General features: G+C 37.6%; 4 protein-coding genes and 4 long non-coding RNA genes across 17 annotated transcripts; 4 read left to right on the forward strand and 4 right to left on the reverse strand.

Annotated features, from left to right (window-relative positions):
• Window positions 1–32,076: 32,076 nt before the first annotated feature.
• Window positions 32,077–138,576, reverse strand: LOC100646642 (triokinase/FMN cyclase). 5 transcript variants are annotated; one of them, XM_048404750.1, is made up of 11 exons: window positions 138,518–138,576; window positions 138,023–138,212; window positions 137,827–137,896; window positions 127,170–127,280; window positions 126,024–126,112; window positions 91,874–92,090; window positions 84,450–84,695; window positions 72,464–72,853; window positions 70,614–70,867; window positions 46,712–46,839; window positions 32,077–32,277 (listed from the first exon to the last, which is right to left on the reverse strand). In XM_048404750.1, the coding sequence occupies exons 1-11, from the start codon at window positions 138,559–138,561 to the stop codon at window positions 32,160–32,162; spliced, it is 1,857 nt and encodes a 618-aa protein (XP_048260707.1). In that variant the 5' UTR covers window positions 138,562–138,576; the 3' UTR covers window positions 32,077–32,159. The 5 variants fall into 5 exon arrangements, with proteins under 5 accessions (XP_048260707.1, XP_048260709.1, XP_048260711.1 ...); XM_048404752.1 differs by lacking the exon at window positions 138,518–138,576 and adding an exon at window positions 138,293–138,321; XM_048404754.1 differs by lacking the exon at window positions 46,712–46,839.
• A 29,066-nt stretch (window positions 138,577–167,642) lies between these two features.
• Window positions 167,643–175,338, forward strand: LOC110120133. 2 transcript variants are annotated; one of them, XR_007223579.1, is made up of 8 exons: window positions 167,643–168,183; window positions 168,265–168,489; window positions 168,689–168,726; window positions 170,171–170,760; window positions 170,833–171,786; window positions 171,901–172,020; window positions 173,356–173,907; window positions 174,919–175,338. It is a non-coding gene; the product is annotated as an uncharacterized LOC110120133 (long non-coding RNA). The 2 variants fall into 2 exon arrangements; XR_002308757.2 differs by lacking the exons at window positions 167,643–168,183; window positions 168,265–168,489; window positions 168,689–168,726; ... (2 more) ...; window positions 171,901–172,020; window positions 173,356–173,907 and adding an exon at window positions 174,457–174,581.
• LOC100646886 (ubiquitin carboxyl-terminal hydrolase 16) lies at window positions 168,801–215,314 on the reverse strand. Of its 4 annotated transcripts, none has more exons than XM_003402644.4 (15): window positions 215,155–215,314; window positions 214,807–214,911; window positions 212,110–212,243; window positions 211,846–212,036; window positions 209,901–210,057; window positions 209,542–209,709; window positions 200,304–200,525; window positions 185,861–186,123; window positions 180,476–180,681; window positions 180,033–180,279; window positions 179,629–179,949; window positions 175,263–175,500; window positions 174,822–175,088; window positions 172,419–172,600; window positions 168,801–169,841 (listed from the first exon to the last, which is right to left on the reverse strand). In XM_003402644.4, exons 2-15 carry the CDS (start codon window positions 214,892–214,894, stop codon window positions 169,769–169,771), a joined length of 2,757 nt encoding a protein of 918 aa, XP_003402692.1. In that variant the 5' UTR covers window positions 214,895–214,911; window positions 215,155–215,314; the 3' UTR covers window positions 168,801–169,768. The 4 variants fall into 4 exon arrangements, with proteins under 4 accessions (XP_003402692.1, XP_020723497.1, XP_012174393.1 ...); XM_020867838.2 differs by having other exon boundaries at window positions 180,476–180,678; window positions 215,061–215,295; XM_012319003.3 differs by having other exon boundaries at window positions 215,061–215,295.
• LOC125384796 lies at window positions 176,453–177,633 on the forward strand. The gene is made up of 2 exons (XR_007223580.1): window positions 176,453–177,273; window positions 177,370–177,633. It is a non-coding gene; the product is annotated as an uncharacterized LOC125384796 (long non-coding RNA).
• A 4,213-nt stretch (window positions 215,315–219,527) lies between the features above and the next one.
• On the forward strand, window positions 219,528–222,178 carry LOC125384797. Its single transcript, XR_007223581.1, has 3 exons — window positions 219,528–220,579; window positions 220,659–220,777; window positions 220,883–222,178. It is a non-coding gene; the product is annotated as an uncharacterized LOC125384797 (long non-coding RNA).
• Window positions 222,179–238,690: 16,512 nt separating this feature from the next.
• Window positions 238,691–240,570, reverse strand: LOC100643716 (probable small nuclear ribonucleoprotein Sm D1). Of its 2 annotated transcripts, none has more exons than XM_020867644.2 (4): window positions 240,452–240,570; window positions 240,084–240,160; window positions 239,803–240,000; window positions 238,691–238,886 (listed from the first exon to the last, which is right to left on the reverse strand). In XM_020867644.2, exons 2-4 carry the CDS (start codon window positions 240,151–240,153, stop codon window positions 238,804–238,806), a joined length of 351 nt encoding a protein of 116 aa, XP_020723303.1. In that variant the 5' UTR covers window positions 240,154–240,160; window positions 240,452–240,570; the 3' UTR covers window positions 238,691–238,803. The 2 variants fall into 2 exon arrangements, with proteins under 2 accessions (XP_020723303.1, XP_003402355.1); XM_003402307.4 differs by having other exon boundaries at window positions 240,367–240,558.
• Window positions 240,571–241,927: 1,357 nt separating this feature from the next.
• LOC100643508 (probable malonyl-CoA-acyl carrier protein transacylase, mitochondrial) lies at window positions 241,928–243,819 on the reverse strand. The gene is made up of 2 exons (XM_012318579.3): window positions 242,587–243,819; window positions 241,928–242,494 (listed from the first exon to the last, which is right to left on the reverse strand). The coding sequence occupies exons 1-2, from the start codon at window positions 243,387–243,389 to the stop codon at window positions 242,053–242,055; spliced, it is 1,245 nt and encodes a 414-aa protein (XP_012173969.1). The 5' UTR covers window positions 243,390–243,819; the 3' UTR covers window positions 241,928–242,052.
• Window positions 243,820–243,995: 176 nt separating this feature from the next.
• On the forward strand, window positions 243,996–262,298 carry LOC110120093. Its single transcript, XR_002308699.2, has 2 exons — window positions 243,996–244,142; window positions 256,852–262,298. It is a non-coding gene; the product is annotated as an uncharacterized LOC110120093 (long non-coding RNA).
• The last annotated feature ends 4,292 nt before the right edge of the window (window positions 262,299–266,590 follow it).

Genomic DNA, 266,590 nt, shown 5'->3' on the forward strand with positions numbered 1-266,590 from the left:
TTTTTAGTGATTCTATGTCTTATGTTGCTGATGTTGGTTACCTCGTGGCCAAGTTTTAGAAGTTCGAACTTTAGTTCGTCTAGATCGACTGAGTGGTGGATATTGCGTAGCACCACTCTAAATGGTCTTTCTTGATGAGCTGGTATGTGTGGAAGTTGGCATTCAGGGTTTTTAACAACTTCGTCAATTTTCTGTATGCGTCTGGGTTGGTCGGCAGAATTTTTACACGGTTGTTGCTGATTTTCAATTTATATTCCTCCTTGCTGATTTCTTTTTCGATAGTCTTTGTCATTGTTTGAATGTCAATGACATCGTCAATGAAGATTGGCGGGGGTGGGGGAGTTTTTTGGGTATGTTGTGTATTTACCGCTTCGGTTATGTCCATAGCGTCTTCTGTTGACTCCAGTATCGCGAACCTGTTGTGGGTGGTCACTTGGCTAGCTGGTGGGTTGGTTTGACTCTTGTTCGCATTCGTCTGGAATGCTTCCAGCTTGAGTTTCTTTGTGTGCGGATCGTTTGCAAGGAGGGATGTTTTGCCCCTTTGCCACGGGGGAGGAAGAGCGGCGTTGTTGTAACTATGCTCCGTAGAGCCCGTTTGGGATGATTGGGCCATCGTCGATCTAGTTAATTCAATATGAAATAACTAGTCAAGAGACTGAGTGAACACTTGGCTAGATTTGTTGGATTCGCTTTCGACAGATGGGAGTCACGTGTTGTTTCGTGAACTTCACAAGGCACTGGACACACGTCTGCACGCTTCGGCACTCACCAGCAAACTGACGGAGTTTAGTAGCGTTAGATTTTTCACTAGCAAGTTTGCGAACACTTGGCTAGATTTATTAGATTCGCTTTCGACAGATGGGCGTCACGTGTTGTTTTGTGAACTTCACAGGGCACTGGACACACATCTGCACGCTTCGGCACTCACCAGCACACAAGAAAAATATAAGAAAATACCGAAAGGTCTATATACAAAAAAAATGTTTGTTACAATCAAATGAGGATCCTTTTTACCGCTTATTAACGCCGTTTAGTCTTATTCCAACAACGAAATACGCAAAAACTAATAGAGAAAAACGTTCAGAGTTCGCTAAAATCTATTAAATCATGATACAAATTTTTGGAAGTGTCATATTTTCTAATGACACGAAAATAAATTTATTTGGTGCGAACTCTAAGCGTTTTTCTCTATTGATTTTTGAAAGATTCCTTCCTTACAGATCTTGGCCACTTTATCATGATACTCTCCTCGCCCTAAGATTCTTCGAATTGCTTTTTCAGATATTTTCCAATTCTTCTTGAAGCTTCAGTGCAGGGGTACTAACACGGAAAGGATTAAAGTTTCCTTGAAATAAATAAATATTTTTGATATCTTCTTAATTGTTGACAATAATAGTCAATGAATAATTTTATTGAAGCCGTACATGTGATACAAGTCCGAATTCGAAGAGCAAAATGTTACAATGTTTAGTTTCTCACCTTGCTTATACGTATGGTCGATCGCACTCTTGGAATATTGTACTGAGTTAGTACAGTTGTTGGAAGACTGACTGTATGAATCATTGACGATTAATAAAATGGTTTAAGGAAGCGTGGGTACCGTGCGGGGCTAAGGTACTGCGAACACAAACGAAGCGCGAGTATGTTTAAAGAATTCCTTTCCGCCTGGGTCAATGCTCCGAAACTTCCGTCGACGTCATATCCCGATGATTCTCCTGTCATTGATCTGATGTTGTCCAAAGAAGATACCGTGGAACTCCCTGATGTTCCTTGTTACGATTTCGATATTTTTAGGTTAGGTTTTAATTTTTTTTCAATAATATTTATAATTATGTATTTATACGTTTGTTTATTTATTACAATATTAAAGTATTCCTACGCGTCGTATCTTTCATTTCCCTTAAGCTTTCTATTCCTAATTCCACTTGCCCAGAGTTATGGTTCGCGCTATTCGCAACTTACGACATATTCCTTTTCCTTTCCTGGTTCACGTTACGGCTCATGTGGAGCGCGAGACGTGACAAGAAAAAATGGTTAATATCATTGCTTTTTAGAAAATTTGCAAGTAAAGAAGTAATGTGGAATAAATTAATTTCATAATGTTAACAGGACAGTAACTATTTAAATACAATACAATAAAATAATATAAAATAACATAAAAGTAACATGTAAAATAAATCGTGATATAAAATATGAGGATTAGTAACATAATTAATATGATCGAAAATGTGTATTATAAACAATTTGTATAAAAATATTTTATTATCAATATTTATATGCAGAGTATCAATATATAAAAGAATATAAAGATAGAAATGAAAAATATAATAAAAGAATAAATATACTAAGCCATGTAATTATTTTGATGTTTATAATAAAACAGCGTAAGAGTTTTAAAATCAATTATAAATAATAAATTAAAATAATAAAGTATAGTACAATTCGTAATAAAGTATTACTAAATGTCAATGGTTATAAGAAATTAAATTTCGTTCTATTGTAATTTAGCGTTAACCTGAGTCATGTAGTATTTAATTAGTGACTATTTATACCATAAAACTTATGTTTCACTATAATCAAATTACTTTAATAAAAAACCTAACATTAAATTGATTAGTATGTTACTTTCTATATATGTAATACATATTAATGCATTATAATTGTTATGGGATATTTAAGTCTCGAAATCAACTTTTATTCAGCACATATTTTATTCATCATATAACATCATCCATATGTATATCTATTTCTATTATGTGTCATGTTCATTAATTTATTATTATCATTTACTTAATATAGGTTTGCTTATTAATTAATTTAGTAAGCAACATTCATTGATTGGAGAAAATCACGACCTCAATATGTCTTAGATTTTTATAAAACGATTGTTTACCGTTCATACCGGTGTTTATAGTTTCTTGTGTAGTTCTGTTTTGGTATAGAGTTAGATAATCATGATGTAGTACAACAATAGGTCTATAATATAATCTTTACGTAATAACATTTAGATTTCTATACTAAGTTCATATGTAACAATTGTGTTTTTTATTAAATAGTGAAAATGGTGGATAAATTTGATCAACTCGCATACTGTCAAATTGTGTATTTTATGTATTGTTTATCAGTTACCTTTGTTTAATTTTCATTCATATAACGTTGACTATTTGATGTCTTGTAGTTCATTTGTCTCTTGCTATTTATTTTGTAGTAGAAAATATATAACAAATTAACTTAGAATCTTCTTCCATGTAATTTTTTATCACCTTGTATGTATTGTCCACATTATTTTATTCAGAGCCATACTAGGCAACACGTGTTCATTACAATATAATTAATTTGTCAAATTTATTGTTATTATTTAATATAGTTAATAAATTTTATTAAAATCTTAATATATTATTACGCCACGTGTAACATTTCCTTTATAATTGCATCGTTCTTCATGGATTTTTCAAGATGGTTGCTATGTACTTTGCTATTAAGCACGTGCTCAAGTAACGTGATAAAATTTACAATTTTTTTATTTAACTGAAACTTCATGGTGAAAAAGTATGTATTATTCGTGTCTTCATAACTGATGTTATTTACATGAGATTTATCCATACTAAATGTGCTTCAGTGTTTTTTAGTTATAGTTATTTGGTTATAGTTACACGTGTTATTCTGCATATTTAGTTGTCTGTATCATATTTTCTAATTTATAAATTTGCTAATTATTATGCATTAACTACCTTAATCAATAATGTGTTGTGCTAACTCATATTATTTCAGTTAAAGAACAACTAACATAAATATGTTTTTATTCATGTACATTTATAATGTATAAGTGTGGTGAGTTAATGACTTGTAGATTTTTAGTTTTAATTATAAAGATAAGAATATTAGTATTTTAGTTTTATTGTTTTTCATATTAAACTTTGATTTATGTAATTTAGTAATTTCTTAGTTTATATGATGTTAATTGTAATAGACATATTTCTATGTGTTTAGTATATTCTCTGATAGAATCCAGTATTAACTTATAGTCTCTATTATATCGTGTTTGCCAATGTTACATTACTGTTTAAGATTTTACTAATATTGTCTTGTTATTTATTGTATATGGCTTTTATCTGGGTTACATCTAATTTGTATTAGATAATTTTAAATATAATATGATATCGGATATTTTTCTTTAATTTGATTTAAGGTTTCTGTTACAAGTATATATATTATTACATATTTCAATTAAGTTTATTACTGGATTCTTTATAACCATTAAACATCAATATGCCTTAACAGCTGATTTAGGTTTCTTCTTAATTTGAGACAATATCATTAAAATATATTTTTTGGATAGCTTACTGTTATCTAATGTATCATATTCTGTATCAAAAGTAGATATTAAATAATTTTATACCTTCAAAAGAATGAAACGGAAAGAGAGACATCGTGTCTTTTCTTTCAAATTTCTAATATGCTAAAATGATCATTTTATATTATTCTATCCAGTGTTATGTTATTGATGCTGTTGCTATTACTTATTATTTAGACATGTTATAGATAAAATTACCTATAATTTTGTACATATTGATAATCATAATTTTGTTAAACAGATGATATATTTAAGTATCTTCTTATTAATATCAAATGTTTTATATTATCATTAATGTTTGATGCTAAGCTGTTAATCCTTGGATTCATATATTTCATGATATTGTTAATAGAACATTGAAATATTTTAGATTTATCATTCTACTTGTAGTATTTTAATTTACCTATAGTTCTTTATTATAGTTTGACACTTTACCACTTCTTTAGCACTACTTATTACATAGATAGTACAAGTAATTCAAAGTAGCCGTGCATGTCAGTATGTGTACATTTAATAATGATTAATATACACTAAATATATGCATCATATTACATATTATTTATCATTAGTATTTCCCCATAGTGGAGTTCTATTTTTAGTATTTATAAGTCACAAGTTTCAATTGCATTCTTTATTTAGTGTTCTGTTATTTTCAACACATGATATATAAGTGTGTTTAATCTTAAATATCTATTTTGAGTGCGTTAAAACTCATGAATATGTCATATAAAATGAAAATTTCTAACTTGTGTCTGTACTGCTGTCTATTAGGCACTATTAAGGTCTTGATCCTAGTAGCACGTGGTTGGATTACATAACCACATGCATATTAGGTTATTTTTCATACAGTGGCTCACAAAAGTATTCAAAGGCTTACATATGCAAACTTAAATGGCCGAAATAATGTACATTAAAGTATTAGGTTGGCAACTATGTGATTGCGGATTTTATCATTAGGTGATAATAATTTGCTGAGACAAACAGATATCAATAGGAAGATGGAAGTCTTAAGATTATGTCAGTAATGTAGGTAGGAGTTATGATCCATTTATTAGAAACACGCATTGTAAGTGACTCACAAAAGTATTTGAATGCTACATATATTATTAAATTATTTAATATTAATATTTTGTTGGACCACCTTTAGCAGCAATAATATTTTCTCAATCGACGTTCCATACTGTAAACCAATGATTTTGTAAAACTACACTCAACAGAATTCCATATTTCTATAATTTTATTTTTGAATACTTGCTTTGAGGTTATCTGAAATGTATTTCACCTTTTTCCGATTTCAGCCCATAAATTTTCAATCGGATTTATGTCTGGACTTCGCGGTAGAGTAATTAAAATGTGTGGTGTGTTACATACGATCCATTCTTTTACAATTCTAGCAGTATGCTTAGGATCATTATCATGTTGGAAGTGGAAATCTTCGAATAATCCTAATTTACAGGCACTTTCTTTAAGGCTATTTTTAAAAATATTTAAATACCTATATTTATCAAGTATTCCATCAATAAATATCAAATTTCCGGTGCCACTGGGAGTCATGCACCCTCACACCATGACCGATCCACTTCCGTGTTTCACTGTTTGATGTAAATGTCGAATTTCCAATTCCGTATTTGGTTTTCTCCACACATAATTTTGACAATCCGAGCCAAAAATGTTAAATTTTGACTCGTCCGAAAAGATGACTCTATTCCAAAAAGAATTATCTTTATAAATATAGGTTTTTGCAAAAGTCAATCTTTTTTTATGATCGACCGCATTAATATTATATATGGCTCCTTTCGCGGTACTCTGCCATGAAAATCATTGTTTCGTAAGATTCGTCGACATAATTCCGGATAAACTTCTTTATGAAACGTATCAGCTACTATACTTGCGAGTTCAGGAGCGGATGTAGTAGAATTTTTTTTTTAATTCGCGAATGATAACTTTCTCCTCTCTCCCAGTCAATTTCTTTGGTCGACCTGATCGAGTTTGTTTGCAAGTGTTCCCTCATTCTACGACTTTTTTATGATATAATTTATTGTGAACTTACTTCTGTTCACAATTCCGGCAATCTCATTATATGATTTGCCGTCCTCATGTAATCGGAATATTATTTCAATTTTACATTTTTTTGTTTCATATTTTTTGGTATTCATTTTAAATACTATTGTGCACACTTTTACGTTACTGTTACTGAAACGATATCCTAACATCAAGTGAACGTACTAATATTTTTATTTCGCAATGTTTACGTTCGCTGCAAAGGAAGATGAAAAACTATCAACAGTGTTACAGCGTTCGAATATCTTTGTGAAACACTTATCATGAATGTTTCTAATAAATGTTTCTAATGAATGTTTCTAATAACTCCTGCCTATATTATTAAATCGTTTTTAAATTTTACTGATGTAATCTTGACACTTTCCCGTCACTAGATTCCAAATTGTTTTAACAAATTAGTTCAGTACATCTCATTTTATTAATTGAAATTTGTAAGTGTAAACGTTTGAATACTTTTGTAACCCACTGTATATTATTAGTCTATTACCTTACATTTCCTTAACGTATTTGTTAATTAATAACATTTATCTAGATTTGTAACTGTATGGGAATTTATTTGGTAATTTCTCCGTATCGTATGTACGTAATGAGATAACATAACTTAGAATGCAAGTTATGTAATTTTAACATGTCTTTATATTATCTTCATATTCACTGCTATATATTTATGTTATAATACCTTATTTCTTTGATATAGGCCACGTCATGATATGATAATTAAGCAATTTAGCCTGTAATTGAATTTAGAAGATTACCACCGTTATAAGATTATGTGAGCTACTATGCAATACATCTCGGACTACTCTGTTAATTTTTTGAGGACATTTATAATATAGTTTAAGCTTATTTCTACCATAATTAAGTAAGTAAGATCTTTTATGTGGTTATTGTACTAGTTATGTTTATGTGTTTAACCGTTTGAGTTCTAAGCAGCGCGATCGCTGTTTAGATTTTGTGTTGGAAAGTTTTAGTACATTTGAACGTTACGGACAGACGGTTTTTTGTATTTCATTGTTATATTCTCAATAATATTTATTGAACAAAACTTGAAATATTTATAAACTAATAGTATGCATATATATGTCGGGTTCACATTAAGATTAGGGTTAGAGGCATGTAATGAATCTTCACTGGAATTAGCCACCGTTGTTATACAATCGAGGTATCGTTTATTAACACAAGTGTGGATATTACGGAATTGACAAGTAACCGCGGTGATTATACACTAATGACAATGATCTTCGGTTCGATAACGAATCCGCGGTCAACGGGATAGCAAACGTACTTTACTCCAAAGTCTAAGACGGACTACTTATTAAACGTGAAGTATTCACTGATTGTAAATACTGATTGTATAACTGTTGTTATACTCGCTCATGAGATCATACGAGAGAATGTTCCTCTCCGTCACGGTGATGCTGCACAGTTCCGCCTGGGCAGGCGACCTAAACGGACGTGCGAAACAGTGCTCCAGTGAAAGTGCGGCAAGAGAGAAGAGAAAGGGACAAAGTTAACGCCAAAAATAGACAAAACGTGGAATCATGCAGATTCCACCAATAAAAATAATTAACTCTGGTGAAACATTTTTCATAAATAAAGCTACAGACTCTACATATGTAGAGAAAAATGATGATATTATGGAAACAACACAATCCGACGGCGAGCAAAACATACCAATTCACCAGGAAGAAAGCTGGACGGTGGCAACCTCCAGCAAAAAACGGAAGGTAACCCCGCTCGCAAGCGCGAGGAAAATTGATACCTATGAAAAAAAACAATGGCTACAAGATATCAAGCTGCACAATCCATTCAGCGCACTGCCAGAAGAGGCAGCAACGGACCCAATGGAAAGTCCGACAAACCGTACTCCCAAACCACCACCGATATACGTAGACGCAAAAATAATAGACCCCCTCATCGAACTACTAAACAACATCGCAGGGAAAGACAACTATATCATGAAACAGATGAAAATAGACCAGGTGAAAGTGCAAACCAACACCCCAGAAACATTCAGAAAAATTACAAGATCACTAAAGGAAAACAATGCAGCATATCACACTTTTCAGCTCAAAACCGACAAAAGCTACAAAGCAGTAATCAGGGGACTACACCCAAAAACAAATACTGGAAAAATAAGTGAAGAACTGGCAAAAATCGGACACCAGGTAAGGTCAATAAATAACATAAACAAATACGATACCAAACAACCATTACCGCTATTCCTAGTTGAACTAGAACCTAAAAACAACAATAAAGAAATATACGATATAGAAAAATTACTAAACACAATAGTAAAAGTGGAGCCACCCAGACATAAAAAAGAAATCCCACAATGCATAAGGTGCCAACAATACGGACACACCAAAAACTATTGTAATAGAACCCCGGCATGCGTTAAATGCGCAAAAAATCATCTCACGACACACTGCCCATCCACGGAAAAAATTGAGGAGGTTAAATGTTACAACTGTAACGGAAACCACCCAGCCAGCTATAAAGGATGTGAAGTAAGAAAACAATTACAACGTAAACTGTTCCCGCCCCTACGAAGCAGAACAATCACTAACACACAAGCCCAACAGGACAGCACAAATCCTGAAATAATTCCAAGTACAGAGCAAGCTACAAACACCAAACCTATCAGCACCAACACCATTGGTGGTCTAAGCTATGCTCAAATAACCAGCCAATCAACACATACACACAACCAATACCACAGCAATAGTAACAACGACACTGCAGAAATCAAAGAACTGCTCAAACAATCCATAAAGAACACCGAAATGCTAACCAGAATGATAAGCGAACAAAACGCAGTACTAAAACAGCAAACTCAACAAATCACAGTCATGCTACAACTAATTACAAACGTGCTAAGCAAAAAATAAAAACGGACAATCTAAAAATAGCAGCCTGGAACTCAAACGGCCTGCAACAACGGGCCCTCGAAATTAAAACATTCATATACAATAACAATATAGACATACTACTTGTCTCAGAAACACACTTCACTACAAAAAGCTACTTGAAAATACCATACTACACCATATATGATACCAAACACCCCTCAGGAAAAGCTCACGGAGGGACAGCAGTGATAGTCAGAAACGATATCAAACATTATCTACACAGCCAAGTTAACAAAGAATATTTACAAGCAACCACTGTTACAGTTCAAACTAGCAGCAACTACTTCCAGTTGTCAGCAGTATATGTGCCTCCGCGACACAAAATAACAACACAAATGTGGGAAGAATACTTCCAGGACCTAGGGGACAAGTACATCGCAGCGGGAGACTCCAACTCAAAGCACACGCTTTGGGGGTCAAGAAACATTACACCTCGAGGTAGAACACTGGAAAAATACATTAGAAATAATAACCTCAATATATTATCCACAGGAACACCGACACATTGGCCGACTGACCTGAACAAAAAACCAGATCTTCTGGACTTTGCAGTTACAAGGGGACTAAACACAAATAAACTAAAAATAACACCCAACCTCGAGCTCAGCTCCGATCATACACCCATAATAATTGAATACAGAAACAAACCAATTCACTATAGCAAACCAGAAACACTATGCAATAAAACCACCAATTGGCAAACTTTCAAAGAAATAATAGAAAGCAAAATAAACTGCAACATCCCGTTAAAAACTCCTGAACACATAGAACAGGCAGTAGCAACATTGACAGCAACTATTCAGGAAGCAGCAAGGACAACCACTACTCCCGAACCAACCAGCAGACAAACAATAACAATACCGCAAGAAATACTTGACAAAATCAAAGAAAAAAGAAAAGCAAAAGCAAAATGGCAAAAATACAGAACCCGAGAAAACAAAAAACACTTAAACAAACTTGCAAAGGAAATAAAAAACAAAATAAAGGAGCACAACGATAACGAATTCTCAAAGTTCATAGGGACACTCTCCACACACGAGAACACCAACTATTCACTATGGAAAGCCACGAAAAGAATAAGGAAGCCAATAATACCCGTCCCGGCAATCAGAAAAGCAGATAACACATGGGCAAGAAGCAACGAAGAACAAGCTGAAGAATTCTCCAACCACCTCTACAACACATTCACACCACACATTACCAACAACAGCAACCTCAAAAGTCATACGGAGGAGGATCCACAAACCACTGCTACCACAGCCGACAAGGAATACACCATACCTAAAACATCGGCACAAGAAATTAGAACCATAATTGATAAAACAGAAAACAACAAAGCGCCAGGAATCGACCTAATCAATGGTAAAATCTTGAAAAACCTTCCGCTAAAAGCAATAAGACTAATGACAATAATATTCAATGCAATTCTAAGAATTCAATACTTCCCCAAACCATGGAAATTAGCACAGATCAGAATGTTACATAAACCAGGCAAAGACCCGCACCAAACTGCATCTTACAGACCAATATCACTGCTTCCAGTATTTTCCAAAATACTGGAAAAGATAATATACGACCGCATAAAACCAATAATAGAGACAAAAAAACTAATACCGGATCACCAATTTGGTTTCAGAAACAAACACTCCACGATGGAGCAAATGCACAGGCTTATAAACGAAATAATAGTAGCACTAGAAAACAAGGAATACTGCACAGCCCTCTTTATAGACATAGAGAAAGCATTCGATAAAATTAACCATGAAAGTCTACTACAAACAATTAAGAAACAATTCCCGGAGCAAATACACCACTTAATAAAATCCTACCTAAGCAGCAGAACCTTCGTAATAAAAATCAAGGACACACATTTTCAAGTTAAAGACATCAAGGCCGGGGTACCACAAGGAAGCGCCCTAGGCCCAATACTATACACATTATACACGGCGAACATACCAACAACTACCAACAGCAGAGTATTGACATTCGCGGACGACACAGCTATACTAGTCAGGCATATTAACCCAGAAACGGCAGTCAAAATACTACAAGAACATATCGTAAAAATAGAAAATTGGCTACAAGAAAAACAAATAAAAGCAAACCCCAATAAATGCAACCATATTACATTCACGCTACGGAAAAAGATACCACCAAACATCCTATTGAACGGCACGCATATAACGCAAACAAAGCATGTCAAATACCTAGGACTCCACTTAGATCAAAAACTCACCTGGAAACTACACATCAAATCAATAGTAGAAAAAGTACAGAAAACAAGGAGACAAATGCATTGGCTAACAGGCCGAAAATCCAAACTAAGCACAGAAAATAAAGTAAAAATATATAAAACGATCATAAAACCAATCTGGACGTACGGAATACCACTATGGGGGATGGCAGCAATGAGCCATATAAAGAAAATAGAGGTAATACAGGCTAAAATCCTCAGAACAATAGTAAACGGACCTTGGTACGTCAGAAACGAAGATATACGAAGGGACCTGGGAATGCCAACGGTCAAGGAAGAAATTAGCAGATACTCCGAGAAATACAAATCAAGAATAGCAACGCACATAAACCGGCTAGCTGCGGAAACATACAAAACCATAAATATGGACAGAAGACTAAAAAGGAAGCACCCAGCAGACCTAATAAAGGACATAACCTAAGAAACACGAGGATGGTACCCCGCTGGGGGTAGCCACCAACATGCTAAATTAACCGTTAAAAAATTCCACCAAATGTCCAAATTGGACAAATTGTGAATCTTAATAAATAAATAAAAAAAAAAAAAAAAAAAAAAAAACGGTGATGCTGCAGAGGAAAACTATGATGGGGTGTGTCTAAAAATGCGAGATCATCAGATTCGTCTAGAAAAGTCTTCGTTCAGAAAATGAGGAAAATGGACGTTGCTGTTAATTGGTTAATTTCTATGTTGGTGGTTGAAGGAGGATGCTAACCGCCCTTGAGAAAGAGTTGCTAGCGGGAAGCGTCGTACATGAGAAAAGCAGATTTCCCGTATCTTTCCGTAGTTGGTGATAGATTTAGGGACTGCTAAAACTGAGACTATTTGTCCGTTTGAAGAACCTTAACTAGATAAATCCTAAGATTTATAGCGGATCCTTAGGCCAGCGGGAAATATACTGTGAAGATATATCGACATCTGGCAGTCGTTTTGTCCGAAGAATAGGGTCTTTGTGTAGCGAGCCACGGGACAGAAACCGTTGGAAGGTTTACTGTGGCGTGCCGCTACAACTATACTTTTTTTAAGTTTAAGGAGAGCTATACAATTACTCCGTACCTCTGTTAGGTAAAATATTTTATTTATCCTTATCATATTTAGTGCTAGTCTCTATATTTTTTATTGCCTGCTGTCTTACATCGGAGATATCTATTTCTCTTTCTTCAATATTGTCGGGTAGCAATAAACCGTAAGGTCTTACTGTTTTTCCAATTAGTAATTCTAACGGACCACCTAAAACCTCTTGGGACAATGGGCAAGAAGAGAGTTTTTTTTTATTTGTTTATTATTACCAGATTACATATTTGTATTTTCCATAATAAACAATGAATTCTGGTTGTGGGGTGGTTCAGGCAAAAGTACCGGTACGCGACTGTACGACGTAGTTATGCAATATTACATTTTTTTTTTCTTTTATGATTACTTGTGTAACTGAAATTTCCATTTCCATTTCTGTACTGAAAGTCTGGTCGCAAAAACAGGACAAGGCAAGTAGAGAATTCTGTCTCTTCTTTGTATTTTACGATAAAGGATACCGGATCATTATTCACATGTATTCGCGATATCTTCCGCGGGCTCATCGTTTTGCAATTTATTGACGATTTCTAAAATTTGGGGATCGCTACGTTGCTCCGCTAAGAGCCAATCTTCTGAGATTTCTGTCAGATTAATTTCTTTCTCTGTAACTTTGTTAATTATACTGTGATTCATGTCTATGGGATTCCGCGAAAAGAAATCTACGTGAGCCATTCGTTTGCCTTCTCGATACATAGTATCAAGATTGAAAGTTTGTAACCCACCACCTGTAAAACCTGTCGCACCGCCAATCGCCACCTCCATCAAGATGTAGAGGTAGTCCGAGAGGGTCTCCTCCGTGGACACGCCCCATCTGGAAACACGGCGGGATGCAGCTGGACTTGTCCACGTGAGGTCCACTATGGACTCACCCCGCCATCCCACGCACGTGCTGGTCGACCCTCGGTTCATAAGCCGGAGGTCGAGTGCAGCCGCCCAGTCCTGCACATCCCGCTCCCTTCCGTTGGTACTATGGGAGCTCCACGCTGTTGAGTAAGTGTTGAAGTCCCCGAGGACCACTAACAGACAGGCGCCTAAACGTCTCACGCAAGCCGCGAGTCCGTCCAGGAAAGAGGCGTACTCCGTCCGGCTGATGTTAGGCGACATGTATATGACCACCACGGCTAGGTCGCCCCATTTCGCGGCCATGAAGCCCCGTCCCCGCTCGATCACCGAGCAGGAAGGGCTTCCGGCGCTCCCGTTCTAGAATATGGCGACCGAGCCGATTAGATCCCCAGCACCTCGTGACGCGTCAGAAATGCTGTATGGCTCGGCCACCACTGCCAGATCAGTCCGCCGCTCCACCAGGCTCTGAAAAATTAAGTCCTGAGTCCGGCGGGCGCCGTTAAGATTGCACTGCAGGAGCAGTTGTCCTCCTGCTCTTCTTCCGCTCATGTCGGAGAAGGCTTCGTTTCCATTGTCTCCTCCGGGCCGTTCCCCTTGCAGTCGGTGCATCCGACTTCTCCACCCTCTTTTCTGGCCTTCATGAGGCCAGTAGCCGGCGGCGTCGTTTTCTTCCTTGTCGCTGCATCCCCGCCATCGCCTAGAATGGTCCTTGCCTCCTGTGCGGCTCTCTTCTTACGGGCCGGCGGTTTGCATGCCGGCGACCCCATGTGGTGTGACGCGGGCAGTCCCAGATCCTTGCACACCGGAAACTTAGGTATTCGTGCCGAGCAGTCCCTGGTGCGATGTCCTTCCGCCCCGCACTGGTAGCAGCGCTCCGACCGGTCGACCGTCGACTTGCAGTCCCTGCGCACGTGACCCGACTCCATGCACATGAAGCATTGGAGTTGTCGCGCCGGCAGAGGGGAAATCCTCGCCGTTGACCAACCTATATTAATCTTACCTCCCGATCGGGTCCTCCAGTCCGGTCATTCTTAACTCGGCTGTCCTTCGCGGCACGGTTACCGTGGCGGGTAGGTCCTTCAGCGTGGCCACCATCCGCTCGGCCAGTCGCGATGCTTTGCTCCTAGCATCCTGGCCTGAGATCTCGAACAGCGACGCCCCCGTGATCGCCTTCCTGAATCTCAGCTCCTTGATGTCAAGTTCGGAGAGCTTAACTTCCCTCCTCACTACTGACATCGCCTCTTGTATGTGAAACCCGAGCCGTTCCTCACGGTGGGCGATACCGTGGCATATCGTGGGGGTCGGGGAAGGCCGGGTACTTTCTCCCCACACGTGTCCCGCCCACTAGCGGTACGTCTCTTCCCTTTCGCGATAGTTCCCGTTTCGTCGCCCCTCCCCGCCCCCCGCATGGATTCTCTCTCCATGCGGAGACGCACCGAGCCGAGCGACCACCTCCGCGAAAGTCCTTATCCCTGGCCGGCCGTTGCCCCGCGTGCCGAAACCCTTGTTCGCAGCGTCGATGACGACAGTGACGACGATACCCGTTCCTCGGTTCTCGCGTCCTCGGTCGGTGCATGGACCGTTGGAAGAGGTTGCGCTGCTGGCTTTCTGTTCTTTCGCCTTGCTCTCCCTCTTCCTCCCCCTGTGACGATAATGAATCCTACCCCGTCGGCCGACGACTCCACGGTCGACCGCTAGGTGTCTCTGGCCGTCCGCGACCGTGTTTGCACTGTTCTTGCGGCAGCGGCAGCATCCGTAGCCGGGGGGGGGGGGGGAATCGCTCCCCCGACTTGATTTCTCGCCACTACTCCTACAACTTGCGGAGGAACAGGATCTTGAGATCCTCTAGCGGATCTCGAGGTCCTGGGCCACCGAATCTGAATTTGTCCGCTTCCTTGTTATTTGCGCTACTCCCCAGCCCGTCGGAACAGCGGGAGCGGCGCGATGCTGGCCAGAGGTATGGGGGAGGTGGGGGAGGCGTCCCCATAATCGCTCCCGTTGGGGCCCCGGGGGGCATTTCCTTTCGTCCCCCTCGTAGAGGTGATCCCCCTTTTGTCCTTCACTGTCGTTTTTACGGCCTTCGGCTGCCCTCCCCGCGCGTTCCTTGGTCAACCGCTCCACCGTTTCTCGGAGACGGCTGACCTCTCTCTCCAAAAGGCGCACCTTTCTTCGCAGGTATGCGACGCCCTCTTCCTCCTGACTGTGGATTGGTTTCGCGTTCTTCATGTTCGCTTGTTTGTCGACCGGTCCGGTCTTCGTCCCGTCGCTTCGCGCAACGTCGCTGCCGTCGTCACCGCCGCGGGTGGCAGCGGCGGCGATACTACAAGTGGGCTGGTCTTGCTCCGTAATCAAGGCCGACCGACGACTTCGCCGTCGACGTATCGACCTATATGCTTGTTGGACGAGGTCGGCAAACTCCGCGAGAGAGTGATTGCCGCTCGACTGGGGCAACACATGTCGAGGTGGGGGGTTGGCATGAAAGCCAGTACGGCTTCCGGAAGGGACACTAGACGATTGACGCGGTCAGACGCGTGCGGGCACTCACGGAGGACATGATTTCCAGGGACGGCATGACGCTAACGGTGTCTCTGGACATCGTCAATGCATTCAACTCCATGCCGTGGGACAGCATTGTGACGGCCCTGGAACACTTCGAGGTTCCCAGCTACCTCGTCCGGCTTTCCGCAGGGAGGGCTTGCTATTGTGGCGGCACTCGACAAGCCAAATACCACCACTCGACACTAACTAGTGTCGGACGACGGCAGCGCAGTGGTTAACGTCTTAGGTTGCGAACGTTCGGAACTCGGATTCGAATCCCGGCGACCGGAGTCCGATTTTACTTCCACGCACAAAAAAAAAAAAAAAGAAAAAAAACGGAGGAAAAATCAGCAGTACCCCGGCAGCGACATCTACAGCCCCCAGTGACAATTACAGCGGACTAGGCGCAAATACTACTATTATAACCCACAACACGGCCACCTCAAACTGGTGACTCCGACGTGATTATTCTACACCTATCACGCTCATCACCTCACTATGTAAGTCTGTGGGGGCTGGCAAACCCACGTTCCCGAAGCCAGGGAGGACCGGCGGGAGAAGCACCCCCTTATGCGAGTCCTCTATGTACACCCCAGGGAAGGTCGCCGGGCGTATAAGTCTCTCTACGTGGCCTTGGGTAGTAGCGCACCCACGATCCTGGTGCCAAGGATTGGACCGTCGGGATAAGTTCCCGGCTACTTTGTACTTTAAGGCCCCCGTTTACGAGAGTCCCATCCGGAACTGTCGAGCACGGTTAGCAGATCGCCGGCCGGTAGTGGCGTGGCCGTACATTCACAGCAATGACTAAGGATGGTGCCACGGGAATCGAATAAAAGCCCGGAGAGAGTAGTGACCCCTCAGCTCGGCCAATTATGGGTTTGGACTCATGGTGGCAGTGGTTGATGGCCAAGATGCTGGCAAGAGGGCCGATTTAAGGGGTAATTGTCTCCCCCGAATGGCCTTCGGCGGGTGGGCAGCGTCACACCTGCTCCGGAACTGTCTTGGAGAGACGGTAGGGCTTAGAAAGCGCCCCGTTCAACCTGAGACGAGCGACAGTCCCAGCCAGGCTTAGCTAATCCAGGTAGCAAGGTACTGGGTACTTTGTGCGATGGTTGGTCGTAACCCCAACCCCTATGGCTCTAGGGGTGCCCGGATATTGTATGGCGATAAATTTGCGCTCAGGAAAGTAGCCGTTACCGAAGACAACAATACCTCGTCCCCTGATCCACGCCTAGCTTGACGACGTGTGGGTACGCTACGCCAGCAGGAAGGGGAAGGAAGGGCGGCCTGTCGAGCACGGCGCTCCGCAGGGATCGGTATTGGGAACGATCCTGTGGATAATCGCGTGCGGGGAGATATTGCGTTGCCCGCTACCTCCGGTTACGGCCATGGTGTGCTACGCGGACGACACTCTGGTCTTGGTCGGAGGTCGGAGGTGCACAAGACGTTGCGCATTGCGCGATTCGTGCTGTGCTAGGTCTGGGCCCGAGTGTTTCCCCTGCGAAGTCGGAGGGCATCTGGTTCTACGACAAGAGTGTGCGAGGGTCTCCTCCGTTCGGACTGAACATAAGCATGGCAGGCGAAACCGTTGGGCTGGGATCGCGGATGAAATACCTGCGTCTCGTCATCGACAGTCAGTGGACGTTCGCGCCGCACTTCGACTCCCCGATTCCGAAGGTGTCGGCGACTGTCAACTGCTTGTGCGGCCTGCTGCCGAACATCGGCGGGAGTCGCGGTGCGCCGAATATATGAAAGCGTCGTTCGGTCGCGAGTGATGTACGAGACCCCGGTATGGGCGGACGATCTGATGGCGAGTCGTCGCAGCATCCTACTCCTTAGAAGGTTGCACAGGGTAACCATCATCAGAATCTTCAGGGGATACCGAACGGTATCCCACACGTCGGCGACCGTTCTGGCCGCGTCTGCCCCGTAGGAGCTTTGGGCGTTGGTGCTCATGTGGAGATACACCCACATGAGAGCGTGAGACCCGGGAGAGGACTCGACCGAGCAGGCGGCCCCAAACGACCTAAGAATCGCCGAAGAGGATGTGTGAGTCTAGGGGCAATCCGATCTGATCAACGCGGATCAGCGCGGAGGTGTTCCTCCCAAATTGAGATACATGGAGAAACCGCCGCGGCCTCCCATTCACCTACAGGATGACTCAAGTGCTCACAGGACACAGCGTGTTCGGCGGGTACCTAATGAAAATCGGACGAGAGACGACGGACATCTGTCACCACTGCGGGGAAGGCAGGGACACGGCGTTGCATATGCTGGAGTTTTGCCCGATGTCGCGTAATACTTCAACGACTTATTGAAAAAATATCGATCTCAAAACAGGAGATCGAACTCTTAATTTTCACATACTTGTACAATAAATGGTTCGCAACGATAGACTCGATAGACTAGACACAACGATAGACTAGATAGGTTTAGGGTAATTTAGACTGTTGCAGACTGCAGACTCGCTCGGGTGATTTCGGGAAGAGTATTTATGTTATTTTATTTGTTGGAGTGGGACAAAGACTTTGGTCGTGCGGATGTGTCATATGATAGGATGTTACTCTAGACTTTGGTTGTACGGACGTATCATGTTTAAAGTGACTGGATGTTACCCTGGTGGTGACTCATGACAAGGCGGTTGGGATTAACTATCTTATCGCATAGTGAGTCAATGTTACCCTGTAACATTCCCCCTTCTTAGATTGAACTTGGTCCCCGAAGTTTTCTTCAGAAGACTTTTGTGGAATGGGACTTGTCGTGGCTTGAAAATTACAGCTGATTCTTTTTCTTCTTCGAGGTGATATGTGTTGGTCGGGATACAGATGTTGGGTGCTGCGGCCGGGGCGCCTGGTTCTGGTGCCGCATTGTGGCTGTTGATTACGGTTTCATTTCGGCAGCAAAATAAATTGATACATTCACCTATTGCGAAGATTTTGAGATCACTGATGTCAAGTATAAACTGAAAATGTTCGGCTTTGGCAGAGATCGTGGTGTTGTACATCTGGTTGCCTATTGCCTTGACATAGTTTTTTATAAATTCATCGGGGTCGAGTATTTGTGGCCTAATTATTCCCTGTTTGCCTAATATTATTGTAGTATCGTGGGGAAAAAACCTGGTTAGAAACTAAGCAAAACAAGGTCGTCTGTGTTTCGGTTATTAGTTTACATAGAAAAAGCCGGTGTGATCAAAGTCACCTAGTTCTTACGAAGCGTTAACAGGACGGAATTAGACAAAGGGAAAAATAGCGCTAATGGAGGGGAGCGATCCGAAGCCAAAAAGCGGTTAATCGAAAAGTAAGAGTGGGTCGAGAGGTTAGAATTAATCGAGGAGTCGAAGAGTAGAATTGTTAGAATTAATCGAGGAGTCAAAGAGTAGAGTTGTTAGAGTTAGCGTTATCGAGTTGCTGAGAGTAGAGTTGAGAGCTGTTGAGAGTAGAGTTGTTAGCGTTGCGGAGTTGCGTGAGTAGCCAAGTTAAAATAAGATTGTTACTATTAGTTCCATATTAAACAACCATCGTTTTCTGTCTCATTAATATCTGTATAACTAATTTAAAATAAAATAAATAGTATTAAAGAAATTGTATACCTAATATTTTTCTGTCGATACTACATTATGACGTTAATTATCTCATTTAACTGGAAATGCAGAGTTTGCATCGCGGTGTCGAGTTTCATGATTATTTTAAACATAAACCTGTAGCGGCACTCGACAGCAAACTTTCCAACGGTTTCTGTCCCGTGGCTCGCTACACAAAGACTCTACCCTTCGAACAAGATGATTGCCAGATGTCGATACGTTCTCACCGAATATTTGCAGCTAGCCTAAGGACCCGCTATAAATCTTAGGATTCATGTAGCTAAGGTTCTCTAAAGGGACAAATAGTCTTTGTCTCAACAGTCTCTACACATACCACCCACTACGAGAAAACACAGGAAATCTGCTTTTTCTCACGTACGACGCTCCTCGCTAGCAACTTTCTCTCAAGGGCAGTTAACATCCCTTTCCAACCACCAACCCAAAATTTAACCAATTAACAGCGACGTCCATTTCCCTTACTTTTTGAACTAACACTTTTCTTAACGAATCCAATGATTCCGTATCCTTAGACACACCTAATCACGGTTTTCGTAAGGAGTATCATTGCGACAAAAATTCATTCTGTCGTGAGCCGCAAGACGAGTTGGAAGACGTCTATCTGAATTGTTCGTTCGCAGTCGTAAGTAATAGCAAATCTGAATTTCTCGACATCTGGTGCAATCGTCTCGGCTCGAATCGCACCGCGAAAAGTATCGCGCCGAGTTTGAACTTGTAATCGCGAACCGACTATTGTACCGCGCTTTCGGCGCGCGAGTGTATACCACGAACACGAACAAATAAATAGTTATTGTTGAACAATATCGAATTCTTCTACATCTATCACGCACATCACCTCAAACCTATAGATATTTGCCTGCTGTTGTTGTTTTAATACATCGTTATATGATTTCTCTAGGTGGTTTAGGTTTTCTGAATTTACAATTTTCCTAATAAGTGCTGTTTGATTAACATTATAGCCTTGATTTTATTGTTGCTATCGAATAGTTTGTCCATATTCTCGTTTTTGAGTGTAAGATCGTCATTGTCGAGAGTTCCGAACAGACTTTTCGATACGGTACCTATGATATTGAGTAAACCTAGTTTGCTTCAGGTGTGTGTTAACGCTTTCAAGTGTTTCGCGAGTTGTATCAGGTGATTGATACGACTTTGTAATCCGTATAACTCTTCCGCGTATTCTTCGTCAGTTAAGTGTGAGTCTATTGTTGATTTGTACAGTTTTATCGTGCTTATTTGCTCGTATATGTCGCTAGTGTCTAATCCTATAATAATATTGGCAGTGTCGCTATACAAATATCCTTTTCTTATGTTTTCTACAAATATCGAGTTTTCTTCTAACGGAATAATATTTATTTGTGCGCATACTATTTCGGCAAAGAGGAGCGTCGACTTTATCAATTGTGTACGGTCGTAACCATTCTACATCGAGTTTATGCCTTTTATGGTCATTATGTACTAAAGCGGAGTCTCCTTTGAAAACTGATCGAGGTTTTATAATTTTTCGTTTTTGGTCTTGCTGATATCGCTGTTTGCTTTTGATCAACGTTTTGCGAGCGTGTTGGAGTGTAGAGTTCCATTCTCTTTCACGAAACGCGACCTCGTCTGCGTATGTGCGTTGGTGATTTTTGGATATTGTAGAGGGGAGATTGGCTTTGTGTTCGAATGTGAGTTCGAATGGCATGTAACCAGTGGAGTCGTGTATCATCGTGTTATATGCAAGACAAACAAAGTTAAGTTGATCGTCCCATTCTTCATCTGAATTCCGCTGTATCGATTTTAACATATCGCTTACTACTGCGTGTGTTCGTTCTAAAGATCTGTTACTCTGTGGGTGGAAGATGTCGTTTTAATATGTTTGATTTTAAATGCGTCTTCATACTGTTGCATCAAACTAGATATAAAATTCTGTCCACGGTCGCTCAGTATCTTTTTTGGAGCGAAAAAGATATAGATGTGATGGTTCAAGAGTGCGTTCCAGATTGTTTCCGTCTACTGAGTTTTTAATGGTACGAGTATTAAATATTTTTTCAGTTCGTCATGTATGGATAGAATGTACTGATTGCCTTTCTTTGTCTTTTTCAATGGGCCTAATAAGTCCATAGCAATTTTATCGTTCGGTTCGAGGGGCATGTCAGTGACACAAGGTTCTTCACGCGGTCTGATACGTGTAGTTTTAGATGTCTGGCAGGTGTCGCATGATTCTACTTTATTGATGTCATCGTGAACTTCATCTAATTGTTCCTTGGTAGAACATCAAGATTTTTTTTTTTTTTTTTTTTTTTTTTTTTATTTATTAGAATATTTACAATCAATTCTCGTTGAGAATTTTCAGTAACTTAGTTTGGCGTGATACAATGACATGGATTATAATAGTTTTATATTGTTGGTTCTAGTAGAAACTAAGGATTTAGTCTAGAGGGTATTTTCTTTTTAGTCTGCGGATCTGGTCCGTCGTGTCCAGTAGTTGGGTGACTAGTGGGTTGTGGTGGTTGTTGACTCTTGTGTTATATCTGCTTCTGGACTTATGTATTTCATCTTTGACTGTAGGTATCTTGAGGTCGCGGTGGATTGTTTCGTTGGTAACATACCAGGGTGCATTTAATAGGGATCTTAGCGTTTTCGATTGGAAGCGTTGGAGTATTTCAATGTTGGAGTTACTTGCTGTTCCCCATAGTTGGATTCCGTAGGTCCAGACAGGTTTTATTACGGTCTTGTAGAGGGTTATTTTGTTCTATATGTTTAGTTTGGAGCGTCGGCCCGTGAGCCAATAGAATTTTCTTAGTTTTTCCTTTAGTTGCTTTGTTTTTTCCGAGATATGTTTTTTCCAGGTTAGCCTCCTGTCCAGGGTCATGCCCAGGTATCTTACGGAGTCCTTGCTTGGGATTATTGTGTTGTTAATGGTGACCTGGGGGCAGGTTTGTTTTCGGAGCGTGAAGGTTACATGGGAGGATTTTTTTTCGTTTATTTTAAAACCCCATTTTTGGAACCACTTTTCCATGGAGTCGAGACTTCGCTGGAGAGTGGATGAGGCAATTGCCGGGTCTGCGTGGGTAGCTAATAGTGCTGTGTCGTCGGCAAATGTTGCTATTGTTACCTCGTTTGGTACGGGTAAGTCGGCAGTGTAGATGGAGAATAGTAGGGGTCCGAGGACACTACCTTGCGGTATGCCGGATTCTATTGGGAATGTTGCGGAAGTGGCGCCTAGACATTTAACTATGAATTGTCTGTTGGTTAGGTAGGATTTTAAGATGGAGTAGTATGGGTGGGGTAGGATTTTTTTAAGCTTGTAGAGTAGCCCTTCATGCCATACTTTATCGAATGCCTGTTGGATGTCTAGGAATACGGCTGAGCAGTATTTTTTCTTTTCAAAGGTTTGGCTGATCATGTGGGTTATGCGGTGGATTTGCTCTACTGTTGAGTGTTGTTTTCGGAAGCCGAATTGGTGATCTGGGAGAGTTTTCAATTCTTCTAGGAGTGGAAGGAGACGATTCGTGAGCAGCCTCTCGAATAGTTTAGACAGGGTAGGTAAGAGACTGATTGGGCGATAGGAGCTGGCTTCATATATTGGTTTACCGGGTTTGGGGATGAGGGTGATTAGTGAGATTTTCCACGCCTTAGGAAAGTGTTCAAGGCGGAGGATGGCGTTAAATATTGATGCGATGAGTGCAATCCCTTTTATGGGGAGTTCCTTGATTGCTTTATTTCCTATTAGGTCGTGACCTGCTGCTTTCTTGGGGTTTAGGCGACGGATAGCTTCTATGATCTCTGCAGAAGTGAAGGGTTGGATAGGAGGGGACATTTGGAAGGGAGTGTGCAGGTATTCGGTGACGTCCGCTGCAGCTATGGAGGAATGGGGTTGGAATACTTCAGTCAAGTGTTTGGCAAATAGGTTGGCTTTTTCTATAGGGCTACGCGCCCATCCACCCTGCGGGCGGCGGATTGGAGGTATTATTTGTGGGGGGCGCGTGAGTTTCCTGGAGGCTTTCCATAGTGAGTAGTTTGAGTCGGCTGTGGGGGACAGGCTGGCGAGATATTTGTGAAAACGGTCATTATTGTAGTTCTTTATGGTTTTGGATAGTTTTCTAGTTGCGTTGTTTAGTTTGCGTTTGTCCTCCGGTGTTCTATGGGTCTGCCATATCCTTCTTAGTCTACGTTTTTCTGCTATTTTTTTTAATATGTACTGGGGGTATTCGTGGTTGCTGATGGACGTTTTTGCCGGTGTGGAGACGCGGATAGCGTTTATTATGCTCGCATTTAGGTATTCCGTGGCTGCTTCGATTTCGTCATTGGTTTTTAGTGAGGTTGAGGCTGAAGTTGTGTGGGTAAAGACTTCTCTAAAGAGCTGCCAGTTGGTGTGTTGGTTATGAATGGAGCCATTAGGTGTATTCTCGATGATAGTTGAACTGACTGTTACTATCACGGGGGAGTGATCAGAGGAGAGATCAGCCGAGGAATTGATTAGGACGTGTCTTGGCGAGATATTTTTAGTTATGAAGAAATCAAGGAGATCGGGTATTTTGTTTGTGTCGGTGGGCCAGTGTGTGGGTTCGTATGTGGTAAGGTAGTTGAGGTTGTTGGATATTATGCTGTTGAGGAGGTTTTTGCCTCTTACTGTAACCAGTCTGCTACCCCATTGGGTGTGTTTAGCGTTGTAGTCTCCTCCGGCTATGCATCTGTTGCCCAGGGTGTCCAGGAAGTGGTCGAAGTCTTCTTTGGCGATGGAGTGTCTGGGAGGGCAGTATACAGCTGAGGTGGTGATTGTACCATGACAGTCTTCTATTGCTACGTTTGTTGCTTGGAGGTAGTCTTTCTGGAATGGTGGAAGTTCGTAGTGCTTGATGTTTGACTTGATTATGATTCCGGTGCCGCCGTGAGCCTTTCCGCTGGGGTGTTGGGTGTGGTAGAAGTTGAAGCCGTGTATTTTGAGGTAGTTTTTGTCGGTGAAATGGGTTTCGGATATGAGCATCACATCGATTTGCTGTTGTTTTAAGAATAGTTCTAGCTCAGATTTGTGCTGAGCTAGACCGTTGGCGTTCCACAGAGCTATTCGCATTGGTTTTATTTTGCTTCTGTGCTTATGAATTTGTCCATGAAGAGTGTGAGTAGTGACAGCAAGTTGTTAATTTGCTCAGTTTGCTTCTCGATAAGTTTTTCGAGTCTGGTAAAGTTGTCTGTGCTTTGTGGGGTGGGAATTCTATTTTCTGTGTGTACACTGTGTGTTTTCGAGTTGTATACGTTTCCTTGCGTTGCCTTCGCATAGGATACTGTTGGTGAGGTGAGTTTTTGGGGTTTAGGTTCTTGTATGTTTGTGTCCTTGGGTCTCAGTTTTGGATACCTTATATTATGTAGCGATTTGTAGGCTGAGCATCCTTTGTAGTTCGCAGGATGCTCTCCTTGACAGTGGATACACTTGGCGGGGGTTTCCGGGGGTTTAGTGCATTGGTCAGTGGGGTGATTACCTGCACATTTTACGCACCGGAAGTTGTGATTGCAGTATTTCTGCGTGTGGCCGTACCTTTGGCACCTTTTGCATTGTATTATTTCTTTCTTTACAAGAGGTGGCTCGAACTTAACTATGGAGTTCATCAGCCGATTGATATTGTAGATTTCTTTGTTGTTTGTTTTTTGTTTTAAGTCTATAAAGAATAAGGATAGTGGGTTTTTTGTGATTCTGTGCTTAATGTTGCTGATATTAGTTACTTCGTGGCCGTGGTTTGACAGTTCGCACTTTAGTTCGTCTAGATCAACTGAGTGATGGATGTTGCGTAGCACCACTCGAAATGGTCTTTCTTGTTTGAGCTGGTATGTGTGGAATTTAGCGTTTAATGTTTTTAATAGCTTGGTTAACTTTCTATAGGCGTCTGGGTGGGTCGGCAGTATTTTCACGTGGTTGTTGTTAATCTTTAACTTGTAGTCCTCTTTGCTGATTTCTTTTTCGATAGTCTTAATCATTGACTGAATGTCGATTACGTCGTTTATGAATATCGGTGGGGGAGGGGGAATTCTTTGATTATGGAGATTGTTTACCTTTTCGGTTGTAATCATGGAGTCTTCCGTGGACTCCAGTATTGAGAATCTATTGTAGGTGGTCACTTGGCTGGCTGATGGTTTGGTTTGATTCTTGTTTACGTTTGTCTTGGTCGGTTCGAGCTTCCGTTTTTTCGTGTGCTGGTCGTTTACCAGGATGGATGTGTTGCCCTCTTGCCACGGGGGAGGAAAAATGGCGGTGTGATAATTTAGCTCCGGGGAGCCTGTTGGAAATGATAGAGCCATCATCGAGCTAGTTAATTCAGTGTGAAAGAACTAGTCGAGAGGCTGTTAACCCCTGGCTAGGTTAGTTGGATTCGCTTTCGACAGATGGGCGTCACGTGGAGTTTTGTGAACTTCACAGGGCACTGGGCACACGTCTGCACGTCTCGGCACTCAGCAGCAACTGAGAACATCAAGATTGTTACAATTACTTAAGAAGTCATGGATTGTCTATTTAAATATTTATTGCACTTTTCCATCAATGTAAGCCTTTATGGCAGTTTGACATTCTACAGAACACCAATGTTGTATCAGTTCATATTTTTTTTCATCATGAAGTTTTACTATATCACCTAATTCTTTCTGTTTTTTCTCTTTTTTTTTTTATAAATAAGAGTGTGTTTTTTATGTGAATCTTCTAATTCTTGGTGCGCCTCGCGTAAGCGATAATTGACATCTTTGGAAAGTTTTTGAACGTTTTCCAGTTCTTTTCTAAGAAAATTATTTTGTTCGTCCGTATCTTTTACTTTACTTTCAATTTCTACCCTACGCAATATTTCAAATTCATTTTCATTGGCAAGGATCTTTTTTTTCTTTTTCAAAATCGAGTTTCAATTTATTAGTTTCTTCTTCGTATTTATATCTAAGATCACCCACTTTTTTCGAAACATTTTCAACAACTTTTCCATATTCACCATTTAGTTCGTCTAATTCACATTGAAGGGCAGATAGTTGTCCTTGTAGTTCAAGAACTTCCAAACTGAAACTTCCAAAAGTTGGGAATGAAGGCGCTTCACTTCGGTGTGATGCTTTTCGTCGTAGCCATATAAAATTTCTTGTCGTAATTTAGCCATTATTTCTATGTCCTTTCGGTGTTGCCTCTCGAGCTCTTGTGTCGTCCTGTCTTTGTTGGAACATTCTACTTGAAGATCAGCGAGTTGATGCTCGGGATCGTACTTTAATTTTTGGTCGTTAGCAGTAATAAGCCCATATGACTTCACTTTTGAACTTGATCTTGTTTGGTCTCAATTGTATTTTCTAAAAGTAATCGCCACATTGCTTGCATTTTTAGTGCACATTGATACATTGCACTCTGCAATGGAAATGCTTTCGTTGTCATGAAATCTCTAACTTTTCAGTAACAAAACCTTTTATTTTATTATCTAATTTTGGATCATGCGCCCCTGGTGGAGGTACATCATGTGTTCTCTTTTCCTTTTTTTCTCAAAGTTTTTTTCCTATTCCAATGAATAAAGAATATAAATACTCCTCCCAAAATCATCCAAGTCCGAACCAGCCTGAATATTAAAAGTCTATCATTGCGAACCGCAAATGCAATAAAGTGTTACCATTTAATTATTGTATAAATTGAGTGGAAATAAAGAACTCGATCTTCTGTTTGAAGATCGACATTTTTTTTAATCACTTCTTGAATTTTTACGCGACAGTGGCATTGTACATAAGAAAACCGGTTTCCCGTCTTTTCTCGGAGCGGACAATAAAGAATACTTCAACTTAAAAGATATTTGAGTGGTTTGAAGGTCTTTAATAATAAAAATGCAAAGATTTAGATAGGTCCTTTAGATTATTGAGGGTCCGGAATAAAAGTGTTTAAACATCTGACAACCATCTTGGTGGAGGTATGGGGTCTGGTGTGCGGGACGTAACACTTGCTGATCCTTTATCCAGATTGATATATTGCAGGATTTACTCATTGGAGTGTGCATACTTCGTGCGTTCCAATTGGTTTTTCCATACTAATTCCAATTACTCTTACGTGTTTATTGCTTTATTTTCTTTTTGTTCCGAGTGACATGTTACGTATCGTACACGTTTCGTCAGTATCGATCAGTTTTCCGCATAATCGTTACTTGTTGGTTTTACTTTAATATGCATATTAATGTGTTATGTTTGGAGATTACAGGTTTTATAATTTCTGCTTGTTATTATTGTTCGGTGTTCGGACGTTGATGGTTTGCGAGTTTCCTTAATCATATTACTTTAATTCGGTTATAAATTAATAGATAGTGAAAACATCTGAACGTGTTTTATTTTTATCTCTTGAATTTTATTTACCTAATTCCATCTTGTCCGGAGTTGTTATTCGTGCTCTACCACGTATTCTTATCCTGTCTCACGTTACGGCTTGTGTGGAGCGCGAGACGTGATAAAATACGTAACGGTTACAAATACCAGACCGTAATACCACCTTATATCACAAACGATTGCCAAAGTACGTAAAATACCATATTTGATAGAAATATTCCAAGAGATTGCATTTCACAGTGTTCTGAGTGCAGCTCAAGAAAAGTACTAGTGAGCACGCAATATAGTGTGAACAAAATCGCGAGACTCGAGTTCGTTTGGAACCTTATGTCAAGAACAGTTACATGAAATGGAATATGTAATAGATATATTCTAAGAGGTTGCATGTCTCCGTTTCCTACATGTGCCGAGAGAGCAATACTAACGAGTGCACAGTATGGCGCCAACAAAACCGTGAAACATGGGTTTGTTTGCCGCATTACATCACAGGCAGTTGCGAAAACACGTAAGATAGCACATTTGATAGAAATATGAAAGGAGGTTGCATTTCACGACGTTCAACGTGTACCAGATGGATACTGAGTGACGTCAACAAAACCGTAAAACGACAGTTTGTTTATCACCTTATACCAGGAGCAGTTGTAAAAATGCGTACAAACGCATTTTTTACGGAATCATTTTAAAAAATCGCGTTTCACGGAGTCCTGCGCATATCTGAAGAGAAGTATTAAAGAGGACACTGTGTTGCGCGAACAAAACTGTGAAACGTGAGTTTATTATCCTATATTACAAGCAGTTGCCGAAGTACATGTAGGGGCACTCAACACTAAACTTTCCAACGGCTTCTGTCCCGTGGCTCACTACACAAAGACCCTATTCTTCGGATAAAATGATTTTCAGATGTCGATACATCCTCACAGAATATTTTCAGCTAGCCTAAGGACCCACTATAAATCTTAGGATTTGTTTAGCTAAGACTCTTCAAAGGGACAAATAGTCTTTCTCTTAACAGTCCCTAAGTTTATCACCTATTACGGGAAGATACGAGAAATTTCCTTTTTCTTACGTACGATGCTTCCCGCTAGCAACTTTCTCTCAAGGGCAGTTAGCATCCTTTTCCAACCACCAACATAAAATTAGCCAATTAACAACGACGTCCAATTCCCTCACTGTCCGAACCAAGGCTTTCCTTAACGAATCCGATGATCTCGCATCCTTAGATACACCCCATCATATTTTTCCTTTACAGCACCATCGTGACGGAAAGTCAATCGTTACACAAGTGTCGTTAGAGTCGTCAGAATCGTTACGCATCTGTCCGAGGCAATAATTGATCCACGTTCCTCGGCATCTTAAGCAATCATCATCCGAACTTGTATCGCGCATCAAAACGCATCGACCAGAGGTTGAATTTGTAATCGCGAATCGCTAATAGTATTCGCGAATTCTATACAAAGTGTACATATAGAGTATATCATAATAAATATATGTCGGGTTGGCGTTACGATTAAAGTTAGGGTTAAGGGCGTAAAACGAATCCATATTGACGCTAGACGTGATCATTATGCAATAGAGGAGATTATTTACCAGTGCAAACATGATCATGATGGAATTGGACAAGTAATCGCGATAATTAGATACTCGAGAAGCTAATGACGATGATCCTAGGCTCAATAACGAATCCACGGTCAACGGGATGACGAACTCTACTCTTCTTTAGCGTCTAAGTTGTACTCAATGTTAATGCATGGGGCAATCACTACGTATCCCAGAGTTACTTGAATCGTCGTCGAGATCGTACCGGAGAGTAACTCTCTCCGGCGAGCCACGGGACAGAAACCATTGAAATATTTACTGCCGCGTGTCGCTACGACTATTTCTTTTAAGGAGATGTATAGAGTTACTCTGTGCCTTTGTTAGATAAAACGTTCATCCCTTGACCGCGGCTACGTTCGGCGACTGGTTGTCGCCTCGAGCCCAAGCTCACTATCATAAATCTCGAACAACCGGGGTGACATTTGTTTAATCTAAATTACGACATTACGGTATTCCCGAGAATCCAAGGAGAGGTTCCGGTGTTTTTCCATCTCCGACATATATATATATTATCAAATATACTCAAGTGTTTTTTCCTATCACTTTCACGACCTACACCTTATACATAAAATAGCATATTTGATAGAAATAAACAAAGAACTTACATTTCACGGGGTTCAGCATGTACCTGAAGGGAAGTGCTATCGACCACACTGCTTGGTGTCAACAAAAGCGTAAAATGCGAGTTTGTTTGTCAACTTATATCAAGAGCGATTGCCAGAACACGTAAAATAAGGTGTTGGAGAAAAATATTCCAAAAATTGCATTTCACTATGTACTGCGTGTACCTGAAGAGTACTAACGGGTACATTGTGCGGCGTAAGCAAAACCGCGACACAATGGTTTGTTTACCACCATACAAAGAGGCGATTGCCAAAATGCGTAAAATATCATGTTTGGTAGAAATATTTCAAAAGATGACGTTTCGCGGAGCTCTGTGTATATCTGAAGAAAAGTACTAACGAGTACACTGTGTAGCGTGAGTAAAATCGAAAAACGACAGTTTGTTTGTTACCTTATATTATACATAAAATAGCATTTCCGATATAAATAATATATATTTCAAGATGTTGCATTTTATGGCGTCCAGCGTTTTACCTGAAAAAACGTACTAACGAACACACTATGTAGCATCAATAAAAGCGCGTAAACCGAGTTTGTTTGTCACCTTATATCGGGAGAAATTGTCAAAAAGTATAAAATTGAATATTTTGTAGAAATATTCTAAGAGGTTGCGTTTCACTATGCATGCATGAAGCCATTTGGTGTAAAGTTTCAAGCGAAATTTGGATTAGAAATAGAGCGTTTTCTTGTGAATTTTCTTGGAAGCAAATATTAGAATTCATTTATATCTGAATTACAGCGTGTTCTTCGTTCTTTAAAAGAAATTTATTTGATGAAGTTCTATGTTCGGCGCAAGGACTACTACTTACACGATTTTAACCAACTCGTAACCTGCAGTTTATTGCATTGATGAACCTCTGGACAGCTTTGGCATTCCAGGATTCACAGTAAAATTGTCACTCGTGACTAGTGTGCAATTACTAATTCTGTATCTTCATTGTGTAGTATCGCAAAAAAAGCCTGATTAGAAATCGATCAAAACAATGTTGTCTGCCCTTCAGTTGTTAGTTTACATAGGGAAAAAAGCCTATATGACTAAGGTCACATAGTTTTTGCGGAGCGTTAACATGATGAGATTAAAGAGAGGAAAAAATAACGCTAATGGAGGGGGATGATTTGAATTCAAAGAGTGTTGATCGAGAAACGTTGAGCGTTAATCGAGAAGTGAGAACGTTGATCGAGAAGTCAGAGCTAGTCGAGAAGTCGAAGAGTAGAGTTATTAGCGTTGTCGAGTTGCGAGAGTTGCTAGCGTTGTTAAGAGATTGAGTTGTTAGCGTTGTGGAGTTGCGTGAATTACTAGCGTATCTGAGAGATTGAGTTGTTGGCGTCGTGGAGTTGCGTGAATTACTAGCGTAGCTGAGATATTGAGTTGTTAGCATTGTCGAGTTGCGAGAGTGATCGAAGTAAAGTAAAATTGTTGCATTTAGTTCAAATTAAACAACCATCATTTTCTGTCTAATTAACATCTGTTTATTTATTGTAAATAAATTATAAATTATAAAAAGTATCAGGAAACATTTATACCTAAATTTCCACGATACTACAATTGTGTTCGTGGAGTGTTGGAAAATTTTATCCTAATTACCAATTTTATATTGGATGCTATGGTGTATCTGAAAGTTAGGTTTCACAGTTCGGAGATATTTATTTCTAAATAAAAGCTATAAAAATGTACGGGTTGATACGGTGTGGCACGCGATTCTTAGATTTAAAGGAAAAGAACACAATAATTATGCAAGGTCAACAGATCAATGTATGATGATTGTAGAAACAATTTCATTAAGCCTATATTTTATAATTTATTATATTTTTTAAATATTAGTTTTCTTTATAAATTGAAGCAAATAATACATTTATTTTTCATTATGGAATTTTTGAAAGTTTTTGACATGTTTTTACCATTTATATTATTTTTAGTAACATGTCGTAATGCGTTAATGTATAATTATGTATTTAATAAAAATATCATAAGAAATTACAATATTATGTTTCTTAATGACTTAATAAGCAACATTAATTGAAAGTTTTAAGCACATTTGTAATAGCTTCAACACAAGTCGCAACAGCATATGCACCAGCATCTACATTCTGGAAATATTGTGTTTGTTTTACATAACTAGCTCGTCCTACCCTGTAACATAAGTTAAATAAACAAAACAATTGAATTTAATGCAAATGAATAAAAGTCATGTGTTATATGTATATGTCGGAGATGAAAGGACACCGGAGCCTTCCCTTTGGAATTTTGGGAAAGTCCCTTAACATTTTAATCTAAATTCTACCATAGCCGTAATTAAGCAATTGTCGTCATTCAATCCGACTGTATTTGTTCGAGATTTATGATAGTGAGCTTGGGTTCGAGGCGACGACCAGTCGCCGAACGTAGCTGCGGTCAAGGAATGAACGTTTTTTCCTAATAGAGATATGGAGTAATTCTATAGCTCTCCTTAAAAGAAGTAGTTGTAGCGGCGATAGTAAACATTCCAACGGTTTCTGTCCCGTGGCTCGCCTCACGCAGACCCTATACTTCGGGTAAGAAGACGTTTGACGCATCTCCGCAGTGTATGTTTAGCTAGCCTGAGGACCAGTTACAAATCTTAATATTTAGTTAACTAAAGTCCTTCAAACAGACGAACAGTCTTTGTCCCAACTACAAAAATATAAGGGAAATCTATTTTTCTCACGAACGACGCTACCCGCTAGCAACTTTCCCCCAAGGGCGGCTAGCATCCTTCTCTAGCCACCAATGGGGAAATTGATCAATTAACAGCAACGTCAATTTCCCTCACCTTCCAAACGAAAGCTTTCCTCCACGAATCCGAGGATCTCGTGTCCTTAGACACATCCCAGTTTTCTTCTGCAGCATTATCGTGACGGAAAGTCATTCTCTCGTAAGGTCTCATTAATGAGTTACATAGCGCCTTTACTCTCGACGAATATTCTATGTTTTAACAAAGACAAGGAAGTTGGGAACAAGTTGGACTTTGGAAGAAAGCGCATTCTGTTATCCCGTTGACCGCGGATTCGTTATTGAACTTAAGATCATTCTCATTAGTTTCTCGAGTATCTAATTACCACGATTACTTGTCAAATTCTGTAATAATTATATTTGTACTAGTAAATATCGATAATGCTGCAGAGGAAAACTATGATGGGGTGTGTCTAAGGACATGAGATCATCGGATTCGTCGAGGAAAGCCTTCATTCGGAAAGTGAGGGAGCTGGACGTTCCTGTTAATTTCTATGTTGGTGGTTGAAGAAGGATGCTAACCGCCCTTGAGAGTCGTTCGTGAGAAACACAGATTTCCCGTATCTTCCTGCAATAAGTGGTAGATTTAGAAATTGTTAGGATAAAGACTGTTTGTCCGTTTGAAGGACCTTAGTTAACAAAATCCTAAGATACTGTAGAGATGCATCGACATTTGGTCATCTTGCCCGAAAAATAGGGTCTGTATGTGTCGGGCAACGAGACAGAAACCGTTGGAATGTTTACTGTCGAGTGCCGCTACAACTATTCCTTTTTAAGGAGAGCTATACAATTACTCCATACCTTTGTTAGGCAAAAACATGCATCCTGTGACCACGGCCACGTTCAGCGACTAGTTGTTACTTCGAGCTCAAGCTCACTATCACAAATCTCGGACAATTATAATCGAGTTAAATCATAAAGACTAAAGTATTGGGCATTTTCCCAAGCATTCCAAAGGGGAGGTCCCGGTGTCCTTTCATCTCCGACATATATAATATGTAGCGGCACATGAGTTAGAGGACAATTCAAATCATGTTGTTGTTTTGCCTCGGAGTATCAAGATCATTAGGATATACGTAATGTAATAATAAATAAACTCCGGCAAAACGATGTCGCCGCTACGTGCAACCGTCGAACAAAGACGAATTTGAATTTTCCGACTCTCCTCCGATCAGTAAAAATAGACGGACGCAACCGAATCAGTTCAGTTATCTATCGAATATCCAACGAGTTATCGGCGAGTATCTTACATCTAGCATTTATCGAGTATTTATCAGCGATCTTATTTTGTGAATTATACACTGTACGAACGTCTCAACGATATTATTTATAGTTATTTATTCATTTAATTTAAATATATTTGACCGGTTTCAACAGCGTGTTCTTGTTATTCTAACTACCAATCCTCTACAAGTTCTCTACATTGGTGACCCCGACGTGATAAGTGAACAAAGATGATGGCAAGTACTAACGAACCTGCGGATAACAAGCTCACAGCTAATATAACGACCAGTATGCTACCATTGCAACCCTCGAACATCAGGGTGTGGTTCGCCTTATTGGAAACGCAATTCGACGCGGCGAACATCACGACCGATAAGTTAAAATTGGCGACCCTCGCAAAATGTCTCGGCGGTCAGACACTACAACAAATTAATGGATAAAAGAGGAATTCATTCGCATACTAACCGATACAGACAGTGCCCGGGTAAAGAAGTTGGTGGAAAGCAAAGAGATAAGCGATAGGAAGCCATCTCAATTTTATCAGCACCTTAAAAAACTCGCTAGCTCCCCCCCCCCCCACACCTGATGATTTCATCCTCACGTTGTGGAGGAATCGACTATCCGCCCGCATCAGGCGTATCCTGGCCGAGGTCGACGATACGAACCCAAAAAAATTAATGCAGTCAGCGGACCTGATATCAAAGGAATTTGGAGGGGAGTGCCAGCGTACTGCCCCAATAACGACGGTAATTGATCCACCAGCTCAAAACGTTGGAGTAAACGAAACTTGTGTCGCCTCCTTCAACGCGTTGAGTGACTAAATGAACCAACTGCGGGCCCCGGTGGGTGCTCTGAGTTTCAATCATCGTCCTCGTCAGCGATCGAGATAGAGGAGTCGGAGTAAATCGAGGTCGCGAGAAAGATCATCCGACTCCGGTCTATGTTACTATCATCGGACATTCCGGGACCGCGCACGAAAATGTCCCCTTGCAAATAAAAGTAGGGAATCAGGACCGGCCGTCCGTAAATTGCGGCATACGACGACTGCTTGGGAACCCGCTGCATCTTTGTCATGGACAAGAGGACGAAAATTTCATTCTTAGTGGACATCAGTGCCGACACATGTGTGTATCCGCGCAACAAAATAGGCAGATCCGCGAACAAAAGCGACTACGAATTGTTCACGGCCAACGGAACACGCATCGCGACTTACGGCAACATCACAGTGTTCCTCAACCTATCGCTACGTCGAGCCTTCAGGTGGCGTTGTGTAATTGCCGATGTACAAACACTCAAAGTTATTTTAAGGAATAAAAGATTTCAGTTTCCTTTGTTTAATATTTTATGTTACCTGTTTAAATGATTGAATGCTTACAGTTACTAATATGTGTCATAATACGTTCTACATATTAGATATATGTATATATCAGAATTAGATATCCATAAAAATATACAACTCAAGAAATTACTTTCTGTATTATTGAGAATATTATATTTGTTTTCTCAAATCTATCAAACACAGAAAACAGAAAACAGTGTTCTAACCAGATACATATGTTTTATTCTCTTAATTTTGTTATACAGGTACGTGATTATATGGGATCGTGGTGCAATTGGGTGGTGGGTACTACAAGCAAAAATAAATCAGAAAAAAGAATAACTTTTTTTCATTTTTGTTTCCTAACATTTTCACTAATTTGGAGTTAATATATGGGTACTGGCAGATTTTTAACTCATTTTTTTTAACGCATTTTTCAGTGTCAGTTTCCTGTTGAGTGCCGAAGCGTGCAGACGTGTGTCTAGTGCTCTGTGACGCTGTGATCTGGTGACGCCCATCCGTCGATAATGAATCAAAACAGACATAATCCAAGTGTTTCCTGACTCACTAGTGAAAAATTCCAACGCTCCTAATCTCTGACCCGAATCATAGCCTCTCGACTAGTTATTCAACTTGAATGAACTAGCTCGAAGATGGCCGAAGAATCTCGACCAGGCTCTCTTGAGCAAAACCATAACTGCACCGCTCTACCTTCTCTGTGGCAAAACCATCTTGAATAGATACGCAATACTAGAATCCACGGACGCTGATACACTAACAAACCAACATAAGCAAAAAAATTCCCCTCCCCCACCTATCTTCGTTGATGATGTCATAGATATACAAACAATGATAAAGTTCATTGAGAAAGATATCAACAAAGAGGATTACAAATTAAAAATAAACAATAACCAAATTAAAATTCTGCCGGCTAACCCAGACTCATATAGAAATACCTTGAACGCTAACTACCACACTTACCAACGTAAACAAGAAAGACCTTTTCGAGTTGTAAAACTCCTTAAACTTGGTCATGAAGTAACAAACATCAGCAACATAAGACATAGAATCTCGAAAAACCCGCTTTCCTTATTCTTCATCGACTTAAAACAAAAGCTTAATAACAAACAAATTTATAACATAAATCGACTAATAAACTCAGTAGTAAAAATCTAACCTCCTTTAATAAAAAAAGAGATAGTGGAATGTAAAAGGTGACAAAGGTACAATCACACGCAGAAATATTGCAACCATAATTTCCGCTGCCTTAAATGTGCAGGTACACACCCCACTGATCAGTGCACTAAATCACAAGAAACCCCAACGAAGTGCATCCACTGTTAAGGAGTCCATCCTGCTAACTATAAAGATTGCTCAGCCTACATAAGTATCCTAAATATATAAATAAATAAGTAATATATATAGTTTATAGTTTATATAGTAATACAATATATATGTCGGATTAGAGTCAGGATTATGGAGAGGGGCGTTTGATGAATTCTCATTGCAATTAGCCATTGCCGTGATACAATGAAGAGTTTATTAGCACAGGCTTATCAACAAGATTAGGCACTCGTAGCACTAGTGATAATGACCTTAGGTTCGAAACGAATCCGCGGTCACGGGATGATAAACGTATGTTCTCGCACAGTTCAAGTCTAACTTTTTGTTAACTAGATGTGAGGTATTCACTGGCTGTAAAGTGGTACTGTCACTGGTCAATGAGATCGCACGAAAGAATGACTCTCCGTCTCGATGATGCCGTCGAGGAAAACTATAATGGGTGTGTCTAAGGACATGAGATCCTCGGATTCGTCAACGAAAGCTTTCGTTCTAAAGGTGAGGGAAATTAGCGCTGTTGCTAATTGGTCGATCTCCATATCGGCGTTTTGAAAGAGATGCTGGCCGCCCTTGAGGGGAGGTTGTTGACGGGGGACATCGTTCGTGGAAGATAGGTTTCTCCTATCTTCTTGTAGTTGCAACAAAGTCTATTTGAAGGACTTCGCTTGACTAAATCTTAAGATCTATAGCGGGTCCTCACGTTAGCTAAACATACACTGCAAAGGCATGCCGACACCCGGCGATCATCTTACCCGGAGGACAAAATCCGCGTGTGGCGGGCCGCGGGACAGAAACTATTGAAGTATTTACTGCCACGTGTCGCTACGACTATTTCTTTTAAGGAGAGGTATAGAGTTACTCTGTGCCTTTGTTAGATAAAACGTTCATCCCTTTGACCGCGGCTACGTTCGGCGACTGATTGTCGCCTCGAGCCCAAGCTCATGATCATAAATCTCGAACAATCGGAGCGGCATTTGTTTAATCTAAGTTACAACGTTACGGTATTCCCGCGAATCCAAGGAGGGGTTCCGGTGTTCTTTCATCTCCGAAATATATAAATAAATATGTATCCTAAACCCAGAGCCAAAGAGATAACCAACCAAGTACCCAGTCCTCCAAAATTCACTACTACTTCAATCTCCTATGCCCAAACAGTACAAAGAAATCAACATAATCCGAAAATCCATAGGGACAATTCTCAAAATAATGTTCCCCATCTACGAAACACAGACAACTTCTCTAGACTCGAAAAATTAATCGAAAAACAATCAGAACAAATTAATAACTTACTATCATTATTAACACTCATCATGGATAAATTAATACGCCCCGGCGCAAAATAAAACCAAGACGCATAGTTTCTTGAAATGCCAACGATCTAGCTCAACACAAATTTGAACTAGAACTCTTCTTAAAACAACAGCAAATCGACGTAATGCTCATATCTGAAACTCACTTCATCGACAAAAACGGTTATAATTTCTACCATACCCAACATCCCAATGGAAAGGCCCACGGCAGCATCGGAATTATTATCAAAGCCAGCATTAAGCATTACGAGCTTCCATCGCTCCAGGAGGACTACTTCCAAGCTAAAAACGTAGCAATAGAAGACTGCCATGGTATAATCACCACTTCAGCAGTATATTGTCCTCCCAGACACTCCATTGCTAAAGAAGACTTTAATAACTTCCTTGATACCCTGGGCAATAGATTCATAGCTGGAGGAGACCATAACGCCAAACATATCCAATGGGGCAGCAGACTTGTCACAGTAAGAGGCAAAAATCTCTTGAATAGCATAAACACCAACAATCTCAACTACCTCACCACATATGAACCCACATACTGGCCCACTGACACTAACAAAATCCCTGCTTTACTCGACTTCTTCATAACCAAAAATATCTCGCCTAGATATGTCCAAATCAACTCCTCGGCTGAACTCTCTTCCGACCACTCCTCCGTAATAGCAACAATTAGCTCAACAATTATTGAGAATCCACCTAATGGCTTTATTCATAACCGGCGCACTAACTGGCAGCTCTTTAGAGAGCTCTTTAATCACTCAACTTCAGCCTTAATTTCCTTAAAAACAAATGAAGATATCGAAACAGCCACGGAATACTTAAACACAAGCATAATAAACGCTATCGACTCCTCCACACCCACTGTTACATCGCATGAAAAGGTCCGCGCGACGTCCTTCATTGTCTGCCCGTCAAGGCCCAAGCACCGTTAGAGAAACCGTCAATAAACCTAAGGCAGTTCGCTGTTGAGTGCCGAAGCGTGCAGACGTGTCTCTAGTGCCCAGTGAAGTTCGAAAGCAACACGTGTCACCCAACCGTCGAAAGTGAACACAACGTGCTCCTATCCTCCCAAGTGTTTCCTATCCGCCAGAGAGAAGAAAAGCCTACGCACCTAACCTCTACCCGAACCTTGCCTCATAGCCTCACGACTAGTTATTTTTATTGAAATAGCTAGCTCGATGATGGCCCAGCAATCACCACCAGGCTCGCCCACGCAAACTTACAACTACCCCGCACTACTCCCCCCGTGGCAGAAGTGCAGCAGATCCCCACGCGCCAACGACGCCAATAAGGCGAAAAAACGTAAAATTGAATCACCAAATACAAACTCAAACCAACAGCAAACAACACAATTCAACACCCACAACAGGTTCGCAATACTAGAATCCTCAAACGACGCCATAGAAATCGCAGGCCCGCCACCAAACCAACAAGCAGAGAGAAGCCCCCCTCCCCCACCAATATTTGTTAATGATGTCATCGACATCCAGACAATGATCAAGTCCTTAGAGAGAGATATCTCCAAGGAGGACTACAACCTGAAAATTACCAACAACCAAGTCAAAATCCTGCTGACAAATCCAGAAGCCTACAGGAAACTCACCAAAACACTTAGGGCCCTGAACTCCAACTTCCACACCTACCAACTCAAAGAAGAAAGACCTTTTCGGGTAGTGCTACGAAACATCCACCACTCCGCAGACATCGACGAACTAAAAATAGAACTATCGAAACTCGGCCACGAAGTCACCAATGTCAGCAACATAAGGTATAGAGTCACAAAAGACCCGCTATCCCTATTTTTCATCGATTTAAAACAGAAACCTAACAACAAGGAAATCTACAATATCAGTCGCCTAATGAACGTCATTGTAAAATTCGAACCACCGCAAATCAAAAAGGAGATAGTGCAATGCAAAAGGTGCCAAAGATACGGGCACACGCAGAAATACTGCAACCACACTTTCCGCTGCGTCAAATGTGCAGGAACACACCCCACCGACCAGTGCAGTAAATCACCGGAAACCTCAGCGAAGTGCATCCACTGTCAAGGTGACCATCCTGCCAACTACAAAGGCTGCTCAGCCTACAAAACACTGTACTCAAACAAGTACCCCAAACTTAGAGCAAAAGAGGTAACCTACCAAACACCCAGTCCGCCGAAATTCACCATTACCCCAATTCCCTCAACCAATCAAACACCCAGCCCTACCAAATTCACCACTCCCTCAACCTACTATGCCCAAGCGGTACAAGGCACCCAAAATATACCAAATAGCCACAGGGATCTTCCTCCAAATAGTGCCCCCAACTCACCTAACACAGACAACGTCTCTAGGCTTGAAAAGCTAATAGAGAAACAATCAAAGCAAATAAACAATTTGCTATCGCTACTAACACACATCATGGATAAATTAATACGCCCCGACGCAAAATAAAACCAAGACGCATAGCTCTGTGGAATGCCAACGGTCTAGCGCAACACAAATTTGAACTAGAACTCTTCCTAAAACACCAGCAAATCGACATAATGCTCATATCGGAAACCCACTTCACCGACAAAAACTACCTGAACATAAACGGATACAAGTTCTACCATACCCAACACCCCAGCGGAAAGGCCCACGGCGGCACCGGAATCATAATCAAATCAAACATTAAGCACTACGAACTTCTACCATTCCAGAAAGACTACCTCCAAGCAACAAACGTAGCAATAGAAGACTATCATGGTACAATCACCACCTCAGCTGTATACTGCCCTCCCAGACACTCCATCGCCAAAGAAGACTTCGACTACTTTCTGGACACCCTGGGCAATAGATTCATAGCCGGAGGAGACTACAATGCTAAACACACCCAATGGGGTAGCAGACTGATTACAGTAAGAGGCAAAAACCTCCTCAACAGCATAATAACCAACAACCTCAACTACCTTACCACATACGAACGCACACACTGGCCCACCGACACAAGCAAAATACCCGATCTCCTTGATTTCCTCATAACTAAAAATATCTCGTCAAGACACGTCCAAATCAATTCCTCGGCTGATCTCTCCTCTGATCACTCCCCCGTGATAGTAACAGTCAGTTCAACTATCATCGAGAATACACCTAATGGCTCCATTCATAACCAACACACCAACTGGCAGCTCTTTAGAGAAGTCTTTACCCACACAACTTCAGCCTCAACCTCACTAAAAACCAATGAAGAAATCGAAGCAGCCACGGAATACCTAAACACGAGCATAATAAACGCTATCCGCTTCTCCACACCGGCAATAACGTCCATCAGCAATCACGAATACCCCCAGTACATATTTAAAAAAATAGCAGAAAAACGTAGACTAAGAAGGATATGGCAGACCCATAGAACACCGGGGGACAAACGCAAACTAAACAACGCAACTAGAAAACTATCCAAAACCATAAAAAACTACAATAATGACCGTTTTCACAAATATCTCGCCAGCCTGTCCCCCACAGCCGACTCTAACTACTCACTATGGAAAGCCTCCAGGAAACTCTCGCGCCCCCCCCCCACAAATAATTCCTCCAATCCGCCGTCCGCAGGGTGGATGGGCGCGTAGCCCTATAGAAAAAGCCAACCTATTTGCCAAACACTTGACTGAAGTATTCCAACCCCATTCCTCCATAGCTGCAGCGGACGTCACCGAATACCTGCATACTCCCTTCCAAATGTCCCCTCCTATTCAACCCTTCACTTCTGCAGAGATCATAGAAGCAATCAGTCGCCTAAACCCCAAGAAAGCAGCAGGTCACGACCTAATAGGAAATAAAGCAATCGAGGAACTTCCCATAAAAGGGATTGCACTCATCGCATCAATCTTTAACGCCATCCTCCGCCTTGAACACTTTCCCAAGACGTGGAAAATCTCACTAATCACCCTTATCCCCAAACCCGGTAAACCAATATATGAAACCAGCTCCTATCGCCCAATCAGTCTTTTACCTACCCTGTCTAAACTATTCGAGAGAATGCTCACGAATCGTCTCCTTCCACTCCTAGAAGAATTGAAAACACTCCCAGATCACCAATTCGGCTTCCGAAAACAACACTCAACAGTAGAGCAAATCCACCGCATAACCCACATGATCAGCCAAACCCTTGAAAACAAAAAATACTGCTCAGCGGTATTCTTAGACATCCAACAGGCATTCGATAAAGTATGGCATGAAGGGCTACTCTACAAGCTTAAAAAAATCCTACCCCACCCATACTACTCCATCCTAAAATCCTACCTAACCAACAGACAATTCATAGTTAAATGTCTAGATGCCACTTCCGCAACATTCCCAATAGAATCCGGCATACCGCAAGGTAGTGTCCTCGGACCCCTACTATTCTCCATCTACATTGCCGACTTACCTATATCAAACGAGGTAACAATAGCAACATTTGCCGACGACACAGCACTATTAGCTACCCACGCAGGCCCGGCAATTGCCTCATCCACTCTCCAGCGAAGTCTCGACGCCATGGAAAAGTGGTTCCAAAAATGGGGTTTTAAAATAAACGAAAAAAATCCTCCCATGTAACCTTCACGCTCCGAAAACAAACCTGCCCCCAGGTCACCATTAACAACACAATAATCCCAAGCAAGGACTCCGTAAGATACCTGGGCATGACCCTGGACAGGAGGCTAACTTGGAAAAAACATATCTCAGAAAAAACAAAGCAACTAAAGGAAAAGCTAAGAAAATTCTATTGGCTCACGGGCCGACGCTCCAAACTAAACATACAGAACAAAATAATCCTCTACAAGGCCGTAATAAAACCTGTCTGGACCTACGGAATCCAACTATGGGGAACAGCAAGTAACTCCAACATTGAAATACTCCAACGCTTCCAATCGAAAACGCTAAGATCCCTATTAAATGCACCCTGGTATGTTACCAACGAAACAATCCACCGCGACCTCAAGATACCTACAGTCAAAGAAGAAATACACAAGTCCAGAAGCAGATATAACACAAGAGTCAACAACCACCACAACCCACTAGTCACCCAACTACTGGACACGACGGACCAGACCCGCAGACTAAAAAGAAAATACCCACTAGATTAAATCCTTAGTCCTACTAGAACCAACAATATAAAGCTATTATAAACCATGTCATTGTATCACGCCAAATTAAGTTACTGAAAATTCTCAACGAGAATTGATTGTAAATATTCTAATAAAAAAAAAAAAAAAAAAAAAAACCTAAGGCCCCACCATAAACCGAGTCTTATTAGCTTGCAGGAACCTTTAATCCTGAAAGTATTTTCGGTTTATAACTGGTACTTAAAAAGTCCTTAGGTTTATTGTACATTCTTCCAAATTACGGAGAAAGGAGGTAATTACCTAATGGGAAAAACGAAATAGTTGCCTAACGGAAAAGCTGGTTTTTCCCATAAACAATGTCGCCCATGAACCACGTTGGTAGGAGGCTTCTTCCTCCCATCTTCATTCTTAACAGTGGTCATAACCAATCGGCATCACGGATCATTGCCCTCACTTTCCTAACTAAAAATGTGAGCAACGAATCCGCGTTCTTGGTTCAAATGGAACACCCATACCGAGCTTTCCTCCGTAATCAGATCAGAACGAACTTCAGAGTTCCTTCGGCTCTCACAGTGCCTGGAGTTCTGACAGTTCCTTCAGCTCTCACGGTGCCTAGAGGTCCGAGAGTTCCTACAGCTCTCACAGTACCTACAGGTCCGAGAGTTCCGACGGCTCTCAAAGTGTCTCGCTAATTAATCAAAGTCAACATATACACGGATTCTCTCATCTACGAATAGTCCTTTTCTTCGTTACCTGTATCTTAATCAACGGCGTTACTAATTTGTGTGATTGTACAAAGTGTTGGAAATATATATATTTATAACTGTGAATCATAGTGTTATACTACAACGACCATCCCTATTATCCTAACCGAAATAAGGGGATCGAACTATTCGTGGTGTCGATTATTACAATCATAACGGGAATTTACGACTCCCGTTGACGCGTATTCTCGCGACCGCGTCTCCCCGCGATAGCTCGAAAATACATCTACTAAGACTTCTATCAGCAAACATGAATATAATGTTCAATTCTCGTATAATTCAGGGATCGATTCTGAATTCTGAAAATCGAGTTTATTGTAACAATGCTTAGATAAAATATAGAGTTAAACAACAATTAATGATAATTAATAACAATAAATAAGGATAAATAACAAAGCTTTGTACAAGGTCTACCTGAAAATCGAGAATCGATTTTTCACGTCCTAAACTACCACTCTTCCTCTGTCAATTTCCAATACTCTAAATAATAATTTCTTTCTTATGGTCGTGTCTATTTCTAACGCTCGAAATTCTTCTTGTTCTCTAACTGTCCGTCTGTGGAATGACTGTTTGGCAAATCGGTTGTTCGTAACGACAAATAAGGTCATATTGTCCGTTAAACAGAGAAAGTTCTTTTGTTTATCCGTGTTTGAACTCTTAGGGAGTTTACATGAATATCCCCATTATATATTTAAAAGAATATGCAATAAAGCAATCAAGGAACTTCCCATAAAACGGATTGTACTCATCACAACAATTTTTAACGCAATTCTTCGCCTTGAATACTATCCTAAGTCCTGGAAAATATCACTGATTACGCTCATCCCTAAACCCGGAAAACCAATACACGAAACTAGCTACTAACTCCTATCGCCCAATTAGTCTTCTACCCACTTTGTCAAAACTATTCGAAAAGTTGCTAACGAATCGACTCCTTCCACTCCTTGAGGATCTGAAAACACTGCCAGATCATCAATTTGGTTTTCGGAAGCAACATTCCACAATAGAACAAATCCACCGAATAACAGACAATATCAGCCAAACCCTCGAAAAGAAAAAATACTGCTCAGTGGTATTCCTTGATATTCAACAGGCATTCGACAAAGTATGGCATGAAGAGCTTCTTTACAAACTTAAAAAAGTCCTACCACACACTTACTACTCCATTCTAAAGTCCTACCTAACCAAAAGACTGGTTAATTCCGTAAAAAGACTTCGTTAATTCCGTAGACGCCATTACCACAACATTCCCAACAGAAGCTGGCATACCCCAAGGTAGTATCCTCGGGCCCCTGCTGTTCTCCATCTACACTGCCGATTTACCAATATTAACAGAGATAACTGTAGCGACATTTGCTGACGACACAGCGCTATTAGCATCCCACGCAAAGCCGATAATTGTATCATTTACTCTCCAGAGATATCTCAATTCTATGGAAAAGTGGTTTCATAAATGGGGCTTCAAAATTAACGAAAACAAATCCGCACATGCAACCTTCACGCTGTGAAAACAAACTTACCCTCAGTGACCGTTAACAATATAACAATTCCTAACAAGGATTCAGTCAGATACCTGAACATGACTCTGGACAGGAGATTAACATGGAAACAACACATCATAGACAAATCGAAGCAACTCAAGGCTAAACTTAAAAAATTCTACTGGCTCATTGGCCGACGTTCCAACCTAGGCACGCAGAACAAAATTACTCTCTATAATACCATAATAAAATCTGTCTGGACCTACGGAATCCAACTATGGGGAACAGCAAGTAATTCCAACATTGAAATACTTCAACTCTTGCAATCGAAAACGCTAGGATCCCTAATAAATGCACCTTGGTATGTTACCAACGAAGTAATACATCGCGACCTCAAGATACCCACAGTCAAAGAAGAAATAACAAAATATAGCAATAGATATAGCAAAAGAGTCAACAAACATAGAAACGCCTTAATTACTAAATTACTTAATATGTCGGACCAGATCCGCAGGCTAAAAAAACATTATCCGTTAGACCTAAGCACAAGATTCAACTAGATATTTTTAATAAGTAATATTTATTTACTTATAATAATTATTTATAAATTATACTTATCTATAATAAGTATTAACTTATTGTAAATAATTAGCCATGTCACTGCGCCACGCCAGAGAAACCATGCTCAAAATTCTCAATGCGACAATTGATTGTAAAATACTTGTAAATAAAAAAAAATCTTTTTCGAGAATGCAGCTTTAAATTAAAAAATGTGATTAATTTTTCTAGATTTATTTTCACATGTAGGTCACCGTCCGGCCGATTATACCACGATTTTAAGGACACCCTATATACAACTTCTGAGGAAACAATTGACTTACCTCTACAAATTTATTTATAACAAAGTAAACGATAGTATTAATAATTATAAATAATAATGTAAATTAAAAAATGTATGAAAATTAAAAAACACTCCCATTCTCATCATTTTTTTTTCATTTCTCAATTTATAGTGTTGATCATTATGACTTTTAAAGAAATAAAGTTTGTAAAATTAATTGCTATGAAATAAAATCTAGAACACATACATTCAGTTCGATGTAAACTTATTTATAAACAATTATAGTAGTGCACATTTTCAAGAGTGTTCGGGCTTATGGCAACCCACGATCCAAGCTTGTTATCAAAACCTTCCGACTCGACATAACATACAAAATCTACATCATTATGTAGAAATAATATAAAATAATTATCGCTAAAAAATTTTGATTGTTCTGCAAAAAATATATAAACTGTTCTGCACTTACTTAGCTTTCATATTCTTCGTGGATTCACATGCTTGCCAAGTTACTACCTTTAATGCATCACAAATTTCTACTAATGGCTTGTGCAACAGGTTTTCAAAAGTATCACAGAATGCATTGAGAGCATCAACCTAATAAAACACAAAAAGTATTTAAATAGTGTTATAGCAAATTGATATTAATATGTATAAATGATCTTTTCACATATACATACAACATTTTATTTTTCAATTTTAGACATATCTTAAAGGGATATCATTAATTAGTCGCGAAATTTAATTATTATAAAAATATTCATACATCCTATAAAAAGGCTACTTTTATTAACATGTAAAGTAAATATACATTATTTTACAGCATCATATGTTATTTAAATAAAATATCTCTTATATATGTAGGAATGATTGAAAGTTTTGCTTGAAAGAAATAAGCCAAGAAAATTTCAAATTAATATAATAATAAAAAAGAATATTTCAACACATGATTGTTCTTTTCATGCTGTAGTGGCACGTGAGAGTAAAAAAGGTCTACGGAAAATTCGAATCTGGGAGAGACCGATATTATTGTGCCTTTAATGCTAACGATTGTTTTGGTTTACAAGGTCGAGAGGCACTCCTGCTCGGACAGCCGAGGAGGACGGACGTGTCTAGACGGTCGTCCTCTCCAGGTATAAGTGAATAGTGATTTTAGTGAATAGTGCTCCAAAGTAATAGTGCTGCAAAGTGATAGTGAGGAGGAAATAAAATAACAATGCAGATACCAACTATAAACATAGCAACAAAAGGAGAAACATATTATATAAAAACCAAACAAACCAACATGGAGACAGAAGAAACAAAAGAGCATCGGGGACAGGAAGATAGCAATTCAGAACATGAAGGATACTACCAGGATGAAAGCTGGAAGCCAGTGAAGGCTAGCAAAAAACGTAAAACAACCACAGACACAAGTGCCATAGGAAACCCAGTCACAGAAAAGCAGCGATGGCTGCAAGAATTACCACTAAGTAACTCCTTCAACTCACTAACTGAAGAAATAGACTCTGACCCCGTAAGTAAAACCATTACCCAAACAAACCATATTACAAAACCACCACCAATCTTTGTCGAGGCCCAAATAATAGACCCGCTCATTGATCTACTAAATAATCTAGAAGAGAAAAACAATTACACAATAAAGCAAACAAAATTGGATCAAGTAAAAATTCAAACAAACACACCAGAATCATTTAGGAAAGTTATAAAAGCATTAAAAGAAAAAAATGCCATCTACCACACTTATCAGCTTAAAACTGAAAGGAGCTATAAAATTGTCATAAGAGGATTGCATCCTAAAACCAACGTACATAAACTAAGCGATGAGTTAGCTAAAATTGGACATCAAACTAGAACAATAAACAATATAACAAGATTCGACACTAAGCAACCACTACCACTATTCTTAATAGAACTTGAACCCAGAATCAATAACAAGGAAATATATGATATCAAACAAATACTAAACACAATAGTAACAGTCGAACCACCACGACACAAAAAAGATATACCTCAATGCATTCGGTGTCAACAATACGGACACACTAAAAACTACTGCAACAGAAGCCCAGCCTGCGTCAAGTGCGCAAAAAATCACTTAACTGCACACTGCCCATATTCAGGAAAAATAGAAAAAGTTAAATGCTTCAACTGTAACGGTAACCACCCAGCCAGCTATAAAGGCTGTGAAGTAAGAAAACAACTACAACGAAAACTGTTCCCGCCCCTACGAAGCAGGACAAGCACTAACACACAAGCCCATCATGACAGCACAAAACCTGAAACATTACCAAATACAGAGCAAGCAATAAACACCAAACCTATCAGCACCAACACCATTGGTGGTCTAAGCTATGCTCAAGTAACCAGCCAACCAACACACACACATAACCAATACCACAGCAATAGTAACAACGACACTGCAGAAATCAAAGAACTGCTCAAACAATCCATAAAGAACACCGAAATGCTAACCAGAATGATAAGCGAACAAAATGCAGTACTCAAACAGCAAACCCAACAAATCACAGTCATGCTACAACTAATTACAAACGTGCTAAGCAAAAAATAAAAACGGACACTCTAAAAATAGCAGCCTGGAACTCAAACGGCCTACAACAACGGGCCCTCGAAACTAAAACATTCATATACAATAATAATATAGACATATTACTTGTCTCAGAAACACACTTCACTACAAAAAGCTATTTGAAAATACCATACTACACCATATATGATACCAAACACCCCTCAGGAAAAGCTCACGGAGGGACAGCAGTGATAGTCAGAAACGATATCAAACATTATCTTCACAGCCAAGTTAACAAAGAATATTTACAAGCAACCACTGTTACAGTTCAAACTAGCAGCAACTACTTCCAGTTGTCGGCAGTATACGTGCCTCCGCGACACAAAATAACAACACAAATGTGGGAAGAATACTTCCAGGACCTAGGGGACAAGTACATCGCAGCGGGAGACTACAACTCAAAGCACACGCTCTGGGGATCAAGAAACAGTACACCTCGAGGTAGAACACTGGAAAAATACATTAGAAATAATAACCTCAATATATTATCCACAGGAACACCGACACATTGGCCGACTGACCTGAACAAAAAACCAGATCTTCTGGACTTTGCAGTTACAAGGGGACTAAACACAAATAAACTAAAAATAACACCCAACCTCGAGCTCAGCTCCGATCATACACCCATAATAATTGAATACAGAAACAAACCAATTCACTATAGCAAACCAGAAACACTATGCAATAAAACCACCAATTGGCAAACTTTCAAAGAAATAATAGAAAGCAAAATAAACTGCAACATCCCGTTAAAAACTCCTGAACACATAGAACAGGCAGTAGCAACATTGACAGCAACTATTCAGGAAGCAGCAAGGACAACCACTACTCCCGAACCAACCAGCAGACAAACAATAACAATACCGCAAGAAATACTTGACAAAATCAAAGAAAAAAGAAAAGCAAAAGCAAAATGGCAACAATACAGAACCCGAGAAAACAAAAAACACTTAAACAAACTTGCAAAGGAAATAAAAAACAAAATAAAGGAGCACAACGATAACGAATTCTCAAAGTTCATAGGGACACTCTCCACACACGAGAACACCAACTATTCACTATGGAAAGCCACGAAAAAAATAAGGAAGCCAATAATACCCGTCCCGGCAATCAGAAAAGCAGATAACACATGGGCAAGAAGCAACGAAGAACAAGCTGAAGAATTCTCCAACCATCTCTACAACACATTCACACCACACATTACCAACAACAGCAACCTCAAAAGTCATACGGAGGAGGATCCACAAACCACTGCTACCGCAGCCGACAAGGAATACACCATACCTAAAACATCGGCACAAGAAATTAGAAACATAATTGATAAAACAAAAAACAACAAAGCGCCAGGAATCGACCTAATTAATGGTAAAATCTTAAAAAACCTTCCGCCAAAAGCAATAAGACTAATAACAGTAATATTCAACGCAATTCTAAGAATTCAATACTTCCCCAAACCATGGAAATTAGCACAGATCAAAATGTTACATAAACCAGGCAAAGACCCGCACCAAACTGCATCTTACAGACCAATATCACTGCTTCCAGTATTTTCCAAAATACTGGAAAAGATAATATACGACCGCATAAAACCAATAATAGAGACAAAAAAACTAATACCGGATCACCAATTTGGTTTCAGAAACAAACACTCCACGATAGAGCAAATGCACAGGCTAATAAACGAAATAATAGTAGCACTAGAAAACAAGGAATACTGCACAGCCCTCTTCATAGACATAGAAAAAGCATTCGATAAAATTAACCATGAAAGTCTACTACAAACAATTAGGAAACAATTCCCGGAGCAAATACACCACTTAATAAAATCCTACCTAAGCTGCAGAACCTTCGTAATAAAAATCAAGGACACACATTCTCAAGTTAAAGACATCAAGGCCGGGGTACCACAAGGAAGCGTCCTAGGCCCAATACTATACACATTATACACGGCGAACATACCAACAACTACCAACAGCACAGTATTGACATTCGCGGACGACACAGCTATACTAGTCAGGCATACTAACCCAGAAACGGCAGTCAAAATACTACAAGAACACATCGTAAAAATAGAAAATTGGCTACGAGAAAAACAAATAAAAGCAAACCCCAATAAATGCAACCATATTACATTCACGCTACGGAAAAAGACACCACCAAACATCCTATTGAACGGCTCGCATATAACGCAAACAAAGCATGTCAAATACCTAGGACTCCACTTAGATCAAAAACTCACCTGGAAACTACACATCAAATCAATAGTAGAAAAAATACAGAAAACAAGAAGACAAATGCATTGGCTAACAAGCCGAAAATCCAAACTAAGCACAGAAAACAAGTTAAAAATATATAAAACGATCATAAAACCAATCTGGACGTACGGAATACCACTATGGGGGACGGCAGCAATGAGCCATATAAACAAAATAGAGGTAATACAGGCTAAAATCCTCAGGACAATAGTAAACGGACCTTGGTACGTCAGAAACGAAGATATACGAAGGGACCTGGGAATGCCAACGGTCAAGGAAGAAATCAACAGATACTCCGAGAAATACAAATTAAGAATAGCAACACACATAAACCGGCTAGCTGCGGAAACATACAAAATCACAAATATGGACAGAAGACTAAAAAGGAAGCACCCAGCAGACCTTATAAAGGACACAACCTAAGAAACACGAGGATGGTACCCCGCTGGGGGTAGCCACCAACATGCTAATTTAACCGTTAAAAAATTCCACCAAATGTCCAAATTGGACAAATTGTGAATTTTAAAAAAAAAAAAAAAAAAAAAAAAAAAAAAGGTCGAGAGGCAAATGAACTCTGGACAGATTATTATTGCTGTTTCCTGTAATCTTCAATCAGAGTTACATAAAAAGGTTAACTTTTTGTGATAACGTCCGTCGATATATCTATGAAAGTGTTCCCTAGGACAGAATATTGTTATCCTTTCTTCGATCGGCATAATAGCATTGAGCGAGCGACGGTTACAACTGACATATACTATCTCTGTATCTTTTTTTTCTTATTTATTTATTAAAATTCACAATTTGTCCAATTTGGACATTTGGTGGAATTTTTTAACGGTTAAATTAGCATGTTGGTGGCTACCCCCAGCGGGGTACCATCCTCGTGTTTGTTAGGTTATGTCCTTTATAAGGTCTGCTGGGTGCTTCCTTTTTAGTCTTCTGTCCATATTTATGATTTTGTATGTTTCCGCAGCTAGCCGGTTTATGTGTGTTGCTATTCTTGATTTGTATTTCTCGGAGTATCTGCTGATTTCTTCCTTGACCGTTGGCATTCCCAGGTCCCTTCGTATATCTTCGTATCTGACGTACCAAGGTCCGTTTACTATTGTTCTGAGGATTTTAGCCTGTATTACCTCTATTTTGTTTATATGGCTCATTGCTGCCGTCCCCCATAGTGGTATTCCGTACGTCCAGATTGGTTTTATGATCGTTTTATATATTTTTAACTTGTTTTCTGTGCTTAGTTTGGATTTTCGGCTTGTTAGCCAATGCATTTGTCTCCTTGTTTTCTGTATTTTTTCTACTATTGATTTGATGTGTAGCTTCCAGGTGAGTTTTTGATCTAAGTGGAGTCCTAGGTATTTGACATGCTTTGTTTGCGTTATATGCGTGCCGTTAAATAGGATGTTAGGTGGTGTCTTTTTCCGTAGCGTGAATGTAATATGGTTGCATTTATTGGGGTTTGCTTTTATTTGTTTTTCTTGTAGCCAATTTTCTATTTTTACGATATGTTCTTGTAGTATTTTGACTGCCGTTTCTGGGTTAATATGCCTGACTAGTATAGCTGTGTCGTCCGCGAATGTCAATACTGTGCTGTTGGTAGTTGTTGGTATGTTCGCCGTGTATAATGTGTATAGTATTGGGCCTAGGGCGCTTCCTTGTGGTACCCCGGCCTTGATGTCTTTAACTTGAGAATGTGTGTCCTTGATTTTTATTACGAAGGTTCTGCTGCTTAGGTAGGATTTTATTAAGTGGTGTATTTGCTCCGGGAATTGTTTCTTAATTGTTTGTAGTAGACTTTCATGGTTAATTTTATCGAATGCTTTCTCTATGTCTATAAAGAGGGCTGTGCAGTATTCCTTGTTTTCTAGTGCTACTATTATTTCGTTTATAAGCCTGTGCATTTGCTCCATCGTGGAGTGTTTGTTTCTGAAACCAAATTGGTGATCCGGTATTAGTTTTTTTGTCTCTATTATTGGTTTTATGCGGTCGTATATTATCTTTTCCAGTATTTTGGAAAATACTGGAAGCAGTGATATTGGTCTGTAAGATGCAGTTTGGTGCGGGTCTTTGCCTGGTTTATGTAACATTTTGATCTGTGCTAATTTCCATGGTTTGGGGAAGTATTGAATTCTTAGAATTGCATTGAATATTATTGTTATTAGTCTTATTGCTTCTGGCGGAAGGTTTTTCAAGATTTTACCATTGATTAGGTCGATTCCTGGCGCTTTGTTGTTTTTTGTTTTATCAATTATGTTTATAATTTCTTGTGCCGATGTTTTAGGTATGGTGTATTCCTTGTCGGCTGTGGTAGTAGTGGTTTGTGGATCCTCCTTCGTATGACTTTTGATGACTCGTATGACTCGTTGTTGATAATGTGTGGTGTGAATGTGTTGCAGAGGTGGTTGGAGAATTCTTCAGCTTGTTCTTCGTTGCTTCTTGCCCATGTGTTATCTGCTTTTCTGATTGCCGGGACGGGTATTATTGGCTTCCTTATTTTTTTCGTGGCTTTCCATAGTGAATAGTTGGTGTTCTCGTGTGTGGAGAGTGTCCCTATGAACTTTGCGAATTCGTTATCGTTGTGCTCCTTTATTTTGTTTTTTATTTCCTTTGCAAGTTTGTTTAAGTGTTTTTTGTTTTCTCGGGTTCTGTATTTTTGCCATTTTGCTTTTGCTTTTCTTTTTTCTTTGATTTTGTCAAGTATTTCTTGCGGGATTGTTATTGTTTGTCTGCTGGTTGGTTTGGGAGTAGTGGTTGTCCTTGCTGCTTCCTGAATAGTTGCTGTCAATGTTGCTACTGCCTGTTCTATGTGTTCAGGAGTTTTTAACGGGATGTTGCAGTTTATTTTGCTTTTTATTATTTCTTTGAAAGTTTGCCATTTGGTGGTTTTATTGCATAGTGTTTCTGGTTTGCTATAGTGAATTGGTTTGTTTCTGTATTCAATTATTATGGGTGTATAATCGGAGCTGAGCTCGAGGTTGGGTGTTATTTTTAGTTTATTTGTGTTTAGTCCCCTTGTAACTGCAAAGTCCAGAAGATCTGGTTTTTTGTTCAGGTCAGTCGGCCAATGTGTCGGTGTTCCTGTGGATAATATATTGAGGTTATTATTTCTAATGTATTTTTCCAGTGTTCTACCTCGAGGTGTAATGTTTCTTGACCCCCAAAGCGTGTGCTTTGAGTTGGAGTCTCCCGCTGCGATGTACTTGTCCCCTAGGTCCTGGAAGTATTCTTCCCACATTTGTGTTGTTATTTTGTGTGGCGGAGGCACATATACTGCTGACAACTGGAAGTAGTTGCTGCTAGTTTGAACTGTAACAGTGGTTGCTTGTAAATATTCTTTGTTAACTTGGCTGTGTAGATAATGTTTGATATCGTTTCTGACTATCACTGCTGTCCCTCCGTGAGCTTTTCCTGAGGGGTGTTTGGTATCATATATGGTGTAGTATGGTATTTTCAAGTAGCTTTTTGTAGTGAAGTGTGTTTCTGAGACAAGTAGTATGTCTATATTGTTATTGTATATGAATGTTTTAATTTCGAGGGCCCGTTGTTGCAGGCCGTTTGAGTTCCAGGCTGCTATTTTTAGATTGTCCGTTTTTATTTTTTGCTTAGCACGTTTGTAATTAGTTGTAGCATGACTGTGATTTGTTGAGTTTGCTGTTTTAGTACTGCGTTTTGTTCGCTTATCATTCTGGTTAGCATTTCGGTGTTCTTTATGGATTGTTTGAGCAGTTCTTTGATTTCTGCAGTGTCATTGTTACTATTGCTGTGGTATTGGTTGTGTGTATGTGTTGATTGGCTGGTTATTTGAGCATAGCTTAGACCACCAATGGTGTTGGTGCTGATAGGTTTGGTGTTTGTAGCTTGCTCTGTACTTGGAATTATTTCAGGATTTGTGCTGTCCTGTTGGGCTTGTGTGTTAGTGATTGTTCTGCTTCGTAGGGGCGGGAACAGTTTACGTTGTAATTGTTTTCTTACTTCACATCCTTTATAGCTGGCTGGGTGGTTTCCGTTACAGTTGTAACATTTAACCTCCTCAATTTTTTCCGTGGATGGGCAGTGTGTCGTGAGATGATTTTTTGCGCATTTAACGCATGCCGGGGTTCTATTACAATAGTTTTTGGTGTGTCCGTATTGTTGGCACCTTATGCATTGTGGGATTTCTTTTTTATGTCTGGGTGGCTCCACTTTTACTATTGTGTTTAGTAATTTTTCTATATCGTATATTTCTTTATTGTTGTTTTTAGGTTCTAGTTTAACTAGGAATAGCGGTAATGGTTGTTTGGTATCGTATTTGTTTATGTTATTTATTGACCTTACCTGGTGTCCGATTTTTGCCAGTTCTTCACTTATTTTTCCAGTATTTGTTTTTGGGTGTAGTCCCCTGATTACTGCTTTGGAGCTTTTGTCGGTTTTGAGCTGAAAAGTGTGATATGCTGCATTGTTTTCCTTTAGTCATCTTGTAATTTTTCTGAATGTTTCTGGGGTGTTGGTTTGCACTTTCACCTGGTCTATTTTTATCTGTTTCATGATATAGTTGTCTTTCCCTGCGATGTTGTTTAGTAGTTCGATGAGGGGGTCTATTATTTTTGCGTCTACGTATATCGGTGGTGGTTTGGGAGTACGGTTTGTCGGACTTTCCATTGGGTCCGTTGCTGCCTCTTCTGGCAGTGCGCTGAATGGATTGTGCAGCTTGATATCTTGTAGCCATTGTTTTTTTTCATAGGTATCAATTTTCCTCGCGCTTGCGAGCGGGGTTACCTTCCGTTTTTTGCTGGAGGTTGCCACCGTCCAGCTTTCTTCCTGGTGAATTGGTATGTTTTGCTCACCGTCGGATTGTGTTGTTTCCATAATATCATCATTTTTCTCTACATATGTAGAGTCTGTAGCTTTATTTATGAAAAATGTTTCACCAGAGTTAATTATTTTTATTGGTGGAATCTGCATGATTCCACGTTTTGTCTATTTTTGGCGTTAACTTTGTCCCTTTGGGCAATAGATTCATAGCCGGAGGAGACTACAACGCCAAACACACCCAATGGGGTAGCAGACTGGTTACAGTAAGAGGCAAAAACCTCCTCAACAGCGTAATATCCAACAACCTCAACTACCTTACCACATACGAACCCACACACTGGCCCACCGACACAAACAAAATACCCGATCTCCTTGATTTCTTCATAACTAAAAATATCTCGCCAAGACACGTCCAAATCAATTCCTCGGCTGATCTCTCCTCTGATCATTCCCCCGTGATAGTAACAGTCAGTTCAACTATCATCGAGAATACACCTAATGGCTCCATTCATAACCATCACACCAACTGGCAGCTCTTCAGAGAAGTCTTTACCCACACAACTTCAGCCTCAACCTCACTAAAAACCAATGACGAAATCGAAGCAGCCACGGAATACCTAAATGCGAGTATAATAAACGCCATCCGCGTCTCCACACCGGCAAAAACGTCCATCAGCAACCACGAATACCCCCAGTACATATTAAAAAAAAATAGCAGAAAAACGTAGACTAAGAAGGATATGGCAGACCCATAGAACACCGGATGACAAACGCAAACTAAACAACGCAACTAGAAAACTATCCAAAACCATAAAGAACTACAATAATGACCGTTTTCACAAATATCTCGCCAGCCTGTCCCCCACAGCCGACTCAAACTACTCACTATGGAAAGCCTCCAGGAAACTCACGCGCCCCCCACAAATAATACCTCCAATCCGCCGCCCGCAGGGTGGATGGGCGCGTAGCCCTATAGAAAAAGCCAACCTATTTGCCAAACACTTGACTGAAGTATTCCAACCCCATTCCTCCATAGCTGCAGCGGACGTCACCGAATACCTGCACACTCCCTTCCAAATGTCCCCTCCTATCCAACCCTTCACTTCTGCAGAGATCATAGAAGCAATCAGTCGCCTAAACCCCAAGAAAGCAGCAGGTCACGACCTAATAGGAAATAAAGCAATCAAGGAACTCCCCATAAAAGGGATTGCACTCATCGCATCTATCTTTAACGCCATCCTCCGCCTTGAACACTTTCCTAAGGCGTGGAAAATCTCACTAATCACCCTCATCCCCAAACCCGGTAAACCAATATATGAAGCCAGCTCCTATCGCCCAATCAGTCTCTTACCTACCCTGTCTAAACTATTCGAGAGGATGCTCACGAACCGTCTCCTTCCACTCCTAGAAGAATTGAAAACTCTCCCAGATCACCAATTCGGCTTCCGAAAACAACACTCAACAGTAGAGCAAATCCACCGCATAACCCACATGATCAGCCAAACCCTTGAAAAGGAAAAATACTGCTCAGCCGTATTCCTAGACATCCAACAGGCATTCGATAAAGTATGGCATGAAGGGCTACTCTACAAGCTTAAAAAAATCCTACCCCACCCATACTACTCCATCTTAAAATCCTACCTAACCAACAGACAATTCATAGTCAAATGTCTAGGCGCCACTTCCGCAACATTCCCAATAGAATCCGGCATATCGCAAGGTAGTGTCCTCGGACCCCTACTATTCTCCATCTACACTGCCGACTTACCCATATCAAACGAGGTAACAATAGCAACATTTGCCGACGACACAGCACTATTAGCTACCCACGCAGACCCGGCAATTGCCTCATCCACTCTCCAGCGAAGTCTCGACTCCATGGAAAAGTGGTTCCAAAAATGGGGCTTTAAAATAAACGAAAAAAAATCCTCCCATGTAACCTTCACGCTCCGAAAACAAACCTGCCCCCAGGTCACCATTAACAACACAATAATCCCAAGCAAGGACTCCGTAAGATACCTGGGCATGACCCTGGACAGGAGGCTAACCTGGAAAAAACATATCTCGGACAAAACAAAGCAACTAAAGGAAAAACTAAGAAAATTCTATTGGCTCACGGGCCGACGCTCCAAACTAAACATACAGAACAAAATAACCCTCTACAAGGCCGTAATAAAACCTGTCTGGACCTACGGAATCCAACTATGGGGAACAGCAAGTAACTCCAACATTGAAATACTCCAACGCTTCCAATCGAAAACGCTAAGATCCCTATTAAATGCACCCTGGTATGTTACCAACGAAACAATACACCGAGACCTCAAGATACCTACAGTCAAAGACGAAATACACAAGTCCAGAAGCAGATATAACACAAGAGTCAACAACCACCACAACCCACTAGTCACCCAACTACTGGACACGACGGACCAGATCCGCAGACTAAAAAGAAAATACCCACTAGATTAAATCCTTAGTCCTACTAGAATCAACAATATAAAGCTATTATAATCCATGTCATTGTATCACGCCAAATTAAGTTACTGAAAATTCTCAACGAGAATTGATTGTAAATATTCTAATAAATAAAAAAAAAAAAAAAAAAACTTTGTCCCTTTCTCTTCTCTCTTGCCGCACTTTCACTGGAGCACTGTTTCGCACGTCCGTTTAGGTCGCCTGCCCAGGCGGAACTGACCAGTTTAGTTTAGTTTGATTTCCACCTCTACGTCGACAGGTGTTTTATTCTGTTAAGAGCGGAGGTCCAACAATGTAAACAAACAAGTTAGAGGAAGTCCTGTTTGTGTGTTCCTCTTCAAGGCTTTATATATCACATAGCGACAGTATGATCGATCCTAAAAGTCATGCTCAAAGTCAATTTATAATCCACTTTGTAAGTAAATAGATCTCCACCAATCTGAAGATGTAAAATGACCTCCAGGATTCATGACCAATAAATTTTTGACATTCTGTACGGGTTTGGTAGAATTATGTATATGTTGGAGATGAAAGGACACCGGGGCCTCTCCTTCGAAATGCTTGGGAAAATCCCCAATACTTTTGTCTTTATGATTTAACTCGATTGTAATTGTCCGAGATTTGTGATAGTGAGCTTGGGCTCGAAGTTGCAACTCAGTCGCTGAACGTAGCCGTGGTCACAGGATGCATGTTTTTGCCTAACAAAGGTATGGAGTAATTGTATAGCTCTCCTTAAAAAGGAATAGTTGTAGCGGCACTCGACAGTAAACATTCCAACGGTTTCTGTCTCGTGGCTCAACACACACAGACCCTATTTTTCGGGCAAGATGATCAAATGTCGATGCATCTCTACAGTATACGTTCAGCTAGTCTGAGGACCCGCTATAAATCTTAGGATTTTGTTAACTAAGGTCCTTCAAACGGACAAACAGTCTTTATCCTAACAGTTTCTAAATCTACCACCTATTGCAGGAAGATACGGGAAATCTGCGTTTCTCACGAACAACTCTCAAGGACGGTTAGCATCCTTCTACAACCACCAACATAGAAATTAACCAATTAACAGGAACGTCCAGTTTCCTCACTTTCCGAATGATGGCTTTCCTCGACGAATCCGATGATCTCGTGTCCTTAGACACACCCCATCACAGTTTTCCTTTGCAGCACCATCGTGACGGAAAGACTCTCGTGCGATCTCACCAGCAAGTAAAACAACGTCTTTACGATCAGTGGATACTTCACGTCTTTAACAAGGAGTCGTTCTTACGCTTTGGAAGAAAGTATATTTGGTATCCCGTTGACCGCGAATTCGTTATGGAACCTAAGATCATTGCTATTAGCATCTCGAGTATCTAATTACCACGGTTACTTGTCAAGTTCTGTAATAATCATATTTGCACTAGTAAATATTTTCTCTATTGCATAACAAAAATGTCCAAATGAAGATTCGTTACACGCCCCTAACCCTAATCATAATGAGAACCCGACATATATGTACATCACATTTATCACTAATTTAAAATACAATCGTTACAATTATTAATGTCATGCAATTAGAAGTGGAAATAGATTTCATGTTAGTAGTATTTTTAATTTCGCACCACCCTGCAGAAAATTGTAATATGCCTAATATGCTATTTAGTAAGTAAATAAGTAATCTCAGCCATTGGTACATGTGTTATGAGTGTTGTTATATGTGTAAATAGAATGTAAATAAAATAATTATTATTTCATACTTTTTAGTGTATCTAATTTATATAAATGCGATGAAAATTATTTTTCACTTTTGAGCGCATTTCGAAGTCGGTAATATCTTTTTGGAAAAATGTTTTTGTGGCGGCACTCGACAAGCCAAATACCACCACTCGACACTAGCTAGTGTCGGACGGCGGCAGCGCAGTGGTTAACGCCTTACCCGTCCACCAATCACAGCAAAAAATGAACCAGATAAAAGTTAAACATCTGAAAATCATCTCAATAAACGCCAACTCACTAATCTCAAACCAAAAAAGATACAGCATGCTAACACTAATTAAGAAAGAAACCCCCGACATAGTACTTATCTCAGAAACCAAACTGAACTATAGACATAAAGTGCAATACAAAAACTACTCTATAATAAGACACGACAGACCAAACGCTACCCAAGGAGGAGGAACGGCAATCCTCATAAAAAAACCCCTGAAGTTCAAAACAATACAAAACGAAAAAATAACAAACTTCAAAATCCTAGAGACGACGATCATAAAAATAAAAATAAACAATAAGGAAAACTTATTTATCTCCGCAGCCTACGCAGCCTACGGAAACCAGAAACAATTTAACGACGAATTCGACAATCGCTAACAAAACCCCACCTCTTGTAACAGTTTTTGTCCCAAAAACCCATACCAAGGACTGATATAAAAACCATTGCGTGGCTGCTGGAGGAAGTTCGTTAGTTCGATAGTTCATTAGTTCATCCATTTGTATCAAGTTTATTAAGGGTGTATATCTGAAAACCCAAATTTTCAACATTTGTCTTCAAAACCCTGAAACGCTGTATCCTGACCCATCTTCATAAGAAATGTAGATTCCTCGCGAGGAATCTTCATATCTTCCAACTTACCTTTACCTGAAGGCTGTCGCATAACAATACATACTGAAGAAAACAAACCATTAAAATTAGCATATATTGCCCCAACAAAATGTCCCCAGGAATTAAAAGTGTACTTAATTGGATCTCGGTTTTCTATCATGAGATTCTGACGAGCGGTTAGTAATATCAAACCCTACAAACAAACTAAATGTTGCAGGTAACTCTTTTAAAAAAATTCACACCAAAACTACAAAAATTGTCAATCATAAATTCACTTAACTAGTCAATAAATAGTACAAGTTTTAAAAGAGAAAGTTTCTAGTATTAGATTAGGTTTCTAGTACTTGCTAGAGTGAACTAAAGTTTATGCTTTTCCGAAGTATAACCCTGTCAACAACCCTAATTTACATGTTATTTTGGCCAATTATTTCACATTATTTGAGAAAATGAAAATTATTTTTTCCAAATTAAACAATAAAAAGTCTTTAGATTATAATAGCATCCCGAATTACGTTTTGAAACATCTGCCCTATAGTTACATTCTTTATTATACCATATTACCCAGTAATGCATTTAACTTGAAATATTTTCCATTCGTATGGAAAATAGCCAATCCTCTAATTCAGAGCTGTCGAACTTTTTCTCTGCCCAGGTAACATGTACTACTCATGTAGATAACCGATTGCACCACTATGAGCAAGTTAGCCAGTAGTCTATAGATCTTCCTTTAGACAGCAGCTAAATGTCTGCTCACCCTATTACGATCAGATAGGAATGTGTTATAGTTATATTTTATAACTGTTGTCCTATTGCAATCTATTGTTTTTATTTCAAAGCAAACAAAAGTACATACCTAATATGAACATTGTTGTTGCGATATTTCGTCAGCAAGCGGTGATACATCGACTGGAACTTTAGTAAGGAAGATGAGTAGTCTACTAGTGCCGACCGATACCATGATTTTATGCGTATCATAGTAAGAAAAATGCTTTCACTTATAGGTGGATCAAAACACAGGACGTAATTATTTATTAACACTTAATAATAATAAAATAACATAATAATAATAATAATAATAAAAAATTATATCCATACTCATTGCTACTAGGTAGGAACAGATCCCCTTACAGGTTGCATAATTTCAGTCTCTATAAAATTTAATTTCTGTTAACGGTACTGTGAATTTTTGAAAATTTGCATTTGCGTGTTCATTTTTTATCTCTTCACGAGAGTGAAAATGATGAAATTGGGAGGTTTCTGTTTTTAATATAAATAAATAGATTTGTTTCTGGAAGCCGTTAATGTGTTCAATTAATTCTGATATCATTTGGTCCTGCTTTTTAAAATTTAGATTTAAACGGTTGAGGCGATATATAAGTCTATCAAGAATACTAATTCACTTAAAAACGAAATATCTTAAAATTAATGCAATAAATCCTCACTTCTTTTATTTCATTTTTCTTAAAATTCGGCTATTTCATTTCTTAATGAAAAAAATCGGGACAACCTGTTCACTGAACTCAACTAGCGTATATCTGTATGCAAGGATGGGCCTTCATACGTGGCACTAATTTCTTGTAAGAAGTTTTCAAACTTTTTACGCGTGAATGCATTATTTGTACTTCTAATCAAATTAGTAACTTTCATTACAATTTTCATCGTGGAATTTAATATTATAATCTTTCCATATAATGGCTCTCGATGTAAGATACAATGAAATGTTGGATTATTTTTTCTCAATAGGCTTTTTAAGCTGCGTAAAATAAAAACAACGGGCTATAATAAACTAAAAATTATAAATTATGATGTATTCGTATTTGACCGTAGTGATATGAATTGACATTTAGCTTTAGTTGCTGAAGAAAGAGATATAGAGTGATGACTAACTCATTTGTGGTAGGAAAATCTATAAAGTAACAAACTCTATCCCGTGAATCGTCATTTCGTCACTCCTGCTCTTCTCAAAAGGTAGTAGACTTTATCAAATCCATTTAGTTAGAGATCTTCTCCCTGGTATCAATAAGACATTTGCCAGAGTAGCTAATAAGTTAATAAACTCTCATTACATTCTCAATCATATTATTCCTAACGATCAATTCGCTTTTCATTCAAAATACAACACCATTCATGCTATCAGTAAGATTATATTTGATATTTGCTGAGCAACGAATGCTGATAGATTTATAGAGTACTGCTAATCGAAAATCCTCATGGGAAAATCCTCATGGACACCCTGCCACTCCTGGGAAGCGGCGGGGCAGTATCGGACTTAACCGACTAAAAGTCCACGGTGATCCGTTTGACGCTCAACAGGGATGCCCCGGGACCTTCTTCGAATTACTACCGGAGCATTCCTGCGTTTTCTCGCATTCTGGAGGAGTCGTTCCTAGCTTAGTTCGGGCATTGGGAGGGGCCTCCCCTCTGAACGTTATCCCCTAGGCCGTCGTGCAAGTCTGAGGAGATCCCATATCCTCCTCGGCATGTCGGCCCCAATGACTCTCCGCGGGCATTGTTTCCGGGCCCACTTCCATGGATATATAGGGGTAGTCTAAGAAAGTCTCAACCTCCTTAGCTACTTTCCAGTCTGAAACTCGTCGAAACACATTGGGTGTACCTCATGTAATATCGACGACGGAACACCCTCTCCACGCCATGCTGGTCGAGCCCCTGTTAAGTAATAGGCGCCCGATCTATTGGTACCCGTCCACGAGCATCAGTCCTATGTTCCTCCATTGCGAGAAGTGGGCATTAAAGTCCCCCAGAACAAGAACCTAACGGGGAAAGTATCGTCTCACGTAATTGCCAACCCCGTCCAGGAACTTCCCAAACGCGACCAGGCCGCTGTTCGGTGAGACATATACGTCTACCACTACCATACCAGCCCATTCGATCGTTACTCCTTGCCCTACTTGGGCAGGACTCCGCCGGCAGACGCGCCCGGCGTTAACGTTCATGTCACGGCGACTAAGCTATCCAGGTTTCCGACTCAGTCAGGGGTGTCTGGTAGGCTCGGTTACAAGGCAACCCTGCTCTCCCATATCGTCTGGAAGAGCAAGTCCTGTACTTATCACAATCCCCTCAAGTTGGTCTGCAAGAGCCGCATGAATTTACTTTACCAAATCCATATCCATGGCCTTCCCCCGGTTATCTACCAACTCGTGATCCCGGTGGGTTTCTTGCGCTATCTGCCTGTTTCCTGCCTGCAGCAGACTTCATAATTCGGCTCGTCCTTTTAGTTTTCGACGGAACACACGCCGTCCCTCCTCTTCTGTGGTTGGCGGGCGCACCGAGCGACTCGCAGACCGGGCACCCAGGTATGGAGGCAGGGCAATTCTCAGCTCGGTAACCGGTGCCTCCGGTGAACTGTTGAACTACAACTCACTCTTACGTGCCCCAGCTCTAAGCATCTGTAGCATTGTAGGGTCTTCGTTCACTCCTTCAATGTTAAGGTCACCGCAGATGATTGCGGAAGGTGAGGGAGCACCACCTTCCTATTCGTCTGTACCGCCCCCCCCTTCTCGCAGGGAGGACTCGCTTATATAAGTCTATGGGGGCTGGCAAACCCACGTTCCCGAAGCCAGGGAGGACCGTCGGGACAAGCGACCCGCTTACTGTGTCCTCTATGTACTCCGCAGGGAAGGTCATCGGGAGTGTAAGGCGTTTAAGTACGGTTACACTCTCTCTACGTGGCATTGGGTAGTAGCTTACTCACGATCCTGAAGCCAAGGAATAAGGATATGTTCCTGTCGGGATAAGTTCCCGGGTATATTGTACCTTGAGGCCCTCGCTCATGTGAGTCCCATCTGGAACTGCCGACCTCGGTTAACAGGTCGCCGGCCGGTAGTGACGTGGCCCTACATCCACACGATAGTCCCATCAATGACTAAGAATGGTACCACGAGGGTGGAGTGAAAGCCCGGAGGGAATAGCGACCCCTCTGCTCGGCCAATTATGGGTTTGGACTCGTGATGGTAGTGTTTGATGGCGACGATGCTGGCAAGAGAGCCGATATAAGGTGTATTGAGCAGTGAGCAGCGTCTCCCTGCTCCAGAACTCTCCTGGAGAGACAGGAGGGCTTAGAATGTGCTCCGTTCGACCTGAGACGAGCGACAGCCCCTGCCAGGCATAGCTAATCCAGGTAGCAAGGTACTGGGTGCCTTGTGCGATGGTTGGTCGTAATCCCAAACCCTATGGCCCTAGGGGTGCCAACGTACTGTATAGAATTTTCTCCGAGGAAAGCACCCGTTATCAAAGAAGATACTACTTGTACCGCCTCCCTTTCCCGCAGAGAGGACTTGCTTATGGAGTCTATAAGGGCTGGCAAACCCACGTTCCCGAAGCCAGGGGAAACCGTTGGTGTAAGTCCGGGGAAGTGGACCATCGGCGTTGACCGATGCTCGTTGTCTTGAGCTCAGGAAACCTTTAAGCTCAGTTAACAGGATTTCCGACTGTGACGTGGCCGTACATCCACACCGATATTCCCATGAATAACTAAAGTTGAGACCACGGGGGTCGAATGAAACCCGGAGAGAGTTGTGACCCCTCAGCTCGACCAATTTGGTTTGGACTGGTGGGGGTAATGGTTGATGGCCAAATGCTGGCAAGACGACCGATTTAAGTGGCTCCCCGGAATGGCCGCCCCTGGGTGAGCAGCGTTCTAACTGCTCCGGAACCGTCCTGGAGAGACGATAGGGCTAGGAAAGAAGCTCCGTTTGACCTGAGACGAATGAACCTGCAGGTCTAACTAATAAGGGCAGCAAGGTCTAGGTACCGGGTGAACCCAACCCCTATGGCTCTAAGGGTGCTTGGGTACGGTATGGCTACTTCGCCGAGGTACGAAACCGTTATCTAAAGCTGCTACGGCGGTAAACACTAGTTGTATCGGCCTTCCTTTTGGGGGCAGTTGCAAGGTCCTCGGCGCCTTGGCAGCACCTGGTCTCTTCATACCGTTCTTCTTCTTCCTAGGCTCGACCACCTTCCATTCACCACCCTCCTGCCCACTCGGAGACGATGATTGGGTGGCATTACCTGTAGCAGTAGTTGCCTTCCTCGGCCGTGATTCTCGGCTATATCGCCAGTCTTGTAGGCGTTCTTCTAGGCGTTGTCGGCGTTCATTGGCGAAGGCTCGGGCTTCTTAAATTTTTTTTGAGGATGCAGAGACACTCCTTCTTCCCCCACCCCCTCCTCCATCATCCTTCTTGGGAGGCCCAGCTCTGCTGGGAAAGTGTTGCACCTTGCACTCTCCTGACGACCGCAAACGGCCTTTCCGGTTTGCTCTTACCGAAGGACCTCAATTCCCTTCTCCAGCACTGCTACACGTATCTTCGCCAACCTAGCAGGTCCAATGCCACAGACGGGCCCCGTCCTCCTTGTCAGCTCCATCGTACCAACGGCAATGGTACTTGCCGTCTCCTTTAAGGTCTTGATGGTGTTTTTCAAATTCGACAATGTCGTCGTCACCTATATCATCTCCTTTACTCGCTGAATTAGCTCACTATCGAGGACGTTCTTATCTCCAAGACCAGCTCCACAGATACATCTGGGGTTGTGGATGTCAGCTTCCTTTTTCGTCCCCTGGACATTGTTGATGAGGGCGAAACCCCAAAGGCCAGCGCCTCTTCGACATTCAAACTCGCACTTCCTTGCGAGATTCCTGCCGTGGTTGTTCCGGTGTATGATCCGGCGCTTGGCGCCATGACTCGGTCCATGTCCAAACCCTCTGGTCTGTCCACCCTGTCAGCAATTCTCTTAAATTTCCTGGCCACCTCTGACGCAGGCTCTATTCCTTTCTCCATCTCCTCTCTCCTGAGGATATTATCCTCGCCAGATGCAGGAGCCCATCTGGTGGCCTGGCGGTCAACTCCCGTGATCGTGAGATGCCGACACAGTGGGGTCCTGCGCACACGACCTTTCGGGTTGTTTCCGAGGTTGACCGCGCGGCGGTTCTGTCGACGCGCGTCCCAACATGGCTTCCTTATTGCCTCGTCGACAGGGCTGAATTTTCTGTACTTCCCTGTCCCATCCATTCCGTCCCTTACCAATTTTCTTGCGTACTTTTGTACACACACACTGGCGCAGCACTCTAGTTAACTTCTTTTGTCGCCTTTCCTTATGTTCTTTATAATTTCGGTTGCAGAGCATAGAGCGATGTGAACGCGTCCTCTCTGCATGCCGCCATCTTCTGGATGTATTGTATTCATCTAGATGTATTGTATCTACTTTATGCTTATATGTGTCGTTTCATATAATGTGTCGTCCCTACATGTATTTCTCTACATTTCTGTAACTGAAATTGTAATAAACACATTAAAACAAGAACTGTAACACAGATTAGATGGTATGGCAATCGAAGTACTTGATTCTGATGTGAACGACGAGCTGTACTCGAAATGCGTAACAAATTGATTGCCAACGATCCCTCACGAAATCGATGGTACGCGAAACGAGATACACGGTGTGACGCAATCTAGCATAGAAACGCTAAAAACGACGCTTTAATTATATTAAATTTAATTTCATATTTAAATAGTTCAATAAACATATTGAATTGTGATTTCAATAATATCGATAAAATATTTTGCTAATTATTTACAAAGCAGATGACCTTATCGATTTCAATGATCTTGAAAGATGTTATCATGATCAACATTCTGGACATCTTTTCTCTGTATATGTTGCCGTCATTATAGGAAGAAGTTATTTGATAGGTTAATCCTGACAGGATATTTCATGCTCACGTAAATCTGTGAAGTCGTCCGCTTTGTGAATAATTAGCAATGTTACGCCACGGGGCTTACCACAGGCTGTATTTTCTAACCATCGCTCGCGGCCCTACAATGTCGCAGTCAGATCGTCTTATCTGACGGCCGGATCATATACAATGTATCGACGAGCGCATAGCTGTCGCCAAGCAGCGAGCTCTCGAAACGTAGAATTTTGTCCGTTACGTTTTCCACGCAAGAACAGATCATAGGCGCGAACGGTGGCGTGATCTAAGTATAGTGGGGGTGGTCTTAAAAATGAAACAAAGAAATCATCTAAAGTCGATCAGTTCCTTGTGACGCGTCGAACGTTACACATTGAATCGAATCTAACACATAACGTCTATCTCAAGCTGCGAAGTGCGTGTCACGACCGGCATACTTCAAATCCAATGGACCGGTGATGGAGATAGAGATGTGGCGGCCTTGGCGACAATGTATATCGCCGAAGTGCCTAATGAGTCATCTGTATCCTAACGGTCCTTCCACCGAATGTCCTAGAAGCGTGACAACGGTCACGTACGCCTACAGGGTAGTGGGGATATTGAGGGATGACAAACAAAGAAAAAACAGATGTTACCGAAAGTCAAATTGTAAGAGCTTCAGTCTTGGAAAGTCACGGCTGGAGCTCAGAACAAAATCGCAGTCAGTGTAAATTCAGAAATAAATTCTCTCGTTTTTTTTGTTATCTTAATTTTTTCTTTTCGTTCGAGCCTCCTGCTTTTTATTTTACGTGACATGCGACAGGTCTCGTTATAAGCAAGCCGTTAATTAAACCTTGACTGTTATATATTTCGTTTTTAATTGTTGATCGTTGACTGAACTTGTTGTTTCGTTATTTTTATTAAACTTTTATCAACCAATCCAGTGTAGTTGTTCGTATACACTCAAACCTAACCACCTCTATTCTCGTAATAGAAATAGGGGATCAATCAGTTCGTGGCGTTGATTGGTTAATCGTAACGAGAATTTACGACTCTCGTTGACGCGTTATCTCGCGATCGCGTCTCTCCGCGAACGGTTGAAACAAGCAATATTTTATATTTATATAAAAATATGCTTGGCATAGAAACGCCAAGAACGTTGCGCAACAGTTAATTTTGCAGACAGTTATGATTTCTAATCAGACATTGATATACAGAGTTATCTACTTAACTCGAAACTAGCAGTTGCAACAATATTGAAAACTGCAACAGTTTAATATATACGCTTACTGCTACAATCAAACGTCGCGAGCCACCTGTGAGCTGTTATTAGAAGTATAATTAGGCAGTATGGTTGTCGCTGAAAGATCTTAAAGTTGGTGTTACAATAAGGAGAAGACAAGGGAAACGAAATGAGGTAAGAAGAAAACGTGCCTCGCGGATTTTCGCACAATGATTTCATGTCCTTGTAGGCTTCTAAAGCCGTCCTTTCAAAGAAGCAAGTGCACCCAGTTCTATACCCACATATAGTTCAATTTTTGTTTATTATATTGGATTATTTGGATTTGGATTATCTGATATATAACTGCATTTTTTTTCATTTAAAATCGCATTCAATTACCAGAGTTATTAATGAACTATAATAATATTGTTCCAATTTTTACAAAAATTACTGTCCTTTTTTTATTTCACCTGCTAATTTTCATTTTTAATGTATTAAATATTTTCTTCTACATCATACTTTAAAATTTGTTAACGATCACTTTCTACAGATTGATCTCTATTACCTCGTTTTGGAGCGCTCCGCTATGAATACATCGAATGTAAAAACATGGAATAAATTGAGAAACAACAAACACCTCACAGGACTCAGATTTAAATAAATCAGTTAAAAGAAAAAATTAATTTAACTTTCGTACTGCAATACCTGGGCTCATTCGGACTAGTTGACGAACAGCGGATGTATGTTTGAACGATAAGAAGCCGAACGGTCTCTAAACGACAGATTTCATATCAGAATTCAACAATTTATATACAGGTTGTTCTGCTACAGGTGTAAAAAATGTAAGGGGTATTTCTTAAAGCTAAAATAAGATGAAAATCAAGAATTAAAAATTGCGCCTTCAGCTTTGTTTTTTTAATTATTGACAATTAAGAATTAGCTGAAATATCCCTGTGCGCGAGCAAACTTCCTTACACGAATGAAAGTAGGTCAGCCTAACCAACGGGGTGCACAAGGATCCTCCAATCGAACGATACATGGACAGCAACTTACCTCGTACAAGTAGTAAAGAAGAAGATATACAGAGTGCCCGTAATGCGTGAGGAAGTAAAGTGAGAAAAGTGTGAATGAAATAGACAGAAAAGTTTATCAGTCAATTAATTAACCTACGGCAACTGCTAACATATTCCTAGTATACAATTAGATTATATAAAATTTGAAAAAATAAACAACATTTCCGCACACTTTCTTCATTGCCTTAATACGTAGAATTACACCCTATAAATGCTACCCACTACGTTTTTTAACAGCCTATACATATTTTGTTTTTATTAATAAATTATATTGCTATACATCATTGTTGTTCTGCAAGTTATTGTTCTCCATTTTACTGTTTTACAAGTACAATCGAATAATGTGACATATTTGATAATCCAACCATTTACAAGGTGTAGAAAGTGTATCGATCCGGATTAGAGTACAATTCAGTACTGAAATTAAGCGAGCAGCATTCAAGATAAGCTTTTGTTGTTGTGCAGCGTAATATACACATGTATTCGATTCGTCGTCCTCGTGACAACTAACGAAAATATCGTAGAAGCAAAAAAAGATTATCGGTCATGTCACAGGTGGCGTAGCAAGATTTAAGTAACATAATATGCAGATTTAATTATTTACAATGTTAAACACTAACTATTGAAATCCCGAATATGCTTGGGAAATTATCGAAAGTTTATTGTAATGTTATATAATAAATATTTCTAAAAACTTACCATGGATCTATCACCCGGTTTCGCTTTTCCATATTTTATTAAGCAATTTAGACCACTGCGAAATGCACGTGCCCAAATTTGCAGCCAACCTTTTTTTTCAGAAAGTGAAACTAATTCTGTGGTAATACTAGTAAAAAACAAGCAGTACAATGCTCCAGAAGTGCCACCCATTTCTTCTTCGGCTATATGAGCGAGTTCAGTAAAAACTGACGATGGATGCGAGAATTGAAACTTGTCTAGATTTGCTAAAATTCCTGAAAATAAATATTTATCAAAAAAATTTTAGTTAAATTCGATCGTATTTTCTGTATCAAAAAAATGATATCAATTAATAAACTGCAGACTTTCATTCAAATTCATATTTATTAAGTCAAGTCTCTTTTGTTATTTAAACCCCAATTTCTTAAATAAACTTGTCTCATTACAAATCCAACAGTTTTAATACAAAGTCTGTATATTATACACGTATTCTATACTATATTGTCTTTAATAAAAATTACGACAAATTGAGGGAATTATTGAAATATGAATTTCTATACTCATTTTTTTAGAAAATATATGTTTCCAGTAAGTGTTTTATAACTGCAGAACCAAAAGAAAAATATGACCTTTTACAATTGCTCAAATCATCTTGTATATGATAACTAGTTTCACTAGCACTTTTTTATCTAACATGCTGTATTTAAAAATCTAAAGAAATGTCATCATATTTCTTAAAATTGTAGTTAATTTATGATATGTAAATTTGTTATGTGTTTTGTTTAGAAATAATTATCGTATCATAATTGATTCGTAAAAAACGAAAATAATCACGAGGCATTGTTAGAAACTTATGAAATGGATTAACATATAGTGTAATATTTAGTATATCTGTAGTTCATTTTGATATTAATCTTCAAAACTTGACAATAATGTTTTTAAATGAAAATAATTTTTTTTTTAATTTTCAAAAATGTTTTAGCTAGGAAATTGGAAAATAAAAAATATTTCCAATAAATATTATTTATTAGAAAATATGTCTTATTGGCTGTTAATTGAAGATACCTTACAAACTCTTATTTTAAAAAACCTTACAATATATTATTAGGATAAACCTTCATATCTAGACATGTTCGTCCTACTGAATATGACGTTGGATGATTACTTAATTAAATCAGTGGCTGTCCTGCCGCTTAGGCAATTCGTTTAATACCCGAATTCACCAAAGTATTCCAAAATCAGAAAGAGACAGATGTGAATTAGGTACAACAAGGAGGAATTTCATGCACTGATTTTCTATGTGTGAATTACGGGTTTATGCTGCGCCATTGTTGTACATGTGTAAAGTGTAACTCGTCTGGTTCGTAGATATGTAATTCGGCAACCATAAAGTAATTTCTAAATCTCAATCTTTGATTCCAAAAAGGAAAAATTAAACGAAAACCAAAGGATTTAGAATACTTCAGCAAAATAGTATCCGTGATATAAACCCGAGTAATTGTGCGAAGATCAAATGTTGAAATTGATCAAAACAGTGATCGAAAGATAGATGAAGAGAAAAAAAATTAGATTTTATTACATCAAATTGAACGTTCAATACATGAATTCTCTGTAATTCAAAGTTTCAAGTAGGATAATAATTCTTAAATATTTGGATAAATTGTTAACAACTTCTCAAGCTTACTTAAGTTTAGGAGTTATTAGTATTAGGAGTTTAGGATTTACATAAGACCTTAATACGTAAAAAGGATGGTATATACCGATAAAATGCAGACCAATAATGTTGAATCTTGGTAGAAAGGTTCAACGATCATCATTAAATAATGAAGAAAGTTTTGTATTTATTCCTAGACATGATGTGGCATACATACCAGTAGCAAGTCTGTTAAGCGTCGATCCTGTGTCACCGTCTCCACATCCTCTATCTAAATCATTAAGATGATTTTCTTTCTGAATGATACTTTCACAAGCACTTTTCAAACATTGCTTTAATAAGTTCTGTAGTTCGAGAGTAATTTCCATTCCAATTGTTTCCACTGCCCGTACTATTAGATCTTGAACAACCTTTCGTGAACTTTCTGTAGAAATGCTATATACGCAACCTGGCCACTTTGGTGCAACAGTAGGTGCATCTAGGCAACCAATGAAGAAACTTTTATCATCTTCGGATAATTTTAAAAGAGTAATATGCACTCCAGCACTGTTCAATGACGTCATCAGTAGTCCCGCATACACACGAAGAGGCTCTATATTCATACTTCCTATATTAACAAACATTCTTTGTACACATTACAGTGATTAATTAACTTTATCATTAACATTATTTATTCGGCTAAATTTATTTTATTGTTAAATTTATAATATATGCTATCAAATCGTTTCTTAAGTTTTGTCATTTTTCTTTTTTTTTCAAAAGTAAAAACTTTTTCTTTCGTTTTAAAAGTTTGGCATAAAATTACAGAAAATCATTATGAGCAAAAATAAAGATTAGTACATATGAATTTAACTCTAAATTCAAGATTCACTTCACAGCGTTTGAATACTACCTGTAGGATATAAAGATTTGTCCACTACATCTTTCAAGAATTCGATCTTCATAAGTCAATTTGAATTAGGTTGGGTTAGGTTTGAACTTCGCAGAGGGACAGCGGGATTTCGCTGGAGAACGAGCCGCAGTTATGCGGTTGAGCTCAGCGTGCCATTGAATATGGCGAGCGGACGAACCAGAGTAATTCACGCGGGCGCGCGTGAAAGGCGCGAGGGCGTCACAAAGGAAGCTTCTAGTCGTCGTTTGAACTGAATACTCCGACCGGCTGATCTGACTGCGAAGTGGGGAACATAGGAAGGTCCTAAATACTCTTTTCTCATGCAGGGCGGTCGGAGTGGCAGCGATTCGGGCGAGGGCTCGGACGTCAAAGAAAGTGTAGACGTCAGTTATCTCCGGAGGTGGGAAGGGGGAATAAAATCGTCTTTTTAGAGGAAGAACACCTCTCTGCGGAGAACAGTGGCGTGGGGACGATATCCGTTGAGTTTATGTGCCTGCCCCATTGCGCTCGATGAAAGTCATTGTGAGAGTTTCAGTAAGTAAAAATACCATACTACGTGAAAAGAAAAGAAAAAAAATAAGCCTCACTAGTAGAGTCACTCCGAAAATCCAGATTCGATTTCCATAAAAGTCGAAAAAGTATTTTTGCTGCCACCAAACTTCAGCAGAAAGTCCGTGAATGCAAAGTAATATGCGAATCAAAAAGGGAATTTTCCAGTGCGAAGAAGAGGCACTGTGGTGAAAAGGACATCGACTTCCGCCAGTCTACTCATCGCCATGGCTTAGGGCCGCCCGACTGTACATGAAGAAATAACGGTGATGTACGACCGGATGAAAAAGGTAGCGCAACAATGGAATGGAACCGAACACACTGAAAAAAAATACTCCAAGTCAGTACCAAGAAGACTGTCAGTGGATGTGGCTAAGCAACATGCGTGTGGTCGAGAACTAGTCGGAGACTGTGGCGAGTCACCCTGGCCGTGCGGGAGTACTCTCAAAAAACTAGAGCTCAGAAAAATGGTGGCTTCCGTAGCCGCCGTGGCTGCACACAATTCGGATAAGGGTCCGGTTTGTTATTGCACACAAACGAGCCCCCAAGGATGGTTGCACCGGATGTGCATGGAAAGGGGTAGTCCATCCAGCTCAAAGACTTTTGTAAAAACAAAGGCAAGGGATCGTGAGGTACTGTTGATGCACCTCAATATTCACTGTGCCCCTCCTACCACGCTCGAAGACGGATACCGAAAGAGTTGAAGTAAAGAGAAGTAAGAACCCGCACTACCTGCATCCTCTCGCTACGGACTATGGAGTGTTTTTCGGATATTTCCAGCACATAAAAGGAAAGAAAAAAGAAAGAATTGCGTCCGGGCCTGATGAGCTCTTCTGCATCGTAGCGTCGTCAGAGCGTTCAATCTGGCGATACTAATCGAAGGCCGGTCAAGGTAGTCCTATCAAGCTTTGAAACTTAGCTGGACAGAAAGGAGGGTAGTCCCATCTACAGCATAAGGCAGGTATCATCGAGCATAGTTGCTTCGGAGAGTATCTGTATCAAGTAAGAAAAAAGTCGACGTCACGGTGGGTCGACGCGGATCCCTATCCGCCTGTCCTTACAGGGCGCAGCACGACCTTGAGAAGTATCCGTCACTGGCGTCGGTGTGCCATATTGTTGTGTAGTGTGTAAATAGAGCCTCTCGCTAGTGTAAAACCACTCGCGCAATACTAGACAGTAAGAGATCATAGCAAGCGGTAACCATGTTCCACAAACACATAATACTGCAGAAAGAGAGATGATCCACAACAGAAAGGCCGCTTCATCCACCTCTGTAATATAAACCCCTGTTTTTCCCTGCTGCAGTTGAGGGTTACCCTCCCCTTCTGAACGTTGCAGAATAATAAACACAATGAAGCTTTTCTTGAAAAAGTACGTATCAAAATGGACAACAGAACAAATTTACGACAGAACAAATTTACGACAGAACAAATATTAAACATTTTCAACATCGCACAATTTTCTAAACTTCAATATGTTTTTATTAGAAACAAGCCAATCAGATGTTAGAGCAACTTATGGCCATCATATTCCAAATTATTAAAAGAAAAACGTGATTGTTATCCGCTAAAAGAAACAACAGAAATAGTAGAAGGGTATACCAAAGTTATGCTATAATGTTTACTGGATCAGACAACTTCATGCATATCGAAAAGTATAAACAGATTAGAGCGCAATTCAAAATTACATTTTTATTTGCAAATGAGGATGTGATAGAGATGTTCAGGGAAATGAGATATAAGTAAGTGTCCTACACAAAGACTGATATGACAAATAGCGATAGCGGATTTATTTCGAGTTTCTACCTTTACGTATTCAGAAAAAATTAAAATGTAATGTTTTATAGGAAAATTTACATCCATCGTCATCCTGGTTTTGTCGGCCAATTAAATTTCATTTTGTAAAAAGATCAACGCAAATTATACAGGATGAAATAAATCGAATCTAAAGTAAAGTAGTACATTTGAATCCAACAAAAATAAGTAATATTCAAATAACGTATACCATGACTTTAACAATGGTAGACAATAAAGTATGCAATACTATAGCAAGTACTATATCTGCGATGCGTTGCTGTATTTTCAACGCACAACTCTTTGACACTGCAAATATTTTGAAAGAAATTACGGATAGTATTACATAAGTTAACAAACTTATTAATACATGGGGCAAATATAATACAATATGCTTTACTTTCGATCATCCAACTTTCAGAAGAAACACAAGAAGCGAAACACAAGGATTTCAAGGAATATAAGAATAAAAACAACGTAAAAGATTTAAGGACTGCTAATAATGAAGATACATTTTATAGAATATTTTTAACCTTTGATCCATTGCCATCATTAAGACTAAAATCATCTATCAAGAACCATAAAATACTAGATTCTCGAGTTATAAAGCACATAAACAAATATAATGACGGAAACTAACCATTTATCAGTTTCCATATATGTAAGCAAGTTCATATTATATAAGATTTCTACTATTTTTTATACTTTTTTTCTTTCCTCATATTTCTCAAGATGATTACATATTATATTGTTGTGTATTATTATTGTACATTACCATTATTATTATATTATTTTATATTACTTTATTTTATTTTATATATATGTGTATAATATTAGATACAATGTTAGTATTACTTTTCAAACAGGCATTACGTTTCAAATCAAAATTACCAAAATTTGTAGTACTATTTAATTTTGTATTACTTTCACAATATGAAATAATCAGATTCTTCAAATTGCTTAAAGCTATTTAATGCAAAAATTAAAAGTATTGTTAAACATAAAATATACTATGTACATCGTATTTAATTCAATAAGGATTATTTTTCAACACTTTTTAAATAAAACTTTATTCCGACATCTTGTATGCTCCAACAGTTATACGAAAATATCCCATAATTTTTCAATCCGACCTATTGCGGAGCACAACGCTGTTGAGTGTTCCCATAGCGCTACGGGAGAGATGTATACCTTAGTATACACCTCTAGAAATAGAAGTAGTGTACACCTCCCCGAAAATGCTATAAGGAAAGTGGAGGATAACGCCGCTGTTTCTAACTGTAATTTCGGGAGATCCCCTAACATACTGAGGTAGACCATCATGCAGATATTATCCGATAAGAATCTAGCGCTACCACGCATTCTTCTCTAGACTGTGCGGAGTATTAATGAAGACTTCCTCCACGTGAAAACAACAAAGACTAGGTCAATTTCTTAACATTGAAACGAATACTCGCAACTTTCGAAAGTCTACTTATAATAACTCCAATATTTGAATGAATCGGTCTTTTCATAATTAGTAGACGAATAATAAAAATATATTCCGTTAAGTTTTCCTAACAAACTTCAGTCAAATTGTAAGGAATTATAGACGATTAGCAAGTTTTTTTCTTTTCTTTTTTTTATTTAATTTGTATGAGAGCTCAGTGGGGTGTTTTCTTTTTAGTCTTCTATCTATAAGAGTTTTGCTCGCTTCAGCAGCCAGTTGATTAGAATGTGTTGCCGTTATTTCCTTGTATTTTTTTGCGTACCTACCGATTTCTTCTTTGACCTTTGGTATTTTAAAGTCCTAGTGTATATCCTCGTTTCTGACATACCATGGGGGATTGACTATTGTCGTCAGTATCTTCGAATGTAGCGGATCTAGTTTATTTGTGACTCATTGCTGCTATCCCTCATAGCGATATTCCGTACGTCCAAATTGGTTCTATTATCGTTTTGTAGATTTTTAGCTTATTTTCTATGCTGAGTTTCGAGTTTCGACTAGTTAGCCAGTACATCTGTCTTCTGTATATCCGTATTTTGTCTGTAATTGATTTAGTATGTTGTTACCACCTAAGTTGTGTGTCTAAGTGTTGTCCTAGATACTTAACTTGCTTTGTTTGTGTTATATGCGCGCTATTCAATTGGATATTTGGTGATCTCCGCTTTCCTAGTGTAAATGTAATATGGTTGCATTTACTGGGATTTGCCTTTATTTGTTTCTCTTCTAACCATTTTTCTATGTTTGTAATGTGCTCTTGTAGTAATGTGACTATTGTTTCTGAATTAGTATACCTGACTAGTACAGTCGTGTCGCCTGCGAATGTCAGTACTGTGCTGTTGGTAGTTGTTGGTATGTTCGCCGTGTATAATGTGTATAGTATTGGGCCTAGGACGCTTCCTTGTGGTACCCCTGCCTTGATGTCTTTAACTTCAGAATGTGTGTCCTTGATTTTTATTACGAAGGTTCTCTTACTTAGGTACGATTTTAGTAAGTGATGGATTTGTTCCGAGAAATGTTTTTTGATTGTTTGTAAGAGGTTTTCATGGTTCACTTTGTCAAATGCTTTCTCAATGTCCATGAAGAGGGCTGTACAGTATTGTTTCTTTTCTGTTGTTCGTAAAATTTCGTTGACGAGCCTGCACATTTGCTCTATCGTTGAGTGTTGGTGATCTGGTATTAATTTTTCTTTCCCTATTGTTGGTTTTAGGCGATCGTATACCATTTTCTCTAGTATTTTGGAAAACACAGGAACTAGTGATATTGGTTTGTAAGATGCAGTTTGGCGTGAGTCTTTGCCTGACTTAGGTAACATTATGATCTGTGCTAATAGCTTTCATAGATTGGAAAGTATTGGTATTCTCAAAATTCTATTAAATATTATTGTGATTAAACGTATTGCTTTTGGGGGGAAGATTTTTCAAGATTTTATCATTGATTAGGTCGATTCCTTGTGCTTTATTGTCTTTTGTGTTCTCGATTATGATTCCAATTTCTTGTGCTGTTGTATTAGGTATGGTGTAGTGCTTGCTAGTTGGGGTACTAGTATTTTGCGAATCTTAGATTGAATGACGTTTGGTTTTACTGTTGTTAATATTATATGGAGTAAGCCCATGTGCTGTCTGCTTTTCTGATTGCTGTGATTAGTTTTACTGGCTTCTTTATTTTGTTCGTGACTTTCCATAGAGAGTAGTTGGCATTCCCGTGTGCGGAGAATGTCTCTATGAATTTTGAGAATTCGTTATTATTCTGATCTTTTATTTTACTTTTTATTTCCTTTGCGAGTTTGTTTAGGTATTTTTTGTTTTCACCTGTTCGATGTTTTTGTCATCTTGCTTTCGTTTTTCTTTCTTCTCTGATTTTGTCAAAGATGTCTGTTGGAATTATTTTTGTTCGCCTGTTGTTTGGTTCGTAAATAGTAATTGCCCATGCTGCTTCTAGTATAATTTCTGTCAATGTTGCTACTACCTGTTCGATATGTTTGGGTGTATTTAGTGGAGCATTGCAGTTAATTTTTCTCTCAATTAGTTCTTTAAAGGTTTGCCATTTGGCAGTTTTATTGCAAAGCGACTCTGGATTGCTGTAAAGTATTGGTCTGCTTGTGCATTCTATTATTATCGGTGTATGATCGCAGCTAAGCTCAAGATTAGGTGTTATTTTTAATTTGTTTGCGTATAGTCCTTTTATAACTGCAAAATCAAAGAAGAATGGAATTTTGTTTAGATCTGTCGGCCAGTATGTTGGCCTTCCTGTGGATAATATGTTGAGATTACTAGTCCCAATATATTTTTCTAGTGTTCTACCTCGAGGTTTGTTAATTCTTGAGCCTCATAGCCTGTGCTTTGCATTGAAGTTTCCCACTGCGATGTATTTGTCACCTAAGGATTGAAAATACTGTTCCCATTTTTGAAATGCCATTTTATGTCGCGGTGGTGTATATACTGCTGACATCTGGATGTAATTGCTGTTAGTTTGTATTCTAACGGTAGTTACTTGAACGCATTCCTGACTAATTTCACTATGTAAGTGGTGTTTGATATCGTTTCTTATTATCACTGCAGTCCCTGTCTGTGCTTTTCCTAAGAGGTGTTTGGTATCATAAATGGTGCAATATGGTATTTTCGTGTAGCTTTTTGGTGTGAAATGTGTTCCTGAAACAAGTAGTATGTCAATATTATTGTTATACAGAAATGTTTTAGTTTTGATGGCCCGTTGTTGTAGGCCGTTTGAGTTCCAAGCTGCCATTTTCAATGTGTCCGTTTTTATTTTTTGCTTAGCATGTTTGTAAGCAGTTGTAGCATGACTGTGATTTGTTGCGTTTGCTGCCTGAGTACTGCGTTTTGTTCGCTTATCATTTTTGTTAGCATTTCGGTATTTTTGATGGATTGTTTGAGCAGTTCCTTGATTTCTGTAGTGTCGTTGCTAATGTGTTGCGATATTGGTTGTCAGAGGGTGGCGACTGACTGATTACTTGCGCGTAGCTTCGGCTACCAAAGGTGTTGGTGTTACTGTGGTTAGTGTTCATTGCGTGCTGTGAATTTGGTGTTGTCTCAGATTTTGTGCTGTCCTGTTGCGCTTGTAAGTTATTGTATGTCCTGTCTCGTAGCGGCGGAAACAGTGTACGTTGCAGTTGTTTTCTGACTACTCAGTCTTTGTAGCTAGCTGGGTGGTTTCCATTGCAGTTGAAGCATTTAACTTCATTTATTTTTCCTATGTTTGGACAGTTTACTGTTAGGTGCTTTTCCGCGTATTTGACACACGCCGGGTTTCTGTTGCAGTAATTTTTTGTGTGCCCATATTGCTGACACCGGATGCATTGCGGTATATCTTTTTTATGTCTAGGTGGCTCCACTGTTACTGTTGTGTTTAGAACTTTTTTAATTTCGAATATATCTTTCTTGTTGTTTTTTGGTTCAAGCTTTATTAGAAATAGCGGTATTGGCTATTTAGTATCGTATCTGGTTATGTTGTTTATTGATCTTACCTGGTGTCCAATTTTTGCTAGTTCCTCGCACATGTTGTCGGTATTTGTCTTTGGCTGTAATCCCCTGATTACTGTTTTGTAACTTTTATCAGCTTTAAGCTGGTAGGTGTGGTACCAGCGTTTTTCTCTTTTAGTGCTTTTATCACATTTCTAAATGTTTCTGGTGTGTTGGTTTGAATTTTGACTTGGTCTATCTCTATCTGTTTTATAGTGTAGTAATCTTTCCCTGCCGTGTTGTTTAGAAGTTCAATGAGGGGGTCTATTATTTTAGCATCTATGTAGATTGGCGGTGGTTTAGCGATGCGTGTTATTAGTTTTACAATTGGATCTGTTGCTGTCTCTTGTGGCAGTGCGCTAAATGAGTTACGGAGCGTGATTTCTTGTAGCTATTGTTTCTTATCTGCTACTATAGCTTTCCTACCGCTTGTGCACAGTGTTACTTTTCGTTTTTTGCTGGAAGTTGCCACCTTCCAGCCTCCGTCATGTTGGGTTAGTTCATTGTTCTTGTCATTGTCTTGTGTTATTTCCATGTTTGTTTCGTTTGTAGCTGTATTTCCTTGTTTTTCGTTTATTGGTTGTCTAGTGTTGGCAGAACTTGTAGCTCTATTTATAAAGTATGTTTCGCCTTTAGTTGTTATTTTTATTGGTGGAATTCGCATTTTCCAATATTTGGCGATGGGCGTTTACGTTACCGCTTTCTCTTCCCACTTGCCGCACTTTCACTGAAGTACTGTTTCGCACGTCCGATTAGCTCGGCTGTTCAGGCAGAACTGAACTTGTCACGTGTTGGTAAAAATTGAAATTATCGGTGATTACATTTAACATTTTTTTATTTCCTTTTGATAATTGCCTTTTGTTCTCGGGATACAAACGAATGTACAACATTACTTATCAGCCAACTCTGGCATAATGCTTCTTTCCTATTTCAGATATTTGTTTAAAAAAATATGTAAAAAAATTTCTAGTATGTTTGCTGCCTGTTTATCATATAACGCACGTTACAAATAATGATGTTGTTAGGTAGATGATACATTTATACTGTACATGTGAATGTGTGTGTAAGCGTCAGAGGGCGTCCAGGTCAAAGTTGAGACAAAAGGCGGTTGGAAGAATCTGGTTGGATCGGTTGACAATATGCGTGTGTCACGACCGGCATACTTCAAATCCGATGGACCGATGATGGAGATAGAGATGTGGCGGCCTTGGCGACAATGTATATCGCCGAAGTGCCTAATGAGTCATCTGTATCCCAGCGGTCCTTCCACCGAATGTCCTAGAAGTGTGACAACGGTCACGTACGCCTACAGGGTAGTGGGGATATTGAGGGATGACAAACAAAGAAGAAACAGATGTTACCGAAAGTCAAATTGTAAGAGCTTCAGTCTTGGAAAGTCACGGCTGGAGCTCAGAACAAAATCGCAGTCAGTGTAAATTCAGAATACAAGAAATAAATTCTCTTGTTTTTTTTTTTTTTGTTACCTTAATTTTTTCTTTTCGTTTGAACCCCCTGCTTTTTATTTTACGTGACCCGTGCACGCAAGAAAGTTGTCGAGGTTTTCAGAGTGTAACATATATGTATAGCTGTTGTGTGTGAATAAAGTAACCTATTTGTATTTCCGATTCCTCTCTATATCTTAATAGATGTGATGAACTCTATCAAGATGAACTATCTTAATTTGAAAGTATCTACCATTGCATCTTACGCGTAAACAATCCTTCAAAATATATGAGTATCGTGGACAAAAGGCTTAAGATATCGGCCGAGCCATAAACAATGTCGCGAGAGCCGCGGCATCGTCGGGTACATCAATGTGTCGGTCCTTTCAAGTGAATAGTTTCGTGGAAAAGGCCTGCGTGACCCTGGCCACGGGCGTTTTCGGGACACGTGCGCGATAGGGCGGGAAAAGACAAAGAGACGCTAAAGACAGTGTTAGTTGAGAAGCCGGAGAGAGCGAATGCAAAAGCCGGACAGTGTGAGTTGAGAAGCGAGAGCGAGCGAGTGCAGAAGTCGGAGAGTGTGAATCGGGAAGTCGAGAGCCAAGTATAATAATAGGACGTGCGACAGCATTGTAATCAGTTCGTTGTTTTGAATATTATTTATTAAATCAAAACATCATTACTTGTCCTTTCCTCTAAAGACCTAAGATACTACATATATTTGCAAATATAGGAGTTAATGTAATCTATATTCAACATTGATGACTATTAGAAACCTCAGGGCAGACCTTCGTCAGTGTCGGTAATATACCCAGTATATGCCGCTTAAAGTTAAAAAGATTCACTAAATTTAGCTCCTCAATCCTCATACAGGAGGAAGGTCGAGCAAATAATCGACTTTATGGGAAAATATTGCATAATGTACGGTGTTTACCGAGACAGGACAGCCAGGACTGCTATAAAAGAGGAAAAAAATACTATTTTTTGACAGTGTCACGTAAAATAAAAAAGGAGGTAGCTCGAACGAAAAGAAAAAAATAAGGTAACAAAAAAACAAGAGAATTTATTTCTTGTATTCTGAGTTTACACTGACTGCGATTTGGTTCTGAGCTCCAGCCGTGACTTTCCAAGACTGAGGCTCTTACAATTTGACTTTCGGTGGGATCTGTTTCTTCTTTGTTTGTCATCCCTCAATATCCCCACTACCCTGTAGGCGTACGTGACCGTTGCCACATTCTAGAACATTCGGTGGAAGGACTGTTGGGATATAGATGACTCATTAGGCACTTCGGCGATATACATTGTCGCCAAGGCCGCCACATCTTTATCTCCATCATCGGTCCATCGGATTTGAAGTATGCCGGTCGTGACAGCAGCAGCGTCACGCGATTTGAAATCGTTGTGACTGCGGCAATGGTAAGTCGAGAGAGTTCAAAAAATAATTATTTCGCATTCTCAAATATCGTAATACTTTGCTCGAAGCTTAATCACATTTGAGAATATCGTTTTAACAGGAAGTACTCGCGGATATGAACTATACTTTATTGCACAAACACTGTTGTATTTCGTCAGAATTAATATAATTTATTTTCGACTTCATTAAATAAAAACTCTTGTTATTTCATCACACTAGATCCCCCTTTTTTCGGTTTGATTTATCTTAAATCAGTCTGACTCTGCCAAAACGATTAGATACGCGATCATCGCTGTTATCTCCTCATTGGATTTACCATCGGGAATTTTAAAGCTCCAACTCCTTCATCTTGAGTTGCGTGAGTAATCGGTGGGATAAACAATCCTGGATAAACGGTCTAACAATAACTGTTACGTCCTGTTATCTGATATGGGCTGAAGTCCGTCCCTCGCTCGGGACGGCCACTAGCGGTGGAAACATCATAGATCGGACCGCAATAATCTTAAGGCACAGTCATAAAACTAAATATCTTTTTTACTTTAACGTCAAAGCCCTCAGTTGCTGCAACATAGAGGTCAAGTCGAGACATTCCTTAGGGCTATTGTTCCAGCCAATAAAAATTGGGGACATGGGTTTTTCTACTTTTCCTGGGATTTTCACTCGAAAATAACCGATGATGGGACGACCAGCGACCATCCCTGGTTCAGTATAAATACCGCCGTCATAGAGCAGGAGTTTTTTAGTTTTCTGTTTGTTCTCTGATCAGTCACCGTACTTATGTATATCTCGTACTCCGTCTTAACTTGTATATCGTCTGTCGACCTATCAACTGTTATATTGAATGTTACATCCATTAAGTTGTTGAAATAAAGTGTATATTGTAACTTGTTACATCTGTGTTATAATCAGTTCAACCACCTCTATTATCCTAAACAAAATAGGGAATCGATCATTTCGTGACGTCGATGATCGACGTCGACGCGATCTACCGCGAACGCGTCTCTCCGCGAACGGTCGAACAGTGACATATTATTATTTTTATTAGTTTACGAAATTAAATTGGCCAGGATAAACACGTCAGGTAAGTATGAAATATGCAATATATGTCTTTGCATAAAAAATTTATGTATAAATATTTGATTGTTACTTACGAAGATGTTTCACAACATCATAAACTACAATTCCTTGTTCCAGTTGACTTAACGCTCCGAAGTTATTAATGATAACTGCAACTGAGTCTCCACTCTTCAAAGATAATGTCTCGCGTAAGCGTTTGAGCATGAATGCAACTATTTCACTGCAGGGTTTCAATTTCATTTTTTCATATCCAGCCTCTCCATGAATTCCCTGACCAACTTCGATTTCATCTTCTCCGAGTTCGAACATTGGAGATTGGCCTAAAACAGTTAATATACGTTGATGTGGAAAATTAAAGGATCGCTAAATTTTCGACAAAAAAATTGTCTATATTCAAGCCATTGTAATTTCATGAAAAAACTCATACTGCAATTCATTTCGGTTTGTAAACCTGCTCTTCAACAATTTGAAACACAAAGCTTCCTCTTTCGCAATTCTATATTTTTCAGAGATGTTTTTACCTCGTGTAATGGATACAAGTGAGTGAAAGTAGTGTTAGTATCGCGAAAATATTAGGTATACAATTTCTTTGATACTATTTACTTTATATTAAATTAGTTATACAGATATTAATGAGACAGAAAACGATGGTTGTTTAATATGGAACTAATAGTAACAATCTTATTCTAACTTGGCTACTCACGCAACTCCGCAACGCTAACAACTCTACTCTCAACAACGCAACTCGTCAACGCTAACTCTAACAACTCTACTCTTCGACTCCTCGATTAATTCTGACCTCTCGACCCATTCTCACTTCTCGATTAACCGCTCCTTGGATTCAAATCGTTCCCCTCCATTAGCGCTATTTTTCCCTTTCTCTAATCCCATACTGTTAACGCTTCGCAAGAACTAGGTGACTTTAGTCACACAGGCTTTTTCTATGTAAGCTAATAGCCGAAGGACAGGCGACCTTGTTTTGCTTAGTTTCTAACCAGGTTTTTTCCTCACGATACTACAGTAGATGTGTTTTTTTTTTCTTCAACAATTTTATAAATTCAAACAACTCTATGGAATTTGCAACATCTTATGCGAGATTCGTTTTAAGATGATTATGTAAAAAGAAATATCCCCTTTACAATGACCTTTAAAAAACTGATGCACCATGTTTTCACCGTTTCATAGCACTTTAAATGAAAAGTGAGCTACGCCATCATTCGAATAATTCAAAGTACACTATGGAAATGTGGAAGGAAGGTAATATGTATGTGTTCAGTGCGTGTGTATTGCACTAAATAGTGTGTATGATGCACGTATAATATGTGTATTTAGTGCACGTGCAGTCTGTGTTTGCGTGTGTGTGTTTAGTGTGTTTACAAGCGAGTATTACCTACTCATTGCATTATACCTTCTTGACATTGCTCCTTCATATTAATGATTCGTTAGATGAATTCTTAAGGGATATCTGTCCACAACCCTCAAAGTACATCTCCCAAAGTATCACAGTATGTCTTCTCTGATTTCGTAGTCGACCTCCAAGAATAAAAATTAATACGTGGGAACAAGAACATGTATGAACGACACAAAGAAGACATAAGGCAATGGAAAGATAATATACTAAATACCTTTCAAACAAACTAAATACTAAATACACGAGACACAAATTAGACTGTGATGTATCTTGAGTTATACCAATACAGTTTTCAGGCTCAGATTGAATTGCTATTTAAATTATGTATTTACGTCAAACTATTTATACAGAATTTCAAATTCAAAGCCAAATATTCTGACTGAATCGTATTCTATTGATGATGAAATGATTGATGATGATGATGATTGAAGATAATGATGATGAAAAACCTCAAAGAAACCATAGATTGCAACTCAACTGTAGCAGCATATGAGCGTAAAAAAGTTCAAGTGGAAATGGAAAATTAGAATTTGGGAGAGACCCATATTATGGTGCCTTTGAATACTAACGATTGTTTTGGTTTACAAGGTCTAGAGGCAAATGAGCTCTGGACAGATTGTTATTGCCGTTTTTTGTAATCTTCAGCCGGAGTTAAATAAAAAGTTAAGAAGGTTAACTTTTTGTGGTAATATCCGTCAATATAAATCTATGAACGTGCTCCCTAGGACAGAGTATTATTATCTTTTATTCGATCGGCATAATATCATTGAGTAAGCGACGACTATAATTGGTGCACAGTATCTCTGTATCTGTACTTGTACTTATACTGATTTTAATACAACTGGCTATCATGAATTTATCCACTCGTTTCTTTATCAAACAAACCTACACGTTTAACCTTTAACGCTCCGACTTTTAATTGTGAATATTAACCGGTAATTTGCAAATTTTTAAATGTCAGATTTTAAATGCTACAATGACATGTAAATAACAATATTAAAGTCATTCAAAACAATTTTTGTTCATCTCAGAAGTTATATAACTTTGATTACAATATTGTAATATCGTGGACAAATGGACTAAGAAATATCGGGTGAACCATAAACAATGTCACGAAAAAGCCTAAGTGCCGACAGGTCTATCAATATGTCGTCGATTCTTCAGTCGAATAGTTATGCGGAAAAAAGGCCTACGTGATCATGGTCACATGCGGTTGCGGAACACGTACATGCTGGGGCTATGAAAAAAGACAAAGGAATGCTTAAGGGAGAAAGACGAATTAACAGGCAGTCATGAGATAAGAAGTCAAAGTATAGTCAGTGTTGTCGGAAAAAGTTGTCAGCGATGTCGAGGAAGGTGATTCGTGTGAAAGAGAGCGCTGGAACCGTGGTGACAAGTTGTAAATTAACTAATTGTTTTAGTTATAGCACATTACTGTATTTAGTTCACGTTAAATAACCATCGTCTCCTGTTTAATCCATTCTAAATAAATAAAAAGATCCTACAACATTTATATTAATTATGGTTGAGTAATGTGTGGAATTTTTTAAAACATTCATTGGGATGCAAACCGAGGTTGCGTTCACAGGTCTCACAGTAGAAAACTGTTTTTTTACCACATTACTTCCTTTTGGTGAACAAACAAGACAATTTTTCTTTCTCCCTTTCGGCAACTGACTTATTATATGGAGTTTCTCATCTAAAGCTTGTTCCTTATCTGTTCCGGAAGGCCTGCCATACACATTGTTATTCCGAAAGTTACTTACGATCTGACTTACTAATAATTTGACAAACTTATAATGTGACAACGCGCTTTCTCCTTTCCTTTCCTGAGCAATCTCGTAAAGTATATAAGCATTTACTAAGCTTGTTTCTAGTCCCAAAAAAACCATATATTTCCACCATTTCAACAATTTTCTCAGGAAACAATATGTTGACATTAATCGGCACATTGATCGGCTTTATCTACAGTGGTTGAGATGCACGCTTGGAGTAGAGCGTTGCACATCGGTGGTGCTTGAGAGGCACACTTGGATCGTTAAGGGTTAATCCACCTCACTTTCAAGTGAATTAAATTCTTTAAAACTCTTTCAAAATATTCCTACACCATAAAGACGGGCATATGAAACTTATACCGAAATCTTCCAAACCAGGTGACGAACGACGATACTCACATAATTATCGCATAAATACGACGTAATTGTCCAGTCGGACCAATGGAAATAAAGTTTATTAGATGCATGGCTATTAGAGGACTGCTAGATATGATCCGGAAAATAGATAAGTCACTTCATAACATTAATTTTATGGATCTTTAAATACTGTTTAACTACATGGAAACTGTGTTTTGGATCATTATTTGCATGATAAACATACTCCTTAAGCATAACCTTTTTGGGAAAATCACATCATGCATTCCATAAGTACCATACCCGCTTGAGAAAAAGAAATTCATTTCGCAATGTTTCAATCTACATTTCAGATACATAACATACAATACAGACACACAAAAAATTACTGCAACAGAAACCCGGCGTGTGTCAAATACGCGGAAAAGCACCTAACAGTAAACTGTCCAAACATAGGAAAAATAAATGAAGTTAAATGCTTCAACTGCAATGGAAACCACCCAGCTAGCTACAAAGACTGAGTAGTCAGAAAACAACTGCAACGTACACTGTTTCCGCCGCTACGAGACAGGACATACAATAACTTACAAGCGCAACAGGACAGCACAAAATCTGAGACAACACCAAATTCACAGCACGCAATGAACACTAACCACAGTAACACCAACACCTTTGGTAGCCGAAGCTACGCGCAAGTAATCAGTCAGTCGCCACCCTCTGACAACCAATATCGCAACACATTAGCAACGACACTACAGAAATCAAGGAACTGCTCAAACAATCCATCAAAAATACCGAAATGCTAACAAAAATGATAAGCGAACAAAACGCAGTACTCAGGCAGCAAACGCAACAAATCACAGTCATGCTACAACTGCTTACAAACATGCTAAGCAAAAAATAAAAACGGACACATTGAAAATGGCAGCTTGGAACTCAAACGGCCTACAACAACGGGCCATCAAAACTAAAACATTTCTGTATAACAATAATATTGACATACTACTTGTTTCAGGAACACATTTCACACCAAAAAGCTACACGAAAATACCATATTGCACCATTTATGATACCAAACACCTCTTAGGAAAAGCACAGACAGGGACTGCAGTGATAATAAGAAACGATATCAAACACCACTTACATAGTGAAATTAGTCAGGAATGCGTTCAAGTAACTACCGTTAGAATACAAACTAACAGCAATTACATCCAGATGTCAGCAGTATATACACCACCGCGACATAAAATGGCATTTCAAAAATGGGAACAGTATTTTCAATCCTTAGGTGACAAATACATCGCAGTGGGAAACTTCAATGCAAAGCACAGGCTATGAGGCTCAAGAATTAACAAACCTCGAGGTAGAACACTAGAAAAATATATTGGGACTAGTAATCTCAACATATTATCCACAGGAAGGCCAACATACTGGCCGACAGATCTAAACAAAATTCCATTCTTCTTTGATTTTGCAGTTATAAAAGGACTATACGCAAACAAATTAAAAATAACACCTAATCTTGAGCTTAGCTGCGATCATACACCGATAATAATAGAATGCACAAGCAGACCAATACTTTACAGCAATCCAGAGTCGCTTTGCAATAAAACTGCCAAATGGCAAACCTTTAAAGAACTAATTGAGAGAAAAATTAACTGCAATGCTCCACTAAATACACCCAAACATATCGAACAGGTAGTAGCAACATTGACAGAAATTATACTAGAAGCAGCATGGGCAATTACTATTTACGAACCAAACAACAGGCGAACAAAAATAATTCCAACAGACATCTTTGACAAAATCAGAGAAGAAAGAAAAACGAAAGCAAGATGACAAAAACATCGAACAGGTGAAAACAAAAAATACCTAAACAAACTCGCAAAGGAAATAAAAAGTAAAATAAAAGATCAGAATAATAACGAATTCTCAAAATTCATAGAGACATTCTCCGCACACGGGAATGCCAACTACTCTCTATGGAAAGTCACGAACAAAATAAAGAAGCCAGTAAAACTAATCACAGCAATCAGAAAAGCAGACAGCACATGGGCTTACTCCATATAATATTAACAACAGTAAAACCAAACGTCATTCAATCTAAGATTCGCAAAATACTAGTACCCCAACTAGCAAGCACTACACCATACCTAATACAACAGCACAAGAAATTGGAATCATAATCGAGAACACAAAAGACAATAAAGCACAAGGAATCGACCTAATCAATGATAAAATCTTGAAAAATCTTCCCCCCAAAAGCAATACGTTTAATCACAATAATATTTAATAGAATTTTGAGAATACCAATACTTTCCAATCTATGAAAGCTATTAGCACAGATCATAATGTTACCTAAGTCAGGCAAAGACTCACGCCAAACTGCATCTTACAAACCAATATCACTAGTTCCTGTGTTTTCCAAAATACTAGAGAAAATGGTATACGATCGCCTAAAACCAACAATAGGGAAAGAAAAATTAATACCAGATCACCAACACTCAACGATAGAGCAAATGTGCAGGCTCGTCAACGAAATTTTACGAACAACAGAAAAGAAACAATACTGTACAGCCCTCTTCATGGACATTGAGAAAGCATTTGACAAAGTGAACCATGAAAACCTCTTACAAACAATCAAAAAACATTTCTCGGAACAAATCCATCACTTACTAAAATCGTACCTAAGTAAGAGAACCTTCGTAATAAAAATCAAGGACACACATTCTGAAGTTAAAGACATCAAGGCAGGGGTACCACAAGGAAGCGTCCTAGGCCCAATACTATACACATTATACACGGCGAACATACCAACAACTACCAACAGCACAGTACTGACATTCGCAGGCGACACGACTGTACTAGTCAGGTATACTAATTCAGAAACAATAGTCACATTACTACAAGAGCACATTACAAACATAGAAAAATGGTTAGAAGAGAAACAAATAAAGGCAAATCCCAGTAAATGCAACCATATTACATTTACACTAGGAAAGCGGAGATCACCAAATATCCAATTGAATAGCGCGCATATAACACAAACAAAGCAAGTTAAGTATCTAGGACAACACTTAGACACACAACTTAGGTGGTAACAACATACTAAATCAATTACAGACAAAATACGGATATACAGAAGACAGATGTACTGGCTAACTAGTCGAAACTCGAAACTCAGCATAGAAAATAAGCTAAAAATCTACAAAACGATAATAGAACCAATTTGGACGTACGGAATATCGCTATGAGGGATAGCAGCAATGAGTCACAAATAAACTAGATCCGCTACATTCGAAGATACTGACGACAATAGTCAATCCCCCATGGTATGTCAGAAACGAGGATATACACTAGGACTTTAAAATACCAAAGGTCAAAGAAGAAATCGGTAGGTACGCAAAAAAATACAAGGAAATAACGGCAACACATTCTAATCAACTGGCTGCTGAAGCGAGCAAAACTCTTATAGATAGAAGACTAAAAAGAAAACACCCCACTGACCTCACTATGGAAGTAAAATAGACAAACTGGAATATAGTATCCCGCTGGGGGTAGCCATCCACGTGTTATATAGCAATTATGCTAGAAAAATTTACCAAATGTCCAGCTGGACAAATTGTAAAGTCCGAATTAAATATTAAAAAGAAAATGGACCGCTTGGGCCATTGAAGTTTACCGACCCTTTTAGTCTGTCTGCACATAGGCTTTTGCGCATCATTGTATATAGTTCATCCGGTATCATACTCTAGCCTACCTAGGTTACATTGCTTTACGTCTATTATATAAAAATGTGCATTTTTATGAACATCCTCGGAGTAATTATGATGTAGTTACTAATAATGGTAAGATGGATGTGATTTAAAATAAATAAGTATATAACATTTATGATTGAGAATATAACAAAACAATTTATTCCAATTATATCTTGTGTAAGTAATATTTGGATACTAACCGGGTATTGCACAAGCTGTTAATCCAACCGAATAAGTGGCTATATTTTGCAAAACATGATGTGCAGTTTTAGTCACTTCTTCAAGTGATAGCCCTTGTTCTGCTAACGCACCAGCTATTTTCATAACAAATATTATTCCCGTTAAACCACGCTTGCCAGCGACACCTTGCTCCTCCTTCGGTATACTACAGTCTTCATTTACAATTACTTCCGAAATCTAAAATGTTAAATAGAACAAATTACATTAAATTACAAATACAATACAATAATATACAAATAAAATACAGTTCAATACAATAAAAATACAATAAGTTACAAATGTTAAATAGAAACAATTACGATTATCTATTACACTAAGCAGGACAGCGAGCTTGATTTTGTGTATCACTGTCGGCATCGTACCGCCTGCAAAACTGCATATTTTCTGTTACGTCCAGTGACTCTTACACGGTGCATATAGAATTAAACAATAATCCTAAGGAACTGTCATAAAACAAGGTTTTTTTATTTACCGTTAAGACCAGTAAGTCCTTTTTTTATTTGGAAGAATTTTTACAATTAGTTCTAGTTGAGAATTATAAGTAAATTATTCTGGCATGATATTATATCGCGTATAATAGATGATTATCGCCTGTTTGATTCTAGCTGAATCTAATGTTTAAATCTAGAGGGTAATGTCTTTTTAGCCTGCAGATCTAATCCGTCGTGTCAAGTAATTGAGTAACTAATGGATTTTGGTGGTTGTTAACTCTTATGTTATATCTGTAGTGTCGAAACTACGTTAATTAGTTTATTAATGATAAGTAGATTGAACAGGTGTTAATTGAACAGAGAATATGAAAATGTTTGTTAAATATGAACTAATCGCAGCAAATGTATAATAATTAACATAACAGAATAATTAATCAACGACTTTCATCAACGCAATCCGCACTCTCTGACGTTTCAACTCATACTGCTGTTAGTTCGTTTATTGTCCCCTAGCAACCTCTTGTCTTTTGTCTTAGCCTCATTACTTACATACTCAGCAACCGCTCGTTTATAAATCACGACACCCCCCAAGCCCCTCATTCGTGATATCACATATCTGTTACTGAATTTGGATATTTCTTTTTTAACTGTGTGTATCTTAAAGTCGCGATGTATTGTTTCGTTGGTAACATACCAAGGTGCATCTATTAAGGATCTTAGAGTTTTCCATTAGAATTGTTGAAGAATTTCTATGTTGGAATTACTTGCTGTTCTCCATAGTTGGATCCCATAGGTCCAAACAAATTTTATTATGGCCTTATATAGCATTATTTTACTTTGCACGCTTAAGTTGGAACGTCTACCAATGAATCAGTAGAACTTTTTTAAATTTTGATTTAAATTGTTTGGATTTATCTACGATGTGTCGTTTCCATGTCACTCTTCTATTCAGAATTATGCCCAGATATCTGACTGAATCTTTGTTTGGAATTGAAATATTATTTACTGTCATTTGTGGACAGGATTGTTTTCGCAGCGTGAAGGTTATATGACTGGATTTATTTTCATTTATTTGAAGCGCCATTTGTGGAATCATTTTTCCATAAAGTCGAGACCTCGCTGGAGAGTAGAGGAAGCAATTATCGGGTCTGAGTGGGATGCTAATAAAGCTGTATCATCAGCAAATGTCGCTGTGGTTATCTGTGTTAAAGTTGGTAAATCGGCAGTGTGGATGGTGAATGACAGAGATCCGAGGACACTGCCTTGGGGTATGCCCGATTCTATTGGAAATATTGCGATTGTAACGTTTAAATATTTAATCATGAACAGCCTATTGGTTAGATATGATTTTAAGATGGAGTAATAGGTGTGTGGTAGGATTTTCTTTAGTTTCTTTAGTCCTTCATGCCACACTTCATCGAACGCCTGCTGAATGTCCAGGAATACCGCAGAGCAATATTTTTTCTTTTCTAAATCTTGGCCGATTTTATGGGTTAAACGATGAATTTGCTCTATCGTAGAATGTTGCTTTCGAAAACCAAATTGATGATCCGGCATTGTTTTCAAATTCTGTAAGAGTGGAAGGAGTCGTTTCGTTAGCATCTTCTGAAATAGCTTGGACAAATTAGGTAGAAAACTAATTGGGCGATAAGAGCTAGTTTCGTGTATTGGTTTTACCAGGTTTAGATATAAGAGTAATTAATAATATTTTCCAAGTTTTAGGATAATATTGAAGGCGAAGTATTGCATTAAAAATAGAAGTGATGAGTGCAATCCCTTTTATGGGAAGCTCCTTAATAACTTTGTTACTTATCAGATCATGTCCCGATACTTTCCTGGGATTTAGACGACGGATTAATTCTATGACTTCCAGAGATGGGAAAGGGTCAATAGGAGGAGACATCTGGAAGGGAGAGTGCAAGTATTCGGTTATTTCCGCTGCGATAGTGGAAGAATACGGTTTTAAAACATTCGTTAAGTGATTTGCAAACAAGTTGGCTTTTTGTATAGGGCTACGTGCCCATGCACCAGGACAGTTTCCTAGATGTCTTCCATAGCGAGTAGTTGGAGTCAGCTGTGGAAGACAGATTAGCAAGATATTTTTGAAAACAGTAATTTTTATCATTTTTAAGGATTTTAGTTAGCTTTCTTGTTGCATTATTTAGCTTACGCTTGATGTCAGATGTCCTATGACTTTGGCATACTCTTCTAGGTCTGCGTTTTTCTACGATTTTTTTATTATGTAATGGGGGTATTCATGTTTATTAACAAAACTCTTAGACGGGGTGGAAGAACGGATCGCGTTTATTATGCTGATGTTTAAATATTCCGTGGCTGCTTCTATATCATCATTTGTTTTTAGGGATATTAAGGCTGATGTTGAATGATTGAAGACTTCCCTAAAGAGCTGCCAGTTTGTGAGTTGGTTATGAATAAAGCCATTAGGTTGATTTTCAGTAATTGTTAAGTTAATTGTTGCTATAACGGTTGAATGATCTGAAAAGAGTTCCGCGGAGGAGTCGATGTGGACATATCTTGGCGAGATATTTTTAGTTATAAAAAAATCTAATAAATCAGGTAGTTTGTTAGTGTTAGTGAGCCGGTAGGTGGGTTCGTGTTATTTTATATAGGTTGGGGTTGATAATCAAGCTGATTCACACGGATTGGTTATCACACCTTTTATTTTGTTTCTTATACAAAACGCCAAATCACACAGCAGGCGTCTAATTACACAGGGTGCGTCTTAGCAATTAACACGTGGTCGACTCCTAAGACAAAGGAGCGTCGTTAGGAGTCGTACCAACCTAACTTTAGTAACCTTTCAGTAACTAGCGGTCATACCAACTTAACATTTCTTAACAGTTCGTTTGTACCGAGGTAATTAAGTTTGTTGACAAATGCCAAAAATGGCATAAATATGCATTTTAAAAGATTTTTGCCTCTTACTGTGATAATTCTAGTGCACCATTGCATATGTTTAGCGTTATAATCCCCTCCAGCTATGAATCTATTGCTCAGGTCTTCGAGGAAGTTATCGAAGTCTTCTTTGGAAATACAATGTCTAGGAGGATAGTATACTGCTGACGTGGTGATTGGACCATGCCAATCTTCTATCGCTACGTTTGTAGCTTGAAGGTAGTCCTTCTGGAATGATGGAAGCTCATAGTGTTTTATGCTGGTTTTAATGATAATTCCGGTGCCGCCGTGGGATTTTCCACTGGGATGTTGGATATGGTAAAAGTTATAACCATTTATTTTCAGATAATTTTTATCTGTGAAGTGAGTTTCAGATATAAGCATTACGTCAATTTCTTGTTGTTTTAGGAAGAGTTCTAGTTCGTATTTATGCTGAGCTAAACCGTTAGCATTGTAAAGAGCTATATGTATTCGTTTTATTTTATGTCGGAGGGTGTTAATTTGTCCACGAAGATTGTAAGCAATGATAGCAAGTTATTAATTTGCTCTGTTTGTTTCGCGATTAATTTTTCAAGCCTATTGAAGTAATAGTGTTTTGTGAACTGGGAACACTATTTTGTGAAAGATCACTATGGATTTTCGGTCTGCCTTGCTTTGAATTTTTGTGGAATAAATACTTGGTTAGTTAGGTCCTTAGTTCTGGGTTTAGAGTACTTGTTTTTATATAAGGCCTTGTAGGCTGTGCAACCTTTATAGTTCGCAGGATGCTCTCCTTGGCAAAGGATGCATTTCGCAGGAATTTCTGAAGATTTAGTGTGTAACGTAAATCACGTCAGAGACCAGGACACTGTAACCCCAAACTCTTTTGCCCTGATGTCACCTTAGGCGACAGTTCGTTCGTGAGTGCCGAGGCGTGCAGACGTGTGTCCAGTGCCCGGCAAAGTCCACAAAGCAGCAGTGACCATCCAGTTGCTGCTGAGTGCCGAGACGTGCAGACGTGTGCCCAGTGCCCTGTGAAGTTCACAAAACTCCACGTGACGCCCATCTGTCGAAAGCGAATCCAACTAACCTAGCCAGGGGTTAACAGCCTCTCGACTAGTTCTTTCACACTGAATTAACTAGCTCGATGATGGCTCTATCATTTCCAACAGGCTCCCCGGAGCTAAATTATAACACCGCCATTTTTCCTCCCCCGTGGCAAGAGGGCAACACATCTATCCTGGTAAACGACCATCACACGAAAAAACGAAAGCTCGAACCAACCAAGACAAATGTAAACAAGAGTCAAACTAAACCATCAGCCAGCCAGGTGACCACCTACAATAGATTTTCAATACTGGAGTCCACGGAAGACTCCATGATTACAACCGAAAAGGTAAACAACCTCCATAATCAAAGAATTCCCCCTCCCCCACCGATATTCATAAACGACGTAATCGACATTCAGTCAATGATTAAGACTATCGAAAAAGAAATCAGCAAAGAGGACTACAAGTTAAAGATTAACAACAACCACGTGAAAATACTGCCGACCCACCCAGACGCCTATAGAAAGTTAACCAAGCTATTAAAAACATTAAACGCTAAATTCCACACATACCAGCTCAAACAAGAAAGACCATTTCGAGTGGTGCTACGCAACATCCATCACTCAGTTGATCTAGACGAACTAAAGTGCGAACTGTCAAACCACGGCCACGAAGTAACTAATATCAGCAACATTAAGCACAGAATCACAAAAAACCCACTATCCTTATTCTTTATAGACTTAAAACAAAAAACAAACAACAAAGAAATCTACAATATCAATCGGCTGATGAACTCCATAGTTAAGTTCGAGCCACCTCTTGTAAAGAAAGAAATAATACAATGCAAAAGGTGCCAAAGGTACGGCCACACGCAGGAATACTGCAATCACAACTTCCGGTGCGTAAAATGTGCAGGTAATCACCCCACTGACCAATGCACTAAACCCCCGGAAACCCCCGCCAAGTGTATCCACTGTCAAGGAGAGCATCCTGCGAACTACAAAGGATGCTCAGCCTACAAATCGCTACATAATATAAGGTATCCAAAACTGAGACCCAAGGACACAAACATACAAGAACCTAAACCCCAAAAAATCACCTCACCAACAGTATCCTATGCGAAGGCAACGCAAGGAAACGTATACAACTCGAAAACACACAGTGTACACACAGAAAATAGAATTCCCACCCCACAAAGCACAGACAACTTTACCAGACTCGAAAAACTTATCGAGAAGAAAACTGAGCAAATTAACAACTTGCTGTCACTACTCACACTCTTCATGGACAAATTCATAAGCACAGAAGCAAAATAAAACCAATGCGAATAGCTCTGTGGAACGCCAACGGTCTAGCTCAGCACAAATCTGAGCTAGAACTATTCTTAAAACAACAGCAAATCGATGTGATGCTCATATCCGAAACCCACTTCACCGACAAAAACTACCTCAAAATACACGGCTACAACTTCTACCACACCCAACACCCCAGCGGAAAGGCTCACGGCGGCACCGGAATCATAATCAAGTCAAACATCAAGCACTACGAACTTCCACCATTCCAGAAAGACTACCTCCAAGCAACAAACGTAGCAATAGAAGACTGTCATGGTACAATCACCACCTCAGCTGTATACTGCCCTCTCAGACACTCCATCGCCAAAGAAGACTTCGACAACTTCCTGGACACCCTGGGCAACAGATGCATAGCCGGAGGAGACTACAACGCTGAACACACCCAATGGGGTAGCAGACTGGTTACAGTAAGAGGCAAAAACCTCCTCAACAGCATAATATCCAACAACCTCAACTACCTTACCACATACGAACCCACACACTGGCCCACCGACACAAACAAAATACCCGATCTCCTTGATTTCTTCATAACTAAAAATATCTCGCCAAGACACGTCCTAATCAATTCCTCGGCTGATCTCTCCTCTGATCATTCCCCCGTGATAGTAACAGTCAGTTCAACTATCATCGAGAATACACCTAATGGCTCCATTCATAACCAACACACCAACTGGCAGCTCTTTAGAGAAGTCTTTACCCACACAACTTCAGCCTCAACCTCACTAAAAACCAATGACGAAATCGAAGCAGCCACGGAATACCTAAATGCGAGCATAATAAACGCTATCCGCGTCTCCACACCGGCAAAAACGTCCATCAGCAACCACGAATACCCCCAGTACATATTAAAAAAAATAGCAGAAAAACGTAGACTAAGAAGGATATGGCAGACCCATAGAACACCGGAGGACAAACGCAAACTAAACAACGCAACTAGAAAACTATCCAAAACCATAAAGAACTACAATAATGACCGTTTTCACAAATATCTCGCCAGCCTGTCCCCCACAGCCGACTCAAACTACTCACTATGGAAAGCCTCCAGGAAACTCACGCGCCCCCCACAAATAATACCTCCAATCCGCCGCCCGCAGGGTGGATGGGCGCGTAGCCCTATAGAAAAAGCCAACCTATTTGCCAAACACTTGACTGAAGTATTCCAACCCCATTCCTCCATAGCTGCAGCGGACGTCACCGAATACCTGCACACTCCCTTCCAAATGTCCCCTCCTATCCAACCCTTCACTTCTGCAGAGATCATAGAAGCTATCCGTCGCCTAAACCCCAAGAAAGCAGCAGGTCACGACCTAATAGGAAATAAAGCAATCAAGGAACTCCCCATAAAAGGGATTGCACTCATCGCATCAATATTTAACGCCATCCTCCGCCTTGAACACTTTCCTAAGGCGTGGAAAATCTCACTAATCACCCTCATCCCCAAACCCGGTAAACCAATATATGAAGCCAGCTCCTATCGCCCAATCAGTCTCTTACCTACCCTGTCTAAACTATTCGAGAGGCTGCTCACGAATCGTCTCCTTCCACTCCTAGAAGAATTGAAAACTCTCCCAGATCACCAATTCGGCTTCCGAAAACAACACTCAACAGTAGAGCAAATCCACCGCATAACCCACATGATCAGCCAAACCTTTGAAAAGAAAAAATACTGCTCAGCAGTATTCCTAGACATCCAACAGGCATTCGATAAAGTATGGCATGAAGGGCTACTCTACAAGCTTAAAAAAATCCTACCCCACCCATACTACTCCATCTTAAAATCCTACCTAACCAACAGACAATTCATAGTTAAATGTCTAGGCGCCACTTCCGCAACATTCCCAATAGAATCCGGCATACCGCAAGGTAGTGTCCTCGGACCCCTACTATTCTCCATCTACACTGCCGACTTACCCGTACCAAACGAGGTAACAATAGCAACATTTGCCGACGACACAGCACTATTAGCTACCCACGCAGACCCGGCAATTGCCTCATCCACTCTCCAGCGAAGTCTCGACTCCATGGAAAAGTGGTTCCAAAAATGGGGTTTTAGAATAAACGAAAAAAAATCCTCCCATGTAACCTTCACGCTCCGAAAACAAACCTGCCCCCAGGTCACCATTAACAACACAATAATCCCAAGCAAGGACTCCGTAAGATACCTGGGCATGACCCTGGACAGGAGGCTAACCTGGAAAAAACATATCTCGGAAAAAACAAAGCAACTAAAGGAAAAACTAAGAAAATTCTATTGGCTCACGGGCCGACGCTCCAAACTAAACATACAGAACAAAATAACCCTCTACAAGACCGTAATAAAACCTGTCTGGACCTACGGAATCCAACTATGGGGAACAGCAAGTAACTCCAACATTGAAATACTCCAACGCTTCCAATCGAAAACGCTAAGATCCCTATTAAATGCACCCTGGTATGTTACCAACGAAACAATCCACCGCGACCTCAAGATACCTACAGTCAAAGATGAAATACACAAGTCCAGAAGCAGATATAACACAAGAGTCAACAACCACCACAACCCACTAGTCACCCAACTACTGGACACGACGGACCAGATCCGCAGACTAAAAAGAAAATACCCTCTAGACTAAATCCTTAGTTTCTACTAGAACCAACAATATAAAACTATTATAATCCATGTCATTGTATCACGCCAAACTAAGTTACTGAAAATTCTCAACGAGAATTGATTGTAAATATTCTAATAAAAAAAAAAAAAAAAAAAAAAAAAAAAAAAAAAAACCTTAGGCGACCACTTCTAAACATTCTCCAGACAGCCGATACTTGAACATTACACATGGCGACCTTGGCGACAATGTATATTGCCGGAGTGCCTGAGGGTTCATTTGTGCCCTAACGGTCCTTCCACCGAATGTTCTGGAAGCGTGGCAGCGGTCGCGTGCGCCTGCAGGGTGGTGGGGATGATGAAGGATGAAAAACAAAAGAAGAAACAGATGTCACCGAAAGTAAAAAATATTGTAAGAGCCTCAGTCTCGAACGGTCACGCCTAGAGCTCAGAAGTGTCTTATAAGTGTATAAACGAAGTAAAAATAAAGTTTCTTTTTTTTTTTTAATTTCTTTTTTTATTTTACGTGACATTTTGGCGATCCGTGCCAGGATCCATCAACTTCAAGAAAACGAAATTACGCATTTCGGGCTACGGTCAACTTTGAAGATTGAGGATCAGTGGACCACTGTAACAGAGCAGACACTTTCGACGTTTCGACAAAGGAACACCGCAACGGAACCTTTCCTACGGGTTAAACGATCAAGGTGAGCAAGCCCTGGATTCTTTTGTCAAATACAGATCGAGAACAGACAGCACAATTAGTATAACAATGGCAACGCCACGAGAAGACAAAACCGAAACTGTTAGCGCCGCTTTAACTAACAGCGGAATAGACTCAACAGTTAAAGCTTTGCTTGATGCAATGCAGAAACAAAATGAGAGACTGACCCAACAAATGAGTATGCTTACACTGCGTATGGATGAAGTTGTAGCAAACACAAAAACGGGAAATGTATCGGAGGCCAGTTCCCTAATAACTGTAGACGAAGTAACCCACACCGCTAAAGATCAATCGGTCCTTCGAGAACCTCGCCCATTACTTCAAACACCACCTCAACCATCCTGGGAAAGGACTTTCCCTGAACAATATACGCAACCAGAGCTAAAAGCTGAGAGTGCATTAAAATGCATTCCGATATTAAACGGAAAGGATGATATAGACGTGGAGGATTTTATTCATGAAATACAAGAAGTAAGAATGATGTGTAGCGAACCAACACTATTACTAAAAATGATTAAAATAGAGAAGATTGTAGGAAAAGCCGCAATGGCAATCCGCAATATTCGTATTACCGAATTCGAATCTCTGTATGAAGCATTGAGACGTAATGTAGCAGTATCAGTGAGAGAACAACAGGACGAATTAAGAGGAATGAGGCAAGGATTAACTGAGAGCGTGCAAAACTATAACATCAGATTTCGAAGCGTTTTTAACAAACTCCAACACAGCATTACCAACGAGTATAGAGACGAACTAACTCGACGGGTGATGAACGAGCAACTATACATGGACTCTGTGACCGACTATGTAAGAGGCCTTCGTCCAGAAATAGGGCAGGCGCTAATGGCTAATCTCCCCCCAAATCTCATCGAAGCAGAAAGGAAAGCAATGAATATGGAAAGATACTTTCGCGAGCACAGCTCTCGCAGACAAATGACGCGACAAACAATCGCCCCGCCATTTTATCGTAACCAGGCTTCTCATCCAGTAGACAATCGCCTCGCTATTACAAGTAACACAAATAATAAAACTTCACTCACACAAAATATTCTACCAAGAACGAACAATTTTACGAAGTTTGGGAACAGACCATTAAGCGAAAGGACGCAAGCGAAATGTCCCCAAATGCAATCGATTGGGACACCTTCCAAATCAATGCCAAAATTTTCCGATACCGCTTCAAAGAAAAGCCCCTCCAGGAATAAACCACGTTCAAGAACAATCAGAATTAACAATGCTACCTCAGAAAGATTACCCACAATACTATTACAATTACCAGGACGACCAGGATTGCGATTTCTCGTTGACTCCGGGGCAGGAATCAACTTGCTTAAACAAAGATGCTACCCAGGAAAGACAACAATACCAGACACAAAGAAATTCTCCATGGGACATTCCGAATACGAATCTAATTCCAAAGTCAAATTGAATTTGTTCGACAAAAAGATAGACTTCTCTTTAATAGATGACGATTTCCCAATTATAGAAGATGGCGTATTAGGCTTACCCGGTTTGAATCAATATCGATTCGAACTCTCCAACGAAACATTGAAATTAGATAACAACACCCTTCTGCTGCAACAAGAACCAACCCTTGCACCAGGAGAAACCATTCAAAAAATTGTATACCTCGAAGGGAAGCCAACGCCAGTGTGCTTTATCAATGGTGGTAAGTCCTCAATTCAAGTTTCTAACATTATCGAAAATACAAATACCATAGATCAAATCCAAAAATTCAAATCTTCGATTCGACTATCGCACATAGAAAAACCTCTCAGAGAACCTATAGGAAAGATTCTTCTCTATTACATGGATGTATTTAATTTAGACAGTGAAACATTACCGTGTACATCTCTTGCTAAACATTCCATTACATTGAAAGAAGATAAAATCATCAACGTAAAATCCTACCGTCCTCCCGAATACCATAAAATCGAAATAAACAAACAAATGACGGAAATGTTAGACAAAAAGATTATAGAACCCTCCGACTCTCCCTATAACTCTCCCGTCTGGGTCGTCCCAAAGAAAATCGACGCGTCGGGGAAACAAAAGTGGCGAATAGTGATTGACTTTCGGAAGTTAAACGAATTAACGGACCAAGACGCATATCCATTACCCGACATTGACGATATACTATCGCAACTAGGGAACGCAAAATATTTCTCCGCTTTAGACTTATCCTCGGGATTCCACCAAATACCCATGGATGAGAATTCGAGGAAGTACACTGCATTTAGCACACCACAAGGACACTTCCACTATAACAGAATGCCATTCGGGCTCAAGAACGCACCCGCTACCTTTCAAAGAATGATGGACACCGCGTTAAGAGGTTTAATTAATAATCATTGTTTCGTCTATCTCGATGATATCATTATATTCGGGCAATCGATAGAGGAACATAATAAAAACTTAGCCATTATACTCCAAAGACTCAGGGAAGTAGGTCTAAAAGTACAACCGGATAAATGTGAATTCCTAAAACCCGAATTGGAATATTTAGGACACTTAGTGACAGCAAACGGAGTAAAACCTAACCCTGAAAAGATAGAAGCAGTAAAGAACTTCAAACTACCCAAAAATCCTACGGATGTAAAATCGTTCCTTGGGTTAGCCGGATACTATAGAAAATTTATTAGGAATTTCTCGAAAATTGCCAAACCGTTAACGGAACTAACTAAGAAAGACATACAATTCCACTGGACTGACAAAACACAACTTAGCTTCGATACATTAAAAGAAAGACTATGCCAAGCACCGGTACTAAAATACCCCGACTATACGAAAACATTTACGTTAACAACGGACGCCAGTAATGAAGGTCTAGGAGCCATCCTTTCACAAGATGGACACCCTTGTTGCTTCATTTCAAGGACATTAAACCCCCCTGAACGAAATTATACTACGACGGAAAAAGAATTATTGGCCATCGTTTGGGCAGTTAGAAGATTTAGGCAATATTTATTAGGCCGCAAATTCAAAATTCAAACAGACCACCAAGCCCTTAAATGGCTGCACAACTGCAAGGACCCCTCTAGTCGATTGATTCGATGGAGATTGAGATTAGAGGAATACGAATACGATATAGAGTACGTAAAAGGAAAGGAAAACGTAGCCGCTGACACCCTATCCAGAGTACACGCGATAACACAAACTGACGTTTTATTAAGACAATTCAGAGACTGGGAAAAATCAGAAGAAATACCAAAATTATTGAAACTAACATCTAACAAAGACAACTTTTTCCAATTAACAAAACCATATCTGGGCCCATATGACGAAACCGTATGGTTACAGAAAATATCAGACATACTTAAAACAAATAGAAAGATAGGAATAGGAGACAATAACTTAAACGCACAAGACAAAGCACACATAAAAAGATTTCTTTTATTTTTCAATGACCAACGCGACGACATAGAATTTGCTTACGAACCAATACAGAGTTTAAACGAAGAGGAAATAGAACAAGTACTAAAAGAAAATCATGACTTGGTAGGACATCCCGGAATACAAAAGACGTACGACAGAATCCGAGGCAAATATGATATCCCACATCTAATAGACAGAATAAAAGGCAGAATAGGAACTTGCGCGACATGTCAAACATCAAAGACTACTCGGATAAGAGGAAAGGAGGAACCACAGATAACCGACACCCCGTTAGAATCTAACGACAAAATCGCTATGGATGTGATAGGCCCGTTGAAAAAGACCAAGATAGGAAACCAATACATTCTCTCTATACACGATGAACTAACCAAATATTTAATACTTGTGCCCCTAAAAACACAACAGACCCAATCAATCTGGAATGCTTTACTGAATCATTACATTTATATATTCTCCGCACCGAAACGTATATTAACTGACAGAGGACAAAGTTTCATTAGCGAGCTAATGCAACGATACGAAGAAGCATTTAGGATCAAACACATAAAAACCACCTCATTCCATCCACAATCCAACGGAAGCCTAGAACGAACACATGCTGTAATATCCGACATGTTAAAAGCTATACAAAACGATAATGAAACAGAATGGGATCAAAACCTAAATTTTGTGTGTCTAGCATATAACACTATGGTTCATGATGCCACTGGATATACCCCTTTTGAACTAACATTTGGACACAAAGCCAATCTCCCATCTACCATATCCCAAAATCCGCAAAGAACATACGCTGATGAGGTCAGCTTCAGGAAACGAGAATGGGATGCCAAGCTACTTAAAGCCAGGGAAACTCTAATGAAGAGTAAACAAAGATACCAAAGAGATCAAAGAAAAAAAATTATTAAACCTCAATCCATTTTTAGAGAAGGAGATTTGATATTAGTTCATAATGATCATAAAAAACACAAGTTAGATACTGAATGGCTAGGGCCATACACCATTGAAAAAGTAAAAACCCCTTATTACGAAATAATGGTGAATGACTCGATTAGGAAAATACATGGTAATCGTATTAAACCTTATTTTCCAGGACGGTCTTCACCTTCTCCATAAGTAGCTGTTATGCATTTTGTTTTTGTTTTGTTTTGTTGATTAAGACAAAGAAGAAAACACACTTTTAACCATTTAGTCCATAAAACAATCCTGAAGAAACACTAAGATTTTGGAGGACCAAAATCAATCTAAGGAGGGGGGTATGTAACGTAAATCACGTCAGAGACCAGGACACTGTAACCCCAAACTCTTTTGCCCTGATGTCACCTTAGGCGACCACTTCTAAACATTCTCCAGACAGCCGATACTTGAACATTACACATGGCGACCTTGGCGACAATGTATATTGCCGGAGTGCCTGAGGGTTCATTTGTGCCCTAACGGTCCTTCCACCGAATGTTCTGGAAGCGTGGCAGCGGTCGCGTGCGCCTGCAGGGTGGTGGGGATAATGAAGGATGAAAAACAAAAGAAGAAACAGATGTCACCGAAAGTAAAAAATATTGTAAGAGCCTCAGTCTCGAACGGTCACGCCTAGAGCTCAGAAGTGTCTTATAAGTGTATAAACGAAGTAAAAATAAAGTTTCTTTTTTTTTTTTAATTTCTTTTTTTATTTTACGTGACAAGTGCACTGATCTGTAGAGTGAAGACCTGCATATTTAACACAGCGGTAATTGTGGTTGCAATATTTCTGTGTGTGGCTGTATCTTTGGTAACTTTTACATTGAACTATCATTTTTTTTATAAAAGGTGGTTCAATTTCTACTACAGAGTTCATTAAACGGTCGATGTTATAGACTTCTTTATTATTTGGCTTTCGCTTTAAATCAATAAAAAATCAGGATAGCGGGATTTTTATGGTACTATGCCTTGTATTACTAATGTTGGATATTTCATGGGCATGATTTAAGAGTTCAAACTTTAATTCATCTAAGTTAGCTGAGTGATGGATGTTGCGAAGTACTACACGAAAAGGTCTTTCTTGTTTCAGTTGATATGTGTGGAAATTTGCGTGCAGGGTTTTTAGTAACTTCGTTAGTTTTCTATATGAATCTGGATTAGCCGGCAGAATTTTTACCTGATTATTTATTTTAAGTTTGTAGTCCTCTTTGGTAACATCTTCCTCGATAGACTTTATCACTGTTTCAATGTCGATGATATCATCAATGAAGATTGGTGGGAGAGGGGGATCTTTTTGCGTATGTTGATTTGTTAATGTTTCAACTACGTACATAGAATCGTCTGTAAATTCTAATATTGCGAATCTGTTATAGATGGTAACATGGCTTGTCAATAACTCGTTCCGGGTAGTGTTTACATTTTTTTTTAACTAAATCTACCTTGCTTTTTTTCCGTTGTTTGTATGATTTGTAAGATGGGACAAGTTATTCTTTTGCCACGGAGGAAGTAGAACAGCGTGATTATAGGTTTGCTCATGAAAGCTTGATCGACTTACTGGAGCCATCTTTGAGCTAGTTAATTCAAATTTAAATAACTAGTCATGAGGCTATGATTTGTATTAAAGATTATAAGTGTCGGGTTTTCCACGAGTAAGTTTAGTAAATACTTGGTTTCTTTGCGTTTCAATTCACTTTAAACAGAAGGTGGTCACTTATTGTATTGTAAACTTCACTGAGTACCAAACACACGTCTGCACGCTTCGGCAGTCGACGACAGAATACGTGTAAACGAAGTGAAGTGTAAAAGTGAAAACGAAAAACGCACCAAACAGAATAGAAAATTTCAATTTTCAACACAGCCACGTGAATACTCCTACGTGGTATACACAAAAAGAACGGTAGTTTTATAGAAAGGGAAACACTTCATCCATTTCAATGAGCTTAAAGTATGTTCTCAAGATCAACATTCTGAATAACTTCGTCCTATACATATATGTAACCGCAGTTTGTCCATCGTTCCCAAGATATTCACAAAAAAAATTCAATTAAATTTAGTTTCCATTACACTTCATTCTGACACATAGATGACACACATTTTTATATAGCTCAACCTGAACTTGTCTCATTAATGCTAATCATCTTTAGTATAAATAAAAAGACATAAAATAGTTTCTATTTTATGCGATTTCATAAATGTATCGTAAATTCGATTACTCTCACTTATTATTATTTATGTATACCACCAAACATACTTTTATGTAGTTGTGTCAACTCAAAAAATAAGATCGTATATAGTTACCATTAGGTTAAATATAGAAGATATGTATACATATCTGCTGGCAGTAATAATTTGTATGTACGCGACAAACAGATATATAAGTTTAGTGCAACATTTCATATATTCATGAGTTGTGGGAATTCATTTCGTAGAAACTGTTGAAAAGCTGAGTATAAGTTTTTCGGTAAATATTGTAGTATCGTAAAAGGGATAGGATTAGGATAATTTAGGTTTGTAAAATTCTCCTAATACTATTTATTAAGATAAATAAAAATAACAAAGATTAATTGGACAGAGAACGATAAATGTTCAACTTGAACTAAAACACAAAAGTCTTATTCCGTTCAAATCACTCTCGCAACTCTATAACTAACAACTCGATCTCTCTACAACGCTAGCAACTCTACAACTCTCGTCTTCGGCATCTGCACTCGCACGCTCTCGCTTCTCAACTCATACTACACACCTCTTGCATTCGTTCTCGCTGGCGTCTCAACCAACTCTACCCTTAGCGTCTCTTTGTCTTTTCTCGTCCCATCGAACACATGTCCCGAAACCCCGTGGCCAGGGTCACGCAGGCTCTTTCCACAAAACTGTCCACTTGAAAAGACCGACGACACATTGATGTACTCGACGGCGCCACGGCTCTCGCCACTTTGTATACGGTTCGGCCGCTGTCTTGGGCCTTTTGCCCGCGATACTACAATATTCACTTTTCATCACAAAATATCAAATTAATGTTTTACATTATTCCATGAATATAGTCACAATGTTTGCTTCAAAATAAATAATAAATGCAATAGTTGTGCTTCTTTTCTATGTTAGAGTTTCCTTTTAATATAGAGCGTTCTTCTAATCTTTTTCTTTCCACGCTTAAAACACGTTATAAAAACTAAAGACGATAAGGTTTAAAAATTGAGATGTTTCCGAAACTCACCTTGTAAACAGAATTCTAGCTATGTAAAGTGTGAAGATTGTGCAAAATAGGTTTGCACTTTTTTTAAACACACCTGGTGCACAGCCTGTTCGCTTCTTCAATATCATACTCTTGTATCGTAAATTTTTTTCGAAATGAATTCTCCATCGTTACATTATCATGTTTTGGAATAGTTTTGGAAGAACAGAATCATTCTGACAGTCGACGCGGAACTTTCAAGGAACTGGAAATATTAAGTTAGAGTGTTACTTGGGATGTATTGTACGTGCAGTCTAGCAGTATTTATATTGTAGTCATACTTACAATATGCATATATTTGGAGAACTTCCGGACATGCACTTTTGCTGCGGTGCGGCTGACGACAATTGCACGAAATCGCAAGGTATTAGGTCATCCCATAAGTTCGTGCCGACTTTTGTGTATACATTTCATGTGTCGATTTATAAACATACGGCGATAAGGGACCAATGCACTTGAAAAATGGGAAGAAGTTGTACAACGAGAGGAGGATTACATTTTTTCATGAAACTGAAAGGTATGTAAACAATCTTAACATATATAACCGCTCGAAAAACGGAACGAACTTATGGGATGACCTAATATATACACCGAAAAATATTCCAATAGGACTGTACCCAGCGCAAAGATATTTTGCAAAATAAAACAACGACTGTGGGATACCGGTACGTTAAAACCTGCGAAATCTAGTGGGCGAATTCAGTACAGCGATTCGAACCCGGGGGATAAAATACTGCATCGTATTCAAAAAAATTCAAGAAGAAAAAATCTTTGCAAATAGATGAGTCAGAAAATCCAAAGCAATTCCAATTTCTCCGTAAGGATATTATTTACTGATGAAGCAAATTTTAATAAATGTGGAATAATAAATACACGTGACAAACATTTTTGGACACGTGAAAATTCACAAATATTAAGAGATGGTTCATACAAGATAGTGCACCACCACATTCTACCAACACAGTGCAAGATCACTTAACCAGCTATTTTGGAAACAGGTGGATCGGTTGAAGAGGGCCTATACTTTAGCCTCGGTCCTCAGATTTAAATCCTCCCGAGTTTTACTATTGGGACACATGAAGTTAGAATAATTACAAATTGCAAGAAAATGGAGAACATATCAAACATCTATTGTAATTTGTTGTATTTTTTATGAACACTCACGGCCGGGACAATCGCGGTGCGTGTGTGATTTGTCGTGGATACTCGCGGTCGGGACAATCGCGGTGCGTGTGTGATTTTGCTGTGGACACTCGCGGAGGCAAAGAGAAGAGTTAGAGGAAACAATAATCCTCTCTACTCGGGAATTTCATAGGGCAGTATTCGTAAACGAGTTTAGTGCTTAATTTCTAAATACCATTTCTCTTGCAAAACGTCCTGCGGGGTTGTTTACGTCTCTGAATACCATAGTCTTCTTCTCTACGACTTTTATGAGATAAGCTACCGCTCATGTGTCGCTCGGATTGAGAATCACTATGCGCCTCGCTGCTTTGGTTAATCTTCTTTCATTCGTATAACGAGATTTGCTCGCGTGCACGGATACTTTGGCCAGTTTTTAATTACCAATAAGTAAAAAGCAAATTGGTTGCCTCCTAGAAATAAGTCGAGTTAGTTGTTAATCGCCACCCGTAGTTGCTAGTTGTCTCCCTTAGTCGTCACTCATCACAGAGTCGACACTTGTAGTCATCACTTACCCTATCTAATAGTTGCTTATTGTCTCTAGTTAGATCTAGTTATCTCTATTCCCTAACAAGCGTTCTAGTATTAGGTTGTCCGGAAAGTGTCTTTCTTTTACAGACACGTCTTTTACAACGATGCATCTTATACAAACATGAAACCTAATCTGTCGAAAGTTGTGATCATTACTTTAATAGAACAAAATGGGTCATACTTAATTCGATACAATAATATAAAACGGAAAATGTTGTGCATTCATTATTTCCTTATAAAACAAAAGAAGTTTTTCGGACGACTTATAGTTATTCCATGTTGAGAAATACTCAGTTGGTATGATCGCTAGTTCCTATAAGCTATGTTGGTACGACTTCTAACGACGCTCTATTGTCTTAGGAGTCGACCAGGTGTTAATTACCTAAGTACGAGGTGGTGAAATATAAAACTAATATTCAATCTGAGTGAATCTATTGAATATCAACCCCAAACCTATATTTAATAACAGGTTATGGACCCAGGGCAGTAAACTGCGATAGTAGAGATATTTATTTATTGAGTTTTTTGCGGTTTTCTGAAATTATCCGAGAAGAGACCACGCCACGGCCGATCAAGAGAATATAGTTCATGTGGACAAGGATATGAATCCGATCCTGAGAAAGGGCGAGTATGAGTATGAGTATGAGTATTGAAAAACGATGACAGAATCTTCGTTAGTTTTCCTGGGCTGCTGGGATGCAGTAGAGCCAGGATTTACGCCAGCAGAAAGGTTGAGACCAGACTGTATGAATATGGACTATAAAACACGTGTGTACATTTTCTTCAGGTATCCTGGAGATATCAGAACCTTGAAAACAGCGAGGGAGTGCTGGACGGCATTGAAAGATGTCCATAGGAGATCTACGTCAATGGACATTGTCTTATGCTTGCGGAAACTGGGTACGATCGACAAGACCCCTAGCATGGACATGTCCGCGTACTGCGGAAGGATACGAGATCTGTGATAAGTTATCCAGTGTCGGTATAAAAATCGAGAACCACGTTATAGCATGTTTCCTTTTGGCCGGCCTCGTGGCGGATCCAAATTTCTCGCCATACCTTAGGGCAACAAGGGCCGTAAAGTCCGATCTTCTACTCGAAGAAAGAAGGATCTATGCGGATGCGAACTCGTTCGAGAGAGGCAGCGCAATGGCGACCAGGAGACAATGGAAGCCCAAACAACAGAACAAAGATGGCGCGAAACCAAAAATCAGAGATCCACATGACCAGAAGTGTTACAAATGTGGAAAAATGGGCTACATTTCGTACCAGTGTCAAGAGGAGAAAGGAGATAAAGAGGAGAGAAACAAAAGGGAGAAGAAGAGACAGGAAGACAACAAGAGGGAAAAGGGATCAGAAGACAAAGCGAGGTGCAAGGGACTCATATCGACATTGGCTTTGTCGTCTATCAGCAACATGGGTAGAGGGAAAATTAGTTACCTTGACTCAGGTGCCTCAAATCATATGACTCCGAACAGGCATCAATTTGTGGACTTCGCGCCTGCAACCGGACAAATCAGGATTGGCAAGGGACACTTGGAAGTTAGGGGAAAGGGAATGATCGTTGTGAAAATAGTTGAGTCCTGTGATGGTTGGACACTATCCTTGTCGAATGCTCCCTGGGTGCCTACGTTAGATGCAAATCTAATCTCGATCAGGAAATTGGCAAAGAAGGAGGTTACCACAGTGTGTACAAGGGATGAGGCCGTTGGGACACACTACGATGGAGACGTCGTATTCAACTCAAAGGTAGGAAACGACGTATACTATTTAGAAACAATACCTTTTGAAGAGCACGTAGCAAATCTTTCCGTGGAAAACGATCAAGAGGAACCTGGCCAAAATGACGGAGACGTTGAAGTTATTGAGGCAAAGGCATACAAGAGTATCATATCGTGGCACGAGAGATTGGGTCACTTGCATGGGAATGCAATGAGGAAGATCCTCACGTTTCTTATAGGGAAGAAACGTGAAGGAGGACTCCAAGAAACATTGTGAACTATGCGGAGTCTGCGTGAAGGGAAAAATGACAAAAGTACCATTCCCGAAGACAGCTCACCATATGTGTCGACGTCCTTTGGAAATCGTTCACAGCGACGTCAGTGGCAGAGCTCAGTGCAAATCATTAGGTGGAGGTAACTATTTTGTAACTTTCATCGATGATTTCTCTCGTTTCATGTACGATAGGATCATCAGCAGGAAGAGCGAAGTATTTAAGTACTTCATGAAAGTGGAGCCTCTACATCAGTCCAAAATAAGTACCCTCCAAACCGGCAATGGGGGGTGAGTATACAAGGATCAATTTTGAGAGCTACCTGAGGGAAAAAGGCATTCTGCACAAGAAGACTGTCCCAAGGAACCCTGAGCAAAATGGAGTTTCAGAACGAGCAAATAGGATCCTGGTTGAGATGTCTAGGTGTCCGCTCATCCAGTCGAGACTCCCTGACTACCTGTGGGAAGAAACTGTGAACAGTTTCACATTAGAAATCTATGCCCATCCACCGCTATCGGAGATAAAATTCCATTAGAATTGTGGAAAGGTAAGGGATGCGACATCCAAGGGGAGATCAACAGGCCAAGGGTATTTGGATGCAAGGTCTGGTACCTGAGAAGCCAAGGCGAAGGAAAATTTGATAGCAGGGCAGAAGAAGGGATATTTGCAGGTTACGACAGACAAGTCAAAGGTTATAGAATCTACCTACCGAAGACCAAGAAGGTAATAATTTCTTGTCATGTCAGGTTCGAGGAAAATGTGTTTCTCTGCAAGAATATAAAAGTGGACACGAGTAACATCAAAAGGAGACTCTCCGAATGGATATGGGACGTTGAAGATTTCGAACTTCAGAGGGGAGTTGATCCAGTTGATGTAGAAACTCAAAGTGATGGTGAAAACGATCAAGGGGAAAGTGATTACTTTACAAACACAATAACTAACGACAATGATCAGGAAGAGGTTATGAGTGTACCTAGGAGATCAGCGAAATTGCACAAGCCAAAGACATGTAACAGTTGTGCTCACGTTGCGACAGTTTGTAAAAAGGTTTATGTGTGTCTGTGAATGTGTACGATGTCCTGAAGGGGCCAGATGTTAAAGAGTGGACCGATGCAATAGTGAAGGAATTAGAAAATTTAGTGAATAAAGATGTGTGGGTCATAGTACAAAGACCTTCGGACAAAAATGTGATTGACTGCAAGATGGTACTTGTCATAAAAAGGGACCCTGATAGATATAAGGCTAGACTCGTAGCTCGGGGATTTTGGCAAAGACCCGAAGTAGATTATTCGGAAATCTTTAGTCCAATTGTAAAGAGTAGAACACTAAGAATTTTGCTTGCTCTGTATGCGGAGAATGAGTGGAGTTACGAACATATCGATGTGGAGTGTGCATTCCTCAACAGTCCTTTGGATGAAGATATATATATGAAGCAACCCGAATTCTTTAAGGTTCCAGGAAAAGATAGGACTCAATATGTGTGCAAACTTAAAAAGAGCCTGTATGGACTGAAGCAAACCGGGAGAACGTGGTTTAAATACATTAACGGTATTTTGAGAGGTTTTGAGTCTGAACCCATGTATGAGTGATCCATGTGTGTATGTGAATGCATCCAAATATCTGATTGTAGCTGTGTATGTGGATGACATTCTTGCGTTTGGAACGGAAGCTATGATTAATGTGTTTAAAACTAGGATTAAGGAGAGATTAAATGTGAGGATGTTGGGTACCGATACTCAATTTCTATCCATCCACTTGAGTAAGTCAAACAGTACCACTGTTGTGTTTGATCAATCTGTACAGATAAGTCAAATGCTAGATCTGTTTGACATTACTCATGAGGCTGGAGTGTCAACACCGTTAGCCAAGGAGTGCGGAGCTTAACATTGCAAATAACGAACCTTTCGATAATAAGTTGTACGAACAGGCTGTGGGGCATATAATGTATGTCGCCACTGTAAGCCGTCCTGATGTCGCGTGTGCGATTGGAAAGCAGTGAAGTGGATTTTTAAGTACTTGTTAAAAACCAAAGACCTTAAGCTAGAGTATCAAAAGAGGGTACAACCTTTGAAGGTATTTTGTGATTCAGACTTCGCGGGCTGCGCAATAGATAGGAAATCTAGGAGTGGGTGTGTCTTCATACTCGCTGGTGAGGCAACACCTTGGTTGTCGAAAAAACAGCCAATTATATCTCAATCGACATGCGAAGCAGAGTTTGTAACGATGCAGGAAGCAGTAAGGGAGACCGTGTGGATATCACAAAATTTTTTGTGATAACATTGGAGGTATTTCATGGTTCAAAGATGAAGTAGTTGCTGAGAGTTCTAAGCATGTCCAAGTGCGTCATTTTTATGTTAAGAACTGCGTGTCGAAAGGGATATTAGATCATACCTATATATCCAGTTCTGAGAATGTTACCGTCATTCTCACCAAAGGTTTAAATAGAGTTCAGACTCAATATTTTTCCAAAGCTATGGAGAAACTTGTCAATATTTTACCAAAACTTGTAGAAACTAGCGATCAAAGGGGAGTGTTGAGAAATGCTAAGTTGGTATGATCTCTAGTTCCTATAAGCTAAGTTGGTACGACTTCTAACGACGCTCTTTTGTCTTAGAAGTCGACCACGTGTTAATTACCTAAGTGTATCCGGTGTGTTCAGACGTTTCGTACGAGATGGTGAAATATAAAAGTAATATTCAATCTGAGTGAATCTATTGAATATCAATCCCAAACCTATATTTAATAACATTCCACGCAGTAGTGATGATCCTTCGAGCTAAACACTTAATTTTATAGCATTTTTGTTCGTCACACCCTGTACAAAGTCCAACAAAACCCGTACAATCACAATATTCGGTCAACTACGGGCACTAACAACTAACCAATTTATTGAAACAAGCTAATTTAGACTACTACACATATATTTCAAAATACAAACATGATCAAATACTTTTAATACAATATTTAGAAGAAAACATTGATAACAAAACAAAATTGATCGGGCTACACAACAAAGAAACATTCCAAAGAAGTCGACATAACACTACCCATATTCACGACACATCTCACATCACACGGTAACAGTAATAAATAAAAATAAAGCACATATTGTACCAATAGGTAAAATGGAAAAGAATATGACTCAGCAAAACAGTCCAATGCTGGAACTATCAAAGATTAGGTCATTCTTCATTATTGTCAAGCCGAAATACTTCTCCAAATTCGAAATTCTAAAAGGCAACCTCAATCAAAGTTACAAATTAGATATGACGAAAAATACACTACACAGATCAGACCGACCTACCATTGTTATTTTCGTTACGATCTTTTTGTAAACAGATTGGACACTCGCGGGCGTATGTACTTTTTCTGTGAACACCCACGACCGGAACAATCGCGGTGCGTGTGAGAACTGTGTATAAATATTGTTAATACGTACTTTTATTTATTAATTACTTATTAAGGATTAGAGAATTTATAAAGGATTAAAGGAAACACTAATATTCGATATGTCGTTATGGATTTCAATAAATAATCAGGTTTAATGCTTAATCTACGAGTTTTCTTATAAAACATCGTGCAGATTAGTTTACATCTTTGAATGTCATAGTTTTCTTCTCTATGACTTATCTGAGGTAAGCTACTACCCATATATCGTCCGATTTGAAGACCGCTGTGCACTTGAGGTGATAGGTCGTGATAGTGATAGGAAGAAACACTTGAGTATATTTAACAATATATATGTCGGAAATGGAAGGACTCCAGAGCCTTCCCTTTGGAACTTTGGGAACTAAACTCCTTAATACTGTAATCTAGATTCTACCATAGCCATAATTAAGCAATTATCGTCGTTCAATCCGACTGTATATGTTCGAGATTTATGATAGTTTTTTTTTATTTATTATTTGTATTCACAACTTGTCCAATTTGGACATTTGGTAGAATTTTTTAGCAGTTATATTAAGATATAGGTGGCTACCCCCAGCGGGGTACCATCCTCGCGTTTGCTAGGTCATATCCTTTGTGAGGTCTGGTGAGTGCTTCCCTTTTAGCCTTGTATCCATGTTAATGGTTTTGAACGTTTCCGCTGCTAGCCGGTTTGGGTGTGTTGCTATTCTTGCCTCGTATCTTTTCACGTTGCTGCTGATTGCTTCCTTGGCCGTTAGAATTTCCAGGTCCCTCCCTTCCTAGTTGTTGCTAGTTTGTACTGTAACGGTGGTTGTTTGTAAATATTCCTTATTAACTTGGCTGTGTAGATAATGTTTGATATCGTTTCTGACTATCACTGCTGTCCCTCCGTGAGCTGTCCTTGAGGGGTGTTTGGTATCATATATGGTGTAGTATGGTATTTTCATGTAGCTTTTTGTAGTGAAGTGTGTTTCTGAGACAAGTAGTATATCTATATTGTTATTGTATATGAATGTTTTAATTTCAAGGGCCCGTTGTTGTAGGCCGTTTGAGTTCCAGGCTGCTATTTTTAGCGTGCCCGTTTTTATTTTTTGCTTAGCACGTTTGTAAGTAGTTGTAGCATGTCTGTGATTTGTTGGGTTTGCTGTCTGAGTACTGCGTTTTGTTCGCTTATCATTCTGGTTAGCATTTCGGTGTTCTTGATGGATTGTTTGAGCAGTTCTTTGATTTCTGCAGTGTCGTTGTTACTATTGTTGTGGTATTGGTTGTCTGTGTGTGTCGATTGGCTGGTTACTTGCGCGCAGCTTAGCAAAGGTGTTGGTGCTGATGTGTTTAGTGTTTATTGCGTGCTCTGTATTTGTGCTGTTTCGCGTTTTGTGCTGTCCTGTTAGACTTGTATGTTAGTGTATGTCCTGTTTCGTAGGGGTGGGAACAGTTTGCGTTGGAATTTGTTCCTAGCTTCGCAACCTTTATAACTGGCTGGGTGTTTTCCGTTGCAGTTATAGCATCTAACCTCCTCTATTTTTTCCGTGGATGGGCAGTGTATCGTTAGATGATTTTTTACGTATTTAATGCATGCCGGGGTTCTATTGCAATAGTTTTTTGTGTGGCCGTATTGCTGGCACCTTATGCATTGTGGGATATCTTTTTTATGTTTAGGTGGCTCCACTTTTACTATTGTAGTATCGGAAAAAGGATAGGATTAGGATAATTTAGATTTGTAAATTTCTCCTAATACTATTTATTAAGATAAATGAAAATAACAGAGATTAATTGGACAGAGAACGATAAATGTTCAACTTGAACGAAAACACAAAAGTCTTATTCCGCCCAAATCACTCTCGCAACTCTATAACTCTCGTCTTCGGTATCTGCACTCGCACGCTCTCGCTTCTCAACTCATACTGTACGCCTTTTGCATTCGTTCTCGCCGACGTCTCAACTAACACTGCCTTTAGCATCTCTTTGTCTTTTCCCGCCCTATCGCGCACGTGTCTCGAAAACGCCCGTGGCCAGGGTCACGCAGGCCTTTTCCACGAAACTGTTCACTTGAAAGGACCGACGACACATTGATGTACCCGACGATGCCGCGGCTCTCGCGACATGGTTTACGATTCGACCGATATCTTAGGCCTTTTGTCCGCGATACTACACTATTGTGTTTAGTAATTTTGTTATATCATATATGTCTTTGTTATTGGTTTTAGGTTCTAGCTCAATTAGAAATAGCGGTAATGGTTGTTTGGTATCATACTTGTTTATGTTGTTTATTGACCTTACCTGGTGTCCGATTTTTGCTATTTCTTCGCTTATGTCGTCGGTGTTTGTTTTTGGGTGTAATCCCCTGATTACTACTTTGTAACTTCTGCCGGATTTGAGATGGTAAGTGTGATACCCTGCATTTTTATCCTTTAGTGACCTTGTCACTTTTCTGAATGTGTCTGGGGTGTTGGTTTGCACTTTCACCTGATCTATTTTAGTTTGTTTAATGGTGTAGTTTTCTTTCCCTGCCGTGTTATTTAGCAGTTCAATGAGGGGGTCTATTATTTTCGCATATATGTATATTGGTGGTGATTTAGGAATGCGGTTTGTCGGACTTTCCGTTGGGTCCGTTGCTGTCTCTTCTGGCAGTACGTTAAATGAATTATGCAGTTTGATATCCTACAGCCATTGTTTTTTTTTTCTAGTGTTTCGGTTTTCCTCCCGCTTGCGAATGGGGTTACTTTGCGTTTTTTGCTGGAGGTTGCCACCGTCTAGCTTTCTTCGTGGTGTGTTGGTTCGTTGTTCCCGTCATTGGCTTGTGAGATTTCCATGTTGTCGTCTTTTTTTCTGCATATGTAGAGTCTGTAGCTCTATTTATAAAGTATGTTTCTCTTGTATTAGTTATTTTTATTGATGAAATCTGCATGATTCCACGTTTTGTCAATGGGCGTTTACTTTGCCGCTTTCTCTTCTCTCTTGCCGCACTTTCACTGGGGCACTGTTTCACACGTCCGTTTAGGTCGCCTGCACAGGCGGAACTGACGATAGTGAGCTTGGGCTCGAAGTGACAACCAGTCGCCGAACGTAGCCGCGGTCAAGAGATGAACGTTTTATCTAACAAAGGCATGGAGTAATTCTATAGCTCTCCTTAAAAGAGACAGTTATGGCGGCACGCGACAGTAAACATTCCAACGGTTTCTGTCCCGTGGCTCGCCACGCGCAAACTCTTTCCTTCGGGTAATATGATTGCCAGATGTCAACGCATCTCCACAGTATATGTTTAGCTAGCCTGAGGACCCTTCTGGGAAGCGGCGGAGTGTTCATGAGGATTTCCCCACATATAAAAAAAAAAAGAAGAAAAATAGGCAGAAAAGGCAGCTTCAACTTTAGTGGAAAACGTTCGGTCATCAAGGCGCAGGCGCTCTACCAATGTAACGCATGCGTGTTATATGCACACGCCAGCAGACGCGTTTAAAATAGCTCACCTTGACGTAAAAAGGCAATGAAAATATTTCGAAATTGAAGAAGCTACACACGACTCAAAAATAATATATACATATCGACACACAATTAAAGAAAGCTGAACAAACATTCAAAAGCCTATTAAGATTATTTTATTTCAAGCACCCAAATAATAACTGCAAAATATTCCGCTACCTGCTATTAATAAGACGGCTACCTACTATTAATAAGGGAGTAATGCGAAGACTAACAATATTTGGCATTTTGTACAATTACAGAACAAATCAAATAACATTTAATAGATCTATATAAAAATCATTTTACCAGAACAACAAAAAATCAACATAATAGACTAATAGTAGGATTATTTTACCTGTAAATTCGACCAATCAAAGGGAGACGCAATCGCGAATAAACACGTCAACGGGAGTCGTAGATTCCCGTTACGATTATAATAATCGACGCCGCGAGTAGATCGATCCCCTGATTTCCGTTAAGACAATAGGAGTGGTTGAAATGATATAACTCCGTGATTGGCAGTGTTATAACTTATATATTTTCCGACAACTTAGTATAATCACATACTTTAGTAACGTCGCTGAGTATGAGGATTGCCTTGATCTTGCTCAGATTCTGACTACCAATCTGATAGATGAAGGCCCTTGTGTTGTGATAGATGTAGCGATTGGTCAGATCCGACTTTGACTGAATCGAATCAACAGAATCAACCGAATGATCGAATGACTAGACTTCGACTGCTTGACTTGGATTGCTTGACTTCGATCGTCTGACTTCGAATCGTGACTTGAACTGCTTGACGTCGACCGTCTGACTTGACTGAGTGACTTGAACTGACTGGGACTGAACTGGAACTGAACTGGAACTGTATTGAACTTCCCTTGTGTGACTTCGACTGTGTCATTTCGACTGCTTGACTTCGACCGTCCGACTTGACTGAGTGACTTGAACTGACTGGCACACAACTGGCACTGGAACTCCCTTACCTGACTGCCCGTGTGGACTTACGGAGGAAAGCTCGGTATATGGGTGGTTTTTGAACGAAGGAAGCTGATTCGTTGTTCATAGTTTTCGTTATGAACATGAGGACAAGGATCCGCGTTACCCATTGGCTAAGACGTTAACGATTGAAGATGGGAGATGTAAGCATCCTACCGGCATGACTCGTGGGAAAATCCAGACATTTCTATTATATAAATGCCTGGTTTTCTCTATCATATAATTACCAATTTTTTCCTGCTACCAGCTTTCTTCGTAATTTTTAAGAACGTACAATAGACCTAAGGACTTTTTTAAGTACCGGTTATAAACCAACAATACTTGCAGGATTCAAAGTTCCTGTAAGCTAATGAGGCTCGGTTTATGGTGGGGCCTTAGGTTTATTGAGGGTTTCTCTAACGGTGCTTGGACCTGGACGGTCAGATAATAAAGGACGTCGCGCGGACCTTTTCACGTGACGTAACATTACCCACAACCACAATACTTCGAAAAGGTAAAAAAAGTAGGATACACATCGCCCGTAATATTCTTCTGTTTAGACACAGACGGAATCATTACATGTAACAACATTATTCTGATCATATATCACATTGACTGAGGTCTCAACTTAAAAACAATAGTATACGAAAAAGCTCCTCATATAGGTTTTGCGCTTAATTAGAAAATAAATACGAAGAAAAGAGACTTAAAGAGAACAAGTGTTTCTGGAGCTTCAATTGACAGTACACTAAACAGTAAATACCGAATAATTACAAATAAGATTATAGATATACAAATATACCTCTCACAAACCTTAGGCTTGGAATAGTATATAAGTTATTTGATAAGTCATGCAAGTCGGTTTGCTGGTGGTAAAACAACACGTGACGCCCATCTATCGAAAGCAATCCAACAAACCTAGCCAAGTGTTCGCTCAGCCTCTCGACTAGTTATTTCATATTGAATTAACTAGATCGAAAATGGCCCAATCACCCCAAACGGGCCCTATGGAGCTTAGTTACAACAACGCCGCTCCTCCTCCCCCGTGGAAAAGGGGCAATACACCCCTCTTTGCAAACGACCCTCTTACGAAAAAACGCAAACTCGAAGCTAGCAGGACCAATGTGAGCAAAAGGCAAACCAACCCGCCAGCCAGACAAGTGACCACCCACAACAGGTTCGCGATACTGGAGGCTGAAGTCACTATGGATACAACCACAGAGGTAAATACACAACCTACACAAAAAAAAACCTCTCCACCGCCAATTTTCATCGATGATATCATTGACATTCAATCAATGACAAAGACAATCCAAAAAGAAATCGGCAAGGACGAATATAAATTGAAAATCAGCAACAACAGCGTAAAAGTCCTGCCGACCAACCCTGACGCATACAGGAAATTAACGAAGTTGTTAAAAAACCTGAATGCCAACTTCCACACATACCAACTCAAGCAAGAAAGACCATTTCGAGTGGTGCTACGTAATATCCACCACTCAGTCGACCTAGACGAACTAAAGTTCGAACTTCAAAAACATGGCCATGAGGTAACCAACATCAGCAACATTAAACATAGAATCTCAAAAAATCCACTATCACGATTTTTCATAGATATAAAACAAAAAGAAAATAACAAAGAAATCTACAACGTCAACCGGCTGATGAACTCCATAGTTAAGTTCGAACCACCTCTTGCAAAGAAAGAGATAGTACAATGCAAAAGATGCCAAAGGTACGGCCACACGCAGAAATACTGCAACCATAATTTCCGGTACGTAAAATGTGCAGGTAGTCACCCCACTGACCAATGCACTAAATCCCCAGAAACCCTCAAGGAGAGCATCCTGCGAACTACAAAGGATGCTCAGCCTATAAAACACTACATAATATTAAGTACCCAAAACTGAGACCCAAGGAGATTACCATACAAGAACCAAAACCCCAAAAACTCACCACACCATCAATATCCTATGCGCAGGCAACACGAGGAAACATAAATAACTCGAAAACCCACAGTGAACGCTCAGAAAATAGTGTTCCCGCCCCACAAAACACAGACAACTTCACCAGACTCGAAAAACTTATCGAGAAGCAAACTGAGCAAATTAACAACTTGCTGTCACTACTCACACTCCTCATGGACAAATTCAAACGCACAGAAGCAAAATAAAACCAATGCGAATAGCTCTGTGGAACGCCAACGGTCTAGCTCAACACAAATTTGAACTAGAACTATTCTTAAAACAACAGCAAATCGACGTAATGCTCATATCTGAAACCCACTTCACCGACAAAAACTACCTCAAAATACACGGCTACAACTTCTACCACACCCAACACCCCAGTGGAAAGGCACACGGCAGCACCGGAATCATCATCAAATCCAGCATTAAGCACTACTAGCTGCCATCATTCCAGAAAGACTACCTTCAAGTCACAAACGTAGCAATAGAAGACCGCCATGGTACCACCTCAGCAGTATACTGCCCTCCCAGACACTCGATTACTAAAGAGAACTTCGACAGCCTCTTTGACGCCCTAGGCAATAGATTCATAGCTAGAGGAGACTATAACGTCAATTACCACAACTTTCCCAATAGAAGCGGGCATACCCCAAGGCAGTGTCCTCGGACCCCTTCTGTTCTCCATCTACACTGCCGATTTACCAATATCGACAGAAATAACCATAACAACATTTGCCGACGACACAGCGCTATTAGCGTCCCACGTCAACCCGATAATTGCATCATCTACTCTCCAGCGAGGTCTCGACTCAATGGAAAAGTGGTTCCATAAATGGGGCTTCAAAATTAATGAAAAAAAATCCACGCTGCGAAAACAAACCTGCCCACAGGTCTCCATTAACAATATAACAGCTCCTAACAGGGACACAGTCAGATACCTCGGCTTGACTCTGGACAGGAGATTAACTTGGAAACAACATATCGTAGACAAATCTAAACAACTCAGGGACAAATTCAAAAAATTTTATTGGCTCATTGGCCGTCGCTCCAACCTAAGCACGCAGAACAAAATTACGCTCTATAAGAACGTAATAAAACATGTCTGGACCTACGGAATCCAACTATGGGGAACAGCAACTAATTTCAACATTGAAATACTCCAACGCTTCCAATCGAAAACGCTAAGATCCCTAATGTATGTTACAAACGAAGCAATCCACCGCAACCTCAAGATACCTACAGTCAAAGATGAAATACACAAATCCAGAAGCAGATATAACGCAAGAGTCAGCAACCATCACAACCCATTAGTCACCCAACTACTAGACACGACGGACCAGATCCGCAGACTAAAAAGAAAATACCGTTTAGATTAAATCCTTAGATCCTACTAGAACCAACAATATAAAACTATTATAAGCCATGTCATTGTATCACGCCAAATGAAGTTACTGAAAATTCTCAACGAGAATTGATTGTAGATATTCTAATAAATAAAAAAAAAGAGTCATGCAAGAAAAGCGTCATTCTTATCGTCAAACCCATCTAAAAATAAAGACAAAAATGAAATGTTGGCGAAAAAGAAAATGAAAAATAACCCAAGATAAATATCAAGTCTCCAAAATATGAAACTAGTCTACAAGAACGGTTTTAACTATGAAGACTATAAATATAAAATATGTAATGATGTAATTCAATTTTGAAATTCAATAAAATAATAGATATTATTTAAAAAATGGTAGGCTTATAGACCTTCTAATTTCTTATACCCGGACCAAATCCAGTTGTGAGAACTTCTTTTCTTAATAATTATTTATGAATAATAATAATAAAATAATTCATTGAATTATTTTATGCATGTTTTGTTATCAATTATTTTTTATTTATTACTAATGAACAGTTTCACAAAAAAGATTTCCTGCGTCCTCTCCCATTATAAAGGAGCCGTTCCTCAGGTCTAGTTTGGGCATTCAGAGAGGCCACCACTTTCAACGCTATCCCCTAGGTCGTCGTGCAAGTCTGAGGAGATCCTAGGAGATCCTCCTCGGCATGTCGGTCCCTATGACTACCTAGGGCGGCGCAGGGCCGCTCTTCGGCCCTACAATGGTGGGATGTTCTCACCCTCTCCCACTCTGCCCGCTCCTTTGCGAGCATTACTTTTTCGCAATAGGAGCGGACTGTGAGGAACTCCTGTTGCCCCCTCAGCATCACCTTCCACCACTACCGAGAGATCCAAACTTTCGCTAATCGTTTGTCGCAGAACACGGCGAAGGCCTCCCACACTGGACAAAACTCCAGCGTGTGCTCAGCCGTGTCAGAGCATCAAAGTCTGGAGCTGGAACGGTGGAGACGCCGACGCGTAAGGTACCGTCCGGTATCCCCTTATGATCCTGATGACGGTCGTCCTATATAGTCTCCTCAGCAAAAGCAGACTGCGACGACTCGCCATTAGATTTTCTACCCACACCGGAGCGTCGTACAGTACCCGGGAACGGACAACTCTCACATATAGTTGGCACACTCCGACCCCCGCCCCACCGATATTTGGCAACAAACCACATAAGGAGTTGGCTGCCGCCGTCTTTTTGGGGACCAAGAGCCTGAAGTGCGTGAGGTGAGGCTCGGGTATTTCATCTGAAGCCCCACCTCGATGTCCTCCCAGTTTATATTCGAACACAGGTCGGGCAGAAGAGTCCCCTAGGCCGCCAGTCATAAAACCAGATAGCCTCCGACTTAGCTGCGAACACCCTCATACCCAGCCTGCGTATGGCACGCATCGCGCAAGCGACGATAAACTTGTTGTGATGCAGTGTCTCGTGCCACCAACGTCCTCCGGCCAGGAACAACATATCGCCAGCGTTAGACGCCATGCCTGCGTCCGGTGGCATGAGACAGCGAAGCATCGCGTCGTAGCTGATGATCCACAGAACTCTGCGGAACACCGTGCTCGACGGATCGCCGGCCCTCTTCATCGTTGCCGGTGTACCGACCCACCTGTCGCTCAGGTAGGGTCGGATAACACGAATAAGGTGAGGAGGCACCTCGAAGAATTCAAAGGCCTCCATTATCCCATTTTAAGGTATGATGTTGAACGTATGGACTATGTCTAAAGATTTTTTTCGAATTGTAAATACATTTTTCTCAAAATTGATTGACCATCTGTTGTATTTTATATACACATCAAATTTCATTTAAATCCGTGAGAACTAGGTATGAAAATTCCTTTGTTAGAGCATTCGGATATTTGAATGTTTCGGCGAACGTTCATCGAACAGAAAAGGAATATTCGGTTACACTCTTATTTTTTATTTTACTAAAATGGGGGAGATCGATTGGTTGCTCTGTTCGTCTAAAGCAAATCTAAAGGTCGGATTTTCTATATGCGTTCAACGCACACGCTGCATTAAGAGCGATCAAAAACCCAGCATTACTAGATTGAGAGAATAAAAATCCTCTGATAGTGGGGGATATAGTATAGTTGCTGAACTAGTGACATCGTGACTCATACTATAAACAAATGGAGATGCAGGAACAGTATTATAGACACAACGCGTGGAGACGTAAGACGAAATTCATGTTATATAACACATACGACGTAGCTGTAGAGCGACCTTATATTAGAGTGACCTAATGTGACCTTACATTACCGTCAAATTAAGGGTATCGTCTGGAAACCCTGCATAAGCTCGAATCACATAATATCACAGCAAAAACGAGAGAATGCTTCTCTATTGTAACGGTAAAAATCAGTGACCTCGCAACGAGACAGTGTCACTTACGTGATTCGAGTTTTAAACTGTTTCTGACTCAACGCGCGCGTTGGATACACATAAGAAACCTCGCCATAAATGCACCATAAAAACCGACGATATGTTACATACGTACATAAACGTTGATGTATTAATCCTATCCATATAAAGTATAGAAGCTAAAATTAATCAAAAAATTCAGTTTATAAATTCATTTTCTTACCTTCAGACCCTTTTGTCTCGCTTTTTCAATTGCTATTCCAAAATTAAGGCAATCTCCAGTATAATTTGGAACGACCATCAAAATACCAGCTGGAAACATATTATACACATAAAACATTTTATAATTTAATGCGTTACATTATATAACACCATTTAAGATTTATGATAACAATATTAATAATACACTTCTGATCATATATGCTAAATTTTTTGAATTGAAATCAAGGAAATGGCCTAACGCCTAAACTTTTAGTTAAACTATCAAATACTTTTTTATATTTCAAAGCTTACGAAAACAGCATGAAATTTTTTATTATTTGTTACTGGACACACTGTATAGATAATAAAGATGGTACAAAATCTATTGTTTAACTTCGCAGAACTAAATCGGACATTTTGTGAAATTTCCGAAATTGAGATTAAAATTTTCGAAATAAAACCAGAAATTATTATTTCCTTACCTTTTTGCTAGAGGTACCTAATTCATCAAGAACTATAATCTTGACAAATTTTTTTCAGATAATCAAATGATCTAACATGATGAAATGGTACCAATTAAAATCTAAGCAGAGGTGCAATTGAATTATTATCAGTTAGGTAAAAATAAATTTATATGTATCGTCACAATACGAGGTATTTCGAAATTTCCAGTGTCCCCTCTCTAGTAATTACATATGAAATAAGGAAAAAGAAAAATTGTAAGAGAACAGAGGTGACATAGTGGAATGGTAAAATCCACCAAACTCCAATGAGTAGAGGTTCACGTGTTTCAAAAATCGTACACGTAATTTAAGAGTCACGTCAGAGAAGTACGATGTGATTTAAAAACCAGATGTTTCTCTACAATATATCTAAAAAAATTTTTCTGGGAAGTAGAAGAGTTATATTAATTCATTCTTTACTTGTATCCTGGGTGTTCCACATCTATGATACATTGTTACACTACTGCAAATACAGACTAAATTGGCACCATTTTTTATTTTACGATCTCATTCTAGCATTTCCACCAATCATATCAGAAATCAAGTAAAAATAGTCTATTATATCTAATAATATATTGTGAAGGTAAGTTTCGTAAAAATCGTTTAAAAAACTATTCATTTTGGTTCTGTCAAAATCCAACGAAATTATAAATCTTACAACTTACTATTATTATATTGAGAAACACGGTCGATGGCATAAGAGATATGTTTTGATGGTGGTGCTGCGTATATTGAGCCTGCTACAGCTGCAGCTAACATACCATTTCCAACATAACCTAAAAAAATATTTGGAACTAATTTTATATTGTTTAATTTTACTTATACTATTATATATTCATTTAAAATTATATTATATGTACATATGTACATATATATTGCATCTACATATATATAATGAAAAATAGAAGCCTTCATATTTTTAATAGTTAGAAAAATAGTAGTGGTTAGCATTTATACCGGATATACTATATCTACACATGTACAGTGTACAGAGTTTAAAGATATTGTTGATAAAAATGATCACAGCATAATTCTACACATTTGATTCGATGAAAATTTAACTAAAAGAGTCTATACGAAATTATTTTTAAAGGTTGAAAATCAAAATCGAAAAAACAAATTTTTTGCGTCGCATCTTAGTCATCGCGAGAATCCATTTTGCAACAGGAACCATAGGTCGCAACTTAAGCGATATTAAAGTTCTATTGTTTATTGCATTCACATAATTTGTAATATGTTCATATTTAACAATCAAATAGGAAGTAAATAACGGGATATTAATGAAGGAATAGAAAATTATTTTCCGTTTTTAAATAGAACGAAGCATCTAGCTTCACGATTTCAAAATATTGCAAGATTACGTTTTCTATAAAAATAATCTTCCTAGCAAAAGTTAGATAGCCACGATTCGGTGTTATTAGATCCGATCCAGATGAGTGATTTTTGTCCGTACGATATCGCTGCAATCATATATGTCTTTCTTCATTTTGTCAGTTAAGAACAATGAAGATAAACATATGATGACAATAATATCGCGCGGACAAAAGTCGCTTATCTACATCGGGATTTCATTTTTTCTGCAGGTAGACACTTGAAAGACATGTGAAGATCCGCTATGTTTCTTTTAAATAGAATCACATTTCTTTATGCGTTGATCGGTACAACTCGTTATTCCACATAGGAAACTATTAAGTTTGTAATCATGCCAAAAAGCTAGCTCAGAAGGCATTCATTATCTTTGTTACTTTGTTTTAAAAGCACAATTTATTAAAATATTTCCTGACCCAATTACTTTTTTAACATAACCAACTTTAGTAGTTTCTTGTGTGGAACAAAGAGTTGCGTTAACCAATGTATACAAAAAATGCAAAAAGATACTGTTAATTATGCCAAGAAATGTTTCAAACAAAAGTTGAATAGCTTCTATTAGATGGACATTAACCGATGTGAATAGCATTTTTATAGTTGGGCGTGTAGAAGACCTTTGAAACTCAAATTTGTTTTCTTAAATGGAATTATGCGTTGTTTAATCTATAAAGGAATATGATTCCTTTAAAAAAAAAACAGCAATCATGTTCTCTACGCATTCACCTACAAAAGTACTAATTACGTCGATTACTGTCCTCCTCGGAATCATTCAACTTTTGTTTGAAACATTTTTTGATATAATTGACAGTATCGAAAATATTTTAGTTTCCATCTTGGGTTACTCACCTTATATGTAAATATATATTTCACATTATATTTTAGAATATTTAACGACTCGACGACAGCAATTAGATTTTTGCACAAGACAAATTTTATTTTGCAGCAGCTAAAAACTTAATCAACTTATATTTTCTGCTACGAAATAATGAAAATGTTTTAGTTCCTGGGATCATTTTTGTACAAATTTATATAAACAGGATTTCATTAAACCGATCTTTACTTATACATACTAATGAAATATTATTGTTTACTGAATATAAGCTATAAAGCATCAATAAGTTCATGGAAATTTAATGAAAAGTACAAGTTATAATATATATGTGTTATTGAGGTTTTAGACGATTTTCAAATATTGCTCATCCCTACTATCTTCCATTTGCTTTTTTCCGATTGCCTTTATCATAGTGCGGAATAAAACGAAAAGCAAATTAAAAGGATACAGATTTTAGATTCCCTAAAAAAAGCATAGAGAACATGGAGATTGCCTATGATATGGTTATTTCGATATAGCCATATTTCGGTTACTCACAACCACAACATTTCCAATGGAAGCTGGCATACCCCAAGGTAGTATCCTCGGGCCCCTGCTGTTCTCCATCTACACTGCCGATTTACCAATATTAACAGAGATAACTGTAGCGACATTTGCTGACGACACAGCGCTATTAGCATCCCACGCAAAGCCGATAATTGTATCATTTACTCTCCAGAGATATCTCAATTCTATGGAAAAGTGGTTTCATAAATGGGGCTTCAAAATTAACGAAAACAAATCCGCACATGCAACCTTCACGCTGCGAAAACAAACTTACCCTCAGTGACCGTTAACAATATAACAATTCCTAACAAGGATTCAGTCAGATACCTGAACATGACTCTGGACAGGAGATTAACATGGAAACAACACATCATAGACAAATCGAAGCAACTCAAGGCTAAACTTAAAAAATTCTACTGGCTCATTGGCCGACGTTCCAACCTAGGCACGCAGAACAAAATTACTCTCCATAATACCATAATAAAATCTGTCTGGACCTACGGAATCCAACTATGGGGAACAGCAAGTAATTCCAACATTGAAATACTTCAACTCTTGCAATCGAAAACGCTAGGATCCCTAATAAATGCACCTTGGTATGTTACCAACGAAGTAATACATCGCGACCTCAAGATACCCACAGTCAAAGAAGAAATAACAAAATATAGCAATAGATATAGCAAAAGAGTCAACAAATATTGAAACCCCCTAATTACTAAATTACTTAATAAGTCGGACCAAATCCGCAGGCTAAGAAAACACTATCCGTTAGACATAAGCACTAGATTCAACTAGATATTTCTAATAAGTAATATTTACTGATTTATAATATTATTATTTATAGATTATACTTATTTATAATAAGTTAATAAACTTATTATTAGCCATGTAAAGTACTTGTGAATAAAACAAAAAAATATTTCGGTTACTATACTGCGCCCACTAAAACAAGGTCCGATCGGGATAGAAAGCGTAGACGAGTGTTATAATTTCGGCAACATATAACGACGATGGTACTATGCGATCCGATAACTTCATATTCTTAATATCTTAATCACACAAAAGCATTTTTTACATGAGTCAATTTGACAATTAAAGCATAATCAGAAATGAACAAAAATATATATGTCGGAGATGAAAGAACAGTACTTAGTACTGTAATCTAGATTCCACCATAGCCGTATTAAGAAATTGTTGTCATTCGATCTGACTGTATTTATTTGAGATTTATGATAGTGAGCTCGGGCTCGAGGCGACAACCAGTCGCCGAACGTAGCCGCTGTCAAAAGATGAACGTTTTGTCTAACAAAGGCATGAAGTAACTCTGTAGCTCTCCTTAAAAGAAATACTTGGGACGGGGCACGACGGTAAACATTTCAACGATTTCTGTCCCGTGGCTCGCCACACGCAGACTTTGTCCTTCGGGTAAGATGATTGCCAGATGTCAACGCATCTTCACAGTATATGTTTAGCTGGCCCAGGACCCGTTACGAATATTAAGCTTCAGTTACACAAAGTCAGTTCCGCCTGTGCAGGCGACATAAACGGACATGCGAAACAGTGCTCCAGTGAAAGTGCGGCAAGAGAGAAGAGAAAGCGGCAAAGTAAACGCCCATTGACAAAACGTGGAATCATGCAGATTCCACCAATGAAAATAACCAACTCAGGAGACACATATTTTATAAATAGAGCTACAGACTCTACATATGTAGAGAAAAAAGACGATAACATGGAAATAACACAAGCCGATGACGAGGACAATGAACCAACACACCACGAAGAAAGCTGGACGGTGGCAACTTCCAGCAAAAAACGCAAGGTAATCCCGTTCGCAAGCGCAAGGAAAACCGAAACACTGGAAAAAAAACAATGGCTTCAGGATATCAAACTGCATAATTCATTCAGCGCACTGCCAGAAGAGACAGCAACGGACCCAACGGAAAGTCCGAAAAATCGCATTACTAAACCACCACCAATATACATAGATGCGAAAATAATTGACCCCCTCATTGAACTACTAAACAACACTGCAGGGAAAGATAACCATGTTATCAAACAGATACAAATAGACCAGGTGAAAGTGAAAACCAACACCCCAGACACATTCAGAAAAGTGACAAGATCACTAAAGGATAAAAGTGCAGCGTATCACACCTCCAGCTCAAATCCGACAAAAGCTACAAAGCAGTAATCAGGGGATTACACCCAAAAACAAATAACGAAAAAATAAGAGAAGAACTAACAAAAATCGGACACCAGGTAAGGTCAATAAACAACATAAACAAGTATGATACCAAACGACCATTACCGCTATTCCTAGTCGAACTAAAACCTAGAAACAACAACAAAGACATATATGATATAACAAAATTACTAAACACAATAGTAAAAGTGGAGCCACCTAGAAATAAAAAAGATATCCCCAATGCATAAGGTGCCAGCAATACGGCCACACAAAAAACTATTGCAATAGAACCCCGGCATGCGTTAAATGCGCAAAAAATCATCTAACGATACACTGCTCATCCACGGGAAAAATAGAGGAGGTTAGATGCTATAACTGCAACGGAAAACACCTAGCCAGTTATAAAGGTTGCGAAGCTAGGAAACAATTACAACGCAAACTGTTCCCGCCCCTACGAAACAGGACAACCACTAACATACAAGTCCAACAGGACAGCACAAAACCCGAAACAACACAAATACAGAGCACGCAATAAACACTAAACACATCAGCACCAACACCTTTGCTGGTTTAAGCTATGCGCAAGTAACCAGCCAATCGACACACACAGACAACCAATACCACAACAATAGTAACAACGACACTGAAGAAATCAAAGAACTGCTCAAACAATCCATAAAGAACACCGAAATGCTAACCAGAATGATAAGCGAACAAAACGCAGTACTCAGACAGCAAACCCAACAAATCACAGTCATGCTACAACTACTTACAAACGTGCTAAGCAAAAAATAAAAACGGACACGCTAAAAATAGCAGCCTGGAAATCGAACCGCCTACAACAACGGGCCCTTGAAATTAAAACATTCATATACAATAACAATATAGACATACTACTTGTCTCAGAAACAAACTTCACTACAAAAAGCTACATGAAAATACCATACTACACCATATATGATACCAAACACCCCTCAAGGACAGCTCACGGAGGGACAGCAGTGATAGTCAGAAACGATATCAAACATTATCTACACAGCCAAGTTAATAAGGAATATTTACAAACAACCACCGTTACAGTACAAACTAGCAGCAACTACTTCCAGTTGTCAGCAGTATATGTGCCTCCACGATACAAAATAACATCACAAATGTGGGAAGAATACTCCCAGGACCTAGGGAACAAGTACATCGCAACGGGAGACTACAACTCAAAGCACACGCTATGGGGGTCAAGAAACACTACACCTCGAGGCAGAACACTGGAAAAATACATTAGAAATAATAACCTCAATATATTATCCACAGGAATACCGACATATTGGCCGACTGACCTGAACAAAAAACCAGATCTTCTGGACTTTGCAGTTACAAGGGGACTAAACACAAATAAACTAAAAATAACACCCAACCTCGAGCTCAGCTCCGATCATACACCCATAATAATTGAATACAGCAACAAACCAATACCTTATAGCAAACCAGAAACACTATGCAATAAAACCACCAAATGGCAAACTTTCAAAGAAATAATAGAAAGCAAAATAAACTGCAACATCGCGTTGAAAACTCCTGAACACATAGAACAGGCAGTAGCAACATTGACAGCAACTATTCAAGAAGCAGCAAGGACAGCCACTACACCCGAATCAACCAGCAGACAAACAATAACAATTCTGCAAGAAATACTCGACAAAATTAGAGAAAAAAGAAAAGCGAAAGTAAAATGGCAAAAACACAGAACTCGAAAAAACAAAAAACACCTAAACAAACTTGCAAAGGAAATAAAAAACAAAATAAAGGAGCACAACAACAACGAATTTGCAAAGTTCATGGGGACACTCTCTACACACGAGAACACCAACTACTCACTATGGAAAGCCACGAAAAAAATAAAGAAGCCAATAATACCCGTCCCAGCAATCAGAAAAGCAGATAAAACATGGGCAAGAAGCAACGAAGAACAAGCTGAAGAATTCTCCAATCACCTCTGCAACACATTCACACCACACATTATCAACAACAGCAACCTCAAAAGTCATACGGAGGAGGATGCACAAACCATTATTACCACAACCGACAAGGAATACACCATACCTAAAACAACAGCACAAGAAATTAGAAACATAATTGATAAAATAAAAAACAACAAAGCAACAGGAATCGACCTAATCAATGGCAAAATCTTGAAAAACCTTCCGCCAAAAGCAATAAGACTAATGACAATAATATTCAATGCAATTCTAAGAATTCAATACTTCCCCAAACCATGGAAATTAGCACAGATCAAAATGTTACATAAACCAGGCAAAGACCCGCACCAAACTGCATCTTACAGACCAATATCACTGCTTCCAGTATTTTCCAAAATACTGGAAAAAATAATGTATTACCGGATAAAAACAATAATAGAGATTAAAAAACTAATATCGGAACACCAATTTGGTTTCAGAAACAAACACTCCACGATAGAGCATATGCACAGGCTTATAAACGAAATAATAGTAGCACTAGAAAACAAAGAATACTGCACAGCCCTGTTTATGGACATAGAGAAAGCATTCGATAAAATTAAAGTCTACTTGTTAGTTGTCTACTTGTCTACTTGTAAAATTAAAGTCTTGAAAGTCTACTACAAACAATTAGGAAACAATTCCCGGAGCAAATACACCAATTAATAAAATCCTACCTAAGCAGCAGAACCTTCGTAATAAAAATCAAGGACACACATTCTGAAGTTAAAGACATCAAGGCAGGGATACCACAAGGAAGCGTCCTAGGCCCAATACTATACACATTATACACGGCGAAGATACCAACAACTACCAACAGCACAGTACTGACATTCGCGGACGACACAGCTATACGAGTCAGGCATACTAACCCAGAGACGGCAGTCAAAATACTACAAGAACATATCACAAAAATAGAAAATTGGCTACAAGAAAAGCAAATAAAAGCAAACCCCAATAAATGCAACCACATTACATTCACGCTACGAAAAAGGATACCACCAAACATCCTACTAAACGGCACGCATAGAACACAAACAAAGCATGTCAAATACCTAGGACTCCACTTAGGTACACAACTCACATGGAAACTACATATCAAAACAATAGTAGAAAAAATACAGAAAACAAGGAGATAAATACATTGGCTAACAAGCCGAAAATCCAAATTAAGCATAGAAAATAAATTAAAAATATATATACCACTATGGGGGACAGCAGCAATGAGCCATATAAACAAAATGGAGGTAATACAAGCTAAAATCCTTAGAACAATAGTAAACGGACCTTGGTACGTCAGAAACGATGACATATGGAGGGACCTGGAAATCCCAACGGTCAAGGAAGAAATTAGCAGATACTCAGAGAAATACAAATCAAGAATAGCAACACACCCAAATCGGCTAGCTGCGGAAACGTACAAAACCATAAACATGGACAGAAGACTAAAAAGGAAGCCCAGCAGAACTCATAAAAGAGATAACCTAGCAAACACGAGGATGGTATCCCGCTGGGGGTAGCCACCAACATGTTAATATAACTGTTAAAAAATTCTACCAAATGTCCAAATTGAACAAATTGTGAATTTCAATAAATAAATTAAGAAAAAAAAAGTTATACAAAGTCCTTCAAATAGACAAATAGCCTGTGCCCCAACTACGAGAAGATAAAAGAAATCTATCCTTCCACGAACGACGCTTCTCACTAGCAACTTTCCCCAAGGACGCCTAACATCCTTCTCTAACCACCAACATGGAAATTGACCAATTAACAGTAACGTCAATTTCCCTCATCCTTCAAAGACTTTTCTCTGCGAATCCAATGATCTCGTGCTCTTAGACACACCCATCATAGTTTTCCTCGACAGCGTCACCGTGATTATGAACTAAAGATTTAATGCATCTTCTTAATGCTTCAATTGTACTAAATTATCAATTGCCGACGTAAAGAGCTCGTAAGAGTTGAGCAGAGATACTTTCTAGATGAAAAATTGCTCCTACAACTGTTACTTTATAGACGGATATATTATACAGCCGGAATATAAAATGTACTCCTTCCACACGAATTGCATAACCTTCAACTTTTCTTGAAATAATTTTTTTTATATTTGTGACATCCATTTGACAATCGATGAATTCGGTTGTTGCATTTTTCTGTTTTGATTTAAAAAGTTACTGAAAAGAAAAATTTAAATCAATAAAACAATTAGTTTATGTTCTCGCCACATATATATATTTATCTTAACTTTGTTGTCGTCTTTGTGACATCACAAGCCTGTTTACGGTGTACGGCCATATACCTACAAGACCGTTCTCTCATATGTACGCGCGCCACTTGTGAGAGTATAATATATATATATAATATATATATAATAATATATAATATATAATAATATATAATATAATATATATATATATATATATATTATTTGCAACAACAATGTAATTATTTGAATTACATTAATGTTTCATTTAGACATTAGTAAAAACCCTTATTACAATTTATAGCAATTTTTAAGGAAGTTTTTAACAGAAAGGAAACAATTTAATGATATTACTGATTATGAACTGTTTGAAAAAGTGGAAATAATTTAAAATTGAAGCGATAATTGTAGCGTCTGTTTCAAAACTCAACATACAATAATCAATAATAATTAACTTTACACAATAAAAGGCCCGTAAGCAACAAGTAGTTTAATAATAATTATATTTATAATTACATTTAATGCCAGTTTATTCCGAATAGATTGTGTGTCATTTTTCTACAAAATAGAGAATAACATTAAAGAACAGCCGACAATCGCTAATTAAATACCGCAAAAAGCATAAATTAAAATCAGGGTACAAATTTAATCAAGATATATCAAGGAAAGCATAAAGTGAAAAGGATTGAATTCAAATAGAAATGTTTAAACAGGCGTCATTTTAATGGTACTAGGTTACATTAAATCATATGGAAAGAAAATTTGATTCTTTTTAACGTTACATTAAAGTTATAAAATGAAAAAATCCTGTGAAAATAAATCTATCTAAAAACAGAATTGGTTCCATTGTTTAATTACTATGTAAATACTATCTATTTATAAACATATAAATATGTTGTTTTTTAGCATATACAGTTTATAATTGGTATTCTGTACTTTTTATATATTTGGTACAACAAACAGTTAAGCTTTTTAATTTTAGTACAAAATTATAGCAGAAATAAAAATGAAACAGGAATATAAAAATCGTGTCAGCAAATTTGAAATTAAATATACAGGATAAGACATATAAATCGGAACACCAAAATATATCTGTTATTAATGGCCGTATGAAAAAACTTCACAGAATTAAGTTATACTATTTTTAAAGGCACATGCAATTGGTACATAATGTTTCTTTCCGAAAGTTACTTTTATAATGAGATTTCAAAGGACATCACCATTTTTTTTTTGACAGGACCATATCCTTTAATATATTATTAAATCCACTTCGGCATTATCTATAAAAAAGCATTAACATATGTATGTCAACAAACTATTAATTTAGCAAATATTTTAACTTTAATTTATCAAATTTAATATAGAAGAGTCTCTTTCTTTCTTATTCTTTCTTTCTTAAAATTTGACAAATTAAAATTAAAATATTTATTAAACTAATAGATCCTCGACATAAATATGTTAATACTTTTTTATAAGTAATACAGAGGTAGATCGACTAATGTATTAAAAAGTGTATGGTCCTATAAAAGAAAATGGTGATGACCCTGAAATCTCATAAAAAAATGACTTCCAAAGAAAACATTATCTATCATTGCATGTACTCCTCCAAATAGTATAACTTTATCCTGTGAAGCTTTTTCACATAACCACTAATAACGGAGATATTTAGGTATTTATAATTGTTTCCGATTTATATGTCCTACCCTGTATTTAAGATAACATTTAATTAACATGTTCCATATATTAAGAATATGTATCCGATTAGTCCTTAAGTATTTAAGTTTCGTTAATCTTGTAACTACATAATGTAGGAAAGTTTCTTAGAAAATTAAGGAATTCCCAAATTCTTAAAAAACTTTTTTTTTATATTACATAATTAATAGTCCCTAAACGCTTCGAAAATTTATATACTTTTATACCGAACTGCAAATAAATTATGTTTACTGTTTCCTCCCTTGAATGAATTACAGTTTTATTTATTTATATCTTACATAAAATTCATTATGTTATTGGATCAATGAATCTAAATAAAATTAGTAAATCCAAGTAGGATATTTATTTTTATACTTGCTAGCATTTAAGAAGTATGATATGACTCAAAATAAAATTGTATTCATAATACATAATAACATGCATATGGTGTTCCGATTTTTTAAAAAATAAAATAAGCGCATACCAGCCGCGAAAGGTTCGTGTCCACTTCCACCGCCGCATATCAGGGATACCTTATGTTTCCGTTCTTGAAGCTAAAATGCAGAAAATTATTAGTAAAATTGTTCATGGAAACGCCAACATACAGTAAAGTTATGACAACATTAGGTGTTATTCGTATTAATTTGTTTCATACAGAATATTCAAGGTTATGTACGTACGTTTGGCATCAAAACGACTTTATGAGATTCTTGATACTCCAATTGCGGAAATGCAAACGATAATCCAAAAAGAGATTCCGTGACGGCATTATTAACTTCGTTAACTAAACTCTTCATAGTTCTGAATAAAATTTTCGTAGGATACACACTGAAGTAAACGTAGCTGTTCACGAAATCGTTCTTCTGCGTACTGTGAACGAAGAACATTCAAGATTAATCTTCATTCAGAGGTCAAGAGTTATCGCACACGTTGAATCGTAATAAAGACACCTATAACCCTGCATATACACGAGCTACAGTTTACCGTGCGATCCCACTGCGATCATATATCTAACTTTGTCGTATTTAACAGGAAAACAAAGAAAAACATATGGTCGCAGCGGGATCGCGCGATAAAATATCGCTCGTGTGTATTCAAGATAATACACATGTATTCGTCATGAATGTTAGCCAGTTAAGCGAAATACAATTAGATAACATCGAGTATTTCTTTACACTTTGTGTATAGTGAAACTACACCATTTCTTAATGAATCTCATTGATACGCGAACGTCACACATACTAGCTTGCAATGGCTTACGTAATTTTCGTTTACGTTTATATATTTATTAACGTATAATAATATTTATGAAACGTATTAAAATTGATTAATATCTTTAACTCCGATTATATATTAACTTCTGATAATCTTAGTTTTGTAAGTGCTACTATATTGCATTTGGATAAACATTAAGAGCACATGATAATTGGGAAAATTACGAAAATTTCGTTAAGATAATGAAAATGGAAAAGTTGTAAAAAAAATTCTAAGGACAAGGTTAAAGTATTAAGTCTGAATCTCTTTTAATTGTATTGTCATTAATGAACTGCTTAAAACACTCTCGCTACCACGGACGACTAAAGTCGCTCGCCACGATACCTTTGTTCAAATACCACAGGCAACTGAAATCGTTCGTCACGAAAATAATCCAGTCAAATTAAGCCTAACAAAAGTGAATCCATAAACAAATTGACAATAGAAATATTTTTAAATGATATGATTCGGAACGATATTTAAAACAAAATAAACGACTTTGAAACAATTTTCCTCCGTTATTTCATAAATAAAATATCGATTAAACGAAAAATATATGACTTTACTTATATTTCGCTTTATATGTTAAAAAGCATTTGTCATCCAACAAAAGGGTTTCAATGGAAAATTGTGTAGATCATAGAATTATCCGTAAAATGAGACCTATTACACTACGATAAGTCCAATTTGTAAGTTACAAATTAGTAAAAAGTGCCAAGAAATCCTTTTTCCTTAAATCGTTTATAACTTTAATTAAAAGTAGTATGCAGTATCGAGGAGCTGTGATAAGTAAGTACTATCAGAGAGGAAATGAGAGTGCTCACGCTCGTAGTTCTGGTTGTTTCACAGTACAGGTGCTGCACCATGCGGCCAAGTGCTCAATTCAGCTAAAATTAGCGTATACAAGAACCTATAAAATTAGGAATCTGCCCTGTTTGGTTATAATTTCTATTAGTTTCTAAAGTTAGGGATCTTTCCTGCTTAGTCATACACTACCATAGATAAGAACCTACTGAGTTCCACGCTACAAGAAACTGTTTAACCCCTTGCTTTGCAGTTTAAGTTCCAATAGCACTAACTATAAACAGCAACAAACTCGATCACACGTCGAGCCATTTCACGATTTGGCTAAGCGTTTGGAGCTGTGCAAATCGCACATGTCTTTTGATATGTAAATGCATGTGTAAGATACAACTAATTTTATTTTGCAAGGTGTTTGATAAATAATTACTACCAATTGGTCATCGAATAAGAAAGATTTATTATCTTAAAGTAAAGAATAAATCAATAACATCGACGAACCACGTCTCTCACACGATGGAGGTTAAGGAGTTAATTGCACGGTTCTACGGAATAGTTCATACCTACTTTTCTATCCGAGATAGACAAGTAGGAAAATGACAAAATTTTTTTATTATTATTATTTAATTTGTATTTTACAATTTGCCTAGCTGAACATTCAGTAAATTTTTCTAGCTTAATTGCTAAATAAAATGTGGATGGCCACTCCCAGCGGGATACCATCTTCGAGTTTGTCTATTTTATTTCTTTAGTGAGATCAGTGCGGTGTTTTCTCTTTAGTCCTCTTTTTATGAGAGTTTTGCTCGCTTCAGCAGCCAGCTAGTTTGGATGTGCTACCGTTCTTTCCTTTTTTCTGGGTACCTGCTGATTTCTTCTTTGACCGTTGGTATTTTTAAGTCTTTGCGTATATCCTAATGACAAAATTGCGGAATAGTGAAGCTAATTGTAAGTTGCCTAGGAAAGAGAAATTGATGTTTTACTATATATTTGTTGAAGAGAAAATAGAAAATCCTTTTTCAAACGATCAGTGAAGTGATACAATAATTTTTATATTTTTCCGAACACCACTTAAATTTAACATTAACCCTCAGCACTTATGTCAATTGTCAATTGTCAATTGTACTGACATGAATATTTTTTCATTGTCGCATGGAACTATATATTCTTTTTTTTAGTATGTACGACGATGTTTGTCAAGATAAATTCAACGACATTGTATATGAGTTCATTTATTGTTGTAAAATGTTATAAATTAATCAGTTCATAAGGCATCAAGTGAGCCAGACTCACTAGCTACTGGCTATTTACTGCAAAGTAAACGCTGTAAACAAATATCGAAACCTAACCCCAAACTTCTCAAATTACCAAATATTACTTAATCATGAAAACTCACTTTAGTTGACTTACTTTAGACGAATAAAAATTGTAGATGTTAAAAATATCTATCAAATAAGATGTCACATGTTAAGATTGGTAAATTCGTCGACTTATAAATAATAAAAACTGTCCAAAATCGCACTATTTTCAATTACCAACTATTGAAATTGAGAATGCGAGGTTGAAACTTTATGAAAATGTAGTTCTTGTCAGATGTATGAAAATGTGAAATTCGAACGCCTAACCTACCGCCTGACTTTCGTCATCCTCCACTGTGGAAAGAAAGAACGTCAACACTTAAAGGTTTTGACAAAGTGAAGCATGAAAGCCTCTTACAAACAATCAAAAAACATTTGCTGGAACAAATCCATCACTTACTCAAATCATACCTAAACAACAGAACCTTTGTAGTAAAAATAAAGGATGTATATTCTGAAGTAAAAGGCATCGAGGCAACCACGTGTTATATAATAATAAAGTGTTGGAAAAATTTACCAAATGTCCGGCTGGACAAACTGTAAAGCACAAATTAAATAATAATAAAAAAGAAGCTCATACAAAAATAGGATACCAAATTTCATACAATCAATTGATACGGTTGTTAATTTTCATACGATCAATCAACTTATGGAACGAGGGATTAATTTAATTTGTAATAAAAGTCTTCGAGCTTATCTCAGTTTATGCTCCGAACTTGCACACTATCTGGCAGACCTATGTTTAAATATGCAGGTGTAATAAAATTTTGTCATTCAAATGCTTGGGTAAAAAACCTAGTGATAATCATTTTCGCTTAGATGTAAAACAATTTCGTATTTTGCATACCGTAGTGGAACTTGTTTCTATTGATTTCTAATTTCCTATAATATCGATTTCTATAAATTACAAATCAGTAAAAATACTTTTTTTTGTTATCAATGATTGTAACATGAATAACCAATCAGCATCAAATAAGACATTTTTAAATACTCGTGCATCAGCTTAAATTTAAAAAAGAATATCTTTTTGAATAAATATTTATATAATTAGACTACGAATTTTTATGCAAATTCATATTTTTATTAATATAATCACAAAAATAGAGGCTAAATAGGTTTTATTTACTACATATTATAATGAAAACGAATATTAAATTTTGAATTTATTTACACATTTTTGCTTATAATGATATAATATACTTGCATTCTGTGTAAATTTTTCATAAAATTCCGCAATCTAGTCATAACCTAAGCATATTTAACTTCTTCTTTCGATACTTAGTTCTTTACTGATCTACATTTTATACACAGCGAATGGTAACAGCGAATAGTAGCAGGGTCGAAAGCAATTCTCTGGATCTTGGTTGTGTAATCCCACTTTCGCATTATGGATTGTGAGATATGAAAGAAATCCTTTTAAAATACTGTGTCTTGCTTGTAAGGAAATATTGAGAGCCAGAACAAATGAGTTGAAGAGGCATACTCAAACTACAATCCATATTATAAATAAAAGTCAGAAGGGATCAGAAAGCAAAACTGAATCAATTTCCTCCACCAGTCTTGAAAAAAGACGTAAAATGAACAAAACTAAGATATGTTCTAGACCATAGATACTAATATGTTGTAGAACATAATCGAAGTTTTTATTCTCTTGAACATTTTGTTAAAATGACGCAAGATGTAATGCGAGATTCAAATATTGTAAATGAAAATAACACTGAAAAAGCGGAAATTTCAGCATTAATAAAAAATATTGCTAAGAAGACGATTACGACAGGAACATTGTATTTGTTGCAACATAAAATATTTTTGGTACTTGTCAACGAGATTACAGACATCTCAGAAATGAAAAATCTATATATTTTAGTACAATACATAGATAAAGGAAAACTAAAAAGTTTTTATTAGTGTATTTTCGGGTGAAAGATGGCACATCCGAACATTTATATAAATGCTTCGAATATACATTAAATAACTATAATTCGCCCGTGATTAATATTATTGGCATTTATATAGATAATGCATAGCATAACTCAATCGTTCCCCGCTTAGTACAAAACAATAACGAAGTTGCTGTGTTTCCATGTATTTACTACTCAGTGCACCCCATTGCGTACGATGCATGTAATTATTTACTCGTGTAGAGCAATTGCTGCATTTGATTTATTCAAGTTTACTAAAAATTCGATGGGCATAGCAAGACTAAAAATGATTAAGTCACCGAGATTAAGATAGCTAGCAGTTTTCGAACGCATCGAAGGAATATTGCAACAATAGGAGGCAATATATATATTTGTATTGACAGTTATTGAAGATGAACAATGAACATGGATCTATCACTGCTATTACGACTTTTAATAGCTTCAATTATTTACAAACTAAAGTATATCTAGAACTTTTACTTTCGCGTTTTACTTTTGCGTAAAACATTACGGGTGTTCAGAAGTTTTAACACATTATTCCAGAGTTCTCAACTATCGTTTGCCAGCAGAATACCACACAGTTTTACGAGTAGATCTAGATAGATTTAAATTTTATTAAGGTAGATATAATACATCTACATTTAGATTAAGATAAGTTCCTTTCGACAAAAATAAGTTATTTCCTCTAGAATCAATCAATATTGATTAATACACAAGAGATACTATCAATAGCATAACATATAATACGACAGAAACTGCAAAATGTGAAAAGCTTAAAAATTGTCGTTGTAATTGTCTGAAATTTTATCAGAATATACATAAAGGTTTAATTTAAAGACTCTTATTTAATGGGCCATTTTTTTAACTCTTTAGATTTCTTAAATCTACCTATCTATTATTTTGTAGGTTAGCAACCATAAAAACCAAGTACGTTGCATTTGTGATAAATTTAAACCAAAACTGAATAAGGAAAATACTGTAATTGCATAGAGTTTATTAATAATGTGTTACCTTTGATTAGGTCGCAATGTATTTAATATGCTATTTAGTATGTGAATGAGTAATCTTAACTGTTGCATATGTATATAAGGTTCAATAATTGGATAATTCAGGGATCGATTCTGAAGTCTGAAAATCGAGTTTTTTTATTATGAAGTAATTAAAAATACAAAAATAAACAACAATTAATATGCGTCTATAACAATAAATAACGATAATTATCTAAACGGAAAATAACAAGTCTTTGGTACAATGTTTACCTGAAAATCGAGAATCGATTTTCAACGTCCTGAGCTACCCATCTTTCTTCTTCAGTCTTTAAAATCTTAAATAACTATTCTGTAACCTTGTCTGTCTCTAATGTAACTCTCTGTCCGTCCGTTTGGAAAAAACGTGCTTCTTGAAATGGTCGTCCGTAAAACAAAGGAAGATCGCTCTGTCCGTAAAACACAGCCTGTTGTGCTACCCGTAAAACAAAAAGAATCCCTATCCTACATGAACTCTAGGGAGTTTACATGTATATAAATAAAATATGAATAAAATAGAAATTATCTCATACTTTTTAGTGTACTTAATTTTTATAAATACAATGAAAATTATTTTTCACTTTTCAGCGCATTTCAAAATCAGTAATATTCTTTTTGGAAAAATATTTTATTCCACTTTTTTTAATGTAACGATCACTCGAATTCACTCGATTCACTCGAATTAGACATGAGAAACAATGTTTACTGGTGCAAGTATGGTTCATATACGAACCAAGTATACTTGAAACGAGGAATTCGTTAATGTGACTGCTGTTTCTGGATTAATGTGCCTGACTAGTACAGCTGTGTCGTCCGCGAATGTCAGTACTGTGCTGTTGGTAGTTGTTGGTATGTTCGCCGTGTATAATGTGAATAGTATTGGGCCTAGAACGCTTCCTTGTGGTACCCCTGCCTTGATGTCTTTAACTTCAGAATGTGTGTCCTTGATTTTTATTACGAAGGTTCTCTTACTTAGGTACGATTTCAGTAAGTGATGGATTTGTTCCGAGAAATGTTTTTTGATTGTTTGTAAGAGGTTTTCATGGTTCACTTTGTCAAATGCTTTCTCAATGTCCATGAAGAGGGCTGTACAGTATTGTTTCTTTTCTGTTGTTCGGAAAATTTCGTTGACGAGCCTGCGCATTTGCTCTATCGTTGAGTGTTTGTTCTAAATCCAAATTGGTGATCTGGTATTAATTTTTCTTTCCCTACTGTTGGTTTTAGGCGATCGTATACTATTTTCTCTAGTATTTTGGAAAACACAGGAACTAGTGATATTGGTCTGTAAGATGCAGTTTGGCGTGGGTCTTTGCCTGACTTAGGTAACATGATCTGTGCTAATAGCTTCCATAGATTGGAAAGTATTGGTATTCTTAAAATTCCATTGAATATTATTGTGATTAAACGTATTGCTTTTCGGGGGAAGATTTTTCAAGATTTTACCATTGATTAGGTCGATTCCTTGTGCTTTATTGTCTTTTGTGTTCTCGATTATGATTCTAATTTCTTGTGCTGTTGTATTAGGTATGGTGTAGGGCTTGCTAGTTGGGGTACTAGTATTTTGCGAATCTTAGACTGAATGACGTTTGGTTTTACTGTTGTTAATATTATATGGAATAAGTCCATGTGCTCTCTGCTTTTCTGATTGCTGGGATTAGTTTTACTGGCTTCTTTATTTTGTTCGTGACTTTCCATAGAGAGTAGTTGGCATTCCCGTGTGCGGAGAATGTCTCTATGAATTTTGAGAATTCGTTATTATTGTGATCTTTCATTTTACTTTTTATTTCCTTTGCGAGTTTGTTTAGGTATTTTTTGTTTTCACCTGTTCGATGTTTTTGCCATCATGCCTTCGCCTTTCTTTCTTCTCTGATTTTGTCAAAGATGTCTGTTGGAATTATTTTTGTTCGCCTGTTGTTTGGTTCGTAAATAGTAGTTGCCCATGCTGCTTCTAGCATAATTTCTGTCAATGTTGCTACTGCCTGTTCGATATGTTCGAGTGTTTTTAGTGGAACATTGCAGTTTATTTTGCTCTCAATTAGTTCTTTAAACGTTTGCCATTTGGCAGTTTTATTGCAAAACGACTCTGGATTGCTGTAAAGTATGTTAAGAAATGTTAAGTTGGTATGACCGCTAGTTACTAAAAGCTAGGTTGGTACGACTCCTAACGACGCTCCTTTGTCTTAGGAGTCGACCACACGTTAATTGCTAAGACGCATCCTGTGTGATTAGACGCCTCCTGTGTGATTAGGCGTTTTGCATAAGAAACAAAAATAAAAGGTGTGATAATCAATCCGTGTGAATCAGCTTGAATATCAATCCCAGCCTATATAAAATAACAAAGTATTGGTCTGCTTGTGTATTCTATTATTACCGGTGTATGATCGGAGCTAAGCTCAAGACTGGGTGTTATTTTTAATTTGTTTGCGTATAGTCCTTTTATAACTGCAAAATCAAAGAAAAATGGAACTTTGTTTAGATCTGTCGGCCAGTATGTTGGCCTTCCTGTGGATAATATGTTGAGATTACTAATCCAAATATATTTTTCTAGTGTTCTACCTCGAGGTGTGTTAATTCTTGTGCCTCATAGCGTGTGCTTTGCATTGAAGTCTCCCACTGCGATGTATTTGTCACCTAAGGATTGAAAATACTGTTCCCATTTTTGAAATGTTATTTTATGTCGCGGTGGTGTATATACTGCTGACATATGGATGTAATTGCTGTTAGTTTGTATTTTAACGGTAGTTACTTGAACACATTTCTGACTAATTTCACTATGCAAGTGGTGTTTGATATCGTTTCTTATTATCACTGCAGTCCCTCCCTGTGCTTTTCCTGAGGGGTGTTTGGTATCATAGATGGTGCAATATGGTATTTTCGTGTAGCTTTTTGGTGTGAAATGTGTCCCTGAAACAAGTAATCTATCAATATTATTGTTATACAGAAATGTTTCAGTTTCAAGGGCCCGTTGTTGTAGTCCATTGGAGCTCCAAGCTGCTATTTTCACTGTGTCCATTCCTATTTTTTACTTAACATGTTTGGTAAGTAGCTGCAGCATGACTGGAATTTATTGTGTTTGTTGTCTGAATATTGCATTTTGCTCACTTATATTATTTTTGTTAGCATTTCAGTGTTTTTAATCGATTGCTTGAGCAGTTCCTTGATTGTTGTTGCATCGTTATTGTTGTTGTTTTGGTTTTTGTTATTTATGTGTGGTGTTGGTTAGTTACTTGTGCATAACTTCGGCTACCAAAGGTGTTGATGTTTCAATGATTAGTGTTCGATACGATTTGTACATTTGATGTTGGCTCTAATTCTGCAATTTCCTGTTGTGAAGGATAGCTGCCGTATGTTCTGCTTCGAAGCGATCGAAACAGTTTTCGTTGTAGTTGTTTTCTGACTTCGCAGCCGTTATAGCTTGCTGTGTGGTTTCCATTACAGATACAGCATTGTACTTCGTTTATCTTTCCTGTGTATGGGCAATTTATTATTAGGTGGTTTTCTGCACATTTGACACACGCTCGGTTTCTCAAGTTCTGCCCGAGCAGCCGAGCTAAACGGACGTGTGAAACAGTGCTTCAGTGAAAGTGCGGCAAGTGGAGAAAATAAAGTGACTAACGACAACATCCATCGCCAAATGGTGGAAAATCCAAAATGCAACATCAAATACCACCAATAAAAATAACAAGCAAAGGCGAAACATATTTCATAAACAGAGTTACAAATACAACAAATCTAAGACAATCACTAAACGAAGATCAGGAGTGCTCAGCTATAAATGAAATAGAAATTGAAACATCACAAAACAATGAGAAGAATAAAATCAACAACGAACTAACCCACCAGGATGAAAGCTGGAGGGTGGCAACTTCCAACAAAAAACGTAAAATATCTCCAGGCACAAGTGCCGCAGGAAACCTAGATACAGAAAAGCAGTGATGGCTGCAAGAATTATCATTAAGAAACTCCTTCGGCTCACTAACGGAAGAAATAGACGCCGCCCGACAAGTAAAACCACAACTCATTCAACTCACATTACAAAACCACCACCAATATTTGTTGAGGCCCAAATAATAGACCCGCTTATTAATCTACTAAACAATATAGTCGGGAAGGATAATTACACAATAAAACAAATAAAATTAGAACAAGTAAAAATTCAAACAAACACCCCAGAAATTTATAGGAAGGTGATAAAAGCATTAAAGGAAAAAAATGCTATATACCACAGCTCAAAACGGAAAGGAGCTACAAAATAGTTATAAGAGGTTTGCATCCAAAAATTAACACAAAAAAATTAAGCGATGAATTAGCAAAAATTGGCCATCAAACGAGAGCAATAAACAATATAACAAGATACGATACGAAGCAACCATTACCATTATTCTTAACTGAACTTGAACGCAGAACCAATAACAAGGAAATTTATGAAATCAAAAAAATTCTAAACACAATAGTAACAGTGGAACCACCACGCTACAAAAAAGATATACCACAATGCATGCTGTGCCAAAAATACGGTCACACAAAAAATTATTGTAACAGAAGCCTGGCATGTGTTAAATGTGCAAAAAATCATTTAACAATACACTGCCCAGTTCGCTGTCGAGTGCCGAAGCGTGCAGACGTGTCTCTAGTGCCCAGTGAAGTTCGAAAGCAACACGTGTTACCCAACCGTCGAAAGTGAACACAACGTGCTCCTATCTTCCCAAGTGTTTCCTATCCGCCAGAGAGAAGAAAAGCCTACGCAACTAACCCCAACCCGATCCCTGCCGCATAGCCTCACGACTAGTTATTCATATTGAAATAGCTAGCTCCATGATGGCCCAACAATCACGACCAGGCTCGCCTGTGCAAACCCACCACTACCCCAGCCATCAACACAAATTAACACTCACAACAGGTTTGCAGTATTGGAATCCTCAAACGACGCCATGGAAATCGCAGACCCGCCGTCAAACCATCACGCACAGAGAAGCCCCCCTCCACCGCCAATATTTATTAATGATGTCATAGACATCCAGACAATGACCAAGTCCTTAGAGAGAGATATCTCCAAGGAGGACTATAACCTGAAAATAACCAACAATCAAGTAAAAATCCTGCCGACGAACCCAGAAGCTTACAGGAAGCTCACCAAGACACTCAGGGCCCTGAATGCCAACTTCCACACCTACCAACTCAAGGAAGAAAGACCTTTTCGGGTGGTGCTACGAAACATCCACCACTCCGCAGACATCGACGAACTAAAAATAGAACTATCGAAACTCGGCCACGAAGTCACAAATGTCAGCAACATAAGGCATAGAGTCACAAAAGACCCGCTATCCCTATTTTTCATCGACTTAAAACAGAAACCAAACAACAAGGAAATCTACAATATCAGTCGTCTAATGAACGCCATCGTTAAATTCGAACCACCGCAAACCAAAAAGGAGATAGTCCAATGCAAAAGGTGCCAAAGATATGGGCACACGCAGAAATACTGCAACCACACCTTCCGCTGCGTCAAATGTGCAGGTACACACCCCACCGACCAGTGCAGGAAATCACCGGAAACCCCAGCGAAGTGCATCCACTGTCAAGGTGACCATCCTGCCAACTACAAAGGCTGCTCAGCCTACAAAAGTCTGTACTCAAGCAAATACCCCAAACTTAGAACAAAAGAGGAAAATCACCAAACACCCAGCTCGCCGAAATCCACAGTTATCCCAATCCCCCCAATCAATCAAACACCCAGCCCTATCAAACTCACCACTCCCTCAAACTCCTATGCCCAAGCGGTACAAGGCACTCAAAATACACCAAATAGCCACAGGGATCCTCCCCAAAATAGTGCCCCCACCTCACCTAACACAGACAACGTCTCTAGACTAGAAAAGCTAATAGAGAAACAATCAGAGCAAATAAACAATTTGCTATCGCTATTAACATTCATCATGGACAAATTAATACGCCCAGATACAAAATAAAACCAAGACGCATAGCTCTCTGGAATGCCAATGGTCTAGCGCAACGCAAACTTGAGCTAGAACTCTTCCTAAAACACCAGCTAATCGACATAAGGCTCATATCTGAAACCCACTTCACCGACAAAAACTACCTGAACATAAACGGATACAAGTTCTACCATACCCAACACCCCAGTGGAAAGGCCCACGGCGGCACCGGAATCATAATCAAAGCAAACATCAAGCACTACGAACTTCCACCATTCCAGAAGGACTACCTCCAAGCAACAAACGTAGCAATAGAAGACTGTCATGGTACAATCACCACTTCAGCTGTATACTGCCCTCCCAGACACTCCATCGCCAAAGAAGACTTCGACAACTTCCTGGACACCCTGGGCAATAGCTTCATAGCCGGAGGAGAATACAACGCTAAACACACCCAATGGGATAGCAGACTGGTTACAGTAAGAGGCAAAAATCTCCTCAACAGCATAATAACCAACAACCTCAACTACCTTACCACATACGAACCCACACACTGGCCCACCGACACAAACAAAATACCCGATCTCCTTGATTTCCTCATAACTAAAAATATCTCGTCAAGACACGTCCAAATCAATTCCTCAGCTGATCTCTCCTCTGATCACTCCCCCGTGATAGTAACAGTCAGTTCAACTATCATCGAGAATACACCTAATGGCTCCATTCATAACCAACACATCAACTGGCAGCTCTTTAGAGAAGTCTTTACCCACACAACTTTAGCCTCAACCTCACTAAAAACCAATGAAGAAATCGAAGCAGCCACGGAATACCTAAACACGAGCATAATAAATGCTATCCGCTTCTCCACACCGGCAATAACGTCCATCAGCAATCACGAATACCCCTAGTACATATTAAAAAAAATAGCAAAAAAACGTAGACTAAGAAGGATATGGCAGACCCATAGAACACCGGGGGACAAACGCAAACTAAACAACGCAACTAGAAAACTATCCAAAACCATAAAGAGCTGCAATAATGACCGTTTTCACAAATATCTCGCCAGCCTGTCCCCCACAGCCGACTCAAACTACTCACTATGGAAAGCCTCCAGGAAACTCACACGCCCCCCACAAATAATACCTCCAATCCGCCGCCCGCAGGGTGGATGGGCGCGCAGCCCTATAGAAAAAGCCAACCTATTTGCCAAACACTTGACTGAAGTATTCCAACCCCATTCCTCCATAGCTGCAGTGGACGTCACCGAATACCTGCATACTCCCTTCCAAATGTCCCCTCCTATTCAACCCTTCACTTCTGCAGAGATCATAGAAGCAATCAGTCGCCTAACCCCCAAGAAAGCAGCAGGTCACGACCTAATAGGAAATAAAGCAATCAAGGAACTCCCCATAAAAGGGATTGCACTCATCGCATCAATCTTTAACGCCATCCTCCGCCTTGAACACTTTCCTAAGGCGTGGAAAATCTCACTAATCACCCTCATCCCCAAAACCGGTAAACCAATATATGAAGCCAGCTCCTATCGCCCAATCAGTCTTTTACCTACCCTATCTAAACTATTCGAGAGGATGCTCACGAACCGTCTCCTTCCACTCCTAGAAGAATTGAAAACTCTCCCAGATCACCAATTCGGCTTCCGAAAACAACACTCAACAGTAGAGCAAATCCACCGCATAACCCACATGATCAGCCAAACCCTTGAAAAGGAAAAATACTGCTCAGCCGTATTCCTAGACATCCAACAGGCATTCGATAAAGTATGGCATGAAGGGCTACTCTACAAGCTTAAAAAAATCCTACCCCACTCATACTACTCCATCTTAAAATCCTACCTAACCAACAGACAATTCATAGTCAAATGTCTAGGCGCCACTTCCGCAACATTCCCAATAGAATCCGGCATACCGCAAGGTAGTGTCCTCGGACCCCTACTATTCTCCATCTACACTGCCGACTTACCCATATCAAACGAGGTAACAATAGCAACATTTGCCGACGACACAGCACTATTAGCTACCCACGCAGACCCGGCAATTGCCTCATCCACTCTCCAGCGAAGTCTCGACTCCATGGAAAAGTGGTTCCAAAAATGGGGCTTTAAAATAAACGAAAAAAAATCCTCCCATGTAACCTTCACGCTCCGAAAACAAACCTGCCCCCAGGTCACCATTAACAACACAATAATCCCAAGCAAGGACTCCGTAAGATACCTGGGCATGACCCTGGACAGGAGGCTAACCTGGAAAAAACATATCTCGGAAAAAACAAAGCAACTAAAGGAAAAACTAAGAAAATTCTATTGGCTCACGGGCCGACGCTCCAAACTAAACATACAGAACAAAATAACCCTCTACAAGGCCGTAATAAAACCTGTCTGGACCTACGGAATCCAACTATGGGGAACAGCAAGTAACTCCAACATTGAAATACTCCAACGCTTCCAATCGAAAACGCTAAGATCCCTATTAAATGCACCCTGGTATGTTACCAACGAAACAATACACCGAGACCTCAAGATACCTACAGTCAAAGACGAAATACACAAGTCCAGAAGCAGATATAACACAAGAGTCAACAACCACCACAACCCACTAGTCACCCAACTACTGGACACGACGGACCAGATCCGCAGACTAAAAAGAAAATACCCACTAGATTAAATCCTTAGTCCTACTAGAATCAACAATATAAAGCTATTATAATCCATGTCATTGTATCACGCCAAATTAAGTTACTGAAAATTCTCAACGAGAATTGATTGTAAATATTCTAAAAAAAAAAAAAAAAAAAAAAAAAAAAAAAAAAAGAAAAAAAAAAAAAAACAATACACTGCCCATACACAGGAGAAATAGAAGAAGTTAGATGCTATAACTGTAACGGAAACCACTCAGCCAGCTATAAAGGATGTGAAATCAGGAAATAATTACAATGTAAACTGTTTCCACCACTTCGCAATAGATCATTCAATAACTACCAACCACAACAAAGTATAGCGGATAATGATACAACATTGAAAGCACAATATGAACCAAACGCTATAAACAGAAACATTGATCCCCAAGGTAACCGAAACTATGCGCAAGTAACCCAAAACAGGAGCCAAGCGACGCTCACAAACAATCAGAATCAAAGCAACAACATCGAAGACGCTACAGAAATCAAAGAAATACTCAGACAATCCATTAAAAGTATGGAGATGTTAGGAAAAATGGTAAGTGAGCCAAACACAATACTAAGACAACAAGTACAATAAACGACGGTCATGTTACAACTACTCACAAACTTTCTAAGTAAAAAATAGAGATGGACATGTTGAAAATAGCAGCCTGGAACTCCAATGGCTTGCAATAGCGAGGCCCCGAAACTAAAACATTTTTGTATAAAAATAATATTGATATAGTACTTGTCTCAGAAACACATTTCACTCTAAAAAGTTATATGAAAATACCGTAGTACACCATCTACGACACCAAACACCCCTCAAGTAAAGCACATGGAGGAACTGCTGTAATAATAAAGAATGACATCAAGCATCACCTACATAGTCAAACAAATCAAAAACACCTACAAGCAACCACTGTCACAATACAAACCAATGGCAATAACTTCCAGATATCGGCAGTATACACACCACCAAGACACAAAATGACGCTTAAAAAATGGGAAGTGTACTTCCAATCCTTAGGCAACAAATATATTGCAGCAGGAGACTTTAATGCAAAGCACATGTTATGGGATTCGAGAATTAACACACCGAGAGGCAGAACACTAGAAAAATGCATTAGAAACAGCAACCTCAACGTACTATCTACAGGAAGACCAACGTACTGGCCGACAGACCTCAATAAAACACCTGACCTGTTGGATTTTGCAGTAACAAAAGGACTAGACATAAGCAAATTGAAAATAACAACCAGCCTTGAGCTTAACTCTGACCATGTGCAAATTATATTAGAATATACAAGCAAACCACTACTTTATAACAAGCCAGAGCCGCATTGCAATAAAACCACCAAGCGGCAAACTTTTAAAGAGCTAATCGAAAACAAAATCAACTGCAATATCCCATTGAAAACATCTGAACACATTGAGCAGGGAGTGGCAAGTCTGACAGAAATAATACAGGAAGTAGCGTGGCATCCACCACCTATGAATCAGTTCCGCCTATGCAGGCGACCTAAACGGACGTGTGAAACAGTGCTCCAGTGAAAGTGCGGCAAGAGGGAAGAGAAAGCGGCAAAGTAAACGCCCATCGACAAAACATGGAATCATGCAGATTCCACCAATAAAAGTAACCAACTCAGGAGAAACATATTTTATAAATAGAGCTACAGACTCTACACATGTAGAGAAAAAAGACGATAACATGGAAATAACACAAGCCGATGACGAGGACAATGAACCAACACACCACGAAGAAAGCTGGACGGTGGCAACTTCCAGCAAAAAGCGCAAGGTAACCCCGTTCGCAAGTGGAAGGAAAATCGAAACACTGGAAAAAAACAATGGCTTCAGGATATCAAACTGCATAATTCATTCAGCGCACTGTCAGAAGAGACAGCAACGGACCCAACGGAAAGTCCGAAAAATCGCATTACTAAACCACCACCAATATACATAGATGCGAAAATAATTGACCCCCTCATTGAACTACTAAACAACACTGCAGGGAAAGATAACCATGTTATCAAACAGATACAAATAGACCAGGTGAAAGTGAAAACCAACACCCCAGACACATTCAGAAAAGTGACAAGATCACTAAAGGATAAAAGTGCAGCGTATCACACCTCCAGCTCAAATCCGACAAAAGCTACAAAGCAGTAATCAGGGGATTACACCCAAAAACAAATAACGAAAAAATAAGAGAAGAACTAACAAAAATCGGACACCAGGTAAGGTCAATAAACAACATAAACAAGTATGATACCAAACGACCATTACCGCTATTCCTAGTCGAACTAAAACCTAGAAACAACAACAAAGACATATATGATATAACAAAATTACTAAACACAATAGTAAAAGTGGAGCCACCTAGAAATAAAAAAGATATCCCCAATGCATAAGGTGCCAGCAATACGGCCACACAAAAAACTATTGCAATAGAACCCCGGCATGCGTTAAATGCGCAAAAAATCATCTAACGATACACTGCTCATCCACGGGAAAAATAGAGGAGGTTAGATGCTATAACTGCAACGGAAAACACCTAGCCAGTTATAAAGGTTGCGAAGCTAGGAAACAATTACAACGCAAACTGTTCCCGCCCCTACGAAACAGGACAACCACTAACATACAAGTCCAACAGGACAGCACAAAACCCGAAACAACACAAATACAGAGCACGCAATAAACACTAAACACATCAGCACCAACACCTTTGCTGGTTTAAGCTATGCGCAAGTAACCAGCCAATCGACACACACAGACAACCAATACCACAACAATAGTAACAACGACACTGAAGAAATCAAAGAACTGCTCAAACAATCCATAAAGAACACCGAAATGCTAACCAGAATGATAAGCGAACAAAACGCAGTACTCAGACAGCAAACCCAACAAATCACAGTCATGCTACAACTACTTACAAACGTGCTAAGCAAAAAATAAAAACGGACACGCTAAAAATAGCAGCCTGGAAATCGAACCGCCTACAACAACGGGCCCTTGAAATTAAAACATTCATATACAATAACAATATAGACATACTACTTGTCTCAGAAACAAACTTCACTACAAAAAGCTACATGAAAATACCATACTACACCATATATGATACCAAACACCCCTCAAGGACAGCTCACGGAGGGACAGCAGTGATAGTCAGAAACGATATCAAACATTATCTACACAGCCAAGTTAATAAGGAATATTTACAAACAACCACCGTTACAGTACAAACTAGCAGCAACTACTTCCAGTTGTCAGCAGTATATGTGCCTCCACGATACAAAATAACATCACAAATGTGGGAAGAATACTCCCAGGACCTCGGGAACAAGTACATCGCAACGGGAGACTACAACTCAAAGCTCACGCTATGGGGGTCAAGAAACACTACACCTCGAGGCAGAACACTGGAAAAATACATTAGAAATAATAACCTCAATATATTATCCACAGGAATACCGACATATTGGCCGACTGACCTGAACAAAAAACCAGATCTTCTGGACTTTGCAGTTACAAGGGGACTAAACACAAATAAACTAAAAATAACACCCAACCTCGAGCTCAGCTCCGATCATACACCCATAATAATTGAATACAGCAACAAACCAATACCTTATAGCAAACCAGAAACACTATGCAATAAAACCACCAAATGGCAAACTTTCAAAGAAATAATAGAAAGCAAAATAAACTGCAACATCGCGTTGAAAACTCCTGAACACATAGAACAGGCAGTAGCAACATTGACAGCAACTATTCAAGAAGCAGCAAGGACAGCCACTACACCCGAATCAACCAGCAGACAAACAATAACAATTCTGCAAGAAATACTCGACAAAATTAGAGAAAAAAGAAAAGCGAAAGTAAAATGGCAAAAACACAGAACTCGAAAAAACAAAAAACACCTAAACAAACTTGCAAAGGAAATAAAAAACAAAATAAAGGAGCACAACAACAACGAATTTGCAAAGTTCATGGGGACACTCTCTACACACGAGAACACCAACTACTCACTATGGAAAGCCACGAAAAAAATAAAGAAGCCAATAATACCCGTCCCAGCAATCAGAAAAGCAGATAAAACATGGGCAAGAAGCAACGAAGAACAAGCTGAAGAATTCTCCAATCACCTCTGCAACACATTCACACCACACATTATCAACAACAGCAACCTCAAAAGTCATACGGAGGAGGATGCACAAACCATTATTACCACAGCCGACAAGGAATACACCATACCTAAAGCATCGGCACAAGAAATTAGAAACATAATTGATAAAACAAAAAACAACAAAGCGCCAGGAATCGACCTAATCAATGGTAAAATCTTGAAAAACCTTCCGCCAAAAGCAATAAGACTAATGACAATAATATTCAATGCAATTCTAAGAATTCAATACTTCCCCAAACCATGGAAATTAGCACAGATCAAAATGTTACCTAAACCAGGCAGAGACCCACACCAAACTGCATCTTACAGACCAATATCACTGCTTCCAGTTTTTTGGAAGAATAATACTGGAAAAAATAGTATATTACAGGATAAAAACAATAATAGAGATAAAAAAACTAATACCGGAAAACCAATTTGGTTTCAGAAACAAACACTCCACGATAGAGCAAATGCACAGGCTTATAAACGAAATAATAGTAGCACTAGAAAACAAGAAATACTGCACAGCCCTCTTTATAGACATCGAGAAAGCATTCGATAAAATTAACCATGAAAGTCTACTACACACAATTAGGAAACAATTCCCGGATCAAATACACCAATTAATAAAATCCTACCTAAGCAGCAGAATCTTCGCAACAAAAATCAAGGACACATATTCTCAAGTTAAAGACATCAAGGCCGGGGTACCACAAGGAAGCGTCCTAGGCCCAATACTATACACATTATACACGGCGAAGATATCAGCAACTACCACAGTATTGACATTCGCGGACGACACAGCTATACTTGTCAGGCATACTAACCCAGAAACGGCAGTCAAAATACTACAAGAACATATCATAAAAATAGAAAATTGGCTACAAGAAAAACAAATAAAAGCAAACCCCAATAAATGCAACCATATTACATTCACGCTGCGAAAAAAGACACCACCTAACATCCTATTTAACGGCACGCATATAACGCAAACAAAGCATGTCAAATACCTAGGACTCCACTTAGATCAAAAACTCACCTGGAAGCTACACATCAAATCAATAGTAGAAAAAATACAGAAAACAAGGAGACAAATGCATTGGCTAACAAGCCGAAAATCCAAATTAAGCATAGAAAATAAATTAAAAATATATAAAACGATCATAAAACCAATCTGGACGTACGGAATACCATTATGGGGGACGGCAGCAATGAGCCATATAAATAAAATAGAGGTAATACAGGCTAAAATCCTCAGAACAATAGTAAACGGACCTTGGTACGTCAGAAACGATGACATATGGAGAGACCTGGAAATCCCAACGGTCAAGGAAGAAATTAACAGATACTCAGAGAAATACAAATCAAGAATAGCAACACACCCAAACCGGCTAGCTGCGGAAACGTACAAAGCCATAAACATGGAGAGAAGACTAAAAAGGAAGCCCAGCAGAACTCACAAAGGAGATAACCTAGCAAACACGAGGATGGTATCCCGCTGGGGGTAGCCACCAACATGCTAATTTAACTATTAAAAAATTCCACCAAATGTCTAAATTGGACAAATTGTGAATTTCAATAAATAAATAAAAAAAAAAGGCGGAGGATAGCGTTAAAGATTGATGCGATGAGTGCAATCCCTTTTATGGGAAGGTTCTTGATTGCTTTATTCCCTATTAGGTCGTGACCTGCTGCTTTCTTGGGGTTTAGGCGACTGATTGCTTCTATGATCTCTGCAGAAGTGATGGGTTCAATAGGAGGGGACGTTTGGAAGGGAGTGTGCAGGTATTCGGTGGCGTCCGCTGCAGCTATGGAGGAATGGGATTGGAGTACTTCAGTCAAGTGTTTGGCAAATAGGTTGGCTTTTTCTATAGTGCTACGCGCCCATCCACCCTGCGGACGGCGGATTGGAGGTATTATTTGTGGGGGGCGCGTGAGTTTCCTGGAGGCTTTCCATAGTGAGTAGATAGAGTCGGCTGTGGGGGACAAGCTGGCGAGATATTTGTGAAAACGGTCATTATTGTAGTTTTTTATGGTTTTGGATAGTTTTCTAGTTGCGTTGTTTAGTTTGCGTTTGTCCTCCGGTGTTCTATGCGTCTGCCATATTCTTCTTAGTTTACGTTTTTCTGCTATTTTTTTTAATATGTACTGGGGGTATTCGTGTTTGCTGATGTACGTTTTTGCCGGTGTGAAGAAGCGGATAGCGTTTATTATGCTCGTGTTTAGGTATTCCGTGGCTGCTTCGATTTCTTCATTGGTTTTTAGTGAAGTTGAGGCTGAAGTTGTGTGGGTAAAGACTTCTCTAAAGAGCTGCCAGTTGGTGTGTTTGTTATGAATGGAGCCATTAGGTGTATCCTCGATGATGGTTGAACTGACTGTTACTATCACGGGGGAATGATCAGAGGAGAAATCAGCCGAGGAATTGATTTGGACGTGTCTTGACGAGATATTTTTAGTTATGAGGAAATCAAGGAGATCGGTATTTTGTTTGTGTCGGTGGGCCAGTGTGTGGGTTCGTATGTGGTAAGATAGTTGAGGTTGTTCGTTATTATGCTGTTGAGGAGGTTTTTGCCTCTTACTGTAACCAGTCTGCTGCCCCATTGGGTGTGTTTAGCGTTGTATTCTCCTCCGGCTATGAAGCTATTGCCCAGGGTGTCCAGGAAGTTGTCGAAGTCTTCTTTGGCGATGGAGTGTCTGGGAGGGCAGTATACAGCTGAAGTGGTGATTGTACCATGACAGTCTTCTATTGCTACGTTTGTTGCTTGGAGGTAGTCCTTCTGGAATGGTAGAAGTTCGTAGTGCTTAATGTTTGATTTGATTATGATTCCGGTGCCGCCGTGGGCCTTTCCGCTGGGGTGTTGGGTATGGTAGAACTTGTATCCGTTTATGTTCAGGTAGTTTTTGTCGGTGAAGTGGGTTTCCGATATGAGCATTATGTCGATTTGCTGGTGTTTTAGGAAGAGTTCTAGTTCAAATTTGTGTTGCGCTAGACCGTTGGCATTCCACAGAGCTATGCGTCTTGGTTTTATTTTGCGTCGGGGCGTATTAATTTATCCATGATGTGTGTTAGTAGCGATAGCAAATTGTTTATTTGCTTTGATTGTTTCTCTATTAGCTTTTCAAGCCTAGAGACGTTGTCTGTGTTAGGTGAGTTGGGGGCACTATTTGGAGGAAGATCCCTGTGGCTATTTGGTATATTTTGGGTGCCTTGTACCGCTTGGGCATAGTAGGTTGAGGGAGTGGTGAATTTGGTAGGGCTGGGTGTTTGATTGGTTGAGGGAATTGGGGTAATGGTGAATTTCGGCGGACTGGGTGTTTGGTAGGTTACCTCTTTTGCTCTAAGTTTGGGGTACTTGTTTGAGTACAGTGTTTTGTAGGCTGAGCAGCCTTTGTAGTTGGCAGGATGGTCACCTTGACAGTGGATGCACTTCGCTGAGGTTTCCGGTGATTTACTGCACTGGTCGGTGGGGTGTGTTCCTGCACATTTGACGCAGCGGAAAGTGTGGTTGCAGTATTTCTGCGTGTGCCCGTATCTTTGGCACCTTTTGCATTGCACTATCTCCTTTTTGATTTGAGGTGGTTCGAATTTTACAATGACGTTCATTAGGCGACTGATATTGTAGATTTCCTTGTTGTTGGGTTTCTGTTTTAAATCGATAAAAAATAGGGATAACGGGTCTTTTGTGACTCTATGCCTTATGTTGCTGACATTGGTGACTTCGTGGTCGAGTTTCGATAGTTCTATTTTTAGTTCGTCGATGTCTGCGGAGTGGTGGATGTTTCGTAACACCACCCGAAAAGGTCTTTCTTCTTTGAGTTGGTAGGTGTGGAAGTTGGCGTTCAGGGCCCTGAGTGTCTTGGTGAGCTTCCTGTAAGCTTCTGGATTCGTCGGCAGGATTTTTACTTGATTGTTGGTTATCTTCAGGTTATAGTCCTCCTTGGAGATATCTCTCTCTAAGGACTTAGTCATTGTCTGGATGTCGATGACATCATTAACAAATATTGGTGGGGAAGGGGGGCTTCTTTGTGCGTGATGGTTTGACGGCGGGTCTGCGATTTCCATGGCGTCGTTTGAGGATTCTAATACTGCGAACCTGTTGTGAGTGTTAATTTGTGTTGATGGCTGTTCGTTCGAGTTTGTGTTTGATGGTTCAATTTTGCGTTTTTTCGCCTTATTGGCGTCGTTGGCACAGTGGGATCTGCTACACTTCTGCCACGGAGGGGGTAGCGCGGGGTAGTTGTGTGTTTGCTCAGGCGAGCCTGGACGTGATTGCTGGGCCATCATCGAGCTAGCTATTTCAATATGAATAACTAGTCGTGAGGCTATGAGGCAAGATTCGGGTTGTGGTTAGGTGCGTAGGATTTTCTTCTCCCTGACGGATAGGAAACACTTGGGAGGATAAGAGCACGCTGTGTTCACTTTCGACGGTTGGGTGACACGTGTTGCTTTCGAACTTCACTGGGTACTCAACAGCGAACTGAGATCTACCTAACGGAAAATCCGAGTTTTCCCATAAACAATGTCGCCTAGGATCCACGTTGGTAGGAGGCTTCTTCCTCCTATCTTCCTTCCCAACATTGGTCATAACCAATCGGCATCGCGGATTATTGCCCTCACTTTCCTAACTAAAAATATAAGCAACGAATCCGCGTTCTTCGTTCAAAGGGCACACCCATACCGAACTTTCCTCCGTACTCACATCAGAATAAACTTCAGAGTTTTCCTTCAGCTCTCACAGCACCTACAGGTCCGAGAGTTTTCCTACAGCTCTCACGGTGCCTAGAGTTCCTACAGTCCCTATAGCCCTCACCGTTCCTATATCTCTCAGAGTTTTCCTTCGGCTCTCAAAATGCCAGAAGTCCGACAGCTCCTACAGTTCTCACGGGCCTAGAGCTCCTATAGCTCTCACTCTCTCATCTAAGAATAATCCTTCTCTTCGTTATCTGTATCTTAATCAACGGCGTTACTACTTTGTGTGATTGTATAGAGTGTTGGAAATATATATTTTTATAACTCTGTGAATCCCAGTGTTATACCACAACAACTACCCCTATTATCCTAACCGAAATAAGGGGATCGAACTATTCGTGGTGTCGATTATTATAATCGTAACGGGAATTTACGACTCCCGTTGACGCGTATACTCGCGACCGCGCTCCCCGCGATAGCTCGAAAATACATACAACATACGTCATGAACGTCAGACGTCTAACGATAACAGTATCTCTGACGAGAGCCACGGACGCAGAAGTAGTGTCAGTGAAAGTATTAGTGACAACAATGTTGATATTGTAAATACTTGCATGAATCTAAACTAACAACGATGGAATCACGTTTATCACAATTAATTGTGGAATCACAGTTGATCGAGATTCCTGAATACTTCAACTTTAAATATAATGGAATCAAACCTAACTATATGCAATAAATCTTACGCTAATGCCATAAAACACGAAACTATCCCTACCAAAGAATAAGCCATAACCATTCAAGCAGCCAGCGAGATCCTATTAAGAAGATTCCTTGAAAACTGTCATGAAGCTGCCCATTCATTACAAGTAGTAAATGATTATAGAGAAAACATCAAGAATAGAATTTTTTTTATTATTTAATTTGTACTTTACAATTTGTCCAGTTAGACATTTGGTAAATTTTTCTAATTGAAGAATAGAATTGATTTCTCAATGAAGGATAGAATTGACCGGATCTGCGAAAAAAAGCTTACGCCACAATCGCCAAAAGATAGTCACGTGAGTACTTGGACGTCAGAAATCGATACTGACTTTGCATAGGTTGCCAGCTAACAAATATATCACAATAAACAAAACAAATTGCACCATTGTGAAAACGATTATACAATTGAACTTAAATGGATACTACAGACTCTACGACAAACTCCAAATAATCCCAAAACTACACAACCCAGATTTATTATGCCTGCAAGAAACAAACTTCAAGAATAACCATCATTCTACATTAGAACACTATAACACCGTAAGGAATAGAGAAAACGGAAAATGCAATAAATGCAAACGACAATATTACAACAAGTACTGTTCCATCGAAATTCCACTATCTACGAATCTAGAAACGGTAGGAATCGCAATATCCTTCCCACAAAAAATTCACATTCTATAATATCTATATTACAAGCAATGACACCTTCAAACTTAAAGATCTCGAAAATTTAATAGAATAAAATAAGAGACGTAATTTCCATAATAATAAAAGACCATTTTTTTAACGAATTATTTCCTGACGAATATTTCGATAATTATAAAAGAGAAAATTACTTACATTCGAACGTTATGATATACAAGATGTTATTACTTATCACATACTTATCAGGTCTGTAAGTATGAAACCGGAATTTGCCTATAGATGGCCCTAGCTGATAATGTAGTTATCACTAAACTGCGTCATTGATGCCAAAAGTCTTTGTTGACAACTCACAATCATTTTCGACTCAGGACAATACAAGTTTCATACAACAGCATAGTTTGTAATAGGGTTGAACATGTCGAATTTTGTGCCTGGAAACTACGATTTGCGAACAGCATTGATTTTCTGTTACCATTTGAAGCAAACTGCTGCAGAATCGCATCGAATGCTTGTCGAAGCTTACGGTGAGCATGCTCTTGGTAAATCACAGTGCTTTGAGTGGTTTAAAAAATTCAGAAGTGACGTGAGGAACGATGAACGTGGATCAGAAGGATGTGATCTATTATGAGCTGTTAAAACCTGGCGAAACAGTTAATACTGAGCGCTACCGACGACAAATGATCGATTTGAATCAAGCTTTGCGTGAAAAACGACCAGAATATCAAAAAAGGCAACACAAAGTAATTTTGCTTCATGATAATGCACCATTACATACAGCAAAACCGGTCAAGGAAATGATTGAAGCGTTCAGTTAGGAAATACTTTCGCACGCGGCTTACTCACTAGACTTGGCTCCGTCCGATTACTGTTTATTTGCATCGATGGGACACGCACTTTCTGACTAGCACTTCACTTCTTACGAAAATGTATGAAAATGGCTCGATGACTGGTTTGCCTCAAAAGAGCGACAGTTTTTTTGGCTTGGCATGCACCAATTGCCAGACAGGTGGGGAAAATGTATAGCTAGCGATGGACAATACTTCGAATAAAATATTTTTAATCATTTTCATACAATAAACGTGTATTTTCTATACAAAAATTCCGGTTTCATATTTACATACCTGGTATATAGGATGTCCGTGGTAATTCTAGACACGGCTTAACATATGTATAATATATATCTTAATGTATTACAGATACAAAAAGTGTTATATACGAAGATTGGATAGCACAAGGGGCACATTTTTTTAAAGAAAACGAATTGTTTTTACGTAATTATCTTGCAAGATATAAAGATCAAATTAGTTTTTTTAGAAGTAACTATTATTATACTCTTCTGCAAACGGTATCATAGTGCTTTTCAAAACGAATTCATTAATTTTTCATCTATACGACTAATTTCAATTACCTTTGTAGCGGCACTCGACAGCAAACTTCCCAACGGTTTCTTACCGAATATTTTCAGCTAGCCTAAGGACCCGCTATAAATCTTAGGATTTATTTAGCTAAGATCCTCCAAAGGGACAAATAGTCTTTGTCTCAACAGTCCCTACACATACCATTCACTACGGGAAGATACAGAAAATCTGCTTTCCTCACGTACGACGCTTCCCGCTAGCAACTTTCTCTCAAGCGTGGTTAGCATCCTTTTCCAACCACCAACTCAAAATTTAGCCAATTAACAACAACGTCCATTTCCCTCACTTTCCGAACCAACGCTTTCCTCAACGAAACCGATGATTTCGTATCCTTAGACACACCCAATCATAGTTTTCCTGAGCAGCATCATCGTGACGGAAAGTCAGTTAGTAGTGAGTCGCTAGACGAGTCGTGAGATGCCTGTCCGAATTGATCGTTGGTAGTTGGCCGTAATAACGAATCCGAATTTCTCGACATCTTGTGCAATCATCTTTCGACTTGAATCGCACCGCAAAACGTATCGCGCTGAATTTGAACTTGTATCCGCGAACCGATAATTGTATCGCGCGTTCTACGCATAAGTGTATACAAAGAACATAGGTTAATAAATATTTATTGTTGAACATATTGAGTGATTCTTCTACACCTATCACGCACATCACCTCAAATGGGTGACCTCCACATGATCGACAGCGAAACAGAGGTGTAACCATGATAGCACTAATGAGATTTCCATCATCGCGAATCTAAGACTGTGGCAAGCTGGACCTACCGCTACGACGAATACGGAACGGCCCTTCCATCTTCAACAAACCTCGGCACCTCACCTCCGATCGACGCGCAAATACAGGTGACTGGATACGAGACGATGACCGACCAAGCCAGGAAGCAAAGTTCATGGGCATCACCACCATACGTCATATTAAAAAATGAAACAGAGGCCTACGACCATACGTGGAACGCCCCGCACCGTACTGATAGGTATCCACCGCCACATCGAAGACATCGCGCAGCATCTGCACGGGTTTGACAACAAGCGGTCGACGCTTTATCCCGCATCGAAAAAGACTGACCCCTTGTCTTGCATCGAAAACGACAAAATCCGCAGATGCCGAACTTTCTCACAAAACGCTCACGGAACAACGAACGAAATCGTACGACCAATATGTACAACACAAAGAAGAAACGTTATCACTGATAAGGGGATACTGTGGCGGCACTCGTCAAGCCAAATACCAATACTCGACACTAACTAGTGTCAGACGGCAGCGCAGTGGTTAGCGCTTTCCAAATAACACCTACTTGCCCAGAAAATGGAAAAAAGCCAAACTTATAGCTATTACAAAAAAGGATAAAGACGGTTCATCACCTGCAAACCTACGACCTATAGGCCTCCTCCCCAACATAAGCAAAGTATATGAAATGGTCATAAACAACCCCCTAGCCGACTTCTGCTCAAAAAAATAAGGTAATCCCGGAAAATCAATTCGGCTTTCGGCACAAGCACTCCACAATCCACGCAATAAATAAACTTACGTCGGACATCTGCTGGGCACTTAACGCAAAGCAACGAGTAGCCGCCTGCCTAATAGACCTCGAAAAAGCTTTCGACACAGTCTGGATCCCAGAGCTCACTTATAAAATGATTAAAAAGAACTTCACTGAATACCTAATTAAAATAGTCTGGGACATGATAACAAACAAAACATTTTTAATGACCGACGGTTCACATACATCAAGCAAAGAATTCTCCATAGAAAACGGTCTGCAACAAGGAACAGTAAATTCCCCGCTACTCTTCAGTATCTACAATAGCGACTTACTCTTACCTCTTTAATCTCAACACATCCACCCATAAACGCTCCATAGCCTTCGCGGATGACCCAATTATCTACGTGACAGGCCGCAAAACCAAAACGATAAGAACAGAACTGCAAGAATTCTTTAACAAAATTAGCGATTACTATTACACATGAAAACTAAAAATCAATGGAAGCAAATGCGAAACCATTCTATTTAGACCCAAGACAAGTAAAATCGGCCCAATAGAAAGGGAACACTATAAAAAATTCCACCTAAAAGAAAAAGCAATCGAAGGGGATCACATACCACACAAAAACTGCGTAAAATATCTAGGAGTAAATATAGATGAAAAACTAAACTACAAGCAACACATCGAAATTCAACTCTCCAAGGCCAGCAAAGCATTCTGGAAAACAAAAAGATTGTTTTACTCCAGACATCTCAATAGCAAAGTAAAAATCATGTGCTACCAAACGCTAATAAGACCTATTATAACCTACGGCTGCCCAATTTGGTACAACATACCAGCTTCACTAATGGAAAAAATTCGCATATTCGAAAGAAAATGCATCAGAGCTTGCCTCAGCATTTACAGATCAGAACACAGCGGATACAAAAAATACATAAAAAATAAAAAAAATATACGACTTAGACAACATCCACCGCATCGAGTGTCACATTTTAAAACTAACAAGAAACCACTTCGCGTAAGCTGCGAAGATAAAAGAAAATAGCTTAATCTTCGATTGCTTATTTCCAAACGACGCATATTATAAAAATACACTGTTAACAGACTACACCCCCCCTCCGAAGCTTTTCTATACCTAGACGAAAGAAACTATCTCCAAGACCAAAATAACATCCCAATAATTTATCATATACAAAGAAAAATAAGGATGAAATCAATACAATACGAGGAAAACTTAGATGGACAGACTGCAGACACTAGGTAGAGCTACAACATGGGTCTCTCTCAAAAAGCACAGAAAAAACATAAAAAAAATATTGGTGGATACCAAAACTATAATAAAAACAACAAGATAAAGAGCCACAGAACGGAAACGCTCACCATATAAAATTGTAAATATGTAAATAATATAAATATGAAATAAATATTGTAAAAATATTGCTTTGCGACCAGGCTTTCAGGACAGAAATGGAAATATCGTACATAAGCACAGCGCAACAGCGGCTTAAATTTAAGTTACAAAAGTAATCTTAAAAAAAAAAAATGTAATATTGCATGGCTATGTCGTACCGTCGCGTATCGGTACTTTTGCCTGAACCACCCCACAACCGGAATTCAGCGTTTATTATGGAAAATACAAATATGTAATCTGGTAATAATAAACAAATAACAAAAAAAAGTGGTTAGCGCCTTAGATTACGTAAGTTTGGAACCCGGATTCGAATCCCGGCGACCGGAGTCCGATTTTTCTTCTACGCAACTAAATTAGGAGGAAAATCAGCAGTATCTCAGCAGCGCCATCTACAGCCCCTAGCAACAATTACTCCGGACGAGGACCAGCACAATCATCACGGACTGTTGTACACCTCACCATTTTACGGAAAAAAGTACTGAAATAGGAAGCACGGAAGCAAGTGTCAAATGTTTAAACATTGCTTCTTGAAACAGATACGAATGAATAACATAATACAACATTTCGCGCACCATGCTGCTGAATAATAATGTGAGTCATTGTATATTGTTGAGTTTTAATTGGAACGTTTTGCAGAAACGTTTGAGGCAAGAGATTTTGGAAAAAATATAGTTCCTTTTTTGTTGGTTTCATATCATAAACGGTAATTAGTCTGTACAGGTAATGTTTTTGGATTTTCATTCATGGTTATCAAATCCTTTAATGCCGCATCATAAATCATAAATCCAAGAGATCAATTTTCAACATGATTCAACTGGTATTGAATACCACGTTTGGAATCCAACAGCCCCCTCTCTGCATCGTGTACACAGTTTAAAATTTATTAACTATTGAAGCGGGTCCCATTTCAAAGAAATCTTCACATCTTCTCTAATGTTTAGTTTTTTTAGCCCTCGAAGCCATTGAGTATTGTTTAGCACTAAATCAATTTGAAGAGCCTCTCAGCCTCATAGCCTTTTCTAGGAACATGCCTTGCACAGATGATGCAGCGGAGTACAGACAGACCGGTTTTTCATAATTATATAAATACCCATAGGCCCATGAATTCGAAGCTCTTTTGTAAAATAACGCTGTCAGCGTACGGATCTGGACTAGGATACACATTGTACTTATACTTAAATATATTTCTATTATACATTCATCCACGCATTTCCTCTTTCTCTATTACGAGATAAAACCTTAATATTAACTAATATCTACTGTTAAGGTATATTACATGTGTTATGAAAATGTAATGTCTATTATTAAATACATTCAGAGATTCTGAAAATCAATCAATTAATAATAGATAATAAATCTCGGGGATTATCGAAATATACTTGAGTATACTTGGAGTTGTGCAGGAGAAGATTCATCAAGCTCGACTGTCTTTTGATATTTATACTAATTTATCAAGACACCTCCGCACCAATCAGCAAGGCGTATGTTCAAGGTCAAATATTTTACGATCTTGGTCATTCGTTGTAGTCGGCGTATTCGAACGAATATCGACTCTTGAAAATACTTCTTTAATGTGAGTCAATCAACAACACGTATGATCGAGCGCAAAGAAATTATTTCGCTATGGTCCACGCGCATGCCTGTAGCTTACATTATTATTATCAGTCTACGATTTTCGTTATGTTTATCATTTACAGAAAGTTATTGTGCTACAATACTTATTAATATAAATATTCATTTCTGCAGAGTGATTAATATATAACTACTTGCAGATGCGTCAATGGTACACGTGAATGCACTTGATGATGAGGTAATCTTTAATGTAATGTGGTTAAAATCCACAATGATTGGAAATTGATGTGGAATCAATGAAATTTATGATAATTGGACTTAATAGTAATTTATTCTTATAAATGCAATTGAAACACATAAATACATGTATTTGAATAATTAAATTCAATCTAGAATTTGATTACATTTAAAGTAAATCATGATAATATCATATCCATACTAACAGCACAAAATTTAAGTTATATTCATGTAAAAGAAAATAAGTAGTAATTTATAGTTTTATCCGTATGTGCAAAATATGTATTACTTTGACAAATAGCTTCTTTATTAACTTGTTTGTTTAAAATTTATTATATTTTTAAATATTACTTTGACTGGTCCAGAAACAAATTTTTAAAAATATAAAACAGTATCAATTAGGTGAACATTTAAAAAATGAAACTTCAAATTTGTAAGCATGAAATGTGGATCTTTACACTTATTTTATCAATAGTAATAGTACATAGAACAATTTTGTTAAAAAGTCAATGTATTATTTTACTTAATTAACGATTAAAATATTAATCCCCATTTCAATTTACTAATTATGTATTTATTCTAAACATAAATTTCATCTTTACTCACATTATCTTAATACTTTATCAGAATGTTGACCTTCTGAAATCTTCCTCACAATCTGGTTGCAGATGGTTGTGCATATAAATACATTGAATATTTGATAAAATAAATATTTTATAATTATGTTCTAGTAATCATAGTAAAATCATGAATTAATTTAAAAAGATATTATATAATGCATTCTTAACGTGATTAATCCGAATGAAAAACTATTTTAAATAAAAATTCCCATTTGATATCGATAACAAACTGACATACTCATCAGTCAATTTTAAATTAAAATTTAAATCTCCAGAAATAAATTTTAGTATTGCTCTTGATTAGTCTAAACGGTCATCGTTTATAATATTTTAAGATTAGCTCTATTATTTTTAATTTGACTTGCATTTCGCTGTTGCAAAATCCAAATTTCGCTGATTTCAGATTGAGACTTATCAAAATGCTCAAAGAATTCTTTCATAAAATAGGAGGTAGGCTTGCCTTTGTAACACAGTTGTTTCGTCGACTTCTGTTACTCTAAAACATAAAATGAAATTATGAATACAATCTAGATTTACTTCTATTTATATCAAACTAAAATTAAATTTGTTCAGCTTTTTTAACTATATCACAATTAGTAGCGAAATTGTGGTAGTAAAACTGAACTTAATTTCTTAATATTCCTTTTACTACCAAGCATGTTCAAAATAACACATAAAAACATTTTTCAAACTTGATTTCATATCAATTTTTAATAAATGTTTCATAAACCTCATTTATAAGCTTTTATAAGTTACATAAAACTGTATGCATTAAGCGATCTGTGAACAAATTTTAATAATACTATTTTTTTCTTTTTTTGATAGAAATTACAAATTTAACTTCAATCACTAGAAAATTTAAGACACTACAAAGAAACAATTCTTAAGAAACATTTCTTTTAATAATAAAATTTCTCTCGTAACACTACAATGTAAAGGACGTAATACATGGTCAGATACGAACAGATTAGATAACTCAAAGAAAACAGATGAAAATTAAAGAAAAGGTCATTAAAAAAGTGAAAAAAGGAGAAGGAAGATCCTATTATAGAGCAGAGCATAATAAAAAATAAAGGAAACTAGGGACTAAGGGATAGGGTGGAGGACTGACAGTAGAAGGGCAAAAACATCAGAAGAGATGGAGGAAATGAGGAAATTAGGAAGTTTTTAGAGAAGGGAGAACCTTGTGCTAAACATGGAAAAGTCCAAAATAATGGTTTTCAGAAACGCGAGAGGAAAGTGAAAAATAGAAAAATAATTTTTGGAAGGGAGAAAAGTGGTCAGTAAAAGAATTTAAATGTCTAAAATACAGTCTGAAACAAAATCCACTAATTTGACTCGTTAATCAAAAGTATTATGCTGTATAGAGCAAAGAAATGGGGCTGGAAAGTACAAAACAGGCTGGGCATGATAAGGTAAGTATTTAAGGTAAATATTTAAAAGGAATATTAAGATTTAACTGAAACATCTCGAGATATGTTGTAAAGGGTGAAAATACAGAAACAAAATTATAGTAAAAGCAGGCAAAAAATCAACAGCACTTGAAGAAAAAATAAGGTGAGAGTCAGATGATGAAATATTAAAGGAATGTTTATAAGAAATAAAAAGAGAGAAGATAGTACGATAACAAAGTAGCAGAAAAAAGGAGGGAATTTTGCTTTAAAAATGGTCTATTAATAAGAGCAGTAAAAAGAAGAGATACTAGAAAGAGTGTTATGAGCGAAGTAGTGACGAAGGAAATTGAAATACAAAGGCAATAGCTGTACAACAAGAAACAACAATTAAGATACAATACAGAATACAGAGAAACTGAACAAGACGAATGGCAAAATAATTAACAGGAAGAAAAAGAGATATACAAAGTACAGCAAGATTCTGGTGCGAAAATGAAGAACGAAGAAATCTACAAAGTGTGCAAAAGACAAAAAGGAACACTGAAACACTTGGCCATGAACTGGAATTTCATATATTTGGACCATTTTTATACACATTTAGACCAAGCCAAAGCTTTAAAAGGGCAGATGATAGGAAGAATTTTATTAGACAAAATGAAGTAGTTCTTAGTGGTTGGTAATGATTAGAATGCAGATATTTATGCAATTTTTTATGAACGCAATGGGAGAGATGGACCCTAAGTAAAGATTTGTTTAATCCATCAATAACTATACTTGACTTATTTACATACAGAATATTCCGTTGTATGTGAAAAATATTTAGATGGAGTAAATTGAGCACACTAATTTTTAGATTATTAATTATGGGGACATTTAAAATCTGTTGTTCATGAAATGTTAGTTAACAATGTTGAAACTCTTCATCAATATGATGATTAAAGTTGCCGACAAATCCGTGTGGTCTGTTCAAAAATGTTTGACAATCTACGATGTAACGTATTCAAGCCTCTATTAAAGCTGTGATGATTTTGAGCAATTATTCTGAAGGTAGGCAAGCAACTATTACAAGACAAAACAAGCTTTTACTCGAAAGCAAGATGATATCAGACATATATGTTTATACATATGTTTATATAGTATGAACATTTTTTCTTATTTTAGTATCCTGAATCTGCCCCAGCTATGTCTCCCATATCGATCCCTATATTACCTACGCAGAGTGTGAGTGTGTAGAGAATGGAAAGAGTTTTAAAACGACAGAGCAGTTAAAAACAGCGTGCGGTAACATATTTTATATTCTTTACTTTCTTACTATTCTTTAGAAACTGACGAAGATTTACTTTTGTAAGCCGATATGTAAATATTTTAATAGAGATATAATTAAAAATAAAAAATATAATTTGAATTTTTTGCGTCGATCCGGTGGATTTTATTTTATTTTCCATATCTAGGTTTTAAAGAACAAAATATTCTGTAATTTTGTATATCATGCATGTCCTGTATATTTTCTCAACTTCCAAAAAATACATAAATATTCAATTAGAAATATTCAATAGACTGTTAATAATATGCCATATATACGAGTATAATCTTTATAACGTTTCACATACTATGATTTCATTATTTCATTTAATTACATAGGATATATCGTATAATACATACATTAAAAAATTACATACCTGGAATCCGAAACATGATACCATTTACCGGGTGGTGGTCTTACTGTCGATGAGGGAGCTGCAGCTGCTTCTTCAGTTTCAGACTCAGAACTCGAAGAATATGAACTTTCTTGTAAATCTTTAACATCTTTTGGTGGCAAAAATGACCATCGTGGATCATCTGATGTTAGTGCTAATCGTGACTGAAAAACATTCATAATTCCTTGAAAGCTGTATATTTTAATGCTTAATGTGCAAAATTTTTTATATCAAATAATAGATACATCTTTTTAATATGCAGTAATTAATTACAAGTAATCAAATATGTGTGTGAAGATCATACTAAATAAAAAAGAACTGTATAAGAGGAGGACAAAAAATGTATATAGGTTAAACGAGAAAAAGTGAAGTCTCACGACACATAACCGAGTGAAAAGGAAGCGATACATTGGCTCTCATTGTTCTGTAGTCCTCCATATAAAATTTTGTTCTAAACGCTTTCTTCTACTACCTCTCATTGACCTAGTTGATTGTAATTGTACAGATCTCGTATTAAGTCGGTCGTCAGTTAAAAATTTCTTATAGGTCTGTCTGTGTCATTTTCTGGTTCTAACGATTTATAAAAGCTCCACTTTTACTTGAACGAACAGTATTTTATTATGTATTAGGATATCCCATAAGTAATGATACAGTCGTCGGTTTCCTTATGCTAACCAAAAATAAGAGATTACCTGTTGGCAATCAATTAATGATGGATTTTCTTGCATTTTTTATAATTCTTTACCTTTATCTATTAAATATTCTTTTCAAATTTTGTAAAACTTTGATAGCAACAACATCCATTATTTTAAATTTAACTCTCATAAAAATGGTATTACATCCCGTCTATATATTTTGATGACACCCTCCGACCTAATATGGGATGATAATAATTGCAGTCACATCTTTACGATTTCAGAGGCTCCTACAAATGGGAGTAAGCGCATTCTTGCACGTGTGCTTCGAGTGACGTGGTGGACAGACTGGATGCAATGAGCATATACCGTCCCATACTCGGAGCGCCACACCGTCTAAGAATGTGCAGACTCAGCGATCACGAGTGCTGCAACGTTGTTGCGGGGGAACCCCAATTTTAAAAAGTGGAAGTTGAGACGAGTAGTCGGTATCGCGAATTCACAAGTCTTTTGCCCCGATTTGTATACGTTTTGAGTAAGTCTCGCACCTGTACGGCAGATATCCGTAAAAAGGCAATAGGCTTAAATCTGTGGGATAGTGTAGAGCTTTGTCCGGTAGATGTCCAGCGTTGCCCAAATGATTGTGCGTAAATCTAGTTCGCACATTGAAACAATGACATAATCTTTTGTAACATAACTTGTTGTAACGTTTGTACAACTCTGATATACAAACGTAGACTGGGACAACGGTACTACGAGACTGAGAGGAAAAACACTCAAACAAGTGTGAGTATATAATACAGTAACGAAGAACAAACAAGCATCTAGAATGAGTCGTGAGTACCAACTATTATATTTCTCTTTTCTTTCTTTTAGTATCATAAATAAAAGTGTATTATTATTCATCGGATTCAATACATTTCTCTCTTTCTTCGACACTATCCCCTCTTTACACAAATAAAGGTCGGATCCACATTAAAAATAAAGATAAAGTTTAGGCGCTTATTCAATTGTGTGACATGCTCGCTACCAAATACCGCACGTTACAACAGCATTACTTATGGAGTGACCCAATATTTATACTTGACACATAATTTAATATCATTAATATTTGATAATATTGTAGTATCGTAAGAAAAAGCCTGATTAGAAATCGATCAAAACAGTGCCGTCTGTCCTTCGATTGTTAGTTTACATAGGGAAAAAGCCTATGTGACTAAAGTCACCTAGTTCTTGCGGAGCGTTAACAGGATGGGATTAAAGAGAGGAAAAAATAACGAGAGTTGTTGATCGAGAAGCGTTGAGCGGTTGACCGAGAAGTGAGAGTGAGTCAAGAGGTCAGAGTTAATCGAGGAGTCGAAGAGTAGAGTTGTTAGCATTGTGGTGTTGCGAGAGTTGTTAGCGTTATTGAGAGATTGAGTGGTTAGCGTTGTGGAGTTGCGTGAGTTACTAGCGTAGCTGAAAGATTGAGTTGTTAGCGTTGTCCAGTTGCGAAAGTGATCGAATTGAAGTAAGATTGGTATACTTAGTTCAAATTAAACAACCATCGTTTTCTGTCTAATTAATCTGTATTAATATCTGTATAATGTAATCATTGTAAATAAACTATAAATTCTAAATAGTATCAGGGAAAAATCTTATACCTAAATTTCCGCGATACTACAATATTTATAACACTATATCATTTTAACAGTGCATTAAATAGATTTATAATAATTTATAATTAAATTCTTAACATTTAAATAATTACCTTTACGTAAGCCACGTAATGTCCACCGTGAATAGTTCCACTATGTTCAACAACACCATACAGTGCATAAATTCTAGCTTTTTTATGATTTTTACAGATAGGTGCTAGATCAAGTAATATTGGAAATGAAACATGCCTTGTTACTTTTCGAAAATCGACTCGTTGTGCTTGAAATCGTTTTAAATGGAAGATTAGAACAGCGGGTACTCGAGAGATCAGGTATTGTTTCGTACTTGGAGTGCAGATCATCTTACAATTCGGTTTCACCTGACATCATGAAAAATTTATTTCATTTTAGATCCTATTGCATTAAAAACTGCAATTTTCAAGCGAGGAATTTTTCAATAAAATTTACATTATTATTAATTATTATGAATTATTTCAATCATTATTAATTAATATAACTATTAAATTGCATTGTTAAACTTGCATACACTATACCTTTCTTTCTCTGGCAGTACAAGCTTCACAACTAACTTTATTGCTCCCACTCATCAATTCTAAAGCTGTAAACTGATTTAAGCACGATTGTATGGAACATTCTCCTTCCTTAGTTGTATATCTAGTAGGTGATTGCTGAAGACTACCACTAATTCCTATTTTTGAAATACCAGAAGTGATGTTATCAATTCTATTATTAACGTCATTAGAACATTCTTCTGTTTTTCTCCTTGTTTTCCTATTATGAAAATAAATGTATGAAATTCTAAAATCATTTAAACTAAAGTAATATAATTAGCATTAACGGCAGTAATATTTTTTGCAAACAAAAGTTGAACACAGATGATATAGTTGAATAATATAACTGGCGTAATATTCAATTATAGTAAAATATAGCAAATAGAAAAATGTAAAAATACATGGTAAAAGCTGTACGTGAAATATCGAACTGATATAGTCTGGTAAAATAGTCGCATATTGCGCTCATCTTTACCTAGCAAGCTGAGACTATTTATGCAATAATACATTTCTCATTAAAAAACAAAATGTTACAAATAAAGCGCGAATTTCTATGTAAACTTATACAATTTCTATGAACGCAATTAAATAATGGTACTTATATCCTGTGGATATTATGTACTATATTCGATTATCTCATGGCATGTATAATAAACAGCTGAATTATTCTTTGCAGTGTTACGATATTAGTAACAAAGTATTGTTACTTCGTTAATAAACGAAGCCATACAATGTCTTAATCGACGAAAAAGACCCATTGTCGATATGTTCAAAAATATTCTACGTTAATTTACACGACAAATCTTTAGATTTACAGAAACATAATTTTTAAAAAAGTGGTTTACTGATTGTTACTGATGATTACATATTCTACTTGCTTAACTGATCAATGTCATTTCATGTAATTAGTAAGTAATGATCTGGACATGAGTATATCCGCGCTCTCTTTAAATAGCATACCTAAAAAAGACAGGTATAGTTCTTGCTAAACGTTAAAATATTTTTTCTACAAGACTCTACACCTAGAAATCTTAATTTTGACAGCTCCTATATATTAGGTCATCCCATAAGTTCGTGCCGACTTTTGTGTATACATTTTATGTGTCGATTTATAAACATACAGCGATAAGGGACCAATGCACTTGAAAAATGGGAAGAAATTGTACAACGAGAGGGGGATTACATTTTTTCATGAAACTGAAAGGTATGTAAACAATCCTAACATATATAACCGCTCGAAAAACGGAACGAACTTATGGGATGACCTAATAAATATACCTTTATCAAATCCTCCAGTAAGCTATTATTGATGATAAATTCGTAGCCCTATTATTAGTGAATTTTCGAGAAAATTTTAATTGTGTCATAATTTTTTGTTCAACCATCGAATTAAAACAAACATAAACTCAGCACTACGTATTTATTTACGTATGAAAGTGATCCGTTAAAGATAACGGCTAGCTGTTTGAGTTATATGTCCTCCAAATACAAATAAAAAGAGAAAGGAAGAAGGAGAAACACATGATACTGGGAAAGAAGGAAGGAAAAGAAGATATGGAATATGCGAGTTGTTACTATTTCTCACTGTCGTAATTCGATGGTGAATTCTTCTTGAACCAAAGTTTTCAGCATTCAAAAAACGCGAAAGTACGACAGATCGCATGTAACCCCAAAATCTTCTACACTGACGTCACTTTAGGCGACCACCCCTAAACATCCTCGAAACAGTCGACACATCGTCACCCTGATAAAGAATTTCCAAAAACAATATCCCCACCATCATTTCCGTTGTCCTTGGTTAGTATATAAACTCCGAATATTGACGACCAAATCAGTCTGAACTATGAGCAGATACTTGAACATTGTAAGTGGTACCCAAGGGTCTTGGACTCTTGAGAAATAAAGCTTTTTGTATCATCAAGAGAGTTTCTTTTTTTACGTGACACGCACTTCGTTATCGACGAAATGTTCAGTTCGCATTGCTATTTTAAATGTATGAAACGTATGAAACTACGACAATATTAATTATCTAAGCACGAAATTTTGTATGATTTATGTCAAAATATAAATGACTTTTATATTATGCTAGGTGACTTTTTATAAGTACATTCCATCGTTTTATATGGCTCTATATCTATACAGATATTACTTTCTGGACGACCCTTGTATAATAATGGTGTCACACGCTCAAGAAGGCCACCCGCTCAGAAACAATAATCAGGTAGATGAAATATCCTGCATGCTACAGTTATTGAAATAATAACCAGTCAGTAACGGAATAGTCGCCTCTGATATACATCCGACGCTAACCCCTCCAAAGGGACTAAAACCTCAATATAAAAACCCTCCCAAATTAGCGCTCAAGACATTATTCTGTTGTAACACTTTGAACCGTTACTCTGTTAGATTTATATAATAAAAATTCTATTATCATATACGAAGTTCAATTTCTTCAGCTTATTCGTGAAACGTTCGAACTGCGACGCGAGATCGCCGGGGATCTATCGGTTTCGTGATTTCTTGTGTCTCCGACGTGACAATGGATCTGGGCTATTTACGAGCAGCAATAGATACTACTTTCCCTGCATCTAACTGCAAAATGTAAGCACATTACGAATAAAATGAGTTCGGAAACTAACAGTATTTTAACACTTTTTCGAAGAGAATAAGTGAATTGTTACCCATGGTTCCTTTGAGTTTATAATGCAATAAAAAAAGAATTCGAAACTCGAAATTGAAGGTCAAGGTTAATTTTGCGGCAAGTTTTTGTTACAGATATTCACCGATGTATTTATATAAGTATCGAATAGCGCTAGCGCTTTTTCCCCATTTTTACTTTTAACGTAAATGCACTTAAAATTCATAAACCCCCAAATTGCAGAGAAATGCGCGTAAAAATGCCACATTTCAGAATACGTATATACGTATGTGAAATGTTTTGTTTTAAAATATTGATGTTTCATTTTCAAATGTTGGCTTTTCACATGTCTAAATGTTACTATTGAAAGACGTTATGATCATTTGTTTCAACCCAATACATATGCACAATGCAGATAGGTGTTATTGCAGTAATCATCAAATCATTATTCACCTATTCATTATTTACTATGTAAATTCAGAATTTGGCTCTGGTACTCTTGAGCTTCAAGTTGTCACGTAAGTTTTCACGCGAGGCGGGGGCGAGGAGGGGCTCCTCCAAGCTATGCTTACTATCTAATATAGGTATTTGTCTTGGAAAACCCCATTCTTGATGAAAGTTTTATAATGTTTGAATGTATTATACACCACGAAAGTGGCACATGTCTTGCTCCGAATTTATTTTTATATATATTTGTATAATGCAATGGCACAGTAAAATAGTATAATGATATGAAATTAACTTGAATCTAATTCTACTGATTCCTTCGGTGTTAAGTAAAAATGGCAAAGTAAAATATTTACTAAATGTTCTCAGCATAATTTTTGCATTTAAAACAGATTTGTTTGATTGTTTGACAAACTACTATATTTAGTTCTTTTGTTTTTGGCCATCAATACGTTTATAATGGGCTGAATTTTCGCTTTTGGACTGTTTTGTTTGATTGCTGGATTCTTCATTCTGTGATTATCATTGAAGATAGGAAGAACTAAGGGCCGGCTAATATTACGATCGCAACACGTAGTGACACCTATTCCGTCTTCCTTTTCTTATGTGTAGTATTTTTCACATATAATAATCAAAACTTAAACATGTATATGACAATACATGATTTATTATAAAATAGAAATAGTTCTATTTTTATTATATTTTGAATTGTAAGTTCGAGGAAGCTTACACCCACCCAGGAATTATAAAATTAAGAACCATAATTTTGTTAGAATTTTTTAAACCTAAAACACAGTTAAATCTACTTATGTAAAAAATGCATTTAATCTGCGCATTTATACTCATCTGCAGATTCATTAACCCCACAAGTACTTTTATATTGCAGAAATAATTTTGAATATTGTTTCGAATGGCGATAGTAGCCAATCAAGATGAAACTTGGTGGATAATGTAAGGGATGTGAACGGACTCCAAATATAAAATCTTAGTTTTGAGAAATTATACGTTCGAAAGATAAAAATCCCTATGTACGTATGTATAATAAATCTTTACTATTATTCGACGCAATGTTCGGAAATTAGTATAATGATATAAAAATGGATGATGTATATGAATGAGGGGAGCGTTTACCCTTGATGTATATACCTATAAAAATCAATATTCAATAATAATAAAACTAAAAGATTGTGAAATGTAATATTTAACATCAACATGAAATATAAAAGCATGGAATTTAAAAAATAAAATAAATTTCTACGATACCATTGATTACACGTAGATGCTTCTTGTTCGATGTGGTTAACAGAATCCGTTAAATTCAGGCTAGGTGTTGATAATTTAACACTCTGCATAGTTTCACCATTTGCTAAAGCAATCATAGAACTTGAACTTTCTTTTGACATAATCGGATTGAAACTAACAGTTGGATCTTCTGGACTCGTTAAATCTGAGGTCATTGCTAAAGAAGTAGGTATAGAAAATCTAGTTTGGATTCCACTTTCAGTTTCCAAGCTTTCAGAACTATCTAGAGCATCTAAAGCTTTTGTTTGCGATAAATTTGGTGTACATGCATTTGAACTCGAACTGTGAAACAAATATAGTAATGAATTAAACGTGTTATTTAATAAAAATAGCAAATTAATTTATCCTATTATGATTGATAATACCTGGGCAACGAATTTGCATCAAAACGATTTAAAAGTTGTATTAAGGAAATATTATTTGTTGCACCAAATTGTACGTCATTATCTAATGGTATTTCGTTAATAGCTTCCCTTGCTTTCATCGTATCGGTCGATGGAGAGGCAGGACTTGTTAACGTAGACTGTTTTTCTGAACTATAACCTGATTCAGCAATTTCTGGAAGAAGGCCTTCTATTTCTGCATTATCTTCCACATCTGCATCGCTTTCTTCTACAAAAATTTGTTATTATGCTTATGCGTTCAAATTACTATGATGTAAGAAAAAGGAAAAAGAAAAAACGACTTTTCATGCAAATATTTTCTTCAATTCAATCATTTATCTGAATTCGAAAAATTAGTTAAACTAAATGTTATAGTTTTCAAAAATTGGTGCAAAATAATGCTTACAAAATTTAAAATATTTTACCTGATTCAAGTACACCATTATTTTCTTCAACAGTATTACTTTTATCCGGGACAGAACTATCACCATGATCACGAATGTCTTGCTTTTTATTTTTTCGTTTTTTCCGAGCAGCCTTCTTTTCTTTCTTTGATTGATATTTTGAAGGTACATGTGAAATATTATTTCCCATTATATCAAATGTATCTTCAAAGCCATTGTTTTTTCTTCTTAAATAAATATATACGTGATAAAGTTATTTAATTAGAATCATTATTACTTCATTAATTATAGCAAGACATGCAAAAGTTGTGTAAGCAAATTCGCTTCTACCACTTTCAATACAATACTAAGAATATATTTATAGACTAATATAATAAAAATATATGTATGTGTTGATTTAAATGAATATCCTTAATAATTTATAAAATATTAACTACTACAAGGTTATGACGGATATAGTAATATATTTTTATTACTGTTCCTATTCTTATTTTTAGTAATGTTATTAAGTACACTGTTACTATTTTTGTATAGAATGTCTCATTTAATCGTATATCACAATATATATGACATATACAAAGAGGAAACTAATGAATCCTTTCAATATACAGGATGAGTGCTTTATCCCTACAACCTATAATAGCGTTACTACTTTTAAGAATGCACTAACGTATCTTGGATAAAATTATTTCTTTCCCAAATAAAATGAAGGGTATACTTCCGAAAGGCACCGGCCGTTAATCGAGATGTGAGTATTGTAGAAAGAGATGGTGGACTGTGTGTATGTGTCGAAATATAAAATCTCAGCATTCAATTCATGTGTTCGAAAGATACAGGTCCTCGTATACGTAGCAGGGATGAATCGACAAATTCATACCAACTTAGTGACATTGTTATAATGGCTTTGTATCCGTTGGTCGGCAACCGAGAATATATCTAACCCTATATTGAATATATCTATTCAAGTTGTGTGAAAGATGGAGAAATAAAATGCCACCTATATAATTCAATAAATGTTATTATTGTACCAAGATTGAAATCATTTGATCAGCTATTGAAAGAACTGAATTGGGTAGATGCATAAATAGAAGTCAACCTCTCGATTTTGATAACTTTTTAGCATTTGATGGAGACCATGATTCTAATCGACTTTTTCCTATACATGTAATTGGCGGTCTTGCTTAGTTTTCGAGATATTCACAAAAAACTGTCGATACTACTACAGTGAATTTTGCCTATAGTTATACGTCTTTGGCAGCATATGCGTTAGTATTGGTTGACATCCACCTACCGCCTATCTCCTGTTTATAAACGTGAGTCGGGCGAGCTTAAGTCCCCTCCCCCCTCCCTGCACAACTGCACATGCGAGCCTGCAAATATCTGCTATAACTTATAACTCATAATTAATTAAAGCTAAATATCGTTGATATATTGGGTTCAGAATTCTGCTAGACTTTAAATTCGACTGCCACGAGGCGGCAGGTAACGATTGCATGAAATAATAACAAATAATTATAAAAATTATAGGTCGATGAATAATTGATATTATTTTATGAAGCAGAACAATTATTTACGTATGCATTACTGACTAACTCGCGGCGGCTAGATAGAAAATACTAATCCAAACCCAAACTCAATACATTGATGATATTCATCTATAATTGAGTTATAACATATTTTGTATAGCGTCGCATATGCATGATGTGCCTAAAACTTCATTTTGAATACCCAAAGGCCGTCCCACCCTCATTTGTATACATAAATAGAAGATTTCGATCAGGTAATTTTATCCCACCGTTGGCAAGTAACACAGACGCATATACTGCCATAGACGCTCAATTTTACAAAGGATTCTCTAATAGTAGTGACAGATTCTAGCAAATATCTCGGAAAGTAAGGCCGACTACTTGTAACATGCATAGGAAAAAGTTGTTCGATATTATGCGCTCTCACCAATGTTAAAAAAAGTGTTAAAATTGGAAAGGTTGAGTTCTATCCGTACATTTATTGACTAAAAGGAAGGCCATACGAAAACGTATTGCAGACTTATCAGAAATTGGAAGACTTGAGTTGTAAAGTCCTAAACGCAATTCATAGTACAGAACACAAGCAAGGAACGTCGTGTGGATGAATATTATAAATATTCATATTATCTCAGATTAATTTGTTCATCATATATATCTTGCGATTTCCTGAATACTATAATAAAGGCATTTAGTAATATCAATAATATTTTCAAGTTAATATATGAAGAAAATCCTTGCAAATGTGATCGTGTATATTATGAATTATTTAGTATTATATGTTACAGGAATATATCCAATCCTAATGTACGCAGTAGTAATATCAGGTTCACTAATTTAATCAAATCCTTATCAATGAATTTATAACAACTAATCATAACAAATAAAACAATGTCATTACTGTGAACATTTGATCATATGTATGATGGCGTAGAAAACGCCCGTATAATAATGCTAGTCAATAAACGATAAATTAATATCAAAGACTTTTTGACACTAACAGAGATAAAAACAGAGATAGACTAACAGTATTCGAAATATAAATATTTCTAAGCAGTATTTTCAACTAATCTACCAGTTTTCGAGACTCCTGATATCTGTATGGCAAGGAATTGTAGATTTCAACGGCCTCAAACTATAATAATTTTCGAATCTCTATTAGCGTCAATCCCTTACATGAATATTTAATAAGACAATTGCAATCCAACTGATTTTAAATAAATTAACAAATATTTATATAGATATTTCTGAACTGAACCGAATACACAAACAAGAAATTATACGAACTCGACAAAATAGTAAGATTAAATAAATCATTAGATTGAATAAACACCTAGTAAATTAAATAAAATATTTATAATACAACACACTAAATGGTATACGATAGCACTATGTAATATCAACGCACCATTTTCAACATCATTTGTTTAAATCATTGCTATTGGTTCAGTTGCTTAAAATTTTACAGCGCGTATTTTGTTACAAAACATAATGATAACACCATCTCTTCGATCATGAAAAATTTTATCAGTTGTAACTTCAATTATTTTGATATACACGTAACAGGCACGTAAAAGGAATTATGTCTTACTGTTATGTGGATATGCAATACCAAGCAGATTCCACATCGCCACGACATAGTCAATCATAGTGTTAATTATATCCGTTCCTCGAACAGACTGTTCATCGAATTGATTAACATCGATAGAGGCTCGAGAGGTGAATTGAACCAGTCCTTTGGTAATCATGTAGAAAAAGCTCAATTTCAATGAGATTTCTTCGAAGTTCGACATGAAAACGGGGTAGCATTAATACGAATTGCATAAAAGCAGTCTGCTCACGAACTTTGTAACCTCTTTCGGTAGCTATATGTATATTCACTAGATTGTCGTACAACGTTAACTGCGCGCCAGATCATTTTTCTAAAAAATTCTCTGGGCCATTAAATGGTACATTTAATATTATCATACATGTAAATAACGTGATGATTTTCGAATAGCCGAAGAACACAACGAAACATTGACATTAGTTTTAACAAAATTTGTAACAAAAGGCATTATATTAAATAAGGGTTTAATCCCGCATTAAATGCTAAATTATTAGCGTATTAATATAATAAAGTATTATTATACGTGGAATGGTTATTTTATTAGAGCACGTATCAACAATTGCTAATTTCCAGGTTCTGACTGATAAAGAAATATTAATGCAGTTCTTCAAATACCAAATTCATAATATGTAAATTTTTATCAAATCGATCTAAGCGGTACAAAGTGAAATACGCGCATGCTAATCGTACCTTAAAATATCTATAGTCATCCTGCAATTATAAAACGAATAAACTAAAACTAATAGTGTCCAATCAATATACCATTAGCCTATAGGATCTTTCCATTGAATAACGGCTATACTCCAGCCCTCTCCATCTATATTCTCTCAAAGAATCTAATCCTTCAACCCAGTCCTCCCAAAAAGGTATTTTTAAATGGCACAATCGAGAATGAAGAAAACGTGAAGAAGGAGAACTAGGAGCGCGCCTGTGATAAACGTTATCACGCAAAGAGAAGATCAATGCTACAAACAGGCGATAAAGTATGGGTAATTCATATGCGGATCTATGGTGGAATTGTCCACTCAAATAGACCTAATCCAAATTCTGGAAATAAATGAAACTGTAAATTAATCAAAGCGTAGCGCAAATCGACATCCTACTTGAAAATATGAATGTTCAAAACCAAGCGGCAAGCGACGTTCCCATTGTAAACACACTGACCGCACAGTTTACGCAAGCGAAAGGATGTAGGTTAACCCGACAAAGGAGACTTCCGAGACGATTCATAGACTATGTATAAAGATGCATTATCTACTGTTCTCACTATATATTACTTCTTGTTGTGTATTACTTTTAAACGCTTTCAAATAAAAAGAGAAGGATGTTGCGTGAGCGTTGCTAGGACGGCCAGACGCATGAGCGCTGCTACGCACTTGTCACAGGCTCAGAAACAGTAATGGGGTAGACAAAACATCCTGCATGCCACAGCCACCGAAACATTAACCAAATAGTAACAGAATAGCCGCGTCTGATAGACACCCGATGATAACCCCTTCAAAGAGACCAAATCTTAATATAAGAACCCTCCCAAATCAACAGCTTTTTGTTATAACACTCTGAACCTACTCTGTTACTTTGTTGGATTCGTACAATAAATTTTACTATCATATCTAAAGTCCGAATTTTTTACCTTACTTGCGAAACGTTCGAACTACGACGCGAGGAGATCACCGGTGACCAGTTAATTTCTTGTGTCTCCTACATGACACACTTGTGAGGAGTTCACAATCAATCAGCTGATAGCGCATCACGCTGTCGCTAAGCCACACGCAACCATCATTTTTTATGTTTATCATCTCCGCACTCATCCTACCACAATACATATATATTTCACTTATTAAAAGCTGCAAATGTAATGTTTGAATATACATACATGTTTATGTAGATTCAAGAGCAACACTCAAGAAATTTCCAGATTTTGTGTATGTAACAAACGTTTTGAAATTAAGATTTTAAAACACATCTTATACGTTAGGAAATAAAATATTACATGAAATTGAAAAGTAGAAACGTTGTATGGACGTTAAACGTTGTATAAAAAGGATAAAGATGATTTTAACATCTTTTTATGTGCATATTTCCATATATATAGGTCTATATTTCCATCGCAGAAATATTACCTAAGAATCACGTAATGATCTCCTGATAACTTTTACATTTTAACTTCTAAAATACATACAACATCTCTGTACAAAATATTTTAGTCAATAAGATTAAATGAGACATTCACGTCTTTCTCTTCTGTCACATATTTCAGAAAATTATTCTTACTTCAAAACTGGTGGTTGTGGTTTATCTGCCATAACCGGCAAACTGAGATCTAAGAAGGGTTCTGTACTCTGTGAAGAATGATGACAGTCCAGGCATTCTAATGTTGAGACTAAAACCCCACGAAAAACAAGTTCTGGTCCAAGTAATCTTGAACTAGCCTGATTTCCATAAAATTTTACACGTGATTTGAGGTTTTCTTCTACACCCTCTGGATTAGTTTTTTCGTTCAAACCAACTTCTTTCAGAATTATACTCTGGTACCTCTAAAAAGATTATGTTTTCGCATTCACTAATACATATTGCTAAAAACAGCAATCATTATAAATCTTTGACAAGTAAAATAATTATAATTAATATTAAATTCAATAAAATATAGTTCAAGTAAGTACAGTAAGATAAGATTTATAAAAATATTTATAAAAAATGATACGTAATTATTAATAATGTAATAATATTGTTACGAATACATATATCACTATCTATTCTATTATGCAACAGCTGCGAGAATTAAATGTGTATAAATTAATTGCCAATCCACTTGCAGAATTATTGCATTGTTACAAACCAACGTTTTCCTCGTAAATGCCAAATATAGAGAAAAGATGAAAGAGGAAACTGCTTTGCGTTATTTTATGATCAATACAATAAAATATATCAATTTTCTATATCTACAATATTTTTCGAAAAAGCAAAAATGATCATAATTCTTTACATAAAAGGCTACATATCGTTTAATTTACATAACATAAAAGCTATTATGTATGTACCAAGATAAGATATTGAATGAAATTATAATATTGAATGAAACTTTAGAATCGTCCTCTCCGATTTCGAAGATTTTTTAATATGTTGTGACAGATATGATTTTGAAGAACTTTTTATTCTACGTGTAACTATCGGCTATAGTTCCCGAGGTATTTCCAAAAAGGTGACGAGACCACTACAGTGAATTCTGTTTAATTATTTTTGAATAATTGTACGAGCGTAACAGCGTAACAGTGTGTTAGTATTGGTTGATACAATGACCTATGGAAATATATAAATAGAGTGAATGAACGAGCTGAAAAATACAGGAAAGAGAAAGATATATAAAATACATGGAAAGAGAACGTTGCAAACAGGCACCTTGTCTCCTAATCTAATAACACATGCATATTCATACAATAAATAAAAATGTAACATCAATGAACGACATCAGTGTAGATATTTGATCAAACAAGGATAGAATGAACTTCCATGTAGCATTCCTTTTCGATTTCTATATTGCATTCACTTACGCGGCACATGTATTTCTATGGTACATGTAACCCAAACCTAACTCTTATTTTTTGTTTATAGCATATATAAACGGCGGATAGGCGACCTTGAATATTCTACCGATCCTTCGGATAAAAAATCCGTGCCATTAATTATTTATAGAGACAAAGGATTAAAGAAAACAATTTCGTCTACTCGAAAATTTCATGGAGTGATTTTCGATACACTGTAAAGGAGCAGACAGAGCGGGAGAGAGTGAGAACATCCCACCCTTGTAGGGTTCCGCATCGAAGGACGGCCCTAGGTAGTCATAGAGGCCAACACGCCGAGGGGGATCTGGGATCTCCTCAGACTTACATGACGACCCAGGGAATAACGTTGAGAGGGACGACTCCCCAAGAATACGAGAAGACGCAGGAATGCTCCGGTAGTAATTCGAAAAAGGTCCCGGGGCATCCCTGTTGAGCGTCAGGCGGACCACCGTGGGGTTTTAGTCGGTAAAGTCCGACACTACTCCGCCGCTCCTGGGAAGCAGCGGGCCGTCCATGAGGATTTCTCCACATATAAAAAAGAAAAAGAAAAAAAGGATGGCTTACATCTCCGAATTCTACAATCCTCTTCTCTACGACTTGCACGAAATAAGCTGCTGTCCATGTATCGTTCGATTTAAGGATCCCTGCACATCCCACAGTTTAAACTGACTTCCTACCTTCGTTCGTGAACAGAGGTTTGTTCGCGCACAGAGATATGTCGACTAAGATTTAATTGTCAATAACTAAGAAACAAAGCCGAAAACGCAAGTTTTTATTCTTGATTTTCATCTTATTTTAGCCTGAAGAATCACCCCTTAAATTCTTTTACGCCTATAACCGAACACCCTGTATACTACTACTAAATCAAGTTTTTGTAGGAGCTTTGGATTCATGAAGTACGATATAATGATGAAGAAACGATAAGTGATAGATGTAAACGTGAACGAAGCAGCGAATGTACCGACTATATTTGTGACAGTGTTACAGATACGCACATTTAGACAGGATTCAATATTAAAGACAGTTTGTGTGAATATTTCAGAAATTAGAACCAAACGGCTGTTACATGTATAGGAAAAAGTTATTCAGAACCATTCTCCTAACAACATATTAAAAAATCATCGAAATCGGTGAAGAGGACAAATTCTAAATACTAAAATTCTAAATTCTAAAATGAATTCTAAATATGATAATTATATTAGAACCATTACGGACTATTAACCATCGCTGATGAAATATCAAAAACTAAGCGACCAAACCCGTCAACTCAAAAGTTATCAGTATCACAGGGACCGGTGAACGTTCATCAGACGTTCGCAAAATGTCTGATGCGAAAACAAAATAATACTATATGATGCAGATAGATCAAGATGATATACACTCGCATGACGTACATGCTAGCTACAAACAATTCATTACCTATCTTTTGCAGATGAAGTCGAGAATTGCTGAGATGAATAAGAAGTTGAGAAGTGTCCCGAAGAAAGAATTTCTTTTTGGTAGAAATCTCTCAGATAAAAGAGACGCAGGGTAGCAAGTTCGATAAAGAGATCAAATAATAACACCCTCTACATGCCGTTTTCATCGATATACGATCAGAGTTACAACAAAATGAGAAAGTAGAACAATCCGAGATAAATGTAAGTAAAATGACGGGTAGATTAAATTCATTTGTAGACAATTAGCAAAAGATTTCGGACAACTTCGCCCCATGTTGCATTGTGGGATACAGAATACAGTTCGATAGAGAGGTTAGCTAGGAAAAGCCGCCCCAAAATATGATAGATAGGTTACAGCACGAGAGGACTCAATAAGTGACAGATTACTAGAAAAAGTAATAATAGAATCTTATAGGGCAAGCAAACACCAACCAACTATTTCCTAGTCAAAAAAACCAGATGGATCATTACCTTTTATTCCGAATCTAAAAAAATTGAACAACTTCATCCAGACCTAGCATTTCAAAATAGACGACATAAGAACGGCGAAAAAGAAGCTAGTTTCACTAGGCTGTTACATCAGAACAGCAGGTCTCGAGAATGCGTGCTACGCAATATTCATACATAAAAAGAGCCGAAAATGCCTTCGGTACGAGTAATTAGAACGATTCTTCCAATGTTATTTTTACCAAAATATTGAAACTTACCTGCAGTCACAAGAACTAATCTTGGTAGCTCTCCTAAATGATATCTTGTGCATTGTGGCCGATTACGTGGCATGTAATACAAACATCACAGAAACGGCAAAATTATTCCGATCTTTAGGTCTTAGGACTAAGGAAAAAATAGCATTGTCCCGAATACTAGGTACAAATTTTGCGGACTGATGATCGACACGAGAGAGTTGGAATAGGGAAAAAAGACTTGAGACGAATCTAATGGTATTAATAACTTCAATTATAGGAAAAGCAATTCTCCCAAAAACAAATCAAACCGATTGGACCTTTGATCTACCTAACCCTATATTAACATTAACTTGGTGGATTAATTAATTACCCGGGGTAAGAAAAAGTATTAAAACAAATAAGTTCAGAATGGAAATATGCAAGCGCGTCAAATACGCTGTGGAAAGCAACAAATAGCTCCATCAACGCCTTCGGATTCTGGGCAGAAAATGAAAAGAAACTGCACATAAATTACAAGCAAATTTTAGCGATGAAGATAGTTTTAGGAAAATTGACAGATAATGTAAGAGAAGGTCAGATACTCTTAAAGATTGATAATACAACTGCAATAGCGTATGTAAACAGAATAAAGGGTGTACGCTGCCCGCATAAATAAAATTAGCGAGGGACATCTGGCAATAGGCAAAGGACAAGTACATCGTCTTTCTTGCATCGCACACAGCATCGGAAGGTAATAAGCAGACGGACTGCTGAGAATTATGAATGAGTATACCAAGTGAAAACACAACGAGCCTTTGATATTATCGCTAAAGGATTAGGTGAACCACAAATGATTTATTTGCGTATAGAATGAATGTCAAATGCGAATTTTTCCTTTCTTAGAAACCAGACGCATTACAAATCGGCATATTTACAGTAAGCTGGTCGAATCTGAAATTTTATGTATTCTGCCCTTCAGACAGATTCACAGAATGCTTCTAAAAATGAAGCAAAATAGAACAACAGACATTATCACCGTCCCGGATTGGCCAAACCAATCGTAGTATTTATTTTTAGAATTGGCGGTAGGAGACCCAATAATTCTCGAGCCTGATATTTATTTACTTTTAACTCTATGCAGGAGGATAATGTATCCACAGCCGAGTCAACTGCGTTTGATTGCAATTACAGTATCGAAGAGGCTTTCCTAAGGAAGAATTACACTCAGAAGAAATCGGCATTTTACTAACATTTTGCTTATCTAGAGGAAACTACCATGAGACAGTCCTATGGCAGTACAGGTCAGTCCTATGGCATTTCTGGCAATTTTCTAGAGAGAATAGCCTTGATTTTCATTGGAGGAGACTGTAAGTTTTAGACGGGAAGGATCATTTGGTACACTAAATAGATACAGATCATCCTAATTTAATCGCAATTATATGAAGAAGTCTCGTTCGAGACAGTCAGCAACTATTAATGGTTCATACGTTGTCACGCATGCACAATTATAGGCAGAAAGAATTCTCCCTATATTTACCAACATCTTTTTGCGAATATCTCGCAAAGACCGAGCGGCGGTTATATGTATAGGAAAAAGTTGTTCAAAATATTGATTTCTATAACATATCCAAAAAAGTTATCGAGATCTATGAGATGGGTAAGATATCGATGATTACCCTGACTTTCTTTGTATTTATGAGTGTTGTATATAATAGCTTGGTTGACATGTTGAATCAAATTTGAGAAACTTATTAGTAATTATATGTAAATCTGTCACTATCCTAGATTCGATGATTTTTTAATCTTATCAGGGACATGAATCGGAGGGATTCTCCGATTTCGATGATTTTTTAATATGTTGTAGAAATCAATATTTTGAACAACTTTTTCCTATACATATAATCCCTGCTTGGCCTTAGTTTCCAAGATATTTATGAAAATATTTTTAACATTTTTTTACTTTGATGTACGTTGGATGCCGCTTAGATTTGAATTAAACTTATCTACGGACATGATTATATTATATGCCCTGACCACTATGGGTTTATATATCTCACATTTCAATATTTAAACACAAGGAGATGAGAAAAAATGTAATCTAGCTTAGCTATTCGAGAGCATTCAGTAAATGACGAACTTTCTTCTACATCACATTTACATACTTGACCCGCGATGATTTTGTAGAACCTAAGAAATGATTTTTAGTAGGACAATCCTTAAATTCATTATTGCAGTTATTATTGACCGGCCATCTCACGACAAGTGGTTTAACGTATTTAACCCAAGCCTAAATCAATACAAATCATACTTGCTAGAAATTAAATAAGTTCTGATCTGATTTCAATCAATTTATGCCAAATTTGTGCCAAAAAGTTTGATGACCTATATTGGGTTAAGCGTAGATTAAATTTTTTATTATACACAAATTAAATTTTTTATTATACACAACTAAAAATCTTATCTTCTCTCTCCCTGTGTTCACAGATTGAAACGCGAGATTATAAACTCATCGCAATCAGAGCATGTAATATAATCATGTCCGTAAACTAGTCTAACCCAAGCTTAAGCGGTATCCAATACACATCAAAGTAAAAATGCCAAAAATGTCGGAAACTATGGCTGAGCGATGGTTATATGTATAGGAAAATATTGTTTCAAATGTTGATTTCTGCAGCATATTCAAAAATCATCGGAATCGATGAAGTGAGCTTCTTCGTAAACAATTACTCTTTTTTTCTATACATGTAACTGCCACTCCATCTTAGTTCTTGAAATATTCGCAAAAATCTGTCGGTACCACTACAGTGAATTCTGCCTATACTTAATTGTGCATCTCTAGTAACGTGTGCGTTAGAATTGGTTGCCAATTGCCTCGCGGCCGAACTTAAAAAGCTAAAGCAAACCTAGCTTTTACACATTATATATTTACAGACTTTTTGTATAACATTGATAAAGATACAGTAATGAACTCTATAAACAATTATCACGCTTCTATATTACAACACAAGCTCACGCATCCGCACTCCTCTCAAAGGTCGAGAAGCGAGCGCTCCCTTTTCAATATTCGTGGTCATTGCCGAAACTACTATCGGTTCGAACAAACGATATATGTTGCTTCTGGGAACATCTTTAGTGCGACAAATAACAACCTCATACACAGTTGTAACAATATGAACAAAGGATGGACGAGCTTGATTATTCCATGGATCTTTTGGATTACAGCCCCGTGCACATTAAAAATGATTGTCATTAATGTTCTTGGTTAGATTTGGATTAATCTCACAAATTTAGCCGCAGAGGAGAGGTCACCCATAGGTTTGAGTAATAAATAATAACATAACTACCAGTAACATTATATTGCCATTATTTGCAAATTGGGAACATTTTAGCCATGATATCAGAATTTAGTTATTCGACTTTAAAAATCAGGCTATCGTCTGCAGCCTTACAGGGGAAGTTATAAATAATTATTTAGATTTGAAAAAAATATGCTACAAATATAAAGAGATGAATGGTTAACGGATATACACAGATTGCCAAGAGGCGAAAGAAGTAGCGAACGTGTGTGCTATGCGTGTGATTGTGCCATAAATGTCATAAATACACACATATGGGCAGAATTCACTGTATTAGTACCGACAGTTTTCTGTAAATATCTCAAAAACTAAAATTTCAACAGAAATACGCAAAGGAAACAGTTGTTCCAAATGTTGATTTCTACAACACATTAAAAAAGATCATTGAAATTTAAAATAACGACAGTCATTGTTTATCAATAATTACCGACTTGTACTATACTTCTGGAATGATGGATTATAGTCAGTCAAAAGTAAGTCATAACCAGTAGAACTCAGCATATCTGATTCAACTGAATTCAAAATAATTAATTTTAGTAAATTAGTCAATGATAAATAGACGTAACTTGTACATAAATTGTACTAAGTTTTTCACTATTTTCACCATTACAATCCTGATATTGTGAAAACGAAAATGCTATATAATATGCTTTTTAATTTATCTTAATATTTTCTACAGCACAATTAAAAAAATAAATAAGATCCCTAAAATATGATTCTTTTGATTCGCTACGAAAGTAAACTAATATTTTCATAATTTTCGTTACTGCTATTTGTTGTCCACATAATATGTATATAGAATAACGCTTTGTCGTTGTTTTTTTTTTATAAATGACTGTAAATGGATGGAAAATCGTGTATCGCATTGAAATAAAGACACTGTATAGTATTAGTATTAGTATCTTTACAAAATGTGAAACAAGCATTGAGCATTGATACTTTATACAAGACAATTAGACAAATTACAAAGACAAATTACAAGACAATTTATACAAGAGATCCCAAGGAAAAAGCACCCTGACCAGTCGGATCAGACTATTTCGATGTTCTATTGTTCCGACATCAAAAGCCGATCCCGCCTCTGTGTGTATGTGTGATCCGTTTGAAATTATTTGCTTAAAATACATCTTTTAATCACCATCTATAATACTGCATAGCACCAAATGGATATCGAAAGTTTCAAGATTCTGAAATTTGATTCAGGTGTCAGTCATTGACCTACATACAGACTTATCCACTTAACTCGGAACTCACGCTCGCGGAAACGTATGAAAAAGGCAAGAATATAACATGCATACTTATTGTTACAGTCAAATGTTGCTCACCATCTATGGGCTATTGTTAGAAGTATAATTAGACGAAAACATAGAGCGGTTTGGTAGTCGCCTAATGGCTTTAAATTTGACATCACAATAAGGAGAAGACGGTCGCTGAGAAAGCAAGCCACACCGACCCCCCTTATAAATTGTAAATAACATTATACCCCAAGAACCCCTTAAGAAATTTCTTATCAATTACCTAGACGTTTTTAACATGAAAACAGACTCACTAGCATGCACTAACTTAACCGAGCATACAATCACACTCAAGACAGACAAACCTGTAAACATCAAATCTTATAGACTGCCCGAATGTCATAAAAAAGAAATTGAGACTCAAATGAACGACATGCTGAGCAAACGAATCATAGAACCATCGGGCAGTCCATATAACGCACCAATTTGAATAGTTCCAAAGAAATTAGACGTATCAGGTAAACAAATACGAAGAAAATTAAATATGAAGAAAATTAAACGAGCAAACAGATCAAGACGCGTATCCTTTGCCGAATTCGGACAAAAAACTCGATCACTTAGGTAAAGCTGAATTTTTCTCAGCCCTAGACCTCTCGTCAGGATTTCACCAGATACCCATGGTACAAAAATCTAAAAAATATACTGCATTTTCAACTTCACAAGGTCACTTCCACTATAATCGCATGCCCTCCGGACTCAAAAACGCACCGACAATGTACCAACGCATGATGGATACCGCGTTATGGGGATTAGTAGGAAATATCTGTTTCGTATACTTAGACGATATCATAATATTCGGAAGCACTATCCAAGAGCACAACCGAAATCTAGCCATCGTATTAGACAGATTACAAAATTTAGGATTAAAGATACAACCGGATAAATGCGAATTTTTAAAACCAGAGTTAGAATATTTAGGACACGTAGTAACAAAAGGAGTAAAACCCAATCCCAAAAAGATTCAGGCCGTGAAAGATTTTAAAATACCGAAAACCGCGACTCACATAAAATCATTCTTAGAACTCATTAGGTACTACAGGAAATTTATACGAAATTTTTCTAAAATCGCGAAACCAATGACAGACCTCACAAAGAAAGACACTTCATTCCACTGGACTGATAAACAACAACTTGCATTTGACACACTGAAACAAAAACTTTGTGAAGCTCCTGTACTGCAATACCCGAACTTTGAAAAAACATTCACATTAATAGCAGACGCAAGTAATGAAAGATTAGGAGCAATACTCTCCCAAGACGGACATCCATGCTGTTACATATCCCGAACCTTGAACCCTCCTGAGAAAAACTACTCCACAACCGAGAAAAAGTTCCTAGCAATAGTATGGTCAATCAAAAGCCTAAGGCAATACCTACTTGGTAGAAAATTTAAGATTCAAAGTAATCATCAAGCTTTAAAATGGTTAAAAAATGTTAAGGATCGCTCATCGAGACTCATACAATAGCGCTTAAGGAGTATGATTATGAAATTGAATACTATCACCAATGAAGAAATCCAATCCGATCTAAAAAAACCCGAACTATTATAACGAGTATAGCGATTAGAAAACCAATATCACCCCAGCTCCAATAACTCAAAAACCCAACAGACCACACTTTAAACAAATTACAAAGACCGAACTAGGAGACTTTAACGAACAGCATTGGTTCCATCAATTAACTAAACACTTTATTAAACGCCAAACTGGACACTTACATATAGGAATAAACGACAATAGCTTCAGCACATTGGTAAAGGTAAACATTCAACTCATGCTAAGGTTTCTAACAACCAGATTCCCTCAAATTAAACTAATATTTGGACAAGATCCGCCAGTAGACTACGATAACGAACACGATACTATGCGAAAATCATAACGAAATAGTAGAACACTTAGGTATACACCGCACCGTGAAACGAATACAAGAACACCATCACTAGACAAACCTAGAGCAAGACGTCACAGAATTTATACAGAACTCTGAAACCTGCCAACGAGAAAAATTAAACCGTATCAGGGTCAAAGTACAACCAATAATAACTTGTTTTTTTTTATTAACGTGGAGGAAATCCGCACGGACACCAGGCCGCTTCTGGGAGGAAGCGGCGTGGTGGTGCCGGACTCCAACCGACTAAAACCTTCACGATGACCGTCCCGACTGCGATCGAGAGAGCCCCGGGAACCGATGTGAGCAACACACCGCCCCCCCCCCCGCGCATAAATTGCACCCCCTAATGGAGCGGTATGCGGTCACGTCACACCGCGCCTCGTCGCCGGAGCCACCATGCAAGGCAGTCTGGTTTCTCCACCTGCTTGACGGAGCCAATAATAACTGACACACCCGTTGACCCTAACGATAAAATCACAATGGACATATTCGGACCTCTCACCGAAACCAAAAAAGCCAACCAATTTATCCTATCTATCCAAGATCAATTAACCAAATATCTCGTACTCATACCTTTAAAAGATCAAACAGCCAATTCGATCATTAACGAACTTTTTGATCACTATGTGTACATATTTTCCGCACCGAAAAGTATTCTTACGAACATGGGACGAAACTTTGTATGTAAACTGATGGATACATTTGAAAAGGTTTTCAAAATTCGACACATAAAAACTACTTCTTTCCACCCGCAATCTAACGGATCTCTCGAACGAACACATGTTGTAATAAAAGATCATATTCGAACTTGTATAACCGACCGACAAAACGATTGGAACGAAAATTTAAAACTAATATGCATGGGATATAATACTTCAGTACACGAAACGACCAGATATACCCCATTTGAACTAACATTTGGAAGACAAGCTAACATGCCATCCTCAATATCAAACAACCCCACCCTAACTAAAGATCAATTATTTAACCTCTGGAAAAATCGACGTAACGCCTAAAAGCAAGACAAATCACTGAATCAAACAAAAAGCGATATCAAAGAGATCAAATTCAAAAAATTATCAAAACACAAAGTGTTTTCCAAGTAAAAGATAAAGTATGGGTACATAACAATCACAAAACCAACAAACTAGACCACGAATGGCTAAGACCGGCAGAAATCCTCTCATCCAATCCACCCCCTTATCTTATTGAATATTCCAATGGTCAAACGCAAAGAATCCACGGTAAAAGATTAAAGCCTTAAATTTTTCAGGAAGGAAACCATAACATGGATAATTCTATTCCTCGAATACATCCAAAGCGATCTAGTAGTAAGATCACTAAATTATGCCAACGTTTTCTTAGAACATATCGACGAAATTATCAACACTATCATATCAGGAAAACAATGAATGGAAAATAATACAAATTTATCCGATACCTTTCAAGCAAAACTCTGTATTTATCGTACCTGTAGTAGAAACTGACTTAATACTAACCAACTGAGAACAATACACCTTTGTCGATAGCCACTACTTAAACAAATATTGTAAACGAACGGCCATTATCCATATTTGTAAAAGAATTCAACCAAGCCACAATAGAATCAATTCACCTGAACGTAGAATAGAATTAATTAATAACCAACAAACAGTCAAAACTTGCCCGACTGCTGTCTCCAAGCTGGAAGAATTGACGTCCGTATCTTTATAAACGGAAAACCATTATATTATTATTCCTATAAAAAATGTACAAATGTAAACTTTTCAAATGTCTACATCGATTACTTCCAAAAATGTATGTATCAAAACCCTACCGCTCACGTAAACAATATGCATCAAGTACCAACAGCACCAATTCATCCATCAGCCCATGGAACGGTCACTTTCCAAAACATTACCGAAAACGAAAATAACGGGATCATTCAAATCAGGCGACCCACCACAACCATACGCTTCAACGGAGCAAAGCAAATCTAACATTCATTCATCTACACAGCTATCGAAACAATAACCAAATAGTAATGGAACAGCCGCCTCTGAGATACACCAGACGACCCCTCCAGAGGGACTAAAGTCTATGTCTGTTGTAACATTTTGAATCAGTCTGTTGTAACACTTTGAAACGTCATTCTGTTGGATTTTCATAATAAATTCTATTACCATATACAAAGTTCAATTTATTCACCTTATTTGTGAAACGTTCGAATTGCGACACGAAGAGATCACCGGCGATCTATCATTTTCGTGATATCTTGTGTCTCCTACGTGACATTAGCGTTGTCGAGAAAGTGTGGTCCCCGTGAGAGATTGCGTTCGATTCATAGTGACGAGAGTTGCAAATTAATTATCTAGTTGTCTTAATTATAATACGTTATTGTGATTAGTTCACGTTAAACAACCATCGTTTCCTGTTTAACCAACATCTGCTTAATCCATTTATTGTAAATAAACTATATAGTATAGATCTAATTATAGTAAACTAATTATAGTAAAGATCCTACACTATGAAAGCAGTTAAAGCAGACAAAATACAAGGAAGAAACAGGATTTAGATTTATCAGATAATACGGCTTTCAAAAAAAGAGAGCAATTCTAAATGCCATGCACATAATGATATAAAACGAAATTCTTCCTTTTACAAGGGTTACAAGGGAAGTTCGACAACCCGAAAATTAAAAAGGTCATTCTATCTGTTTATTGCTGGTTGGATTAATAGGAAAGTACTACTGTAACGGGAATATCTATTTATATCTAGTTTATTTTACGATAATAAAGACACAAGAGATTATATATATCATTTAATATAATTAGTATAACTTAATTAATATAAGCAATTTGCAGCTCAGCAAGACCTCACAATCTACACACGATGTACAACGATTTACATTACACCCTTCGATTTTGTGTGTTCAAATGTTTTGATGTTTCAAGTCATTTATATATTTGTAGAGAACTCTCCGAAGAATATTTACACATGTGACATGAAAAAATAAAACTTCAGAAAATTATGTGTGGTAGGAGTAAATTTTAAAAGAAAGTCTTTTAATTTCTCACATCCATAATATAGGCCATAAAAAACATTACAACTTTCAATTTAACCTTTTTCCTATGTCTTGTATAATTTCTTAAATATTTAAGATAATATGGAAAGCCAAAATTTCTTTGGGCAGTGTTTTCGCCCCTAATACAACATGAGAAGAAGTTTTGTTACTAGTATCACATAGATTACATTTGTGCAAAGTACCAAATCTTTTTGGATTTTCAAATTGCCGAATTTTCCTTGTAATATATCTTTTCTTCGTGTTTCTCTTCTTCATCCGAAAGTATTGCTATTATAGCTAAATTAGTTGAAACGGCATTTTGTTGTATATACTCGTATAATGTCTGATTTCAAACGGATTAGTATATTTATCTCAGGTATATCCTGGACGGTTGCCGGTGAAGTATATAAATATTCGCGAATAAACACCCGGACATTGTTCGGGCACTGTTCGGACACGGAACGGACACGGTCTTAAATGGACCTTTAAACATGAGATTCACGAGAGTGAGCTCGGAGGAGTTTCCGCACTTTTAAGGAAATTCAATAAAATGCCACAGATACCATAACCCTTTTATAAAGAAAGCTGAGTGAATGAAAAAGCCTGACACTGATAATACAAAAGATGGAAGCTATATTCCTTCTGGGATGTAGAGCTCCAAGCTTTGTAGTCTTCAACATATACGCCAAGAACAAATAATAAAAGATGAAAGACTGGAAGGCAGAAGAAAATTCCATACTAATATCAAACAATTTCTTGTAAGAATATATTTTCTATAGTTTTCAGTTAAAAGAAATACCCTGCACATATATGCATCGATTCGCCATTACGTTAGTCACTAATCACACCTCAATATAGAAATAATATAACGCTCTAGAACCGTAATAACACTGAGTTAATTTAAAAACTTTTAACTCAGAATCTAACACTATGAAGACACATACAAAGTCTAATAACGTAACTTATCAAAATTATTATTTTCTTATATCTTTTTCCATGCTATTACATATTTGACAACGTGTTCCAGTTGATCACGTTGACGCGGATATGTCAAATCACTGAAATTTTAAATAATTTCGTTGGGTTTTTAACAATGTCACATGATGATTCCGAAAAATATGACAATATCATAAATAAGATACCATGCTCTTCTTCAGTGCATTATAACTATCAAATATTAACTTCTACAACATTGCAAAAATACCTTTTAGGGTGTGCTATAAAAAAAATAGCATAGTATTTACAAGAAAATTTAAAATCATAATGAAGAATCTATTTCATTGCATTACTGTAATAATATTTAAGAATGAATAAAGAATTCGTAACAATATTATTTTTTGATGTAATAATTTTTTTTAACACAATTTTAATACTTTTAATTCTTTTTCTCTTATTCCGTTCTTAACATAATTCACTGCTGAAAACATTACTATATATAAGATGAAATAAAATAAATATATACTCACCCTGAGATCTTCATTTCGTACTATTTCTAGAAGATGTCTAAGAAGCTCATGCGAATCATGTTGTCCTCCATCCATACATTGCGTTGTTTTCTTTTTAAACGAGTTTAACAACTCTGATGGACGATAAGATTGACGTTCATCAGTATTTTGCATTTCTGTAAGTGTTTTGCATAAAATTGAGGTAAAACTGCCCCAACCTTCTAAAATACCCTCTATTGGTGGCTAAAAAATATTTTGTTAATAATATTTAAATAATTTATGTAATGGCAAGTTATTTATGGCATAATATTACTATAAACATATAATATCATTAAATGTATAAATATTATAATGCACATCTTGTAATATAAAAAGGACTTAATCCAATTGACAATTGTTACAAAGTTATACATAGAACCATTTGAATAAGCTGCTTGCTCTTAACGATACAAAAAAACATATCGAGAAAATCTTACTTAATTTTAAAAGGAACATAATCTGCGATATTAGTATTTTATAGAAATGTAACAAATGACGAAACACTTATTCATTAAAGAAAGGAATGCTTCAGTACTTGCAAAAACATTATGTGCTTTTCTTATAATTATACATATAATTTTATGACTACAATCAAATCTGTTTTCAAATCTGTTTATCTGGAGCTCTTATATTTTTAATAATTATTCTATAATTTACATGCATACATTGTCTAATCTAAGATATAATTATATCTTTAAAAATTTCTCAGAGCATCTTAATTACTGGTGTAAAAAAATAAGTTGAAAATTTAGTGACGTTTTTTCATAAGAAGCTTCATCTTGGAATAAATAGATGTTGAAGATTCATCGAGAATACATACAAACATTTGAATGTACTGTATATACTAATTTACATTAATTTTTGTTACAATCATATGTACATATTTATAAACACTACTAACGGTGGCTTGATACCTACAATTCCTAAAATTTTTACTTACAAAAGCGATGCGGGAAAATAGATTTTTGAGATTAGATTTTTTTCTCAAAACGTGTGCATAATTGATAGTGCAATGATTGATAAATTTTTTTTATGACTCAAATTACATCGATAATAAATTGGTGACAAAAAATAATATACCAACTACTTCCAGAAAGACGTTGTAAAGAGAAGGCTTTAATTAGATTTATATTAACAAGCATGTTTGAAGGAAATAAACTTATAACGGATGTTTGATAGTTCAAAAATTTAGAAAAACTTGGAGCTCTGCAAAAAAGTAGCTCAGGTAATACCAACGAAAGTACGAAGTTTTTCTGAAGCTGTTACACTGCACGAGTACGATAGAAATCTTCATGCATGTAATAATATAATAAAATTCTACTTGTGTGTATATTTACATGACCAAATAATTTTGATAATCCGATAGACTTTCATTCTTTTAAAGGAGCAAGAACTATTCCGCTACGTACATGGTGTGTATAGTAAAATCGCAATTATACATTGTGCGTTATGCGAAAGATATTTCTGTTTTAAAAAGAGTATCATTATTGTAACTTACGTAACCACCACAGTAAGCACAACCGTGCGAAATATGTACATATATTTTATTCTACTATCATAAAAGTATAACCATAACCGCACACATAACGCTTGCAAATTAGCAGTCTTAATGAATTCATAGTCAAAATTTCAGTGTCTCTGTCATATAGTATATACTTATAATAGTATATAATACAAGTATATACATATAATAAACTATCTATTTGAGTGTCATCAAAAATGAAAACTACAAAAAATAAAGGAAGAAAAGCTTTTCTCAAAAATTCTTTACATAGTATAGAGCATGGAAAATGTCAAAACTATAATCCCCTTTTCCACTTGTGATTAGTCGCACGCGACTCTCAATCATACAAAATCCATTGTTGAATACGGTATAATTCCTATACGCGCTGCCGCGTCTAAGGATGCGATGTCGCGAGACACAAAATTGTGCGAAGTCAAGATCAATTGCACGCGACTATGAAGTATATGAAATACATATATGTCACACCCACATCCAGAACAACTACATATGACTAAATGTCATTTTACGTCTTTTCAAGACGTTTTAATATATAATATTATCAACTTATATTGTTATGCATTATTATATAGTAGTAATATATAATAATATCATATTATAATAATATATAATATTATAATTTATAATACCTTAATATAAATAATTAATATTATAATGATGAGAAATTTTCTACCGTGATACTACACATACGTTTGGTTGTTAACATTCGACAGAAACTCCAGAGTTAATTATCTTATTTATGTCCTTCAGCTTTTCCAAAAAATTTTTTGTTCAGTGCTAACAGTTTCCCGACATAACTAGGTTACTAACTTTTTATAAGGAATGATTTAATGGATTGATTAATATGTTAAAAAATTCATGGTTTCATTAAAAAAAATTAAGCTGACCTGTATTTGGCATCGCGCGCGATTAGCCGCAAGTGGAGAAGAGTTCTAGGTTCTAGTTACGCGTTATACAGCCGACAAACTAACCGACCGAACAACAGTTAAAATCACATAACTATGCGACGGTGTCCATATATATACATATGTATGTATGTACGTCAGTAGTACGTCGCGAAATAGAAAACGATTGATGGCGGAGCGGCGAAGAAAGGCAATAAACCCGTTCACCAGCGCCGTGTCATGCGAAAATAAACATTTGAGAAAGTCGTACAGCGTGGCCACCCCACAGTGGGGTCCGCTTCATTTTCGTATCAGTCAGAGAACACTATTACAATAATGAAACTTTTTTATTTTTTGTTAATGAATGACTGAAGTGAAACCAAACACGACATTGTTATAGTGTTGTTTACGATAATGAGATATGAGCGAACCAATCGTATATAGGGTAGGGCATAATTTAACGTGATCAACGTTTTTATAGAAGGATGTGTAAAGAACGCATGAAGGTCAACTTCGTTTTTTTAGATGAAATTACATATATTTTTTACATACATTCATTCTTCGGAGCATTCTATGTCAAATAGTGTTAAAGGACAATATTATCATTATTTTAAATGTATTTTTTTATATTATTATAAATTTACTTTTTTTAACGCTAAAAAAAATTGCTGAATGAAGATTTAACCGAACTGAAAATACGCGACGTTTGGCCGTGTCATAGAGCCATCGCTTTTCCTAACATTTCTTAAAAATGGTTAAGAACGGCGCCCCACCGGTTGATTTTCGGAATCTCAATCCTAAACGACGCTAGGCACAGTAGAAGCAGAAACTAGATCCCAAGCACGGTATTCAATACCAATTGAATCACGTCAAAAATTAACTCTTTAGATTTCTAGCTTATGATGCCTTATTAAGAGATTGAGAAATAGACAGGAAAATTATATTACTAATAATAATATAATATAAATTATATTACTGTATATACATATTTGTTTATTCGTATCTGTTTCAAGAAGCAATGCTTAGCACGTGCCACTGCGCAAATATCACCAGTGCCTCCTACTTCAGTGAAGTTCTTTCCGCAAAAATCAGTAAATTTGTAAACTCAATATCTCAAGAACTAATTAAAGTTAGTCGTATATATAGAGAGTTAGTGAATTGTTTTTAAGAAACACAATCAAATGATCTGAAGAATATGTTCCATGTAGAAAAACGAATTTGATCTTCTTCGCTCGAAAAATAACTACGTAAAAAATATTTGCCTTCATCAAAAAATGTATCTGTCTTATGCCATATAATCTGCATATGAAAAACTTTTTATAACTGCAATAGTGTTATAAAATATGTAAAGAACTGTCCAGTGTTACCGTGGACACTCTGTATAAATATGTGATAAAAATTAATATCTCTTACACCATAACGTCCGAATGTAAGTAATGTTCCATTTTATATCGAAATGATCGTCAGAAAATGGTGTCCTTTATTAGTACGAAAATTGTATGTTTTTTTTCTTAATCTTACAAATTTCTTATATTTAAAAAAGACGACATGATCAATGACATTCAATTCTATAAAAAGACAGCCCTTTCCAATGTTTATGCTAGTGAAGAGAATTTTTAAAAGTGAAAACAATTTTTCCAAACATTCCTGAGTACAAATTGTAAATGGTAGTCTGAAACCGTCTGTACTACCGGTCGCTTGCTTCTCACTCATAGAGCTGCTATACGGCGAATATTAATTTTAATTACTCGAAGGAAAACGAAAGAAACATAGCGTATTATAATTACGTAAGATCACAGAAGATTACGAACTATTCGAATTTTTTACAATTTTTGTAACCATACATACTAAGGACTTCATCTATACATATAAAACTGACAATAAAAACAACAGTTTTACTATAATACCGAAAATCCAAATTCCAATTCATCTGTATTTTGTAAAATTGTTTGAAGTTTATGAATATTCAATGAAATAACATTTTACAATTTACAATAATTTAATTTAAAAAAGCTACAAAAAATAATAAAAACTAATCAAAAGATTACAAAATTATACATATATTATTCAATAATGGATATTCAGCACAGCCGTTAAACTTTCAGGGTACCGACTTTTCATTTTCAGAGTTTCATTTAAAAAAAAAATTGGTTTATATTTCCCCACACATCCATCTATAAAAGCTAATCGCGTCAAATTATGTCCCCCTCTAAACCATCCAACTTTCATTTAAAACATATTTCATTAAAATCATCACATGCGCAATAATGGAAGTGATTTCAACTGTGTGTCCTATATAGACATTTTATCGCTCATTTTCATCGATGTTGGCTCGACAAAAATCAAGCTGGTCGCCTGCATGACATGCGAGCCTGCCGATCGTATCAAATATTAACCCTTAGAGTGCTGTGGGCGCATATAGGTGTCTGGCGAATGCTATCGGTGTGGACTAAGGACATATATATACGTTTTCTGTAAGTGCCCGGCATGGACTAAGGACGCATGTATGGATTTATCAATTTTTCCGAACACCTACGCAGAAGTAATACTATTACGTTTGTGTGAAATAAATATAAATGCATTTCTTACGGCAGTAAACAAATGCCAATAGTGGCTCGTTATTGTTGAAGTGGTCACCACTTGTAAGAAAACTCTACATCTGGTTTTTTTAGTTTCCTCAAGCACTGAATTTTTCACACACAACTAAATTATTAACTTGTGTTATATTTATTAAATTTAGTTTTCTAGTTTATTGTTTTCTAGTTTATTACCCAAATTCTAGTTAACTGTAAATTTCAATGTTTATAATAAATAATTAAAAATAACTAAAAACTAGAATTTGGGTAATAAACTAGAAAACAATAAACTAGAAAACTAAATTTAGTAAATACAACACAAGTTAATAATTCAGTTGTGTGTGAAACATTTCAAAACAATTATCCATACATAATCCGACATCGCATTTTCTGCATTCTCTTATCTTTCACACAAACAACATATTTTCTTCTTGATAATTAGATGCGACTGTCCGCGAAACAGGTAGACAACTGTTATAACGAGGCATTATTGGCATTTGTTTACTGCAGTTACTAAGAAATGCATTTATATTTATCTCACACAAACGTAATAGTATTACTTCTGCGTAGGTGTTCGGAAAAATTGACAAACGCATATATGCATCCTTAGTCCATGCCGGGCACTTACAGAAAACGCATATATGTGTCCTTAGTCCACACCGATAGCTTTCGCCAGACGCATATTCGCGCCCATAGCACTCTAAGGGTTAACTAGAGTTAAGGCCCTACAAAAGGCCACTTTTACCTTCGTATCGGTGAAACAACACTAATCCAGAGGCAAAACATTTTTATTTTATATTTTTTCTTAATAAAAATTTCATTAATACATTGAAGAGATTTTTCTAATTAAAGTGAAATCAAACATCATATTGTTATAAAATTTTATAGTAAATTTTATATAAAAATATGTGGGTTGTCGCATTACCCAATTTTATAACAATATCGTGTTTGTTGTCATTTTAATCAGGAAAACCTCACCAATATGTTAATGAAACTTTTATTAACAGAACATTAAAAATAAAAAATGTTCACTGTTGCATTAGTATTGGGCTCGCCGCTACAAAGCTCTCAAGTCAATATTTAGTATGATACTATCCATGTGATGCGATAAAGATGAAATGTCACACAATTCCAATGATAAATACGGCAGCTATCATCGTACGAATGCCATGTAGAAGGTGCCCATTTAACACTAGGTTTTGCGGACATTTCGATTGCGTCAAAATGACGCGTATCCGTAGAGATGGGTATACCACATAGAAACAAAACTAGAAAACTTTGAAAAAAATGAATTCTGATATATATTTGTCTCGTTAAATGGATAAAAGTCAGTATAAATGGTAGAAGAAAAATATAAACGACTCGTATAATTTACCTCACGAAATTCGAAATGCGTCGAAATGACGCGTCCCGTAAACCTATTGTTAAAATGTTGTGTCTGTTTCGTATCGTTGACTAGTCGGTTTGTTAACTGTGCAATGTGCAACTAGGACCTAGCCTATAACTATAAAAAATTAAGTATCAAAGGATTATAAAACTTTTAATTTAGCTGCTTTTCATATCACGTGCAGTTTCGTAAATATTCAAAACTGCACAAAAACTTGTATTTGTTTTAAAGAATGGTTTCATCTTTATTAAATGTTTACTTGCTGGAACTAAGAATGGTTTCATTATTAGCGTCATTTCTATAAACTTTCAAATTTTTCTGAATTTTCGAGTTATCGGATTTCTCTTGCTAACGCGATGCAAGTAGATGAAATGAAACTTAGACCATTTACTCTACAACTATTTTTGTAAAATTGATAACAGTTCAAAAATAAAAATCTATTTCAAAATTTATTGATCCTTTAATTTTGTTACTTAGTATACAAAGTATGTAGATTAATCGGGATTTAAATCGATCCCTGCGAATATTTCCGAAACTCATCATGATACCGAAAAATATTTCAAACAAGAAGTGGTTTCAAGGGGAACATAATTTGATAACATTAGGCTTTTGTAGGTGGATACATAGAGGACGTATGAAGGTCAACTTCATAACTTTCAATTTTCATTAATGAAACCATGTATTCTTTAATACATTAATTGTTCCACCTTAGCTATTTTCTGCAAAGAGTTATTAACTTATTTATGTCGAGAAACCATTAGTTCAATAAATATTTTAACTTTTGTACAGCGAAACCTCTATATTCGTCACATATTTTCGGCAAGAAAATGTTACGATATTCATCCAAAAATCCAGTATTCATCACTAAAAATCTAGATTACTCTAGACCCGTACTGTTTGCCTTATGCAAATACATATTTTTTAATATATTTTCTTGGCCTTAGCTATACATATATTGGTTTTATAATTTTTTTAATATCTTAATAATCTAATAATCTAAATAATCTTTAATAATCTAAATAGTATACTTCAAATAGACACTTGTTTCTCATTCGGCTGTTGCTAGCATTTTCTCAAGAGTTCCAATATTAGTACAAAAGAAGACTGTTGAGAACGTATCGTTGCCAACGTTGGGTGATCCAACGAACAATACTCCAAGAAGGAATAAGAATAAAAGGGAACGATGCGAGATCAACACGGACGAAAGACGAGACGAGAGATAAACAAAACATTTGAGCTTATTATCACAAAATGCAGTTAGATTGAAATAACTAAAGTAATAAAAGAACTTAAATTAACACTGAATACCAAGTGCAGCAGTAAAAAGATCATACGAGATAAGTTTAACAATTAAGACCATTTATTTAATTAATTAATTTTAATTTTTATAATACAAAAAGTTGATTCTATATTCATCCAATTTAATATTCGTTCGTTCTTCAGGAACAGATTAATGGCGATATATCCTTGTGGAAAATTATATATTATTTTATTTACTTATTTTTTATTATTTAAAAACTAAAAAATAAATGTAGAGAACAGTAAACATTATGAAATAAACTGCATTTTGTTCTGCAAATTAAGCAAGTGAAAAATAAAGACAAAGATGAGTCAAGAACTAGGCAAAAAGATTGAATAAAAAAAGACAACAAAATCTTACAGAAACAGAAAGGAATGAAATCAGTAACTATATATTCCATGAGGTTTCACTGTTTTCAGATTTGCTTTCTCCATATAAAAATTAAACTATCTGTTAAACTGAGACTATGCACGCACTAACAACAATTTGTCGCATTGGTTTATGAGTTTATATGGACATGCGCGCATTTGACTACGCGACTGTAGGACGATTTCTTGTTATTAGAAGAAGAGGAAAAAATTAAACTTTTAATTGATGCAAGAAAGAGTGGCAAATTAGTGCTAATAATAATTTTGTGTATAAAATACCAAGATAGAAAACTAATGCATTTAAAAAAAAACATATATGGTTCCACTAAAAAAAATAAGATTGTCCTCTATATGTTCTATACATTTCTATCTACAAAAAATTATTAATATCAAATAGTGAAACAGTTTAACTTTTATTCGAAGTATTTTCCACTATCATGAATAGAGTGCATTCGCACTTTTTATGCAAATTCATATTTTTCAGAATATAATTCAAAGAATAGAGAATTGAGTAGAGAAATTTCAATAGAGGATTATTTTACGTACCAAACATCATAAACACTATACATTGGGTATTTTATATATTTCTTCATATTATACGCGTTGTATGCAATTTTGAACTTTCAAATTTCCTATAAATGCATGGAAATCTGCAGTCTAATCATGAATAGTTTCGGAGATATTCATAAGGATCGATTTAAATGGGACATCCTATATAATGTTAATATAAATACAATAATTATATGGAATAATATAAATAATTATATAGGATAATATAGAATAAACATAGAATTGCAAATAATTATTGCTCAGGAAACTAATTTTTTATGCTGGTAGCAACTAATTATAAATTAAAGATACATTTACTGCAAAGGTATCAGATACTATTAATTTAAATACAAAAAGTATATGCAAATCTTATTTCTACAAATAATATTGGATATAGCTCAGATTTATTTCAATACATTAAAAGAATGTAATTTAACTTATTTTGTACATGACTTGTTTAAAGTAATTATATTTTTCAAAAAAATTAAAAAAGTAATATTGTATATGATACAACCACGTTTATATGTTAAATTTGATTAAAAATTCATTAAAAGCATTTAATTCAATTTTCATTTTTATGTCTTGTTACATGTTATTAGTGTATATTCATGGTATACATTTAAAAACAACTTACTAGATCAACTTCTTCTGAGTTATTAGCAAACTTATGTTTGCCCCCTGGTAAAATGAATTTTTGTCCAGGAAGACGCAAATCATCAAGAACTTTGACTAAGAAAGGTGTTTGTGCTAAACATTGCAGAACTGCATTAAAAAAGCAGGTGTTTCCCAAATTCATTAAACCCTAAAATAATATAGATTTGGATATTTTAATCACATACACATATTATGAGTTGCATCTACTTTTATCAAGTACATATCTAAATATTATTCTTACATAATTTCTTTATGTTTGTCAACGGATTGTATTGCAAATGACTTTTTTAATTTATTGAAATTCATTAAAATAATAATCGAAATTACCAAAATACATACCCCCACTTTAGGCAAATTGTATAAACCTTTTTCTTTATCTACTTTATTTATATCTACGGTTTCCTTTTGATATTGTGTCATTGATGCTTTAGTTTGTAATGAACTTCTTACTATGCTAGATCTTTTTATAAACTCCACTGTTTCTTGAAGCTTTTTTCTAAAAATTAAAAATTATTACTTAGTCTGTAGGTTTAAATCTAAAAAGTTAAAAAAAGTATATTACAGCGCAATTTTGAAATTATAACAAATGTTTTTATTACTTAATTACCTACACCATAGACGTTGCAAACAAAATTTCTTTAAATTTATTTTATAATCTAATCTTATTATTAAGTTTATTATGGTTATATGGTCAGGAAATATCTAAAAACCACTTGTAATATAATACCTTTTCTTTCAAAGCATTTCTTTAAACTTTATGATTGTAATTGAATACTAAAAATTATTAGAATACATATTTAATTTCTTAATTAGTATATATAGGTTATATAAAGGTTATATATGTATATATTAGTACATATAGGTCAAAAAAATATTATTGTAAATGTTGTTTAGTAATTTGGTAGAACATTAGGTAGTATAGATAATTTTTCTGTAAATATAGGAAAGGGGATATATCAAAGTTAAGCTAATTTTTTTAAATGAAACTCTGTATTTGTTTATTGTAATATAGTAACGTTTGTTAAAATAAATACAACTGCCTGACATCAATCTCAACTCTGTAGCTGACGTAACTGCATTGAGTAATCCTCATCAGGTTATATATACTATAAATAAAAATGGAACTTCTTATGTCTTCTTATCCATCTTAGATTTATACCTTTAGTTTATAACTAGGAGTCAGTTCAAAAAGTGTCCTTCAGTGAGTCAGAAAGTCGAAGGGACAGTTTAAGCATTCCTTTAACCATTTATGACGTCGGTTTCTTAGCCGCTTTTAACATAAGAGCTCTTTCGACTTTTGGCTTACTAAGAGCAACTGACTGCTAGAAGCTAAAAATATAAATCTAATATGTATAAGAAGAAATAAGAAGTTCGATCTTTGATAATGGTTTTTATTTAGTTTACTTTTCCGTTTGCCGGGGTAAAATTGTGTAAGCGAAATTTCACTCATTCTCCAAAAAGATAGAAACCTAAAATTTTTAAGACTAAAAAGTAAAAAGAAAATATAGAAGTTAAAAAAATTAAAACAGATCACTTTTTAAAAAAATGTATTAGAAAAAAAAAAATAATTTTCTTAATCAATTATCAGTAATCAGGGCTCATATTAACTAATAGTTCTACAGTTTTCAGAATTTTAACAGTTCCAGAGATTCTCTATTTGATTATCTCAGATTCACGAATTGAGTCAAATATTCTACCATTTTTACCTCGTAATCGTTAGAGAATCATTTTCCTTGCCTTCGTTACAAATTTCCTTGTATATTATTATTACATTCAATTCTTTAATGATATTTGATTAATAAAAAATTTTCTTCCGTTTAGTACATTCTTAAATAAAAACCACATGTTTTTAATTTTTTTAGTTTATATGTTTTATTTATAGTGCTGAGGTATAAATCTAGCAATAAGATACATAAGGGAAAATAAAGAGCGCGATCATTACCTATAGCGTATAATCTAATCAGCTATGTTCGATGTCGTTATTCGATGCAATCGCGCCAACTATCGATTTGCGTTGATGTAACGCCTTCGGATCTAATTTATGATATTCCACTATATTGTAAATAAAAAAATACAAATTCCATTAAAAAAAATTAACTTGACTCTAATACTTATATGCTTTTGACTTATATACTTTCCGATAATTTCAATCCCTCGTGAGATATTCCAGTATAGTTATTCCAGTTAAACGAAGTAATATATATAGTATATTCAATTTTTTGGATTTTTTGTGCGTTTTGTATAATGTACATATATAAAGTAGTACATTTATTTTCATACATACCTACAGCCAATATTAATCTTTGTTTCACATTGAAAACACCAAACACTCCAATAAAGACTCTCAACTACCATAACATGACAATCACTATGTGGCTTCTTATAATGTTCCAATGCATGACCACATTCTTCTCTTCCACAACCTTGATATCCACATTGTAAACAAATCAGTACAGCTGAATTTGTTACACATTCCTGAAGTTTTATATATATTCACTTTAGAAATAACATTAAAAAGGAAAAAGGCTTTAAGTTTTTGAATGTATACCTTTTCATTGAGCTTTGATGAATTATTTTTGCATTTTTTACATATTGAACATTCCAAACTAATTCCTACTTTATTGACACATTTCTTAATTTTATTAAAATTTACTGCCTTTGGTATATGTGGACATTTATTATCTATAAACATTAATGTATATATATTCCTTAATATTTTTGTAGAACTATTAACTAAATATACTACACTTAAGGATTTAACTTATTATATCATTATTAAATTTATTAATAGGTTCCTGCATAGTTTCTATCTGTTACTGTTTATTTTCTACAAATTCAATTTTTGAAAACATCTTATATATTTATTTTAAACTATGTATTTTCCATTATTATCTATGATAGTTCCTCATCTATGTATATAGATGATTATATCTCTGATGATTATATCATCTATGCATATAGATTATAGGGACTATACTACTAGATATTTCAAATGCTTATAGACTCTTTCTAAATATCTAATTATCCCTATAAAACTTGTAAAATAAATAAAATTTACCCTATAAAAGAAATTAACGAAAATATTTCATTGTGTTAAGCACAATTTGTATTACCATATAAGTGGGTCAAATAAATATTTTTGTAGTTTATAAATTTTGAAGCTATATTATTTCAAAATGATAGTTAGGCCTTATCAAATGTCAATACTTTGTACATACCACTAGATCAGAGTTTTATTTGATAAGTTTTGTGCTCAAATCACCTATTATGTCGGCTTCCACTTAACGATATGACTAATATAATAAAGTTTCCAGATCATGTCACATGTGGCATACAACCAATAAAAGTTATGAATATTTGTTCAGATGATTTGCACTGGTGTATGCTTACTTATGAATGACATAAAAAACTTTTAATTACTACTTGAATCAAAAATTTATTTTTAATATAAAAGAATAGAATCAAAAAGCTTTCTGTACATACTTATGAGCACATAAGATAATATATAAGAACAATGTAACGATGCTACTGCACTAAACAATATTAAGTCAATATCATTTTCCTTAACAAAGGAAATAGATCTGAAATTAACTAAGCATAAAATTAATTCTAAAAATGTAAATTTCTATCCCTTTACATGAATTACTAATGGAATACAGAACAGAAATGAAGATACTTCAAGATGTTGCTAATATGTTAATATAAATATATATCAATATAGATATATATTAAGATAAAACTAAATCCTTCAAAGATTGAAAACATAGTGAACAACACACATCAATTGAAACTTCTCTATAGACAAACAATTTTAAAACTAATTATAAAATTGAATCAAAAACTAAAATTAATTAATATGATTGAAACTAAATATAGTAACAAAGTTGTATCTCAAATTATTTGTAGTATCATTCGAAAAGCAGATTATAATAAATGAATATAGAAGTGAAGAAACTCTTTTATTAGTAAATTAAATAAAAAGAAATGAATAGATTTTACAAAAATTCATATGAACAAATTATTAAATATAAGTAAATAATCAAATAAAAAAGAAATCTTTATTCAATCATAAAGCGTAGCGCTGGTAATATGAGTGCGGTTGAAATAATATAATCATCAATTTATTAAATGCAATATCTTTTTTACATTTTGAAACATCATCTGCATGACAGAGCACAAAAATCAAACCTCGATAGATTGTTTATCTTCCAGCAAGATAGCAACTTTATATAAATTATGAAGAAAGTTAAAAAGGAATTGTCCTGCAATATATTTAATCAGCTTTATATCCTTTAATCATCTGATTTCAGCCCAATTGGGCATTTGTGGGATGAATTAGGCAAATACATCAGAAATTGTAATACAGCAGCAAAGAACAATCAAAACAAATGTTAATAAAAAAATATAATAATGTTAAACCTGCAACAATAGCAAAATAAAATAAAAAGGAAGAGAGATATTCAAAATCAAACATGTGGATCGTTAACTATCATAAAGAAAAGTAAACTTTTCATTTAATTTAAGTTAATGTATGTACACAAAGGTTTTTTTTATATAATTTTTGTTCAGTTATCACTTACATCTTACTTCGGTGTTAATAAAAGTCACAAATTCTTTATTTTTGTTGATATTATTGATTTTTAATATGTCAGTATCAAATAAATTTGAAAACTAAAATTTTAGTTTTATTCAAATAAATTTGAATAAAAATTCGAACAAGATATACCAAGATTATTTGATCTACTATGTATCAGTGTTATATTTATTTTAACATTGAAACATAGTTTCTAAGAACAAAGAAGTAGACAGAGATTGTGCAATAACATAATATTATTACAATTTATTCAAATACATAATAAATGAATAATTTAATTAGTAAGAACAATATAAAGATGAACATAATTATTATATAATTAATAAGTACGAATATAAATATTATAAGAATGGATATTGCACAATCATTATACAAAACTAGTACATAATTTATCAATGTTTAAATTATACATTTTTCGATATTTATCATTATGTAGTCATTATGCCAAATAATTACATAATTTAATTATACTTTAATTATACTAAATATACTATACCAAATAACTAAATATTTACTAATTAATTCTTTAAGACTTAATTCTATTAACAAAACAAGTTAATATAATCTAACTTTTTGAAAATGAATATTTCCTTATTATGAAAATAAATAAGGGTTTTGCAACCAAAGTTTCTTAAAAAAATGAATTCTAACCTGTATTATTAGATTCGTTACACGAATCAGTTGAACATTCATATAACTCTCCATTTGCATCTGGTTGTCGATTACGTTTTTTACTCATCTCGATGTATTTTCAAACTGAAATGAATATAATTGTTAGAACTTTTAATTTTTGCCACTTAGTAATTTAGTAAACAAAAAAGCATGTGGGAATTTGGTTAGACTAGTTATTCTAGAAAATGTAATCCAAACAATTCCTAACATATAAACGTAATGCGTTTTTATACCTTATATTAAATCGTGGAATAACTTTTAAATTCACGAAATTTTATACTAATTATTCAAAACAAACTAAATACAAGCACAAAAACAAAATATTACCGTAACAATTACTATGCTTGCACAATCCATATACTGTGCGTATACTCTACTACGATCTTATAAACAGGTCTCGACACTCGTACATTAAGGCCTAGGGAAAACCGTCCGAAAATTGAGTCATGATTAATTGTGAAAAATCAACATGGAAGGCAAGAAGGTTCTCGTTCTGCGCATGCGTAACATGTTATAAACGTCTCAGACAGAGACAGAGATACTCTACTCATCTCTGTTTGTCTCGCAAAAATGCACATTTTATTGACCTACCATGTTAATTTTTTACGACTAGACACGACTCAATTTTCAGGCGGTTTTCCCTAGTGACCGACAAGAGCTGTTTATAGGATCATATACAGTTTATAGGATCATTAATACCACCGCTAGTACCACTATTGTACTTTCGAAATATCCAATCACATAATTGCAAACTATCAAAACTATAATATGGACAGGATTGAAAACTTAAAGTTACGATATACTATGTACTTGGCTTTATACAGGGTCATCCACTCATTGATATCTACTGATATTTATAATATGTTATATTTCATTCATTACTTACAGAGAAAGAACATGTGATATAAGCGAGTGATCAACTCATGTTCTTAAAAAAAACCAATACACAATGTACTTCAAAACAGTGGAAATGATCTGCAGTATCTGAAAATATCTGATGATTTCAAAAAAGGAAGCGCTCAAATTTTATAAGAGAATGAGATAACTAAAAAATAAGAAAATGCCAATTATAAGTAAAAATGTTATATAGCACTACATTATAGTTTAATTTATAATTTATATTCTGCATATCGCGACGTATTTTATAATCCTATAAATTTATATTTTCAGTGCTATTCTTATAGGCTAAATATTACAACAATGTACAATCTAACATATTCAAATCGGCATGACCCGGCAATCTGCACTTCTATCTGGCAGAGTGGGCCACCATTGAGTCACATCTTTTGTTTAGGCATCAGGCGACGTTATCGGTAGAGCACTATTTATCATGATTCACATTATTTATGTTTCCAATCTTAATTTATAAGAATATATTTTAACGAAAACTGGAATAAAATGCAAATGTTATTGGAAAAGACGCGCATGAAAAAGCGCGCCTGCTTAAACATGTTAAGCCAATTGCATACTTTTCCATATAACGGACACGGTGCCTTGTCCACTAATCATATCTCACGTAAGTAATGGGATTTGCAAAGTATCATACAATGAAAATGTTTAATGTTGAAATTCTAAAAAATTATATACAAGAAAATCTTTAATGACGATGACATATCCATTGAACGAAAAATATCAATTAATATAAATTTTAGATAAGTTATTATTTTAAATTAAATAATATAATGTAATTTATGAATGATATATTTTCACATATTTATCAAAAGTAAAACAGTTAATTTAACAAATGTGTTAATAATTTTTGTTGAATAAAAAATTTTAATTTCTTCGCAGATCTGTTAGCTTCTCTTATTGTACTATAAGATTCTTTTTTTTCTTTATTTGATTCTTGAATCTTATATAGGTACGTGTTCGGATAAAGCAAAAAATGACATCCGATGAGATAGTAATTTGCGAAATGAGTTTGTACTTTCGACCAGTCGCGGGGAGACGCGATCGCGAGGAAGCGCATCAAAGGGAATCGTAAATTTCCGTTATGATTATAATAATCGTCACCACGAACAGATCGATCCCCTTATTTCTTTTGGGATAATAGGGGTGATTGATGTGGTACAACACTGCGATTAACAGGTTATAAATTTTATATTTACAACAACTTATTACAATGAAGACTTAAGCCGTTACGTGTGATATAAATGTCATAGACGATTATCTGACGGATGAAGATCCGATAGAGATACAGTGAATGTTCTGTCGTAGTAGATCAAGGCCCTTACAGTTGTATGTAGTAATGTAGTAGAAGAAGTAGAACTCTCCTGGTGTAGAATAAGTAAAAGTTGAGATGATTTCTCTGTAGTTCAAAGAACTACAAGAACTACAGAAGTCTAGAGCACAAGCGATTATTCTGTAGTCCAGAGAACAAGTAGAGAGTTAAAGTGACTGCTCTGTAGTTATAAGAACAAGTGAAGTTCGTTCTTGTGTGATTACGGAGGAAAGCCCGGAGTGGGTGTCTTTGTTGTATGAAGAAAGCGGATTCGTTGCTCACATGTTTCGTTAGGAGAGTGAGAGTAACGATCCGCGATGCCCATTGGTTATGATCAACGTTAGGAATGAAGATAGGAGGAAGAAGCCTCCTACCAACGTGGCTCATGGGCGACATTGTTTATGGGAAAAACCAGCTTTCCCGTTAGACAACTATCTGTTTCCTCCATAATTTGTAAGAACGTGCAATAAACCTAAGGACTATTCTAAGGACCAGATAAACCGAGAATACTTCTAGGATTAGAAAATCCTTCAGGACAAACAGATTAACTTAAAAATCATGTGTTAAAATAATTAAGTTAAAAAGTTAAAATTTAACAGGCATAACTGCCAGACAATGAAAAATGTCGCACGGACCATCTCACGCGACGTAACAGAGTTATTCTACAAAAACGGAAATTTTTTGTGGCTCTCATTTTTTAACATTCCCAAAAATCTTAAATTGTATTGTTAACATGATAGAGAAAGATAAGAACCGCAACTTCATAGGCAAATTATAAAGAATTATTACTTTAATTTATTTATATCCGTAAACTACTTTTTATAGATGAAATTCTCAGCCTCCCGCTAATCAAAATTACAAAATTTAGTCTACAACCCATGTTCAATGAAGGAATTTGAAGTTATTTACTAATTTTTCTACTTTATATATTTTTTACAATAGGCATATTTATCATTCACATTTATTTTTACTTTAATCGACTTTGTTTTATTGACAAAAAACATTTAGACTCTTTTCAATCCCCCGTCTGTGAAAATATTTCTAAAAAATTGATGTCTGTGGTATTAACAGAGAGAAAAACGCCCAGTGTTTTTGTTCAGTTGTTCTAGTTGCTCCACGGTACATACTGCACCGCGCGACCAAATGCTAGCACATACAAGAACCGATAAAGTTAGGGATTTGCCCCATTTGGTTCCACACTAGCATATGCAAGAACCTATTTAGTTTCATAACAAATGAGATATACTCGTTACCAGTGGTTTTATGCTACAAGAGTCTATTTCATTGTACAGTTCTACGGAAAATTTTCATACTTTTTTATAATTGTTTATTATATTATTTTTTAGGGAAAAAAAGAAAATCTTTCCTTTTAAAGGATAATGGATCAATGAGAAGATGCTCAATGATGATCAATGATTTTAATATATCTTCTATACGCGATAATTTTTTTTAGGTTTAACATGAAATTTATTTTCTTCGCGATAACGTTTTTGTTATAATAAAACCTAAATTTCATTTTAATATAGTAGCTGACAGATTGCAAATAATGTTTCTGTTGATGTTGCGTAGCTGTTTTGTATGCGTGTTTGTTTATAAAAACGATAAAAAAGAAGAACAAATTAACTGCAGACAATATTTCACGTCATGATTAATTTGTGATCCACGATTTTTATCCATCTTACTTTCATTACTGAATAAGACTTACAATTATTTAGAAGTTTACCCTCATCACCGACTTTTATGCTTTTTGAATATGCTGTCGGGACCATGACTCTGAACGCATTTGTCTTATATATGTAACCTCTGCACGGTCCTAGTTTCCGAAGTATTCGCAAAGAACTGTCGGTAGCAACTCATTGAATCCGGCCCGTATGTATATATTATAGTGCGATTGCACGCGAAATTTTACTTGGCTGTTAACGTAAGGATAGTTTGGGAAAGTCATGATAGGCGCGCAGATTTGTGGAACAAATGCATTAATTATTGATATGATAAAATTATTATTAATAACAATTTATTTGTTGGAGCCCTATTACTGATAATAGACTGATGGTAGAAAAAATAGTTAAAGTTAGGTAAGTTGCTGGGGTTGGAGGCTCGAATTTTCTGACCTAGCATTTTCACGAGATTGAGGGGGAGGAGAAATTACATAATTGGTGAGTGTATGTTTCAAAGAAAGAGAAAGTATATGCATCCGTAGAAACTCATAGTGTCCATCTGATGTTACAAATCCTGTTTTCGGTATCGATACCGCGTCCATTGGAACTTGGTAATATCCCGAGGCCAAGTCCAACGTGGTGAGATATTTATGATCTGCCAAGTCAATCTGGTCTTTAATTAGCGGCATGGAATATTTATTCTTTACCGTTATAGCATTAAGACATCGAAAATCAATTTATAATCGCAGGTCTCTTCTTTTTTTAGCTGGCGACGAGGTCGACTCTCTTACGGTTCCGTTCTCTAACAGCTCATTCGTCGTGCTACCATTGTCACGGTTTCAGCCACACGATAGGAACGATAAGCAACCAACACATCCGTTATACATGAAAATTATATATTAATTAATAATATTATATAATATTAAATTTAATATTATATAATATTTAAAAAATTAATATAAATTAATAGTTAGAATGTTACTTGGGTGTATTGTGTGTGCAGTGCGCATATTGTACACATAATGAGTGTTGTATAGCAGTATTTATATTGTAACCATATTTAATACAATATGCGTATACTTTCGGACATACACTTTTGCTATGGTGCGGCGGACGGTAATGGCACAGAAGTGCGAAGTTTATACACCGAAAAATATCCCAATAGGACTATACCCAGTGCAAAAATATTTTGCAGAATAGACCAATGACTGCGGGATACCAGTACGTTAAAACCTGCGAAATCTAGTGGACGAGTTCAGCATGGCGATTTGGATCTGGGAAAATACTGTACCGTATCCAAGAAAATTCAAGAAGAAAAAGATCTTTGTAAATGAATGAGTCGGAAAATTCAACGCAATTCCAATTTCCCCGTGAGGATATTATTTACTGATGAGACAACATTTAATAAATGTGGAATAACAAATATACGCAACGAACATTTCTAAGCACGTGAAAATCTACACGCATTAAGTGATTCATGCAGGATGGTGCACCGCCGCATTCTACCAACGCAGTACATGAGCACTTGACCAGTGGTTTTGGAAACAGGTGAATCGATCGAAGAGAACTAGTGCTTTGGCATGCCCGATCCCCAGATTTAAATCCTCTCGAGAGTCAGGTTTTGTTTACAAGAAAATGGAGGACATATCGAATATGTATTGTAATTTGTTGTATTTTTTGTGGACACTCGCGGCCGAAACAATCGCGGTGCGTGTGTGATTCTGCTGTAGATACTCACTGTCGGGACAATCACGGTGCGTGTTTGATTTTGCTATGGACACTTGCGGAGGCAAAGGATTAGAGGACACAATAATCCTCTCTACTCGGAAATTTCATAGGGCCGTTTTCGATAAGCTCTTATAGATATCCACAAGTAAGTAGGTTTAATGTTCAATCTACCGTTTCTTTCGCAAAATGTTTCTCGGAGTTGTTTACGTCTCTGAATTCCATAGTCTTCTTCTCCAAGACTTATACGAGGTAAGCAGCTGCCCATGGCCATGTGTCATTCGGATTGAGCATCACTGTGCATCCCGCTGTTTAGGCTGACCTCCTTTCGTTCGTGTACAGGGAGGTATGCTCGTGTACAGGGGTATTTTGACCGATTTTTAATTGCCAATAACTAAAAAGCAAAGCCGAAAACGCAATTTTTTAATTTTTGAATTTCGTCTTATTGCAGCTTCCAGAATTGCCTCTTAAATTATTAAGAACCTGTAGCTGAACACTGCATATTTGATATGTATTTTAATCACGTCAGTTTTCCCTAAGTATTTCATTGATACGGTAATCCAGTTGTGGCGGCATTCGACGACGGAACTTTCCGACAGCTTCGCAACACAAAGCGCTATACCTTCAAAGCGTAAGGCCGACATGCCTAATGTACCATCGATATCCCTACAGTTCTTTCGGCGAATATTCAGAAGAATGCATATGCGGCAACGGTCGCGGGCATCTAATAAACGCGTGCGTAGTGGGGATATCAAGGGGCAACGATAAGGCTAATCACATCGCTACCGGCCTTATCATCAACGTAGTCGAAGTACCAGTGTCCACCACACTTAACTCTACCACCGTTTATAAGCGTAGGTAAAATATACATGTTCGCCTTACTCAGATCAGTATCTGAGTTGCATGAGTAATCGGTTTCGATGACGGTGGTCGTTAGCAATATTTCGCCAAGTATCCCTGTTTTTGGCACGAGTCGCAGGTAATGCGAGCTTTAAGATACTGTCTTGAGAAGTGTTGTCGTCGTCCGCAATTGTAGCAGATGACATTCCACGGCTGGAGTATGTTCTGCGAATCATCGGCCTTCGGTAGCTTTAGAATTGCCATCGATCAAATGCGATCGGATGATCAAGTGCCGCTGTCACGTCGGCAATCGTACAGACTTTCTTTTTTTTTTTTAATAAAATTTGACATTTCAAATGTGGTCCGAGAGTTTACGGCATACGGTAAACTTCACTCAATCTTTTAGAGGATATCAGTAGTTTAATTGTGAAGTATTTAAAGACTACAGTTATTCCGGAAAATAAAATAAAATCAGAAATACTGTTAGAAATTTTATTGACGACAAGTTCACTCTTTGAAGAATAACACCAGAAGAATAGTTTTCTGAGGATTGGGGATGGCTTTTGTGGCGGTACTCCACAAGCCAAATACCACCACTCGACACGAACTAGTGTCGGACGATGGCAGCACAGTGGTTAGCGCCTACTAACGAACTGTCCTATTTTTGCGACCAGGCTTTCAGGACAGAAATGGAAATATCGTACATAAGCACAGCGCAATAGCGGCTTAAAGTTAAGTTACAAAAGTAATCTTAAAAAAAAAAAAAAAATGTAATATTACATGGCTATGTCGTACCGTCGCGTATCGGTACTTTTGCCTGAACCACCCCACAACCAAAATTTAGCGTTTATTATGGAAAATACAAATATGTAAACTGGTAATAATAAACAAATAAAAAAAAAGTGGTTAGCGCCTTAGGTTACGAACGTTCGGGACCCGGATTCGAATCCCGGCGACCGGAGTCCGATTTTTCTTCCACGCACCACAAAACAGAGAAAAAATCAGCAGTACCCCAGCAGTAACATCTACAGCCCCTAGTGACAATTACTCCGGACGAGGCCCAGCAACTACAACTATCACGGACATATATATCGAACCTCACTTTTATGGTTTTACAGTTGAAAGAGTGGGGTGTTGGTCCTTTTTGACGGCCCACGTGCAGACCATAAGGGCGGCTTTGGCAGTTGCGTCACACCTGTTTTGTTTGTACCGGACTCTCCTCGTAGCATCGCACTCGAACAGCATTGATTTTCTGTTATTTGAAGAAAACTGCTGCAGAATCGCATCGAATGCTTGTCGAACCTTACGGTGAGCATGCTCTTGGTAAATCAGAGTGCTTTGAGTGGTTTAAAAAATTCAGAAGTGACGTGAGGAACGAAGAACGTGGATCAGAAGGGTGTGATCTATTATGAGCTGTTAAAACCTGGCGAAACCGTTAATACTGAGCGCTACCGACGACAAATGATCGATTTGAATCAAGCTTTGCGTGAAAAACGACCAGAATATCAAAAAAGGCAACACAAAGTAATTTTGTTTCATGATAATGCACCATCACATACAGCAAAACCGGTCAAGGAAACGATTGAAGCGTTCAGTTAGGAAATACTTTCGCATGCGGCTTACTCACTAGACTTGGCTCCGTCCGATTACTGTTTATTTGCATCGATGGGACACGCACTTTCTGACCAGCACTTCACTTCTTACGAAAATGTATGAAAATGGCTCGATGACTGGTTTGCCTCAAATGAGCGACAGTTTTTTTGGCTTGGCATGCACCAATTGCCAGACAGGTGGGGAAAATGTATAGCTAGCGATGGGCAATACTTCGAATAAAATATTTTTAATCATTTTCATACAATAAACGTGTATTTTCTATATAAAAATTCCGGTTTCATATTTACATGCCTGGTATGCACATATTATTATAAACGCGTTCTGATTTATTTGAAACGCCTTGTTTAACCAGGATGTTAAAATACGTGCAGGATAGCCTGTTCCGTTCGCCCGTATTGACGATTCTACAAAGAATGACCGAATACGCCAACCATCGCAATCGTTAAACGTTGGTGCCCACTAGACCACGATACCATATGGGACAGCATTGATGTACGCTACCCTCAAGTGTCTTCGCTATTTCTTCCCAGAGTCATCTTATGGTGAACGCGAGGCGAGTATTGGTTCTCGCGTAGTGAGACCACCCCGTAGGAAATCCCAATGAATTTGATATCCTCCTATAGTCGGGTGGCTGCCGGTCGATGCCGTCAAACTTGTTGGTTTGCCGATCCGGTGCGGAAAATTTCGAAGAAGTTGGTGGGCCCATACCGGTCAAGACCACCCACCTCACCTTCTCGTGGGGCTCCCTGTCACCCTGCACCGTCTCTGATCAGGATAGGGTGCAAAAGAGTGAGTGGCACGCGAACGGGACTTACTAGTGATGACAGGGCGAAAACAAAGAAATCATGGAGATGGACAACAAGAAGAGTAACGTTTACAGTACAGGTGAGGGAGACCCTAGTACCGGCGTAGGTAGTGGTAGTAAAGTGAGCCACATTACGTCGTCATACGACGACGGCTGTTCGGAAATGAATCACCAGATCCTCGGACGTGTTTCTGCGTCTAGGAAGGAAGTACAGAAAGAAACTAGCAGAAGGAACTCCGACATATCGGGGCATTCGAGGGGGAGCGACCCGGCATTCTTCTAGGATAAGCTTCCTTTGTGGCGGGGAGGCGGGAAGTCGTATGATAATATATACCTACGATGATATGTCGTCGGCATATTCTGTCAATGCGACCACATTGGGGAAACGATCGTACCGGAGGATCGCCAGGATATGCGATGGGAACGGCGCAGAACATGAAGAGCCGAAGACCGGAACTGGCGCGGGGGAGAAGCAGGAGAGCTCAAGTTCAAGTTTGAAAGTGAAGAAACCTCGATGGCTCCGGAAAAAAAAGGAGAAGTGCCGCCACCGTCGCCGAACCAGTATCATTAGTGGCGGTATATAGAGAAAGGATAGTCGACTGAAAAACTGTCGACCTGGGCACGGAATTAATGCACGAGATGGAGGAGGTGAAGCGTATTGCGTCCACCTCGAGGAACTTGAAAGGAACGTATTCATATACGGTAGATATCAAAGACTGCGGTAAGTGTCCCGTAAGACTAGAGCGGTTGGCGCTCAGCTTCAGCATCGTGCGATTGCCACCTTCAGGGCTCCATCCAGCAGCCGAGAGACAAAGAGAGAGGGAAAAGGAGGAGGAGGAAAGAGGAGAGAGTGTGTTACCTCGAAAATGAGGCGATGTCGACGGTACGAAGGTAGATTTACCGTGTCAAAGAGGATGGCGGAGTTAAGAGTGACCGGGCTCAACGACTCGATGGAAATGGTGGTCGCCGTCGCCCAGGCGGGAGGTTGCCGAATCGGCGAGATTACCGCTGGGCTGCTTCGAACCGTCCCGCGGAGTCTCGGTTCAGTGTGGCTTCGCTGCTCGCTGACGACGGCGAGGAAGATCAACGCGGTAGAAGGAGGCAAGCTAAGACTAGGATGGACGGCGGCGAGGGTTCACCCTCTCCTGACACACCGTCTCCAGTGCTTCAAGTACTTGGAGGCGAGGCACGGTGCTACCGGTGCAGCAAACCAGGACATCGGGCCAGGGACTGTTCGGCGAGGGTGCCTCGATGTCTGCTATGTGCAGACTTGGGGTTGTCCGCGTCGCATAGAATGGAGTTATCAGCATGCAAGCCGCCAGCCCAGAAAAGGACGCGGAGACAGGAAGAGAGAATCAGCGGCGACAGAGGAGGAAAGAAGACATCTCCGCAGACTGGCACAGTGAGAAAAACGAGAAAGTATGGAGTCGGTCGGGTCGTCCGTAAGGGCTGGCTCGGTGGAGGCCATGGAGAAAGAATCTGAACAACGTGAGTGAACTTTTACAAGTTCCCGGTTGGCTCAGGACTTAATGTCGAGAACACGGCGAACGCCTTAGGACGTTCGCTGCCTTAGCTTGGCGGACCGGAAGGCAGGAGGAGCCGGAAGGCGGGAGGTGCCGGCTGTACGCCGGGGTGGTGCAGTCGAAGCTCCTTCACGGGGTTCCGATTTGGACGGCATACTTAAAGGCCAACTGTCGCAGCCTCCTTCCCGCAGGGAGGGCTCGTCTTGCGAGCCTATGGGGGCTGGCAAACCCACGTTCCCGCAGCCAGGGGAACCGTCGGGGCAAGCGTCCCGCTTACGTGAGTCCCTATGTACACTGCATGGAAGGTTGCCGGCGGAGAGAGGCGGCCACACTCTCTCCAAGGGGCCTTGGGTAGTAGCGCACCCACGATCCTGATGTCAAGGATGGGACCGTCGGGGAAAGTTCAGGGTTTGTAGGCGCCCTGTAAGCCCCGCTTACGTGAGTCCCATCTGGAACTGCCGAGCTCTGTTAGGAGGACGCCGGGCCGGTAGTGACGTGGCCGTACATCTACACGATAGTCCCACCAACGACTTAGGCTGGTACCACGGGCGGGTCGAGTTACAGCCCGGAGGGAGTAGCGACCCCTCTGCTCGGCCAAATAATGGGTATGGACTCGTGGTGGCAGTGGTTGATGGCCAAGATGCTGGTAAGAGGGCCGAATTAAGGTGTTCCCTCCACCGAATGGCCTTCAGCGTGTGAGCAGCGTCCCACCTGCTCCGGTACCGTCCCGGTAGACGGAAGGGCTTAGAAAGGACCCCGTTCGACCTGAGACGAGCGACAGCCCCTGCAGGCCTAGCTAATCCAGAAAGCAGGGCACTGTGTGCCTTGCGCGACGGTTGGGCGTTTACCCAACCCCAAGTGGTCCAGGGGACCCGGGTGCTGTATGGAATTTATCTGAGGAAAGTACCCGTTACCAAAAAACGACATAATGTAAATGTCGCAGCCTCCTTCCCGCAGGGAGCTGGCAAACCCACGTTCCCGCAGCCAGGGGGACCGTCGGGACAAGCGTCCCGCTTACGTGAGTCCCTATGTACTCCGCAGGGAAGGTCGCCGGGGGTGTAAGACGTTTTAGTACGGTTACACTCTCTCTACGTGGCCTTGGGTAGTAGCGCACCCACGATCCTGATGCCAAGGATGGGACCGTCGGGATAAGTTCCCGGGTACGCAAGTACCTTGAGGTCCCCGCTTACGTGAGTCCCATCTGGAACTGCCGAGCTCGGTTAGCAGGTCGCCGGCCGGCAATGACGTGGCTGTATATCCATACAATAGTCCCACCAACGACGAAGGTTGGTACCACGGGCGGTCGAGTTACAGCCCGGAGAGAATAGTGACCTCTTTGCTCGGCCAATTAATGGGTATGGACTCGTGGTGGCAGTGGTTGATGGCCAAGATGCTGGCAAGACTGCCGATTTAAGGTGATGGCTCCATCGAATGGCCTTCGGCGGGTGAGCAGCGCCCCACCTGCTCCGGAACCGTCCTGGTGAGACGAGGAGGGCTTAGAATGTGCCCCGTTCGACTTGAGACGGGCGACAGCCCCTTCCAGGCTTAACTATTCCTGGTAGCAAGGTACTGGGTGCCTTGTGCTCTGGTTGGGCGTAATCCCAATCCCTATGGCCATAGGTGTTCCCGTGTGGCGATCAATTTGCACTAAAGAATGAACCCGTTACCAAAGACAACAATACTTGTCACAGCCTTCTGCTGGTCAGGAAATTCTATAGGACGGTGGCCATTCAAGGCGGTGAGGGGATTCCGCACGATATCGGCGATGGCAGCGGCGGTGGTCGCGGAGTTTCCTCCGTTCGAGCTGCAGGCCCTGAGGTGTCGTGAGATATACTTCCGCACCCGGGGTCTGTTGGGTAGAGTTTGCCTACTGACGTCAAGGTTCAGACGCGACCAAACATGCACGATAGTTGGCGGGCCAACCTCGATAAAAGAGCGGCCGCCCCCGGGCTTACGTTCGTCCAGGGCGTCCAGGCAAAATCTAAACTTTAAAGCGGGCAGAGATCCCACGTTAACATCGTCTTTCTGACCGATCAGCGTGTGGACGTCCTGCACCGAGTAACGGATCTTTCTGACTGTACCAAGAGAAGAAATAGGATTTCTGTGTTGGCAGCGGTGAACGTTTTTTTTTTTTTTTTTAATTATTTATTAAAATACACAATTTGTCCAATTTGGATATTTGGTGGAATTTTTTAACGGTTAAATTAGCATGTTGGTGGCTACCCCCAGCGGGGTACCATCCTCGTGTTTCTTAGGTTATGTCCTTTATAAGGTCTGCTGGGTGCTTCCTTTTTAGTCTTCTGTCCATATTTGTGATTTTGTATGTTTCCGCAGTTAGCCGGTTTATGTGTGTTGCTATTCTTAATTTGTATTTCTCGAAGTATCTGTTGATTTCTTCCTTGACCGTTGGCATTCCCAGGTCCCTTCGTATATCTTCGTTTCTGACGTACCAAGGTCCGTTTACTATTGTCCTGAGGATTTTAGCCTGTATTACCTCTATTTTGTTTATATGGCTCATTGCTGCCGTCCCCCATAGTGGTATTCCGTACGTCCAGATTGGTTTTATGATCGTTTTATATATTTTTAACTTGTTTTCTGTGCTTAGTTTGGATTTTCGGCTTGTTAGCCAATGCATTTGTCTTCTTGTTTTCTGTATTTTTTCTACTATTGATTTGATGTGTAGTTTCCAGGTGAGTTTTTGATCTAAGTGGAGTCCTAGGTATTTGACATGCTTTGTTTGCGTTATATGCGTGCCGTTCAATAGGATGTTTGGTGGTGTTTTTTTCCGTAGCGTGAATGTAATATGGTTGCATTTATTGGGGTTTGCTTTTATTTGTTTTTCTTGTAGCCAATTTTCTATTTTTACGATGTGTTCTTGTAGTATTTTGACTGCCGTTTCTGGGTTAGTATGCCTGACTAGTATAGCTGTGTTGTCCGCGAATGTCAATACTGTGCTGTTGGTAGTTGTTGGTATGTTCGCCGTGTATAATGTGTATAGTATTGGGCCTAGGACGCTTCCTTGAGGTGCCCCGGCCTTGATGTCTTTAACTTGAGAATGTGTGTCCTTGATTTTTATTACGAAGGTTCTGCAGCTTAGGTAGGATTTTATTAAGTGGTGTATTTGCTCCGGGAATTGTTTCCTAATTGTTTGTAGTAGACTTTCATGGTTAATTTTATCGAATGCTTTCTCTATGTCTATAAAGAGGGCTGTGCAGTACTCCTTGTTTTCTAGTGCTACTATTATTTCGTTTATAAGCCTGTGCATTTGCTCTATCGTGGAGTGTTTGTTTCTGAAACCAAATTGGTGATCCGGTATTAGTTTTTTTGTCTCTATTATTGGTTTTATGCGGTCGTATATTATCTTTTCCAGTATTTTGGAAAATACTGGAAGCAGTGATATTGGTCTGTAAGATGCAGTTTGGTGCGGGTCTTTGCCTGGTTTATGTAACATTTTGATCTGTGCTAATTTCCATGGTTTGGGGAAGTATTGAATTCTTAGAATTGCGTTGAATATTACTGTTATTAGTCTTATTGCTTTTGGCGGAAGGTTTTTTAAGATTTTACCATTAATTAGGTCGATTCCTGGTGCTTTGTTGTTTTTTGTTTTATCAATTATGTTTCTAATTTCTTGTGCCGATGTTTTAGGTATGGTGTATTCCTTGTCGGCTGTGGTAGCAGTGGTTTGTGGATCCTCCTCCGTATGACTTTTGGGGTTGCTGTTGTTGATAATGTGTGGTGTGAATGTGTTGTAGAGGTGGTTGGAGAATTCTTCAGCTTGTTCTTCGTTGCTTCTTGCCCATGTGTTATCTGCTTTTCTGATTGCCGGGACGGGTATTATTGGCTTCCTTATTTTTTTCGTGGCTTTCCATAGTGAATAGTTGGTGTTCTCGTGTGTGGAGAGTGTCCCTATGAACTTTGCGAATTCGTTATCGTTGTGCTCCTTTATTTTGTTCTTTATTTCCTTTGCAAGTTTGTTTAAGTGTTTTTTGTTTTCTCGGGTTCTGTATTTTTGCCATTTTGCTTTCGCTTTTCTTTTTTCTTTGATTTTGTCGAGTATTTCTTGCGGGATTGTTATTGTTTGTCTGCTGGTTGGTTCGGGAGTAGTGGTTGTCCTTGCTGCTTCCTGAATAGTTGCTGTCAATGTTGCTACTGCCTGTTCTATGTGTTCAGGAGTTTTTAACGGGATGTTGCAGTTTATTTTGCTTTCTATTATTTCTTTGAAAGTTTGCCATTTGGTGGTTTTATTGCATAGTGTTTCTGGTTTGCTATAGTGAATTTGTTTGTTTCTGTATTCAATTATTATGGGTGTATGATCGGAGCTGAGCTCGAGGTTGGGTGTTATTTTTAGTTTATTTGTGTTTAATCCCCTTGTAACTGCAAAGTCCAGAAGATCTGGTTTTTTGTTCAGGTCAGTCGGCCAATGTGTCGGTGTTCCTGTGGATAATATATTGAGGTTATTATTTCTAATGTATTTTTCCAGTGTTCTACCTCGAGGTGTAATGTTTCTTGACCCCCAAAGCGTGTGCTTTGAGTTGTAGTCTCCCGCTGCGATGTACTTGTCCCCTAGGTCCTGGAAGTATTCTTCCCACATTTGTGTTGTTATTTTGTGTCGCGGAGGCACGTATACTGCTGACAACTGGAAGTAGTTGCTGCTAGTTTGAACTGTAACAGTGGTTGCTTGTAAATATTCTTTGTTAACTTGGCTGTGAAGATAATGTTTGATATCGTTTCTGACTATCACTGCTGTCCCTCCGTGAGCTTTTCCTGAGGGGTGTTTGGTATCATATATGGTGTAGTATGGTATTTTCAAATAGCTTTTTGTAGTGAAGTGTGTTTCTGAGACAAGTAGTATGTCTATATTATTATTGTATATGAATGTTTTAGTTTCGAGGGCCCGTTGTTGTAGGCCGTTTGAGTTCCAGGCTGCTATTTTTAGAGTGTCCGTTTTTATTTTTTGCTTAGCACGTTTGTAATTAGTTGTAGCATGACTGTGATTTGTTGGGTTTGCTGTTTGAGTACTGCGTTTTGTTCGCTTATCATTCTGGTTAGCATTTCGGTGTTCTTTATGGATTGTTTGAGCAGTTCTTTGATTTCTGCAGTGTCGTTGTTACTATTGCTGTGGTATTGGTTATGTGTGTGTGTTGGTTGGCTGGTTACTTGAGCATAGCTTAGACCACCAATGGTGTTGGTGCTGATAGGTTTGGTGTTTATTGCTTGCTCTGTATTTGGTAATATTTCAGGTTTTGTGCTGTCATGATGGGCTTGTGTGTTAGTGCTTGTCTTGCTTCGTAGGGGCGGGAACAGTTTTCGTTGTAGTTGTTTTCTTACTTCACAGCCTTTATAGCTGGCTGGGTGGTTTCCGTTGCAGTTGAAGCATTTAACTTTTTCTATTTTTCCTGAATATGGGCAGTGTGCAGTTAAGTGATTTTTTGCGCACTTGACGCAGGCTGGGCTTCTGTTGCAGTAGTTTTTAGTGTGTCCGTATTGTTGACACCGCATGCATTGAGGTATATCTTTTTTGTGTCGTGGTGGTTCGACTGTTACTATTGTGTTTAGTATTTGTTTGATATCATATATTTCCTTGTTATTGATTCTGGGTTCAAGTTCTATTAAGAATAGTGGTAGTGGTTGCTTTGTGTCGAATCTTGTTATATTGTTTATTGTTCTTGTTTGATGTCCAATTTTAGCTAACTCATCGCTTAGTTTATGTATGTTGGTTTTAGGATGCAATCCTCTTATGACAATTTTATAGCTCCTTTCAGTTTTAAGCTGATACGTGTGGTAGATAGCATTTTTTTCTTTTAATGCTTTTATAACTTTCCTAAATGATTCTGGTGTGTTTGTTTGAATTTTTACTTGATCCAATTTTGTTTGCTTTATTGTGTAATTGTTTTTCTCATCTAGATTATTTAGTAGATCAATGAGCGGGTCTATTATTTGGGCCTCGACAAAGATTGGTGGTGGTTTTGTAATATGGTTTGTTTGGATAGTGGTTTTACTTACGGGGTCAGCGTCTATTTCTTCAGTTAGTGAGTTGAAGGAGTTACTTAATGGTAATTCTTGCAGCCATCGCTGCTTTTCTGTGACTGGGTTTCCTATGGCACTTATGTCTGTGATTGTTTTGCGTTTTTTGCTAGCCTTCACTGGCTTCCAGCTTTCGTCCTGGTAGTATCTTTCATGTTCTGAATTGCTATCTTCCTGTCCCCGATGCTCTTTTGTTTCATCTGTCTCCATGTTAATTTGTTTGGTTTTTATATAATATGTTTCTCCTTTTGTTGCTATGTTTATAGTTGGTATCTGCATTGTTATTTTATTTCCTCCTCACTATCACTTTGCAGCACTATTACTTTGGAGCACTTTTTCACTATTCACTTATGCCTGGAGAGGACGACCGTCTAGACACGTCCGTCCTCCTCGGCTGTCCGAGCAGGAGTGAGTTTTTCGTGAGAAAAGAATTGACTATCGGTCCGCTAGCCGCTACAATGTACTTCGTTTGACGATTATCGGAAGAACGGAGGTCGGCTTTTTGTGTAATGACTGCGAGTATATATACAATAAATATATACTATATTTTTGTTGACTCTTTACACTTCTCACTCAACTACTTTCTTCAGTCGCTCAATGATGTCCTGCCAGGCGGCTTTTCTTTTTCTTCCTGGGGGAAAAACAACGCTTTTTTTGACACCCACACGCCTCAGGCAGGTTTTCATTTGTCACTTGGTTTTGGGGTGTAATTCCCTTAAACCTAGGGATTAGGTTACCATTAATTAATAATTAATTAATAATATTGAAACTTTGCAAGAAAAGGAAGAATTAGTACAACATCTAAAAATGTACATCCAGCGTAGCAAAAAATGTTGATATTTCTTCATTGTATATGTATAATTGAAAACGAAAGTGTGTCATCTGCGTTGTTTAACGGAATTATCTGTAAATGAATTAACAAGAATAGCGTATATAGAATGCAGAATAGAGAAAAAACAAAACAATGCACAGTTAAAATAGAGATCCTAATTTTCTTTTCTTTTTTTTTATATCTAAAATTGGATAATACTGATGTCACATCTCACGCTCCACACGAACCGTAACGTGAAATAGGAAAAGGAATACATCATAATTCGCGAATAGCGCGAGCCATAACTCTGGACAAATTGAAAACAGAAAACTTAGGAGAAATAAAAGATACGACACATACAAATATTTTAATATCACAATAAAACGGCAAACGTATAAACATATAATTATAATATTATTAAAACCTGATCTAAGAATATCGAAATCGAAACAAGGAACAATGAGACGTCCGCTGCCATGCACCGCTGGCAAGAGAGGAAGCCGGTCGAGCGTGGCGTTCCACAGGGCTCAGTACTGAGACCCATCCTGTGGATCACGGTCTACGACTCGGTCCTTCGATGCCCGATGGGCCCCCAGGGACGGGCATGGTATGTTACGCCGACGACACCTTGGTCTTGGCCGGGGGACGCTGCTGGTACGAGACTTTGAACATCATCGAAACAGCCGTGGCATGCGCGGTGCGTGCCATCCAGAGGCTCGGCTTGAGCGTGTCGCCGGCCAAGTCCGAGGCCATGTGGTTCGGTCACCGCCGTAAAGGAACCCCTCCTCCTGGACTGTCCGTGAACATCAACGGGGAAGAAGTCCCGGTGAGACGCCAGATGAATTACCTGGGTCTCATCATCGACAGCCGATGGACCTTCAAGTCGCATTTCGAGATTCTGGTTTCAAGGGTGACAGCCGCAGCCAACGCCTTATGCGGTTTGCTGCCAAACATCGGGGGAGCAGGAGTCGGAATACGCCGGCTCTACGAGGGAATGGTCCAGACCAGAATCCTCTACGGAGCTCTCATATGGGCCGAAAACCTGATGGCGAGTCGCCGCAGCTTACTCTTGTTGAGAAGGTTGCAGAGAACGATCCCCACCCACATAGTGAGAGGATATCGGATCATATCCTACGCGTCGGCGTCCGTGCTGGCGGCGTCCCCTCCGTACGAGTTACAGGCCCTTGCGCTCCGACGGCTGTACGAACACCTGAGGGACCTGGGCTCGGACGGGCTTACGCCGTACATCGCCAGCCGGTCGGCCCAAGACGTTCGGACGGAGGCGAATCTAGAGACCTGGGAGCGATGGCGCTCTCGGCTGCTCGAGGATAATGTTGTGCGGCCACACTGAGGCGTTCGAGCCGTCCTTCCCAACTGGGAGGCTTGGAGGGACCGAGGCGGAGTTCCGCTCACCTACTGGACGACGCAAATGCTCACCGGCCACGAAGTATTCAGCGAGTTCCTGCTAAGGATTCGGAGGGAGGCGACATCCATCTGTCACCACTGCAAGGAAGAGGAAGACACGGCACAGCACACTCTGGAATTCTGTCCAGCGTAGGAAGAACCGCGCCGTATCTTGCGACTCGCCATCGGCGAGAGATTGGTCCCCAAGGCTGTCATCGAGGCGATGCTGAGGGGGCATCAGGAGTTCATCGCCGTTCGCTCCTACTGCGAGCAAGTTATGCGCGTGAAGGAGCGAGCGGAGCGGGATAGGGAGAAGAGACAGGATCCTGTCAGGCTGCCGTACCCAAGGGACCCTGCATGCCGTAGGGTTGCGGAACCACCACCACTGCCACTCTAGGTGCGTTCAAGGAGCCGTCACGCCGAGGAGGGTCTGAGCCCTCCCCAGACTTGCACGACGGTACAGGGAAGAGGCGTTAGGGGGTTTGTGGTTCCCCCTCCCCCCTAGCGGCCCAAGCCAAGACAAGGACGCCTCCCTTAACAACAAATAGGGAGAAGACGAAGAAGTGCTCCGGCAGGATTTCGCAAGAGAACCCGGACCACTTCTGCGAAACGTCAGGAAGACCACCGTGGGGTTTTAGTCGGTTTGAGTCCGACACTACCCTGACGCCACCCAGAAGGGGACAGGGTGTCCGAGAGGATTTCCCCACGTAAAAAAAAAAAAACAAACAAACAAACAAACAAAAATAGCATGCACCGCCTTGCGCGCACTCTCTCCATCACAATACACAATACGATAAGCGGACAATGAAAGTTGAGGGACTATGACCTTCTCACATAGCATCAGCAGAGGCAAGCAACTGTCACGCTCCAAAAGATAAAATATCAGCATCAGCAAAAGGTAATCTCGAGTCAAAGAAAGTACGATTCATCATTAGCAGAAATTAAATCTGCAAGAGGAATGCAATAGCAAAGACTTCAAAAAGGGAAAGCTTCAAAAACATTTCCACGAAAATCAGCGGAGAATCCTAACACTTTTGGAAGGACACCAGCAAAAGTGAAGATTCCAGAGTCCGCAGAAATAATTGCGTGCCGAAACTCCTATATTCATGGAATAAGCCGTCACGTGACAATTACTCCATGATAGTTTTAATATAAATAAGCGAAGCCACTTAGAGGAGGCAGTTATTATTTTTAATCTAGTCTTTGAGTAACGTCAAGAAGTGAAACCGAGCATTTATTAATCGTCAACAATTCATATAGTCAATCTTCCAACAATCATACTAACTTAGTACGATATTCCATATTCATATTAGCAAGGTGAAAATCTAAATATTGTAACATTCTCTTCTTCAATCATTTCGGACTTGTACCATATATGTACTACTCGAATAAAATTATTCATTTACTATTATTGTCAACAATCAAGAATTATCTTTGCATTCTTCAAGAATATTAAATATTTAAAAGGACAGTTCGCTATGCTAACCAGTGACCTGACGCAGTTGAAAAGCCGCGCTGGTGCCTTCAACAATTGAAGGCACTTACGGGTTTTCGCACTTCTCCCATTGTTAGCAGAAATATCTGTTTATCTTTTGGCGAGCATTGCGAAGCAACATTGGTTATCACAGAAAGTATCATTGTTACAAACAATCTTTGCTCATGTTAGAAGCCCAAAGCACGAAGTAGAAACGAGCAGAATGTTGGTTTACGTTTGTTAACTGCCGAAATTAAAAGAGAAGAAGAGAAAAATCAGAAAGAATTAGAAGTAACTACAGAACAAAACAGAAATTAGTTCTCACCATCAAACTCACGTATTATACCTGAACGCGATCTAGGGCTGCATCGCCATTAGCTTACGATAATAACAATTATTCTCGTTTATAAACCACGTAGAGAGCTAAGATTAGAAATTTGTTAATAAAATATAACTAAATAAAATCGAATAAATCATCAACCAAGAAAATATTAAAAATATTTATTTATTCCAAGAAGACTTCAATCCTTCCCGTGCTAGTACTCCTGCACATAACGTGTTACGTCGCGTGAAAAGGTCCGCACGACGTCCTTTATTATCTGACCGTCAAGGCCCAAGCATCGTTAGAGAAACCCTCAATAAACCTAAGGCCCCACCATAAACCGAGTCTCATTAGCTTGCAGGAATCTTGAATCCTGCAAGTATTTTCGGTTTATAGCTGATACTTAAAAAAGTCCTTAGGTCTATTGAACGTTCTTAAAGATTACGGAGAAAGCTGGTAGTTATGACGGGAAAAACTGGTAATTATATGATAGGGAAAACCAGGCATTTATATAATAGAAATGTCCGCATTTTCCCACCAGTCATGCCGGTAGGGTGCTTACATCTCCCATCTTCAATCGTTAGCGTCTTAACCAATGAATAGCGCGGATCCTTGTCCTCGTGTTCATAACGAAAAGTATGAACAACAAATCAGCTTCCTTCGTTCAAAAACCACCCCCATACCGAGCTTTCCTCCGTAAGTCCATAAGGTCAGTCACGCAAGGGAGTCCAGTCAGTTCAAGTCACTCAGTCAAGTCAGACGGTCGAACAAGTCACACAGTCGAAGTCAAGCAGTCGAAATCTATTCATTCGGTCATTCGATTGATTCTGTTGATTTGATTCAGTCAAGGTCGGATCTGATCACTCGCTACGTCTACTACGACACGAGAGCCTTCATCTATCAGATTGGCAGTCAGAATCTGAGCAAGATCAAGGCAATCCTCATACTCAGCGACGTTACTAGTGTGTGTGATTATACGAAGTTGCTGGAAAATATATAAGTTATAACTCTGTTAATCACGGAGTTATATCATTTCAACCACCCCTATTGTCTTAACGGAAATCAGGGGATCGATCTACTCGCGACGTCGATTATTATAATCGTAACGGGAATTTACGACTCCCGTTGACGTGTTTCCTCGCGATTGCGTTTCCCCGCGATTGGTCGAATTTACATAACGGGTAAGCCGAAATGTGGAGTTTATTTACCAGTAGCGTTGATACGCTAGTTAATTCTACTCACACGGTTATGAATTAGAATATCGAGGATACAACATTTTGGAAATTCAAAATAGTGCCGCGCTTTAGAAAGGTGCGACAAGTTTCTGAATCTATTCCATTCAGTCGTTCGCCTTATTTCAAAAATAACGAACGAGAATCAAGCTAATCAAAATGGTTTAACGACTACTTCTGGTGGCAGCAACTACTGTTTTGATTTAATTATAATTTGAAAAATCTAAGACTCGATATCGAGAGTAATACATAACGATTACGAACACTGATGACAAGACCAAATCGTAACAACTGGTACCGATGACAACTACGTTCCTACATGGTATCAGGTATCGGAGTCATCTCAATTTTGCTGGCCATATTATTTTTTGTATTCTTGATTTGAATACCGCCGTATTTTAAATGAGTAAAATTATTCTTGCTTAATTTAATATGTTTTGATACAATTTGTTTCAATCTGGCTTTTAATTTAACATGAATAAGATAACATGAATAACATATCCAATTCTTTTTTTAAACTTGCGTAGTTGCAATGACGGCTTTATAAAAATGTTCATTAAAATTTAATGTTTTGTAAGTACTCAAAGCTGTTTTGTCCTTTGTTTTCTTGAATTAGTGACATTATTTTCTTTATAAAGTATAATATTACTATAATATCTTTGTAAAGGATAATAAAATATATACTTTATACATATGCAGAATGCACAAAATTATTTTACATGGCTGTGACATGTAATTCTACACCTCTAGTCCGATAGAGATTTACAAAAAGAAATGTAGCCGCAAAAAATTAACCTTAATCCTGAAGTTTAAGGTCAAATTTTTTTATTGCATCATGAGCAGTTTATTCATCATGAGGATCAAAAGTCTCAAAGAAACCATGGATTGCAACTTAATCGTTATATTAAGCATTGTTATGCTTAATTATAAGCAAATCTATTGAAACAGAAATTCTATCTGAAATTCTATCAGTAACATACATTCATCATAAATCTGCAAAAAGTTAGTGACAAAATCATTAAATAATGTGCTACTGTTGTTATTAGGTATATCTTTGTTATTTCTTAGAAGACATAAAGAACTACTGAAGACATGACTTGTAATTAAGTATAAGTATTATTTATTATTAGTAACAGCACAAATGTGCATTAATATATGAAATTTTGAGAAATTTCTTCTCCACAAAAATAGTGGCAGAATAAACGATAGGTATAAATTTGAATACAAAAATACGTATAGATATTAACAATAAGAATACAAGATGATTTTTGGTAATTATGTAGAAGTTTGATCTGCTTGCCAATTTCGATGTCCTTGAAATATGTTATCGCAGTTATCATTCTGAGTAACTTCTTCCTATACATATAAATGTACAAGCGTTACTCGGTGTATATAGCTTACAAAACATATTCGCAAAAAATTATAAATTTAAGTTACGATTCTAGAATTCACTTTATTCTAGAATAAGCGGCTATATTTTTATATAGCCCAATCTAAACTTACTCTTACTCTATAAATAACAAAAAACATCAATGAATTATAAATTGTGCCAGATTGCTCTCTGACCGTCATTCGATGGCTAGTAACACTGGCGTGAAATAATTTTTTATGAATAAACTGATATATGAAATGTTGCATTTTATTCTGATATTCAGTTGATCAAAAATGTAACAAATATACCTATTATCATTGATAAATTTAATTGTTTACAGAACAAAAATTTATAAAATAAATAGTTGAATAATATATATATATATATATATATATATATATACGTACATGTATTAAATATAAATTGCTTTATAACTTGAAAAACTACAGCCGAGCGGCGATTACTTGTATAAGAAAAAGTTGTTTAGAATGATAACTTTGGCAATATATTTCAAGAGCATTGAAGAGGAAACCATACTTCTAAATAATTACCAGAATTCCTACTATAAGAAAGTGCGAAATGAGATGTATGCAATTTTGCTTTCTCTCAGATGAAGCTGTTCAGTAAGATCTGAGCGCAAAAAATATTAGAAATACTAAATGTAGAACCCACTATCATTAATCTGTAAGTTCTCCTATGTAGTAATCGCAATCGCTATGAACTCTTGTGCTCATTTTGCACTCTTCCTGCAGTTGTTATAGATAGATATGTTTGATAAGTAAATGGTAAACATTTCTACCAATAAAAGTATAATATAGCAATTAAAAGTTCTGATAAGTCCCAAAAACATTACAATTTATTTTCGTATTATATAATACATTACGTCAGTATTTTTTAAGGTGCAAAAGATTGAATTAATTATTTCAATGAAACATATAATAATGTACATAACTATCGTCTACCCCGTCCTCGTCCTCGTCCACCTCGACCTCCTCTCGTACCACGTCCACCACGCCCTCGACCACGTACTGCTCCTAAAAGTAATATAAATATAGAAACAAAAAAATATATATATATAAAATAGAATGTCTATTGTCATTGATGATATAAAAATATATTTACATATTTTGATTAATAAATGTATTTCGACATACTACACTGTTTTATCCCTACTGAATTTGAATGTTTATAGTTAAATTATCGTATCTTGAACTAATTATAAAAGCTACTTTAATTAGAAATATACAAATATAAAAAAATTTCAGTAGTGTGTGTAATATTGCATACTTAAGTAAAGTGAGAGTAAAACAATTGTTTTAAAAAATTGAAATAATTGTTACATGAAATATATCTGAAAAGTATAAAACTTTGTTCAGGAAAAATGTGTAAATACACATAGAAGAGAGAGAAATCAATATATTATGAATGTAATAAGTAATATAATTGACTAGTTTTTAAAGTCTATCGATGTTATTTACAAATTTCATTTGAGTAACATTTTTTAGAAAGAATGTTTGATTAGTTAATTATACATATAATCACATCAAATTCTTATCTAAATAAACAAACAAGGGTAATATCTTTCTAAGTAATTCAATTTATTCTCTTAATATATCCAAGTGAAAGAAAAATATGTATTCACTCATTGTTGACCAATCACAAGTAAACTCGTGTTTATGTTAGTCATGTTATTTGTTTCTTAATAAAATAGACAGTCAACAATATATTAACAATATCTGTTGAGATTTTTAGTAAGATGGGCCTTTCTGTTTAGAATTAGTACTAAATTATAGTATTAAATAAAATAGCATACAAGCCATTAATAAATTTTTATATTCTTTTAGAAAAAGTATTTGCAATATTTATATTATTTGTAATATAAAAAGCATGTATATACTTTCTCATACTTGTAAATTAGTAATAGTAACTAATATTGTTATATTTACAAACCTCGTGCAGCCTCCTTCTTTTTTGCTTTTGCTTTTGGTGTATCATCTATGAGCAAAGTCTCAAGTGGTAATGAATCTGGTAATATATAATACCTTATATTATTGCCTCGTAAACTTAATGTATCTAATTGTACAGGATCCCTATTCTTTATTGTCATTTTTACAGTCTTTAAATGCGTATTCATTGCCACATCTACTCCTATAAGTGAATATTCAACAAATATTATTAAATTTTAATGGAAATATAAACATGAAGATTTTTTATAGGTTATGATGACATACCGGTAATAGTACCATGTACTTGAGTACCATTCTTCAATTCTATTGTTACAGTCTCATGACTGAGTTTCATTAAAAATCTGAAATAGTTATAAGAATTATATTATAAACAGAATTTAGAAGATTCAAAAATATCAGATGTCATAAAACATAGTAATAATTTACAAATCCAATTAATTATTCACATATATAGTCTTAATCTTAATATTTCTACTTGATCTTAAACTTTTTGTTTCATAAATATTTTATTACTTCTTATTGAATTATTACAAATTAATATACGTACCTTACTAGTTTCATGATAATGTTTGATGTTATGTTTATCTTACAATAAAAGATTACAACCTCAATTTCATACCGTATTTTCTTACCTATACCATACAGAATACTGTATTTCTTGTGTTCCAAAAACTCTTCATATCTGTTCAATCTACTCGAAGTTCCAACCACGTTCTAGCTGTGCCCCTAACTGTCTCCTACTCATACTCATACTTATAACCATAGAGTATGCGCAAAAACTTATAAAAATTTATGTCATAGTCATTTATATATTTTGTATAAAATTATTAGTAACAAAGTAATTAAAAAATTCTGATACACAACAATAATAAATACAATTTATAAATATAATTTATAAAATAAAACTAAAATGCGCGGAGAAATATTTCATTTGATGTTCTTAAATATTATTGTATATGTAAAAGCAATATATTGATATCTTTTTACATTACTAATATCAATTGACAAAATTCAAATAGAAGAGATCATTTTTTAATAATTTAGTGAAATAATGAATTTCAAATTACAATGTTCAACGAATTTTAATCTTTTTCCAACTTTGCAACCTTCGAAAGGGATTCCTTGCATAGGATTCCTGCAGATTTTTGCAAGCTAAATGCGAATCTGCAAACCGTTTTTTTCCAGTACCCACAGTTTCCGAAATAGTTAATTTTGAAAAAAATTACAAACTTTCAACTTTGAAGATGTTTTGTGCTTTCACAATAGCATATATTAAGTTGCTGTTGGATGAAAAAGTTCTGTGAGTTCTTTCGAATAGAATATGAATTCTTATTATGGTATAAACATTTACATATGCTTACATAATGATTAAAATGAAAAGAACTCCGAAAACACAATACCTTGTGCTTACATTTTCTAATTTGTTTTGAAAACTAGAGGCATGAGAGAAAATATAATGATAGCAGTTCAAAATAAATTAAGTTATTTCACATATATATATCAAACTTTTTTATGAAATATTTTACAAATATTATGTATTTATAATATTGTGCACATAATATTTATATTTAATGCTTAATGTTAATTTGTATCTTTCTAATTAATTAATTATTTAATATATAAGCATTTTTTGTTTTAATTTACATATAATTAGTTGATCAATAACAAAAGTAAATAACAATAATCCAAATTATAATAATGATCACCCATATTTTATGTGTATACTAAATTCATAATAAAACATAAATGTATATGTAGTCATCAGTTATAATCTAATCACTAAAAACATTAGAACAGATCTACAGAACAGAACTACAGCATAAAACCAGGTACATTTCCAACATTACAGAATCACATAACAAATACAATAAATTAAGATAAACAAATGTTACTCCAATATATAACCCATCTAGACACAGTATTGTCACTAATGATTTTGTAGTTGACACGATGTAAATCGTAGAAGAAGAATACATAGAATATAATACAAATAAATAGATATAATGCAGTTGTGTAGGACAAAAATGTATCTCTTCACTACTGTGTTCTTGTATGATTATATTACCTATAAACACTACTGTTGTTTAAATATATGTATAAATACAATATTAAAATTTGTTATTCTTTCAAATTTATTTATATTTCTTCTAATGTTAAGTACATATCGGTAAATAAAAAAGTGAATCAAAAGTTTAAGAAAAATTGTATATAATACAGTAATTTTAGATGTATTTTAAATTACAATACATGACTTGCTTGCTTTTGAATTGACTAAATTTAAGATAGTTTTCATTCTTCCATTTGATCCTATATCATACGTTTGTGGAAATGGTATTCCGTCGGGTCTGTTATATATATGTTGTAAACATTGTTCCCATCTAACTGGTGAGACAATTTGTTTTAATATGTATTTTTTTACATATCGTAAATTAGTGTATGGTACAGCTTTATAATTGGAATATACTGTACATCTAGGTTCATTTATTTCTATCGATTTTAATATTTTAGAAACTGCCTTTAAAGCAGGTTCCATCAATGGTGTGTGAAATGCTCCTGATACAGGTAATCTGGATGTGTTAGTTAAACCAAATTGTGCTTTATGTTTTTCAACATATTCCAATGCTTCTATATTTCCTGCTATTATTTTTCTTTCTGTACATAGAAAAATAGCAATTCTAAAAATAATTGATTATATAATTAATATCATATATGAATTATATAACATCCTTTTCTATTATTTATCTAATATTAAATATTAAGATATTACCTGCATGTTGGATTTTCAATACCCATATCTCTTGCCAAATTTTCTGCTTCGATGCAAGCTTTGGAAACTTTTGCTTTTGATGTATCAAATACAGATAACATTCCTTGAGGCACCATATCTGACGCATATTGCATAGCTTTTCCTCTACTCCATGCTAATCGAATTCCATCTTCAAAAGTTATAATGCCAGAAAGAATTAAAGCAGTTATCTCCCCTACGCTATATCCTGCTGTAGCAACACAAGTTTCAAATACTTTAGGGTTTTCTGCTCGGATTTTTTCTAATGCAACCAACGATGATATTACTGTAGCAGCTTGATTAAATTCAGTTCGATTTAATTCCTTTTGTGGGCCATTCAAACAAAGTTTTAATAAATCATAATTAATTATTTCATTGGTTATTTCAAAAAGTTCCTTAGCAGCAGGATAATCCATATATTTTTTAATCATCCCAACTTTGATAATACCTTGGCCAGGAAATAACAAAACAGAAGTATTTTCAGGATTAATACTTGGTTTTGTTTCTTCTTTATAATTAAGCGGAATATCTTTAGGATATGGGGTTGTCATCCAATTTTTATCCATGACGCCATCAAATGTTGCAGCTTTTTCAAGCAGATGCAATACTTCTTGAGTCTTATACGAACATTGTGAAGAGTCTTCGTGGAATTGATCTGTATTCGATGCTTCAGAATTACTACTTTCATCTTTCATGGAATCATTTGAAATTTGACTGACCCGAACTAAGCGGGAACATTTTGGAACACAAGGAAGTATTTTCTTAAACAATATTTGTTGAAACATTCTAATTATTTAAAAAATTAATATCTATTAAATATTCACAAAATTGTATAAATTTCAAAAACAAAAACTTTTATTCAAAACTAATATTATTAGAATATATTACGATAATCTATGAAATTAGGAATACATGAGACGTAGTTATTTATTTTTAGTTGCTATTATCTTCTAGGTTAAAAACATTATATTATATCAATATAGAAGTTAAATAACCTATATGTCTTCTACTTTAAAAATATTATCTTATATTTAGAAAGTGTTTCCCAAGATTATTTCATTATATAAATATGATATTAATATAAAATTTTGATACATTATTTTTATTTATATATATACAGATTGCTATGTATACATGTGCATCCTAAACAGATCTTGACATCCGCCACCAAAAACTGTTTGAATACTAAATTGTGAAAAATCAACATGGAAAACAAAAAGTTCCCATTCTGCGTATGCGTAACATGTTATGCTGCGACAGAATAGAAAATGCTACTCATCTCCGTTTGTCTCGTAAGAACGACAATTTTGTTGTCTTCCATATTGATTTTCCATTTAATTTGCAGAAATTTTGCGGCAAGTATCGAGACTCAATTTTCGAACGATTTTCCCTAGGCTTCGGTATATGAGTGTCGAGATCTGTCTTATATGTTCGTAGTTCAGTCTTATACTAGAGAGAAAATGAGGATCTTACGTCCATTCTTCTAGTTGTTCCACGATATGCGCTGTACTATGTGATCAAGGTCCAAAGGATTAAAGGTATTCCGCGCTAGCATATACAAGAACCTATAAAGTTAGGGATTTGCCCTGTTTGGCTCCATCACAGACAAGGATGTGTACAGCATAAACGTTGCATCTTACGAATCTTCGTGTTCCATGTTCTGAAACACCGATCGTGTAAAAAATCAGAATGTTCCTCACGCCCTCAGCGATTTATAGCAGTGAGTGTAGAAATTATATTCAATCCAACTAATAAAGTTAGTAAAGTCACAGACAAGTGTGATAAAGTCAATAAGAGTAAAATCTGTGGTAAAATTACCTCTCTAGTTGTACGTTACATATGGTTACGCGCTTACATTAGAAACGACATATGTATACGTATGTATTACATAGCGTTTTATAATATTTAATGATTTGGCGGCAGCAGTTAAATTTTCATATGACATAAGTTCAATTATACATCAACTAAAAATGTATTTATCAACTTATATTTTCTACTACAAAATAACAAAAATGTTATCAATTTCTGAGACCTTTTTAATACTTCAAGAATGATCTCACTAAAACAACTTTTATCTATTTATATTATCATAATAATTATTTATGTAATATAATTTATAAAAAATTAATGGTTTTATGAAGATATAATGAAAAGAAAAGACGCAAGTATATATATACTGAGAGATACCCATAAATAAATAAAAAAGCCACTTCGATTATTACATAAATAACCATTTTAATGAAAAATATTTCAGATAAAAGTTGAGTGGTTTCAAAGGGAACATAACTTAACATGATTAATTTTTGGTAAATATCTAGAAGTTTGTTCTCATCATCAATTTATGTTGTTTGGGAGCATGATTGCATGATTCTCAATAACTTTTTCCTATACATGCATGTAACCGCCCTGTTCAACCTTAGATATTTCCAAGATATTCGTAAACACTGTGAAAACTATCATTATTGGACATTACTCCTGCCCATATATAAGTACCTGTGACACAGTCGCAAGTATATCCGATACGTTCGCCGCTTGGCGATCTGTTTACCGTATAGCCATCAGCCATACATATCTTTATCTTTGTATCATACTTCACAAATGTAAATAAACAGCTATGGAAATCCCATTTATAACTGCAGATGTAATGACACTGTAAGAAACGCCTTCAAAAAATTTACTTCAGTATATAACATAAAGGATTTGACTCTCTGTATGTTTGCATTTCCGAATGAGAATCTTACTTATTCTCTATCTGTATTAAAGTTACTAAAGAATTAAGAAATGGAATCATAATGAAATTATATGAATTTCTAATGTATATCATGTATATAATTACGATCAGTTGATGTAGTTTCTAATTAAATGAAAAGTAATTCATAACATGCAAGCGTTGCCGGTCAGATTGTTCGGAAAGTTAACCCGTACTCAATACATTGATGATATTCATTTGTAATTGAATTATAAAGATAGATTATTACAGACTTTCTTACAGTCTTGCATATGCACTTGTGCACGGGACTTTCATCCAAAGGATAAACGGAAGAACCAAGCTCGCCCAACATTTTCTTATACATACAGCGACTCATGAAAGTATTCGATCGCGCTTTAAAGAAGAATAATATTTTTAAAACAATTTGCATATTTTTGAAATATTAGGAGGTTTAATTTATTAGATAATATGCCAAGAAAATTTTGAAAGAATAGCAATTGTTCGGAAGAAAATAATAAAAATCACTTTTTACAACCGTTTTATTTGGGCCTGTAATGAAAATTCAAACAACACGTTTTGAAGAATCTGTCTATTATATACATACTGAAAATTTAATCGAAATAGGTTAACGCTGCTATAAGCTGTAAATGGTTAAAAAATGATGAAAATCGCAGTTTTCTACGATTTTTTGTAAGAAAATGTGAAGTTCGAACGCTTGGAACGGTCGCCTGGTCTTCGTCACCTTCGGCTGTGGAAAGAGAAAGTGTCAACAATTGAGGGTGCCACAAATTAAGTCCTCCCCCGTATAGTAAGTATATGGATCAGCGGGCTCGACGTTTTGCAACTGCGACGCCTGGTTTTTTTTAGTATTCGTTGTACAATCGTTAACGTGGACGAATCGTCAATGTCGAAGTAAAACCACACGAGCTCGGCATTTCCGAATTTACAAAAGTGCTATAAATGCTATAGCAGGAGTGCTATAAACGTGACTGGCTTGAATTCGTTTTTAATATCTTCTTACATTTCGGCCTACACCTATAATAAATCTACATGTTCGTCCATCTTTCGATACCTGTTGGTGGTTTCTGCATCAACCGACCTCGATACAATTTTCTGCATGTATATAGGTGATATAACTCTTCAAAATGTACGATTGTAAATCCTTTGAATCCTTAGAAGTAGTTTAAGGAAACAACAGCTATTTGTAATCGAGAACAACTCGGAGACGCGAAACTTTTTGGCATTAGCATATTTTTTTTTTCATTCCTTGAATTCTGGCGTGCTGTATTCCTTTATTCCCTGTGAACCGTTGGTCCGACACTCGAACGTCGCATGCGGTCACCTCAGGGCCTGTCGCTAGCCCGATGTGACCATTATATAGGAGTTGAAGTGTCTCCTTCTTTGAAATATGCACTCACCAATTGCTTCTTCTTTCCATTCCCTCCATCTTGAGAAAATGAACAAACCCAGCAGTTTGTCTGACTTCAAACATCGTTCCTATCATCAGTTTGTAGTAGAACTTCACCAAGCAAGCACACGTTTCTTGTATCAAGTATACGTTTTTCCTTAGCTTTTTCCGGACTGTCCTTAACACTAAACCTACCGACACTTCGTGTATACCTATTCCTACCGTGTGCGATCAAAATGACCGATGATTAAAGAAGTAATAGTTTTTATGATTTAACTTAGATAATGGTTAATTTATAGCTAAATGTATATAAAATGATGAACTTTCATAAAATTTCGTCCAAATTTACTTTTGTTTAATTTCAATCATAGACTTAAATAGAATCACACTGTTATTTATATAGAGATATATCTTATTCAACTTTGCTGCATTTTTTACAAGTTATCTTATTATCAAATGTACATTTGCCGCATAAATATTTCCCGCATCTTAAACAAATTTTCGTAATTTTGTAACCTTTACTTGAATACTAATTTTTTACTTGACAAGTTTTTTGTAGTACTTGTTGATAGTTTTATTGCATGGTTTTTTCCCGCGATTCTTTATATAAAAGTAATGTATGCATTAGGTTTATAACAATTTTGTGAATTCTCTGTAAATTGGCCCCATACTGTAGATACCATTGCAAATTTATTGGTTCATAAACGTTGGCTTCTTTCGCTCATCTTATCAAATCGTATACATCTCATAATTTCAGCAAAGTCATTCCTCCTCATCGTTTTTGAAATAAATGCAGGTCTGCAAATTTTATTCCACAAATATTAGACATCTAAATTTTTTGCCTGATATGCACCGCGGGCATATAACAGAGCAATAAATGCATCTAGTTTTGTTGTATCTAGCTCCCTCGTAATCCCCAATACTCTAAATGCTTCCTCTTCGGTACATTTTATTATATGATTCCTTATACGGTGATGAATAATAAGATAAAATGCCGTCTTTACTGGTCCTTTCATTATATGCCGTTTAACCCTAAAAATATCCTAAAAATATTATGAACTGATGTCCTGCCAGGTTTGAGACTTGCATCTATTTCTTTCCAAACTGTTCTATCGGGCCCAGTTTCACTCTCTGCCGTCAACGATAATGTCTTTCCTTTTTGCCCTTACGTAAACGCTTATTTATAATATTCAACTATGATTCTGTTGTAAATAGCTTTTCATGTGTTTCCATGCCGTTTTCAGTTGCTAAAGTTTCTCGTTCATCGCACACTGAACAGTCTTCTCCTATGTACGTTATTTTTTTTTATAATTTTTTTTTTTTTGAAAAATCTTGATATTTGTAGGGTAAATATTTATCACAAAATAATACCATGTACGGAATACAAAATTATTGTCAAATTTGATATGCTTTATTTTTCCTCTTATAACAACTTTACACAAAACGCTCTGAGATGCTTTCTTTTTTTTTTTTTTATTGAAATTCACAATTTGTCCAATTTGGACATTTGGTAGAATTTTTTAACAGTCATATTAACATGTTGGTGGCTACCCCCAGCGGAGTACCATCCTCGCGTTTGCTAGGTTATATCCTTTATGAGGTTTGCTGGGTGCTTCCTTTTTAGTCTTCTGCCCATGTTTATGGTTTTGTACGTTTCCGTAGGTAGTCGGTTTGTGTGTGTTGCTATTCTTGATTTGTATTTTTCTGAGTATCTGCTAATTTCTTCCTTGACCGTTGGGATTCCCAGGTCCCTCCGTATGTCATCATTTCTGACGTACCATGGTGCGTTTACTATTGTTCTAATGATTTTAGCTTGTATTATCTCTATTTTGTTTATATGGCTCATTGCTGCTGTCCCCCATAGTAGTATTCCGTACGTCCAGATTGGTTTTATGATCGTTTTATATATTTTTAATTTATTTTCTATGCTTAATTTGGATTTTCGGCTTGTTAGCCAATGCATTTGTCTCCTTGTTTTCTGTATTTTTTCTACTATTGATTAGATGTGTAGTTTCCATGTGAGTTGTGTATCTAAGTGGAGTCCTAGGTATTTGACATGCTTTGTTTGTGTTATATGCGTGCCGTTCAATAGGATGTTTGGTGGTATCTTTTTTCGTAGCGTGAATGTAATATGGTTGCATTTATTGGGGTTTGCTTTTATTTGTTTTTCTTGTAGCCAATTTTCTATTTTTACGATATGTTCTTGTAGTATTTTGACTGCCGTTTCTGGGTTAGTATGTCTGACTAGTATAGCTGTGTCGTCCGCGAATGTCAATATTGTGCTGTTGATAGTTGTTGGTATGTTCGCCGTGTATAATGTGTATAGTATTGGGCCTAGGACGCTTCCTTGTGGTACCCCGGCCTTGATGTCTTTAACTTGAGAATGTGTGTCCTTGATTTTTATTACGAAGGTTCTGCTGCTTAGGTAGGATTTTATTAATTGGCGTATTTGCTCCGGAAATTGTTTCCTAATTGTTTGTAGTAGACTTTCATGGTTAATTTTATCGAATGCTTTCTCTATGTCTATAAAGAGGGCTGTGCAGTATTCCTTGTTTTCTAGTGCTACTATTATTTCGTTTATAAGCCTGTGCATTTGCTCTATCGTGGAGTGTTTGTTTCTGAAACCAAATTGGTGATCTGGTATTAGTTTTTTTGTCTCTATTATTGTTTTTATCCGACAATATATTATTTTTTCCAGTATTTTGGAAAATACTGGAAGCAGTGATATTGGTCTGTAAGATGCAGTTTGGTGCGGGTCTTTGCCTGGTTTATGTAACATTTTGATCTGTGCTAATTTCCATGGTTTGGGGAAGTATTGAATTCTTAGAATTGCATTGAATATTATTGTCATTAGTCTTATTGCTTTTGGCGGAAGGTTTTTCAAGATTTTACCATTGATTAGGTCGATTCCTGGCGCTTTGTTGTTTTTTGTTTTATCAATTATGTTTCTAATTTCTTGTGCTGATGTTTTAGGTATGGTGTATTCCTTGTCGGTTGTGGTAATAGTGGTTTGTGGATCCTCCTCCGTATGACTTTTGAGGTTGCTGTTGTTGATAATGCGTGGTGTGAATGTGTTGCAGAGGTGGTTGGAGAATTCTTCAGCTTGTTCTTCGTTGCTTCTTGCCCATGTGTTATCTGCTTTTCTGATTGCCGGGACGGGTATTATTGGCTTCTTTATTTTTTTCGTGGCTTTCCATAGTGAGTAGTTGGTGTTCTCGTGTGTAGAGAGTGTCCCTATGAACTTTACGAATTCGTTATTGTTGTGCTCTTTTATTTTGTTTTTTATTTCCTTTGCAAGTTTGTTTAGGTGTTTTTTGTTTTCTCGAGTTCTGTGTTTTTGCCATTTTGCTTTCGCTTTTCTTTTTTCTCTAATTTTGTCGAGTATTTCTTGCAGAATTGTTATTGTTTGTCTGCTGGTTGATTCGGGTGTAGTGGTTGTCCTTGCTGCTTCTTGAATAGTTGCTGTCAATGTTGCTACTGCCTGTTCTATGTGTTCAGGAATTTTCAACGGGATGTTGCAGTTTATTTTGCTTTCTATTATTTCTTTGAAAGTTTGCCATTTGGTGGATTTATTGCATAGTGTTACTGGTTTGCTATAAAGTATTGGTTTGTTTCTGTATTCAATTATTATGGGTGTATGATCGGAGCTGAGCTCGAGGTTGAGTGTTATTTTTAGTTTGTTTGTATTTAGTCCCCTTGTAACTGCAAAGTCCAGAAGATCTAGTTTTTTGTTCAGGTCAGTCGGCCAATATGTCGGTGTTCCTGTGGATAATATATTGAGATTATTATTTCTAATGTATTTTTCCAGTGTTCTGCCTCGAGGTGTAGTGTTTCTTGATCCCCATAGCGTGTGCTTTGAGTTGTAGTCTCCCGCTGCAATGTACTTGTCCCCTAGGTCCTGGAAGTATTCTTCCTACATTTGTGATGTTATTTTGTGTCGCGGAGGCACATATACTGCTGACAACTGGAAGCAGTTGCTGCTAGTTTGAACTGTAACGGTGGTTGCTTGTAAATATTCCTTATTAACTTGTCTGTGTAGATAATGTTTGATATCGTTTCTGACTATCACTGCTGTCCCTCCGTGAGCTTTTCGTGAGGGGTGTTTAGTATCATATATGGTGTAGTATGGTATTTTCATGTAGCTTTTTGTAGTGAAGTGTGTTTCTGAGACAAGTTGTATGTCTATATTGTTATTGTATATGAATGTTTTAATTTCAAAGGCCCGTTGTTGTAGGCCGTTTGAGTTCCAGGCTGCTATTTTTAGCGTGTCCGTTTTTATTTTTTGCTTAGCACGTTTGTAAGTAGTTGTAGCATGACTGTGATTTGTTTGGTTTGCTGTCTGAGTACTGCGTTTTGTTAGCTTATCATTCTGGTTAGCATTTCGGTGTTCTTGATGGATTGTTTGAGAAGTTCTTTGATTTCTGTAGTGTCGTTGCTACTGTTGTTGTGGTATTGGTTGTCTGAGTGTGTCGATTGGCTGGTTACTTGCGCGTAGCTTCGACTACCAAAGGTGTTGGTGCTGATGTGTTTAGTGTTTGTTGCTTGCTCTGTATTTGGTAATGTTTCGGGTTTTGTGCTGTCCTGTTGGACTTGTATGTTAGTGTATGTCCTGTTTCGTAGGGGTGGGAACAGTTTGCGGTGTAATTGTTTCCTAGCTTCACAACCTTTAAGCTGGCTGGGTGTTTTCCGTTGCAGTTATAGCATCTAACTTCCTCTATTTTTCCCGTGTATGGGCAGTGTATTGTTAGATGATTTTTTGCGCATTTAACGCATGCCGGGGTTCTATCGCAATAGTTTTTTGTGTGGCCGTATTGCTGGCACCTTATGCATTGGGGATATCTTTTTTATGTCTAGGTGGCTCCACTTTTACTATTGTGTTTAGTAATTTTTCTATATCGTATATGTCTTTGTTATTGTTTCTAGGTTCTAGTTCGACTAGGAATAGTGATAATGGTTGTTTGGTATCATCACTTGTTTATGTTGTTTATTGACCTTACCTGGTGTCCGATTTTTGCTAGTTCTTCGCTTATTTTGTCGGTATTTGTTTTTAGGTGTAATCCCCTGATTACTGCTTTGTAGCTTTTGTCGGATTTGAGCTGGTAGGTGTGGTACGCTGCATTTTTATCCTTTAATGATCTTGTTACTTTTCTGAATGTGTCTGGGGTGTTGGTTTACACTTTCACCTGGTCTATTTTTATCTGTTTGATAACATAATTATCTTTCCCTGCAGTGTTGTTTAACAGTTCAATGAGGGGGTCAATTATTTTCGCATCTATGTATATTGGTGGTGGTTTAGGTGCGGTTTGTCGGACTTTTCGTTGGGTCCGTGGCTGTCTCTTCTGGCAGTGCGCTGAATGAATTATGCAGTTTGATATTCTGAAGCCATTGTTTTTTTTTCCAGTGTTTCGATTTTCCTCCCGCTTGCGAACGGGGTTACCTTGAATTTTTTGCTGGAAGTTGCCACTGTCCAGCTTTCTTCGTGGTGTGTTGGTTCGTTGTCCTCGTCGTTGGCTTGTGATATTTTCATGTTATCGTCTTTTTTTTTCTACATATGTAGAGTCTGTAGCTCTATTTATAAAATATGTTTCTCCTGAGTTGGTTATTTTTATTAGTGGAATCTGCATGATTCCACGTTTTGTCGATCGATTACTTTGCCGCTTTCTCTTCCCTCTTGCCGCACTTTCGCTGGAGCACTGTTTCGCACGTCCGTTTAGGTCGCCTGCACAGGCGGAACTGGAGATGCTTTCTGTCTGAGTTTTAGAGATGAAAAATTTAGATGTCGAGTGTTATAGCAATGAGCAATAACTCTAAGAAACTTCTCGACTTTTAAAATGTTTGTAACAATGGACTGTAAAAGATGGTAAATTTTGTGGCGATTAGGATTAGGATTAGGTGATCTTAGGATTATAATGGACCTGAGTTGATATGTCTTGACAGTTGGTGGCTATCTTGATCGAGGGATGGATTGTTTTATGACAAAATTACGGGTGTAACAGCTGTTATTATTTGTTATACTAATTTTGTTTGCCATTTGATCTTTGTATTGATTGCATTTATTCTAGGAATAATTAACATATTTTATCGGGCGGTCAAAATGACCGCTCGCGGCAGGCAAAGCAGAATATAAATTGTTCTCAGAAAATAAAAGAGCAAACTAAAATTAAATACAGAAAAATATATTGTATGCATGTTTCAGGAAAAGTCAGAAATTATGAAGCGATATGATAAAGTTTAAATATGGTTAAATTTGTGTAAAAGTCGCGAGAGCGGTCAATTTGACCGCGCCGGTAGGTTAAGTATTAAATCTTTAAAGAAACTCGATTTCATTAAGTTGCACTTCGAGACAGTCAAATAAAAGTTCGCGTGAAATATCTCTGGCACTGCAACGTGTGTTGTTTAAATAGTCCGAACGGATTCCAACACTGCAGTATTACAAGGATTAAATTAATTTCTATTTTTTTAATTTTTAAAAATTACCGGATGAAATAGAAAAAGGGCCTTGATGTTTGTAAGAATCTGGATAATTTCATTGTAATTCGCAAATAACTCTGGCAACCGAATGCAATTTTAAATAAAAAAAAAATTACATTGTGATTACACTTTAAATAAGTATAACTCAAGAGATCAGTTATTAAAGAAAAAGATATTAAGTTACATGTGGGAATAGAATTGAGTGCGCTTATTTGTCTTGCATGCAGGGACATGAAATGAAGCGATCGTCTTCCCTTATTATGATGGCAAATTTAAAATCCTTCGACGGCTACCAAACCGCTCTTTGTTCTTGCCTATTTGTACTTCTAGCAACAGTTCATAGATGGCGAACGACATTTGACTGCCGTAGTAAGCGTACATGTTACAATGTTGCCATTCACATAGCGCGGGTTCCGAGTTAAGTGGATAACCTTGTATATCATTTCTAGCGTAATCGTATAACTACGTGTAACGTACAACCCGAAGGGTATTTTTACCACAGACTTTTACTCCTGTTAACTTCACCACATCTGTATGTGTATTACATCGTTTGTGACTTTACCAACCTTATTAGTTGGATTGAGTATAATTCCTGGACTCATCGCTATAAATCGCAGAGGGCGTAGGAAGTACTCTATTTTCCTTCACGATCGATATTTCAGATGTAAGATCTATTCTGTATATTGGTTTGTGGTATTACAAATAATAGTTGTGAAAAGTACCTGGAAATTATCATCTGTCGATAACACTAATTACAATATGTATAAACACACGTCTTTAGATGACATATACAGATGTCGCTGTTGGTCTCTGAAAGGCTTCAAATATATCTCTTAATATGTATTCATATCTAAATCGCATAATTCACTGAGAAATAGAAAAGAACCAAAGAAATAAAGGAAAAGTAATAAGAATCCATCACTGTTACGTAGAAAATATTAACGAAAGTGATGAGTAATGTAGTCGAGTCAAGACCGCCGTGGTAGCAGGGATTCGGCAGAGGAAATTGACGCGAGTTGCGCAGGTGCATTGAACTTCCCCGATTAAGCATAGAATAAGGCGATTTCCACGGGACGCGCGCGCGCGCGCGCCAATCTTGGTGGTGGTCCGGAAAATTGCGCGAATCATGAACGAGTTAATCGTGTTAGCCATAATTTCAGCGCGCTTATCGTCCGTCGGTTAGGTATTGCTCGTGTAAATACAAGTTTAATCGAGATCATCGTCGAGTAATCAATTTAATCGAGATGTGCCTCGATCACGGAGATGGAAAAATCAATAATACGCGAAGACGGACGCGCGAGCGCACATCGAAGGTATACACGCAGTCGTGTAGCGCGACCGCTTTTAAATAATCGGAAACACTGATAAGCATGTTTTCGAAGACAATTTCAGCTAATCGCATGCGTTCAATGAATATCATTTAATTTATCGAGTTCACAATTATTCATTGTATTGTATTATAAGTAACACGGTAAACATTGGTACTACAGCAGGTTGCAGTTGCAAGGATAACTGCAAAATAGAGGATACTAATTTTCAATTAATTGCTGGAGCGATTGAGATAATTTCTGTATTTAAATAGTATGATCTTGTTAGACGAATAAATTTGTGATACTTTAATAATCGATTAAAATAATTTTCATTGACTCATTGATTTTAGAATATTAACAAACAGATATAATCTTCGTGTGTCAATATTTATGAAAGGTGTGCTAAATACAGGCTGTATAAAATTATCGTTGTAAATGTTAAAGGCAGAGATCAAAAATTATAGTTATTCCCATAATAACTTAACGTTAATTGCAAATACATAAAATTGTTATACTTATTGCACAGTTAAATTACAACTTTTCGGAAACGATGATGAACCGTGCAGTACAATCAAATTCTATTTAGAAAAAAGGGATCTCTATACGGTTATAACCGAAAAATTTCTTATAATTATCGTAGTGATCCCCCACAACTATAGAAAGCGCATAGTATGCGATGTACAATAATAACTGATCTATCGATTGATCTGTACTCGTGAGAAACTGCATGGTTTCTCATGCCTGGAGTCGTTGAGCAGTTGGCCATGGTGAATGTAAACAGAAGTGAACTTGGCAGTGTCGATAATATTCCCCAGTGAGGGTCGTCGAGGTTGAAACGACGGAGAAAGTGCAGTCGCGGTCGAGAAGAACGAAAAGAGAGCAGAATAAGGACGGACCGCGAGAGAAAATGGAAGGAGAATGGTAAAATCTGGCGGGAAAAAAGAAACTTAAGACGAAGTGGGAGAATGATGTCTGAACTAACGTGTAACACTGAAGAGAGAGGGAGAGAGAGAGAGAGAGAGAGAGAGAGAAAGGAGAGAGAGAGAGAGAGAGAGAGAGAGAGGCAGGATGTGGGAGAAAAAAGGAAAACCTCCGAGACAGCTATCACGAACACTTAAAGAGTTCTGGCAGATTTATGAGCACGGGGCTCCTCTCTCCATCCCTACGCTCACGAGTCAACCTGCCTGTTCGTCGGATAAATCCTGTCGGTCACTCGTTCTCGCTGCTCTCTTTATCCATTTTTCTAGACAGCAGCGAATCCTCTTGCGTGACCGTGCTCGCCGTTTTCATTGGGAACATGGCGAATGCGGCGAGGAACCGCGAAGAAATGAGTTTGATCATTTAAAAGGAACTCTATCAGCGTTCAACCATACTTATTAATAATATTTCTTACAAGGGCCATTTGCCTCGCTGTTGATAAGCTTATTGAAGTTTGATTTATAATTAAGAGCGTTGTGACCGTTTCGCGGCCAACGATCGTTCGACATGCGATAATTTCATGACCACCAGTTTAGTCAATTAAATTAACCGTCGCTTCGATAATCATCGGCCACCATTTAAAGTAAAGTCTGCTTTGCGTGAATAATCATATTTGCAGCGATTAGAATAGTTCAATCTATCAGATACGATCGATGACGATTAAACATAAAATTGAAAAATACTTCCAATCCGTAGAATATTTGTTGTCAATGGGGCTGAATTCGTTATGTTTCGATGTTATCTCTGAGGTTGATGTACATTTGGTCAGCGTGACAGCGTATTGGGATTATTGGTTTGGTAAGATGCTTTTGTAGAATTATTGCGAAGTTATCGAAGTGCTTTGGATAGAATGTTCGATTCAAGATTTAACGATCCTGGTATGATCTTCGAATTTTTAAGCCTCGACCTCACTCTTTTCTTTTAACAAGCAAAAAGAGTTTTATTGTTTTAAGAAAAACTGTAGCGTATACCGAGAGGGAGAGATCATGCGTATCAAGAACTATCCTTTCGTACTTTCCATAAACCTTAAACTGAAGAAATTTGTTAATAGAGAAAACAGTATTATTAGGTTTAAAGAATAATCATTATGGTGTTCGCATGGCCACCCACAAGCGTCCACGTCATTTTTTCACGACTTTTCGTTTCGCTACGCGGGATGATGATTTAATGAGGCATAGACTGCGAGAAAGTGACTTGAGGAGGCAGCTGAGAGATAAGGTACAGCGAAACAAGTGCGATAAGCCGAAACGAGATAGCGTCGTCGCAGCCAACCGACGATATCTCAAAGTCAATGTCCTATGAAGGACTGCTGCTACGTTCCGATCCGACAAACCACCGTATATATACTACATACTCTTCTCTGATTACAGGCATTACGGCCACGTGTGTCGCTGCCCGTCGCTGCCCGTCGCTGCCCGTCGCTGCCCGTCGCTGCCCGTCGCTGCCAGTCGCTGCATTCTCCTTTCTCCTTCCTCCTTTCTCCCGTTCCGACGCATGTTTCTCCGTCTCTGCCTCGTGGAGATATCGATGCCGAAAGCACGATTTCTTATTCGCGCTGATCTATCTATATTTTGTATACTTGCCGAATGTCTTGTTCCAACGCGCTTGTTTAGGACCATGGAATCTGTTTTTTTGTTACTTCGGCCTGTTAAAGGGGATTGATTTGCGTATTCTTGGTTGATTCATGTTTCTTAGACAAATATGCGGATGTCGTCATAAAATACTTTCATTCCGCAAACGTGGCTTTCGACAAATTTTATGCGGTGCTTACATTAATACGAAACTCGCTATGATAAAACATAAAACGTCGTATCTAGAATCACGATAAGAACAACGAAACCCGACGCTGACCTTAAACTTCAGGCGGCGCGGCGAATGGAACTTGGAAAGAGGATCATCGTGACCATTTTATTCTTGATTTTTGAGTATTTTTATTGATTCGTTAGATAATATGTCAAACCAGTCGTACAAGATCAAGAGATTTCAGAATAAAATTATATGAAAATTCACGTTTCACAATAAGAATATGTAATATTTATCAATTATTTCCATAGACACTGTTGTCTTCACAAAATAATCACTTTTATGTAAAGGATTAATTATCTTTATCTCAGATATTTGATCTATAGATATACTTATAAAACATATACATATTCGTTCTAATTACGAACTTTCAAGTACTCAAGCGATGCACGATAAGTCTCCGATATTTCGTTTCTTTCTACTTGCAGACTTTCGCACATGATATAATTGACACAAACAGCGTTGAAAATATAAATTTCAAACGTTATTCGTGGCTTCTTGCTTTTCCATATAATAACTAATAACGTAATTACTAGAAAATAAAATACGTATATGGGTGGTGGATTGTACAAAAGTGCGTAGTATTATTCGACAGTGATATAGTCCATACACTTTTTTACTTAATTTATGAATTATGTAACAAGCTTTACATATGGAAAACGACATGCTAATATTGCTATATACTCTGTAGCTACCGCTAGACAAACGAATAACTATGTGTAATTTTGTCGGTATTTTTTTAAAAACTATCTCTACACGGGACTGACATTTCAATAAAAGTCACACGTAATCAACTGTATTTCAAACTCTTTGCCTGAAAAAGACAAATTGTTACTCGCACCATTTATCAGAAAGAATTGGTTAAAAGACAATTAGTTCTCCCAAGAATTATTTACAAAATTTGAACATCCAACAACATACATCAATAGTAATTTGTAATCATTAAGATTATAAACGAACTAACTACCAGTTTTCGTAATTGTCAGTTAAACTTAAGCGTGAAAACAAAAATAATTAAATTAAAAAAAAAAGTAACACTTATTAATCGTAAACGAACCGGCTATGAATGCTAAATGCTGAAAAATACTAAATAAAATATAAAATCAACTATGATTCCTGACAACTGTCAGCTAAACATGAAAACAAAAACCATTGCATGTTTGAAACTAACGAATTCCTTGTATAAACGAACTAGTGATCAACCTCACGTTTTTTATTGTAAACTTTTTTGTTGCAAAAATTTTCAAGCGGATTATTATTCAATTCTGATATTAAGGGGAGAGTCCAATACCAACGTTACATTTACGTTATATCAAATAAAGTTTAATAAAAGTAATAGAATTGGGATATAATACGAACCAGGGGACTAAATATCAGACTGCCTGTGACAGGTGATTGTCAACGAATCCACAATTTTAGCTAATCAAAAATGGCCACCTGTAATAATAATAAAAAAGAGAGAGATATAAAGATAGAGTACATGGGTCATATGTTACCGCGTAAGTGAAAGCGACATAGGGGCCCCTTCTGTCCTTGTCTAATCAGCCATGCACACTGACGCCGCTCGTTGATCGGCGTTACAATTCCATATTTACTGTACGGATGTGCATGCGTTATTAGACAAGGACAGAAGGGACTTCTATTAGCTAACGTTCGCTTTCGATTCTTATATCGCTTTTTCAGCTCGCTCACGCACTCTATCGTTACATCTCTATAATTGCAAAACGTAAGAGGTGCATTAACCTCGCTTGATTATTTTTTACTTAATTCGCGTGATTTCTCTTTTAATACCATAGATATCGTTGTTTTTTTCTTTTTTTGGAAATAATTTCACGGACAGGGGACTGAAATGTAAAAGTGGTGACAAAGATTGTAAATGTTCTTTGTCGATAGAATAAAATCGATTAAGGTAAAAATAAATGCGAATGATAAATATGACTATTGTATAATATATCTTTTTAGTTTTTTTATCTGAATTTAATAGTTTTTAATAGGTAGAATCCAAAAATGCAATTGTTCAAGGATTATGCGTGTGGAAAACTGAGCATTTTTATCGTATATTACAGGTTAGTATGACGTCATATTGCTTCTATTCGTAATTCGATTGATCCGCACAGATGAGCATTGAGCTACTAACTTCGCCGAATATTCACTTATACAAGCGTAACCGGCAACCTTTGGCCAAAACTAATTCAGTACTCATGATTCAAAATCCCGTCGTAAAATGGCCGACATCCACGTGCATTTGTTAGAGCCAGTGACTCTACTCATTGAACGAATCGTGGATAAAAATCAACATGGTGTCAAAGTTGAAGCAGTCAACGCTGAAATCGCTTAACTTTATATACTTGTAACTTTTGAACTACGGAATTCCTAAAGTTAAAACTTACATTTTTCGATTCTACGTATAGAAAACCATTTTAAATTGCAATTAGGAAAGGTCACAATTTTGTGTCCGTTAAACCGAAGTTCTGTCTATACGTAAAAAGGAAAAATTAGCGAATACTTTCACATTTACGCATTGAATATGAGAGTGATAGATTAAATTTTGTAATTGTAACATGCCAGGACACTGAGAATTTCATGTAAAAATGGTAATTTTTGGATATAAATAAATTAAATTCATAATTCTTCATAATTTGTCCATGAAGTCACAGTTATTATCTGTCTCTGGTATGTAAATATAATACGATTTAATGTTTTTAAAGCGTTAAAAAGTGAGAGATTGGAAGAGAGAGAAATGCCCACTTCTGTAGAATCCCCATATACGTATGTGTATAAAACAATAATAGACAATAATTTTTATGATTGTTTTATTAACGTTTACACTTTTTTTAAACGTGCCTTTTCTAATTGACTAGACAGAGCAAGAGAGGGAGGGAGAGGAGGAGGGAGAGAGAGAGAGAGAGAGAGAGAGAGTACTATATTTTCATAGATTTCGAAGAACTATTACAATTAATAGATTTGTTCTTGTAACTTGTGATAATTTGTTTGTCTTGCTGGTAACAGTTATATCATTATAAAGCGAAGAGTTTATTTTTCATTACACTGTATCTAATGAAATGTAATCTTTGAAAACAAGTTTTAGCTAAATACGTATATCTCGATGGACTAATTACACAATCATCGGTCGATGGCAATGTTCTTAGTAATTCGCAGCATTATAAAACAAACACAGCCGTTAAATATCAAGAATATACTTACAGAGATAAAACCGTTTTGGCCTAAAAATATGTCTCTATACGGATTAGGTAATGTCAACTCTTTTTATTCGAATACTCAAAGTTCTATATGCGATAACGATGAAAACGCCAGTGTAAATTTACATGTTTGCGAGTTTTATAAAATTTATGAATCAAGTTCAGTCACCTCCGCAATTTTGTTCAACTCACGATCAGTCCCACAAGTACTTGAAATAAGTTTTACGAAAATGTTGTTTTATAAGATTTGTACGATACGTATGGTATTTAATAGGTAATTCTAAGACATTACATTCATCTTTTTAGTTTAATAAATCTAGGTAATCGTAAAACTTGGTGTAACTAAATTTCTTATTGAAAAGATTTTTCCTTAAGTTTATGATTATATATCGTAACATTTTATAGTATATTCTCCACAAATCTATTATATATTATTAGCATAGCATTATATATTATTAGCTAGATAATAATTACAATACGTTTTAACGATAAAATTAGTTAACAAATGTAATTAGCAATAATTTTTACAAATTACTGTAGTGATTTTCTTTCTTAAGAATTATTCCTATAAAACAGATCAATTTACGTACACATGATTGCTATCGCACGTAACAATCAGATATTGGATATGTATTAATTAGAAATCAATCTAGCGATCAATAAAGAAATTCTTATCATCAAACTACAACTACCTACAACTTCCGTCTACGATATTGCTCGATAGGAAAAACAGCCACTTGAAGTACATTGCGTCATGCGATCTGTGAATCTCTCTCGACGGAAGAACTTCGAAAAAGGTTTTCGAGAATTTAGGCTAGGACGATCGAAAGTTTGAACAAATAATTTATCATTCTGCAGTTTCTCTGCTCGATAAGCATGCATGGTGTCGATGATATTTGGTTGATCGAATAAACAGCGAGGCCGTTGACTCTTCATCGGCCATACTTTTCTCCGATCTAATCTTCAATCTTCGATCGAAACAGCACAATCTATCCAGCCAACATAGGAAACTTACGGGCCGGCTACAATCTACAATGTCACGAGCAAAGGTCTATCGAGCGAGTCCCAACCGTCGATAACGGCAACTAACAACAGGCTAATCTATCAAGGACGCTCGACAGTGAAAATTTGGCCTTGAAAAGGCAATACCGTTGACTGGAAACCTGACGGGTTTATTATATCCATAATGGAGTATCGTTAGCGGAATACGTGTACTACTTACGTCCATTCTTGTAGTAATAGACGTTAAGACTTTAAACGCTGTTTGTGAATATTTAAAGATATTAGAAATAGAACCATTAAATTTCAATTACTGTCTTTTTAAAAGGCAATCTTTGTTAGGAATCACAGAAGAATTAGCTATTGCGAAGTAATAAAGCATTGATCAAGAGATTTAAAAGTATGGAAATCATTTTTCGAGAGTTTCCATTCTTTTGCTTTAATTGGCATTTAGTAGAGCTGCTTTGATGAATTTTTAATGGAATTTGATAAACCTAACAAAGATACGAACAAAGGTATGTATTTATGGATTTAGTTTGAACTGTAAGAAGTTCGAAGTTTACAAGTATAATGTTGTATTAAGTGATATTATCGATGGTCAAAATTATTGGACTGTAATCAAGTAAAAGTTGATTACGTCGATTCCTAAGCTAAAATTATAAGATAAGATTTAGGGGAATCATTAGATTATTTGGGATGATTACTAGTTGACGTATTATATCGATCAGTTTTAATAGTTTTACGCACTAAGCTAATTCTTCTTCTAGAAAATGTATCATGTTTCAATAAACAAAATTTCAGATATCCGAATAAAATGATTCAAAATATCTCTGGATTATAAAGAAATACGCGAAAACATCGATGAACAACTTAATTTTTTCCAGAGAAAGATGTTCAAATTTTTTTTATCATTTTTTATATCATTTAAGCTACGAAGTCAGACTACACGATGAAGGCTGCCATGAAAGCGCACGTTTTACAAATCAAACTGGCGGAGCATTGACAAGCGTGACACCTATTTTACGAGCGCGGAGACAAGTGCGAGATGCCACCCCTTCATTTTCACGCACACCGAATCTGACCCTGGATCGTATCCCATTACCGCCGGAATCGGTCATCACTGACCCTCCTCCTTCGATCGTATTCTTTCTCTTTTCTTCACCTTGCCGCTCTATCTCTCTCTTGCAGGCCGTTCGGCCGCAATACGCGTCGATCTCCTCGAAGCGGTTTCAGAATGGAAGGGGGAGAGAGTTCGGGTTAGAAACGGAATCAGGAAGAGAGAGCGTTGCACCGCTCGAGAGGGTACACTGTACTAGTGAACCCGGTATGTGGTTGTCGCGAGTGGAGGTGCGCGTCCCCACCCCTAATTAGGGAGTACAGGGGAAGCAGAAGAGAAGCAGAAGAGAAGTAGACGAGAAGCAGAAGAGAAGCAGAGAGAAAGAGAATGCGAAGACAGGGGTGCATCGGCGTCGAGAATGAGATGGGGACAACGAGGCGAAGGAAGGAGAACGAGGAAGGACGAAAGCAACACAAGAGTAACGGAGCTTCTACCCCTTCGCCCCACTCGCGCGTCTCCCCACCAATACACTCATTCACCACAGGCGGGGTATAAAACGGTGTCCCCCACCATCGCATCTATTCTCCTTCCTTCTGCTTGTGCGCTGTCGCCCCTCTAACCCTTTTAAAATTCATCCCTCCGTGCCGTGAAAACGCGTCGGTGAAACGTCGTCGTTACGCTTCCAACTGACGTCGTTTTCTACATACGTCGACGTGCTGACTTGAATGTACGACGTACGATAACTGTGCAACGGTGGGGCAATCGGTAAGTGGAGGGGATCGAGTAGACAGGGTGGGGCAACGGTTGAATAGTGGGGGGACGCGAGTGTACGCCGAGTGGGGTGAAGAAGCACGGGTGGTGGGAAGTAAACGCAAGCAGAGGAGAGCTCGACGACGGCAAGGAGAGGTCATTGACCCTAGCGGCAGGCTGCCGGCTGCTAGAGAGCTACGTCGCTCGCGCGCTGCCCTGGCCTCTCCTCGTCTGTTCCGCGTTTGTTCGTAACCTCGTGTGTGCTGTGCGCGCGCGACAGAGAGAGAAAGAGACCCGTACACTTCTGCCGTCTCTCTCTGCGGTCTCCTCCGTCTCTATCTATTACACACGTGTCTCTCTGTTTCGCTCCCTTGATCCGTCGTTCACACTGGCATATTCTGTCTCTTTCTTTTTCCAACTTGTCTCTCTCGCCACTCCGACCCGTCGTGTCCCTATACCGTGTACCTTCTCTCGCCTCTGTTCGTCGCCGCGATTCCGGCAGGGCGCAAGCAACGCGAGAAACAGAGAGAGAGTGTGCGCGCGTTTCCCTACGACGACGTTGCGTTACGAGCGAGAGATCGCGCCGACTGCGCGAGGAGAGCGCGTGTTCCGCGTTACACATGGCCGCTCCATACCTACTCTCTCTACCTACTCTGTTTTCTTCTTTCGTGCGTGTACCCCCGGTGAACAGCAGAGAGCACACGGTCTGTCGCACGCTCCTCGCGTCGTGGCTCGCTTTCCGGTGCCGCGAGAGAACGACTTATCGCGCGTCGTACGCCGCACGTTTTCGGCACCCGCGTTTCGTCCGATCGGTTTTCGTCCCCCGTTTGCTCGCGAAGAATTCTCTCCCTCGTTAGTGCCATTCCACCCGTCCCTGTTATCGTCTCGCTTACTCGCTCCTTCTTCTTTCTTCTTCCCTCTTTGTCCCTCCGAGTCCTTGTTTCCATCTCCGTCATTCACTCGCCGCTTCTCTCTCCGCGTGTCTTTTTCCCCGGCTTTTCTGACCGCGCGCGTTCGTTCCCTTCTCCACGAGGGAGGAGAGACGTCTGTCGCGCTTCGAGGCTACACGCGTGCACGCGCGGAGAGTCGGCTTATCGCGGACGAGCGTACCCAACGCTTTCTACGGAGTTCTCTCTGCATCCTCCTATTGCGTGCTCGACTAGAGCAGCGCCTCGGCGACTGACGGCGACTGAAAATGGTGTGTCCACGTACGGGGACGATATTCGCGGTGTCGATATATTTTGGTGTCGGTGTCTCGTGTGTCGCGTCTTTCGTTTCGTCTCTGATGATCGTGTCTCGGAAGTAAATGATCGGCTAAAATCGTGAACGTGCATTTACCACGGGAACAGTCATTGTATCCCATACGTGAACATTGCTGGGTTAAGTCGACTTCCACCTCGTGACATTTCGATGTGACAGCCGGCAAGGATTACTCGATACTGAAGAAGAACAAACAGAAACAGAAGAAGAAGGAGAAGAAGAGGAAGGAGAAGGTGGTGGAGAAAGAAAAAGAACGGAAAGGAACAGAAAGAGTAGGAGGTGGAGAAGGAGGAAGAGAGCCGCGAGTGCGACGACCGAGCCACAATAGTGTGCGTCGTTTGTTGTTTCGTTGGCCAGTTTTCGGTTTGCAGTTTTCGTTTTCGTGAATCCACGCAATTTAAAGCGTGTCAGCTCGAGAGAGAAGCGGCAAATCGGAGCACGAGTCACAGGAAGGGATATACATGCGGTGAACCCTTCGAGTGGATACAATCACAGTAGAGAGTTATATATTAGCGCGAGTGTATGAGTATCGTCAGTGTAGTGCTAGTTTTTTTCTGCTACTTGTTTTCCTATAGTCCCTCGATGTAATAATACGCACGTATTCTTAAAAATAGTCTACTTCTCTGGCCGTCGTTGCGGAAGTCGCGGGTGGAGGGCCAGACCGAGAGGAACAGTGGAGAGGAACCCAGTGAATCACCTGTGGTGATATGCAGTAAACGGGAGAGGGGAAAACACGGAGAAACGATATATATTGATTATATATATATATATATATATATATACACATTCATTATACATATATATATATATATATATATATATGTGTGTGTTTGTGTGTTTGTGTGTGTGTGTATACGTATAAAGCCGATATAGAGAACGCGCGAGGGACCTACGAGAAAATACATGCGTTTCGGATCGAGATGAAAGTAGAGAATAGACCGAAAGGAAAGATAAAGGAACAGGAAGAGAAATCTGTCACGTCGTGATCAGCCGGAGAGCGAGAGAGACTCCCGGATATATTCATCATGCATATACACGCATACACACGCATTACATATAAATAGATGCATATATACGTATGACGTTCGTCGCGATACGCATCCGTCGACGTGTTATTCAGTTCCGATTTTCATCTTCCTCGTCTCGTTCTTTTTTATTTGTTTCATTTTTCATTCCTCCATTCTTCTTCGTTGAATTCCGAATTTCTATTCGTCATTTGATATCGATCTCGATTCGTTTATCCCAATGTCGATACATCGATCTCGCACCATCCAGTTTAGACTCAAAGTCTTCATAGTTAATCGGTAGATGAATACTCGATGATAAACGAAATTTCTCGCGAGATAGTCTATTGCTTCGTTGCTCATCGCGAATTTTTCGCGATATTTCATCCTCGATTCATCCCTTATTCAGAGCGTTACTCTCACTCTCTCTTTGTCTCTCTCTCGCAAGCGAGCAAGCGAACACGCTTCGGTCCACCACAACAACGCACGCTTCTTCGCCTCATCCGCTTCTTTCTAACAATAAGCCGATCTTTATTCCCTCATCAACGGTACACGTGTTTCATCCACTGCACGTGCGCGACCGTGCGCATTCGTTGTGTTGTTTCGAATAGCCTCTTATTCTTTCTCTCTCTTTCTTCGTTCTTTCTGCACACTTCTTCGCTTCTTTTGCCCGTGTTTCACCCTCTCTGCTCGAACAACCTACTCTCTATCGCTTCTTCTCCTCTCTTTCATTCTTGATCCAGTGACGTCGATTCGTCCCAGAAGATCATCGTTGCGAACCTCCTGTCTTGCCTTCGTCTCTAGTCGGCCTCGCAGTACCGGAATCTCCTGGGATCCCTACGAGATTTAAGTATCTCTAAGAACGATCGATTCCATGACGGCAGAAAGTTTTGGTTTAACCTTCGTTTAATTTTTGTTTCATGGTATTCGAGTTGCAAACGCCTACCGTTTCCTCTTTTACACGCTTTGGGAACACATGTGGTGCGTGTTCGCGCCTGAAACGCACGTTCGAAATTCATAAGTGACACATCGAAAG

Source organism: Bombus terrestris, chromosome 3 (assembly GCF_910591885.1).
Source record: "Bombus terrestris chromosome 3, iyBomTerr1.2, whole genome shotgun sequence".
NCBI lineage: Eukaryota > Metazoa > Arthropoda > Insecta > Hymenoptera > Apidae > Bombus > Bombus terrestris.

Excerpts from the sequence above, each read along its gene's own strand:
- LOC100646642 (XM_048404750.1), bottom strand. The coding sequence starts at position 138,561 with ATGAGATTCATTAAGAAATGGTGTAGTTTCACTATACACAAAGT. Across the intron at positions 70,868-72,463 it reads GCTTAACAGACTTGCTACTG|GAATTTTAGCAAATCTAGAC; the intron begins GTATGTATGCCA and ends ATTTATTTTCAG. Across the intron at positions 32,278-46,711 it reads ACGAAGAATATGAAAGCTAA|GGTAGGACGAGCTAGTTATG; the intron begins GTAAGTGCAGAA and ends CTTATGTTACAG.
- LOC100646886 (XM_003402644.4), bottom strand. The coding sequence starts at position 214,894 with ATGAGTAAAAAACGTAATCGACAACCAGATGCAAATGGAGAGTTATAT. Across the intron at positions 212,244-214,806 it reads TAACGAATCTAATAATACAG|ATAATAAATGTCCACATATA; the intron begins GTTAGAATTCAT and ends TAATGTTTATAG. Across the intron at positions 175,089-175,262 it reads GTACTGCCAGAGAAAGAAAG|GTGAAACCGAATTGTAAGAT; the intron begins GTATAGTGTATG and ends TCATGATGTCAG.
- LOC100643716 (XM_003402307.4), bottom strand. Across the intron at positions 240,001-240,083 it reads AGTACATGGTACTATTACCG|GAGTAGATGTGGCAATGAAT; the intron begins GTATGTCATCAT and ends ATTCACTTATAG. Across the intron at positions 238,887-239,802 it reads AAAGAAGGAGGCTGCACGAG|GAGCAGTACGTGGTCGAGGG; the intron begins GTTTGTAAATAT and ends TATTACTTTTAG.
- LOC100643508 (XM_012318579.3), bottom strand. The coding sequence starts at position 243,389 with ATGTTTCAACAAATATTGTTTAAGAAAATACTTCCTTGTGTTCCAAAA. Across the intron at positions 242,495-242,586 it reads ATTGAAAATCCAACATGCAG|AATTGCTATTTTTCTATGTA; the intron begins GTAATATCTTAA and ends AATTATTTTTAG.